Consider the following 288358-nt stretch of genomic DNA (forward strand, 5'->3'; position numbering starts at 1 on the left):
TCTTAGATTGCTATAAGCACAAAGGCTGTAGACAAAGCACCTAGCCACACATTGGGAATATCTCCCATAATGTGTGTTAAATTCAAGGGGAAGATGTTCCCAACAGCTAGATTCCCATGCTTTTGTGGTTCGTGGAGAGTTTTTACTTGAAGAGAATCCCATCACAACAAACAAAGAGAACAAACAAAAACTAAAACACTTGATAGCATTTAATTTTGAACACTAATAGTTCGTTTGGTTGCCTCAATTGGGATGAGAAAGGGTAAATATTCACTCTAGATTGAGAAATAGTGAGACACGATGAGAACACAGTTCACAATACTAGGGATGTAGGGTCTCACCAAATAGGTGCGACCATGCGACCCCACTAAGAAGCGGAAATACTATGAAGTCAATGATAGAAAATTGTTGAAGACAACAATTTCTCATCGTCTCAACCAAGTTTCAAGCCCCCAACATCCAAAACTCCATCGTCTCCATCATCATCTTTAGCGAGGTAGGTCATCGGAACATTTTTTTCTTCTCCATTTCTTCTTATTATGGCATTCTTTTTTGTATTTTTCTTGCTCTTGACCTCATTTTCGTTCTCTCCAATCAAATTTTACACCTCCAACAATCATAGCTCCGACCATCACCTTCTTTGTCTCCCACAAGTAACACCATTTTATGCTGCCATTTTTTTCCTCTAATGAATTTGTTGTTACAGATCTAACATGTTTGTGTTTTTTAGATCTATAACCCTTGTGCTAGATCTGCTAAACCACACTGTTGTTTTTTGTTTTTTACACTCTTTAAAGGGGTCTCAAGTATTCCTTTTATCTTGCTCCCCATTTTATAGATTTTCTAAATCCCTATAATAGATCTATCGATCCCATATGTTTTCATTTTCATTTGTTGAATCGGTTTCTTGTTAGATCTACTAAACCTCTATATAACAAGTTTGCTAAACCTTTGTATGACAATTCAATGGATATTGATGTTGTCAATCTTCTAGGTTGAGAGAACACCAAGAGTTTCAGGGGTGTCAAACGATATATCTGACCCCCACCCCAAAGAGCCTATATATCTTATTAGTTATAAGTATTTACAAAGAGGCCCTTGAAGGGCTAAAGATAAAAAAAGAAATAATTACAAAATTTCCTTTGGAGCGCTGAAAGATAGAAAAGAAAATGAATGCTATGGTACAACAAGGACCATAGAACAACATTACATCAAGTATCTCTACACTCCCCCTCAAATTGATGCTGATGTGCCCACAAGAAATAGATGTCTCGATCTCGTCATAGGCTTCGTGAGAATGTCAACAATCTATAAGTCGGAAGCTATATGAGGAAGGGAAATAGAGCTAGTAAGAAAAAGATCCCCAGTGAAGTGTCAGTCCACCTCAATGTGTTTAGTTCTCTCATGAAACACTAGATTAGATGCAATCTTGATAGCACTAGTGTTGTCAGCATAGAGAGGAATAGGCGTAGGGAGGTGAACACCAAGATTAACAAGGAGAGGTTGAAGTCAAACAATCTCACTATATACCGATGACATAGCCATGTATTCAGCTTCTATAGATGACTTAGAAATTGTCTATTGTTTCTTACATTTCCATGACATAAGAGAGTCTCCCAAAAAGACACACCATCCGATAGTAGACTGTCTAGTGTCAAGACAACCTGCCCAATTTGCATCAGCATAAGCTCTCAACTGAAGAGCAAATGAAGAAGAAAAAAACAGTCCTTGAAACAAATTGCCACGAACACAATGGATAATCAGGTGGATAGCAATCATGTGGGGTTGACATGGGGCTGAAATGAACTGGCTAACTACCTGAACTACATGGGAAATGTTCGGATGAGTCATGGTGAGATAAATGAGAGACCCAACCAATTGTCGATATAGAGTAGCATCAGGAAGCAAGGCCCCATTAGATTTAGACATCTTGACATTGAGTTCCAAAGGTGTATCAATCTGTTTGGTGTCTGTAAGACCAGCAAGCTTAATAAGATCACATGCATATTGTATTGACAAACAAAGTAACTACGATTGCTACGATGTACTTCTAGCCCTAAGAAATAAGTAAGAGAACCCAAGTCTTTCATATGGAAGGAACTGTGGAAAAGAGACTTAAGTTATTGGATTCCAACCTCATCATCCCCTATCAATAACATATCATCTACATACAACAACAAGATGGTAATGCCTTGAGGTTTTTGACAGATGAAGAAAGAATAATAAGAGGTACTCTGATTGTAGCCAATAGCCACTACAACATCTCAGAATTTCTCAAACCAAGCATGGGGAGCTTGTTTGAGATCATATAAGGATTTCTTTAACCGACAAACAAGAGAGGGATCACCACTGTGTCTAGGAGGAGGGTTCATGTACAATGTCTCCTTCAAATTGCCATGAAGAAAAGCATTCTTCACATCTAAATGATGTATGGCCCCTGAAATAAGCCTAGATTTGTGTCGGTTCAACAAGCCATTTGACTTCAACTTAACTGTGTAAACCCAACGACTTTCAATAATTGAAGCATCTGAGGGAGGAACTACCAAATTCTAAGTGTCATTCTCCTGTAAAGCATGAATTTCTACATTCATTGCATCTCTCCAAAGAGGACTGGTAATGGCTTGCTTATATGAGCAGGGAATCTCTGTGATAGATAACACAATAGAAAAAGAGCTATGGTTTGAAGGAAATCCATAGCGGTCAAGGGTCGAGAAATACGAGAGGAATGACGAAGATATATGGAAGGAAGAGAATCTAAAGGAACATCACTTACAAGAGCATTAGTGGGAGTAGGATCCAAGCTAGGAGGAAGTGAAGTTGGAAGTATAGGATCTGGGACATGTAATCTTCTACGAGAAAAGACAAGAAAATCATTTACACCAGTAGGAGGAGAAGCATCCTATGAGTCAATATTCTACAAGAAAGAAATATGTGGAGTAGATAACTTTGCAACAACAACAAAAAATGAGATATGCTCAAGGAAAACAACATTTTGAGAAACACGAATATGATGAGTAGAGGGATCATAACAAAGAAATCCTTTGTGATTTGGACTATATCCCACAATGGCACACATAACAGACTGAGAGGAAGGAGGCTAGGTAAGTCTGGTTAACGGCCAAATAGTTTCTAGAAAGGGGACATATTAGATAGAATTGATGAAGGGACATAGTTAATCAAGAAAATAGCAATACTGGCAGCCTTCACCCAAAAGGAAGAAGGTGCATGAGATTCTTGCAGTAGGGTTCTCACAACACTAAGAACATGACCATTCTTGCAATCTGCCACTCCATTCTATTGAGGTGTATCTGGAGAGCTTCGTTGAACCTGTATCCCATGACTTCTCAAGTAGGTTAAGAAGTCTTCATCAGTGTATTCTCCCCCTGAATTTGAACGGAGAATACATATATGAGATTGAAACCGAACTCATATCATAGTATGAAAAAGCTAAAATGTAGGATATACTTCAGATTTATGTCTTAGAAAATTAGTCCATGTATACATAGTGAAATCATCAATAAACAAGATAAAGTACTTGTATCCAAGTCGATAAATAATAGATGAAGTCCAAACATCACTATGAATAATCTCGAATGATGAGGTGGCATGCTCAGATGTGTGAGAAAAGGGTAAAGTGTGACTTTTACTTAAGCAACAAGAAACACATGAGATATCAAAAGTACTTAAAGAAGGAATTTTATTTTTAATAGAACCGGAGTCAAACAAAAATTTCAAGTTTTCAAAATGAAGATGTCCCAAATGTTTATGCCATAAATCTCAAACATTATTTCTTTGTCCAATAATAGATTCAGAAGGAAATGAACTAAGATATACTGAAGATGCTGGTGCTTTAGGATTCTCAAACTCCAATGCAAATAAATAGCCCAACCTACGCCCCTTCCCTTTCACCTTCCCAGTGTACATGTCTGAATCAAACAACCATCATGAGAAAAGTAAGTATATATCCTTCATCAACAAGCTAACCAACAAAAATCAGAATAGTAATAAGATTATGTACAAGAAAGGTTTTGGTAAGATGAAAAGAGGCAGTAGATGATAGCTTAAGGGAAATGCCATTGCTACCAATGATATTCAGTTTTTCACCATTGATAGTAATGATATGTGTATGATGAGATTTAGGAATGCTATTTGGGGGTTTAGAATAATCTCTTGTCATATGATTAGTTGCTCCATAATCAATGACCCAAATATGAGACTGAGAAGAATAGTAACCAAAAACTCACCAGACAAGCCAATGGCAGAAAAAGCAGAGGAAATAGTAGATGATACGAGTTGCCGAATTTCATCCATAGATGCAGGAGATGCAGAAGATTCACCTTAGTAGAAGAATCACCCTTGGAAGAAGAAGCATCAGTGATTTGGCCCTCAGTCACTTGATATGTACATAGTTGGTTTTTCTTCTATGCACTTTTAGATGGTTTAACTAGACAATTTGGAATAATGTGAACATGCTGCTTAGAGTAGGTACAAACATTCTTCTTCTTACAGTGAGAAGCAATGTGTCCAAACCCCTTGCACTCATAACATTGTATTTTGGAGAAGTCTTTAGCACCAGATTTCTTGTTTCCATGAATAACAAAAGTTGTCTCAGTCACTCATAACATTGTATTTTGAAGAAGTCCTTAGCATCAGATTTCTTGTTTCCATGAACAACAAAAGTTGTCTCAGCCCCATAATCAATTAATTTTCCATCAAAGCTCACAATAGTTAAAAGTCTAGTCTCCTCCCTCAACAATTCCCCCATCACTGTATCTAGATCTAGAAAAGTCCCTCTACTTAGTATGTTGGATCTAATAATCTCATATTCAGGCCTAAAGTCTCATAAGGAACTGATTCAATTTTCTTTTCTGAAAATGTTGTTGGAGGTACTTAACACATTCTTTAGGATTTAGAAAATCTGTATTGACAAGTTCATACTCTTCCCACAAGTTAATAAAATCGACATAGTATTCCTAAACTTTCTTATCTCCCTAATAGTAGGAAAAGATTTCAGATTCAATCTAATACTATCTGGACACGTTGGATTGATGGTACACTTTCTTCAAGTATGCATACATCATATAAGTTGTACGCATCCTTCTCATGGGTATAAAAATATGAAAAACAACTGAACTGAGTATACAAGGTGCATATCCTTTGATATCAGTTTCATCTCACTTAATAATCTTCCCATCCAAATATACTTTTAGGCATTTTCCTTCAACAAAGAAGTCAAAATGGAACTTCCACATGTAGTTAGTTCCATCAAACTTTACGAGAATGATATCAACCTTCTTAGACATTTTGGAAGCCCAAAAAGGATAACAGATTTCAAGAAAGGGTAATAGTCCAAGAAAATGATGATTAATCATCCAAAAAAAATTAGTAGCAACTACACAACAATACTAAAATAATACTCCACCAAAGGAAATTGAGATTCTGCTACAGAAATCTCAAAATGAGGGTTATATCAATCTAAATCCTAAAATGGTAAGTTTCAAGACTGTCAACAACAAGATGAGATCAAAACCCTATCAAAACTGATCTAAACTTCAAAGAAGAATGATAAGGCCTGGGCGACATCAACTACAAAGTTCTAGGCTGATTGAATCAGCTGATTTTTTTTTAAAAAAAAGGAAGAAAATCTGACCTATTGGGCATCTTTTCCAAGAAAAATGATATCAGCTTCATCTCTGATCACAACAACACTTAAAAAATTTCAAGTAGGGTTTGAGAGTGATCGAAATACTCCTTAAACAGTCTACTAATCACCCCAATACTCAAATCAATCAATAGCTAAGGATATGACCTGCTCTGATACCATGTCAATTTTCTAGGTTGAGAGAACACCAAGAGTTTCAAGGGTGCCAAACAGTATATCCAACCCCCACCCCCAAAGAGCCTATAAATCTTATTAGTTCTAAGTATTTACAAAGAGGCCCTTAAAGGACTAAAGATAAAAAAAAGGAATACTTACAAAGAGGCCCTTGGACGGCTGAAAGATAAGAAAGAAAAAGAATGCCATGGTATAATAGGGACCATAGAACAACATTACATCAAGTATCTCTACAAATGTTGTGTTGGCTTTGAACAATTATGTTATTTTGTTAGTTAAATTTGAACTTTCTAAAGCTAATAGCATATTCTGTTTTATGTATGAAGAACCTAGAAGAATTGATAGAAATAAATTCTAGAATTTTGTGTATGAAATTTTCTCTAATTTTAGATTACCCTTTTGTATTGCAAGAGATATGAACGTAACTTGGGAATATAATTTTGATGATTTATGTCATTATTATGCTAATACCAATAATAATAGTTTAGGGAAATATTCTACACTTATTATGCTAAACAATCTTTTTCTCATCCCATCCTTTCTCGGCAACCAAATGGACCATAAAGCCCATCATTACCATTTAAGAGCTCTTAATTATGAATGCTAAAGCCCATCACTACCTAGAAAAGAAACTTCCTAAGCAAGAAGTAAAAAAGCATTCTATGAACCCAAAAAAAACGCCCAAATTAAGGAAGAAGTAAGGTTCATTCTTAAAAAGTTTTGTGATTGCTATGAGACATAAGGGCTTACTTGGTTTCCAAGAATAGGTGTTTGGAATCAGAATCGGAATGCCTATTATTTGTTTAGTAGGAATGGGATTCCAATTCCCATTCTTGGGGGAATGACCATTCCAACCCCCTCCCTCCCTTAGGAATGGGATTCCCCTTCCAAAGTCTATAAAGAAGTAAAAATCTCATGACAAAAAGCCCCCCAAACCCTGATATTGATAAAGTAATAAGATATTATTAAATTAATAATAATAAGATGATGAGAATGATAATAATAATAATAAAAAATTAAATAACAAACAAAGATATTAATTATTAAATATAATAATAAGGTATAAACAAAATATTAATACTATACAATTAAAGTAATAATAATATAACGATATATTAATAAAACATTCATAAATCAATGATATATACTAAAATATTAATGATTAAATACTAATAAAATAATCATACAAAGTACTAATAAAGTTATAACTATATATTCATAAAATATTAATAAAATAATAAATAGATTAATACAAAATTGAAAATTTTCAATTGATTCCGATTACAACTCCCAATGAACCAAAAACAACAATTGGAATCCGATTCCAATTCATGATTGAACCAAACAAGTGTCAAGAATAGGTGATTCTGATTCCAATTATGGGGGATTTTGATTCAAATTCTGATTTTGGTCCTGTCCACGAACCAAATAGACCGTAAATTATCAAAAATCAAGTATTTTCTTCAACAAAAACACTGTTGTATTGCCTTCAAAAATGTTGCATGTGCAACAGCTTGACAATAAGGGGAAAAAAAGTATCTTGGATTGTCGGTCTTTATTGTAGAAGGAAAATTGATGCTTTCCTCTACATCATTCATAGACTGAAAGGTTGGAAAGCATATACTCTATCACAAATTGGTAGTTATTTACTTCTCTTCCCATATATTTTATGTTTGTGTTTTCACAACCAGAGAAATCATGTGATGAAATGAAGAAAGTCATACGTGATTTCTTTTGGCATGGTTGTTCTACACATTCTAATGGTCATCTTATTATGTGGGAGGGGGTCAGCATTCGGTTTATTCGATTAAAAATCGAACCGAACAAACCAAATTTATAAAATATAAAATTGAACCAAAACCGAATTATTAAAAACCGAAACCAAATTTTTCAGTTTGGTTTTTGGTTTTTCGGTTAAAATCGAATTTTATTAATATTACACTAATACATATTATATTATACATATTAATATATTTATGTATATTATAATATATGTATATGTTAATGCATTTTATATAATATATACTAAATACATGTTATAATAAATTATGTTTTACATACTAATAATATATATTATATTATGTATATAACAACTTTTGGTTTTTTCGATTAACCGAATTTCTAATCCTGAAAATCGAAGCCAAAGCAAAAATTTTTTAAAACCAAATTAACCAAACCGAAAAACCGAAAACCAAAAAACTGAACCAAATAAAGCAAAACCAAAAATTTCAGTTCAATTTTTTTATTTTAACTGAACAATGCCCACCCCTATGTGAGACAAGTTTGTTTGCCAAAATTGGTTGGAGGGTTGGGCACTTGGGCCTACAATGCATGAAATATTTTAATAATGCTTTGTTAGTTAAAGTTGGATGGCAGATCATGATGAATAATGATGCAACCTGAATTCATATTTTAAAGGCAATTAATGTATTTTCCCTTTGCTGGTTTCCTTGATGCAAAAGTTTGAAAAGGAGTGACACAGATGTGGAAGGGTATTTGTGGGGTGCAAGAATTGTTGTGAAAGGGTTGTTGTAGGTGGATTGGTGATGGGTTTGTTAGACAATGTATGCCCTTAGGTCCAATCAGATTGATGTATATTATGCCATTTATTGTAAATGAATAAAGTGCATAATTGATTCATGTGATTTAGTGTGTTTTTGTGTAATACCTTTAAATTGGACACTTATGAGACTCGTATTAGTTTAGAATTTTCACAACCATTGGATAGATTTGGGGAGATTTATCTTGCCAAGGTTGACACTGATGTGCTGCTAAGTTGGTTAAGGTGGCTTGTCTTAACTACCAGGGTGAGACCTAAGATACATTCAGTGTGGGTTTTCTTGAAACCATAAACTGGAACAAATTTTAGTATTGTCTTGGACCATGGAGATAGATGGGCAAAATTGGAATGTTACACCTGACCCCTAGACTTAATTATGATACTGCACTAGGTGTCGGATTGGGTTATTTTTCATATGCCAATCAGTGAGATTCTTAGAGGGGGTCAAAACCTGGGTATGTTGGGACAGTCTGAGAATTCACCTGAGTGGGTGATCATAGTGACAGGATCAACCTCTTTGTCAGACAAAGTGAATGATCAGGGAATGCACTCTCTCTGATGGAAACCTAAACTGTCGGTAGTGGATTTCAAAAGTGTTTAAAATTTGTTTTGCAAAATATGTTTATAAAGATATACTTATGTATTATGGTTTAACAAATTGTTTGCAAAAATGTTTTAATTCCTGGGATCCATGTGAGTAGAGAATGTAGCACTGTACCTTGCAGCCTAGGGAGAGGTCTTTTCTTGTTGGGCAATGTATGATCATTAAGGGCAGAGAGGTTAAGTGTAAGACCATTAAGGGTAATACATGATGGGCTAATCTTGCATCTGCCCACAGTCCTTGGGTTTTCATAAGGTGGTTGGACCCAAGGACCATTTAATGTAAATATTGGGCCCATTAAGAGCCCATGGTGATAGACTCAGCGGTCTGCCATATCCTACAGTGAATTCGGTCAGGCCTTGTAACAGAGGTTAGGTTGAACCCATGTGGTTGATGTGTATATCGATGTTAGAGTCCTACGCCATACAAAGAGAGTCAAGTTAGCCAACAGATTAAAGGGTAAGTGAGTTATGTGACTTAATGGGCCTAAAGCCCACTTCAAACTGGGCTTAAATTGGTTAATTAAAAGGGGGCGAAATTTGATTTATAACTTGATTAGGATTAGTTGAAGGATAAGATAAGTCTTATCCATTTAAGAGTCCAGATCCAAATATCATATTTGGATCAAGAAACCCTCTCCTAATTGGATTAGGAGGTTGATCCAAAGAAGGCTATAAATAGGGGGCGAATTCTTCAGTTTATACACACTTAGCAACCTGCAGAATTCTCCCCAGTTCTTGCCACCCCTACCCAGTTCGATTTTCACCTGTGGAACAGATCGAGAAAGGTTATTTATATTTTTTCTTGCTAGTAGAAACAATATAAAGTCGTACTCACCAGCCCTTGTTCGATTCTTACTGAAGAATTCATGTTTTTGCTGAAGAACCATACTACTAATCCTGCTTCACCATACACTGTGTTATCTTCAGTGGAGGTAGGTTTTGGTCTTCTCCTTGGGCGTGAACACCAACATTGGGAGTTATTGTTACTTCGTATCAGGTATATTCCTCTCTTCCCTTTTGGTTTCAGATCTGGTCCGGTTTTGATTCAAGAACGGTCCTTGAAAATGTAGTTTTCTAAATTAGGGAATACGATTCCTAGATGGGAGAGAGAAATTTTTGAAATTTCACCCAACCTTCCTACAGGGTTCGACCATTCATATGATGGATCTCCCATCCCTTCAGGGTTCACATTCTTTGTACCCTAGAAAATTTTCTATATCAAATCAATAGCAATCTGCAGTGTCAGCCTGTCCTTCCCATTTAAAATTTAAAGTGTTTCTTTTAAATAAAACTGCAGATTGCTATTGGCTTGGTACAGAACCAAGGGTACAATAGATGTCATTTCTTGTCTATAGATTTGTATTTGGGGTGACTTGTGGGCATCCAACCTTCTGAAATTAATTCACTCTATCCATTCCAAATGTATGGTTAATTAACCAATACTTTATCTTGTTCGACAGTTGTTGGAAGGAAGATCTTCCTTCAACATTTTTTTGACAATACCCAAACAAGTAACTATAAAACAAGTTAAGCTTGTTTAGAGGTGCAACTCAACGAATGGATGATTTTGGACTACAAATTAAAGCATAAGGGCTTGTATGCCATGAAGTCAAGATATCAAATATGACGATCAATGCTCCAATATCGCAAGATCAAGTTTAGTGGAAGAAATTTTTGTCATTGAAGTTATACCCATGTGTTTAGCTATTTAAGGAAACTCATACAAATAAGGGGTCAAATAAAATTTGGCTTCTTAAATGCGGTCTTTTTATTTCAATTTTCATGGTTTTAAAAGACCTGAGAGGGAAGCCAAATTCAAAGGCATGTATTTGCCTTGCACAAGTAGTGTTTATAAAGGGGCAAAATAAAAGTTTTGGATAAATTTGGTTGGTTTCATCCATGGTTTTTAAAACCGACTCGGAGAGCGAACTAGTCAAGGGTCCGGTTACCGGGTTGAACAGTCGGCTTGTTTTGACAAAAATAAATAAAAAATGGTCAAAACGGTTTGAACGGTTAACCACTGAAGTCAACAGTTTGTTGACCAAAATCAACAGTTTGTTGACCAAAATCAACAGTTTTTTGAGAAATCTCAATTTTGGGGAAAAAACGAAACCAATCACCTAGCCAGTTCCTGGTTTTTCTGGTCTAACCGTCCAATCCAGTCCGGTTTTGGAAACCATAGTTTCACCGATTGAACTTGTTTCTGAGTATGAGAGTTGAGAATTCTTGAGACCTTTTAAGGCTTCCTGAGGACACCACTTAATTTTCTGGTGCTAGTTTACCAGAAAAGAAGAATAGTAGAAAGAAACTTTACCAGAGAAAAAACGCAATAGGTAAGTTCGGTAGTTTCATCTCTTCTTTGTTTTCTTCATGCTTTGTGATGTAGAACAAGTTGTTCAACAATTAATTCCCAAAAACCCATGAATGGAAAGAAAAGAAGAAAAGACACCAAAACAAGGAGTGACCAATGGGGCTTCAAACCCCCATACTTGTGATCTGGTGTTTGTTTTCAACAAATTACATGTAAATAAAACAATTGTCTCGATAATGACAAGCACTATGTCAATTTAGTTCCCAGATGGGTATATATGTTAAGGTTTTTCTTTTATAGTAAGTCATGTATCTTAGTCGTTTTATATTTTGAGTTTGAATTTGATTAAAAAGTCTTGTTTCATTAAAATATGTTGTTTTAGGATGTTTGAATCTTGTTAGTAATTTTTGCTATATTAGCAAGAAAACTCAAATATTGTATGGCCACCCCACTCATTAATGATATAGATTTCCCAATATTGTTCATAGAAATTTCTTAGATGACCTATTCATTATGGCTAGCATTAGCATCTGGTGTGATGGGGTGCTCTACAACTGGGTGGTACCATGGTAGGTAGTTATGGTGCTATGGAACTTTCTTATTTTTAAAGGTTGATGGAGGCTATGGTCATGTTTGGTTCAATTTTCATTCTTTTTCATTTTTATCCAAGATGAAATTCTAAAATAGACAAGAATGAGTAAAAATAGGCAGAATGAGAAAATATTGCTATGAACCAATCACTTTTTTCCTAAAAATGAATTCTTTTCAGATTGACAAGTGTCCTATGTAAAAGTACTTTTGTAAAAGTGCTTTTATAAAAGTATTTTCATAAAATTACTTTCATAAGTGCTTTTATAAAAGTGCTTTTACAAAAATGCTTTCATAAAAATATTTTTGTAAAAGTTCTTTCGTAAAAGTGCTTTCATAGAAGTGCTTTTGTGTAAAAGAACTTTTATAAAATGTGCTTTCATAAAAGTGTTAGATAGCGTATGACCTTAGCTCCAATCAGCGTGATGTACATTATGACATTTATTGTAAATGAATAAAGTATATATTTGATTCATGTTATTGTAGTGTGTTTCTTTGTAATACCCTTAAACTGGATACATATGAGACTCATGTTAGTTTAGAATCTTCACAACTGTTGGATAGATCTGGGGAGATTTATCCTGCCAAGGCTGACACTGATGTACTACCAAGTTGGTTGGGGTGACTTGTCCCGACTGCCAGGGTGAGACCTGAGGTACATGTAGTGTGGGTTTTCTTAAAACCCTGAATTTCACCAAATTCCAGTATTGCCCTAGACCTTGGTGATAAATGGGCAAAGCTAGAATGTTACACTTGACCCCTAGACTTGATTATGATATTGCACTAGGTGTCGGATTGGGTTGTCTTTGATGTGTCAATTAGTGAGATCCTTAGAGGGTGTCAAAGCCTGGGTATATTGGGACAGTCTGAGATTTCATTTGAGTGGATGATCATAGTGACAGGATCAGCCCCTTTATCGGACAAAGTGAATGGTCAGGGAAATGCACTCTCTCTAATGAAACCTAAACTACCGGCAGTGGATTTCAAATGTGTTTGGAATTTGGTTTTGCAAAATATATTTATATAGAGATATATAATATGGTTTCACAAATTATTTACAAAAGGTTTTAATTCCCGGGATCCATGTGAGTAGAGAGTGCAGCACTGTACCTTGCAGCCGAGGGAGAGGTCTTCTCTTGTCGGGCAGTGTTTGATCATTAAGGGCTGAGGGGTTAAGTGTAAAACCATTGAGGGTTATACCTGATAGGCTAATCTTGCATCTGCCCACAGTCCTTGGGCCTTCATAAGATGGCTGGACCCAAGGACCATTTAGTGTAAATGTTGGGCCCATTAAGAGCCCATAGTGATAGACTCAGGGGTTCATTGTATTCAGTAGTGAATTCGGCAAGGCCTTGTAACAGAGGCTAGGCTAAACCCATGTGGCTGATGTATAGATCAATGATAGGGTCCCACGCCATACAAAGAGATCCAAGCTAGCCAGCATTAAAAGAAAGTGAACATAAAAGCTTAATGGGCCTAAAGCCCATTTCGAATTGGGCTAATTGGATTAATTAAATGTGAGCAAATTTGGGTATGGATCAGCAGATAAGGATAAAATGCTAACTCTTATCCTCTTAAAGAGTCCAGATCCAAATAAAGATTTGGATTAAGGAACTCCTAATTTGATTAGGAATAGCTAATCTTTATTTGCAGATAGGATAAGGAATTATCCTTATCACTTAAAGATTCAATATCCAAATAAAGATTTGGATCAGGAGATTCCTAATCATATTAGGAGGTTGTTTCTTTAAGGCTATAAATAGAGAGCAGGGCGGACCTGGAAAAGACACACAACACAGAGAAGACAACTCAGTTTAACTGTTTCAGCCTTCAGTTCTTTTTCTCCTTTCTCTTACTGCCCTACCCTATTCGATGTCCAATTCTTGGAACTGATCAAGATTTGATATTGATATTGTTTCTAGCTATAAGAAACAATTCTAAAACTGTGCTCACTACCCCATTCGATTCTTGTTGAAAATCAAAGGTTCTTGGTGAAGAACTACCTATTGATCCTACCTCATCCTAAACTGTGTCACCTTTAATGGAGGGAGGATGTGGTACTCTTTGGGTGTGAACACCTCCATTGGGAGGAGCATTTTACGTGGATTCCGTATCAGGTATATCCCTCCCTAATCTTGTTTTCAGATTTGGTCCAGTTTGGTTACAAGAATGAACATTGAAGATGCAGTTTTTTAAATTGGTAATACGATTCCCAAATGGGAGCAAAGAAATTTTGAAAATTTCGTCCAACTTTCCTGTAGGATTTAGCTATCCATATGATGAATCTCCCATCCCTTCAAAAAGTACTTCCATGATAATGCACTAGTAAACTTCTATGGCAGCAATTTTGTAGGTAGAGTTTCTTAAAAGAATGAAAATGAGCAAGATGGGACATGATTATTTTTTATGTTGCAAACTACCTCAATTTTTGTACTATGCATTGATTTTTCATTTTAAAAAGAATATGGCCCATGACAAGAATTTTGTAACCAAATAGTCTAATGTTATTCATTCTTGCCCAGAATGAACAAGAATTAAAATAATGAGGCCCAGAGCAATAAACCAAACATGGCCTAAGGAGGTCCAGGCATTTGTATTACTGCTTGTTATATGCAGAATGAAGCCTAGAGCAGTGAACCAAACATGGCCTTGGTGTTTATATTGACTTGTTTAGAAGCTTGTTGCATGGTGGAATGTCATGCACAAGTTGGCTTTGCTTTTAAGTGTCACCCGTTTAATTTAGCAGCACATATGTTAGCTTCCCCAATGATGGGATTTGATACATGCTATATGGATATCATCTCCACCAAGTTGTATTGCTCCTCTTTTTAACTAATAAATTTATTTGTCAGCCAAGAGAGAGATGATTGTCTTCATCAGATATGATAGGCTAAAAAAGGGATTGTACTATTTAAAGAACTATAGTAGAATGCTCAGAAACAGGGGTGTTAAGGTTTCGGATTGGACCCTGTTCAAATCGAAAGTGTTATGGATGGATTGGATGGTCCTAAAGATGGTATGGACTCGAACCGGTCCATACCACGAATCGTCCATGCATAGAATGGACTGAAATTGGATTAATTTAAGGTCCTTTGGTCCATTCCTTTCATTTGAGACTTCCAAACTTTTTGAAGGCTAGGGCACGATGTCTCCACCGCTCCAGCCTCAAAGTCCAGAGATTGAACGAACAACCGATATTCTCCATTTTCTCCAGTGGTATTCTCCTAACTTTGGTGGTAGTCTCAGTGGCATTTCCCTATCTCTGGCAATCTACCACTGTCGATTTTCTCTTGCTTTCTCCCTTTCTCTCCAGCGACAGCACTCCCCCTTCTATCAGGCAATCCTATTTCTAGTCATTTTTTCTCTCGCCTTTCACCTCTCTCTCTCTCTCTCTCTCTTAAGTGCTAGGCTCCTCTGAAAGTTTGACCTCTGTGATTTTTCATCCAGGTATTTCATCTATCCTTTGTCATTAGAAATGAGAAAACAATGATTAGTTGGATAGTTTTTAAATAACAATTTTGTTTAAATAATAAGCTAGATGTAAATAATTTCCCTTGTTTAATACTTGGATATTGCAATTGCTTTCTATTATATTTTTTGATAATTGCTTCTCTATTATATTTGGAATTCTAAAAATGATATGATATTTAATAATATTAGAAGATTGGCTCAATGGATTTTATTTCATATCGTTAAAAACCAATTATTAAATGACTAAATGTTAATAGTCAGAAAAATTCTAATCCAATCTCTTGTGCAATTTCAAAATTATTTGAGCCATCATGGCTCAAGTGCATTTTTTTCCTTGGGGAAAATCTATGCTATCAAAAATACATGATACCATACAGGCTTTGACCAATCAAACCCACCCCCGTCTTGTGAATTTTGATAAATATCATCTGATTGGATACCGGTTTTATGATATTGGTTGATTGGTGATTTGGTTTCAGGTTTTTCCGGTATCATAGTCAACATTTAATCCACAAATGGACTGGATTTGGTGATTTGGTTTCAGGTTTTTCTAAGTCAGAAATAAAGGTTTAAAAGTAATCCACAAAGGTTTTAGCAATATCCTTATATTTTGACACCCAGTCTCCAAAAGCACATTTAATCCAATCATTATTATTCCTCTCACAAAAAGTAGCACTCCAATGAAAAATTTTAATATTTTATCTCCTTGGAGTAACTCAAATTTTGTTTCTAGAAAGATTCTAACTAGGAGGCTATAAGGTGTGATCTTGATATAAGGTCCGTAACAAATCAGAGTTGGAAGGGTTGGCTTGTTCAACTTGATAGAACTAGAAATCTAGATTTTTCGTTTCTAGTGTACATTTCCAAAAACTTCTTTATTCCACTCAATCAAATAATTTTTCATATGGTCCAACTTTAAATTTATGTGATCACCAACATATTCTTGGATATTAACTACCAACTGTCCTGGATAATATTTTTACATTGAGGGTTAGAAAGCCACATTTCAAAAAACTTAAAGGGTGTGTAGGTGAGGAATGTGACTTAGGATTCAGGTCCAGGGTAATAGGATGATGGTTCGAACCCCTTATAGCTAAGGTGTAACCTGCTTTTAGGGGGCATTCATTTTTGGGATTTTGAGAGGGGGGAAAGTTGGTCAACCAAAACCCATCTTCTTTTTTTAGATTTATGTGGGAACTAGGAAAAGTTTATTGTCCTAGGTGGATAAATAACTTTCTCACTTGGAGGGAAGTTGCTAACAATTGGATAGGACAAAAGTGCCCCTTTTAATGATGGATTTTTTATGGTTAAAATGACCATTGTCTTATTTATTTGGTAAACAAAAGATCATGGGTAAATGCGCTTACTTGGGCTAACCAGGTAAGTGCATTAATTTACTCAAGTAAATAACTTATTGAAATGTGAACAGGGCCTTAGGGGAAAGAGAAATCCACTCAAGTGAAGCAATTACATACTCTATTCAGAGTTCAATTCATGCAATTGGAACCTTCTCTTTTATTGGACCAAGTTAAGCCTCTTCCCCTAATACCAATTTCCATCAACTTAAGAGATAAAACAAGTTGGACAAACTCCCTAGACACACGTTTAGATCTACAAATATAAGTACCAAAGTACTAGGTTCATCAGCATCCACAATATTCGTTAAAATCTCCCATTAAAATAAAAGGTAAATCAATGTGCATTAACCAAGAACAAAGGTTATCCTGAAAGTAATTTTTATTTGAAGTTCAAGAAGATATTTTTAGAAACATGTACCTGTTTGACATAACAAAAAGAGATATAGACATTCTAGATCTCTAAAAGATAGCTAGTCCTCCAGATTGGCCTTTTGGGGGAATATAGTAACAATTAAAATAGCCAGTGGAGTTAGATAACTTGGACATTTTCTCAAAAGGGATTAATTTGCATTTTACAAAGAAAAATAAAATCAAGGTCAAATTTGAAAGCTAAAGCCCAAAGACCTTAAATTACCTTGGGGTGGGAAGCCCCAAAATAGTTCTAGCTATAAATTTTCATGGGCAGTATTTTGGCTGTTGTGGGCTAGCCACCACCACCCATATCACAAAGAAAATGAACTTAGAAAATAAATAGGAGATATAGGGAGAAGATGAGCAAACCTGTGGATCTCCATTCCCAGTTTCTAACTCAAGAGGAAGAGAGCTGAAGGGATGAGAGATCCATCGTATGACACCCAAAGTTTGCGGAATAAGGGGGCGAATTTCAAAAATTTTTCTCCCCCTTCAACTGAAAATCGCATTCCCTATTTAGAAAATCATATTTTCAATGATCATTCTTGAACCATAAACTGAACCAGATCTGAACCAAAAGGAATAGGAGATGATTATACCTGATACGGAGAAAACAATATCCTCCAACGAAGGTGTTCACGCCCAAGAAATGATCCAAAGACTGCTCCCACTGAATATGGCGCAGTGCAGGATGGAGCAGAATCAGCAGTGTTCTTCTCCAAAAACTCTATCCTTCGCAAGAAACAGCAGGATGGCACGTGAGCACAACTTCCTATCAATTCTTCATCCAAAAACTGATGTCAAGATCAAATCTTGACTTCTCCCACAAGTGGAAATCGAACTGGCAAAACAGGGCGGCAAGAACAGGGAGGCGGCAAGAAAGAATTCTGCAGGGATGCTTAATTCTTCCTTCTTGATTTCAGCACTAAAGAGAATCTGAATGTATCTTCTCAAGGTTGTCGCCCCCTTCTTCTTTTGTTAATCCTAAAGGATCAGCTCCTAATCCCATTAGGAGCTGCTTATCCAAATCATATTTGGATCAACCCTCTCTTTAGGTGATAAGGTTAAACCCTTATCTTATCTGCATATTAGATTAGCTTTCGCATAATCTCATTACGAGGTTTCTAGATCTGAATATTCAGATCTGGACTCTCTGCCTTATCCTATCTGCTAATCCATCTTAGAATTTGCCCCATTATTAACTAAATAAATAGTCCAGTTCGAAATGGGCTTTAGGCCCATTAAGCTTATGTGCTCATTTAACCTTCCTAACTGCTGCCCAGTTGGGCTTCCTTGTATGGCATGGGACCCAAGCATTGATCTACACATCAGCCACATGGGTTCGGCCCAGCCTTTGTTACAAGGCCTAGCCGAATACATTGTTATGGACAGTGCACCCCCTGAAACCCATCAAATGGGCTCTATGGGCCCAACACTTACCCTAAGTGGTCTCTGTGCCAAGCCACCTTATAACACCTAGGGACTGTGGGCAGATGCAAGATTAGCCCATCAGGTATTATCCTCAATGGTCTTACACTTAACCTCTCAGCCCATAATAATCATACACTGCCCGATAAGAAATGACCTCTCCCTCGGCTGCAAGGAATAGTGTTGCACTCTACTTATATGGATCCCGAGAATTAAAACCTTCTTGCAAACATTTGAGAAACCATAATATATATACTTTTATTTCTCATATAAAATATACTTTGCAAAACAAATCTCAACGGTTGAAATCCGCTGCCGGCAGTCTTGGTTTCCATCAGCGATAGTGCATCCCCGATCATTACCTTTGTCCGACAAATGGGTTGATCCTATCACTATGATCACCCACTCAGATGAATTCTCGGACTGTCCCAACATACCTAGGTTTTGACCCCCGCTAAGGTTCTCACTGATTGGTACATCAAAGACACCCCAATCCGACACCCAGTGCAGTATCATAATCGAGTCTAGGGGTTGGGTGTAACTTTCCAGTTTTGCCCATCAATCTCCAAAGTCCAGGGCAATATTGGAAATCTGGTCCAGTTCATAGATTCAATTAATCTTACACTGTATGTGCCTAGAGTCTCACCCTGGCAGCTGAGACAGGCCACCCCAACTGACTTGGTGGCACCACAGTGTCAGCCTTGTCAGGATAGGTCTCCCCAGACCGATTCACTAGCTGTGAACATTCTAAACTAATACGAGTCTCATTAAGTGTCCAGTTTAAAGGTATTACACAGAAACATACCAAGAGAACATGAATCAAATATGCACTTTTATTCATTTACAATAAACTCATAAAGTACATCATTCTGATTGAAGCTAAGGGCATACAAAACTGTCTAACAAGAGCCATGTTGCTCAATGTTATGATAAGTAACCACCATTTCATGGATAATACGATCAATTGACGGCTCACTAGAAGTAAAAGGACAACAAATCACAAGAAGATTAAGTATTAAATTCCAAGTTAGCCACAATATCAAGATGAGGGCATTTACCGAAGACATTAAATGGGGAAGGAATAGGTTCAGGCATAATCAATTGGAGCATAGATTTGATGTAACTCACATATGAAGAGAGAATGTGAAAGAAATTTGCTCAAAGAATTAGAGAAAAGAAGGAGATTGGATGAAACTTTATTACTTTAAAATGGCCTACAATATGAGGCAACAAGGTTGGGGACTCTCACCCAAAGAGATGATTATCTCAATTCTCAAAAAAGCTCTAGGCTTCTCAAAACAAAGGAAAGAACTTGATGCCTCTAACATGAAATTACAAGGCTTTATATAAAGAGCAAAAACTAATAACTGGAGCATTTAATAAAGTTAGCTGAAACCCAATAACAAAATAGCTATTGAAGTTTTTAATGAACTAGTTATTAAAAGTTTATTAACAACTAACCATATGATTCTATGTTTCTCATACCATGATTATGGACTGCATCATTCTCCACTTCTTGAAAATAACTCATCCTTAAACTTTGATGTAAAGATTGTCTTTCATAATTTTTCATCAATATCCTTCAAGTATTCATCATTTATCCAAGCAATTTCTGGTGCGGGCTTGTCCTTCCAATGAACCAAATATTATGTATAAGTACATCGTCACATACTTGTTGAATGAACTCAAGGATATCAATTATCTTTGATTTTTCAAATGAAGATGAGATACCCAAATCATCAATAATAGTTGGGAACTGATTCAGATCACCATGAAAAGGGTTTAAGTTAGCAATGTTGAAGATTGGACTAATTGCCATTCCACATGGTAACTGAAATTTATATGCATTGGGCCCAATTTTTTTCAAGATGAGACATGAGCCAATCTTCTTATACTTGAGCTTGTTTAATGCATATTAAGGATATAAATTATCTAATTTTTCAAATAAAGATGAGATACCCAAATCATCAATAATAGTTGCGGACTAATTTAGGTCACCATGAAAAGGTTATAAGAAGGCAATATTGAACATTGGGTTAATTGCCATTCCACATGATAACTCAAATTTATATGCATTGGGCCCAATTTTCTTCAAGATGCGATTAGGGTCAATTTTCTTATACTGGATCTAGTGATAATTACCTATTGGGAACTTCCTTATATATGCCAAGACCAAACCACCTTCTTAAAAATCTGTGTCAACATCAGTAACCTCGCTGTACAGCTTATTTGCCTTTTTCAAATTTACTCTAACATGCTCTTGGATTTTATAGATGTGATTGGCAAGTTCCTCATTTCCATGCTACTCCTACCTAGGTTGGGAGTTGGCATTCTATCTAGTACATAACTTGAACTCTTTCCATAGACTATTTCAAATGGAGTCTATTTAGTAGATTGGTACTTAGAATTGTTATATGCAAATTCATCTTGGGGAAAAACAAAGTCCCATTAGTGAGAATGATCACTTGCTAGACATCAAAGTAAATTACTAAGAGGTGATGTTCTTAGGCACACCATGAAATTGAACAATTTCTTTGGAAAAACATGAGCAATATGAGAAATATCTACAATATTTTTATATGCAATAAAATGAGTCATCTTTGAGAACCTATCAACCACCACAAAGATAGAATCAAAGTCTTATTTTGTTCTTGGCAACCCAAGCACAAAATCTATACTTATACCATTGTTGAGTTGGAATGGGTAGGGGCTGGTAAAGTCCAAGATTTTGAGTTTTACCCTTGGCCCTTTAACATATCATACATTGTTGAACAAACCGTTCTACATCTCGATTTAATTTAAGCCAAAAGTAACACTCACAAACCATGGAAATGGTTTTTCCTCTTCCAAAATGGCCACCTAAGCCTCCATCATGTAATTCTTTTATAACTTGAAATCACAGGGATCCCTCTAGAAGGCAAATTTGATTTCCTTTAAAAATGTAACCATCCAAAACGTTGAATTTATCATTTTGCCCAGCTTTGCAATCATCCCATATCTTGTCAAAGTAAGGGTCACTCCTATAATTTTCAGGTAAAAGATTAAACCCAGTTACTTTAAAGGATAAAGTTTTCAAAAGACGAACATTTTGATTAAGTGCATCAATTACTTTACTCTTAGTACCTGCCTTGTGATAAATTGCAAATGTATACTCTTGGAGGAAAGAAACCTACTTGGCATGTCTTGCATTGATCTTTTTTAAGCACTCAGAAAAAGGAGAGCTTCATGATCAAAGTATAGTATAAACTCTTTATGAATGAGGTAGTGACGCCAGAACCTTAAAACTTGCACTATAGAATAAAATTTAAGGTCATAAGTTGAAAAATGCCTTTTGGCTTAAAATTTAGCTTTTCACTAGAGAAAACTATTGGGTGCCCCTTTTGACTTAAGACAACTCCAATTCCTACATGAGATGCATCACATTCTACTTCAAATACATCCTTAAAATTAGGTAAGGCTAGGATGGGTGTCTCAATAAGCTTTCTCTTGATTAGATTGAACCTATCTTCAGCTTCATCTGTCCAAACAAAACTTTTGGACTACATGCAATTAGTTATAGGGGCAATGATCGTACTAAAATCCTTGATGAACCTCTTGTAAAAAGTGGCTAGGCCATGGAAGCTTCTCACTTTCATTATTGACTTTGGGGTTGGCCATTTCACAATGGCTTTGACCTTTCCATCATCAAAATTTATACATTGAAATAAGACAACATAGCCTAAAAACACTATGTTATCAATCATGAAGGCACACTTCTTAAGGTTAATATATAGCTTTTCATTGTGCAAAACCTACAATACTTGTTTCACATGGTTAATATGCTCATAAGGTGAAGAGCTAAATATAAGAATGTCATAAAAATAAACAACCACAAATTTTCCAATAAAAAGTCCTAAAACTTAATTCATTAACCTTATGAAAGTACTACGACATTAGACAATATGAAAGGCATGACTAATCAGTCATAAAGGACACTCCATGTCTTAAAAGTAGTTTTCCATTCATCACCGGGTTAGATACAGATTTGATGGTATCCACTTTTAAGGTTAATTTTTGAAAATACTTTGGCCCCATGCAACATATATAACATGTCATTAAGCCGATGAATAGGAAAATGGTATTTAACCGTTATTTTATTAACCACTCGACTATCTACACACATCCATCTTTCTTAGGTGTAAGAAGTGCAGGTATAGCACAAGGGCTGAGACTTTCTTGAATAAACCTCTTATTTAACAATTCATTTACTTTCCTTTAAAGTTCAACACGTTCTGTTGGGCTCATATAGTAATGGAGTAAGTTTGGTAAAGGGGCACTAGGAACTAAGTAAATACGATGTTGAATATCACACATGGGTGATAATTCACTCAGAAGCTCCTCAAGTGTGATATCTTGAATTCTCCAAGGAGTTCTATTAAACATTAAGGTATTTCTTCTCTCTTTTCCAATCTAATGGACTCTTGGATTACAAGGGCATAAGCAATAGAACTTTTTTTAAGAGTCTTCAAATTGTTTAAGGAATAAAAGATTACAATTCTCTTAGTTACTCTTGAAGGAATTTCCTTCAAAGGAGTCAAAATATATTTCATTGAGATAAAGGGAATAAATATTCTTCCTACCATCATGTTGGACCTTTCTATCATATTGTCAAGGATTCTCAAGTAAAAAATGACATGCATCCATAGGCAATGCATCACATCAAATCTCATCATTTCACTTCCCTATTGAAACTTTTATCAAACACCATTCATTAATTAGAACTTCACACCCTTTCTTAAACCATGAAATTTTAGATGGCCTAGGGTGTTTCTCACATTTTAAATTTAGTTTCTCAACTTTCCTAGCCACCATATTTTCACAACTCCTTAAATCAATTAGAATTAAGCACTTCTTACCATAAGTAGTGTAAAAAGTATGGAATATATTACTACACAACCATTGGTCATCCTCCTTACTTTTAGGGGCTGTTGGAATTTGTCTAATTATAAGACTCTTGGTGCCACTATCAGGGTCACATAATTCCTCACTAGCTTCATTTTCATCTTCAGTAGGGACAACTTCTTCATCATTTTCACTTATTAAGTTCAGCCGATTATCAAGATTTTTAGAGGGACATTCATAAGCTAGATGCCCTTTCTTTCCACATCAGAAATACTTTTGTTTGGGTTTCATTGTAACCATTTTCATGTTCCTTCAAGCCCTTCCCATTTTGTGGATTTGGTCGATCAAGTGTTTAGGTCATTATTTTTCTTTCTTTAGAAGCCCCAAAAGTGGTTTTCTCAACTCACGTAAGGAAGCCCTTTTTAATTTCTCTTCTGCCTTCAAATCCATTTGTTAAGCTTCTTCAAGACTACCTTAGTGGTGTAAAATTATTTCATCTTGAATGGATAATTTTAAACACTTAAAATACCTTGCAATTAATTGGTCGTCAATTTCTTGTAAATTCACTCGACTTAAACATTTATAAAGTTCTTCGGTATAATCAGAAACACTTTGATCATTATTTTGGTGGAGAGGATGAAACTTTCGATATAGAATTTGAAAATAATTAAGAGGGAGGAACTTATTGTAAAATTTGATTTTCATTTTGGCCCAAGTATTAACTCGTCGAATTCCTCTCCATTCATGACTTAGTGGTATTGTTACCATTAAACTAAGGCATGCCCTTTGAGTTTTGTGGCAACAAATTTGACTTTTCTCTCTTCTAATAGTTCTTTCCACTCAAAGTAAGTTTTTAAAAATGCAATCTAATCACAATAAAATTTAGGACTGACCTTATCGCCAAAGTTAAAAATATCAATATGAATGTTCTTGTCGGTTCTTTCTAAAGCACATACAAGTTGATCCATATCCCAAGAATGTCATGAAGGTGCTGATTTTGGTATTGCTACTCTAGTAGAACTCGATGTTTCGGAATGGTCCTCCGTATTAAATGCGACCAAATCTTCAAAGGATTGCTCCATGAATAAGGTTAGACAAGTGGGATTGCTTGTAGAGGCTTGCTTGGGAAGTATACATAGCATCTCTTCCATCATGCATTGAATGGCATTGTAAGATTGCTTTAATTCATTGACTTCTTTCCATAAGTAGGCATATTTTATTGGAACCTTGCATTGATTCTTAGGCCGACCTCTTGGCATGATGTCTCACTTCTTTGAAAGGTACATATATGCAATCGGCTCTATCGACTGAATTTTCTTCATTTATAAACTTTTATAGAAAATTCTAATTGACAAACTTATTGCATTAGAAAGTAGACTAAAAGAGTTTTCCAACAATATATGACATGACCCAATTTAATGAAGATTTCACTACTGATCATTTGACCTATTTTCTAGAATTGTAATACTATTTCTATATGAAAAAAAAAGAGTAGAGCAATGATGTTATAAGCTCTAACTCCACCCACTCTGATATCAATTATGAGGAGAGAATGTAAAAAAATTTGCTCAAAGAATTAGAGAAAAGAAGGAGATTTGATGAAACTCTATTACTTTAAGATGACTTACAATATGATTCTACAATGTTGGGGACTCATTCACACAAAGAGATGACTCTCTCAACACTTAAAGAAAGCTCTAGGCTTCTCAAAACATAGGAAAGAACTTAATGCCTCTAGCTTGATATTACAAGGCATTATATAGACAACAAAAATTAGTAGTTGGAGCATTTAGTGTAAAACTAACCGTTAGAGCATTTAATAAAACTAGCTGTTAGAAACCCACTAACAAACTAGTTCTTTGAGCTTTTAATGAATTAGCTATTAAAAGTCTACAGATAACTAGCAATATGATTTTATGTTTTTCAGACCATGATTGTAGATTGCATCAAGATTGAGCATGAAGAGCAATCTAATGGATTTCTAGTAAAAGAACAGTCCTTGGAGTAGGCTAAGATGAGGTTAAAGTTGGAGGAGTGTGGCTTAAGGTCTAGTACTAAGCAAACTTGACTGATCAATGGTAGTAGTAATAGGAGCAGGTTGGTGGGGAATATCAAGGACTAGAGGAGTATCAAGAAGTGTAGAAAACTAGAGAAAGTTCAATGAAATCATGAAATATCAGTCTTTGCCAGCGTCTATGCATAGGAAGCTATGCCCAAGGTCTAGGATTATCCATGATATGATGGTTAAAGAAAAAAAGTCAAATGACCACCAAAAGTTTGAGGGATGGGAGAAAAACATCAAAGATTAAAATGGCCAATCCAACTACAAATAAAACAAACAATCAGAAGAGATTCATAAGAAAAGGTAACCCAGTTTTCTGCACTAAAAAAGGCTCTAGAGTTCAATGGAGACTCCATGGAAATAAGAACTTTAGCATGTACAAAGTGCTGCTCAACCGTGAGCTGATTGACTAGACCAAACCTTTTAGCTTGACAATGCCCAACAAAAGGGATATCATGGATCTGGACCCAAATCTCAGTATTCTAAAGCACCTAATAGTGGTCTTTCCAGTTCCCATTCCTTCAGAAGAATGATTTGACCATTTAGAAACCATGGGCGAAAGAGTTAGACAAATCAGCGAAAGGAGGTGAAAGCTATCAAATCAAGTCAAAAACTATCAGAGGGAGTCGAAAAGAATTATAGCTCTTGAAAATCCAAGGGCACCAAAACTTTAACTAGAAAGGGGCGCAAAATCCGACTCAACAACTAAGAACAAGGCAGAAAAGCTAAGCACAAAGAACAACCAAGGGAAAGAAAATAAGAACACAGAACTAATTACTCTATTAACAAGCTCATAAAAGAACAAGCCTGAGCAAACAATCATAAGGATAGTTAACAAACAAGTGGAAGACAGAGTTAACAAATAAAACAAAAGAAGAAAAGGAAGAACAAATTAGCACTTAACAACCATAAATATACCAATCAAATAAAATACAACGAGAGTAGCAACTCGCCTGTGAGAACAACACCATCATTAGTAACCTCTATTCTTTTTTTAACCTTCATTTTTTTTTATATCTTTTGAAGGGCTACACAATGGAGTAGTCCATCCCCCAACCCATAGAGTTTGAATCATCGTCCAATACTATTCGACCACATCATATTCTCCTACTCATTTTGAAACTAACGGAATTAGGATGCTAGTGGTAGTGTGGCCGTCAGTTTTTATCAAATTTGTTTAACCCCTCCTTTTCATTCCATCGTTCCTGCTGAGAGTTCTCTTCCTCTCCCTCCCCTTTCCACCCACTGCCCCTTCACCTTCACATACGTCTGAAAGCGGATATCTCACTATCTTCGGAGATGAAGCTACATCTGAGCCATTGTAAGTCCCTCTCTCTTCTCTTCTCCTCCCTCCCCACTGACACGTTGCATCATGATGCAAATCGCAATCCAACCCTGTCGTTGCAACCCTCTCTGGTGCTGTACTCCAACCAATTCAGGAACCCTCCTTGCCACTGCAACCCTTGCCAATGCTGTATATCGGCCAGCTCCTTAACCCAACCTCACCCCTATAACTCTCATGATTCTTATTTCAGCCACTTCAAGTTTATTTACATGCTTATTTTTATACTTTTTGATTTAATATATTGTGTGTTGTAATCTATGCCTGTTCTTTTTTACATATTCTAAACATGCAACCCACTTCATGTTTATTTACTTGTTATATTCTTCTGATTAATGTGATTTAATCTATGCCAGAAAGAAAAATCCATTAAAAATAAGGAAGAAAAATGATAGGGGTAGATGGTATTTTCTTGTTTACTCTCGTTAAGCCATCTATCACATGAGTTTCCCATCGGGGTAGACGGTATTCTTCTACTTTCGAGTTGAGAGTTAATGCCATGCTTTAGAGTCTAGGGTCCATTCCTTCATTGATTACAATATAAGCTTTGATTTTCTTTATTTATGTTTTAGACTTTTAGTTCTGAAGAATGTTAAATAGTTAGAAACATAGATTGAAGAATAATTGGATCTTCTTTTCAAGTTTGGGGAATATCATAGAAGTTTTCTATCAACATGGTCTCTGTATTACAAATGGGATGAAAATCTCACAATTGAAAATTGAAACCTTATAGAGTTACATTCCATAAATTCTGTGTACACTGTATAGAACTAAATTGAAGAGAAACAAATGGGAACAACTCTCTTCCCAATTTCACAGCCTTGTCTTCTATATGTGCATACAATGCATCTCTCTCTCCCCTCTTTTTCTTCTCTCTCTCTTTACCAGTTATAAACTCATATGACTTGGACCAATCATCTCATCTAATTACAGAATAGGGGGTGTAGATCTAAAATGTTTTTGTTTCCATTTATTCTACAATTTGCCACATCAATAAAAATTAAAACATGTTCTTGAACTATATTTTGTTTTGAGATCAAACAAAAAATAAATTGGTATATTCCAGAAAAAAACAATCATGTTTTCGGAACATAATTAATTGTATGACAGTTATATTTCATATTATTTATGAAAGACGAAAGGTGATGAGATAAATTAATTGTATGACAAAAATATGTTTTTCAAACCAAAAGAGAAAGAATACAACTTTTTTAAGAAATAATTTATTTTCAAACCAGTTGGTTTTTTTTGGAACTTAGAATAAGAAAAACTATTCACATCGAAGAACACCCCTTAAATCATCCGAGAATATGGTATCAAATATTTATCATTGATAAAAATAAACAATTCTATTGAAATTATGACAGTTTGAGTTTGTGTCTTCTAATCTTATCATGGTGTAAAACTATGCCGACATTTGGCATGGGTAGTCTCTTGATTTAGACCCATTCACTTGTGCCGCCGGAGCTCTCGATCACCATTCTTAAGCTTTAGTTTGTACACTCAATAAAGATAAAAGAAGGTAAATTTTTGTGCCATAAAATTTGCATTTCATAAAAGATAAAAGAAAGTAAGTTTATGTAACAATGATGAAGGTTGCAAAGAAAGTTCATGATGGACAAGTGACTTTGGCATCATAGATCCAAAAAAGAAAGGTAATGTTATGTATTTTACAATGAAAAAGGTATAAATGAAAGGGCATCATTGCTCAGCAATTAGAGTTCAAGTCACCATCTCCTTAATTTATTTACAATGAAAAAGGTATAAATCTAAGGTTGCCTTCTTTGTTTTGTACATATTGTGCTGGATTGGGCCCTTTATTGTCATACAATCATGTAAATACAACATGGCCATATTGCATATCAGTTTTTCTTTTCTTTGGTAGCAACTATGATTGGAAATTACATTAAGTTAAGACTGCATATGTCATGGTAATTGTATAGATATAAGCAATGGGCTAGTTTGGTCACTTGGCTCGCCCCAGATCACCTAGCTTGAAGTAAGATAAAGCCCATCTTGGGCCAAAATATAGGCCCAAATTTTAGTTCGTGTTGTGATCAGGCAATAAACAGCTTATCTAATTTTACATGTATACTTTATGTTTTGAATATTATGCACTTGGTGATTCATTTCCAATTGATTATCTCTAACTGTTTATTTCTCTTTTTATCTAATGATATATAAGTTGCTAGATATAATATGGTTTCTCATTCATCGATAAATAGACCTAATAGCTTTCCACCATTGAAATGCAAAATACATCAAAGAAATTGTGTTATATTAAAATCTTTAACTAATGATATATAAGTTGGTAGATATAACATGGTTTCTCATTCATCGACAAATAGACCTAATAACGTGCCACCATTTTAAAGTGAAATACATCAAAGAAATTGTATTATATTAAAGTATATTACACCAAGGAATCCAGGCAAGCTTTTTTATAGATGTGTAAGTCTCACCTTAATCTATAAAGATTCAAATTTATAGTTAGATCTTATTATGATTATTTAACAACTATATTGTCATTTTATTTGTAGGAAGACTGTGGATGTTCCTTATTCAAATGGTGTGATCAACATTTTAAAGAATTACCAAATGATAAGAATTCATGGATAGTACAAGATGATGGTTCAACAGTAGATTTGCTTCAAAGAGATGTATTAAATTAGATAAGAATGGAGTGGGCATTTTTTAAACACAAGATATAGTTGGAATTTGTCAAGATTAGAAACATGTTAACCATGCATTTAGTAACATTATTTGTTTTGTTAGTTTTAATTGTCATGTTGCTCTTTCGTTTGTAATCTAGGATAGATCTTTGTATTAAGTTTTATATTGACTTAGACAGGGGGACATATTCTATCTAAACCAACTTTATGCTTTGACTCATTATGTGTATAAAGTTTTCTGTATAACATGAGGGGAGAGAGAGAGAAAGAGTGAGAGAAGAAGAAAATTTGATGGTTTTTCAAAGTTGAGTCTTTCTAACTGATCCCAAAAAGCAATGGTTATTTAATTTCCATTTTTATATCAAACAAATAACCGAAACAGTTAAGTATTAAAAAAGAAAGTTGACTTTTTATTAAGCAATGAAAAAAGTAATCGGCCCATCAAAGCTATTTTGAACTCAATGAATTGGTCTGATGTTGGAAATATTTTTAAATGATAAATCAAAATGGGGGGTGAAATTTTTTCATTTAAGTGCTTGGAATTCATTGGTGACAAAGGAAGACCTCTTTCTCAGGAGTAGTAAATACTAAATAATGATATATTTGTTCACACTAAATAGAAATGTGTTGTGATAATGCCATGCGCTTATGTTTGCTATTAGTTCAAGTATTATGATTTTGTTATTTTGATTTTATATTTGGAATACCTTACCATGTGTCAAGTATTAGTTCAGGTCAACCATTGGATAGACTTGGGGAGTTTATCCTGCCAAGATTCATTGATGTGCTACCAAAGAAGATGGGGCAGCTTGTCACAATTGCTAGGTTAGACCTAAAGGACAAACAATGTGTGTTTGGATGAAATAGTAAAATCGAACTATTTTCCAGTTATGCCTTAGACCTTAGAGATTGGTGGAAAAAACTGGAAAGTTACACATAACCCCTAAACTTGATTATGGTACTGCACTACATGTTGGATTGGGTTGTTTTTGATATGCTAATCAGTGAGATCCATCAAGGGTCAAAACTTGGGTATGTTGGGGCAATCTAAAAATTCATCTAAATGGGTGATCATAGTAATAGGATCGGTTCTTTGTCGAACAAAGTGAATGATAGGGCTTACACTCTCTCTGATGGAAAAATAAACCGCCAACAGTGGATTTCAACTGTGTTTGAGATTTGGTTTTGCCAAATATATTTATATTATATATATTATGTTTTATGAAAAATGTTTGCAAAAGATTTTAATTCCCGAGATCTATTTGAACAGAGAGTGTGACACTATACCTTGTAGCTAGGGGAGAGGTCCTTCCCTGTCGGGCAGTGTTGTGATCATTATGGGCCAAGAGGTTAAGTGTAAAAGACCATTATAGGGCTGATTACCTGATGTGCTTTATCTTACTTAAGTCCATTATTCTTAGATCTTCATAGGATGACTGAACTCAATGATCATTTAGGTGTAAATGTTGGGCCCATATTGAGACCATAGTGATGTGCTTCGGGGTTTACTACGTTTAGTAGTAAATTCGACTAAGCCTTTTCATAGAGGCTGGGCTGAACCCATGTAGAATTATGTGAGGTCATTGTGGGGTCCCACTCTATACAACTCAGTCTTAAGTTGGCCATGCAAAATCTTGGGTCATGAGCCTTTGAAGTCAATGGGCCTAAGGCCCATAATTAATAAGATTAAGTAAGTTGTCTTGTCATGTGCTCTAGGTCAAATTCGAGTTTGGAAATGGGTATGGAGCACACATCCTCTTAAGAGGATAGGAATTATCTCTTAATAGAGTCCAGATCCAAATTAGATTTGGATAATCTCCTAATTTGATTATAAGAGTGCTCCATAAGGAGATAAAAAAAGAAGAAAACAAACCAGACTATAATACCACTCTCTTATTCTCGATTCTTCTCTTTTGTCTTCCAAGAAACCCTATCATGACCTAGGCCTTCAAGGACTGATAAAGATCAGTTTTCTTTTGATTTTTTTAAGAAAAATTGAGAGGAATTTCAGGCTCATCTTCCCTAGTTCGATCTAAGTAGTTGAATTGTAGTTTTGTTGAAAATTATGTTACTGAATCAACTTCACCTATACAATACCTTTAGAAGATACTTTGTGGCCTAAAATAATTCATTCCCTAACCATAAAATGACATTTTTCCTAATTAAGAATAAGGTTAGATTCCTCACATCTTTTAAGCATAAAGGACAAACTATGCAAGCATGCATCGAATGAAGATCCAAAAACAAAGAAGTCATCCATAAATATCTCCATAAAATCATCAATGAAATCCGAAAATAGAGACATTATGCATCTTTGAAAATTAGCAGGGGCATTGCACAAACCAAAAGGCATTCTCCTAAATGCAAATGTTCCATAAGGGCATGTAAATATAGTTTTCTCTTGGTCTTCAGGAGCAATGAGAATTTGGTGATAACTAGAACAACCATAAAAAAAAACAATAAAATTCATGACTAGCAAATTTTTCAATCGTTTGATCAATAAAGGGAAGGGGGAAATGATATTTTCTAGTAGCATCATTCAATTTCCTATAGTCGATACATACCCTCCAACCTGTTACTGTCTTTGTAGGGATTAAGTCATTATTTTCATTTTCGACTATAGTGGTCCCACCCTTTTTTGGCACAACTTGCACAGGACTTACCCAAGAAGAATCAGAGATAAGAAAGATAATACCTGAATCAAGCCATTTTATCACCTCTTTCATACTAGGATTTAACCTCCTTTGGGGCTGCACCATAGGCTTGAATCCTTCTTCCATCATGATTTTGTGCATGCAAACTGATGGACTTATTCCTTGAATGTCGCCAATGCTCCATCCAATCGCCCTTTTGTGTTCCCTAAGCACCCTTATCAACTTTTATTCTTCAAGACCTATCAAGTGAGAATAAATAATCACATGTAAGGTAGATGAATTCCCCAAATAAACATATTTTAAATGCGGAGGAAGAGGTTTAAGTTCAAGAATAGGAGGCTTCTCGATTGATGGCTTGGCTTTTAAAGAAGATGAAGAAATATCCAAAGGCAAAAATTTTTCTCTTTTTGTCATGAATCTTCTTTGCTTTTCTCCCAAATAGCCTACGGCCTCCTTATGCTTCTCATCTAAAATTTGTTCATTCACATTAAAAGAGTTAGCAATGCAATTTTCTATAGGATCATCTAAACTAAATGCATGAGATTTTCTTTCTACCAAATCATCAATGCAATCTATCATTAAGACTTCTTTTTCATCATTAGAATGCTTTATAGCCTTAAAACATTAAAAATAACTTCATCATCATTAATTCTAAGGCTAAGTTTTCCTTGTTGGATATCAATTAAAGCTCTTCCTGTGGCAAGAAAAGGTCTCCCTAAAATTAGGGGCATATCATAATCTTCTTCCATATCCAAAACGATGAAGTCAACAAGAAAAATAAATTTATCTAATTTTACTAAAAACATCTTCCACTACTCCCCTTAGATATTTGATACTTTTGTCAGCCAATTGTAGAGAAACAGTGGTAGGTGTTGGTTCCTTTAACCCAAGCTTCTTGAAGATAGAAAAAGGCATCAAATTATTGCTTGCACCAAGATCACATAAAGCCTTATCAAAATTAATTTTGCCAATGGTGCACGGAATAGAGAAGCTCCCTGGATCCTTGAGTTTTGGAGGTAATTTATTTTGTAGGATTGTTGAGCATTCCTCATTAAGTTTTACCATCTCAAACTCCTCCAACTTTCTTTTGTTTGAAATTATTTCCTTCAAAAATTTGGCATAACTTGGCATCTGAGAAATAACATCAAGAAGATGAATGTTAATATGCAACTTTTGAAACACCTCTAGAAATTTAGCAAATTGCTTATCCAAGTTAGCCTTAAGAAATCTTTTAGGAAAAGGAAGAGGGGGTTTGTAGGATTTTAAATTAAGAGTAGAAGAACTTCCCTTTTTCTCCATTGATGACTCGTAGTTTCCTTTGGCTTCAAGGTTTTGGCTTTTTTCCTCTTTTACCTACTCATCATCTTTTTCTTCTTTTATAAGTTCTTTTCCACTTTGTTGACTGATGGCCTTTACTTGTTCCCTAGGACTCTTCTTGGTATTGCTGGGTAATCCTCTTTGTGGCCTTGCCGAAATTGTTTGAGCAAGTTGTCCAATTTGAGTTCCTATCCCTTGAATTCTTGCCTCCGTACTGTTGATAAATTTTGCTATCATATCCTCTAAATTTGGCTTCTTCTCTTGTTGATTTTGTTGTTGTTGCTGCTGAAAGCCGAGAGGTGCTTTTTGTTGGTTATTACCCCAAGAAAAATTTGGATGGATTCTTCTTCCTGGATTGTAAGTGTTGGAGTAGGGATTGAAATTGGACATGTTGCCACCATAAGAAACAAAATTAGCTTGTTCAGAAGAAGTAGAAAATGGATTTCCTACTTGACAGTCTACACTAGCGTGACCCCCTTGCCCACAAAGCTCACAAGAAGGGAAGGGAACAAAATAAATACTCATAGATGAAACCCCCAAATTTTCTAATTTCTTATTTAATGCAGCAAGTTGAGCCGATAAAGCAGTGATAGAATCAACATTATAAATTCCAACTCCATTTTTATTTGCTCTCTCATTATCCCATTGATAGCTATTGGCCGCCATCTCCTCCAAAAGTTCATATGCTTCTTCGGGAGTTTTTCTCATAAGGGTACCACCTATAGCTTCATCTAACATTGAACGATTAGATTGATTAATGCCACTATAAAAAGTTTGCACTTGCATCCAAACAGGTAGACCATGGTGAGGACACTTCCTAAGCAGTTTCTTAAATCTCTCCCACGACTCATATAAGGTTTAATTATCAAATTGAGAAAAAGTTGTTATTGCCATTCCTTAATTTAGCCATTTTAGCAGGTGGAAAATACTTAGATAAAAACTTTTGTGCCAAGTCATCCCATGTAGTAATCAAACCTGCAGGAAGAGAGTTAAGCCAATATTTTGCTTTGTCCATTAAGGAGAAAGGAAATAACCTAAGTTTAATGGCATCATCACTAACTCCATTATGCTTAAAAGCATCACATATTTCAAGAAAATTAGCAATATGAGAGTTAGGGTCATCACTGGGGCCAGAAAATTGCATACTCATCTGGATCATCTGAATAATTGCAGGCTTGATCTCAAAATTGTTTGCTTGCACATTTGGCCTCCTAATGCGTGATGTAGTACCATCCAGAGTAGGTATAGCGTAGGAGATCAATGTCCTTGGATTATTTTGGTCTTGAGCCATCTTGTTCTTTCTCTCCCTCGTTCACTTTTTCGAAGTCCTTTCGATTTCTTGATCAAGGGGTATTAATTCTCCACCACTAGTGTGTGTCATGCACTAGGAACCTTCAAAGAAAAGAAAAAGAAAGAGAAAAAAAATTAAAAATTTCCTAAAAAATTTTATAAAGCCAAACCGAACAAAAATTGAAATGGAAAATTTTAAATCCAAAAATAAAATAAATAGATGTTCAATCTTAATTCAGGTAGTTTTGATATGCAATAAACTAGTCCCCGACAATGGTCCCAAAAACTTGTTGTGTGATTTATGCACAGTTAATTCAGGCAAGTGTACCTTAGTCAAATGTGCGTATAATGATGAGAAAAGTGTCGATCCCACGGAGACTAAATCATAGTACCAAATCAATTTTAAACTAACCTAAGTTGAACTCATGAATCATTTGAATGAATAAAAACTAAAAGAATTAATGCAAATCCAAGAACATAATAAAAACTGAATTGATGGATGAATGCAGCTAGGGTTTAGATTTCATTAAATCAAGGTTATATAATTATCTATTTAATCCAACTCAAGACCGAAATTACCCTAAGGTATATTAAAGTTACATGCATGTGATGGTGGATTTCCCTAAATTAATTAATAAGCTTTCTCAGGTCATATTAATCCTTTATTAATCCAATTCTACCATCAAATTTCTAAATGGTTGTCAAAAGGAAAAAAAAAAACATTAATTTCTTTGGAAACCTCTAATCGTAGAAGGGGATTTGACTCACTAAGCTTCCTTGATTCCCACACATGAGCTAATCATCTTTTGATATCATAGTCTATCATGTGATTTTTATTGCCTAGGGATCTAATTCATAACAATCCTTTGGTCAGTCATGCATGAATCATCAAATCATTAAAAGATTGGCCAATTCTTTTAAAGCATTAAGCATAGCAATAAAAATTCCTCATGCAAATAATAAAGGTCTTGAATTGAATTAAACAAATAACTATATAATCTTAAGATCAAAATCCATCTAAACCCTAGCTAAGAGAATTTAGTTAGACATCATTAAATTCAACATACTTAAGAAAATTAAAGGGGAAACACAACAAGAACACATCAAAGAATGAATAGAATAACAAGAAAACATTAGCCTTTGAAGGTAGAAGACAAGTGCAGCAACTAAGCCTTTCTCCCTCTTGAATTCGAATTCTTCCTCTCCTTCTTTGGTGTGCTGAGACTACTTCCTCTTCTCTTCTCTGCTGAATTCTCTCTAAGGATGTTCCCCTTTGCCTTGAGTCTATGGTCATTTTTATAATGCACCCTCCCCTCAATTGCTTCTCAATGTAGACTCCTAATTCAACACAAATTAGGTCTCTTAGTCTTTATCTCAGTTGAATTCCCATCTCTTCTACACTGCCAACTGCCAAACCCGAAACTTGTAGCTCGAATTGCACTTTGTTGGCGGCGGAATTAGGTTGAATGATAAACACAAGAGTTGTATCCCTATCTCTTATCTTTAATTATCCATTTGAATCACCTCAATCTGAGTTGTAGGCAGAAAGTTATGCCCAAAATATGGGAACTATATCAAAACAGGAAATTTCCCGATTTTTGTGCATACATATCAAATCCGATTTCAATGGATTCTCTCCTTCATGGCTACATCATGGAGCATCATTGCTGCATGGTCCTTCCTCTATGATTATCTTAATCAATTAAATCGAACTCCTCTTAAAATTGCACAATTAAGCTCCAAATCATCTTGCAAGACAATTTCATCATAATTAGTGCAATACCATGCTAATTTCAAAAACATTATTACCCAAAATCATCAAGTTAGAGGTATGAAAATATGTACAAATATAGGCTTAACAATAAGATGGGGGGCCTATAGTAATAACATAGCACGGCTGGCACCACAGAGTCGGTGTATGCCGCGGGGTTTTCCGGGCCATGCCGACGTGGCCAGGGTGACCGAGTGGTGACTGGACGTCCACGTGTATCTTAAAGCCAGCTCAACCATGACCTGAACACCACTCCCCCAGTTCTGAAGTCGAGGAATGAAGTGTTCAGCCGAGGTGTAGCGCGGCAGGATGCTTTGTTCCTCGGCTGAGGAACTCCAAGTTGATGTCTAGTTGAGCGTATGGTCCACTTAGTGTTCCTTGGTGCTTGCCAAAATTTGGGATTTGTGCAATGTGGGTTGTGGCTGAGGAGTCCTTCGATCGTCAACAGCGAAACTTCGAGAACTCTACCTTCGGAATCCGAACACCACTCCCCTAGTTCCGAAGCTGAGGAGGGGGAGTCCTCGACCGAGGTATTGCACTGTCATTTAATCCGGCCAGGCACTGAGGAGTTGAGTTGCTCCAAAGTCTGGGCCTCCCTGATGCTCGACGGTTCTACGTTGTGGAAGGGCTCTTCATTCTTCGACTGGGGTATTGCACGATCATTTAACCCAGCTAGGCACCGAGGAGCTGAGTTAAGCTCCAAAGTCTGGGCCTCCCTAATGCTTGGCGGTGTTGTGCCGCAAAAGGGCTCTTTGTTCTTTGGATAAGGAACTTGTGCTTGAAATTTCAGAATCCGAACACCACTCTCCCAATTTTGAAGTCGAAGGGTGGAGTGCCCAGTTGGGGTGCAGTGCGGCCATCTTTGGTTAAGGTTCGTCGTTGGGCACCTTGAGGAGACCCGAGAGGCTAATTGGTCCAGCAGTCCTAGGTGGACCACAGGTGTCCGCAGCATTGGTTGAACCAGCGCTTCAGGACAGACCAGGGTAATTAATGTCTTTACCGTTGCTTGTCAAGACCGTCACTTCAATTCCTAAGGCCTCGCGCATGTGGTGGAAGTCGTGTTGATTGGTCTTCCCAAGCTTCGTCAGAGCGGCGCTTGATCTCCACCATTGATTTGGATTCAATTCACGCTTCTGGGGGTTATAAGAAGCGGTGGAAGGCATTCCTCCTTCGCCATTTGTGAGAGGAACTTGCTTAGATAGCTCAACGTGGGGTTGTCAACGTTGCTCAGATTTTGTATTGATTCTATGGCTTCAAGTCTTGTAAGGTGTCTTCCCTGTCTTCTTGTTCTTCTTGTTCTTCTTCTGGTTCCTCTTCCAGCTATAGTGGCTCAAACTATGAGTCTGAGGTCGGGGACTTTGAGGCAGCCAAGGTCGAGGAGGCCTAGGTTGGCCCTGCTAGAGTGGAAGTAGAGCTTTCCGTTCGGGCTGGTCGTCGGTTCGGGACCACCCCTGCGTTTTGACCCCAATGGATGCTCGGTCGGGTGAGGTGTGCATGTACGAGAGCAGTTTGGAAGCCGGGCTGAGGTTTCCTCTGAATGAAGGGGTAGCTGGGGTGTTTGGATGGTACCAAGTATTGTCGGTGCAGCTGATGCCGAACTCCTTTAGAATTTTGTTCAACCTTGTGTCTTATTGCGTAGTTCATGACATCAAGTTGACCCTAGGTATGGTGACCTACCTCCTCCAGCTGAAGCTTCACCAGTAAGGCTACTATTACTTCTCGGCTAGGAAGAACGTCAAGTATTGGTCAAGGCCCCCACCTCTGTGAAGCATTGGAGGGAGACCTTCTTCTTCGTGCATTGTCCCGAGGGCCTCCCCTTTCCGGCTATGCTGCAGCTCCCGAGGATGAAGGTGCCGCAACCCAAGTGGCCTATGCTTACCTGGGAGGAGAGGTTGGCCCTGAGCATGATCGATGAGATAGACGTTGTGGCGTACACATGCTCTAAGATGTTGATGCTCGCCAGATTAATGCGCAGGGGGGCCGGTCTGTTTTTGTCGCCTCAGTTTACTTATCAAATCCTCTTTCCCCCTCTTTTTCTCTTTTGATCTTGTGCTTACTATTTCAATTCCATAGTGCAGGTGTGGAGATGAAGAGTGAGGAAGAGATTGTCCACCAAATGAAAGAGAATCGATAGAGGCAGAACCAAGCTAGTGTGTAGCCGTAGGTCCGCCTAGAGGTGGTTCCCCCACCAGGATCTTCGGAAAGGGTGTCCCGTCGCCAAAAAAGGGTTTCACAGCGGGGAAATGATGACGAGGATGTGGTATTGGTGGATCTAGAGGATGTTTGCCAGACTATCATGCCTTCGCACACTGAAATCGGGAGCAGCAACTCGGCCATCCATGTGCCGTGGTGGTCGGTCCTTAGCAAGGACGGACTTAAGATGCTTGGGGTTCCTAAGCAGCTGCTCTGCGGAATGATGACGGCATCCATTGCTCGGGAGGCTGGGGGCATTGGAAGTGGCACCTTAGAATGCTCACTCATCCAGGCAACGACTCAAGTAAGTCATACTTGCTTTTATTGTTTTAAGTATGTTCCTTCGTACTAACCTCGTTCTTTGTCTGCAGAATGCATGCCCGGTAATTGCTTTGGTTGACCAACTCTGGGACTTGCGGAGAATGTACGAGAGAGAGCACTCTAAATACCTGAAGCTGAAGGCTCAAATGGTCGAGCTTCGGGCGGCCGAGGAGCAAACAGCTGCGCTGGAAGCGGTGGTGGCCGAGTTGAAGGTCTAGATACTCGAGCAGGCGAATGTCGTGCATAGCCTGAAGTAGCAGATCACCGAGCTGAGGGCGGGGAGGGAGCGGTTAAAGCAACAGGCCGCCGAAGTGGTGGTGACTCAATACAAGGACTCAGTGGAATACTGGCAAGAGATGGATCAGTATGCATCGAGCTCTTACAAGGCGGGATTTAACGTTTTTTGGTGGAGGGCGCTTTACCATTGTCTGGAATTGGCTGAGATTGCGTAGACATGGGACACTTATGACGACAAGACACCTCCCACCCCGGACAACCTTGTTGATGAGGAGGGCAATGGGTACGAGGATGGTGAGGAGGGAGATGAGGCTGTTGATCACCCCGCTAAGGATTAAGTTGCCGCAGGGTTTCTATCGTTTCTTTTATCCTTCTTGTAACAGCTCTCGGTATGTCAAGCCTTGAAGCTTGTACTGACAATGCTAACTTAATGAAAATACTCACTTTGTTTCAAACTTGCACGCCACTTCTCTCTCTCTCTCTCTCTCTCTCTCTCTCTCTCTCTTTGATGGGTTCCTCGGTCTTGTTGTGGCCGAGGTCTGTGGATGGCCGAGATCTTCAATCTCATCTTTGGAATGCTCAGTTATTGGTCTCAGGAGCTTTCAGGCTCTTCGAGGGCTGGCCGTTTCTTGGCTAGTTCTGGTGTAACTATTAGTCAGTGGGTGTGTGGAGTTTAATGACCACCCTCAGGCCTTGATGGGTGGGGGCATTCTTCTCCACTTTAGGCGTGGGCCGTAGATAACTGAGGCAGTTTACTTGGTCAGCGATATGCTACCGAGCTACGCATCATGGGCTCAGGCCACGACGTGCATGATGCGGGTGTGTGTGCAGTGTTGCGTATTGCATGGTGTGTGTTGTGTGGCTTACGTGGTGTGTGTGCAGTGTTGCATCGTGCATGGTACGGGTTTGTGTGGTTTGTCGAGCAATCAACATATGGCTTAAATAATACTCTTCATTAACATCGAATCACTAATAGTACATTCAAAGATTCCATGTGTTCCAACTTCTTAGTATTGGTCGGCCATCGTGGTCTTCAAGTCTGTAGGTGTCAGGTCCAAGAAATATAGTGATTTTGTATGGCCCTTCCCAGTTTGGTCTGATCTTACCTTCTCCTAGCGCGGGCACAATGGCTTTGCGGAGGATGAGGTCACCTGTTTTGAACTCACGTCTTTGGACTTTGAAGTCATAGTATTTCGCCATCCTCTACTGTTGTGCTACCATCCTGACATGTGCACTATCCCAGGCTTCTTCTACCAGGTCTAGCTCTGCACGAAGGTTCTCATCATTCTGGTCTTCACCGTAAAGCTCGATCCAGAGAGTTAGGGAACCTATTTCCACAGGTACCATGGCTTCGGCCCCATAGGTCAGGCTGAAGGGTGTCTCTCCTGTAGTAATCCGCGGAGTAGTCCTATATGCCCAGAGTATGCTCGGTAGCTCATCGACCCACCTTTCCTTGGCCTGGTCCAGTCTGGTTTTCAGGCCATGCAATAAGGTTCGGTTGGTCACCTCGATCTGCCCATTGCTCTAGGGTCGATGTACGGTGGTCGTTTGATGGTCAATCCTCAGGTCGGTGTAGAGAGCCTCGAATTTTTAGTCGATGAGCTGCGTCCCCGTTGTCTGTGATGAGGACCCGCAAAATACCGAACCGGCAAACAATACCTTGCTAAAAAAAGTTTTGGGCATTGTGCGCGGTAATGCATGTCAGTGCTTCGGCTTCCACCCATTTGGTGAAGTAGTCCACCGCCATTAAGAGAAACTTTTTCTGTGCAACCGTGGTAGGAAAAGGACCAAGGATGTCCATGCCCCACTGTGCAAATGGCCATGGGCTGGGAATCGACATCAAGGGAACTGCGGGCTAATGATGGAGGTTGGAATGTCGCTGACAACTATCACATTTCCACACAAGTTGGGTTGCGTCTTGCTTCATAGTCGACCAGAAGTAACCTTGCCGGAGTGCCTTGTGTGCTAGGGTGCGCGCGTTGGGGTGGTCTCCACAGATGCCTTTGTGGATCTCCCTAAGGACGTAGTCCACCTCGGCTGGAGGGAGACACTTTAGGTAGGAGAGAGTATGCGAGCAGTGGTAGAGCTGACCTTGAATAAGGTAGTACCGGGCTGACCTACGCTGGAGCCTCTTTGCTTCTGTCCGGTCTTCTGGAAGTGTGCCTTTCTGAAGGTACTATGTGATGGGGTCCATCCAGGATGGGCCATGCTGTATTGGGAGGATGAGGAGAGCCATCAGTGCGATGCTCGGCTGGGCCAGTTTGTCCAACCATACCATTGTGTCGAGGTCAACTTTTGGGGAGCTAGCTAACTTTGACAATGCATCGGCTCGTATGTTTTTGGCTCAGGGAATCTGCTGGATGTTGAACTGCTCAAGCCGCTGAATGAGCTCCTGCACCTTCTGTAGATAGCTTGCCATTGTGGGTGTCTTTGTCTCGAACTGGCCAAGGATCTGGTTGACTACCAGTTGGGAGTCACTGAAGGCTTCAATTCTCTAAGCTCCCAATTCTAGGGCAAAGCGAAGTCCGTCGATTAGGGCCTCATACTCAGCTTCGTTGTTCAATGCTTTAAACTCGAACCTGAGAGCATGCTCCAACACTGTGTTATCCGGGCCGAGGAGGATGAGGACGGCCCCGCTGCCTTGCTAATTTGATGAGTCGTCCACATGCAGAGTCCATACTTGTGGCGACGGGGCTGGGGTCCTAGATGGTGAAGGTGCATTCGGCGATGAAATCAGCCAAGGACTAAGCCTTGACCGTGAGTCGGGGTGCGTAATTGATGTCGAACTCACTTAGCTCCACGCTCCACTTGATTAGGTGGCCAGGTGCCTCTGGCCTCTGGAGAATTTGCTTGAGGTGCTAGTCAGTGAGCACCCGAATGCTGTGGGCCTAGAAGTATAGCCTGAGCTTTCTGGCTGAGGTGACCAATGCTAGAGCCATTTTCTCCAGGTTGGAGTATCAGGTTTCCACGCCATTGAGGACCTTACTGGTGTAGTAGATCAGCTATTGTACCCAGTCTTCCTCTTTGACTAGGACTGAGCTGATAACCTCGTCCCTGGCCGAGAAGTAGAGCAACAGCTCATCCCCTAGGCTTGGTTTGGTGAGGAGAGGTGGCAAACTCAGATACTGTTTTAGTTCTTCAAACAACCATTCACATTCCTTGGTCCATTGGAAGTCCTTCGGACGTTTAAGGGCTTTGAAGAAGGGCAGGCACTAGTCTACAAATTTGGACATGAATCTACTAAGGGCGGCTATTCTTCCAGTGAGGTGTTGCATTTCCTTGTGAGTCTGAGGTGATTGCATATTGAGGATGGCCTATATTTTCTCTAGATTGGCTTCGATTCCCCTTTGTGTCACCATAAACCCTAGGAATTTGCCGGAGCCGACCCCAAAGGCGCATTCGGTTGGGTTTAGCTTCATCTTGTACTTCCTGAATGTGCCGAAGACTTCTTTTAGGTCGGTAAGGTGATGCCCGACCTTCTTTCTCTTTATGAGCATGTCATCAACATAAGCTTCTATGTTTCAGCCGAGCTGATCCTTGAAGACCTCATTCACCAGTTGCTGATTGGTAGTGCCGGCGTTCTTGAGGCTGAAAGGCATCACCTTGTAATAGTATAGTCCGCGGTCAGTGATGAAGGTCGTTTTCTCTTGGTCATCTGGGTGCATCCGGATCTGGTTGTATCTTGAGAAGGCACCCATGAAACTCAAGAGTTCATGCCCTATCGTTGCATTGACAAGCTGGTCGATCCTTGGTAGAGGAAAGTTGTCCTTGGGGCAGGCTTTGTTTAGGTCGGTGAAGTCGATACATATCCTCCACTTTCCATTGGCCTTCTTCACCATCACCACGTTGGCCAGCCAATTGGGGTATTTCACTTCCCGAATGAAGCCGGCATCGAGCAACTTCTGCACTTCGTCAGCGATCACTTGCCTCCGTTCTGTAGCGAAACTCCTTTTCTTCTGCTTGATGGGTCAGTAGCGCGAATCGACATTCAAGCGGTGTGTGATTACCTCGGGATCAATCCTCGGCATGTCTGCTGCTGACCAAGCGAACATGTCGGCGTGATCGCTTAATAGTTGTATTAGTTCCTCCCTGAGGCGATCATTCAGGAGAGAGCCGACCTGGACCATCCTCTCGGGGTCATCCTCATTGAGCGGCACCTAGATTAGATCTTCGACAGGTTGGCCGCACTACGTCTTCACCTCATCCCGCAGATCATAAGCTTCGGCCATCAGTGTTTCCACGACTGGGTGCTATCCTTGGAAGGAGGTCAAGTAACATTGTCATGCGGTCCTCTGGTCCTTGTGTGCTACTACCATGCCATACAGGGTCGGGAATTTTACCGCAAGGTGGAAGGTGGAGATAGAGGCTCATAGAGCATTGAGGGTCGGCCTACCGAGGGTAGCGTTGTAAGAAGTTGGGCAGCAGACCATGATGAAGTCCACCCTAGCCGTTGCGGTGATGTCTTCATTGTTATACAATGTATGCCCTTAGCTCCAATCAGAATGATGTACCTTATGACATTTAATGTAAATGAATAAAGTACATATTTGATTCATGTTATCATGGTGTGCTTTTGTGTAATACCCTCAAACTGGACACATAAGAGATTCATGTTAGTTTAGAATGTTCACAGCCATTGGATAAGTCTGGGGAGATTTATCCTGCTAAGGCTGACACTGATGTGCCGCCATGTGTTGGAGTGGCCTGTCTCAGCTGCCAGGGTGAGACCTGAGGTACATGCAATGTAGGTTTACTTGAAACTCTAAACCGGACCAGAATTTCAGTATTGCCCTGGACCTTGGTGATTAGTGGGAAAAATTGGAATGTTACACCTGACCCCTAGACTCGATTATGATACTGCACTAGGTGTCGGATTGGGCTGTCTTTGATATGCCAATCAGTGAGATCCTTAGAGGGGGTCAAAACCTAGGTATGTTGGGACAGTCCGAGAATTCATCTAAGTGGGTGGTCATAGTGACAGGATCAGCCCCTTTGTTGGACAAAGGTAATGATCGGGGATGCACTCTCTCTGATGGAAACCAAGACTGCCGACAGCCGATTTCAATCGTTTAAATTTGTTTTGCAAAATATATTTATATTAAGATATATATATATATATATATATATATATATATATATTTTATGGTTTCAAAATGTTAGCAAAAGGATTTAATTCCCGGGATCCATGTGAGCAGAGAGTGCAGCACGGTTCCTTGCAACCGAGGGAGAGGTCCTCTCTTGTCGGGCAGTGTTTGATCATTATGGGCTGAGAGGTTAAGTGTAAGACCATTGAGGGTAATACTTGATGGGCTAATCTTGCATCTACCCACAGTCCCTGGGTTTTTATAAGGTGGCTTGGCCCAGGGACCAATTAGTGTAAGTGTTGGGCCCATTAGGAGACATGTGATGGTCTTCAGGGGGTTCATTGTCTTTTCAGTGAATTCAAATAGGCCTTGTAATAGAGGCTAGGCTGAACCCATGTGGCTGATGTGTAGATCAATGTTTGGGTCCCACGCCATACAAAGAAGCCCAACTGGGTAGTAGTTTGGAAGGTTAATGAGCACATAGACTTATTGGGCCTAAAGCCCATTTCGAACTGGTTTAGTTGGACTAATTAAAGAGAGGGGCAGATCTGGGATTGGATCAGCAGATAGGATAGGGAGTTATCCCTATCCACTCAGAGAGTCTAGATCTGAATTTGGATCTGGAAACCTCCTAATGAGATTAGGAGAGAGCTAATCTAATCTGTAGATAAGATAAGGATTTATCCTTATCACTTAAAGAGAGTCCAGGTTGAAATAAGGATTTGAATCAGGAAACTCCTAATGAGATTAGGAGCTGATCTCTTTAAGGCTATAAAAGGAGGAGGGAGCGAACCATTCAGATCATCCTAGCATCCCAGCATCTCAGAGATCATATCTCAGATTACACAGAGAGAAGACAACAATAGTGTGACTGCGCCATCTTCTCCCTGCGTTCTTCTCTAGTTGCCGCCTGCTGCCAGTTCGATCTCCAGTTTTGTAGGAGCGATGAAGAATAGTTCTTGATATCAGTCTTTGGAGAAAATCTGATCTGAAGTCATGCTCACAACCTCCATCGAATTCTTGCTGAAGGATTCGGTTCTTGGGAAGAACACTGTTGATTATGCTCCGCCCTACACTGTGTCATCTTCAGTGGGAGCAGTCTTTGGAGACATCTTTGGGCGTGAACACCTTCATTGGAGGATACTGTTTTTTCGTATCAGGTATATCCCTCTCCTATTGTTTTGGTTCAGATCTGGTTTGGTTCTTGGTTCAAGACTGATCCTTGAAAAATGCAATTTTTCTAAAACAGGGAATGTGATTCCCAAATGGGTGAGAGAGAAAATTTTGAAATTTCGCCCAACCTACCTGTAGGGTTCGGCCATCCATATGATGGATCTCTTGAAGGGATGAGAGATCCATCGTATGGCCGCCCAAAATTGCGGAATAAAGGGGGCGAATTTCAAAAAATTTCTCTCCCTTCAACTGGGAATCGCATTCCCTATTTAGAAAATCATATTTTCAAGGATCAATCTTGAACCATAAACTTAATCAGATCTGAACCAAAAGGAGTAGGAGAAAGGTATACCTGATACAGAGAAATATTATCTCTCAATGAAGGTGTTCACGCCCAAGGAAGGATCCAAAGACTACTCCCACTGAAGATGGCACAGTGTAGGATGGAGCAGAATCAGTAGTGTTTTCTCCAAGAACTCTATCATTCGAAAGAAACAACAGGATGGCACGTGAGCACAGCTTCCTTTCAATCCTTTCACAAAGAACTGATGTCAAGATCGAATCTTGACTTCTCGCACAATTGGAGATTGAATTGGCAAACTGGAGGGGGGGGGGGGGGGCAAGAACAAGGAAGCGGCAAGAAAGAATTCTGCAGGGTTGCTTAATTCTTCCTTCTGTGATTTTAGCTCTGAAGAGGATGTGAGTATGTATCTTCTAAAGGTTGCCGTCCCTTCCTTCTTTTGTAACCCTAAAGGATCAGCTCCTAATCCAATTAAGAGTTGTTGATCCAAATCATATTTAGATCAGACATCCCTTTAGGTGATAAGGATAAACCCTTATCTTATCTGCAAATGAGATCAGCCTTCTCTTAATCTCATTAGGAGGTTTCTAGATCTGAATCATATTCAGATCTGGACTCTCTGAGTGGATGGGGTTAAGACCCTATCCTATCTGTTGATCCATCTCAGAATTCACCCATATTTAACTTATTAAATTAGTCAAGTTCGAAATGGGCTTTAGGCCCATTAAGCTTATATGCTCATTTAGCCTTCCTAACTGTTGCCTAGTTGGGCTTCCTTGTATGGCGTGGGACCCAAACATTGATCCACACGTCAGCCACATGGGTTCGGCCCAACCTTTGTTACAAGGCCTGGCCGAATACACCGCTAAGGACAGTGCACCCCTTGAAACCCATCAAATGGGCTCTATGGGCCCAACACTTACCCTAAGTGGTCATTGGGCCAAGCCACCTTGTAACACCCAGGGACTGTGGGCAGATGCAAGATTAGCTCATCAGGTATTACCCTCAATGGTCTTACACTTAACCTCTCAGCCCATAATGATCAAACACTGCTCGACAAGAGAGGACCTCTCCCTCGGCTGCAAGGAACAGTGTTGCACTATCTACTTATATGGATCCCGGGAATTGAAACCTTTTGCAAACGTTTTAGAAACCATAATATATATATATATATATACTTTTGTATCTCATATAAAATATATTTTGCAAAACAAATTTCAATGATTGAAATCGGCTGCCAACAGTCTTGGTTTCCATCAGTGAGAGTGCCTCCCCGATCATTACCTTTGTCCAACAAAGGGGTTGATCCTGTCACTATGATCGCCCACTCAGATGAATTCTCAGACTGTCCCAACATACCTAGGTTTTAACCCCCACCAAGGATCTCACTGATTGGTACATCAAAGACAGCCCAATCCGACACATAGTGCAGTATCATAATCGAGTCTAGGGGTTGGGTGTAACTTTCCAGTTTTGCCCATTAATCTCCAAGTTCCGGGGCAATACTGGAAATCTGGTCCAGTTCAAAAATTCAATTAATCCTACACTGTATGTGCCTAGGGTCTCACCCTGGTAGCTGAGATAGGCCTCCCCAACCGACTTGGTGGCACAACAGTGTCAGCCTTATCAGGATAGGACTCCCTAGACCGACCCCCTGGCTATGAACATTCTAAACTAACACGAGTCTCATTAGGTGTCCAATTTAAGGGTATTTCACAGAAACATACCAAGGGAACATGAATCAAATATGTACTTTTATTCATTTACAATAAACTCATAATGTACATCATTTTGATTGAAGTTAAGGGCATACAAAACTGTCCAACATCTCTCATTCCTTCATTCATCCCCAATTAGAAGGGGAAGGGTTTTGCTCCCGATTGGCATGAGGGACTCCCCGGAGAAACCCATCATGGAAGTGTTGGCCGGTGCGAGATGACTCTTGTCGATGCCGAGTTTGTTGAATTCTTCTTCGAAGAGGACATTTGCTGAGCTGCCTGTATTAACCAAGATGTGCCGCACCTCAAAGTTGGCCACTTCGGCTATGATCACTAGGGCATCATCTTATGGAGTCTGCACCCCCCGGAGGTCATCCTTAGTGAAGTTGATTGGATCTTCTCGCCTCTTCTTTTGTCCTCGGTTATCAACTTCGCACAGTCGCGCATATTTTTTGCACCCTAAGCTGCTCTCTCCTCCCGCGGTGATCCCTCCTGATATCACATGGATCACGCTGGCAGGAGAAACTCGGGTGGAAACCGAACATTCTCTATGCACGGTTCTTCTTGTGTTGACTTCTCGTTCATGTCGACGAATCCGTTGAGGTACCTGTGCCTGATCAGGTCCTCAATGTGGTTCCAGAGGTCGAAATAGTTGTTCGTGTTGTGGCCGTGGTCCCTGTGGAATTCACAATACTTGTCGTGGTTCCTCTTGTTGCCTTGTGTTTTCATCTTTTTGGGCCACCAGACGTAACTGCGGTCACGGATTTGCATCAAAACTTCATACTGCGGTGTATTCAATGCTGTGAAGTTCCAATAGGTCGGCGGCGGTGTCCACGGTCTACGGTCAGGCCGGCGTTCCTGCCTCTTATGGTCCCGATCTAATTTCTCTGACTTTTGCTCCTCTGTGTCTCTCCTCTTCTTGTCGGACCTTTTTCCTCATCCTGTAGTTGCGCCTGTGCTTCTTTTGCATTGATGTATTTTTGGGCATGGCTCATTAGTGCAGCTAGTGTCTGCGGAGGGTTCTTGGAGATGGAGAAGTTGAAAGGTGAGGGGCGGAGCCCGTTCTGAATAGCGGTGACAGCCACGAACTGGTTTAGGTTCCTGATCTATAGTGCTTCTTTGTTGAATCTCACTAGGTAGTCTCTGAGAGATTCTGTCTTCCTCTGCCGCACTTGCAGAAGGTTGGCTGAAGTCTTCCAGTGCTTCGAGCTTGCTGTGAACTATGCGCGGAACTAGGTCTCCAATTTTTCCTATGACGCTATGGAATGTGAAGGTAGAAAGGAATACCAAGTTAGGGCTGGACCCGTGAGGGTGGCCACTAGGGCTTTGCATATCAGGCCCTCGGAAGATACATGCAACACTAATTGAGCCTTCAGTGCTTCAATGTGGTTGGCGGGGTCGGTATTCCCATCGTACTTATCGAGCTGAGGTGCCCGCCACCTTGTGGGCGGCACCTCGTCCACGATCTCTTAGGCGAATGGTGGTTCCTTGGCGGTTGGTGCAGTTGGCTGCACGGGCTGATTTACAGGCGGTGCCATGCTCCTCTGAACTTGGCTGCACTCCAACTCCTCTAAGCGTTGTCAGAGCTCTCGGATCTTGGCGTCCCTATTGTCCGGGACCGCGGTACACGTGGCTCTTTCCTTCTTGGGCCGTGCGGAGTGGTATTTCATCGAGCTGGACTTAACAACGGAAACCACATGAGGTGGCATCCGCTTGTCGAGCCTCTCTTTAGCGGGGATCCGCATAGTTTGATGCATCTTACTATGGTGTTGGGCTTGCAAGAGTGAGCTGTGGAGGTAGACTTCCTTGCCATGTCTTGCTTCTCATGGTCAGACCATGCTCCCCTCTTGTCTGGCCGACAGATTTTGGGGTCCTTGAGGTGAGGATCGTCCTTTGTATGCATCGGGGCATGAGGGGGGACGGCCTGGAGGGCGGTGCCACGGATCCTAGCGTCTGCATTATCTCAAAGATCTTATCGACCTTCTCTTGCATTGCCCGGAATTGTGTGGGATCAACTACGGCTAAAGGCTGCAGGATTTCTTGGTGTAGAGGGTTGCGATGCCGAAACTCCAGAGATGGGGATCAACATGTTGATCATTCGGATTGGTTCTTGGGCATCTTGATCGCTTTCTTGATTGCACGACAGGGGAGAAAAGAATTCAGGAAAGGCTTTTTGTGCGTTTACCACAGACGGCGCCAATCTAATGCCGCTCAATCCGAGGTGGTGCACGAATTGAGGAGAGCAACCAAATAGTTTTTGCCAACCGAGCGATGCCGAGGTGGAAGGACGAGGCCGTGTTTCAAGACTTGTGATCAAGAAAGGGAAGTCAAAGGCCTAAGGAGTTATCCCTGGGTAGGCACTCTGATGCTCAAGTCAGTAGAAGGTAGTGGATGGTCAGACCGAGCAACAAGGGTGTTGATCTGAGCAGAGTAACAGTCTGGGTGCTAGAAATTGGAATCCCTTACCTTGAGCAGAGAATACCTCTTTATAGCCAAAGGTCCGTGTCCTGGTCGGATTGGGATTCCGGGGTTGCTGGGATGAGGTTAGCCATTGAGGTCCTTGGGATAGAGTCCTATTCCCTAGCGGAGTTGTCCTCCTCTCTCCTCCTATCCGTGGTTGTACCGATGTGGCTGAGAGGATAAGATGGGGAGCTACAGTAATAGCGTAGTACGGCTGGGGCTGCGGAGCCGGTGTATGCTGCGGAGTTGGCCGGGCCGTACTGACATGGTCGGGTGATGACTGGACGGCCACGTATCTCTTAAGGCCAGCTCAACCATGACCCGAACACCTTTCATGCATATCCTTTGCATTGGGTTCGGGTTGATCTTGACTCTACCCACCAAAACCAAGTCAAAACCGGCCCAATCCCTACTAGCCCATGTATCTAGTTCAGCACTACAAGACATACCAAGGGGGAGGGGGGGGGGGTCTGGAATCCGGGTCCCCTAACCGTACGTTTAATAGTTTTCCCAAGAGGATACCCATGAGGTCACAGATAGAAAAAACAAAAAAAGAGGTTTAGTATTTAAGCAAACTCTCTGCAATGACCTATCATGGTGGTTAGGGTTGCATGGGTGGGAACGAAGGAATGAAAATGAGAGATTAAACAAATTGATAAAAACTGACATCCATCCTAATTCCGTTAGTTTCACAATGAGTGAGAGAATATGACTATCGGAACAGAAAATTTCATTAGTTTTAAGCTGATGTCCATTCTGTCCCTAGAGGAGGGACAGACTATCGGAACTCCAACCCATAATCCCTCCAAGTTAGGTGGGGACAGATTGGATCCCAAGTCTCTACTACTACCCGCAAGACCTCACCGATCACTTAATTGCATCTTGCAATAACCTCCATTCTGAATAAGTTGTGTTAACGCGTCCGACTTGCACCGCATTTATTACGATTAGATTCATTGGAAGTCTAAGTGGATAGGTATATCTAAGAAGCCCATCAATAAAACTCATCACAGGGTAAGTTTTACCCTTCGTGCACATACAAATTTTCAATTTATGAAACTTTATTTAAGTTTTCACCTACATGCAACAAACAAATTTTCCAAAGAATGTCTTTTTTTTATAGGAGGAGGTCACGAGAAATATCCATTCTTCCACTGCCTCACCTGATAGTATATTCGTTGTCTCCGTATGGACCGTACCGTATCGACCTATAATGCCGTGGACACAGACAACCAACCATTTGACGTCTGCTATAATATTGTCTGCAATGATTCCAAACCGACAAACATTAAAAAGAAAACAAAGACAACCATTTAAAACGTGGGAGTACAGAAGAAGAGAAGCTTTAATTAACCACTGCCTAAGCAGTTTACAGGTCTAAAGGCCGCATTTCCAGTAAGGCCGGCAAAGGCGGTTCAAAGTTCAAATGCGCTTTTAAGTGCTCTGCTCTTTCAGATTCCCACTAGTTGGGTGCTCTGTGTATCTTTTGCAAAGTCAGTCATTTCATTTCTCCTCCTAAAGTTACTATTCTTTCTTTCAATGTTATTCTCCATTTTGGCATAAATTTGTTTGAAATACATGATTTCTGTTAGGTGGCAGATTTTTTTTTTTCACTCTGTAACTCGATTTTCTTCATAGTAGAGATATCTTCCTTGGTTGAAAGAACAAAAGAATCAAGTAGCTGAACCTTAAGCTTCTCTTTTATAAATTTATCCTTCTACATTCAGTTTCCTTTTCTTGATTCCAACTGTTTAAATGGTAGATCTTTTGTTAAATATCTACTAAAGGAAGGCCCAGCTTGGCTAGAGTGTCTGATTGATTACAGTAGTTGGATGTACCTATTCACTTATGGCAAATATGCTCTGTAATCTGTATGTTATATGCGTACCAACAAATTACTGGTCATTTTTTTTTTCAGGAGAAAATGGAGCAGGAACCAGTTAATGTGAGTGAGTTTCAAAAATTGGCTAAGCAAATTCTTCCAAAGATGTACTATGACTTCATTACTGGTGGAGCAGATGACGAGTACACACTGCGGGAGAACATTGAAGCATTTCGTAGAATTACGTAATATGTCAGACTCCCTTTTTGTTGTTTAATCAAATGGAATTCACTATTTTACGATTAGCTTAATGAATTCTCAGATTTCGGCCAAGGGTTCTTGTTGATGTGAGCAGAATAAACCTCTCAACTACAATACTCGGTCATAAAATATCAGTGCCAATCATGCTTGCTCCCACGGCAAGGCATAAAATAGCTCACCCTGAAGGTTAGAATCCCCATGGGATGATTCTTCCATTAGTCTCCATTGTTAATCTTGATTCCAAGTTCTACTTTGTCAAATTTTCTTTTCTCAGGAGAGGTTGCAACAGCAAGAGCTGCAGCAGCATGTAACACTATTATGGTATAAGATGATCCTATTGTTGAAGTCAACTTCTTATTTAAATATGTGAATGTTCATGCTGTTTGAGCTATAGGTATTATCCTTCACATCGAATTGCACATTGGAGGAGGTCGCTTCAAGCTGTGATGCTGTTCGGTTCTTTCAATTATATGTATGCTATCCTTAATAAGTTTCTGTTATTGTACGAAATTTGGCTATTTTCTCAACAATATTGTAGTAGGCTTACTAATGTCAATTTCTGATAGGCTAGAGTTACAGTTACTAGGAACTTGAGTGATCCAGTTTTCCTGAATGAATAGGTATTAAAAAGACGGGACGTTTCAGCTCATCTTGTGCAGAGAGCTGAAAGTAATGGGTACAAGGCTATTGTTCTAACAGCTGACAGACCACGGCTTGGTCAAAGGGAGGCAGATATAAAAAATAGGTGAAGTTTCTGTTTAATTTGTTCATCCACTAGTTTTGGTAATTTGGGTGCAGCCTAGTGAAAAAGATCATGATTACCCCAGCATATGGACCTAAGCTATCTACTTAATGTTCTTTCTGTCTGGTAACTTTGTTATTGGTGTTTGTGCCTTATTATTAGGAGTGCCCCTTTATCAATTATTTATTTTCTTTTGATGGGGGTTTAAGTCTAAGAGCTGCCACTTTGTGCAAAAAAAAGCCAAAGGTCAGGTCCATATTCTGTCCACCCCTTCGAAGACCCTAGATAGCTGGGACCAACATTGGGTTATGGCCATTTTTTGATGGGGGTGCATTGGGATCCAAAATCACTGTCCAATCCAATTGAGGATAATTCAATGAAGTTTGCCATAAAATAAGATCATCCTCCAACCACCAACTTTAAAACATTATTCTGGGACCTTCTGCAGACTGCTTTTACCCAAGGTGAAGATTTATGAAGGACTGATATCAACCAAATCTCATTCTGTGAGTAGAATGCTTTTTCATATTACTACACTCTTTTTACCGTTCAAATTATACTTGTACTCTTAGATTTAGAAAACTTATCAACATGTTTGTGAGTTCCACATGCTATTATACCTGTATGGTCCTCAGTTGTGGTTGCCTAACCTTTAAAATATCTTGTATTTTTTAGGACATCTTCAAAGATATCATTGGACTGATATGAAATAATTTGTGTACATTTTTCTTTTACAATATAGCTTTTGTTTCTGATTTTCGTATAGATAGTTATAAATTATTTTATTTTATTTTTTATTAATAGCCGGTATACATTTCATTGATACTATCTGAGATATACAGTTATATACATTATGGTGTATAGCCTTTCTCTCTCATTCTTTACATTAGAGCCAGTTCATTGCTGCTCTTTCCATTATCATCTGTTTGAGCTAACTATATGACACCAGAAAAACTTCCTTTACATTAGAGTGTACCTGCTCCAGTGCAGTATCCTGTTTACTTGCTCTCGAGCTCTGCAAAGGAGTTTGCAGACCTGGGGATCCAAGGGAGTTCTACTTCTATGGTCTATCCAGCTCTTGCTATCATGATTTGATATCCAAGGTGCCAAGGCCATTCCATTTCTCCTTTCAGCTAGTTAATGATTACCCATGAATCTCCTTCTATGATCAGATTTTGAGGCCTTTTTCCATGCCAACCTAATTCCTTGCAACAGCTAGCAATTTTGCTCTTATTGAGTTCTACACATTTATCGGGCCTGAAAATTTCAGATGCCACCTCTATGGTTTCTGGATACATCACTACTGCTTGATTCACTTGGGTTTCCGATACTATATCAGAATTCATTTTCATCATATTTTGTGGTCAGGGTATCCAAGTAATGATACTTCTGTGCCTCCAAGTAGATGTTGATGCCACTACTAGCCACTCTAAGGATATTCATCTATGGTGAAACATTGGAACTCCATCGTATTAGTGCTGCAAATGTTATCCATTTATCTGAATCTGAATTCAAATTCATCCAGTTGAGGGTGATCTGAATTCATTCATTTATTATTGGATCAAATATGGATTCACTCCTATCCGATTCGATATTCCAATTAGATCCAACTTAATATATAAGCTTATGTATACTTAAAATTTATATTCCATCTGTTAGTAAAGTTGGTTTGAACATTGTGCTTTTACTAAAGAGTAATTGGTTTAAGTTTCATAAAATTTATTTCCAATCTATTTTGTTCACGATATACAATATTTGTTAATAGAAAAGCGATGAGATGAAATTTACAGTGGCCACCCCTCCATTGGGAGTAAATTTTAGGGTTTGGAAAAAGTCATTTTGTTAATAATATATAACATTTTGATCATTTTTAGTTTAATTTATTAATGTTATTAAATATCAGATTGCAATCTCAATTTGATTTGCATGTGATTGTAAATGAATCAAATTTGAATCCTCCTTATGTCCAATTTGATATGATCCGTTTGCAGCCCTACTGTAGAGACTGATTTATGTTTCTTACATCTTCTTTCCTTTTTTGGCTCTTGGGACCACTCTTTTATGTTGTAACTTATGTATACTATTCTTTTGTTTTATTCTTTCTTGTAAGAGAAGGACACAACTGCCATTTCCATAGCCTTGTACACTTAAATATAAGATGATCATTTCTGGGCGTGTGACTCAAGAGAACACACCCTTCCATTTCCTAGTTCTTCTTCTTTGATTTGAACTGAATTGACAAGGTATTAGAGCGGGTTTTTTCACCTGTTCTTGATTGAAATCTGTTTTGGCTTGTGAGATCGACCCATCTACTTCAACTTTGGATCTCTTAGGTTGCTGTACTGATTAGCACAACTATGTTGTTCTTTCTCTGGAAGATCGCCTTCAGCAATAGGGTTTCCTCTCTTTCTCTCAATCAGATACTTCAATCGCTGTGAAACTCCAGATCTGAAGTTGCTCAGGTCAGATTTATATAGATCTACAACTTAGTTCTGGTTCAGATTACATTTGAAGGGTGTTTTGTCCTTCTTGTTCAACAGTCCAGGAAACTTGCCTTTTTTGGACTGTTATCAGTTTTAAAACTTTGTGTGGCTGTTTTTTTATTGGGTTTTGCTTCCTCCTTGTGGCATGTGATTGGACACACATCTTCCATCAAGTTTTGTTTTCATTTGGACCTTCGGCTGCCCTACTTTCCTAAGTTCTTTGTTTCTTAGTTGCTGAAATGGCCATGGAGAAAAGAGATATTCTACCAGTAAAGTTCAATGGGACAAACTATGCCTTCTGGAAATTCCATTTCCAATTCTATGTTGAGGGAAATGGTCTATGGGGATTTGTGGATGGTTCCACAAAACAACCCGATGAATCTAATTCCAAGGGGTTGAAACAGTGGAAGATCGACAATGCCAAAGTTATGTCTTTCTTGGCTCCATTGAAACTAAGATTGCTATTCCAATGAGAAGTTATCAGACTGCTAGTGAGATGCTCACCTACATGGAAGAAGTGTACCAACTTTCCAACATCTCTCGTTAGTATTAAATTGAGACAGAATTTTTCTCTTACAGTCAGGATGAGAAGAAAATACAGTACTATGCTGGCTTTGTGAATTTGTGGACAGAATATGAATTGGTTCACATGGGTGAAACCACTTTTGCTTGCTGCATAAAAAATTTGAAAGAACATTTTGATAGGAGGAAGATCATGCATTTCTAATGCATCCGAGATTGTAAGTTCCACTTTTGCTTCTTTTAATAATGTTGATAAAGCTTGCATTTCTTATTGCATGAGTAAAAGTCATGTTTTACCTTTTTCCTAATGTTGTTGAACATGCTTTTGTTCTCTTTAATCTAGTACATAGTGATATTTGGTCGTCTCCAGTTATTTCCAGGTTGGGATATAAATATTTTGTTACATTTATCGATGAATGTACTCGCTTTACCTGGATATATTTTTTGAGAAACAAATCTAAAGTTTTTTCTATCTTTAGATCTTTCTTAGCAAACATTGGGGTTCTCCATTCAGACTCGGGGGGTGAATACCTTGATGGAGACTTTCAAAACTTTTTGAGAGACAGTGGAATTCAATTCCAGAGATCTTCTCCTAGCACTCCACATCTTGAGCATAGTTTGGACCCTTCTTCATGATTCCCATGCTCTTACTCCATTTTGGGTGAAGGTGGCCAGCACTGTTGTGTATCTTATTAACATTCTTCCTTCATTTGTCTTACATAATACCTCTCCTTTTCAAAGCTTGTTTCACCATCCACCTGATTTTTCTATACTTCATGTCTTTGGTTGTGTGTGTTCTGTTCATGTTCCACTACATGAGCGCACAAAGCTTACTCCCCAATCAGCAATATGTGTTTTTGTGGGGTATAGCCCTGATCATAAGGGCTTTCTTTGCTATGATCCTCAGTCTCGTTGAGTTTGTGTATCCCGCAATGTTATCTTTCTTGAAAACATTTCCTTTTTTGCCCACATTGTTAAGTTGCCTACTACTTCCATTTTGATGTTGTATTCTTTTGACTTTGTAGATTCTTCTAATTCACCTCCTATTCCAGAATTGCTCCATGTCTATTCCAAGAAGAGGCTAGCTGCTTCGTCTCCTATCACTCTGCCCCCTTCATCACCAGAAGCTGATCCATCATCTCTAGCCATGAGTTCCTCTTCTTTTCTTGATCCTGTAAGTACACCTGCACCTATCCATGATCCCCAACCATCCTTCGATCCTCCTTTACGTCATTCATCTCGAGTTTCTCGCCCTCTTGACTGCTATGGTTTTCCATCAAACATAGCTCCTTCTCTGCTGTTTTGTCTGTCACAGATATTCCCACATCACACCAGAAGACTATGACTGTCCCACATTGGAAAGAAGCCATGGATATTGAGCTCCAAGCTCTTATTTAAAATGATACTTGGGACATGGTTCCTGCCCCTCCAGATGCCTCTAATTGGAAGCAAGTGATTATATTTAGTGAAACTTAATCCTGATAGGAGCCTTGATAGATATAAGGTACGTTTGGTGGCATAAGGGTATAAGCAGGAGTATGGGATAGATTATGATGAGACACTTGCCCCCGTAGCTAAGATGACCACTGTTCGTCTACTGTTGGCTATGTTCTGCAATTAAACACTGGGAGATTCATTAGTTGGATGTCAAAAATGCTTTCTTACATGGGGACCTCAAGGAAACTATTTATATGAAGCCTCTACCGGGATACTATGATGGTTCTCCCTTGGTTGTTGACTTAAAAAGTCCTTGTATGGTCTTAAACAAGCCCCCAGGGCATGGTTTCAGAAATTTTGTTCAGTGATCACATATGTAGGATTCACCCAGAGCTCTTCAAATTATTCATTATTCATATCGAGACGTCCCCAAGGAATTACACTATTACTTCTGTACGTGGATGACATTCTTATTACCGGTGATGACAGTCAGGGTATTTCCTCTCTGAAACAGCTTCTCAGTCAGTCCTTCAAGATGAAGGACCTTGGTCATCTCACTTATTTCTTGGGGTTAGAAGTTACTGACTCTTCCCGTCGGTATTTTGTTAATCAACACAGCTATGCAATTTGCAAACCTGAGTGATGACAAATAGGTTAACACACCTCTTGAGATGAATCTGATGAAGGGAAGGGAGATCCATCATATGGATGGCCGAACCATGTAGGGTGGTTGAGCGAAATTTCAAAAAATTTCTTTCTCCCTTCCGGGAATAGTATTCCCTGATTTAGAAAAACTGCATTTTTCAAGGTTCATTCTTGAAACAAACCGAACCAAATTTGTAACCAAAATGAGGAAGGGATATACCTGATACGGAATCCACAAACGTAGCTCCCAACGTAGGTGTTCACGCCTAAAGATGTCACCAAATCCCACCTCCATTGAAGATGACACAGCTTAAGATGAGGCAGGATCAACAAAGCAGTTATTCAATAAGAACTGCAATCCTTCAACAAGGATCACGCAGGGGATGTGAGCACAACTTCATATCTGATTTTTCTAGTAAAAATCAGAATCAAGAACAATTCTCGATCAGTCCAAGACTATGGAGATCAAACTGGGTAGGGTAGCAAGAACAGAGGAAAGAACTGGATTCAGCAAAAGTGTTTAATAGAAGGATTTTGCCCTCTATTTATAACCTCTCTGGATCAGCTTCCTAATCCTATTAGGAAAGGGTTCTTTGATCAAAGTCTTTATTTGGATCTGAACTCTTAAGTGGATAAGACTTATCTTATCCTCTTGTTGATACATATCCAGATCTAAGCCCAAATTCTCCCTTATTTAATTAATCAAATTAATCCAGTTCGAAATGGGCTTTAGGCCCATTAAGTTATCAAGCTCACTTCCCTTTTAATTTGTTGGCTAGCTTGTCTCTCTTTGTATGGTGTGGGACCCTAACATTGATCTCCACAAAAGCCATATGGGTTCAGCCTAGCCTTTGTTACAAGGCATAGCCGAATTCACTACTGAAGACAGTGAACCCCTTAGCCCATCAGTATGGGCTCTTAGCAGGCCCAACATTTACACTAAATGGTCATTGGGTCCAGCCACCTTATGAAGTCCCAAGGACTTTGGACTTAAGTGAGATTAGCCCATCAGGTAAAATCCTAAATGGTCTTACACTTAATCTCTCAGCCCATAATGATCAAACACTGCCTGACAAGAAATGACCTCTCCCTCGGTTTCAAGGTACAGTGTCACACTCTCTACTCAGAATGGATCCTGTGAATTTATATAAATATATTTTGCAAAACAAATTTCAAACACATTTGAAATCCACTACCAACAGTTTAAGTTTCCATCAGAGAGAGTGTTGTCCCTGATTATTCACTTTGTCCGACAAAGGGGTTGATTCTATCACTATGATCACCCACTCAGGTGAATTCTCAAACTACCCCAACATACCCAGGTTTTGACCCCCGCTAAGGATCTCACTGATTGGCATATCAAAGATAGCCCAATCCAACACCTAGTGCAGCACCATAATCGAGTCTAGGCGTTAGGTGTAACTTTTCAGTTTAGCCCATCTGTTTCCAAGGTCCAGGGCATAACTAGAAAATGGTCTGGTTTAGATTTTCAAACAAACCCACACTACATGTGCTTCGGGTCTGACCCTGGCAGCTGAGACAAGCCACCCCAACTGACTTGGCAACACATTAGTGTTAGCCTTGGTAGGATAAACCTCCTCAGGTCTATCCAACGGCTGTAAAGATTCTAAACTAACACGAGTTTCATAAGTGTCCAGATTAAGGGTATTACACAAAAACACACCATATATAATATGAATCAATTATGTACTATTATTCATTTACAATAAATGTCAAGAGTACATCAATCTGATTGGAGCTAAGGGCATACACTGTCTAACATCTAAAACCTTCGAAGGATGATGGGGACCCCCTAGCAGACGCTACTCTTTATCGACAGCTTGTTGGTAGTCTGGTCTACCTCACCATGGCACATCCAGATATCTCTTATGTTGTCCAAGTGGTTAGCCAGTTCGTCTCTTCTCCTCGACAACTGCACATGACTGTAGTCCTTTGTATTATCAGATACATTCGTGGAACCCTTTCACATGGCATTTTCTTTCCCGCATCTCCTTCTCTTGGCTTATCCGCCTATGCAGATGCTGATTGGGAAGGATGCCCAGATACTGGACACATATCTTTGTCGCACGTATCTTTTGCCCCAACTTGTTGACCTATTCATAAAGGCTATGACCCATGCTCGCCACCAATTTCTAGTTGACAAACTGATGCTCGTACCTTGGCATCATTTTGAGGGGGTGTAGAGACTAATTTATGTCTCTTACATCTTCTTTCCTTTTTTGGCTCTTGGGACCACTCTTTTATGTTATAACTTATGTATACTATTCTTTTGTTTTATTCTTTCTTGTAAGAGGACAAAACTGTCCTTTCCATAACCTTATACACTTACATATATAAGATAATAATTTCTAGGCGTGTGACTCAAGAGAACACACCCTTTCATTTCCTAGTTTTTCTTCTCTGATTTGAACTGAATTGACACCTACATGGTGTTTTCCTAATTTATGACCCATATTTTTATCAACCTCATTTGGAAGTTATTTTATTTTGTATTTGAAGTTATAATCTTGATATAATTCTCAACTCAACTCCGCCTCAATACAAACTATATGAAACCTATAGCTGAGCTGAGGGTACTAAGGTGGATAAATGTTAAAACCAGAGAGGGTAGGGATTTAGGACTGTCAATTGGACTGGATTTGATCCAATCCAATCCAATCCGATATTGGTCCATTTACAAATGGATTAGACCCAATCCAGTCCAAACCCATACAAATCAAGTCCAATCGAGTCCAATTAAAATGCAAATGGACCGAATTGGGTCCAATCCAATCCAAAGTGAATCAGACACCAAAATAACATGAGAAATCCAGAAAATATATAAAAAAAAAAACTACAACACCTGTGACAATCCAATCCAGTCAAATTAAAATGTAAATGGACCGGATTGGGTCCAATCCAATGCAAAGTGAATGAAACACCAAAATTATATGAAAAAACCCAGAAAATATTAAAAATGCAAAAACATCTGCTGCAATTTCAGTCCAATCCAATTAAAATGCAAATGGACCAGATTGGGTCCAATTCAACCCAAAGTGAATGAAGCACCAAAATCACATGAAATAAACCCAGAAAATATTAAAAAAAATACAAAAACATCTGCTGCAATTCCAATCCACTCCAATTAAAATGCAAATGGACCGGATTGAGTCCAATCCAAGTCCAGTTCTCCTTATTAAGAAAAAACTCATCAATAAGACAACTTTGTACTTTTGCAAGTGTTCAAAGCTGCTGCAAAACTCTCAAGCTTGTCATAACTGTTAGATGCTGAATCTAATGCCCTGCAAGATGGATCAAAAGATTGAGAACCAGATTCAAGGGATTCTCTCCTTCCTACAATACAAACCATTCACCCTTCAAAAAAAAAAAACACAGGTAAAAGGATTAAGTGAAACCTGCCACAGTGGATGATTCTTCAGAAGAGAGATCACAATTATCTTCCTGCTGACTGACAATAACAAATGACTCAGGTATTTGAACAACATGAGCATTAACAACCATAAAAAATAAAGTCGAAATAACAACAATGTAATCAAGTGGAGGAACTAAGGCTTTTTCCAATGCTAGTTAGATCCTGTCAAATGTAACTATGCTGAGACTTAAGTCAGCTAAACAGATGAGACAGTGACCCCCACCACACAGTGACCTGAGAGAAAATTCATTTCTGCCACCACCAGCCAGCTATAAGTTCAAGTTGAAGCCCATTTCTGCTTAAGTCAAGTGCAGATGAAACAAAATGTCATGCTTATAAAAATGGAAATCTATATTGGGTCAAGGTTGCTGACAGATGTATTCTCAAGACTGAAGTAATAAAGTAAACTTTTAACTAATGATTTTCGTAAAAGATCCAAACCCAATGAACATGACAAACGGCAAGGAAAAAAGAAAAATACAAGCACATCTGAGACATCTGATGAAAAGGTGCTAGAAATAAATGAAAATAATACAAAATAATAAGTAATATGACTATGGCTTCAAACAATTATAAATCAAATTTGAGATGTTGATCTCCTCCTACACTACATAAAAAGGGGTAAAAACTAAATTGCAATAACAATTATAAATAAAATGTGGTTCAGACTTCTTAACCATAACAAAAGAGGATTGAGTGTAGGGCTGAGTTCTGCAATTGCTGGCAAAATGAGATGACTGCAACAAACAGTAGGATGGGTTGATGGGGCGGAAACAGATGTAAGAGTGGAGAAGGTAGAAAAGTTTAGAAGAGACTATGTGTGGAACAAGTTTGGCTGTTACATGTTGGTGGAAAGGTTTGCTTTAAGGAGAATGGATGGAAGTTTGTTGCTAACATATGATTTTAGGCATACACATCATATCCAAAGCAGATGGGATGAACTCTGTGCAATTCTATCAAGTTGCAACATTAAATGTATATCACTGTGTTGATGATGCATCAGGTTAACTGGAAAATGTTGAGTTATATAGGTATTATCAGCTTGACAGGATGCAAGTGCATCTCCATTGGAACCTTTAACTTGTACCATTGCAGGCAAGTATCAGACCTAACATTCCATGTCGACTGCTGACAATCCTCCATCCCATGTATAAATCTGAAAATCTGTAAATTTGTAATTTATATCTGCCCCTCTTCAAACCTCCCATTCATGTGTGTTATGGTATTAAAGAGGCATTGGGACTTTGTATTGTCTAATGGTTAAAAAGTCTGAACTCAACCCTACACCAGGCTTGCTGTCTCCTCTGCTGGATTTTCTTTCTCAAGCTTTCTTTTTCTCCCTCCCCACCTTTGATATATCTCCATATTTCCAGAACATACAGAAGCCTATCATTAATTTCTAGTTCATATATATCCTAAAAGTTGTTTAAGTGATCAATATACATCGAGTTGCCAAACAGAAAAAAAAATCCTACTTAAACATAATGTCTGTATTTTAAATTGCTTATAGGAAGGGACATTATCTCCATCTTCTTAGACCATATGGAAGCTCATCATTAATTTTTCAGTTCCTATATCCCTTAAAATTATTTCAGTACTCAAAATATATGAACATGCTAAAGATACAAAAGTTTCTCCTTCTTAATCTGTAAGCCAATTCCTTAACACCAGAACAACATACTTCATTTCTATGGAAAAATGGCATTCGAAGTTTTAATGTACCAGCCATCAGAGGCATTGAAAGTCTATAAAATTTCAAAATGAAATCAGAGAACCATTTCTTGAAACCTGAGGATCCAAAGCAAACAAGATGTATTAAAACACTTACCAACGAGAAAATGTAACCACACAGGCCCCTTAATCCACCTTTGAACAATTGTAATTGCTGCAAACGGAACATAGATGTCAATACAAACTTAGACAAGGACTGACATTTCAAATGGTTAAGCACATAATCTTCCACAGGCTTCAGATACAAATTATGACATAATCCAATTAATAGATCACTGTCAAAAGTAATTAAAGAAAGTAGAAACCTGGACAATCTTCATTGAAAACAAATTGCAAAAGTAATTATAACACTACTGTTTCTGCTGCTGTTACTATTACCAAATTATTTTTTGCCAAATCAAAATCTTCAAAAGGATATAAGTGAACAATGTAACTGATAGTACTCAATCTTCAGTCCTCCATTTACCACCAATGAAAAGAATAAGTACACACTAAACAGACCATTGGTCCCAAGTTTTTTGGATAAATTTGTACAGATAAAACAACAAACAGGTAACCCCCAAACAATGAGAAAGAGCCAGAAATAAAAGTGCATGTCAGAAATAATTCTAGCCATATAATCTGGGCCGTTAGGCTTGGACACTTCAATTGGGACTGAACCATTTGCAGCTTTGCAAGACTTAAGGTCAGCAAAATCTTTAAATTCAAGTGGAAGGATACACTAGAGTTGCGGTCAGCTGGCTTAGAGAACAAGGACAAGAACATTGACAGCACAATCTGATTCTAAGGGAAATCAAGTGTTTCACAAGGGAGGCAAACATAGTGAATGGGCTTGCTAACACTTTAGCCAAAAAAGTACACAGAAAACATTGACAGCATAATCTCTCTCTAACCACATCATTAATGGAGAAATATCTAGATTCCTCTCTAGTGTTAAAACTAATAAGCTCTCATTTTTTTTTTTCAATCAATAGCATGATCAAACAGATTTTATTAGAAATATAAACCATGCTGTGGCAATATACAGAGATGGGCAAAACCATATACAACAGCATAGAGCTGACAAAGTGACAACAAAAAACAGCAGTTACATCATATTAGAGATGTTGGTTAACCCCTGGGACAGATGCCCTCCATAATAACTAAACCTGCCGATGACATCCTTCATTAAGAGGGCTACCGGAGCATTTCCTATATGGGAATCCACTTGAATGAGCTATTCAAGCTGGAAGTTAATGCTCTAGACTTTCTAACAATAAACTGGAGACTCCAAGAACCTCACACATTTGAAGACACCCACTTAATTACCACATAACAGTCTCCTTCAATCACAAATTGATTCTGTTAAAGTGAGCCGAATAAGGGTAGTTTAGTCATCTTATCTTTGTTAAGTTGTATGCTTATGTGGCAGTTTTATTAGAGACACTCTGCCCCACACTTAAGTGAGGGCAGTTTAGTCTCTGTAGAAATTATTAGAGACTAATTACTATTAAGGGGTCGACTGATAGGGTTTACCTATCAGATTCGACAGTCCCTTCTTTTCCTTCTTCTTCTTATTCCTCTTGCTGGTTCGGGTTACTGTAGCAGTAGTCAAAACATGGTATCAGAGCAAGGTTCCTGACCTACTTCAGTTTGTGAAACATCTCAGCAGTGTTCGTGACCTCTCCTTCTTCGTTCTGGGCTGTTAATGGAGAAAACTGGTTCGTCCTAGGTCTGAAACATCTCAGCTCGTCTCTCTCTGCTGCACATAACCTTCTTCATTAAGAAAAACGACCTCAGCAGTGAATGGTTGGTTGAGACTCTCAAAAGAAGGTCGGTTATTTCTTCTCCTTGTGCTGCTGGTATTTCTGGGTAGAAAATCTTCAAGAACCTGCTAGTACTGATCAGAACCTAGAGAACTAGGTTTATTGTTGCCCTAGTTCTTGGAGAAAATCCCAAGAACGGGCTGTGTGTACAGTAGCCGAATGGTGTAGGGGCTGCTGTAAGTTGCCGAGTGGTGTAAGGGCTGCTGTAAGTGGCCGAGTGGTGTAAAGTGTAATGTGGTGACCTAGCTGAGTTCCTTGTGGTCGTGTGGTGCCCTCTTAAAGGTGTTAAACAGGTCTGTACCGGGTGTAACAGATATGACTATGTGGTGGTGCTTGTGATGCACAATTTTTATTGAGTGGTTGTAAGAGGGCTTACATGTGATTAGTAAGTGTTGAATTGATGTTTATGTGGTTTGTGGTGTTGTGAAATCAGTAGTAGTGTGAAAAAGAACAAGGCTTGTGTACCTATTATTGTGTTTAGGGGCTGCTATAGGTGCTGTAACATCAAACTCCTAATAACAACACTCAGTTTGTAGCTGAGAATTCAGGTTAGAAGCAACAGTGAAAGAGTACCATGGCAGCAATGGGAGATGGGTATAATGATCAGAAACCTAGTGTGGTGGTTCCCTCTGACTACCTAGGTGTACAGATGACCTCAATTAAACTGAATGGGGAGAACTATGTTCCATGGGCCAAATCGGTGGAAGTTTTCCTCAAGGCAAAGAGGAAAGTGAAGCATGTAAAAGAAGATAAACCACCGGCTGACTCTCCAGGGTTTGATGATTGGGAACAAGAGGATGCTCAAATCATGACCTGGCTATGGAATAGTATGGAACCCAAAATTAGTGCCAACCTCATGTTCCTAGATACGGCTAAGGATATATGGGAACATGCTAAGAAGCTGTATTTTGGACAAGATAATACTACAAGGGTATATCAACTTTATTAGGAAACTTTGATTTGCAACAAGGAAACAAAACCCTAGAAGAGTACTATGCCTGCATGAAGAATATAAGGAATGAACTCAATGTCTATCATCCCCTTACTCTAGATGTTAAAGTTCAGTAACAACAGAGGGAATAACTAGATGTTACAAGATTCTTAGTGGGGCTGAAATCGGAGTATGAACCAGTTAGAGCCCAAATATTAGGGAGCTCTACCCTTCCTACTCTTGAGGAAGTATTTGCACGGCTTCGTAGGAATTCTTTGGGACAGACAGAGAATCCCACACAGTCTGATAGATCAGCACTTGTGACAGCTAGAGGAAGTGGACATGGTACAAGAGGGGGAGGACATGCCTCCCGAGGAGGCCGTGGCAGTTCCATGTTTGGCCGGGGTGGTGGTCGTGACTCAGGGTGAGGCCGTGGCAAAGGAAAGAGTAACTCTGCAAGGAAGTGTACTCATTGTGGCAGGGAAGGACATACGGTGAATTTCTGTTATGATCTACATGGCCCTCCCTCTAAATGGGCTAATCATGTTGTAGCTGGTGAGGTTGATATTAGTGACAATAAACAGGCAGACCTAACTCCTTCCACATCTACATCTGCTTCTGGGAGGGAGATGGTGAGTGTACCGCGTGATGAGTATGAATGGTTCCTTCAAACCAATTCACAGCATACCACTGCTACTCTTGCCCACTCAGGTATTGCTTGCATGTCATCTAAAACCTCTCTCTGGATTATTGACTCTGGAGCCTCTGATCATATGACCAGGACTCCAAGTGTGTTCTCTTCTCTTTTTGAAATTTCCACATCACAAACTGTTACACTTGCCAATGGCTCTTCATCTCCCATCTGTGGTGTTGGTAATATTGACATGGCTTCTCTTTCTTTATCATCTGTTCTATATGTACCTAAGTTTCCCTTCAATCTTATGTCTGTTAGTAAATTAACCAAGACTCTTAACTGTTCTGTTACCTTCTTTCCTTCCTCTTGTGTGTTTTTCAGGATCTCAAGACGAGGAAGAAGATTGGTGGGGGGCATGAAGCTGGTGGATTGTATTATCTTGACGGTGGTGGATCCTCAATTGCTTTTCAGACTTCACTTACTCCTCTACAGTGGCAATGTCGACTGGGACATCCTTCTCTCAAGGCACTCAAGATATTAGTTCTGTCTTTGAGTCATTTGTCAGTTTTACAGTGTGAGTCATGTAAGTTTGGGAAACATCGTCATGTTTCCTTCAGTACTAGAGTTGAAAGTCGTATGTTGAGTCATTTTTCTTTGGTTCATTCAGATGTTTGGGGCCCGATCAAAATAGAGTCTTATAATGGGTACAAGTATTTTGTCTCTTTTATTGATGATTGTTCAAGGATGACATGGATTTACTTAATGAAAGAAAGAAGTGAATTATTTTCCATTTTTCAAAAATTCCGTGCTGAAATACGTACACAATTTGGTGTTCCAATCAAAGTCCTTCGTTCAGATAATGGTCGTGAATACTTTCTTCATTTCAACAGTATTTAGAACAGCTTGGCATTATTCATCAAACCTCATGTGCATCCACTCCTCAACAAAATGGGGTGGTTGAACGAAAGAACCGTCAGCTCCTTGAAACTGCTCGGTCTATTCTTCATCATATGAATGTTCTTAAACGGTTTTGGAGTGATGCTGTACTCACTGCATGTTTCCTCATTAATCGGATGCCCTCCTTCATTCTTCATGGTCGGTCCCCCTTCTCTATCTTGTTCCCCACTTTATCTCCATTTCCATTAACTCCTCATGTCTTTGACTGTGTATGCTTTGTCCACAATCTGAGTCCTGGAATAGACAAGCTAGATGCACGCTCCATTAAATATGTCTTTCTTGGCTACTCTCGGACTCAAAAAGTGTACAAGTGTTATAATCCCATTACTCGAAAGTGCTATGTCTGTCCTGATGTCACCTTTTTTGACTCTATCCCCTTTTTCTCAGGACCTGAAGCACCTTCGTCTCCACCCTTACTTCCTCTTCCTCTTTCTGTCAATGATTCAATTCCGGATGCTGCTGTTGGAGTAGACTCATCATCTCATCTAGTGCAGATCACCACTAAACGACCACCGATCCGGCAAGTGTATACACGTTGAATGACACCGGCCCCTCCTCTAGCTTCTACCTTATCTGCGGATCCTGTCATGGCTCCTGTTGTTGAACCCTCAGATCTTGACCTACCCATTGCCTTACGGAAAGGTAAACGCAGTTCTACTCTCCATCCCATTTCCAATTTTGTTTCATTATCTCGCCTTCCCACCTCACATCGTCAGTTTGTTTCACTTTTGTCATCTATTTCTATACCTAACAATGTCCAAGAAGCTCTTAGTTCACCTGGGTGGCGACAGGCAATGGAGGAGGAACTCTCTGCTCTTTAACATACTCAAACATGGGAACTCACTACTCTCCCACCTGGTAAGCATGTTGTGGGCTATAAATGGGTGTATACTGTTAAATACTTGCCAGATGGTAGTGTGGAGCGTCTAAAGGCCAGGCTCGTTGCTAAAGGTTACTCATAGTTGTATGGAATGGACTACATGGAGACATTCTCTCCGGTGGCTAAAATTGGTTATGTTCGTGTGCTAATCTCCCTGGCAGTTATGTATGATTGGCCTCTGTTTCAGCTTGGCATAAAGAATGCCTTCCTTCATGGTGACCTTGTGGAGGAGGTATATATGGAGCAACCACTTGGGTTTGTTGCTCAGGGGGAGGATGGTAAGGTGTGCAGACTAAAGAAGGCAATTTATGGGTTGAAACAATCGCTGTGTACTTGGTTCGAGAAGCTTAGTGAAGTGGTGAAGAGTTTTGGAATGAAGCAATGCCAGGTTGATCACTCAGTGTTCAACTATGACTCAGAAGCTGGAAAGATTTTATTAGTGGTCTATGTGGATGATATTGTTATTACTGGCAGTGACAAATTGGGGATTGACAAACTAAAGGTATTTCTGCAAAATCATTTTCAAACAAAAGACCTTGGGACATTGAAGTACTTCTTGGGCATAGAAGTTGCCAGGTCAAAACAAGGTGTAAATCTGTGCCAAAGAAAATATGTTCTTGATCTACTGGAAGAAACAGGACTGTTAGGTGCAAAACCAGCTGAGACCCCTATGGAACCAAATGTTAAGTTGAGTAGTGATACAGGGGAAGTATTTGAAGATCTTGGAAGGTATAGACGACTAGTGGGGAAGCTGAACTATCTGACTATCACGAGACCCGACATCTGCTTTGCAGTCAGTGTGGTGAGCCAATCCATGCAGAACCCTCGTATACCTCACTGGGATGCAATTCTTAGAATTGTAAGATATCTGAAGAAACAGGACTGTTAGGTGCAAAACCGGCTGAGACCCCTATGGAACCAAATGTTAAGTTGAGCAGTGATACAGGGGAAGTATTTGAAGATCTTGGAAGGTATAGACGACTAGTGGGGAAGCTGAACTATCTGACTATCACGAGACCCGACATCTCCTTTGCAGTCAGTGTGGTGAGCCAATCCATGCAGAACCCTCGTATACCTCACTGGGATGCAATTCTTAGAATTGTAAGATATCTGAAGGGAGCTCCAGGCCGTGGACTATTGTATAAACCAGGAGGAAAACTTGAAGTAGTTGGGTACACAGATGCAGACTGGGCAGGCTCAGTGAATGACAAAAGATCTATTACAGGCTATTGCACATTTCTTGGAGGAAATCTTGTGACGTGGAAGAGTAAAAAGCATACGGTTGTGGCTAGAAGCAGTGTTGAAGCTGAGTATAGGGCCATGGCACACACTACCTGTGAACTAGTGTGGTTGGGGAATCCCCTACAAGAAATTGGGTTCCACATGGATAAACCTATGAAATTGTACTGTGACAATCAAGCTGCACTCCATATCTCATTCAACCCTGTTTTTCATGAGAGAACGAAGCACATAGAGGTTGATTGCCACTTTGTGAGGGAGAAGGTTCTTGCTGGAGAGATAAGCACAGAACATGTGGGCTCGAATGATCAGTGGGCAGATTTGTTTACAAAAGCTCTAAGCTCAGGGAAAGTGAACTATCTATGTAACAAGCTGGGATTATATGACATATATTCTCCTGCTTGAGGGGGAGTGTTAAAGTTAGCCGAATAAGGGTAGTTTAGTCATCTTATCTTTGTTAAGTTGTATGCTTATGTGGCAGTTTTATTAGAGACTCTGCCCCACACTTAAGTGAGGGCAGTTTAGTCTTTGTAGAAATTATTAGAGACTAATTACTATTAAGGGGTCGACTGATAGGGTTTACCTATCAGATTCGACAGTCCCTTCTTTTCCTTCTTCTTCTTCTCTTCTTCTTCCTCTTCTTCTTCTTCCTCTTTCTGGTTCGGGTTACTGTAGCAGCAGTCGAAACAGATGCCATCTTGAAAGCATCACCAAACCTTACTGTCCTGAATTACACAAAGAACAACTATTAACGATAAACTTAATTGTACTGCTATTAGGAAGAACCCAGTCTAATAAGCCACCATGACAGTAATGATACCAGTAAGTATGTCTAACTTTTGCCCAATATAATAATTTGGGCTGAGTGATACCATCTAGCACTTCATCCAGTGTGATGTTGGCTCTTGTTCAAATACAGTTAACCCATCCCTCTACCCATACCCCCCCCCCCCAACCTCCGCTACAACCAGCCAGAGACCTTACCAACTGAGCTAGTTAGCAGCATCTTCTCATCTTTTGCTTTTTAAGCAAAGGATACGACCCTCTATAAAAGACCAAAATGTTAGAATTTCTGAAAACCCAACATTTTGGTTAGGCTTCAATCAATAAGGCATCTGAGATTTATGCCTTGAGACACATCTCAAGGAGAGGCTTACCCTGAGGCTCAAGATGGAAACTCATGCTTAAAACTATAATGCATGTATCACACCTTGAGGTTCTTTATGTCAATGACATGTGTTTCGTACATTAATTGAAGTAAGGTTATTATCATGACAGCTAGTTAAAAATAAACTGTAAGATTTCTGAGAGCATACTGGTTTTGATTTACATAAAGAGCTTTTTAAATAGTGTAGAAGGACTTTTAAGAAATATAAACATCAGTATGAGGTCCTTGTTTATATGATGATTATCTATACATTTTTCTCATTTCAAAATATATTCATCTTTTGCATGGCCTTACAGTTATTCTCATTTTACTCTGTTTTATCTCTTCAAATAATGAGATCTCATATCAACCTGGACTGGTCCAATTCACTATCTTATTGGACTGTCCAACTTGTTCAACCTAGACGGGATTGGACTGGTCCAATTCACTGTCTTATTGAACTGTTCAACATGCTCAACCTAGATTGGATTGGACTGGTACAATTCACTGTCTTAATGGACTGCCTAACTTGTTCAACCTGGATTGGATTGGATTGGTCCAACTCAATGTTTTATTGGACTGTCTAACTTGTTCTAATTGGTTTTAATTCAGATTGTGTCCAATCCAAACCTGGTCCATTGGCAGCCCCACTCTTTTCTTCTGTCAATAGACTAGATATTGGTTCAACCCAACCTAGTCCAATATAAACCATTGCAGATGGACTAGGTCCAATCCAATCCAAATTTTATAAGCAAATATTTTATAAAGAATTATAAGCAAAAATATAACCTATGAAGCAAAAATCTCCAATCTAGATGTAGGGCTTATGCCCCAATATCCTTAAACAAATCATTTGCCCCACCAAATTAGATAAACATCAATATTTTGCAAATCAATAAGCTAATTATAGACCATTTGTCATAACTTTCATGTTCGGTTAGTGTCAATTGTAGAAGCCACACATATACGAGATGTAGCAGCTGCTTCAAGATCCAATTCTAAAACATAATCATACACAACCAAAAACATATTAGAAATAGAAACATATAGGAGAGATAGAAGCTGCTTCAAGATCCAATTTTTAACACTATTCAGTTAACCATCGGTCAAACTGCTCAAAAAATCTACAACACCACGAATCTTCATTGGCTTAGATGCAATGCTAGAGCCTATAGGCGATCTCTCCTTTGAATTAATACCCACATACTTTGAATATAAGTCATTTAATGCTTCTCTAGCTCTTGTAACATGCCTTTCAACAATCTCTCCACAAAAGAACATTTATCCCAATATTTATCAAATTTTTGTTTCATCCTATTTGCCATTGAACAAACATACTCATGTTCACTTCCCAGCCACTGAAGCAACAAAAGCTTGATTGTGTAAATATCAGGAAAAAATACATTTGAGGTTGGGGAAGTAGTACTTGAAATTTTTTGTGTAGATGTAAAAAACTTGCAAACAATCCCGTATCATTACCCCCATCTCCCATTCCTCATTAGATGGCAGAGTTTTATAGTCACGGTCGAGCTCAATTAGTCAACAAAATGCTTCCTTCAACTCTAAAGTTGTATCCAACATGTTATATGCGGAGTTTCATCACGTTGGACAATCAACAACCACCCCTCTCTTATGTTGTACTTTTGATTGGCTTCTTGCATTGTCAAATTTTTGCTTCTTATGTGGTGTCAACCTTACATATTTAGCACTTTCTTGAATCCTATGTAACAAATGGTGATATTTTCTCTTAACCCATCTTGCACAATAAAATTCAAGACGTGAGCAACACATCTCACATGAAATAGGTTACCATGCAACGGGAGCAAACCCTTAACACATGGTCTATTTCTAAGCTCTCTAACCATAACATCATTGTTAGAGGCATTTCCAGCTGTAATAGAACATTTTTTTTATCAATTTTCCAAGTTAGCAACCTCTCTATAACAACTTCATACAAAGTGTTTCCATCATGGGGACAATCAACTGCCACAAAGGCAATAATTTTCTTCTTGAGTTCCCATTCATCATCTATAACATGTGTTGTTAAATAACAATATCCCAAATTTTGTTCCAAAGTCCACATATCAGTGGTTAAACTAATCTGATAAGACAAATCATCAAAGTATTTATATAGCTTCTCCTTTTCATCTAAGTAAATCTTCATGACATCATTTTTTATTGTATTTTTTTAAACAAACCAAAATAATGGTTGAAGATTATTAATAAATATCTGGAAAAACTCTTCTTTAACTATGCTAAAAGGATGTCCATGCTTCATTATTATCTTTTCTAAGTCCATTCGGCTCCTATCTTGGTCAAATTTAAAGTCCACAAATTTTTATTTTTTAAAGTGTTCCCAAAGCTTTAGATCTAGTCCTCCTTCGACTAAAACTCGACGCCATAGATGTTTCATTGACATCTTCAGAATTGCTTGCATTTTCAATGCCAGGTTCATTCATCCTTGATATATCAAGATAAGAAAAACAACAAAAAATAAGATGCATAATTGTAACAGCCAAATATTCAACTAAGAAGATGAAATTGAGAATGCAGATGCTACAACCAACCAAAGACCATATTGACTAAGCATTTAATGTAAAACTAAATATTCAGCTAAATATTCCACAAAATCCGCATACAAAAGGTATTTGTTTGTCTACATTTGTATTCAGATTTAATCAGGTTCAGGGTGATCAGGTTTTAATCCAATCCATTTGCTGCCCTAATATCTAGATATCAAACCTCTGAAACAAATTGAATTAATTTGGATAGTTTGATATAAACATAAGAATATATTTATTGAAGATATCATATGAAGTCTATGACATATATGATGTTTTAGATTCAAATAAATGACTGGATGTCTGGAAGAATGACATACCTCTTTGACTGAATGAAGAGAGAAACGGGCTGTTGGAGAGTGAGATCAACCTGGTTCCAGAGATTGGAAAAAGAGATTGCCCTGTAAAACTTCAAACAGGGATTTCAGACTTCTGGATTTCACACTTCGAACATGGATTTCAGCTTTCAAGGTTTGGTTCCTTGAACAGGGGTTCAAACTTTGAACTTGCCCTGTAAAGCGTCGAATAGGGATTTTCAGTCTTTGGAGTGTCAAACTTTGAACAGGGAATTTCAGCCTTCAAGGATTTCAGACTTTGAATAGGGATTTCAGCTTTCAAGGTCTGGTTCCTCGAACAGGGGTTTCAAACTTTGAGCTTGTCCTGTAAAACGTCGAATAGGGATTTTCAGTCTTTAAAGTATCAAGCTTTGAACAGGGGATTTCGGGCCTTCAAGGATTTCAGACTTCTAGGGTTTCAACTTTTGATTTCAGTTTCAATCGGTTTCAAAGTTTGGACAAGGTTTCAGCCTCTTGATCGGATTATTTGTGAATTTGTCTGCAGTTCAATTCAAATCAATATGAGTATGGACCAATAACTATAACAGACCGTCCAAATCCGATTTGATAAGCTTTGGATGAGATTGGATCCAATCCAAAACCAGTTCATTGACACCTCTAGGTAGGATAAGAGATAAGCACATTAAAGATGAATTAGGAGTGGCCAAACATGTAACAAAATGAGGGAAGGTAGACTGAGATGGTTTGTCCTTATCTATAGATGGAAAATGTTTTACCAATGAGGAGTGACTTGGTACAAGTAGAAGGCCCTGAAAGAGCAAAGGGAGGGCCAAGGGCTATGCTGAAGTAAGAAATGATCTAAGGATTTAAAATTAACAGAAAATATGGTTCTTGATAAAGAACAATGGTAGAACAGTAATTTTTCAGCCATCCCTCCAAATAGTTGGGATCAAGGCTAAGACTGCATTTGGCATTCCTTATTTAGGGACTTATCTCCTTTTTACTGTTAAAAATTCAGTGTTCATAGAGACACTTTAACTGCAAAATGGAGGCAAGTCCTTAGAATAAAGAATGCCAAATGCAGCCTAAGTTGAGTTTGTAATGAATAATGCATTTGTACAAGGGTAACATTCATCTTTTTAGGATTTTAGTTTCCTTTTACTAATGGAAGTCAGTATTGCCTTTTTGTACTTTATAACATCTTTATAATAGCCATAGGGCTGGATGGCCCTATGATTTTTCTCCTCTCAAGCTAATCTCTTTTACTCTCTTTCTTCTTACTCATCTTCACTTCCACACACCAAGACACACTACAAATTTCAAGTTGGTATCAGAGCAATAAAACAGAAGCACTAGATTTATTTCCTGTGGGCTCCTCATGTACAGCATCAGATGATGTCAGCATGACTGTAGTTGGTGTTCTACCAATTGAAGGGTAACATTGATTGAGGTGCAATGTTCAACCCTTGAAAGATCTCTGACCAGATCTAAGGATCTTAAGGGCCTCCTCTGAGGAAAGAACAAAGAGGAAAAGGCTTCACCCTAACCGTTGGACTGTGAATCTTGTCAGACATCCCCAAGTTTGAGAAACTTACTTTTCCACCTTCACAATTTCAAGGAAACCTGAATCAAAATTTCCAACCAGATATCTATGGAGGAAGGCCTTCCTCAAAGATCCCCCTTTACCTTAATGTGTAAGAGAACCTATCTTCAGTGACACCTAATGGAACAATATCCATTTTTTCAAACTTTTAAAAGATACATATTGGAAAACTTTTAGAAGATTTTTAATGATTCCACCCCTGTAAACTGTTACTATAGTTCACGCAGAACCATTCCAAAGAACGAACTCTTGCAGGTTACTGTGCAAGAAATTATTAGTTTCAACTTCCACGAGAGCAGTTCTTCAAGCCTCCTCTTACTATAACTCCAAAAATATGAGCCAATACTTTCATTTTCTTTGACATTATCTACTCTTAATATTTTTATCATCATCATCATCATCATCTAAACCTTGTATCATTTCATGCTACTTCAGCCAATGTCCTTTAGGCATGCTCCTAATTCTTCTAGCCCTTTGAACTAGTAACAGATCTTAATATTCTAATCCTTTCATCAAATTGAGTCATTACCCTATGGAAAATTTTAATCACTTGAAGTACCTCCTCTCTTGAGTGAAGTAAGTACAGCCATGTAAAGTAGAAAATTGCTGAAATAAAAAACTGTAAAAGAAAAAGAATATTTCTTGAAGAAGAAGGGAAGAGAGGAGAAAGAGAAGAGAAGATATTTGAGAGAGAAAAGAGAGCAATAATGCTGGCCACCCTCTTCACTATTATTTATAGTCTAAAATAATAGAGTACAAAGACCAATATGCCCTTATAGGGCGGCTAACACAAAAAACAGCATAAAACACTTGAAATAACTGCTTAAAATGGATCCAACAAGAGTGTTGTGGTCCCCACTTCCTATCTAAACAATAAATAATCAAATACTACCACTATAAACTGCACAAACTGTCTAAAACCTCAACACTCCCCCTTAAGTTGGGAGTAAATGTCACACATTCCCAACTTGTGTAGATTGTGTTCAAGCTTGTTCTTTGCAATCCCTTTGGTGAGGGCATCAACCAACTGTAGTTTAGAGGAGACATAAGGCAAGCAGACTTCTCCAGTTGCCACCCTTTCTCTTAAGAAGTGCCTATCAACCTCAATGTGTTTAGTCTTGTCATGCTGAATTGGATTGTAGGCAATATTGATTGTAGCTTAGTTGTCACAATATAACATCATGGGCTCCTCAGCTTTTATTCCAATCTCACTCAGTATAGATCTCATCCAAAGTAGTTCTGAAACACCATGAGCCATGGTTCTATATTCAGCCTTTGCACTTGATCTAGCCACAACTGATTGTTTTTTACTCTTCCGTGAGATCAAGTTTCCTCCCACAGAGGTGCATACCCCTGATGTAGATCTCCTATCATCTAAACAAACTGCCCAATCTGCACCTGTGTAGGAATCCAGCTTTAAATTCTCATGGTCTGAGAAAAGAATCCCTTTGGCAGGGTGCTTCTTCAAGTATGCAAGTATCCCCTTAATGGCTTCCCAGTGTTGGACCCAAGGAGCATACATATACTGACTCACAAAACTAACAACATAGGAGATGTTTGGACGTGTCATACATAAATATAGTAGTCGGCCTACCATCCTTTGATATCTTCCCACATCCTTAACTAACTCACCATCCAAAGCATTAATTCTCTGATTTGGGTCAATAGGAGTATCAACTAGTTTGGTTCATAGCTTTCCAATCTCCTATGGTAAGTCCAACGCATACTTCCTTTGAGAGATGAAAATCCCATGCTTGTATCTTGCAACCTCAATCTCCAGAAAGTATTTGAATTCACCTAGATCCTTAATCTCAAACTCTTGTTGTAAAAACTTTTGGTGTGCATCAATCTCCTTCAAATCATTTCCTATAACAACTATATCATCTACATATACAATCAATAATAACAAGAGCGCCTCTCTCCTTTCCACAAAGAGAGTATTATCAGATTGAGTCTGTGTGTACCCAAAACAGATAAGTGCCCCTTTGAACCTGTCAAACCATGCCCTAGGTGACTGTTTCAAACTATCTCTCATGTCTGATTCTTAACTAAGACTTCCCTTTCTTCTTGCATAGCTAGTTTCCACTCAGGTTTGGAGAGAGCCTCATTGACATTCCTGGGTATAGACACAAAATCCAAGGAAGAAAGGAAAGCACGGTATGAGGGTGATAAGGCACTGTAGGAGAGATGGTGTGAAATGCAATGGGTTGTACACTTTCTCTTCCCTTTGCGGAGTGTAATAGGAAGATCAAGATCAGCGAAATCAATGGCAACAATAGTGTTAGGTATAGAAAAATCATTATTAGGGGAAATAATAGGCTTAGGTTCAAGGGAAATACCTGGAACTGTATCAACTGAACCTGGGATCTCAGATGGACTGACAAAGATGGTGCAGGTTCTTCTATCTAAGCATGTGTGAAGTCAACCCTCTTCTGGTGGTGCTGATAGAATTGTTAAGCTAGCCGTAGTGGATTAAGCAATGGGACTGGAGCTGCTGATGGTGGAACAAATGGATTAGATGAAGGAATAAATGAAACAGGAAGAGGGACTGACTAGTTGCGAGTTCTCCTCTCCAAAACACTCCCCCTAAAGAGAACCACCCGAGAAAAAGAAAATAGACTAAAAAAATGTAACATCCATAGTGAAAAACCTGCTCCCCGACATTGGATCATAACAACAATACCCCTTTTGGTTTTGAACATACCTAAGAAAAACACGTTTCTTGGCCTTAGGATCCAATTTCTTGCGATGGGGACCAAGAATGTGAACAAAGGAGACACACCCAAAGACTTTCAAAGGTATATAAAATATCTCCCCATCTGGAAAGAACAAGCTAAAAGGTGACTTAAACCCCAAAGTACGTGAAGGTACACGACTGTGAAAACTGCATCCCCACCCCCCACCCCAAAAAAAAAAAAAACTGAATAGGAACTGAGGCACACACCATAAGGATCCTTGCCACCTCCACAATATGCCTATTCTTCTTCTCTGCTACCCCATTCTGTTGCAGTGTGTATGCATGACTACTCCGATAAATCACACCATGCTCCAAAAAATATAAGGACAAGTCCTTCTCAAAGTATTTTCTAGCATTATCTGATTTGAAGGCTTTAGTCCTCACTCCAAATTGTGTGAGAACCATTTGGTAGAACTGCCACACCAAAATGGGTACTCCATCGCGTAATCTCATCAAATATATCCAAGAATACCATGTGTGATCATCCACAAACAAGAGAAAATAATGATAACCACCCATTGAAAAAAATGTGGTAAGGTCCCCATACATCAATATTGTAAAGAGACTGGGCCAAATGGGCCCTAACAACTGCTTGTGTGATATCCTTTATTTTTATCTTTTATTTTATGTTGATGGGCCTCACTTAATGGGCTTGTTATTTGTTCTTGTTTTATTTTCTTTATGTAATTGCCAAACTAGCCGCCCACTTAAGGGCATACTTGTCATCATTAATTTTTAGAGATTAATAAAATAAGGTTAGAGGAGAAGGGTGAATCATTCGACTTCTTCTTCTCTTACCTCTTCTCTTCGACATACATAGCTCTTGCACTATTATTCAGATCTGATCTGCACTGTTAATTACTAATTTTAAATCTGATATTAGAAGACCGATTCACATCTTGGTATCAGAGCGGGTACAGTTCTTCTTTCTTCTTTTTTCTTCGTTCCTGTACACTCTAAAATCAAGAGAGTGTATGGAGAGATAGGTTCTCTATAGTATAGAGAATCACTTACCTAGTTGGTAGAAGGGTTTGGAGATTTAAGTTCTGGACAAATTTTGCCAAGAAGTGATGCTGTTTTGCTGCTTCCCGAAACCCTAGCCAACTAGAGATTTTCGAGGTTACCAGGAAAGGTGAAGCTTGGGTGTGGCGCTCTGTGCTTAGAAGGTGTCTTGTGACTGCTAAAGGAGGGCGGTTCAGGTTAGGAAGAGTTTGGGTCAGTCTGGTTGGTGCGGCACCATATTCTCTCTTCCTCCCATCTGCTGGACGGAGCAAAACCCTAGTTCTTCAAGCACCGTATTTCTGGTTTGACTTTAAGTAAGTTTGCATAGTTAAAATTTCAGTTCTTTGATTTTTGTTTGATTAATGGAGATGTACGGAAGTGAGTTCAAGCAGGTGCCGGTTTCTGGACCTGTTCTAGTAGATTCCGTTTTGACTGGTGTTACCATGATTAAGCTAGATGGGATGAACTATCTTGCCTGGGCACAGTCTATAAAAATTTATGTTTGTAGTAGAGGAAAACTCGGGTATCTCACAGGCAGTAAGGTGAAACTCGAAGAGACAGATCCTGAATTTGAGAGATGGATGCAAGAGAACTATACCGTTATAGGATGGTTAGTTAACTCTATGCAACATCATATAAGCCAGCACTATCTTTGGACGTCTTCTGCTAAGGAGATATGGGACAGTGTAACTGAGACTTATTCACAGAAACTCAATGTAGCCCGAGTGTACAAATTGAAAAGTGATGTGAAGAACCTGAGACAACGGGAGAAGAGTGTAGCAATCTACTACTCTATACTAAAATCCCTATGGCAGGAAATTGATGTTATGGAAACTGTGGTATGGGAGAGTAAAAAGGATGCTGAAATGTACAGAAAGCTGGTGGAGAGAAATAGGGTGTTCGAGTTTTTCACTAGACTCAACCCTGAGTTTGATATTATCAAACAGAATATTTTGGCCAGAGATGAGGTTACTCTATCACAGGCATATGCCATGATAAGTAGTGAGGAAAGTAGACGACAAGTTCAATTGCAGAGTCCACCTATAGAACACTTTGCACATGCGGGAATGAAACCTAAGGGGCCTACTGAAAAGGGGGAGCAGGTGTGTGAATATTGCAAGAAACCACGACATACCAAGGACACCTGCTGGAAACTTCACCCTGGACTACTCCCTGAGAGGTTTAAGAACAATCCTAAGAAGGGCAGTCAAGCGGGAAAACTCAAGACTGCTAATGCTGCTACAGTACCTGAAGGGGGAAGTAAGGAGAGTGAGAAAACATCAACCATTGAGTAGTTGGCTGCAATGAAGTTAGACTTTGAGAAGTATGGGAGGCTCCTAAATCACCTGGAAGCTACAGATTCTTCAGCCCACCCTTCCAATAGTACATCCTCTTCATCGGCTTTTGCTCACTCAGGTACATATGCCTCAGCAAATAATGCTTCAGTTTCAGGTAATCATAAACTCCCTTGGATTATAGATTCCGGTGCATCAGACCATATGACCAGCCTATCTAACCTTTTTTGTTCATATCATCTCCTCTCTGGGAAAGAGAAAATATCCCTTGCCGATGGGTCACTTGCCCCCATCTCTGGTAAAGGAGATATAAAGACCTCTGACACCCTGTTCTTATCTTATGTTCTCCATGTTCCTGAGCTTAACACAAACCTTTTATCTGTTAGTAGCTTAACAAAGTCCATGAACTGCAGCATAACCTTCTTTCCCACTCATTGTGTTTTTTAGGACCTGTAGTCTCAGAGGACGATTGGGAGTGGCCATGAGGCGAACGGAATATACCTACTGGACACACCAGATCAAGCCTTGGGACCACCTCATGGAGTTGCTTTAGAGTCAGTTGTGTCAGAGTCTGTTAACAAAATTTTGTTGTCATTTTCAGTTTGGTCATTTGTCTTTTTCTGCTTTAACTCATTTATTCCCAGATATGTTTAAAGGAGTGTCTTTATCTAGTCTTCATTGTGAGTCATGTGAGCTAGCAAAGCATTGTAGACATTCCTATTCAATCAGTAATAAAAGATCTGTTTCTCCTTTCCATATTGTTCACTCTGATGTGTGGGGGCCATATCACATGCCAACCATGGGGGGCTACAGGTAATTTATCTTTTTTATTGATGATTATTCTCGTTATACTTGGATTTATCTCATGAAATCCCGGGATGAAGTACCAATTATTGTGAAAAATTTTCATGAACTCATCCTCACCCAGTTTAATACCCGTATCAAAATATTCCACTCTGACAATGCTAAGGAGTATTTTGATAAAACCCTCTCCACCTATCTTGAAACTTTTGGGGTTATTCATCAAAGTTCTTGTTCCTACACTCCACAACAAAATGAGGTGGCGGAAAGAAAGAACATACATGTGATTAAGGTTGCCAAATCCCTTTTATTTGCATCCCATGTTCCTGTAAGGTTTTGGGGAGATGCTGTTCATACTGCTACCTACCTAATCAACTGTATGCCCTCTAGGGTCCATGGCTTTAAAACTCCCTTTAGTCTTCTCTTCCCGGATGAGGATCTCTTTTCTCTCCCTCTCTGTGTATTTGGGAGTACTTGTTATGTGCATATTCATAGTCACCAAAGGCATAAATTTGAACCTAAGGCTCATAAGTGTGTGTTTCTGGGATATGCCTCTACTCAAAAGGGTTATTGTTGTTTTGATCCAGTTCGTGGCACCTGCTTTGTATTTCGGGATGTCACCTTTGCAGAGTTGACTCCTTTCTTTAGTATTCCTCCTGAGGGGGAGACATCTGATGAACCCTTTGCTATGTCTCCAGCTGTTCCTCTTCCCATCCCTTGTGAGTCTGATCATGGGGTGTCCACCTCTTCCACTGGACCCACCTCTGATCCTCCTCTTGCTTCTGCTCCTACTCTCCAAAGGTGTTACCAAAGGCGGAGATTCAAACATATGCAGGTTGTTTCCACTCCTTCAGAAGAGCATGTTGCCACTCCCATAGTTCCTGAGGAAACAGGTCAGCCCTCTATCGACCCAGCTTCGACCGTCCCTGACCTTGACCTTCCTATTGCTCTTTGCAAGGGCAAGCGGAAGTGTACAGCCCATTGCATCTCCAAACATTTATCTTACAGCCTTCTCTCTCCTTCCTACTACTCCTTTCTTGCTTCTGTTTCTTCACATGTGATTCCCAGGTCTGTATCGGAAGCATTATCTCAACCTGAATGGAGAGATGCTATGATGACTGAACTTGAAGCATTATATAAGAACCATACCTGGGATATTGTGGACTTGCCGAAAGGGAAGGAACCAATGGGTTGTAAATGGGTGTTTACCATTAAATATCACTCTGATGGCTCGGTTGAGAGGTATAAGGCTAGGTTGGTTGCCAAGGGTTACACCCAAATGTATGGCATTGACTATCTTGAGACCTTTGCTCCTGTAGCTAAGATGACTTCAGTTAGGGTCTTGCTTTCTCTAGCAGCTACCTTTGACTGGCCCCTACATCAGTTTGATATTAAAAATGCTTTCTTGAATGGAGATCTGCATGAAGAAGTCTATATGTCTCTACCTCCAGGGATGTATGGGAAAGAAATGAAAGGCAAGGTGTGTAAACTCCACAAATCCATTTATGGTCTCAAACAATCTCCTCGGGCTTGGTTTGAGAGATTTCGGGCTGCTCTTGTCTCCTTTGGCTACATTCAAACACAATCTGATCATACATTGTTCTTGAAGAGAAATAACACTCTGGTGACCTTCTTGATTGTTTATGTTGATGATATTGTGGTCACGGGTAATGACATTGAAGAGGCCAGTAAACTAAAAGGATTTCTCAACTCTGAATTTGAAATCAAAAACTTGGGAGATCTTTGGTATTTCTTGGGTATTGAAGTTGCTCGGTCTAAGGATGGTATCTTCATATCTCAGCGCAAATATGTCCTTGATCTTCTTGCTGAAACTGGTAAACTTGGAGCTAAGCCTATCTCCACTCCCATTGATCCAAGTCATAAGCTTTCTGCCACAGATGGTGAACCTTTGTCTGATAAGGGAGTGTTTCAGAGATTGCTTGGGAGGTTGTTATACCTTTGCATGACTCGGACAAATATTTCCTATGCAGTAAGTGTTATTAGTCGGTTTATGCATTCTCTTAGAGATACTCATCTAGCTACTGCAGAAAGGGTTCTGTGCTACTTGAAAGGTACTCTAGGGAAAGGTATTCTATTTGCTAAGCATGGTCACATGAAGCTAGAAGCCTTTACTGATGCAGATTGGGCAGGATGTATTGATGACAGAAGGTCCACCTCTGGTTATTGTGCTCTGGTTGCTGGGAATATTGTATCTTGGAGAAGTAAGAAACAATCAGTAGTTGCTAGATCCTCAGCTGAAGCAGAATACAGGGCAATGGCTCATGGTGTGTCAGAACTACTATGGCTACGATCCCTTCTAGAGGAATTGGGGGTGGACTACGAGAAACCAATGATGCTCTATTGTGACAACCAAGCTGCTATCAACATTGCACATAATCCTGTTCAACATGACAAAACTAAGCACATTGAGGTTGATAGGCATTTCATAAGGGAAAGAGTCTCTTCAGGAGAAGTTTGTTTGCCATTTATCACATCAGAAGAGCAACTGACTGATATCTTGACCAAGGGAGTTCCCAAAGGGAAATTGACACACTATATAAGAAAGTTGGGCATGATTGACATCTATGCTCAGCTTGAGGGGGAGTGTAAAGAGACTGGGCCGAATGGACCCTAACAGCTGCTTGTGTGATATCCTTTATTTTTATCTTTTATTTTATGTTGATGGGCCTCACTTAATGGGCCTATTATTTGTTCTTGTTTTATTTTCTTTATGTAATTGCCAAGCTGGCCGCCCACTTAAGGGCATACTTGTCATCATTAATTTGTAGAGATTAATAAAATAAGGTTAGAGGAGAAGGGTGAATCATTCGACTTCTGCTCTTACCTCTTCTCTTCGACATACACAACTCTTGCACTATTATTCAGATCTGATTTGCACTGTTAATTACTGATTTTAAATCTGATATTAGAAGACTGATTCACATCTAATATGAACAATATCAAAAGCAAAGGAACTTATTTTATTACTTGGTTTAAAAGAATGTCTACAATGCTTTCCTAACTAAGAACTTTCACATTCCAAACTAGACAACTGAATAGACTCAAACAACTTTGGAAACAAAAGCCTTAATGAAATGAAAGAAAGATGACCCAAACGATTATGCCAGAGCATAATCTGACTCACTGACTCTAATCCACTACTACTATTGCTACTAACACATGGCTCTAATGTCTCGGAATCTCATCCAGAAGGTAGACTCCATTCACCTCACGACCACTCCTAATCGTCCTCTTTGATTCCAGATCCTGCAAAACATAATTTACTTGGAAGGAAGATTAGTGTGGAGTTTAGGGACATGTAAGGCAGAGGATAAAGTAATGTCATTAGTCGCTCTAACTATCCCTTTCCCAGCAATGGGAATATGGGAACCATTTTCTGTAGAGACTCTATCTCTACCAGAGCACAATTGGTAAGAACTAAAAAGGGAAGGTATATTGGTCATGTGCTCAGATGCTCCTGAGTCTATAATCCAGGGAGGTCCCTCCTTACCTGAGGTGGATGCATGATTTGCAACTGCATATGAACTACCTGTATGAACAAAGGAAGTAGTATAGTTGGCTCCTGCACTGTGTTGCCCATCTGAAAAACTAGAACTGGCTGAATCCTTCTTATTCATAACCTATCCATACTTCTCCAATTCATTCCTCACTACTGTTGCTGCAATGGACTCTAATCAACCTAGGAGAGAGGTCCTGAAGGGTCATTTCTCTTCTTGTTCTTAACCCGAGCTGGTATGAGATGAGGGTAAAGCTTCCAACAAGTGTCTCTAGTATGCTTAGTCTTCTTGAAATAGTTACACACCAAGTTCTTCTTGTCCTCCCTCCTAGCCTCACCACTCCCCTTGTCTCCATTCGGCTTAGATTTAACTATACTAACCATAGCTGACTAATTAATCCCAGGCTGTCTCAACATAACATTCATCTTGCTCTCCTCTCCAGAGACAAAGGCATAGACTTGAGAAAGAGTTACACTTTCTCTAGAAAGGAGGTGTTGCTAAGCAATGTCGAATTCAGGGTTCAACCCAACCAAGAACTCAAACACCCTTTTCTTTTCTACCAACCCCTGATAAGTTGATGCATCCTTCATACTCTCCCAAACCACCGTTTCTAAGTGGTCGATCTCTTGCCAAAGAGTTTTCAGTGTGGAGAAATATGTGGCAAGAGGTCTATCTCCCTGTTTTGTACTAATCACCTAATTCCTTAACTGATAGGCTCTATCTACATTTTGTTTCTGGGAATAGGTTTCAGTCACTTCATCCCAAATCTCCTTTGTAGTATTAGCCCACAAGAAATTTTTACCAATATGAGGTAACATAGAGTTACACAGCCAAATCATCACCATGTAATTCTCCTGTACCCACTAGAAGGGATCTGTATCAGGTTTCTTCTCCTCCCTAGTGATGTACTAGAAACAAAGCGAGTGCTACAAACCAGATTAAAACAGCAGTACCCCTTTTGTGTTGAGTCATATCCCAAAAAGACACACTTGTGTGCTTTAGACTCAAACTTATGTCTTTGATGACTATGAACATGAACATAGCAAGTGCACCCAAACACCCTGAGAGGAAGAGAGAAGAGATCCTCATTTGGGAAAAGCAAGCTAAAGGGAGTTTTAAACCCCAGAACCTGAGAAGGCATTCGGTTTATCAAGTATGTAGCTGTAAAGACAGCATCATCCCAAAACTTAATAGGAACATGGGAAGCAAAAATGAGGCTCTTTGCAACCTCAACCACATGTTTGTTCTTCCTTTCCACCACCCCATTTTGTTAAGGAGTGTAGGAATAGGAACTCTGATGAATAACTCTAAAGGTATCAAAGTAGGAGGAAAGGCTCTTCTCAAAATATTCCTTTGCATTATCAAATCGGAATATTTTGATCCGAGTGTTAAACTGGATAAGTGTAAGGTCATGAAATTTTCGTACAATATTTGGTACTTCATCCCGGGATTTCATAAGGTAAATCTAAGCGTAACGAGAGAAATCATCAATAAAAAGTGAAATATTTGAAATCCCCCATAGTAGGTAAATGATATAGCCCCCACACATCAGAGTGCATAATATGGAAAGGAGAAACAAATCTTTTATTACTCACTGAAAAAGATTGTCTACAATGTTTTGCAAGTTCATATGACTCACAATAAAGATTCGATAGGGATATTCCCTTAAACATTTTTGGAAACAAATGACTCAAAGTTGAAAAAGACAAATGACTAAATCTGAAATGACATATCATGACTTTATTAACTAACTCTGATAAAATAGACTCCGAAGCTACTCCATTAGGTAATTCAGGATTTTGATCACAAACATCCAGTAAGTATATCCCATTCGCCTCATGGCCACTCCCAATCATCCTCTGAGACGTCAGGTCTTGAAAAACACAATAAGTAGGAAAGAAGGTTATGCTACAGTTCATTGATTTTGTTAAACTACTAATAGATAAAAGGTTAACGCTAAGTTTGGGAACATGAATGACAAAGGATAATACAAGTGAGTCAGAGGCTTTAATATTCCCCTTGCCAGAGATGGGAGTAAGAGACCCATTGACAAGAGAAATCTTCTCTCTACCTGAGAGGAGCTAGTATGAACATAAAAGGTTTGGTATGCTAGTCATAGATGCACCAGAATCTATGATCTAAGGAATTCTACGATTACCTGAGGCTGTAGCATGATTTGCAGAAGCACGAATACCTAAATGGGCAAAAGTGGATGTAGAGGGGGTGCCTGAGGAGGAAGATGCAACAGTAGACTCCAAGTGGTTTATCAACTTCCTATATCTCTCAAATTCTTCCTTCATTGCTGCCAGTTGTTCAACAATAGATTTTTCTTCACTTTCAGATACTGTAGCAACATTTGCATTCTTGGGCTTTCTAGACTGACCACCCTTCTTAAAGTTGTTGTTCCAAAACCTCTCAAGAAGAAGATCTGGATGAAGCTTCCAACAAGAATCCTTCGTATGTTTTGGCTTCTTGCAATATTCACATATCACCTCCTTTTTTTTTCATTTAGCCCCTTTGTTTTTATATCAACATGTGCAAAATGTTCTGGGAAGGTGGGGTTTGTAGCTATACCTATTGCTTGCTCTCTTCACTGCTCACCATAGAGTATGCCTGAGCAAGTGATGCTTCATCCTTGGCCAAGATATTTTTCCTTGTAATATCGAATTCAAGATTGAGTCCTATAAGGAATTCAAACACTCTGTTTCTTTCCACAAATTTCCTAAAAGTTTCTGCATCTTTGGTGCTTTCCCATACGACTGCTTCCATAACATCTATCTCCTGCCATAGTGACTTCAACATCAAATAGTAGACAACCACTCTTCTCCCTTTGTTTTAAATTTTTTACATCGTTCTTCAGTTTGTAGGCCCTTGCAACATTTAATTTTTAAGAGTATGTTTTTGTAACACTCCCAAATCTCCTTGGCTGAAGTCATCCACAAATAGTGTTGACTTATGTGGGGTTGCATCGAATTTACCAACCACCCAATAACTGCATAGTTATCTTGCATCCATTTCTCATATGTAGGATCAGTCTCTTCTGGCATCATCTTACTACCCGTGAGAAACCTTAGTTTACCTCTACTACAGACATGGATCTTAATAGATTGTGCCCAAACAAGGTAATTTGTTCCGTCAAGTTTAATTGTAGTATCTCCTGTCAGAATGGAATCTACGGGACCAACCCCCGACATCGGGATCTACTTCACCTCACTTCCAGATTGCTCCATCAATCAAACGAAGATAAAAAAACAATGTTTCCAACCTTTATAGAACTAACTAAGGTCAGTCAGGCACTCAAAAGTCACAAAACTAGGGTTTCACTATACCTAGCCTCCAAGGAGAAAGAAAGAAGAGGTATCCGCTCAAACCAGAGCTATCCAAACCACTTCCAAGTGCAGCCGCCCACTTTTGGAGATAAAAAGGAACCCTCTAAGCCTTGAGCACCACATCCAAATAGCCTCTTCAACCCGTGACTGAGGAAACTGATGAGTTACCGCTCACCTCGGAAGCCCCTTCGAGGGTGGCTTAACCTCCTGAAATAGAAGATGAAGGGGAAGAAGAGAAGGGAAGGTAGGAAGAGGATGGACTTAGAGAGAGAAAAATGAAGGGATATTCATTCACACCTTTCATTATATGATTATGGCCTTATATAGCTGGCCTATAGGTGTAATCATAGAGGGAATATCCTCTGATTGCAGGGTAACTAACTCTGGAAGATATCATGGAGTGAATATCCTCTGGCTGCAGAGTAACCAACTCTAAGTGTAACCAACTCTGGGTCTCTGTCGCGTGTCCTTTCTGTCTCCTTGTGAACTGCTGATGGGTGGTGGTTTGCTCCACTCCCATAGTTGGGTTCGGGTGGAGTGTTTGGGTCCCAACAATTCCTCCCTCCTTAGCATTGACCTTGCCCTCAAGGTCTAGGTATGGAAACCTCTCTTTAAGCCTTAGGTAAGATTCCCAAGTGGTGTCTTCTGGAGGCAGCCCGGCCCATTCTACCTTGGCTTCTAGCACAACCTGCCCACCTCGTCGAACCCAACAGAAATCCACAATTCTAATAGGCTCCGTGTAAATGTCCCTTTCCTTGGTGAACTGGGGTAAGTTGGATGAGATAGGAGTATGATTTCCCACAACTTTCTTGAGAAGTGAGATGTGAAACACCGAATGAAGCTTTGAGGTAGCAGGGAGGTCCAATCAGTAAGCAACAAGGCCCACTCTCTCCAGCACCTTATAGGGCCCATAATACCTGGGAGCTAGCTTGTGCCAAGCCCGTCTTACCACTGAGACCTGGCAGTAAGGTTGGAGCTTAAGGTAGACAAAATCACCCACCTGAAACTCTAATGGGCGGTGGTGAGAGACATAGCGGACCTTCATTCGTTGTTGGGCTTTTGTCAAGTTGGTCTTAAGCAGTCTAAGGATTTCGTCTCTTGCCAGTAGGCGGGTCTCTACTTTTGCCACCTTGGACGACCCATATTCATAAGGTAATATGGGAGCGGGTTCTCTGCCATATAGAGCCTTGAAGGGTGTGATTCCTGCAGCTAGCTGATAAGTCGAGTTGTACCAGTATTCTGCCCACGGGAGCCAGTGGGTCCACTGTCTAGGCTTCTCCCCTATGAAGCATCTAAGGTAGGCTTCTAAGCATCGATTAAGAACTTCAGTCTGTCCATTAGTCTGCGGATGATAACTTGTGGATGGGTGCAGTTGGTTCCTTGCAATCGGAAGTATTCCTTCCAGAATGAACTTAGGAAGGCAGGGTCACGATCCGAGACAATGGATCTTGGTGTTCCATGCAGTTTTGCGACGTCCCATATGAAGATGTCAACCACCATTGCTGCGGTGTAAGGGTGAGGCAATGCAGAAAAATGGCTGTAATTGGTGAGACGGTCAACCACTACCATGATAACCTCCTTCCCTGCAGAACGGGGAAGTCCTGTGATGAAGTCCATGGAGAGGACTTCCCACACTTGCTCTGGAATCTTGAGGGGTTGTAGAAGGCCCGCGGGAGACTGTGGGGAGTATTTCTGCTGTTGGCAGGTTTGGCATTTGGATACATAGTGCAACACATCCTTGCGCATTCCTACCCAATGGTAGTGGCTGCTGAGCCTCTTTAGGGTCCGTAGCACCCCTGAATGTCCTCCCAACGTGGAATCATGAAACAACCTTAGCAGTTCAGTTTTGTGGGCGGAATTTGGAGCAACCACAAACCTGCCCCTAAAGAAAAGATCAGGTCCTACAATTTGGTAACCCGCAACCTGGGAAGGGTCACGTCTTCACTTATCCCTAATGTCCTGTAGCTACGGATCAGACCTGGCTTCTTGTCGTATAGATTCAAACAAGGGAAAACTGGGCTGAGAGCAGGTCAGTTGGGCTAGCTCTTCTACCCGTGATAAGGCATCAACTACTCGGTTTGCGGGCCCAGGCTTATACTCTATGTGGTAGTCAAATCCCATCAGTTTACTAAGCCATTTTGCTGCTCTGGGGTGTGCACCCTTTGTTCTGCTATGTACTTCAAACTTCGTTGGTCTGTCCTTATAATAAATTGGCGTTCCAATAGGTATGTACGCCATTTCTGAACTACCATTACCACAGCCATCATTTCCTTGACATAAGTAGACTGATTTTGGTGAGCTGCTGAGAGAGCCTTGCTGAAATAAGCAATGGGCTGCCCTTTCTGCATCAGGACGACCCCTACCCCTACCCTCGATGCATCACACTCTATTTCAAAGGGCTGAGAGAAGTCTGGAAGAGTGAGGACTGGAGGACTAGAAACTGCTATCTTCAAGTCTTCAAAGGCCCATTGGGCATCATCAGCCCAACCGAAAGAATCCTTCTTTAACAGATGCGTTAGAGGGGCGGCCATAAGCCCATACCCCTTAATGAAGCGCCTATAATAACCGGTAAGCCCAAGAAAACCCCTGAGAGCCTTTACAGTAGTGGGCTTGGGCCACTTTTGGATGGCATCTATCTTTTTTGGGTCTGCCATGACCCGCCCTGCTACAACCACATGGCCTAAGTACTGAATCTGTCTTTGTCCAAAGGAACACTTTGTCATTTTGGCATGTAACTGGTGCTCCCTTAGAGTTGTGAGGGTAAGTTTCAGATGTTCCATATGGGTGTCCCAGTCCCTGCTGTAAACCAGAATGTCATCGAAAAACACCAAAATAAATCGCCTTAGGAATGGCCTGAAGATGTCATTCATGAGGGCCTGAAAGGTGGAGGGGGCGTTGGTGAGTCCAAACGGCATAACCAGAAACTCATAATGGCCATCGTGGGTTCTAAAGGCTGTCTTGTGGATGTCAGCCTGGTTAACCCGGATTTGATGATATCCGGAAACTTGTCCTTCACTGTAATTTGATTCAGGGCCCGGTAATCTACGCAAAAACGCCAACTACCATCCTTCTTCTTCACTAGGAGTACAGGGGATGAAAAAGGGCTGGTGCTGGTCTATATATGCCCTTTGTCCAATAGCTCTCTTACTGCTTTCTCAATTTCCATCTTCTGGAAATAAGGGTATCTATATCACGTCACATTGGCCGGTTTGGAATTAGGTAAGAGGGGTATCTGATGGTCATGGGCCCGGGGTGGAGGTAATTGGTTCAGTTCCTTGAATATGTCACCAAACTGATCGAGTATCGATCGTAAGGCCTCGTGTTGGGCTTCCGTGGGTGGGTCACAGCCCTGATTGTTTAAAATTGGGACTGTGGGCCGAATGCCTAAGTGCATAAATAAGGGCTGTCCAGCATCCTTGGAGGCCCGTATCATGGAAGCTAAATTATCACCTTGGGGACTAGGGGGCTGCACCCCTTGTAAATGACAAGTCTGACCATCCTTGTAAAAATCCATTGTCATTTTGGCCCAATCACAAAGTGCAGGACCTAGGCCACGTAACCAATGAATTACCAAAATAATATCAGCCCCCAAGAATTCCAATGGGTGGAGATCTATCATGAAATTATGGCCCTGTATGAGGATCTTTTCCTTCTTACATACACCACCACATAACATATGACTCCCATTAGCCACATGGATCGAAAAGAGAGGAGTGGGTTGTATAGTCATATCTAGTTGCATTGGCAATTGGCAAGTGATGAAATTCAGGGTAGAGCCACTGTCAATCAAGATCATCACAGACCGGCCAACCAATCTTCCTTCTACTCACATGGACTGAAGAGGGTTGAGGCCATTAGAGCGTGTAAGGAGATCTCGGCTCCGACAGGTTCTGGTTCGTTTGATATCAGTTCACAGTCTTCTATGTGCTCTGGTTCTGTCCCTTCCGACTCTTCCTCTGTCTGAAGGAGAAACACTCGCTGGACCCGACACTTATGGCCCGGCCCAAACATGTCATCACAGTTGTAACAGAGGCCCTTCTCGCGCCGGGCCTGCATCTCAGCCCATGAGAGGCGTTTGAAGGGCATAGTGGGCCTAGGTAAAATGGGCTTCTGAGAATCCCCAACTTGTTTCATGGGTTGCTGATCGGCCCGTTGGGTAACCCTCACATTTGGGTAGGACAGCTTGCTGGCTCTGTGCAGGTTGTCGATTTTCTCTTCTTGCAGGCGAGCCAAACCCACCGCAGCCATGACTATCTCCGGACGGAGATCCCTCACCTCCAAGCAGATATCCTCTCTGAGGCCTCCCACAAAACACCCCACTAAGGCCTTCTCCGGCCATCCATGTACCCTGGTCGCCATTCTCTCGAACTCGAGCTGGTAGTCTGCTACCGTCCTAGTCTGTTTTAACCGAGTGAGGAGTTCGTCGTTATCCACGAACGCCGTTGGCCCAAAACGGATGCACAGAGCTTCAGTGAACTCCACCCAAGTTACCTAAGGATGGTTTTGGCAATACCACTGGAGCCATAGGATCGCGTCTCCTTCTAGGTGAATGGGAGCGATGGAGACGCGCTGGTGTGCAGGGGTTTCATGGTACTCGAAAAACCTTTCTGCTCTGAAGATCCAAGGAATGGGATCTCCTCTGGAATAGTTGGGAAAGTTGATCTTAGTGACTTTTCCGGCGGGGTAATACCTAGTTCTTTGGCTACTGGAAGCAGAGGCTTCTGCCCCTGCTGGGTGACTAGTCTCGCCAGATTGTTGCTGAGAGGCGATGCTGGAGACAACCACTTTGAGTTCCCTGAGTTCGTTCAGCACCTGGTGGAACCCAATCTCAAGCTGGTCGACTCTATCATCCATGGTAGAGGAACGTGTCTGCAGCATAGCTGGCCTGCGATCTGGATAGCCTGGCTCTGATACCAACTTGATGAGTTACCACTCACCTCGGAAGCCCCTTCGAGGGTGGCTTAACCTCCTGAAACAGAAGATGAAGGGGAAGAAGAGAAGGGAAGGTAGGAAGAGGATGGACTCAGAGAGAGAAAAACGAAGGGATATTCATTCACACCTTTCATTATATGATTATGGCCTTATATAGCTGGCCTATAGGTGTAATCATAGAGGGAATATCCTCTGATTGCAGGGTAATTAACTTTGGAAGATATCATCGAGGGTGTTGACAGGTGTATTATATGTACTGTACACAGGTTTAGTGCCGCAGGGGTATTTTTGTAATTTTGTAGACCTATTGTGTTGTACGGCCAGTATAGTATAAATACAATGCTTCACTCGACTGAAGCTGTTTTTTTTGAGGCCTTAACTCAGTAGCCTCCTCTTCTTCCTTCTTTCCTTTCTTTTCTCCTTCTCCTGCTCAACATGGTATCAGAGCAGGACCGTCCAGGCCTGGAAAACAACCAGCTGAGGTCTCTCTCCACTGCTGCGTAGAAGCTATAGTCCTGATGCTCGAAGACAAGGAAGAGGAAGCATTCTCTAGTGCTGTGGTTAGTCTCCATTGCCGAGTAAGGTTTGCTACAAGAAAGCTGACTGTTCAACTTCCTAGCGCAGAAAAGGGTTCTGCTACAAGTTTTTTTTTCTTCTTCCTTCATCCTTCAGCCTTAGGTGCTGGTAACTGGAGTTGCTCGGCTAAGAAGACTGTAGAAAACCATCCCAGATGTACGAAGGAAGGTTCTGACCTGAAGAGAAGTTTGAGTCCATGACTGTACTGCCTATTCACAGTTCGGGTGACCTAGGTACTGAACTGAATTTTTTCTGTTTATGGTTCTCTTCTTGCACGACTGTTAATGTCCCAAAATCTGAGTAGGGACTGTCCCCCTTCCTCCGATTGTGTGTTGCTCTATTCAGCTCTCTAAGGGACTGTTGATGAACCCTAGACCCTAAGTGATTGTTCGCTGCCCTGGAAAGTGGATATCAGCCGATTAGGTGTGGTGAACCACCACTCGTATTGCTGTTCCTACTGAGTTTTTTTTCAGCTGAGAAGCTGTATTAAAGTTGTAAAACTGTAGGTCATTCAGACCTGGTTACGCTGCAAGTGCAGTTCGTATATTGTTCTGTGGACTCCTACACAGTGTAGGTCATACAACCTAGTACTGCAGCTGCAGTATTTGTGCTTGGTTCTCTGTGAAACCGAAAATCAGCAAGTGCCTAGTTGTGGACTGTAGCAGCTCTGTAAGGCAGTGTGCCTTTGGTTTTGTGTACTTCTAAACCTAGAATCCTGAATAGTGAAGATTCAGCTACATCCGGAATCTCCACAATGCTGAATGGAATGAGTGGGAGCAGTGACCTATCCTTCCCTATGGCTGTTGTTCCTCTTGATGGGTTAAACTACCTAGAGTGGTCAAGGGAGATCAAGCTATACATAACTGCAAGGGGAAAAATAGGCTACATAAATGGAAGAATCAAAGAACCACCTTCTGGAGATGCAGAACATGATAGATGGGATCAGGAGAACAGTATGGTTATATCATGGCTTTTGATCTCCATGCAACCACAAATAAGGAAGAACTTCATGTGGGCTGAAACTGCAAATGAGATCTAGGAACAGGCAAAATCCACATATTCTGAACTTCGACACTATGCCAAGATTTATCAACTGCAAGCAGCTTCATCTACTTGTAAACAGGGGGAGAGGAGTTTATCAGTTTATTACTCTGACTTGACAACTGTTTGGAAGGAGTTGGACCATTACCAGAATATTGATTGGAAGTGTGATGAAGATGCAAAATTGTATAAGAAACTTGTCTCACAGCAAAAGTGTTTGCTTTTTTACATGGTCTCAATCCTATCTTTGAATCCATCAGAATACAAATTCTAAGTTCTAAGGATCTTCTTTCAATTCAGGAGGTCTATGCTCTTGTCTAGTCTGAAGAGAGCAGAAGAAACTCGATGAACAGCACCGGAGGGAATGCAATTGTGTTGGCGGCAAAGGAGGGTTCCTCTACTAGTGGTGGACCTTCTTCCAAGAGAGGGGATCTCCAGAAGAAAGCAGAAGATAGGAAAAATTGTGGTGGACTTTCTTCCAAGAGAGGGGATCTCCAGAAGAAAGCAGAAGATAAGGAAAAATTGTGGTGCACTAATTGTCAGAAGCCCCGGCACACCAAAGATACTTGTTGGGATCTCCATGGGAAACCAAAGTGGGCTCAGGATTTACCTAAGAAGGAAGGCTCAGATGTAATTAGAAGACCCGGGCAACAAGGTACCAAGAAACACCACATGGCCAATATGGTTACTCGGGAGAATCAGCCCTCCACTTCTAATGTGACTCAAACACCACATGGCCAACGTAGCTACTCTGGATCTGACCCAAGGGAGGATATTGTAAACTCCTTCCGTGACCATTTGGAGCTTTATGGTAGAGCAATTTGCCAGATGGATGCTCCCCCCACCACCTCTTTTGCATCCACATCAGGTAATCCTGCCACAGCTTTCCATGTTGCTTCTTACGACCTTGACTCTCCATGGATCATTGATTCTGGAGCGTCAAAACACATGATTGGTATGTCCTCTTACTTTCAAACTTATCACCCTCTTTTCGAAAGAGATAAAGTGAGACTAGCTGATGGATCATACACTTCCATAGCTGGTCAAGGAACTCTCTCTCTCCCCCTCGGCCTTACTCTTTCTAATGTTCTTCATGTTCCAAAATTCCCTATGAATTTGTTCTCAGTCAGTAGTGTTACAAATTTCTTAAACTGTTCTGTGACTTTTTTCCCTTCCTATTGTGTGATTCAGGATCTGGCCTCGGGGAGGACGATTGGTAGGGGACGTATGGTTGATGGACTCTATATGTTGGAGAATACAGTTGGCCTTCATGTTACAGAGTCTATGAGTCAGTTTAGAAAGAATAAAATGTATTTGTGGCATTGTTGTCTGGGTCATTTGTCTTTTGAGTCCTTGAAAGTTGTTTTCCCAGAACTGTGTAAGTCAGTGTCTGTCTAATTTTTCTTGTCAAACGTGTTAGTTAAGCAAGCATTGTAGAACTCAATTTCCTCAAAGAAATGGTAAATCTGAGTTTCCTTTTCACATTGTGCATTCTGATGTGTGGAGCCCTGTTACTTTACCTTCTAAGAGTGGCTACAAGTACTTCATTACCTTCATTGACAATTATTCCAGATACACTTGGGTATATCCAATGCGAACCCGTGAGGAAGTACAAAAAATTATCCAAGATTTTCAGTGGATGGTCTTCACCCAATTTCAGACCGAAATTCAAATATTTCAACTAGACAATGCAAAGGAATTTTTTCATAGTGACCTCACGGAGTTCTTTGCTTCACATGGCTCACTTCACCGGAGCTCTTGTGCCCGCACGCCACAACAAAATGGTGTGGCTGAACGGAAGAACCAACACCTTCTTGAAGTGGCACGGGGTTTACTACTCCACATGAATGTTCTCAAACGATTTTGGCTTGAGGCCGTCCTTTGTTCTACATACCTCATTAACCGAATGCCCTCTCGTTGGTTCGAGTACAAGGCCCCACATCAGCTTCTCTTTCCTAAGGCCCCTCTTCTTTCTATTCCTCCTCGTGTTTTTGGTTGTCGGTGCTTTGTCCAAAACCTATCTCCCACCCGGGGGAAATTGGACTCTCGTGCTATCCCGTGCATATTTCTTGGCAACTCATTCTCTCAGAAAGGGTATCGTTGCTTTGATCCTGTTTCTCGGAAATTCTCTGTCACCATGGATGCTACCTTCTTTGAGGATGAGCCCTTCTTTCCTGTTTCTCCTCAAGGGGAGTGTAGGCATGAGGAGAAACTGGTTCAACTTCCTCCTCTTCCTACTCCTTCTCCCCCTTCTCCTTCTAATCCTCCCCCTTTTCGTGTTTTTTCTCGTTGTCGTAAAGGCCAACCAGGTTCAAGAGCTGTAGAGAATCCAGAAGCCGTACCTCAAATGCCATCAAATTCCTTGGGGGAAGATCATACTCACTCAGGTAACTTGACTCCCAACCTCCCTGTTGCTAATGATCTTGACCTTCCCATTGCCCATAGGAAAGGTGTTAGGTCGTGCACCACTAAACACCCCATTTCCAACTTTGTTTCCTATGAGAACATCTCACCTTCATTTCGTGCTTTTCTTACCTCTATTGACAGTATCTCTATTCCCAAGAATGTGGCAAAAGCCCTCTCAGTACCAGAATGGACGAAGGCCATGAAGGAAGAAATTGATGCTCGTCATAAGAATGGCACGTGGGAACATGTTGATCTCCCTAAGGGAATGGATTCAGTTGGATGTAAATGGGTGTTCACTGTTAAGCATGGGGTTGATGGAACCGTGGAGAGGTATAAATCTCGTTTAGTGGCAAAGGGTTTTACTCAAGTATATGGGGTTGATTATGCAGAAACCTTTGCCCCTGTTGCCAAAATGAACTCTATTAGAGTCCTTTTTTCTCTTGCTGCCAAACTGAATTGGGATCTACATCAGCTCGACATCAAGAATGCCTTCTTTAATGGTGACCTTGAAGAAGAAGTTTATATGGTTCAACCCCCCGGTTTTTTGGCTCAAGGAAGTGAACAAAAGGTGTGCAAGTTGAAGAAGTCTTTATATGGGCTGAAGCAATTACCAAGAGCTTGGTTCAGCAGATTTCATACTGCAGTTCAGCAGAGGGGATACAAGCAATGTCAGTCAGATCACACACTGTTTGTAAAAAGAGAAGGTAAAATGGCTGCCCTAATAGTAAATGTGGATGACATAATTGTTACTGGTGACTCGAAGGATGAAATTCAAAGTTTGAAGGGCCTCCTTGCCACTCAGTTCGAAGTGAAAGATCTAGGACCCACCAAATACTTCCTTGGAATTGAGGTTGCCCGATCAAAAAAGGGTATCTTCATCTCCCAAAGGAAATATGTCTTAGATTTGCTTAAGGACACTGGAAAGATTGGGGTTAAACCAGCTGACTCTCCCATTAACCCCAACCATAAGTTAAGTGACAGCCAAGGTGAACCTCTTAAGGATGTGAAGCAATTTCAAAGGCTTGTAGGGAGATTGTTGTACCTCTCTATGACTCGTCCAAACATAGCATATGTTGTTGGTGTCCTCAGCCAGTTCATGCATGCACCTAGGTCCACTCATCTTGAAGCAGTAGAGAGAATACTGCGGTATCTTAAGAAGTTCCCGGGTGCTGGCTTATTATTCCAGAAACATGGACATTTGAGAGTTGAAATTTACACAGATGCGGATTGGGTTGGATCTCAAAGTGACAGAAGGTCTACTAGTGGTTACTGCACCTTTGTAGGAGGGAACCTTGTTACTTGGAAGAGTAAGAAGCAAACCGTGGTAGCTAGATCCAGTGCTGAAGCTGAGTACTGTGCAATGGCACACGGAGTAGCTGAAGGTATGTGGATAAAGAATCTATTGGGAGAGTTAGGTTTTCCAGTAGGTAAACCCATGACTCTACTCTGTGACAACAAGGCAGCTATAAGTATCGCTGCCAACCCGGTACTACACGATAGAACAAAGCACATTGAAGTTGACAAGCACTTTATCAGATAGAAAATCATCACAGGCGAAGTATGCACTCCATACAACAGCTCTGAAGACCAACTAGCAGACATCTTTACAAAAGGGCTAAACCATTCTAGACACCAAGGTCTCTGTGACAAGTTGGGCATGATTGATATCTGCCCCAACTTGAGGGGGAGTGTTGATAGGTGTATTATATGTACTGTACATAGGTTTAGTGCCATAGGGGTATTTTTGTAATTTTGTAGACCTATTGTGTTATACGGCCAGTATAGTATAAATACAATGCTTCACTCGACTAAAGCTGTTTTTTTTGAGGCCTTAACTCAGTAGCCTCCTCTTCTTCTACTTCTTCCTTCTTTCCTTTCTTCTTCTCCTTCTCCTACTCAACAAAGGGGAATATCCTCTGGCTGTAGAGTAACCAACTCTGAGTGTAACTAACTCTGGGGCTTTGTCGCATGTCCTTTCTGTCTCCTTGTGAACTGCTAATGGGTGGTGGTCTGCTCCACTCCCATAGTTGGGTTCGGGTGGAGTGTTTGGGTCCCAACAGAAACTCTCTAGTCGACTAGGGTTTTGGGGAAAAATAATCTGCAGTCCCACTTTCTTGTTAATCTTTGGCCAAATTCAAACTCTCCAAACCCTCTACCAACTAGGCAAACAAGATCTCTAAATGATCAGCAATTTATCTCTCCATACACCTTTCGATTAGAAAAAAAAAAGTGTGTGGGAAAAAAAGGAAAAAAGAGAAAGGCAAAAGGGAGACTTGCTTTGATACGAAGATGTGATTCAAACCAATAAAATTAGCAGAATAATTTGGATTAAAGCAAATGAAAGTAAGGAAGAAGAAGAAGGAAGGTTGGAGAAGAAAGGAGAAAGAAATGAGCAGTTCGATAATCTCTACTTTTCCCCCAATAATCTTTTATTAAACTTACTTAAGTTACATAATTTACAAGGCTTCCCTTAAGTAGGCATCCACATCAGCACTATACTTAGAAAACATAAACAAGAGCTAAAGGCCCATAAAGAAAAGGCCCAATAGGAAAACAGAACAAGAAAGAACTAATAAGAAAGACACTAATGGGCTAAGGCCCATTTGGCCCAGTCTCTCTACAGTTTCTAAGTGGTTGATCTCTTGCCAAAGAGTTTTCAGTGTGGAGAAATACGTGGCAAGAGGTCTATCTCCCTGTTTTGTACTAATCACCTGATTCCTTAACTGATAGGCTCTAGCTACATTTTGTTTATGGGAATAGGTTTCAGTTACTCCATCCCAAATCTCCTTTGTAGTGTTAGCCCACAAGAAATTTTTACCAATATGAGGTAACATAGAGTTACACAGTCAACCATCACCATGTAATTCTCCTGTACCCACTAGGAGGGATCTGTATCAAGTTTCTTCTCCTCCCCAGTGATGTACCCTAGTTTCCCATGAGCACCAATGGCCATGTTATCTGATTGTGCCCATTCTAGGTAATTTGTACCATCAAATTCCATACCCAAAAATATCACTACTACATCCAACACCCAGACCCATGTTACCAGTAGATTTCTGCCCAGTACTCCAACTCTCCATTTTACTTCAAACAGTTCAAAGGCAGGAAATAATTAGGTAGAGAACCTCCAAGATCAAATCGATCTCACACACAAAGGTAGCAGACCTTTCCAGAAGAAGAAAACCCTATTTGGAGAGAAATCTCTCTCCTCCCACTATCTCCCACCGGAGAGAAATGTGAATCGGTCACTCTAAAGGGCCTAGAAAATCCCAGAAACCTAACCACTCCCTATACAAAACCTAGAGAAGTCCAACAATGCTTGAGTGCCCAAGATCGGACCAAAATTGAAGAGTCCAACTTGACTAGGACTCTTCCCAGCATTTCAGTTCTTCCTGATTTTGATGCCAAAACATAGATCACCCTTCTTATGACTAGAAAACACCAAAAAACTCCAGGAACTAGGCAATCTGAAGTAGATCGATCAGCCCTTTATCTCCTCATGCAATGGGCTGATCTAGGACTGCATGGAAGAACTCCAACAAACCGTAGCTGAGCTTTGATACCAAGTAGAAAACTGCTGAAATAAAAAACTGTAAAAGAAAAAGAATATTTCCTGGAGAAGAAGATAAGAGAGGAGAAAGAGAATATAAGAAATTTGAGAGATAAAAGAGAGCAATAATGCTAGCTGCCCTCTTCACTATTATTTATAGTCTAAAATAATAAAGAGTACAAAGACAAATATGCCCTTATAGGGCAACTAACACAAAAGAACAGCATAAAACACTTGAAAGAACTGCTCAAAAAGGACCCAACAAGAGTGTTGTGGTCCCCACTTCCTATCTAAACAACAAATAATCAAAAACTACCGCTGTAAACTGCATAAACTCTCTAAAACCTCAACACTCCCCCTCAAGTTGGGAGTAAATGTCACACATTCCCAACTTGCGTAGATTTTGTTCAAGCTTGTTCTTTGCAACCCCTTTGGTGAGGGCATCAGCCAACTGTAGTTCAGAGAAGACATAAGGCAAGTAGATTTCTCTAGTTGCACAATTCATGACCAACTGATATAATTCTCGTAAAACCCCAAAAGTGAAACAGATTTAAATAATTCAAGAAACAAAGTTTTCAAGGATACAAAGAATAAATGGCCAAGTCTAACATGCCAAGACTTAATTAAGGATTCTTTATTTAAAGAAAAAAACAAGACTAGAGTTGCTAGATCAACATTCTATAAGATGCTAATATAAATAATTTAAAAAATAGATTTCATTTGCTTTATGAATTCTATCAATTGTCTTCTTTGTATCAAAGCCCTAAAAAATACAATAATGATGGAAAATGTTACACAGTAGTTTAACTGTTTTATAAGATTACTCATACTAAAGAATTATTGGGCAGTCATCCCATTCATTAATATTTATCATATGAAATAAATGAAAAACATACCCTTAACATAAATAAAAAAATTGAAAGATACAGATACTAAATAACTCAACATGTATGATATCCTACCTATCATTCATCAACTACATAACCATGATCTCCTATTTATTACATGGCTAATGCAATGGACAAGCACATACAAACTGTTCTTAAGCCATTACTTAGATTTATTTATTTTTGATTGGTAATTACTTGGTTTTTTTCTCACTACTTGTTCATATTTATGATTTTCAGTGTTTTTGTATTTATTTTGAAATTATTTTCTTGCTTCTGATAAACTAGCAGATGTATTGAAGATCTAGGTCTTTATTCTAAATTAACCTTTGGATAGATATTGTCTAATTATTGCTCAATGATTAAAAGAAAAATGAAACAAATTTATTCCATAATTACTTGTCTCCTTCTATAAAGAAAGGAAAAAGGAATTATTTCATCTTTCATTTTGTTGCATTTTTTTCTTACAATTTCAGGGAAAAGGTTCTGATCTTGAATCTATAGCTTCTGGAATTATGGATGCTTCTTTTACTTGGAAGGTATTAACTATCATCCAATGTATCGTTTGATGGTGCTCATTTCTGATTTCATGGAATCATTGTTTTGGGATAATTTATTCAGATGGGGAAGGATTCAAGCCACATAGGAAAGAAAATTATCTGAATCATACCATCATAACCATCTAAGCCTTGTTTGAACTATATGGGATTGGATACATGAATTCTGTTCTACTATATCCAAGAATATCGTGTATAATCATCCACAAACAAGAGAAAGTAACGGAATCCTCCCATGGAAGGGATATGATATGGCCCCCATACATCAGTGTCAACAATATTAAAAGCAGTACTTCTTTTATTACTTGGTTTAAAAGACTGTCTACAATGCTTTCCTAATTGACAACTCTCACACTCCAAATTAGATAACTGAATAGACTTAAACAACTTTGGGAAAAGACATTTCAAAGAACTAAAAGAAAGATGTCCCAAGCGATTGTGCCAAAGCATAATCCGGTTCACCGACTCTGACCCACTACTATTGCTGCTGCTAACATGATGGCCTTGATGTCTTGGAATCTCATCTAAAAGGTAGACTTCATTCATCTCACGACCACTCCCAATAATCTTCTTTGACTCCAAATCCTGCAAAACACAATTACCAGGAAGAATGGTCATGGAACAATTCAAATTTTTTGTAAAAGAACTAACAGGCAATAGGTTGGTATGAAGTCTAGGAACATATAAAACAGAAGACAGAGTTATATCATTGGTCACTCTAACTGTCCCCTTCCCAGCAATGGGCATATGTGAACCATCTGCTGTAGAGACTCTATCTCTACCAAAGCACAACTGATAGGAACTGAAAAGGGTAGGGGCATTAGTCATGTGCTTAGATGCTCTTGAGTCTATAATCCAAGGAGGTCCCTGTTAGACAGTTTTGTATGCCCTTAGCTTCAATCAGAATGATGTACTTTATGAGTTTATTGTAAATGAATAAAAGTGCATATTTGATTCATGTTCCCGTGGTATGTTTCTGTGTAATACCCTTAAACTGGACACTTAATGAGACTCATGTTAGTTTAGAATGTTCACAGCCAATGGGTCAGTCTGGGGAGACCTATCCTGACAAGGCTGACACGGTGCCACCAAGTCGGTTGGGGTGGCCTGTCTCAGCTGCCAGGGTGAGACCCTAGGCACATACAGTATAGGATTAATTGAATCTTAAAACTGGATCAGATTTCCAGAATTGCCCTGGACCTTGGAGATTGATGGGCAAAATTGGAAAGTTACACCCGACCCCTAGACTCGATTATGATACTGCACTAGGTGTCGGATCGGGCTGTCTTTGATGTACCAATCAGTGAGATCCTTAGCGGGGGTCAAAACCTGGGTATGTTGGGACAGTCCGAGAATTCATCTGAGTGGGTGATCATAGTGACAGGATCAGCCCCTTTGTCGGACAAAGGTAATGATCGGGGATGCACTCTCACTGATGGAGAGGCCCTCTCTTGTCGGGATCCATATAAGCAGAGAGTGCAACACTGTTCCTTGCAGCCGAGGGAGAGGCCCTCTCTTGTCGGGCAGTGTATGATCATTATGGGCTGAGAGGTTAAGTGTAAGACCATTGAGGATAATACCTAATGGGCTAATCTTGCATCTGCCCACAGTCCCTGGGTGTTACAAGGCGGCTTGGCCCAGGGACCACTTAGGGTAAGTGTTGGGCCCATAGAGCCCATTCGATGGGTTTCAAGGGGTGCACTGTCCATAACAGTGTATTCGGCCAGGCCTTGTAACAAAGGCTGGGCCGAACCCATGTGGCTGATGTGTAGATCAATGCTTGGGTCCCACACCATACAAGGAAGCCCAACTGGGCAGCAGTTAGGAAGGTTAAGTGAGCACATAAGCTTAATGGGCCTAAAGCCCATTTCGAATTGGGCTATTTATTTAGTTAATTAAAGGGGTGAATTCATCCACTCAGAGAGTCCAGATCTGAATGTGATTCAGATCTAGAAACCTCCTAATGAGATTAGGAGAAAGATAATCTAATCTGCAGATAAGATAAGGGTTTATCCCTATCACCTAAAAGGGGTCTTATCCAAATATGATTTGGATAAGCAGCTCCTAATTGGATTAGGAGCTAATCTTTTTAGGTTAACAAAAGAAGGAGGGGGCGGCAGCCTTGAGAGGACACACATACAACAGATTTTCTTTAGTGCTGAAATCAAGAAGAGAGAATTCTGCACCCTGCGAATACTCTCTTGCCGCCTCCCTGTTCTTGCCGCCCTGTTTGCCAGTTCGATCTCCAGTTGTGGGAGAAGTCAAGATTGGATCTTGACATCAGTTCTTTAAGAATGGATTGAAAGGAAGCTGTGCTCACGTACCATTTTGTTGATTCTTGCGAAGGACAGAGTTCTTGGAGAACACTGTTGATTCTGCTCCATCCTGCACTGCGCCATCTTCAGTGGGAGCAGTTTTTGGATCCTTCCTTGGGCGTGAACACCTCCATTGGGAGATACTACTTCTCCGTATCAGGTATAATTCTCTCCTACTCCTTTTGGTTCAGATCTGATTCAGTTTAAGGTTCAAGAATGATCCTTGAAAATATGATTTTCTAAATAGGGAATGTGATTCCCAGTTGAAGAGAGAGAAAAATTTTTGAAATTCGCCCCCCTTATTCCGCAATCTTTGGGCGTCAATAGGATGGATCTCTCATCCCCTCAGTCCCTCCTTACCTGAAGTGGATGCAAGATTTGAAGTTGCATATGAACTACTTGTATGTGCAAAGGAAGTGGTGTAGTTGACTCTTGCATTCTGCTGTCCATCTGGAAGGCTAGAGAAAGGTGAATCTTTCTTACTCATAAGCTGTCCAAACCTCTCCAATTTTGTTCTCACTACTGCTGCTGTAATGGATTCCCAATCTGTTTGGGAAAGTGGGGTCAAAGAGTCTTTTGTAGTGGCTACATTTGCATTTCTCTTCTTGTTTCTTATCCGAGCAGGCATAAGATTTGGATAAAGCATCCAACAAGTGTCCTTGGTATGCTTAAGCTTCTTGCAATAATCACACACCAAGTCCTTCTTATCTTCCCTTCTAGTCTCACTACTCTCCCTGTCTCCATTCGGCTTAGGTTTTGCTGTATCAACCATAGCCGATTGGTCAATCCCAGGCTGTTTCAGCATTACATTCCTCCTACTCTCCTCTCTGAAGACAAAGGCATAGGCCTAAGAGAGTGTCACACCCTCCCTAGAAAGAATATGCTACCTAGCACTGTCAAATTCAGGGTTCAACCCTGCCAAGAACTCAACCCTTTTCCTCTCTACCAGTCTGTGATAAGTTGCTGCATCATTTACTCTTTCCCATACCATAGTTTCTAAGTGATCTATTTCCTACCATAGGGTTTTCAGCATGGAGAAATACACAACAAGAGGTTTTTCTCCCTGTTTCATACTTATCACCTGATTTCTTAACAGATAGGCTCTGGCTTCTTTTTGCTTCTAAGAGTAGGTTTCAGTCACTCCATCCCAAATCTCCTTAGCAGTATTAGCCCATAGGAATTTTTTTTCAATATGAGGTAACATAGAATTACATAGCCAGGACATTACCATGTAATTCTCCTGCAACCATCGGGAAGAGTCTGTATCAAGTTTCTTCTCCTCCCCAGTGAGATACCCTAATTTTCTACGGGCACCAATAGCCATCTTAGCTGATTGTGCCCACTCCAAATAATTTGTACTATCAAGTTTTACTATAGTAATGATCCCAGACCCAAAAATAACACTACTACCTCCAACACCCAGTCCCACAGTATCGGTAGATTTCATCTTGGTATTCCAACTCTCTATCTTACTTAAAACAGTTCAACAGTAAGAACAAAATAGATTGGAGACCTTCAAAAAATAATTTAATATCACATACACAGAAACCAACCTTTTCGGAAGAAGAAAACCCTAGCTAGAGAGAAATCTCTCTCCTCCCCACGCCTCCCAACAGAGAGAAGAGTGAATCGATCACTTCTGGAGGCTCAGAAAATTCCAGAAACCAAACTGCCCTCTTCAAAAAATCAAAAGAAAACTAACAATACCTGGGTGCCCAAGATCAGACCAAAAACAAAGAGTCCAACTTTTCTAGGACTCTTCCCCACACTCCAGTTCTTCTTGACTTTGACGCTGAACAGTAGATCACCTTCCTAAGGACTAGATCCCACCAAAAATTCCAAGAACTGGGCAATCTATAGTGGATCGATCAGCCCTTTACTACTTCATGCAGTCTGCTGATCTAGAGCTGCATGAGAATGCTTCAAGAAACCCTAGCCGATGCTCTGATACCAAGTAGAAATCTAATGAACTAAAAAATATGAAAGAAAAGTAGTTTCTTGAAGAGAGAAGGAAGAGAGAAGGAAAAGAAGAGAAGAAGAGAAGTTGAAAAGAAAAGAGAGCAATAATCTAGCTGCCCCTTTCACTTATTATTTATACTAAAACTAATAGAATAGTACAAAGACAACTATACCCTTATAGTGGGGAAAACATAAAACAGCATCTATAACACTCAAAAACATAATAAAATTTGGACTCACATAACTACTGTGGTCCCCACCTCCTATCTAACAACTAACATAAAACATCTACTCAGAAAAACATCATAAAACTGATTAATCTTCAACACTATTAGTTTGTGGGGGAGTGTTGAGAGGCCTGTGAGTGAGGGCATTAAGTCTTTATAATTTTTTTTATGTTAAAGTTAGACAAGATTATATATCTGCCCTTGTTTAGTTGTTCCTGTCCCAACTTGATCAGGGCAGATTAGTCATTGTAACCTTATTGTTATATAAAAGAAATCTAGTCACTTGGGGGATAGATTACTTAGTTCTCTCCTCTTTGTTCCCCATTCTCTCTTCTTTCATTATCTCCCCTTTCTCTTTTCTGCTATTTTCTACTACTTTTTGAGCTGAAATACCATTTACATGATCCTCAGACTTGAGAATGGCATTTATCTTGTTCTGGACTCAGTTGCATTTTACATCACCAACCAGTAAGCTTAATTGGCAGACATACTTGGTTTGTTGGTGCATTTAAAAAAAGTAGAGGCAAATGATCATTGTCATAGGATCTGCCACTCTATTACTAGAGAGAGTACTCTGGTATGTCTTATTTGATGGATTTCCTAAAAATCTTGGCAGTAGGTGATTTTAAAATGGTTTTGAAATCTAGTTTTGCAAAACATGTAAATACCTAAATATATGTATTAGTTTTCTAAAATATATGCAAATTTTTTTCTATGGGATTCCATCATGGCGGAGAATAGACACTAGATGTTCTTATGGGATAAGTGTTGAGTATTATGGGCAGAAGGATTGTAGTGAAAGTATTCAATTGGATTTGATATTTGTTGGATAACATCCAGGTTGGACTGACATTGTTGGACCTTGTGGGTGGCTGCGCTAGACTCATTGTCATGCAGCTCTACATTGACTCATTGTCAGTTCAGTGTTGTGCAGCAAATCACGTTGCCATGTGGCTCTCCTACATTGAGTAGGATTCAGTTTACACCTAAATTTGAATTGGTGCATTGCCCTATGCACTTAATTAGTTTGAATTTGGTTTCAATCTCATTCAAACTGGGATTTTGGAGAAATTCTAATGTCAGTTGATCTCTGCCTCTTCAGCATGATGGATGTTGGCTGTTGAATAGGGCTCATTGCCCTAGATAAGGTGTGTGATTGATTTGATCAATTAAGACTAAAATAAACCATAAGAGTGAGAGCCAAATTTGAATTGAGTGAAAACCCTACTTTCTAACGGTAAAAAAGGGCAACCCAGTGTACGTGGCTCCTGCCAATGTGGGGTCTGGGGAGGGACAGATGTACATAGCCTTAGCTCTGAACATACAAAGAGGTTGTTTCCAAGATTTGAACCCTGGTTACCCAGGTTGCAATGCAGAAACCCAACTGTTGTGCTAAGGCCTACCCTCAAAAACCCTAGTTTCTAACAGTAGAAACCATAATTCATTCTCAACACTTTGAAAGTGATTTGGACAAAGGGGCAACTGATGTTGAAGCCAAAAGGAGAAGTTGTGCCACTTACAGCTCAGCTTGATCAAAGGATGCAAACACCACAGAGAGCTTTTGCACTTGTGGAAGTTTTATCTCACAAGTATATTTTAGTTTTAGTAGATCAATTGATCAAATTCCAAGGGGGTTTCTTCCAGAGTCGTTTCTGGGCAAGGGAGATATCTCTCAGGAAGATATGCATCTATATGACAGACTGAATTTTATGAAAATTTGGACATGCACAATGCTTCTTCTAATTCTCCCTTCAAAGATGACCAAACCAAAGTAAGGAGATCCCTTGCCCCCTTTCTCGTCTACTCTAGTAACTAATGTCCTAAGTAAGTTAATTGTGAGAGATAACAATGGTGATTTGGTCAAGGGTTGGAGAATTGGAAGAAACGATGTTGCAGTTAGGGCTGCAAGTCAGGTTGCCTGACCTGAAGAATTTTAACTACATTAGGCTCAAGTTAGGGTTCAGTCCTATTGAAAGTTTGACAAATTTCCAACCCAACCCAATGCAAGTTGCATCACCAGTTGCAATTACCCACAGTTTTCCAATAACATTATTCTTTTCTATGAGGAGAGAAATGGAGGGACTAAGAACCTACACTCCTAATGAATTGCTATGAGAGGCTATCAAACTTGAAAGTCAATTTTGATAAGATTTGTAGTGATGGGGTTAACATCAGTGAGGAAGAAGTAAGAAATGTTGCTATGAGACTTGGTTAGTAATTGGTCTATGAGGTACTAGAACCTTCCTTTAGGTGGCAATCCAAGATCACATGAATTTTGGAACCTAGTTGGAAATGTTTTCCAGAAAGATGACAATTTGGAAAAAAGAACTATATCTATTTCGGAGGAATAACTATCCTAACATATCCTCTTTTGTCCAACCTCCCCATCTATTGCCAAATTGCTTAGAATCCTAGTATGAATTGTGTTAGAGTTGGTTGAGTAAAGGTAGCTTAGTCTTTTAATTATGTTCAAGTTATGTGGTGATGTGGCAATTCTGTTTTATCTTTTTTAATTCACTTGTCCCATACTTAAATAGGGGCATATTTGACCTTATACCCTAATTCTAATATAATAGAGATTATGGTCGTCTAGGAGGGTTAATCTCTCTAGTCTGACCTCATATTTGACCTTAAGTAGGGGCATATTTGACCTCATATTTGACCTTCTTCTTCTTCTTCTTCTTCTTCTCTCTCTCTCTCTCTCTCAGAACTGGACTTATCTGAACCATTGAAACATGGTATCAGAGCCATAAACACAAGAGAAGAAGGCTGCGGTTTCAAGTACTTGTACACTACTAGGAAGTGTACACATGGGGTAGGGAAGGACATTCAATTAATTTCTATTATGATCCACATGGCCCACCCTCTACATGGGCTAATCATGCGGTTGCTAGTGGGGGTGATGTGAGTGATAATCAACAGGCATATCAAACACCTTCCACATCTACATCTACTTCCGAGAAGAAAATGACGAGTGTACCACGAGATGAGTATGAGAGGTACCTTCAGGCCACTTCACAACATACCACTACTACTCTTGCACAGGTATGGCCTGTCTGGCATTCAAACCTTCTCACTGGATTATTGATTCTGGAGCCTCTGATTACATGATTGGTACTCCAGGTGTATTTTCTTCCCTCTCTAAAACTTCCACATCACAAACTATTACCCTGGCTAATGGTTCTTCTTCCCCCATTTGTGGTGTTGGTAATGTTGGCACTGCATCTCTTTCTTTATCATTTGTTCTATATGTGCCTAAATTTCCATCCAACCTCGTGTTAGTTAGTAAATTAACTAAGGCCCTTAATTTCTCTATCACATTTTACCCTTCATCTCGTGTTTTTTAGGATCTCAAGACAGGGAAGAAGATTGGTGGAGGGCATGAGGCCAGTGGATTGTATTATCTTGATGGTGGTGGATCTTTAGTTGCACTTTAAATTTCCTTAACTCCTCTCCAATGGCATTGTCGGCTAGGACATCCATCTCTCAAGGCACTCAAGCTACGGGTTCCTTCTTTGAGTCATTTGTCTTCTTTACAGTGTGAGTCTCGTGTCAGTATGGGAAACACCATTGGGTTTCTTTCAGTCCTAGGGTTGATAGTCATATGTTGAGTCCTTTTGCTTTAGTCCATTCAGATGTTTGGGGTCCGATTAAAATTGAGTCCTATAATAGGTTACTATTGGAATGTTAATTTTATTTTCTTATGTTTGTATTCGGCTGAGCTAGGGTCCGTTTGGACTAGTTAAAGTAGTTTTTTCTTTTGTTTTTTATGTTGTAACTTAAGTAGGGGTGTAAGGGTCCTTTCCCTTCAAATTATGGTCCCCCTATATATATTAATATAAACTGGCGCCACCAGTCATGTTAGTTGATTCCAAATCTCTCTCTTCTCTTCTCTCTTCTCTCCTCCCTTCCTCTTCTCTTCTCCTTCCTCTCTTCTCCTCGATTCAGCTTCTAATATGGTATCAGAGCGGTTCTGCTAGGCCTATGAGCAGATCAAACAAGTTTCAACCTGCTGTCTTCTTCAACTGAGATCAAAAGTACAGACCTACGACTGGTACAGGTTTTTTTTAGTATATTTTTATCTTGGTCGTGTACCAAGAAGAAACCATATGAATCCAGACTGCTGAATGTTTTCTGAGAAGCTGTGAGGTTTGAACCTCTTTTTTATGGATCATGTGATCCCATATCTAAGAATTCAGATCTGTAGGTCGTGGATGACCTGATTTTTTACCCCTTGTGGTGTAACCATACTGGTTTATGACCCCTCCTAGCAATCGATGTGTTTGGGTGGTCTGGAAGTTGGTGGAGTGTGACTGCTAGGTCAGTTCAGCTTTGAGATCAACCTAAAATCTTGACTTTTATGGACAATCTAAGCTGGTTTGTGGTTAGATTGTGTCCAGATTGTAGTGTGTGCATGTGGGCTTCATCCTAGGTGTGTTTCCAGGACTGTTTTTTGGTGATAGGAGGGATCATAAGGTGTGTGTCTGAAAGTTGTTTGAATTATGTCCTCTAAGAATTCTGCAACTTCAGAAATTTTAGGTCAAAATGGAATGAGTGGGGGGATGGATATGAGTTTCCCCATGGCTGTAATCCCCTTTGATGGACTGAACTATCTTGGATGGTCTAGGGGAATTAAACTTTATATTACTGCTAGAGGAAAAATTGGGTATATTAATGGTAAAGTCAAGGAACCAAAGACTGGTAGTGCTGAACATGACAGATGGGACCAAGAAAATAGTATGGTGATGTCATGGCTCTTGGTTTCCATGCTGCCACAAGTAAGGAAGACTTTTATGTGGGATGAAACAGCTTGTGAAATATGGGAACAAACAAAATTTACTTATTCAGAATAGGGACACTATGCAAAGATATATCAATTACAAGTTGAATCCTCCACTTGCAAGCAGGGGGAGAGGAGTCTCTCGGTGTATTATTCAGATCTAACATCAATTTGGAAGGAACTGGATCATTATCAAAATGTGAACTGGAAGTGTGATGAGGATGCAAAGGCCTACAAATCACTTGTTTCCCAGCAACAGGTGTTTACTTTTCTTTTAGGGTTAATCCTACATATGAATCCATGAGGGTATAAATCTTAGGAAGTAAGAACCTGCCTTTAGTTCAAGAAGTTTATGCTTTAATTCAGTCTGAAGAGAGTAGAAGAAGTGTCATGAATTGTATAGAAGGGGAACCGATTGAACTAGCTATCTGAGGGGGTACAAGTTCAAATGTTAGAGGTTCTTTTAAAAAGGGTGATCCACAGAAGAGAGTGGATAACAAAGACAAACTTTGGTGCACTCACTGTCAAAAGTCCAAGCACACTAGAGACACATGTTGGAATCTTCATGCAAAGCCTAAATGGGCTCAGGAATTGAGTAAGAAGTCTGATCCGAGTAAGAAGCCAACCCAGCAGAGTCAGAAGAAATATAACTCAGCAAATGTGGCATCTCAATAAACTAGTCCCACGATTCCACAAGAGTGACACTCTGGTTCTGACCCCAAGGAAGAGATCATCAGCTCCTTTCGTGACCACTTGGAATTTATGGTAAGACACTTCGCCAGATGGATTCTGGCCCTACTCCTTCTACCTCCTTACATCAGGTAACATTGCCACTACTTTCCATGTGTCATCTCATACATCTAATTCCCCTTGGATAATCAACTCTGGAGCCTCAAACCACATGACTGGTAAGTCAAATTTATTTCAAGCATATAACCTCCTCTCTGGGAGAGATAAGGTGAGACTCGCTGATGGATCTTTTTCCGCCATAGCTGGTCAAGGAACTATCTCCCTTCCTCTTGGTCTTACCCTCTCTAATGTATTGCATGTTCCTAAATTACCTATCAATCTACTTTCCATTAGCAGTATTACTCATTCCTTGAATTGTTCAATGACCTTTCCTTCTTCTTGTGTGTTTTAGGATTTGACCTTGAGAGAGACGATTGGTAAAGGAAGCATAGCGGATAGCCTCTACGTGTTGGAGAATAAAGCCGATCTTGTGGCTATAGAGTCCTTAAGTTCTTCTAGTGAGAGTCATGCCTACTTGTGGCATAATCGTCTTAGTCATTTTTCATTCGAGTCTTTAAAACTTATGTTTCCTTAATTGTTTAAGTCTTTGTCAATTAGTAAACTGCAGTGTCAGATGTGTGAATTGAGCAAGCATTGTAGAAATTCCTTTAAGAAATAAAAGATTTGAATTTCCTTTTCATATTGTCTATTCTGATGTTTGGGGCCCTATTTCTCTACCTACTAAGATTGGATATAAATATTTCATTACTTTGATCGATGACTACTCTAGATATACTTGGGTTTATCCTATGCGATCTAGAGATGAAGTGCCAAAGATTGTGAAAGACTTTCAACGAATGGTTTTCACTTAATTTCAAACTAAAATTCACATTTTCCAGTCGGACAATGCAAAAGAGTACTTCCATAGTGATCTCACAAAGTTCTTTGCTTCATGTGGATCCCTTCATCGAAGCTCTTGTGCCAGGGCACCTCAACAAAACAGTGTTGCTAAAAGGAAAAATCGTCATCTACTCGCGGTAAACTTGATCCCCGTGCCACTCCTTGTGTTTTTCTTGGTTATTCGTTATCTCAAAAGGGTTACCGTTGCTATGATCTTGGTTTACGCAAGTACTATGTCTCCATGGATGTATCATTCTTTGAGAGTCAACCTTTCTTCTCAGTTTCTCCTTAGGGGGAGAGTAGGGTTGAGGAGAAACACACTTAGGTTCAACTACCTCCTCTTCCTGACCCTTCTCCATTTCGTGTCTTCCTTCACTACCATAAGAGGTAGTAGAGTTCAAGAGCCGTGGAACCTGAAACTATACAACCAATATCATCGGACTCTCTAGAGGTAGATCCTCCTCATCAGCTAGGTACACTTGTTCCCATTGATATGCCTGAACCTCTTAATATTGACCCTCCTGTTGTTAATGATCTTGATGTTCCTATTGCTAAGACAAAGGGTGTTAGATCTTGTACTACTAATCATCCTATCTCTCACTTTGTATCCTATGATCATATTTCACCTTCATACTGTGCATTCCTTTCCTCTATTGGCAGTGTCTCTGTTCCTAAGAATGTGGCAAAAGCTTTATCAAAACCTGAATGGACAGATGCAATGAAGGTAGAAATTAATGCCTTACACAAAAATGGCACCTGGGAGTTAGTGGATCTTCCTAAAGGGAAGGAACCAATGGGTTGCAAGTGGGTATTCATAGTAAATCATAGAGCTGATGGTACAGTAGAAAGGTACAAAGTTAGATTGATGGCTAAAGGGTTTACACAAGTGTATGCAGTAGACTATGCAGAGACCTTTGTTCCAGTAGCCAAAATGAATTCGATCAGAATCCTCCTCTCACTGGCAGCTAATCTTGATTAGGAACTTCATCAATTGGATATCAAGAATGCATTCTTGAATGGTGACCTAGAGGAGGAGGTTTATATGGCTCAACCTCCAGGTTTCTGTGCCAAAGGTAGTGACTATAATGTGTGCAAGTTAAAAGAATCATTATATGGGTTAAAGCAATCACCTCAGGCTTGGTTTAGTAGGTCTCATTTAGCAGTACAACAAATGGGATTCAAACAATGCCAGTTAGATCATACTTTGTTTGTGAAGAAAGGTGACAGGAAAATTGCAGCTTTAATTGTGTATGTTGATGACATGGTAATCACCAGAGAATGGAAGACTGAAATAAAGAAGTTGAAGAAATTCCTAGCCACTCAATTTGAGGTGAAAGATCTAGGCCCTTTACACTATTTCCTTGGAATTAAAGTTACTTGCTCAAAAAAAGGGCATTTTTATTTCCCGAAGGAAATATGTACTAGATCTATTAGAGGATACAGGCAAGTTGGGAGTGAAACCAATTGATTCACTCGTTGAACCCAACCATAAGCTAGGAGACAGTCAGGAGGAGTGTTTGAAAGGTGTGAAGAAGTTCCAGAGACTTGTAGGGAGACTCTTATATTTGTCTATGACCAAACCTGATATTGCCTATGCAGTGGGTGTCCTTAGTCAGTTCATGCATATCCTTAAGACAACTCACTTTGAAGCTACAGAAAGAATCCTTAGATACCTTAAGAAGTTCCCAAGAGCTGGTTTGCTTTTCCAAAAACATGGGCATTTGAAAGTGGAGGTGTATACAGATGTTGATTGGGCAGGGGCAATCGATGACAGAAAATCTACCAGTGGGTATTGTACCTTTGTGGGAGGAAACCTAGTCACCTGGAGAAGTAAGAAGCAAAGTGTGGTGGCTAGATCCAGTGCTGAGGGAAAATACAGAGCCATGTCTCATGGAGTTGCTGAAATGATGTGGGTAAAAAATTTGTTAGGAGAGTTGGGTTTTGCAATTAATAAACCTATGTCACTCTATTGTAACAACAAAGTTGCTATAAATATTGCTACTAACCTAGTCCTCCATGATAGAACAAAACATATTGAAGTGGACAAGCATTTTATTAGAGAAAAACTTGTGAGCAGAGAAGTGTAAACTTTTTATGTCAGTTCAGAGGAACAACTTGCAGACATCTTCACCAAGGACCTTCATCATGTGCGGCATAATAATATGTGTGACAGGTTGGGCATGATTGACATCCATGTCCCAACTTAAGGGGGAGTGTTGGAATGTTAGTTTTATTTTCTTATATTTATATTCTGTTGAGTTAGGGTCCGTTTGGACTAGTTAAAGCAGTTTTTTCTTTTGTTTTTTATGTTGTAACTTAAGTAGGGGCATAATGGTCCTTTCCCTTTTAATTATGGTCGCCCTATATATATTAATATAAACTGGCGGCACCTATCATGTTAGTTGACTCCAAATCTCTCTCTTCTCTTCTCTCTTCTCTCTTCTCTCTTCTCTCTTCTCTTCCTCTTCTCTTCTTCCTCTCTTCTCCTCTGTTTGGCTGTTAATAGTTACAAGTATTTTGTCATTTTTATTGATAATTGTTCAAGGATGACATGGGTTTATTTAATGAAAGAAAGGAGTGAATTATTTTCTATTTTTCAAAAATTCTATGTTGAAATATGTACACAATTTGGCATTCCAATAAAAGTTCTTTGTTTAGATAATGGTCGTGAATACTTTCTTACTTCCTTTCAACAATATTTGGAATAGCATGGCATCATGCATCATGCTTCGTGTGCATCCACTCTTCAACAAAATGGGGTGGCTGAACGAAAGAACCATCATCTTCTTGAGACTTCTTGTTCTATTCTTCATCATATGAACGTTCCTAAATGCTTTTGGAGTGATGTAGTGCTTACTGCTTGTTTCCTTATTAATTGGATGCCCTCCTTCATCCTTCATGGTCGGTCTCCCTTTTCTATTTTGTTCCCCACTTTGTCTCCCTTTCCAGTAACTTCCCAGATCTTTGGGTGTGTGTGCTTTGTTCACAATCTAAGTGCTGGTTTAGACAAATAGGATGCACGCTTTATTAAGTGTATCTTTCTTGGCTATTCTCGGACCCAGAAAGGGTATAAGTGTTACAATCCTATCACTCGGAAGTCGTTTGTCTACCTTGATGTCACCTTTTTTGAGTCTACCATTCTTCTCAAGGCCTGATGTACCGTCCTCTTCACCATTGATTCCTCTTCCTCTTCCAATTGGTGATCCCATTCCAGTTGTTCCTGTTATGTCTGAACATTCACTTCCTCTAGTGTAGATTCCTACTAAACGACCATCGATCTGGCAGGTGTGTACTCATCGACAGACACTGGCACCTCCTCCAGTTTTTACCTCGTCTGCGGATCCTGTAGTTGCTCCTGTCCCAGAACCTTCTAAACTTGATCTTCCCATTGCTTTATGGAAAGGTAAACGTAGTTGTACCCTACATCCCATTTCCAATTATGTTTGTCTCTCACCTTTCCACTTCATATCGCTAGTTTGTTTCTTTGTTGTCCTCTATATCTATACCCAAGGATGTCCAAGAGGCCCTTACTTCACTTGGGTGGTGTCAAGCCATGGAGGAGGAACTCTCTGCTCTTCAATACAATCACATGTAGGAGCTCACCACTCTTCCTCCAGGTAAGCATGTTGTAGGTTGTATACGGGTGTATACTGTTAAATATTTATCAGATGGTAGTGTGGAGGGGTTGAAGGCCCGATTGGTTGCCAAAGGTTATTCTCTGTTATATGGGGTGGACTATATGGAAATCTTCTCCTTTGTGGCTAAGATTGATTCAGTTTGTGTCTTAATTTCCTTGCGGTTATGTATGATTGGCCTCTGTTTCAGCTTGACATTAAAAATGCCTTCCTCCATGGTGACCTTGTGGAGGAGGTATATATGGAGCAACCACTAGGGTGTAGACTGAAAAAGGCAATTTATGGGCTGAAACAATCTCCCCATACTTGGTTTGGGAAGTTTAGTGAAGTGGTGAAAAACTTTGGAATGAAACAATGTCAGGTCGACCACTCAATGTTCAGCTATGATTCTCAAGCCGGAAAAGATTTTATTAGTGGTTTATGTGGATGATATAGTCATAACTGGTAGTGACAGATTAGGGATTGACAAACTAAAGGCCTTTCTGCAGAATCATTTCCAAACAAAAGATCTTGGGAAGTTGAAGTATTTCTTGGGTATAGAAGTTTCCAAGTCGAAACAAGGTATAAACTTGTGCCAAAAAAAATATGTTTTTGATCTATTTGAAGAAATCGGATTGTTAGGTGCGAAAAAATCTAAAACACCTATGGAACCAAATGCTAAGTTGAGTAGTGATGCAGGTGAAATATTTGATGATCCTGGAAGATATAGACGGTTAGTGGGGAAGTTGAACTACTTAACCATTACCAGACTAGACATCTCCTTTGTTGTTAGTGTGGTGAGCCAATTTATGCAAAACCCCCGAGTACCTCATTAGGATGCAGTTCTTAGAATTGTACGGTACTTGAAGGGAGCTCCAGGTAGTGGGTTATTGTACAAACTAGGGGGGAAGACTTAAGATAGTTGGGTATACAAATGCAGATTGGACAAGCTCAGGGAGAGTTAACTATATATGTAACAAGCTGGGATTATATGACATATATTCTCCAGCTTGAGGGGGAGTGTTAGAGTTGGTCGAGTAAGGGTAGCTTAGTCTTTTCATCATGTTTAAGTTATGTGATGATGTGGCAATTCTGTTTTATCTTTTTTAATTCACCTGACCCATACATATTTGACCTTGTACCCTAATTCTAATATAATAGAGATTATGGTTGACTAGGAGGGTTAATCTCTCTTCTTCTTCTTCTTCTTCTTCTTTTTCTTCTTCTTCACTAGTTGAAGAATAAGGGCTTTGTTGGTGAAATGGCTTTAGAGATTTTCATTAGACGTGGACAAGTTGTGGCATAAGGTGATTACAAGTATTCATGATTTATAGGCTAACAGTTGTACTTCATTCCGTTGCAGTAAAAGTGGCTCATAGGGTTAGACATTGGATGCATTTTCTCAGTTTTTGGTGGATGATAATAGTAGAGGGTGGTATCAAATATTTTCTTCCTCTACAAGAAGGATAAGGATTGCTGTCTCTTGGCACCCACCTAAAAAAATAGAGAAAAACCTTAATGGCGGTAGTTTTGGTAACCCTGACCCTTCTAGCATTGGAGAAGTTTTCAATAATGGGTTGAACCATCCTAGCAATGTATTCTAGCACTATAGGTTTTCTAAATTCCATTAAGGTTGAACTAATGACAATGTTACAAGGATTGAGATTGGCAAGAACCTTAAATTACAACAATATGCAAGTGAAGGGGGGACCGAGAGTGGTTGTGAGTTGGGTAAGAAGATGAGGACAAGCAAATCAAATACTTATTTAAGCATTCTTGGTTGTGAGTTACCCATTGCTTAGATGATTTGGTGGTTCGAGCAATGACTACTATGCATTCTTGGTTGTCAACCAAGGACTCGTTTAAGCATACCCCTCATCATCAGTATTTTGATCATGGATTTTTGTTTACCTGATTTTGTTGGTTGTCTCTTGCATTTATTTCAGAGAGACTAGTTTTTTATTGGCTTTTCTGTGTAGTTACTAGTTGTACATGGAGTGTTATGTGGATCAATAGCTGTTATGTTTACATTTATACTCATATTAATACAATACCTTACTTTTTAGTCGAAAAAAAGGACAATCAAAGCAAAGAGTAAATAGGATATAGTTGTTCCGGCGACTATTTGATGCAGAATGAATGTAAGAATTAAGATTTGGTTATTGGAGGGTGTTTTGGCCATTTCCATGAAAGGGGCACAGGGCACATTCTAAATACCAAATCTTTTATTCAATTGAAAACTGGTTTGCTATAACAATATTTGGAGGTCAAGAATAACTTCCTACCAAATTATCCCAAATCTCCACGGCACTTTTTCATCAACAAATAGTTTCTAGTTTTCTTCTTATTCATGGAAGCACAGATCCACACAACCAAGATATAACCATAAATTTCTCTTGGATCCATTTGACTTGTGTAGGATCTATAGATTCAGGTACCTTATAGGGTTTGTAATATACCCCAATTTGTTGCACCCTCATATATACATGTGTGAGGATTATGACCACTAAATAATTCTTTTTATCTTTGCAGTGGTTATGGGGTTTCCCCCAACACCTTTGGTAACCATATCTGCTTCCAGTTTCAATTTGTAATCATTCCCTATAGGTTCCAGAGTTTCATAAAAAATCAACCTTGTCCTCCTATGTTAGATAGTGTATGCCCTTCTTAGCTCCAATCAGATTGATGTACACAAACATGTCAGTATGATTAATAAATGTACATTATTGTTTTTTGTTTAATTGGTGTGTTTTTGTGAATTACTCCTTAAATTGGACATTTATGAGACTTGTGTTAGTTTAGAATGTTCTCAGCCATTAGATAGACTTGAGGAGATTATCCGGACAAGTTTGACATTGATGTGCTGCCGAATTGGTGGAACAACTTCTCTCAACTACTAAGGTTAGACCCCAATCATAGTCAGTGGATGTTTGGAAGAAACGCTAAACTTTGGAGCAATTTTTAGTTATGCCCTAGACCTTAGAGACAGATGAGAAAATTTGGAAAGTTGCACTTAACCCCAAACTTGATTATGATACTACACTAGGGCTTGGACTAAACTGCTTTTGATATGATAACCAATGGGATCCATTAAGGGTCAAATAACTAGGCGTGTTTGAGCAATTTAGGAAATTACCTGAGTGGGTGATCATAGTGATAGGAACGGCCCCTTTGTGAGGCAAAGTGAATATCAGGGTTTACACTCTCTCTAATGAAAACCTAAATTGTCAGTAGTGGATTTCAACTGTATTTGAAATTTTATTTGCAAAGTGTATTAATAATGTTATATTATTATTTTATGAAAAATGTTTGCAAAAAGGTTTTAATCCTAAGATCCATCTAAGCAAAGAGTGTGACACTGCATTTTGTAGTTAGGGAAGAGGTCTTTCCATGTGAGCAATGTTTTGATAATTATGGACCGAGAGGATAGGTGCAAGAGACCATTACAGGTCTGATTACCTGATGTGCTTCATCTTGCATATACTCATTACCCTTGGGTCTTCATAGGGTAGTTGAATTCAATTATCATTTATATTTAAATGTTGGGGCCAAACTGAGCACAAGTTGATTGTGTCAGGGGCTCATTGCCTTTAGGCCTAAAGTAGCCATGCAATGCCTTGGATGTGAACCATTGAAGGAAATGGGCCTTAGGCCAACTACTAATATGATTAGTTAAGAAATCACATGACAAATTAAATTGTCATGTGATTTGGATCGAAAATGGGTTTGGAGCACCCATTCTCTTAGAAGATAATGCACCTAGTTAAAGATAACTCCTGATCCAGATCTGATTTGGATGAGCTCCTAATAGGATTAGGTGAGTGTTCTATATAAGAGATCAGAGGGAGGGGGCAAACCATCCCATTCTCCCCACTCTCTTGCGTTCTTTCTCTCTTCCCTTGCACTCCAAAACCCCTAGTTCGAACCAGCCACTGTAGGGGCTGATTCTCTTCAGTCCCTAGCTATGTTTTTGAAGAAAAAAATCAGCCATATCAAGATTCACACACAGATATATCGATCCAAGGAGGTTGGAGTTCGGTTTGCTGAAACTGCTTTGCTGAATCAGGTTTAGACACACTACTAGACCATCTTCAGTAGGAGACCGATCTAAGTCTGATATTGGCATGAACTACCACTCTGGGACCTGCTTTTGTGGACTCCATATCAGGTACGATTAGCACTTAATTTAGATTTCAAATCTGATCCAGTTCAGTTCAAGATCGATCCAGAAATTTCAGATTTCAAATTACCGAGAAATCGGTTCCTAGGTTGGGTTAGAAATTTTTTAACACTGCCAGCCTCTAGATCTGGTTTGGCCATGTTAAATCTGATTTCTAACCTAACCAACATCCTAAAATCTGAAAAGCAATGTCACTGGGATGCTTGTAATATGGACCTGACCCTAGATTGATCCTAGGGTATAAATCACTACTAGTGCCATTAGGAAAAAAGAAAGAAGTGGGGCGACCACTCCATAGTTCCTATATCACTTGTCAAACACAACGGCCCCCTTAATAAGGCTATAAACAATCCTCCAAAGTCTAAGTGCCACTACAAAAGGGATTCAGTCAATTTTCTATAGATTGCACTATGGTTTCTTTGTTTCTTTAATTTTGGGAAATAAACTCCAAGAATCTTTCTTGGGCAACAGTCAATGAACTCCAAAACTCAGAGAACAGGTTCATCTGATCTGGATTGACCAATTTCTTCAATTATCCTTGCAACTCATTGAACTAAAAACTGCATAGGCTTTACTAGGGAAAAAGTTTGAATTTGTTACAAGAGAAGAAGAGAAAAAGTGGTAGAAGACAGAATTTTGAAAAAGGGCAAAAGTTGGGCATATGCCTCTGTTTCTTATATGTATATTAAGTCATAACATCATGTAAAGTAATCAGAGTCTGGATTTCTGACCACAAAATGCTGTGTGTAACACCCTACAGCTGCATATTCAGAACATCTCGTGTACTAGATGTTCCCAATGTGTGGCTGTGGTGTCTTGTACACAGGATGTGGCCAGCGTTTTGTGGTCAGTGGATTCAAGCTCCAGTAACCATCCCCTGGCCACCTATATCAATGAATAAATATAAAAGCAGCAATAAAACCAGATTGTAGGAGTAGCAGCAGTGGATGATTATTACTCTCAAGTTGAGTGAGAAGTTGGCTAAGACAATCCATCTCAGAACAGGTAGTCGTTATAGCTTCCATACTAGATCCTATATATGGTTTAGGAGTCCCCAAGACTTAGAAATCCAGCACTGAGATAGTAGCCATATTTGCATTCCTCTTTCGACTATTCTGGAATCTGGCTTGTTTGAGATGGGGATGGAAATTTCCAACGTTTACCTCTGGTATGTTCAGGCTTCTGACAATAATTGCACTTGACTTCCTCTACATCATCAATGCTGCTTTGAAGACACAAGGGTTGAATGCTCAATACTTGAGGGGGGGAAAATGACAATTCCAAATATCTCTTCTCCTTGCACAAGAGCATATTCTTGGGACAAATTCAATGCATAGTAGCTGGGGATTTTTCTGCCTATTGATGACAAATTCTCAGATCAGTCATCATCATCATCATCATTTAAGCCTTGTCCCAACTATATGGGGTTGGCTAAATAAATTCTGAGCTCAATCTGGCTAAAAATTTAAATACCAAGTTCTTCTCAACTGTTTTCCATACTACTCTGAGTTGGATGGATTGTTTCTAAGGTGGTTGTCAGCTTGATGAAGAACAAGGAGGATTCCCTTTGGATTTATAGGAATAAAACCAAGAAGTTTCAAGGAATGCAGTTGCAGGTAAAATGGGTTCAAAGATCAGCCAATGCAATGGCTGATACTCTGGCAAAACAAGGGGTGAGCAGGAATCACTTATTTTGGGCTGAATCATAATACTTTCCTAATAGAGAAGATAAAGACTGTTTCTCTTCAGTGATGTATTATGTTGGAAAGGGATGACGAGGATTATTCCTTGTGGAATCCGATCAGAATCTTTCCTATTTTTTTTTAGTTATTTATTTCCTTATTTAGGCTGTGATTATTTTCCTTTTTTAGGCTGTGATTTAGTTTCCTTTTTTTCTTTAGGCTAAATTAGTGGGTTAGTTTCCTAGAATATCTCCTAGATTGATTCTTAGAACTTGTATATATTTGTACAGATCTTCTCAATGAAATTAAAACAGAAATCTTCAACCATTTGTTTCTGTTTTCATGGTATCAGAGCCTGAGACGATGTCTGGAACGAGCCATTCTTCAACAGTGGACTCGACAGCAGTAGATTCAACCATGAATCCATCGAGATCCCTTGGAACCTCCTTCACCACCTCTGACATAAGCCATTCTCTACAGATTACCCAACACAAATTAAATGGGTCCAATTTTCGTGAATGGTTTCAATCCGTTTTGTTAGTGATTCGAGGAAAAGGAAAAGTGGGTTACCTTACTAGTGAAATCCCTCCTCCAGCGAGCAGTGATCCGAGTTACAAGACATGGGAAGTTGAAAATCCCATTGTCATGGCGTGGTTAATCAATTCCATGGAGCCGCAACTAGGACACATGTATCTGTTTTACAAGAATGCTCACAAAATATGGAAGGCTGTTCAGGAGATGTACTCAGATCTTGGAAACATGTCTCAGTGTTTTGAAATTCGTTCTCTCCTGCGGAACATAAGGCAGGGATCAATGTCAGTAACAGAGTACTACAACAGGTTGATTGATCTATGGCAAGAAATGGATTTGTTTTTGTTAGTGTAGGGGTATTTCTGTCTTTATACCTAGATTAATGTTGCTGATTTGTAATGTTGTGTTAGAACCAGTGCTCCTTACTTAAATAAGGGCACATATGTCTTTTCATTTATTTTTTAATAATAAAAGTACTGTCAGGCCGACTGGGAGAACTGACTTGAGACTTCCAATTCGAACCAGATTTTCTCCTTTCTTTCTTTCTCTCTTTCGTCCACCTTTCTACCTCTTTCTACATAACCGATCTCAGACAGATAGAACTCCAAGGCAGGCCGAATCATAACATGGTATCAGAGCAACTTGAATCTGCCTAGATTTCTATTCTCTGCGCACCCTATCTAGGGTTTCTCTTGATTTTTCTGCATTCAACTGGAGATAAGGGAAAGGGCTGAAAAGGAGTGATCGCCCTCTTCCCTTGGAGGTTTCTATGCCTCCAGTCAGGTCTTGTGTGGTCGGTTGCTGTGGTTTCTAAGATCGCCCTCCCCTAATCGATGAGGAATAGAGGGCTGATCTGTGTGGTGCAGTGGTTGTCTTGTGTGGATTGATTTCCTGCTCGTGTGGTTGTTCCTTCAGTGATAAGGTAAGAGATTTCTGTGCATGATATCTGTTATGGATCAAATAGGAAGTGTGTTTCAGACCATATGCTAGGGTTTCAGACAGTAGTGTGCTAGGGTTTATACTGGTTTTTGTGTATTTCAAAGGAAGAGTTGTGATCATATAGTGGTGAGATTTCAGGTAGCCGTAGGGGTAGGGTTTGTGGTGTAAAGAGCACACTTTTCAGCAATAACAAGTGCTGAAATCAGTGTGATGAGTGTGATCTAGTTGTGTACAGTGTGCAGAATTCAGTGGTAATAGAATTTAGCAAGTGTGCAGAACTGGTGATAACAGAATGGGAGATAACAGTGATTGTAAACCTAATGTGATGGTGCCTACAGACTACCTGAATGTTCAGATGACCTCCATTAAACTAAATGGAGAGAATTATGTGCCTTGGGCTAATTCCGTCGAAGTCTTTCTGAAGGCAAAGAAGAAGGTAAAACACATAAGAGAGGAGAAACCCTCCACTGACTCTCATGAGTATGAAGACTGGGAGCAAGAGGATGCTCAGATCATCACACGGTTGTGGAATAGTATGGAACCCAGGATTAGTGTAAACTTCATGTTTCTTGACACTGCCAAAGATGTGTGGGACCATGCGAAGAAATTGTATTCGGGTCAGGACAATACAACCAGAGTGTATCAATTGTATCAAGAGTACTTTAATCTGCAACAGGGCAATCAGAGTCTTGAGGAGTACTATGCCAGCATGAGAAACATACGTAATGAGTTCAATGTCTATCACCCTCTCACTTATGATGTCAAGATCTAGCAACAACAGAGAGAACAACTTGATGTGACTAGATTTTTGGTGGGACTGAAGTCTGAATATGAACCAGTACGGGCTCAAATATTAGAAGGATCAGCTCTCCCCTCCTTAGAAGAGGTATTTGCTCGACTCCGGAGGATTTCTATCGGATCTACTGAGAACTCTAATATCTCAGATAGATTTGCCTTTGCTGTATTGAGAGGCCGTGGTGCTAGAGGTGGAGCTCGAGGAGCTCAATCTGGCTGTGGTGGTAGTAATGGTTCTGTGTATGGCCGAGGTGGCAATGGTGGGCCTACTTATAATCGTGGTGGTGGTCGTACTGGGGACAGAGATCCAGGGGGAGCCCGTGGTAGAGGACGTGGCTCAGGCCCGAGGAAGTGCACTCATTGTGGTATGGATGGACATACCATTAACTATTGTAATGATCTACATGGTCCACCCTCAACTTGGGCCAATCATGCCGCGACCAGTGACTCCAGTTCCAGCTTTAGACAGGAGAATAATTCATCTGATCAGATACCTCCTACATCCACAAATGGTCCCGTGAAGGAGATGGTGAGTGTTCCTCGTGATGAATATGAGAGGTTTATCCAATCACAGCAGAACACGACGACTTTCGCTCACTCAGGTATGGCTTGTCTGGCATCCACACCCAATCCCTGGATTATTGACTCTGGAGCCTCCGATCACATGACTGGAACTCCAGGTGTGTTTTCTTCTTTATCTCATTGCTCAACATCACAATCTGTCACCCTTGCTAATGGTTCCACATCCTCAATTTGTGGTGTTGGTAATGTTGACCTAGACCTTGTATCCCTCTCCTCAGTTTTGTATGTTCCTAAATTGCCTTTTAATCTTATGTCTGTTAGTAAGCTGACCAAATCACATAACTGCTCCATTACTTTTTATCCCTCTATGTATATTTTTCAGGATCTCAAGACGGGGATGAAGATTGGTGGAGGGCATGAAGCTGGTGGACTGTATTATCTTGACGGTGGTGGTAGAAGTTCAACAACTCTCCAATCATCCCTTTCTCCTCTCCAGTGGCACTGCCAGTTTGGTCATCCGTCGCTAAAAGTTTTGAAGTCTTTGGTTCCATCTTTGAGTCAGCTTTCTGTTTTGGATTGTGAGTCGTGTCAGTTTGGGAAACACCATCGTATTCCCTTTAGTTCTAGGGTTGATAATCGTGTGTCGAGTCCTTTTTCGTTAATTCATTCAGATGTTTGGGGTCCTTATAAAGTTATGTCATATAATGGATACAGATATTTTTGAAAGAACAGTAGGATCCATCTAATGGACGCCAAAAAGGTTGCGGAATGGGTGGGCGAATTTCAAAAAATTTTTCTAGCTTCTTCCAACTGGGAATCATATTCCCTAAATTTAGAATACTATATTCAAGGATCCTACTTGAACCATAATCGAACCAGATCTGAACCAAAAAGAAAAAGGCAGGAATATACCTGATCCGGAGAAGCAGTATCTCCCAAAGTTGGTGTTCACGCCCAAAGAAGACACCAAGATCCGCTCCTGTTGAAGATGACACAGCTGTGGGTGGAACGGAACCAGCAGGGTGCGTCCTACACACTGGATCCTTCGCAAGAAAGAACTGATTTCTTGACTTCTTTCTTCTTCAAAGATCGACTCTTGTCTGAAAAAGAGTGGCGACGGCTGGAGGAGAACTCCTGGGACAAAGATGGCTGAATAGCTTCACTTCTCTCTGGAGTCTGTATGAGATCTAATCTCTAGAGGTCAGGTGTAACTTTTCAGTTTTGCCCATCTGTCTCCAAGGTCCAGGGCAATACTGGAAATCTGGTCCGGTTCAAGGATTCGAGTAATCCCATACTACATGTGCCTTGGGTCTTACCCTGGTGGCCGAGACAGGCCATCCCAACATTTGGTGGCACACCAGTATCAGCCTTGGCAGGATAAATCTCCCTAGACTTATCCAATGGCTGTGAACATTTAAAACTAACACGAGTCTCTATAAGTGTCCAGTTTTAGGGTCTTACACAGAATTATACCAAACAACATGAATCAAACATGCACTTTATTTATTTACACTAAATGTCAAAAGTACATCAAATCGGATTGAAGCTACAAAACTGTCTAACAATTTTGTCATTTTTGTAGATGATTTTTCAAAGATGACGTGGCTCTATCTAATGAAAGAAAGAAGTGAATTGTTTACCATTTTTCATAAATTTTATGCTGAGATTCGTAATCAATTTGGTACCCACATCAAAGTTTTCCGTTCTGATAATGGCCGTGAATATCTATCCTCATCATTTCAAGAATACCTGGACCAACATGGCATTATACATGACCTCATGTACCTACACCCCACAACAAAACGGGGTGGCTGAGAGAAAGAATCGCCATCTCCTGGAAACCGCACGGTCCCTAATGCATAACATGCATGTTCCCAAACCCTTTTGGAGTGATGCAGTGCTTACCTCTATCTTTCTGATTAATCAAATGCCCACGTTCATCCTTGGTGGTCATTCTCCGTTTATAGTCTTGTTTCCTGCTTTGTCTCTGTTTCCTCTTACGCCTAGGGTATTTGGGTGTGTCTGCTTCGTCCATAATTTGGGTCTCTGGAATGACAAGTTCGATGCCCGTTCTCTTAAGTGCATCTTCCTTGGCTATTCTTAGGCCCAGAAAGGGTCTAGGTGTTACCATCGTAGTTCTCGACGGTCCTTTGTGTGTGCTGATGTCACCTTCTTTGAGTCTACTCCGTTCTTTTTGGGGTCTGGTGATGCTTCATCCTCCTCATCACCTCTTCCCCTTCCACTTCCCGTTGCTGACCCTCTTCCCCTTGTTTCAGTCGTGACCAAACCCTTGCCTCCGTTGCCACCACCTGTTGAACGCCCACCCATCCGTCATGTGTATACACATCGCTCACGTGTACCAACTACTACTCCGACTACATCTCTGTCGACAGATCCGGCACCAGACCCACACTCAGCATCTGAGCTTGATCTCCCCATTGCCTTGCGGAAAGGTAAATGCACTTGCACCCTTCATCCTATTTCTAATTATGTTTCACTTACTCACCTATTCGCCTCCCATCGCCAGTTTGTCACCTTGTTATCATCAGTTGTTGTCTCTAAGGATGTCTAGGAAGCCCTTGCCTCTCCAGGGGGGTGCCGAGCGATGGAAGAATAACTCTTTTCCCTTCATCATATTCATACTTGGGACCTCACTGCTCTTCCTTCTGGGAAGCAAGTTGTTGGTTGTAAATGGGTTTATACGGTTAAGTACCTGCCTGATGGTAGTGTTGAACGCCTAAAAACGCGATTGGTTGCAAAAGGGTACTCCCAAACCTATGGTATTGACTACACAGAGACCTTCTCACCGGTTGCTAAGATAGGGTCAGTTCGTGTTGTGATATCTCTTGCAGCCATGTATGATTGGCCGCTACATCAACTTGAGATCAAGAATGCCTTTTTGCATGGTGACTTACTCGAAGAGGTTTACATGGAGCAACCTCCAGGGTTTGTTGCTCAGGGGGAGGATGGTAAGGTGTGCAGACTAAGGAAGGCTATATATGGGCTTAAACAGTCTCCTCGAGCATGGTTTGGTAGGTTCAGTGAGGTAGTAAAGAAGTTTGGTATGAAGCAGTGCAAAGTTGATCATTCTGTATTTAGTCATGACTCTCCGGGAGGAAAAATACTGTTGGTGGTGTATGTAAATGATATTGTTATTACTGAAATGATAACATGGGTATTGATAGGCTGAAGACTTGTCTACAGGATCATTTTCAGACAAAGGATCTTGGTAAACTGAAATATTTCTTGGTGATAGAGGTAGCAAGATCCAAGTATGGTATTAATCTGTGCTAGAGGAAATATGTGCTTGATTTGCTGGAAGAAACAGGCTTGTTGGGTGCTAAACCAACTGAAATACCTATGGACACAAATACCAGGCTAAGTAGTGATATGGGTGAAGTGTTTGAAGACCCTGGCAGATACCGACGACTTGTGGGTAAACTAAACTACCTAACCATTACTAGACCAGACATCTCATTTGCGGTTAGTGTGGTAAGCCAGTTCATGCAAAAAACTCTAATTCCTCATTGGAATGCAGTTCTGAGAATTGTGAGGTATTTAAAAGGGGCTCCGGGTCGTGGTCTGATATACAAGAGTGGCGGAAAACTTGAAATAGAAGGGTATTCTGATGCTAACTGGGCTGGTTCTATGTCTGATAGGCGGTCTACCACAGGCTATTGCACTTTCCTAGGAGGTAACCTGGTGACATGGAAAAGTAAGAAGCAGACGGTTGTGGCAAGTAGTGTAGAAGCAGAATATAGGGCTATGGCGCACACCGCTTGTGAATTAGTGTGGCTAAGGAACCTTTTGCAGGAAGTAGGGGATACAACATCAACACTCCAATGAAGCTCTATTGTGACAATCAGGCTGTAGTTCATATTTCCTCTAATCCGGTGTTTCATGAAAGAACCAAGCACATTGACGTTGACTGTTAGCGTAGGGGTATTTCTGTCTTTATACCTAGATTAATGTTGCTGATTTGTAATGTTGTGTTAGAACCAGTGTCCTTACTTAAATAAGGGCACATATGTCTTTTCATTTATTTTTTAATAATACAAGTATTGTCTGGACGACTGGGAGAACTGACTTTAGACTTCCAGTTCGAACCAGATTTTCTCCTTTCTCTCTTTCTCTCTTTCATCCACCTTTCTACCTCTTTCTACATAACAGATCTCAGACAGATAGAACTCCAAGGCAGGCCGAATCATAACAGTTTTATACAATTCCATGGAATTGTACAGATGATGGAGTACTGTACAATCAAGTCCTTGAGAAAGATTGAGTATTTAATGTTCTTCAATGACTTAATAAAGACCTGGATGAAGTATAAGGTCGTATTCTTGGAATCAAACCCCTTCCTTCACTTCGTGAGGTGTTCTTTGAGGTTCGATGAGAAGAAAGCAGGAGGAAAGTCATGCTGAACCCATCCTCACACGGAATCCTAGAGGAACAATCTCAAGGATCTGCACTTGCATCTACTCAGTCTCAACCTCAGAAGAAAAAAGAAAACCACTAGTGGTGTGAACACTTCAAAAATCCATATCACACAAAGGAGACTTGCTGGGACATTCATGGAAAACCTCCAGATTGGAAACCACGGAATCAGAGGAAAGGCAACCCTTCAGCTCATGTAGCCGAATCTGCTGAGACAAAGAAGCCTAACACAACAACTTTCACACTGGAACAAATGGAGATTTTAAGGTCTCTTCTTCACCAGCAACAGATTTCTGAGGCATCAGGTTCTACACCTATAGTAGCAATTGCACAACGAGGTAATATCTCATCATCTCTATTATCACGAAAAGATGATCTCAATGACTGGATTGTTGACACTAGTGCATCAGATCATATGATGATAGTGTTAGACAGTTGTATGCCCTTAGCTCCAATCAGAATGATGTACATTATGAATTTATTGTAAATGAATAAGGTACATATTTGATTCATGTTCCTATGGTGTGTTTTTGTGTAATACCCTTAAACTGGACACTTATGAGACTCGTGTTAATTTAGAATGTTCATAGCCGTTGGATAAGTCTGGGGAGATTTATCCTACCAAGGCTGACACTGGTGTGCTGCCAAATGTTGGGGTGGCCTGTCTCAGCCACCAGGGTGAGACCCAAGGCACATGCAGTGTAGGATTAATTGAATCTTTGAACCGGACCAGATTTCCAGTATTGCCCTGGACCTTGGAGATTGATGGGCAAAACTGGAAAGTTACACCTGACCCCTAGACTTGATTATGATACTACACTAGGTGTTGGATTAGGCTGTTTTTGATATGCCAATCAGTGAGATCCTTAGTGAGGGTCAAAACCTGGGTATGTTAGGACAATCCGAGAATTCACCTGAGTGGGTGATCATAGTGACAGGATCAGCCCCTTTGTCGGGCAAAGGTAATGATCGGGATGCACTCTCTCTGATGGAAACCAAGACTGCCAGCATTCGATTTCAATTGTTGAGATTTGTTTTGCAAAATATATTTTATATGAGATATAAAAGTATATATATTATGGTTTCCAAACGTTTGCAAAAGGTTTTAATTCCCGGGATCCATAGGAGTAGAGAGTGCAACACTGTTCCTTGCAGCTGAGGGAGAGGTCCTCTCTTGTCGGGCAGTTTTTGATCATTATGGGCTAAGAGGTTAAGTGTAAGACCATTGAGGGTAATACCTGATGGGCTAATTTTGCATCTGCCCACAGTCCCTAGGTGTTACAAGGTGGCTTGGCCCAGGGACCACTTAGGGTAAGTGTTGGGCCCATAGAGCCCATGTGATGGGTTTCAGGGGGTGCACTGTCCATAACAGTGTATTCAGCCAGGCCTTGTAACAAAGGTTGGGCTGAACCCATGTGGCTGATGTGTAGATCAATGTTTGGGTCCCACGCCATACAAGGAAGCCTAACTGGGCAGCAGTTTGGAAGGCTAAGTTAGCACATAACCTTATTGGACCTAAAGCCCATTTCGAATTGGGCTGATTTGATCAGTTAAATAAGGGGCGAATTTTGAGATTAGATTAGCAGATAGGATTGGGTCATAACCCTATCCACTCAGAGAGTCCAGATCTGAATGTGATTCAGATCTGGAAACCTCGTAATAGGATTAGGAGGAGGTTGATCTAATCTACAGATAAGATAAGGGTTTACCCTTATCACTTAGAGGGAATTCTGATCCAAATATGATTTGGATTAGCAACTCCTAATGGGATTAGGAGTTGATCCCTTTAAGCTTATAAAAAGAGAAGGGGGCGGCAGCCTTTAGAAGACACGTATTCCCATGCTCTTCAGAGCTGAAATCACAAAAGAAGGAATTTAGCAACACTGCGAAATTCTTTCTTGCCACCTTCTTCCTGCCGCCGCCTCACCTGCCAGTTCGACCTCCAGTTAGGTGGGAGAAATCAAGATTGGATCTTGATATCAGTTTCTTGTGAAGGGACTGATAGAAAGTTGTGCTCACGTGTCGTCTTGCTGATTCTTGCGAAGGATCAGGTTCTTGGGAAGAACACTGCTGACTCTGCTCCATCCTGCACTGCGCCATCTTCAGTGGGAGCAATTTTTGGTTCCTTCCTTGGGCGTGAACACCTCCATTGGGAGATACTGTTTCTCCGTATCAGGTATATCCCTCTCCTGCTACTTCTGTTCAAATTTGGTTCGGTTCTTGGTTCAAGATTGATCCATGAAAAATATGATTTTTCTAAAATAGGGAATTCGATTCCCAGTAGGATGGAGAGAAATTTTTTAAATTTGCCCATTCTATTCCACAAGATTCGGGCATCCATAGGATGGATATCTCATCCCTTCAGACAGGACATCATACAGCCTTTTTAAATTATAAAAAATGTGATGGTGAGATAAAAGTCTCAATGGCAAATGGGAATACAATAACTGTGGCTGGAGTTAGAGATGTTTTTTACCAAGGACTTTATTTGAAGTCTGTTATTCATGTTCTGAGTTTAAGATATAATCTCCTTTCTGTTAGTAAGTTAACTAAGGATCAAAATTGTAAAGTAACATTTCTTTGTGATCGTTGTATTTTTCAAGATCCGTCTTCGGGGAAGATGATTGGCAATGCTGAAGAACGACATGGTCTCTACTATCTCACTGATTCTTCTCCAAGGCCAAAACCACATCTATCTCTTTTTGGGTCTAGTTTGTTGAATTCAGATGTAATTCTATGGCACAAACGCTTAGGACATCCTAGTTTTCAATATTTGAAACATTTGTATCCAAACTTATTTCTCAATAAAGATCCTTCTTCTTTCCATTGTGAGTCATGTATTCTTGCGAAACAGTCCAGAAAAAATTATCCTATTCACAATTACAAACCTTCCAAACCGTTCCATCTTGTTCACAATGATATTTGGGGAGCATCACGGGTTGTGGATTTAACAGGGAAGAGATGGTCCGTCACCTTCCTAGATGACCATGAAAGTTGAACTACTGTAGCCGAAGTAGCAGAAGAGAGAAGAAGAAGAAGAGATGTTGGAATGTCGAACTAGATGACCCAATCGACTGTACTATTATTTATATTAGTGTATAGTACAATGTTACAGAAAAAGACTGGAATGCCCCTGATTAGTGATGGGACACCCAGACAACTTAAAACACCAAACAAACTTAGGCCCATTAACACAGGCCCAGTACATAATAACATAAACTCAAATACAGGCTAATAAGAACTCTTATCAGCCGAACCATCAATACATAAAAAAGCCTTCAACCTAACACTCCCCCTCAAGCTAAGCATGGATATCAATCATGTTTAGCTTGCCAAGAAGGTCCATGAACTTAGCTGCAGCCAACCCTTTAGTCAGTACATCTGCAATTTGCATCTCGGATGGAGTGTAAGGAATGCAGAGTTCTCCCGAGACTATTCTCTCTCTAACAAAATGTCGATCAATATCAATATGTTTTGTCCTGTCCTGTTGCACAGGGTTATTTGCAATGTTGATAGCAGCCTTGTTGTCACAATACAGTCTAAGAGGACCCTCAGCTTTAATTCCAAGCTCATTAAGTAGGGTCCTGAGCCATTGGAGTTCAGCAACCCCGTGAGCCATGGCTCGATATTTTGCTTTTGCACTTGATCTAGCAACTACATTTTGCTTCTTACTGTGCCATGTAACCAGATTCCCTCCCACAAATGTACAATATCCTGAAGTTGATTTTCTGTCTCCAACAGAACCAGCCCAATCTGCATTAGTATAAGCTTCAATTTCAATTCTATTGTTTTTTCTAAATAGAATTCCCTTTCCTGGGCAAGTCTTCAAGTACCTGAGAATCCTTTCAACTGCTTTCATATGAGGGATCTTTGGAGAGTGCATGAATTGACTAACAACATGCACAGCATAAGCAATATCTGGCCGAGTGAGAGCTAAGTATATCAGCTTCCCTACCAATTTTTGGTATCTCTCTCTATCACAGTAGTCCTCCCCTACTGATTCCTGTAGGCCATGATTCTTTTCTATTGGAGTATCTGCTGGCCTACACCCTATCATGCTTGTTTCCTCTAGGAGGTCAAGAACATGCTTCCACTGACATATGTAGATTCCCTCTCTTGACCTAGCAACTTCAATCCCAAGAAAATATCTCAAATGGCCCAAGTCTTTGATCTCAAATTCCGAAGCTAAAAACTCCTTCAGTCTTTTTATCTCTTCCAAGTCATTCCCGGTAATTACCATATCATCCACATAAACAATGAGTGTCATAAGCTTGATATCCTGTCTTCTTATGAACAAGGTATGGTCTGCACCACTCTGAGTGTACCCCACTTTCTTCATGACCCACAAAGCCTTTCAAATCATGTATGGGGAGATTGCTTCAAACCATATAATGTTTTCCTCAGTTTGCACACCTTTCTACCAAAGTCATAGCCTGGTGGAGGTTCCATAAATACCTCTTCATGAAGGTCACCATTTAGGAAGGCATTTTTCACATCCAGCTGAGGAAGTTCCCATGAAAAATTTGCTACTAGTAACAGTAGAACCCGAATTGTGTTGAGCTTTGCTACTGGGGCAAAGGTTTCTTTGTAGTCAATCCCTTCTTTTTGATAAACCCTTTTGCCACAAGTCTGGCCTTGTACCTTTCAATGGATCCATCCTCCCTGTGCTTTACAGTAAACACCCACTTGCACCCAACAGTGCTCTTCCCCTCTGGTAGATCCACTAATTCCCAAGTTCTTGCTTTCATTAGGGCTTTCATCTCTTCATTCATAACTTCTTTCCACCTTGGATCCGACACAGCCTCTGAGTACCTAGAAGGAACACGTACAGAGGAAAGAGCAGACACAAAGGAGTGATAGGCAGGAGATAAATGTGAGTAAGAAACAAAATCAGCAATGGGGTGCCGGGTGGTGCAAGAGCGGATAGGCTTACGGAGAGCAATAGGAAGATCCAAATCAGAAGTATGTGAGTTGGAATTACCTTAGATTGCGAAGACAGATTGATCCGAGTCCAACTGGTTGCTGTCATGAGGTTGAGGGCCCCTTTTTCTTCTGTTGTATGTGAGTATCTCTTTCTGTTGCCTACTGGAGCCTTTAAGAACATCTGCAGCATCAGGAGAGGTAACCAACACAGTGGGAGCCTCACTTGGTTGACCTGGAATGCCACAACAAGGAGTAGAAGAAGAGGATGGAAGGCCCGAGGCAGATAGGGGAACAAAAAAGGAGGGAGAATGAGAATCCTCTTCCATCCCACTAGTACTAGTCTCCCCCTGAAGAGGATTTTGAGAAGACTGAAAATAGGGTTGAGACTCAAAGAAGACCACATCTCTGGTGACATACTTTCTCTTAGAGACAGGGTCATAACACTTGTAACCCTTTTGTGTAGGAGAGTACTCCAAGAATATTCCCTTTGTAGCCTTAGGATCCAGCTTGGTCTTCTTTGGATCCTTCACATGTATGGAACATATACAGCCAAAGACCCGAGGAGGAAGGGGAAAGTCTGGAAGAGTGGGACACAAAACAGAGAAAGGGGTTTTCATACCCAACACCTTAGATGGCATCCGATTTATCAGATATGATGCAGTAAGTACAGCTTGAGACCAGTATTGCTTGGGAACTTTGTGTTGGAATAGTAAGGCTCAAGCTGTCTCCAATAGATGTCTATTCTTGCACTCAGCAACCCCATTCTGTTGAGGGGTATTAGCACAGGATGATTGATGTAATATACCAGCATCTTCCATGAATAAGTTCAAGGATTTTTCAAAATATTCAGCAGCATTATCTGACTAGAATTGCTTAATCTTCTTATTAAACTGCGTTTCAATCATCTTGCAAAATGCTATAGTTATCCGTGGTACTTCATCCCGTCCTTTTAACAGGTAGATCCATGTGCATCGAGAGTAGTGGTCAATAAAACTGATAAAGTAACGGAAGCCATCAATAGAAACAATGGGTGAAGGGCCCCAGACATCATAATGAACCAAATCAAAAGGAGCACAAATTTCATTACTGGAAATTGGATAAACAGTTCTACATTGTTTTGACATTTGACATACTTCACAGATTAAACTCTGACTTGAAATGCCCTTAAACAATTCGGGAAACAACATTTCTAATGAAGAGAAAGACACATGACCTAGCCTAGCATGCCAAAGATGCAACCTTGCTATTGACTCCACACTCTCCGAACTATTAGCAGCAGATGCTTGTAAGGCTGAATCGATGTCTGCATCAAAATAGTAGAGGCCTCCATACTCATGACCGCTCCCAATCGTTCTCCTCGTCAATCTGTCCTAGAAGACACAATGAGTAGGAAAAAAGGTTATACTACAGTTCAAATTTTTTGTAAGTTTTGAAACAGACAAAAGATTTGAGGTAAGACTGGGAACATGTAGAACTGATTTAAGGGAGAGATCCTTGCTTAGGTCAACCACCCCCTTTCCAGAGATGGTGGAAAAAGACCCGTCAACAACTCTCATCTTATCCTGACCAGACAACAAATGATATGAAGAGAATAGGGATGACATATGTGTCATGTGGTCAGTTGCACCGGAATCAATAACCCAAGAAGTAGAGTCAAAAGAGCTAGTGGCACTAAATGCAGAGACTGTACCTGATCTGGCAAGAGAGGTGGAAGCAAAAGAATTATTCCTTAGACGGGCTAATGCCCGACTAAGGACCTCTACCTCACTAGCAGTGAAGCCCAAAGCACCAGTTCTAGAGGAATCAGCAACCTGCCCCATAGGAGAAGAAGACACTGTTGGTGAATTGTCACCATTGTTGCTGGTGATAAGATTCCCACTTGCCGCATGACCCTTCTGTTGTTTCTTGTCCTTTCTTAATGCAGCTGGCTTCAGGTGAGGATACAAGATCCAACACTTTTCTTTTACATGTCTCTCACCACCACAATGAGTGCACTTGAGGTGCTTTTTGTCTGGATGTTTGTTTCCCTTAGTAAAAACCAAGGCTGAATGTTCTCCAAATTGTTCAGTTGGTTGAGTCTGAGAGTCAACTTGCATCTCCTTTCTCCTAACTTCTTCATTCCTCACCAGATAATAAACATGGTGTAACTCAGGCAATTCATCTCTCCCCAGAATTTGTGACCTTATACCCTCATACACTGGGTCCAGACCAGCCAAGAACTTGAAGGCTCTGCTCTCTTCAATCTGCTTATCATGTCTCTCCTTGTCCCTGGCATTTTCCCAATCTAATATCAAGTGATGGTCAAGTTCTTCCCAAAGACCTTCCAGAGTTGCAAAGTATGTTGCAACTGTCATATCACCTTGCCTTAAGGCAGCAATGCCTTCCCAAAGACCTTCCATAGGTCTTAGACACCTTTTCCCAAATCTTGGCTGCTGTAGGAAAGTGATGAACAGTCATAGAGGCAAGCAACCAGGACATAACTGTGGCATTCTCCTTGCGCCACACAGCATAATCTGCACTGCCAACCTCAGGTTCCTTCTTGCTCCCATCTAGGTAGCCTGTGAGATCACGAGAAGTAATAAACAGCATTGCAGAAACGGACCACTCCCTGAAGTTGTATTCATCCAGCAGCACACTTGTAATCTGCAGGCTGTGCAGATTAGGGTTTTCCAGATTTGAAGACCTTTCCGCAGGTCTGTTATCCCTAGAAGAAACATCTCCGAATATTGAAGACATCTTGGCTGCAGCCTCTGTGTAGATGGCACTGATTTAAGACTAGCTGAAGCAGTTCTGACGCAGTTCTGACGCAGTTCTGAAAGTTCTGAACCAGTTCTGAAGCAGGTTCTGATTAGCTGAAGTGGTCACAGCAGGTTCTGAAGCAGTTCTGAAGCAGGTTCTGACTGGCCGAAGTGACTACAACAGGCTCTGACAGCTCGCAACACAGTTTCAGACTTGCCGAGACTGTCATAGTTCTGAAGCAGTTCAGTTACAGCAGCAAATGAGGTGTTCTGGGCTGATAACCAACCTATGCTATGCAGACTCCACTTGAACTTCGAGTACTGCAACTGTAAAGAGAGTTCCCCTCCTTACGGCCAACACTAGGACTGCTGAAATCAGTCCTCAACTAGGTCTGTCCTATACAGACTTCTCTTAGCAGTCGAATAGCTGCTAACCACTAGAAACTAGTAGGACATCAGCTTCTGGGTCTTACTTCCCTTGCGCCCTACAACCAAAGGAAACCCTAGGTCGAACCTTGTGTTGTTCTCCTGCAACCCTAGGGTTTCACAGCAGCAACCCAGATAAAAAAAAAAGAAGAAAGACAGCAAGAGAGAGGAGATGGCGTCGGCTGTAACCAGGAAGGTGCTCAATGCTCTGATACCATGAAAGCTGAACTACTGTAGCCGAAGTAGCAGAAGAGAGAAGAAGAAGAAGAGATGCTGGAATGTCGAACTAGATGACCCAGTCGACTGTACTATTATTTATATTAGTGTATAGTACAATGTTACAGAAAAAGACTGGAATGCCCCTGATTAGTGATGGGACACCCAGACAACTTAAAACACTAAACAAACTTAGGCCCATTAACACAGGCCCAGTACGTAATAACTTAAACTCAAATACAGGCTAATAAGAACATTTATCAGCCGAACCATCAATAATACCAGTCCTACTCGGGGAAAACTTGATCCAAAGGCCATCAAATGTATCTTCATAGGATACTCTCCCACTAAAAAAGGATATAAATGTTACAATCCTGTCACAAAAAAAATTCTATGTATCCTATGATGTTACATTCCTAGAAGATCACTCCTTCTATTCCCATGATTCTCTTCAGGGGGAGAACTTAATTGAAGATAATCATTGGGATCCTTCGATATCTCTTCCTGTGTCTTTGCCCCAGGGCATTTATCTAACACTCACAGGACATTTGTATCTCAACTTGATAATGTAACAATTCCTGCAAATATATATGATGCCTTGAGAGATTCAAAATGGAAGGCTGCTGTTTTGGAAGAGATGAAGGCACTAAATGACAATAATACATGGGAAGTTGTAAACATGCCTAAAGGGAAGAAGTTAGTGGGCTGTAAGTGGATTTTTATGGTGAAAGTAGGCTTGGAAGGGAAAATAAAGAGATACAAGCCGCGTTTGGTTGCTCAAGGGTATACGCAAACATACGGGCTTGACTACGAAGAAACTTTTGCACCAGTTGCAAAATTGAACTCTATACGGGTTCTCTTATCTATGGCAGCCAACTTGGATTGAGAATTGCACCAAATGGATGTTTCAAATGCTTTCCTGAATGGAACTCTTGATGAAGAAGTCTATAGAGAAGATGTGCCGAATGGCCCATAGGCTGTTTATTCTTTCTTATTATTTATGTTTTTCTGTAATGGGCCTTATTCTGGGCCCATCCTGTCTATATTATGTTCTTTGTAAATTCTTGCCTAACTAAGGGCCACCTTGTAATTATTCAAATCTATCTTAATAAAATAGTGTTAGGGTGCTGAGAGAGAGTTAGGTTCGAAACTCTCATTCTCAAACCCTCATTGCCAAACTCTCAAGGTCTACTCTCTTCAGTTTTCTTCATGGTATCAGAGCAGGCCTGAACTTCAATATTCTAGGGCTGGAAGCTTTAGCTCGTGTTGCTTGATTCTTGGAGGTCATTGGAAGTGCCCAAGACTCGAATCTCTTGGAGAAGTGGTTCGGTGGCCAGGAAGAATAAGAGAAAAAAAAGAGGAAGGGGAACAGCTCGGTTCTGATTTGAAGCTCGAAATTGTAAGTTGTGCTCAGATTTCTGGGTTATTTTTTTGGTGTGTTTGGACTGTTGAAGTGTCCGAAATTTCTGGGTTGTTTCTGTACAGCCTTCGGCTGCCCTTTAATCTGGTTTAACCCAGAAATTTCTGGGCTGTTTTCACTCCTTCTTGGAGTGTCAAAACTGCCGAAACATCCTTGTATCAAGAGCTGTGGATTGTTGCTTCTATTTGGCTGTTTTTGGGGACTGTACAGACTGCTCCTGAGGCCTTTATTTCTTTTATGATAGTGGGGTCGTCTCTATTGCCCACACTGTGTTTGTAAAAAGGCCTTTTCAGCAATACCGATTGGTATTCCCTCTTCTTGGCTATTTCTTTGGTGATTACCTTGAAGTCCCATATTTGAAAAGGAACTTCGGTTGAGTGCACAGTGCCTAGAAGTTAATGATTACTTCTTGAAGGCCGAACCAATCTGTTTTGGTGACTCGTGTAGAAGTTTCTGCTTCAGTCTTGGTTCTTCCAACTTTCGGTTGTAGTTTGGCCTTGTGTATTGCCTTCTTGAGGTCGGCTGAACTCAGTCCTTGCTCGTCCTCATTCAGTATACTTGTAGAAGTCATTTGAAATCATATTTGAAGTGTTTACATGATATACTCCTCAGAGTTTGAAAACAAGAATGGTGCTGAATATGGACTGGTTCAGGGGACTTCAAGTGATTCTTTATTGACTGTGACCACAGTCAAACTAGATGGAACTAATTATCTGGCATGGTCACAATCAGTAAAGATTTATGTATGTAGTAGAGGAAAGTGGGGGTTCATTTCCGGGAGCAAGAAGACTCCCCCAGAAGATGATCCATCCTACGAGAAGTGGATGCAAGGAAATTACACTGTCATTGGGTGGCTTGTGAACTCAATGCAGCCACAAATTAGCCAACACTACCTATGGATGAATTCAGCAAAAGAAATTTGGGACAGTGTTGCAGAAACCTATTCCCAAAAACTCAATGTGGCCAGAGCATATAAATTGAGAAGTGATGTAAAGAATTTAAGGCAAGGGGAGAAACCTCTAGCTATATATTTCTAAACCCTGAAGTCTCTATGGCAAGAGATTGACCTAATAGAAGCTGTAACTTGGGACACCACCAATGATGCAGAGACCTACAGAAAATTGGTTGAAAGGAACAAGGTGTTAGAGTTCTTAACCGAACTAAACCCTGAATATGATATCACAAAACAGAATATTCTTTCCAAGGATTGTGTCTCATTGTCACAAGCTTATGCATTGGTGAGTAGTAAAGAGAGCAGAAGGGCTGTCCAGGTTCAAGGGGCTGATATTAGTGATCACTTTGCAAATATGGGGCTTAAACCTAAAGGGAGTGCTGGAACTTCTGGTGGCACAGGAAAGAAAGAAGTTATATGTGAGTACTGCAAGAAGCCGAAGCACACCAAAGACAAGTGCTGGAAATTACATCCTAATCTTGTTCCCATTCGGTTTCAGAAAAAAACATGATAGTAAAAGATCAGGAAGTGCAAATGTAGCTGTCGGGCCAGATAGTGACAAGTACTATACTGAAGAGATGTCTGCTTGTGCACAGTTGGCAGCCATAAGAGCAGAATATGAAAAGTTTGGGAAGATGATCAATCAGCTGGGTGATGTGACTTCTCCTTCCAACCCTTCAGGAAATTCTACTTCTTCTGCATTTGCTCACTTAGGTATAAGGTCTTCTACCAATCATGCAACCACTTCAGGTAATCTCAAGATCCCTTGGATTATTGACTCAGCTACTTCAGACCATATGACCAACCTTTCTACCTTGTTTGTTTCATATGACTTGCTTCCTGGACGTGATAAAATCACTTTAGCTGATGGTTCACTTGCCCCTATCTCTGGAAAGAGAACCATCAAGGCTACGGATTCCTTGTTCCTACCTTCTGCCCTTCATGTACCTAAACTAAATACAAATTTGTTGTCTGTAAGTAGTTTAACAAAGTCACTAAACTGTTGTGTGAACTTTTTTCGTTCCTACTGTGCTTTTCAGGATCTAGAGTCTCAGAAGGTGATTGGGAGTGGCCATGAGGCGAACGGAATATACCTACTTGATACTTCGGGACAATGCACTGATCATAATGGGAATGTTGCTCTCGGATCTGTTTCTTCTGAGTCTATTAGTCGGATTATGTTGTGTCATCATCGTTTTGGTCATCTGTCTTTTTCTGCCTTGAGTCATCTATTCCCTAAACTGTTTAAAAGAATTAGTTTGTCTAGTCTTCATTGTGAGCCTTGTGAGTTATCAAAGCATTGTAAAAACAATTATCCTTTGAGCAATAAAAGATCTTCTTTTCCCTTCAGTATTGTGCACTCTGATGTGTAGGGTCCTTACCACTTACCCTCCATGGGTGGCTACAAATATTTTATCCTGTTTATTGATGACTTTTCTCGGTTCACTTGGATATTCCTGATGAAATCCCGTGATGAAGTTCCAAGACTTGTAAGACAATTCCATCAATTTGTTCTAACCCAATTTGATACCAAGATTAAAATTTTCAGATCTGACAATGCAAAAGAATACATTGAGAAGAACCTATCCTACTATCTCTCTGACATGGGGGTTATTCATCAAAGCTCATGTGCTAGGACCCCAGAACAGAATGGGGTTGCTGAGAGGAAAAATAGGCATATTGTTGAAGTTGCAAGAAGTATCTTATTTGCCTCACATGTTCCTACAAGGTTTTGGGGTGATGATGTTCTTACTGCTACCTACCTTATAAACCGTATGCCATCCAGGGTTTTGGGGTTTAAGTCTCCCTTCAATCTCCTTCATCCGGACAAGGACCGTTTTCCTGTTCCTATTCGTGTCTTTGGCTGCACCTGTTATGTACATGTTCCAAGTGTCCAAAGGCATAAATTTGAACCCAAAGCTGAAAAGTGTATCTTCCTTGGTTATTCCCCCACACAGAAGGGTTACTGTTGTTTTGATCCAAAGACTGGTACTCGGTATGTCTCAATGGATGTCACCTTTGATGAGCTTTCCCCCTTTTATGGTTCCTCTCCAGAAGGACATTGTCCATAGAGGGAGAATTTGTCACAGGTGTTTGCTCTTCTTCTTCCTGTCCCAGTTGAGCCTTTTGATGTGTCTGCTTCTCCTTCAAATGTATCAAGGGTGGATCAGTCGTTCCATTCTCCCTGTCCCAGTACTCTTCAACCTCTACCTCCTCGTCCTATCCTCAATCCCAAGGTGTATCAAAGGCAAAGATCCATAAATGTGCAGGTTGTTCCTCCTACAATACATGAGCCTCATACACTTCCAGTCACAGATGAGACAACTGAAGGGATGAGAGATCCATCATATGGACGCCCAAAGATTGCGGAATAAGGGGCGAATTTCAAAAATTTTATCTCTCCCTTCAACTGGGAATCGTATTCCCCATTTAGAAAATCATATTTTCAAGGATCAATCCTGAACCATAAACTGAACCAGATCTGAACCAAAAGGAGTGGGAGAGGATTATACCTGATACGGAGAAATACTATCTCCCAATGGAGGTGTTCACGCCCAAGGAAGGATCCAAAATCTGCTCCCACTGAAGATGGCGCAGTGCAGGGTGGAGCAGAATCAGCAACGTTCTTCAAAAGAACTTGATCCTTCGTAAGGATCAACTGGACGAATTGAGTACAGCTCCAACCAATCTTTTCACAAAAGATTGAAATCAAGATCCAATCTTGATTGCTCCCAAGAACTGGAGATCGAAATGAAGGAATGGCAATGGCAGGAAGGTGGCGGCAGGAGAGAATTCGCAGTATGCAGGAAATCTCTCAATCTCTCTTTCTTTAAGAGAAGAATGCTGTTGATGATGTTGTGTAGTAGGCTGCCGCCCCCTTCCCCTTTTATAATCTCAAAAGGGATCAGCTCCTAATCAGATTAGGAGCTGCTAATCAAAATCATATTTGGGTTAGAAGTCCCTTAGTGATAAGGGATAACCCTTATCTTATCTGCAGATAAGATCAGCCGTCTCCTAATCTAATTAGGAGGTTTCCAGATCTAAATCTTATTTAGATCTTGGACTCTCTGAGTGGATAGGGTCTAAGCCCAATCCTTTTAGCTGACCCACTTCAGAATTCGCCCCCTTTAAATGACTGATCAAATCAGCCCAGTTCGAAATGGGCTTAAGGCCCATTAAGGTTATGTACTCAAAAAACTTCCAAATTGCTGCCCAGTTGGGCTTCCTTGTATGGCGTGGGACCCAAGCATTGATCTACACATCAGCCACATGGGTTCGGCCCAGCCTTTGTTACAAGGCCGGGCCGAATACACTGTTAATGACAGTGCACCCCCTGAAACCCATCAAATGGGCTCTATGGGCCCAACACTTACACTAAGTGGTCCCTGGGCCAAGCCACCTTGTAACACCCAGGGACTGTGGGCAGATGCAAGATTAGCCCATCAGGTATTATCCTCAATGGTCTTACACTTAACCTCTCAGCCCATAATGATCATACACTGCCCGACAAGAGAGGACCTCTCCCTCAGCTGCAAGGAACAGTGTTGCACTCTCCACTTATATGGATCCCGGGAATTAAAACATTCTTGCAAACAATTTAGAAACCATACATATATACTTTTATATCTTATATAAAATATATTTTGCAAAACAAATCTCAACGGTTGAAATCGGCTGCCGGCAGTCTTGGTTTCCATCAGTGAGAGTGCATCTCTGATCATTACCTTTGTCCGACAAAGGGGCTGATCCTGTCACTATGATCACCCACTCAGATGAATTCTCGGACTGTCCCAACATACCCAGGTTTTGACCCCCGCTAAGGATCTCACTGATTGGCACATCAAAGACAGCCCAATCCGACACCTAGTGTAGTATCATAATCGAGTCTAGGGGTCGGGTGTAACTTTCCAGTTTTGCCCATCAATCTCCAAGGTCCAGGGCAACACTGGAAATCTGGTCCAGTTCAAAGATTCAATTAATCCTACACTGTATGTGCCTAGGGTCTCACCCTGGCAGCTGAGACAAGCCACCCCAACCGACTTGGTGGCACTACAGTGTCAGCCTTGTCAGGATAGGTCTCCCCAGACCGACCCACTGGCTGTGAACATTCTAAACTAACACGAGTCTCATTAAGTGTCCAGTTTAAGGGTATTACACAGAAACATACCAAGGGAACATGAATCAAATATGTATCTTTATTCATTTACAATAAACTCATAAAGTACATCATTCTGATTGAAGCTAAGGGCATACAAAACTGTCTAACAGCTCCCACTTGCACTTCGGTCCAATCAGGTACTAGCCGGAGTCCCATGCTTTCCACGTGTTTCTCAAACATTTTCTGTGATAGTGGCTTTGTCAATGGGTCTACCACATTCTCCGCTGATGCTACCTCTTTACACTATCCTCCCGTAGGTCCAGCGTTGTCATACAACAGTGGAATGGGTGATGTGCTGAATTCCAAATTCAGGAATGAACACCTTCATTCATAAGGCAGCCTCACTTACGGCAATGCTTTCGGCTTGGGTTGTGGACTATTAATTTGCTACTTAGGACCCCTGTTTGCTGACATTCAGCAAACAGCACACGATCCTATCGTGAAAACATATCCAGATGTAGACTTTCTATCATCTAGGTCTGACTGGAAATCGGCATCTGTAAACCCCTGGATCTGTAGTGAGCTACCGTCGAATACTAGACAAAACTCTTTTGTCCTTCGAAGGTACTTAAGTATGTTTTTCACAGCAGTCCAATGCTCCTGCCCTGGGTTGGCCTGAAATCTGCTTACTACACTCACTGCCTGAGCTATGTCAGGACGAGTGCACAGCATGGCATACATGATGCTCCCTACGGCTGAGGCATAAGGAACGTCTTTCATGCCATCAATCTCCTCAGACGTCTTGGGAGACATCTTCTTGGAGAGAGTGACTCCGTGCCTGAAAGGAACATTTCCTTTCTTGGAGTTTTCCATGCTGTATCTTTTGACTATTTTGTCAATGTAAGCAGATTGGGATAATCCTATTATCCGCTTCGATCTATCTCTATAGAGTCGAAGACCCAGTATATAGGAGGCTTCTCCAAGATCGTTCATGGAGAATTGCTGCGAAAGCCATACTTTCACCGTAGTTAACATTCCCACATCATTCCCAATGAGTAGAATGTCATCTACATACAGAACCAAGAAGGTAACCTTATCCTCACTGTACTTCCTGTAGACACAGGGTTCATCCGGATTCTGTTCGAAGTCAAACGATTTGACAGCAGAGTTAAAACGGATGTTCCAACTTCTAGAAGCTTGCTTAAGCCCATAAATGGATCTGTTAAGTTTACATACCATGTTTTCCTGACCTGCAGCAATGAAGCCTTGCGGCTGCTGCATATAGATATCTTCAGTAAGATCTCCATTCAGGAATGCAGTTTTGACATCCATCTGCCAAATCTCATAATCATGGTATGCTGCTACAGCTAGCAGGATCCTAATGGATTTAAGCATGGCCACAGGCGAAAAGGTTTCCTCATAATCGATGCCTTCTTTCTGAGTGTACCCTTTCGCCACTAGACGAGCCTTGAAGGTATCAACTTTACCATCGGGGCCCTTCTTCCTCTTGTAAATCCATTTACAACCGATTGCCTTTACCCCGGAGGGCGGATCTACTAGAGTCCAGACTCCATTGGTCTCCATTGAGTCCATCTCCGCTTTCATGGCCTCCACCCACTTCTGGGAATCTATGTCCAACATAGCTTCCGCGTAAGTCACGGGATCCTCCTCACTAGTCAAGGTTTCCACCAGGTAACTATCCTGGTCATAACCATAACGGACTGGTGGCCTGGATGCCTGAGTGGATCTTTTAAGTTGGTCACTACCTGGAACTTGTGGGACATCTCCCACTGCTCCTGAGCTCTCCTCATCCAGAACAACTTCTTGACAATGGGTGTCCAGGATATAGTCGGTTTCCAAGAATTGCGCATTTCGACTGCAGAACACTTTCTGCTCACTTGGGTCATAGAAAAGGTAACCTACAGGGCCTTTTGGGTAGCCTACAAATAGGCAACGGCTGGTCTTAGATTCCAACTTGTCTGCACTCGTTCTTTTAACGTGTGCTGGACAACCCCAAATCTTCAAGTGTCTGACACTTGGTTTCTTTCCGGTCCAAAGTTCATATGGAGTATTCGGAACCGATTTGGTTGGAACCCGATTCAGCACGTAAATCGCAGTCTCTAATGCGTAACCCCAAAAGGATGTGGATAACTCTGAGTGTATGAGAAGCGACCGGACCATATCTAATAAGGTCCTATTCTTCCTCTCTGAAACACCGTTAAGTTGTGGTGTAGCAAGAGGAGCTAATTGTGATACTATCCCATTGTCCTTTAAGTAGTCCCTGAATTCGTCAGAGAGATATTCGCCACCTCGATCGGATCGAAGGGCTTTAATTTCTCTCCCTAACTGTTTCTCGACCTCTTGTCTAAACTCTTTGAACTTTTCAAAGGATTCAGACTTGTGTCTCATTAGGTACACGTAACCATATCGTGAAAAATCATCTGTGAAGGTGATGAAATACACGTGTTGATTTCGTGTCCTAACACTCAGGGGACCACATACATCAGTATGTATTAGGTCAAGTGTGCCTGTACATCTTTCAGGCTTACCGTCAAATGGCCGTTTCGTCATCTTGCCTTGTAGGCAAGGCTCACAGGTGGGAAGATCTTCTACAGCTAGAAAATCCAAAGGACCATCCTTTACCAACCTTGTGATTCGGTCAACACCGATGTGGCCAAGTCGGTAATGCCACAGACACGTGGGATTAACTGTATCACGGGCTCTCTTCTTGGGGTTTTCAACCGACGTAGTTTCGGTTATGTTAGTTTCTAGAGAAGGATGTAGAACATAGAGACCGTTCTCCAGTTCCCCGTATGCGATGAATCTGTTATTTCTTTTAATAGTAATCGTATTACTAAAGAAGACAGAATAACCATCTGCACACAGTTTTGAGACAGAAATCAAATTTCTTCTTAAATTTTGTACATAAAGACAATCTTTAAGTACAATTATTCCTTCTCTAAAATATAGTTCCACGGTTCCTATGGCCGCGGCTGCAACAGTTGCAGTAGTCCCCAAGTAGAGTGTGACTTCTCCTTCACTCAGCCTTCTGCTTACCTTGAACCCCTGCAGTGAGTTACACGCATGAGTTGAAGCCCCGGAGTCAATACACCAGGATGCAGAAGCTACCAATAAATTGGTTTCTATAACACAAGTTTCGAAGTTACCTTTCTTGGATTCCAGGTAGGCAGGACAATTCCTTTTCCAGTGGCCGGTCTTCTTGCAGAAGTGACAGGCGTCTGATGCCTTGTCCTTCCTCTGTTTCTTGGGTTTGGCAGCCTTTTTCTGGGGCTTTCTCTTCGCCTTCCTTTTCTTGCCCGATTTGCCAGTTTCAACAAGCATGGCAATGGGCTCATCCTTTTTAATCAATTCTTCGGCCCTCTGCAACATATTACTGAGTTCCTGCAAGCTGACGTTCAGCTTGTTCATGTTGTAGTTCATGATGAATGGATTAAAGGATGGAGGCAGAGAGTTGAGAATAGCATCGATCTGAGTCACCAGATCCAGCCCGGATCCAAGAGCCTCTAGTTCGTTGATATACCCCATCATCCGGAGACAATGGTCGTGAACTTGTTGGCCCTTGGTCATCTGCGCGGTCATGAACTGTTTCAAGACCTTCTGCCGAGTAGAACGATTCTGCTCTTCGTACATTGTCCTAAGACTGTCCAATACGTCTTTAGCAAGTTCGATCTGATCGAACTGCCTCTGAATTGGATTGTCCAAGGAGGCAATGATATAGCAACGGGCAAGGGAGTTTTTCTCCTCCCATTCTTGGTATTCTCTTCTTCGGGCCTCAGAAGCCCTATCTCCCGGACGGTCCGGGGCAGGATTCTTGGCTACCTTGTCCAATCTCTCAGAGGTCAAGACCAACATAAGGTTCCTGTACCAGTCAGCATAGTTTGGGCCTTTCAACTTGTTATCATCAAGTAGCTTTGCAAATGATCCGTTTGCCATTTTCTGATAAAAGAGCAAACATCAGTCCACGACCTAATTTGATTCATGTTCATTTCATAGATATGGATTTTAATCTACGATCCATTTCCATTTATTCATCTCTGAGATTTCCCTCCTTTCTCAGTGACGGAGACTACGGGTTGTCTCTGGAAATGTGGGAAATCACATAGGGTGCATGAGGCCAACTGTTTCAGCTGCATAACCCCACCACCTTTCTGTGAAGGATCATATCCACTCATCATATGAGTTTTCCCTTTGGCCTCTGTCAGACAAGGTTCAGAGCCGTTTTCTGGTAAACCTTTCTGTCCAGTGAGTGCTTACCCATCATATTCGTGAACGCCAAGGTACCGTGAGAGAGTTCCCATTTTCTGGTGAAGCCCCTCCCACATCGGTCTATGACGCCCCTATCATCTTATGAAACACTTAGACAAGCCCAACAGCAAATGGATAGCCCATTTTCTGGTGCGTTTCCTCATTACTGAAGGACCCATCCTCGTGCTAATGATGGAAGGCCTTTAGAGAGTTCATCATATGAATCTCCCTATCACATGCACTCATATTATCTGGAGGGAACAGATAATTACGCCCTAGTTTTATCTTTAGGTCAAACCAAAGTGGCTCCCACTGACTTTCATAAAGCCAGATTTTGGTGGGCCTAAATCGGCTAGGGTTCCGCACGAGACCTCATGATGAGGTGTGGGGCCCACCACTGAGGGAGGTCATCCAATGACCAAAAGGGACACCATGGCAATGATGTGCATTCAGCCATGGTGTGCGAAAGAGCCACTGTCGATTGAGCATGGGCCAAGTACTTATGGCCCATGTACATAGCACATCACACATCCATACAACACATGCAGGGATAAATTGATCCAATCAATTAATTATCTGTAAAGCCCATTTGAAGCCCATTTTAAATCCATAATATTAACCATTAACATTATCTAGGTATATGGGCCGAACGGTTCAACCCATATAGCTTTAAGGGTTAAGTGGGCTTTTAGCAGTTTTAACTGTTTAAAACTGGGTCTTTACAGGTTGGGCCGAATTAACCATTCAATTAAATATCAATCCTTAGGCCCATTAGTGGGAAAATTAGGGCTGACTTTCAGCCTTGATTAAACCCTAGATTCGGTCCAAACAGTTTGAACCAATCTTGGTTCGAATGGGTCTAGGGTTTGATTTTTAATTAAATCTTTAATTCAAAAAAAAAAAATCTGAAATTAATTACTGATAAAAGAAAAGCAACAATCAGTAAATCAGGGCTGTTCGCACAATCCATCCTGCAAAACAGAGGTTAGATCACAGAATGCAGTTTCATAAACTGCAAATCGCAGATAGCGATTCTCCCATCTGCGAAATCTTCTTCTCTGCGATTTCTCCCTTTCTGCGCCGCCATCTTCGATCCATAATTAAAATAAATAGAAATCCTATTTCTATTAATAATTACAACAGATCGAATACCTATACATTGAGTCTAGAAAATAAAAAAAATATTTACAGACCAAATGTAATAAATAAATCAAGAAACTGCAAATCTTGCAGGTTCCCTGCGCAAACCAAGATTTCGATCTCCTCTTGTACGAACAGCCCATAAATCAAGAAAATCATAAAGAACAATTCTAAATAATAATCAGATTTATAAAATTAATTTCAGATTATTCGCCCATTAATTTTGGGAACAAATTTCCCAAAACCCATATCTGCGCAAATCGGGTAGAACACCTTCTGCCTATTTGCGCAGGTTCAGATCTGAAACAAATTGGTTCAAGATTTGAACCATGGCTCTGATACCACTGAAGGGATGAGATCCATCCTATGGACACCCAAAGATTGCGGAATAAGGGGCGAATTTCAAAAATTTTATCTCTCCCTTCAACTGGGAATCGTATTCCCCATTTAGAAAATCATATTTTCAAGGATCAATCTTGAACCATAAACTGAACCAGATCTGAACCAAAAGGAGTGGGAGAGGATTATATCTGATACGGAGAAATACTATCTCCCAATGGAGGTGTTCACGCCCAAGGAAGGATCCAAAATCTGCTCCCACTGAAGATGGCGCAGTGCAGGGTGGAGCAGAATCAGCAACGTTCTTCAAAAGAACTTGATCCTTCGTAAGGATCAACTGGACGAATTGAGTACAGCTCCAACCAATCTTTTCACAAAAGATTGAAATCAAGATCCAATCTTGATTGCTCCCAAGAACTGGAGGTCGAACTGAAGGAATGGCAATGGCAGGAAGGTGGCGGCAGGAGAGAATTCGCAGTATGCAGGAAATCTCTCAATCTCTCTTTCTTTAAGAGAAGAATGCTGTTGATGATGTTGTGTAGTAGGCTGCCGCCCCCTTCCCCTTTTATAATCTCAAAAGGGATCAGCTCCTAATCAGATTAGGAGCTGCTAATCCAAATCATATTTGGGTTAGAAGTCCCTTAGTGATAAGGGATAACCCTTATCTTATCTGCAGATAAGATCAACTGTCTCCTAATCTAATTAGGAGGTTTCCAGATCTAAATCTTATTTAGATCTTGGACTCTCTGAGTGGATAGGGTCTAAGCCCAATCCTTTTAGCTGACCCACTTCAGAATTCGCCCCCTTTAAATGACTGATCAAATCAGCCCAGTTCGAAATGGGCTTAAGGCCCATTAAGGTTATGTACTCAAAAAACTTCCAAATTGCTGCCCAGTTGGGCTTCCTTGTATGGCATGGGACCCAAGCATTGATCTACACATCAGCCACATGGGTTCGGCCCAGCCTTTGTTACAAGGCCGGGCCGAATACACTGTTAATGACAGTGCACCCCCTGAAACCCATCAAATGGGCTCTATGGGCCCAACACTTACACTAAGTGGTCCCTGGGCCAAGCCACCTTGTAACACCCAGGGACTGTGGGCAGATGCAAGATTAGCCCATCAGGTATTATCCTCAATGGTCTTACACTTAACCTCTCAGCCCATAATGATCATACACTGCCCGACAAGAGAGGACCTCTCCCTCGGCTGCAAGGAACAGTGTTGCACTCTCCACTTATATGGATCCCGGGAATTAAAACATTCTTGCAAACAATTTAGAAACCATACATATATACTTTTATATCTTATATAAAATATATTTTGCAAAACAAATCTCAACGGTTGTAATCGGCTGCCGGCAGTCTTGGTTTCCATCAGTGAGAGTGCATCTCCGATCATTACCTTTGTCCGACAAAGGGGCTGATCCTGTCACTATGATCACCCACTCAGATGAATTCTCGGACTGTCCCAACATACCCAGGTTTTGACCCCCGCTAAGGATCTCACTGATTGGCACATCAAAGACAGCCCAATCCGACACCTAGTGTAGTATCATAATCGAGTCTAGGGGTCGGGTGTAACTTTCCAGTTTTGCCCATCAATCTCCAAGGTCCAGGGCAACACTGGAAATCTGGTCCTGTTCAAAGATTCAATTAATCCTACACTGTATGTGCCTAGGGTCTCACCCTGGCAGCTGAGACAAGCCACCCCAACCGACTTGGTGGCACTACAGTGTCAGCCTTGTCAGGATAGGTCTCCCCAGACCGACCCACTGGCTGTGAACATTCTAAACTAACACGAGTCTCATTAAGTGTCCAGTTTAAGGGTATTACACAGAAACATACCAAGGGAATATGAATCAAATATGTATCTTTATTCATTTACAATAAACTCATAAAGTACATCATTCTGATTGAAGCTAAGGGCATACAAAACTGTCTAACAACAACAGGTACAGTTTCAGCACCTTTGGAGTCATCCTTCCCTGACCTTGATATTCCCATTGCTGTTAGGAAAGGAAAACGAAAGTGCACTGCACACTGCATTTCCAAGCACCTTTTTTACAGATTGCTTTCACCTTCATACTTTGCCTATCTCTCTTTTGTTGCTTCTAACCCTATTCCCAGGTCTGTGTCAGAAGCTCTTAAGATTCCAGAATGGAGGGATGCTATGAGATCTGAAATCGATGCCCAACACAAGAATGACACATGGGAAGTGGTGGATTTGCCTGAAGGGAAGGATCCATTCGGTTGCAAGTGGGTCTTTACTATCAAATACCGAGCTGATGGCACCATTGAAAGGTACAAGGCCAGGCTGGTTGCAAAAGGCTATACACAGACATATGGGATCGATTATTTGGAGACCTTTGCACCTGTTGCCAAGATGACATTTGTGAGGGTTCTTCTATCTTTAGTTGCTCACTTTGACTGGCCCCTTTATCAATTGGATGTGACAAATGCATTTCTGAATGGTGAATTACACGAGGAGGTTTATATGTCTCTTCCTCCAGGGATGTATGCAACTGATATGAAAGGGAAGGTATGCAAGTTGAAGAAATCCCTTTATGGACTAAAACAGTCCCCTAGAGCATGGTTTGAGAGATTTAGAACAGCACTTGTTAACTTTGGTTATATGCAGACACAGTCCGATCATACTCTTTTTGTGAAGAGGGGTGGACCTCTGGCAGTATACCTCATTGTGTATGTAGATGATATTGTAGTGACTAGTAATGATGTTTCAGGAATTCATGATCTAAAATCTTTTCTCCATACAAAGTTTGAGATTAAAGATTTGGGGGAATTGAGATACTTCCTTGGCATAGAAGTGGCTCGATCCAAGGATGGGATTCTTGTCTCCCAAAGGAAGTATGTTCTTGACTTGCTCACTGAAACTAGAAAGATAGGTACTAGACCAGTTGCTACTCCTATTGATATGTGTCATAAACTCTCTACCTCAGATGGGACGTTGTTAGAAGACAAAGGAATCTTTCAGAGACTTCTTGGGAAACTTTTGTACCTATGCATGACTCGGCCAGATATTGTCAGTTGCACTAGCCAATTCATGCATGCTCCCCGAGACACTCATATGGCAGCAACAGAGCGAATCCTATGTTATTTGAAGGGCTCCCCAGGAAAGGGAATTCTGTTTGCCAAGCATGGTCATATGAAACTTGAAGCCTACACCGATGCTGACTGGGCCGGAAACATTGATGACAAAAGATCTACTTCTGGGTATTGCAGCTTGGTGGCTGGTAATGTTGTTTCTTGGAGAAGCAAGAAACAATCGGTTGTTGCTCGGTCTTTCGTTGAAGCAGAATACAGGGCCATGGCACATGGAGTTTCTGAATTATTATGGCTAAAATCATTGATGGAGGAACTTGGGGTTGAACATGACAAACCAATGATGTTGTACTGTGATAATCAGGTTGCCATCAACATTGCTCACAACCCAGTGCAACATGATAGAACTAAGCATTTTGAAGTTGATCGACATTTCAATAGGGAAAGGGTCTCTTCGGGTGAAGTATGTCTTCCTTTCATCACATCTGAAGGATAGTTGGCAGATTTTCTCACCCAAGGCAAAACTTCAGCATGATACTAGCAAGCTTGGCATGATTGATGTAGAGAAGATGGGCCAAATGGCCCATAGGCTGTTTATTCTTTCTTGTTATTTATGTTTTTCTGTAATGGGCCTTATTCTGGGCCCATCCTGTCTATATTAAGTTCTTTGTAAATTCTTGCCCAACTAAGGGCTTCCTTGTAATTATTCAAATCTATCTTAATAAAATAGTGTTAGGGTGCTGAGAGAGTGTAGGTTCGAAACTCTCATTCTCAGACCCTCATTGCCGAACTCTCAATCTCTCCTCTCTTCAGTTTTCTTCGTGGTATCAGAGCATACCTGAACTTCAATATTCTAGGGCTGGAAGCTTAGGCTCGTATTGCCTGGTTCTTGGAGGTCATTGGAAGTACCCAAGACTAGAATCTCTTGGAGAAGTGGTTCGGTGGCCAGGAAGAATCAAAGAAAAAAAGGAAGGGGAACAGCTTGGTTCTATTTTGAAGCTCGAACTGTAAGTTGTGCTCAGTTTTCTGGTTGTTCTGTTTTACTTTCAACTGTGTTTGGACTGTTGAAGTGTCCTAAAATCTCTGGTTGTTCTGTATTACTTTCGGTTGTGTTTGGATTGTTGAAGTGTCCGAAAATCTCTGGTTGTTCTGTACTACCTTCGGCTGCCATTGAATCTGGTTTAACCCAGAAATTTCTGGGCTGTTTTCACTCCTTCTTGGACTGTCAAAACTGCCGAAACATCCTTGTAACAAGGCTGTGGATTGTTACTTATATTTGGCTGTTTTGGGGGGTTGTACGAACTGTTCTTGAGGCCTTTTTTTCTTTTTTGACAGTGGGGTTGTCTCTATTGCCCACACTGTGTTTGTAAAAAGGCTTTTTCAGCAATACCAATTGGTATTTACTCTTCTTGGCTATTTCTTTGGTGGTTACCTTGAAGTCCAGATTTGAAAAGTTACTTCGGCTGAGTGCCTAGAAGTTTCTGTTTACTTCTTGAAGGCTGAACTCAGTGTATTGCCTTCTTGTGGAAAGCTGAACTCAGTGTGTTGCCTTCTTGTGGTCAGCTGAACTCTGTTCTTGCTTGTCCTCATTCAGTATACTTGTAGAAGTCATCTGAAATCATATTTGAAATGTTTACATGATGTACTCCTCAAAGTTTGAAAACAAAAGTGGTGTTGAATATGGACTGGTTCAGGGGACTCCAAGTGATTCCTTATTGACTGTGACCACAGTTAAACTAGATGGAACTAATTATCTGGCATGGTCACAATCAGTAAAGATTTATGTATGTAGTAGAGGAAAGTGGGGGTTCATTTCCGGGAGTAAGAAGGCTCCCCCAGAAGATGATCCATCCTACGAGAAGTGGATGCAAGAAAATTAAACTGTCATTGGGTGGCTTGTGAACTCAATGCAGCCACGAATTAGCCAACACTACCTATGGATGAATTCAGCAAAAGAAATTTGGGACAGTGTTGCAGAAACCTATTCCCAAAAACTCAATGTGGCCCGAGCATATAAATTGAGAAGTGATGTAAACAATTTAAGGCAAGGGGAGAAACTTCTAACTATATATTTCTCAACCCTGAAGTCTCTATGGCAAGAGATTGACCTAATAGAAGCTGTAACTTGGGACACCACCAATGATGCAGAGACCTACAGAAAATTGGTTGAAAGGAACAGGGTATTTGAGTTCCTAACTGGACTAAACCCAAAATATGATCTCACAAAAAGGAATATTCTTTCCAAGGAGTGTGTCTCATTATCACAAGCTTATGCATTGGTGAGTAGTGAAGAGAGCAGAAGGGCTGTCCAGGTTCAAGGGGCTGATATTAGTGATCACTTTGCCAATACGGGGATTAAACCTAAAGGGAATACTGGAACTTCTGGTGGCACAAGAAGGAAAGAATTTATAGGTGAGTACTGCAAGAAGTCGAAACACACCAAAGACAAGTGCTGGAAATTACATCCTAATCTTGTTCCCATTCGGTTTCAGAAAAAACATGATAGTAAAAGATCGGGAAGTGCAAATGTAGCTGCCGGGCCAGATAGTGAAGAGATGTCTGCTTCTGCACAGTTGGCAGCCCATGAGAGCAGAATATGAAAAGTTTGGGAAGATGATCAGTCAGCTGGGTGATGTGACCTCTCCTTCCAACCCTTCAGGAAATTCTGCTTCTTCTGCATTTGTTCATTCAGGTATAAGGGCTTCTGCCAATCATGCTACCACTTCAGGTAATCTCAACATCCCTTGGATTATTGACTCAAGTGCTTCTGACCATATGACCAATCTGTCTACCTTGTTTGTTTCATATGACTTGCTTCCTGGACGTGATAAAATCACTTTAGCTGACGGTTCACTTGCCTCTATCTCTAGTAAGGAAACCATCAAGGCTATGGATTCCTTGTTCCTACCTTCTACCCTTCATGTACCTAAACTAAATACAAATTTGTTGTCTGTAAGTAGTTTAACCTAGTCACTAAACTGTTGTATAACCTTTTTTCCTTCCTACTATGTTTTTCAGGATCTGGAGTCTCAGAAGGTGATTGGGAGTGGCCATGAGGCGAACGGAATATACCTGCTTGATACTCCGGGACACTGCACTGATCATCTTGGGAATGTTGCTCTCGGATCTGTCTCTTCAGAGTCTGTTAGATTATGTTGTGTCATCGTAGTTTTGGCCATCTGTCTTTTTCTGCCTTGAGTCATCTATTCCCTGAACTGTTTAAGGGAATTAGTTTGTCCAGTCTTCATTGTAAGTCTTGTGAATTGTCAAAGCGTTGTAGAAACAATTATCCTTTGAGCAATGAAAGATCTTTTCCTTTTAATATTGTGCATTCTGATGTGTGGGGGCCTTACCACTTACCCTCCATGGGTGGCTACAAATATTTTATCCTGTTTATTGATGACTTTTCTCGGTTCACTTGGATATTCCTGATGAAATCCCATGATGAAGTTCCAAGACTTGTAAGACAATTCCATCAATTTGTTCTAACCCAATTTGATACCAGGATTAAAATTTTCAAATCTGACAATGCAAAAGAATACTTTGAGAAGAACCTATCCTGCTATCTCTCTGACATGGGGGTTATTCATCAAAGCTCATGTCCTAGGACCCCAGAACAGAATGGGGTTGCTGAGAGGAAAAATAGGCATATTGTTGAAGTTGCAAGAAGTATCTTATTTGCCTCACATGTTCCTACAAGGTTTTGGGGTGATGCTGTTCTTACTGCTACCTACCTTATAAACCGTATGCCATCCAGGGTTTTGGGGTTTAAATCTCCCTTCAATCTCCTTCATCCGGACAAGGACCGTTTTCCTGTTCCTATTCGTGTCTTTGGCTGCACCTGTTATGTACATGTTCCAAGTGTCCAAAGGCATAAATTTGAACCCAAATATGAAAAGTGTATCTTCCTTGGTTATTCCCCCACACAGAAGGGTTACTGTTGTTTGATCCAAAGACTGGCACTCGGTATGTCTCAATGGATGTCACCTTTGATGAGCTTTCCCCCTTTTATGGTTCCTCTCCAGAAGGACATTGTCCATAGGGGGAGGATTTGTCACAGGTGTTTGCTCTTCCTCTTCCTGTCCCTATTGAGTCTCTTGATGTGTCTGCTTCTCCTTCAAATGTATCAAGGGTGGATCAGTCATTCCATTCTCCTTGTCCCAGTACTCTACCTCCTCGTCCTATCCTCAATCCCAAGGTGTATCAAAGGCAAAGATCTAGAAATGTGCAGGTTGTTCCTCCTACAATACATGAGCCTCATACACAACCAGTCACAAATGAGACAACAGGTACAGTTTCAGCACCTTTGGGGTCATCCTTCCCTGACCTTGATATTCCCATTGCTGTTAGGAAAGGAAAACGAAAGTGCACTGCACACTGCATTTCCAAGCACCTTTTTTACAGATTGCTTTCACCTTCATACTTTGCCTATCTCTCTTCTGTTGCTTCTAACCCTATTCCCAGGTCTGTGTCAGAAGCTCTTAAGATTCCAGAATGGAGGGATGCTATGAGATCTGAAATCGATGCCCTACACAAGAATGACACATGGGAAGTGGTGAATTTTCCTGAAGGGAAGGATCCAATCGGTTGCAAGTGGGCCTTTACTATCAAATACTGAGCTGATGGCACCATTGAAAGGTACAAGGCCAGGCTGGTTGCAAAAGGCTATACACAGACATATGGGATCGATTATTTGGAGACCTTTGCACCTGTTGCCAAGATGATATTTGTGAGGGTTCTTCTATCTTTAGCTACTCAATTTGACTGGCCCCTTTATGAATTGGATGTGAAAAATGCAATTCTGAATGGTGAATTACATGAGGAGGTTTATATGTCTCTTCATCCACGGATGTATGCAACTGATATGAAAGGGAAGGTATGCAAGTTGAAGAAATCCCTTTATGGACTAAAACAGTCCCCTAGAGCATGGTTTAAGAGATTTAGAACAGCATTTGTTAACTTTGGTTATGTGCAGACACAGTCTGATCATACTCTTTTTGTGAAGAGGAGTGGACCTCTGGCAGTATACCTCATTGTGTATGTAGATGATATTGTAGTGACTAGTAATGATGTTTCAGGAATTCATGATCTAAAATCTTTTCTCCATACAAAGTTTGAGATTAAAGATTTTGGGGAATTGAGATACTTTCTTGGCATAGAAGTGGCTTGATCCAAGGATGGTATTCTTATCTCCCAAAGGAAGTATGTTCTTGACTTGCTCTCTGAAACTGAAAAGATGGGTGCTAGACCTGTTGCTACTCCTATTGATATGAGTCATAAACTCTCAGCCTCAGAAGGGACATTGTTAGAAGACAAAGGAATTTTTCAGTGACTTCTTGGGAAACTTTTGTACCTATGCATGACTCGGCCAGATATTGCATATGCAGTCAGTTGCATTAGCCAATTCATGCATGCTCCCCGAGACACTCGTATGGCACCAGCAGATAGAATCCTATGTTATTTAAAGGGCTGCCCAGGAAAGGGTATTCTATTTTCCAAGCATGGTCATATGAAACTTGAAGCCTACACCGATGCTGACTGGGCCGAAAACATTGATGACAGATGATCTACTTCTGGGTATTACAGCTTGGTGGCTGGTAATGTTGTTTCTTGGAGAAGCAAGAAACAATTGGTTGTTGTTCGGTCTTCTACTGAAACAGAATACAGGGCCATGGCACATGGAGTTTCTGATTTATTATGGCTAAAATCATTGATGGAAGAACTTGGGGTTGAATATGACAAGCCAATGATGTTGTACTGTGATAATCAGGCTGCCATCAACATTGCTCACAACCCAGTGCAACATGATAGAACCAAGCATATTGAAGTTGATCGACACTTCATTAGGGAAAGGGTCTCTTCGGGTGAAGTGTGTCTTCCTTTCATCACATATGAAGGACAGTTGGCAGATTTTCTCACCAAAGGCATTCCCATAGGCTGTTTACTCTTTCTTGTTGTTTATGTTTTTCTGTAATGGGCCTTATTCTGGGCCCATCCTCCTATATTAAGTTCTTTGTAAATTCTTGCCCAACTAAGGGCCTCCTTGTAATTATTCAAATCTATCTTAATAAAATAGTGTTAGGGTGCTGAGAGAGTGTAGGTTCGAAACTTTCATTCTCAAACCCTCATTGCCGAACTCTCAAGCTCTCCTTTCTCAGTTTTCTTCAATTGACATCTATGCTCAGCTTGAGGGGCAGTGTAGAGAAGATGGGCCGAATGGCCCATAGGCTGTTTATTCTTTCTCATTATTTATGTTTTTCTATAATGGGCCTTATTCTGGGCCCATCCTGTCTATATTATGTTCTTTGTAAATTCTTGCCCAACTAAGGGCCTCCTTGTAATTATTCAAATCTATCTTAATAAAATAGTGTTAGGGTGCTGAGAGAGAGTTAGGTTCGAAACTCTCACTCTCAAACCCTCATTGCCGAACTCTCAAGGTCTACTCTCTTCAGTTTTCTTCAAAGTCTACATGAAGCTGCCTCCTGGCTTCGAAGACAAAGAAAAACCAGGATCAGTGTGTAAATTGAAGAAGTCTCTATATGGGTTAAAACAATCTCCTAGGGAATGGTTCACTCGATTCAGCACAGTTATGAAAAGATTTGGATACTCACAAGGACAGGCAGATCACACCCTATTCATAAAACAGTCAAGGGATGGAAAAAAATCAATCTTGATTGTGTATGTTGATGAAATGGTAATCACAGGTGATGACAATGATGAGATTACGAATCTCAAGGGCCTACTACAATCTGAGTTCAAAGTTAAGGATCTTGGAAAACTTCAGTATTTCCTTGGGATGGAAATTGCTAGAAGCAAAACTGGTATTTTCATTTCTCAAAGAAAATACATCCTAGATCTGTTGAAGGAAACCGGGAAGCTTGGTTGTCGTCCAGCCAACACTCCACTGGAGAAGAATTGGAAGCATAAGATCTCTGAGAATGATCCTCCAGCTAACAAAGAGAGATATCAACGTCTTGTGGGAAAACTAATCTATCTATCACTTACTAGGCCCGATATTGCCTATAGTGTTAGCATAGTTAGTCAGTTTATGCATGCTCCAACCGAGAGACATCAGTGTGCTATTGATCAGATCCTTAGATATTTGAAAGGAACTCCTAGCAAGGGTATATTGTTCAAGAAAAGTGATAACCGGTTAGTTGAGGGATTTGCAGATGCTGATTGGACTGGTTCGGTTAAGGACAGTAAGTCTACTACAGGATATTGTACAAAGGTTTGGGGGAATGTTGTTACATGGTGAAGTAAGAAGCAAACTGTTGTGTCCAGAAGTAGTGCAGAAGCAAAATACAGGGCAATTGCACAAGGGATTTGTGAGTTAGTTTGGCTTGAACGACTACTGTCAGACTTAAATGTTCCACTTGATAGTCCAATGAAACTGTATAGTGACAGTAAGTCAGCAATAGCGATTGTACACAACCCTATTCAACATGATCGAATGAAGCATGTTCGCATTGACAGAAATTTCATCAAATCAGAGATTGAAAGTGGAAAAATTTGTCTATCCTATGTGCCATCTGGATCACAGGAAGCAGACATCCTCACTAAACCATTACTTAGGGTCGGGTTAGAGACAAATGTATCCAAACTGGGAATGATTGATATACATTCACCAGCTTGAGGGGGAGTGTTGGAAAGGGATGACGAGGATTATTCCTTGTGGAATCCGAGTCAAAATCTTTCCTTTTTTTTTAGTTATTTATTTTCTTATTTAGGCTGTGATTATTTTCCTTTTTTAGGCTGTGATTTAGTTTCCTTTTTTTCTTTAGGCTAAATTAGTGGGTTAGTTTCCTAGAATAGCTCTTAGATTGATTCTTAGAAGTTGTATATATTTGTACAGATCTTCTCAATGAAATTAGAACAGAAATCTTCAACCATTTGTTTCTGTTTTCATATTATACATTTGGTCTTTATAAAGTTTTAATGAAATCATGTTATTTATCAAATAAATAAATAAATAAAAATAATCTCCTCTTTATATGGCACGAAGGGTAGAGAAGTACAAAGAAACAAACTTCTCCCGCTAAGATTACTCACTTCATGACACAACTTGTAGATCCTGGAGGCGTTTTGGACATAGGAATAGTTCTCATATGCTTGATTACATATCCCTTAGCTGTTGCTAGGAGCCTAGGAACATATAGTTTCTAGTTTATGTGGCTCCATGAAACTTGATAACCAAGGATGTACATAATGTTTTTCTGCTCCCACTTTGAATATGTCATATCATTAGTCCCAGGCTGTTTAAAGAATCTCTATCTTAAAATTCAAGAAAAAAACATCATGAATATTCCCCTAAATCTGAAACTTCTCAGAATCTAGGACCATGGTTGACCATATGGTTTGACACCATCTGTATGGCCAATGACATCAACAGGGCTTGCAATGATGTACAATGAGTAGAAGGCTCCTTTTCTATTTCCTGCTCTGATACTAAAGTTGTGTTTGCTTGTGTTGCAAAATGCAACGTATTATAGTAAATGAAAACAGGTGTGAAAACCATGAATGTAAATCTGGTTCAGCCATGCACTGGTGTTTGTACTCATCTTGTTTGTTTGTTTAGGCTCAGTTTGGAAGGAGTAAAAATACAAATATGTAGAGTGCAAAACCATGTATTTTGTATTATTTAGTATGTATTTGTACTGGACATATTTGTATTTGTACTCCTTCCAAATGGAGCATCAGGGAACAAATATGGGTAAATTTTTCCACCCATTTGTTTAGACAAATGTCTACAAGTCATTGACTAATTTACATCAATCACAGGTTGTTAAATTTACATCAATTTTGAGAGAACATGAATTTCAATGCATGTTTATATTCTTTTTCAAGGGAAACTTGTATCTCAAACAAATAGACACAAAACTGAACCAGAATGCACATTTCCATTGGTTCAGTGTTTTCATCACAGAAAAATGTAAATTACAAATATTAATATATCTTGAATGGAGAAGGGAAAGAAAAGTGGAAAAGAGAAGATAAGAGGAGGATAAAATGGAGATTTTGATGAAAGTGCAGATAGATCTTGGTTGTCTAGTCAATCTCATTATATGATAAATAATGAATTTACATTATTTTTTTTCTATATTCAACTATTGCTTTATAGCACACTCTTTTTTTTCTGATTCATTTGATATAATATAATTTTATTAGCAATAAAAAAAAGATTGGCTTACAAGGTCAGCACAACCATTGCAGGATATTGGATGGTTGAAATCTGTAACAAACTTGCCAATTCTCATTAAGGGGGTGATCACAGCAGAAGATGGTATATCATGGATTCAGTGGATCCACATTTATCTCATCATTTTTTTAATACTATCCATTATTTCATCATCATCATCATCTAAGCCTTGTCCCAACTATATGGGGTCAGCTACATGAATCTAGTTTCACCATTCCATTATGTTCAATGCTATATGTGGAAAAATAAAGAGGAAGAGAAGAAGAAATGAAGAGGGAGAGAAGAAGAAATACTTCTGTACTGATAATGTGTTGAAAGAACATGTTGAGCATACAGCTTAAATAGAAAAAGATACAAGAGACAAACTCCTAGGATCTCTCTCAATTACTCCTAGAATCTCTCTCAATTAGGGATTGATTAAATCTTTCCCTTAATCCTAGGATATGACTTTCCTAATTTTATTCAAATCTAATCTTTCCTAAATTTATTCAAATCTAATCTTTCCTAAATTTATTCAAATCTGTGATCAATCAAATCTTTCTAAATTTTCAGCAAATCATATCTTTCTTAATTTGCTGCAAATCATATCTTGCCGACACTATATCCATTGTTAAACTATGGTCACTTAAATAATTTCTTATTGCTTCCACACAAATTCAGTCTTCCCTAGCTCTTCTAGCCCCTTCAACTTGTGACAGGTCACTTTTTTCTAACAGGTGCTGTAGATGGCCTTCTATGAACGTGACCAAATCATCTTAATCTATTTTCTCTCATTTGTAACCTACTAGGGCTACCCCTAGGTTCCTTCTTATGACTTCATTTCTAAACTTATCCCTTCTAGTTTTACCAGTCATCAATCTAAGCATTCACATTTTCTACCACACTCATTTTTGTACATATTGTTTCTTTACTACCCAACACTTTGCTCCATACAACACAGCTGACCTTACAATTGTTTTATAGACTTTCCTTTTAGCCGAAGTTGTACTCGCGTATCACATAAGACTCTGGATGCATCCTTCATTTTGTCTATCATGCTATAATTCTATGAGTGACATCCTTCCTCAATCTCTCCTTTGCTATGAATTATTGAACCAAGATAATGGAAGAGGTCACATTGAGTTATCTCTTGGTCTCCAATCCTAAGTGTACCTTGATTTGCAGTCTTATTATTATTTATTAAACTTGCATTGCATATATTCTATTTTAGTCCTTACTTTAAAACCTATTGTTTCTAATGCAATTGTCCATAAACATAATTTTGCATTTAATCTCATTGGTTTCATGAAAGAATACCATGTCATCAGCAAACACTAGGCACCGTGGGACCTCCTTTTGAATGTGTTTAGTCAATTCATCTATGATTAGCACAAATAAATAAGGACCAAGTGTTGAACCTTGGTGAAGACCCACTATAACTGTTGAAAGCTTGTATTTTCCTAAGTATAGTACCGCAGGGGTACTATTGTACTTTTACCCTTTTATTTTTTAGTTGTTGTCGCCCTAGTATATATAACAAAATAGTTGGCGCCTCCAACATGCTTTTTGACTCTCAATCTTTTCTCTTCTCTTCTGCTCTCTCTCTCTCTTCTCTCTATCCTCTCTCTTCCCCTCTTCTCTTCCATCACTGCACTGATAACATGGTATCAAAGCAGAACTGTTAGATCCAAAAGAAGAAATCGAGCACAGCTTCCCTGTCTTCTCCATTCGCCAGATGGAAGGAGAACAGCATGGTTGTCCTGGCTTTTAGTGTCTATGCAACCCCAAATGAGAAGGAACTTTATGTGGGCTGAAACGGCAAATGAAATCTAGGAGCAGGCAAAATCAACCTATTCTGAGTTGCGTCACTATGCAAAGATTTATCAATTACAGGCAGAATCATCCACTTGTAAACAGGGGGAGAAGTGTCTTATGTGTACTACTCCGACTTGACCTCTGTCTGGCAGGAGCTAGATCGTTATCAGAGTGTGGATTGGAAGTGTGATGAAGATGCAAAATTATACAAGAAACTTGTATCTCAGTAGAGAGTGCTTGCCTTTCTACATGGCTTGAATCTGGCATATGAATCCATTAGAGTTCAGATCCTAGGTAGCAAGGATCTTCCCTCTGTCCAGAAAGTTTATGCTCTTGTACAATCTGAAGAAAGTAGAAGGAACTTGATGAACAGTTCTGGAGGGGATGCGGTTGGGTTGGCAGCAAAAAGGAAGTGTGATTACAGGTAGTGGGAACACTTTGAAGAGAGGGGACTCTCAAAAAAGGGCAGATGACAAAGACAAACTGTGGTGTACTCATTGCCAGAAACCCTGACACGCCTGAGATACATGTTGGGATCTCCATGGGAAGCCAAAATGGACTCAAGATTTGAATAAGAAGCAAGGTTCAGATCTGAACAAAAAGTCATGACAGCAAAGTACAAGAAAGAACACTATGGCAAACATGGCCTCTTAGGAAAATCAACCCCCCATTACTACTGTGACACCGACTCACGTCTCTAGATCTGACCCAAGAGAGGATATTATTAATTCCTTCTGTGACCATTTAGAACTCTATGGTAGAGCAATTCGTTAGATGGATGCTCCTCCCTCAACGTCATTTGCGTCTACATCAGGTAACTCTGCCACAACCTTTCGTGTAGCATCTCATACCCTTGACACTCCCTGTATCATTGATTCTGGAGCGTCTAAACACATGACCGGTGCGTCCTCTTACTTTCAAACCTATCACCTCCTTTCTGGAAGAGACAAGGTGAGACTAGCTGATGGATCATATACTACTATAGCTGGTCAAGGAACCATTTCTCTTCCTTTTGGCCTTACACTCTCTGATGTTTTACATGTCCCTAAAAATTTCCCATTAATTTGGTCTCAATTAGTAGTATTACAAATTCCTTAAACTGCTCAATTACCTTTTCCCTTCTTACTGTGTGATCTAGGATCTGGCCTCGGGGAAGACAATCGGTAGAGGATGTATGGTGGATGGACTTTACATGCTGGAGAATAAGGCTGGTCTTCAAGTCATAGAGTCTAAGAGTCAGTCCTGTAAGAGTCAAGTCTATTTATGGCATTGTCGTCTTGGTCATTTATCTTTTGAGTCTTTAAAGTGGTGTTTCCAGAATTGTTTAAGTCAGTGTCAGCTTCAGATTTTTCTTGTCAAACTTCTCAATTGAGTAAGCAATGTAGAACTCATTTTCCCTCAAAGAATAATAAATCTGAATTTCCTTTTCACATTGTTCATTCTAATGTGTGGGGCCCGGTTACTTTACCATCTAAGAGTGGCTACAAGTATTTTATTACCATTATTGATGATTATTCTAAATATACATGGGTATATCCCATGCGGACAAGGGATGAAGTACCAAAAATTATCCAAGACTTTCAGCGGATGATCTTCACCCAATTTCAAACTGAAATCCAAATTTTTCAATCAGATAATGCCAAAGAGTATTTTCATAGTGATCTCACGGAATTTTTTGCTTCACGTGGTTCACTTCACTATAGCTCTTATGCCCGAACACCACAACAAAATGGTGTTGCCAAAAGAAAAAACTGACACCTCCTTGAAGTGGCCCGGGGTTTACTTATCCATATGAATGTCCCAAAACGATTTTGGCTTGAGGTTGTCCTTTGTGCTACCTATCTCATCAACCGTATGCCCTCTCGTCGGTTAGAGTGCAAAGCCCCACATCAGCTTCTTTTTCCTAAGGCTCCCCTTCTTTCCATTCCTCCTCGTGTGTTTGGTTGTCGTTGTTTTGTCCAAAATCTGTCCTCACTCAAAAGGGATACCATTGTTTTAATCCTGTTTCTCGGAAGTTTTATGTTTCCATGGACGTCTCTTTCTTTGAGATTGAGCCTTTTTTCCCTGTTTCTCCTCAAGGGGAGTGTAGGAATGAGGAAAAACTGGTCTAGCTCCCTCCTCTTCCTGATCCTCCTCCTTTTCGTTTCTTCTTTCGTTGTCACAAAGGCCAACCAAGTTCAAGAGCTATGGAGAACCTAGAAGCTATACCTCCAATGCCATCTATTAGAATACACAAATCAGGGGTATTTTGGTCATTTGGGTTTATCTATTTGAAAGGTCTATTTTATTTAAGTTTAAATTATGTGTCCCATCACTTATGAGGGACAATATGGTCTTTCTTGTAACTATGTTATTGGACATAAATACAAGTGGGTCGGCTAGAGGTGGACTGATTTTCTTAATCTGGCCGAACCCCTCTTCTTCTTCTTTCTCTTCTTCTTCTTTCTCCTCTTCTTCTTCTCTACTTTAACCTAGAATCGAATAGGGATTCCACATGGTATCAGAGCAATAAAACCAAGTCCTCTTTTCCCTTTTTTTCTTTCCTCACTGTTTGTCTTCTTCCTGGGTTCGCCGCAAACTATTTCAGCTTTCTTCAATTTTCTTCTAGCCTGAGTGGAAGCTCAACAAGAGGCCAAAAAAGGAGTGGTTGTTTAGTGATTTTGGAAGTGAGTATGCCTCCAGTTACTGTGGTGGTGGTCGTTGAGGTCGTGTACTAGATGCCCTCTATTCTGTGATACGAAGAGGGCTGTTTGTGAACAGGTATGAGCAGTTCTGTTTTTTGCCCAAATAGTAGACTATAAATGCTGTGTTTTGGTTCAAAATATTTTTTTTGTGGAGGTTTGAAGTGATTAGTATGCATATCAGCCTTGTTCTTCTCTGTTTTTACCTCATATGTGTGCTGAAAGTAGAGTTTTTCGACTGCTGAAGTTCACGACAACAGTGGTGTGGTGGTGGTTGTACTGTGTTGAATGGTGTGTGGGTGATTCTGAATAGTTGAAAGTGAAACCTTGTGTCGTGTGGTGGTGTTTATACTGATTTCTGTGTTTGGTTTAATGGCTGAGTGACTTCAGCCCTTGTATTTGGTGTGTGAATGGTTTTGTAGTGTGCAGTACAGGTGTTTGATTTAATGACTGAGTGATTTCAGTTTTTGTATTTGATGTGCAATGTGTATTTGAAGAAGTTGGTGGTGCTGAGAGTGAGATAAGTTTTGCGGAATGCGTGAAGTTGTGCTGAATATTTGAAGGTGAATTAGTTAAGATGGCATCGATTGGAGATGGGAATGACAATAAAACAAGCGTTATGATTCCTCCAGATTACCTAAATGTTCAAATGACATCTATTAAGTTGAATGGTGAGAACTATGTGTCGTGGGCAAAATCTGTGAAGGTGTTTTTAAAGGCCAAGAAAAAAGTAAAACATGTGAGATAAGAGAAACCCTCCTCTGATTCTCCGGGGTTTAGTGACTGGGAACAGGAAGATGCACAAATAATGACATGGTTGTGGAATAGCATGGAACAAAAAATTAGTGTGAACTTTATGTTCCTAGATACAACTAAAGAAATCTGGGATCATGCTAAGAAACTGTACTCCGGACAAGACAATACAACTAGGGTGTATCAGTTGTACCAAGAGTACTTTAATCTGAAGCAAGGCAGTCAAAGTTTGGAGGAATACTATGCAAGTCTGAGGAATATCCGAAATGAGCTCAATGTGTATCATCCTCTGACACAGGATGTTCAGATTCAGCAACAACAGCGTGAGCAGCTTGATGTGACAAGGTTTCTGGTGGGTTTGAAGGCTGAATATGAGCCTGTTCGTGCACAAATACTGGGGGGTCTGCTCTTCCCTCACTTGAAGAAGTTTTTGCCCGTCTCAGGAGGACATCTATTGAGTCTATAGAGCATTCTTCTCTCTCAAACAGATCTAGTTTTGTGGTGACTAGAGGGGGAGGCCATGGAAATAGAGGTGGTGGTGGTGTTTGTGGCCACCGTGGTGGTCCCATGTTTCACCGTGCTGGTGGCCGGAGTGGAGGTCGTGGTAAAGGAAGAAGTAATGCCCCTAGGATGTGTACACACTGTGGATTAGAGGAGCACACGGTTAATTTCTGCTATAATTTACATGGTCCACCCAACACTTGGGTTAACCATGCTATGACTAAGGGTAGTGGTACAATTACTAAAAGTCAGCAAACTGACCCGATTCCCTCCACATCTAATGGTGCTTCTGGAAAGGAGATGGTGAGTGTACCCCGTGCAGTATATGAGTAGTTCCTTCAGACATCTCAGCAGAACACAGCTACCCTTGCCCATTCAAGTATGGCTTGCTTGGCTTCCAAGCCTTCACCCTGGATTATTGACTTCGGAGCCTCGAACCATATGTCTGGGACTCCTAATGTATTTTCTTCTCTTTCTCGGTCCTCCACATCTCAAACAGTTACTCTTGCTAATGGTTCTACATCTCCCATCTGTGGTGTTGGTGATGTTGATCTCTCCTCCTTGTCTTTATCATCTGTTTTATATGTTCCCAAGTTCCCCTTTAACCTTATGTTTGTTAGTAGATTAACCAAGTCACTTAATTGTTCCATAACCTTTTATCCCTCTTCTCATGTGTTTCAGGATCTCAAGACGGGGATGAAGATTGGTGGAGGGCATGAGGCAGGTGGATTGTATTACCTTGATGGTGGTGGCCCTCCAGTAGCTTTTCAGTCTTCTCTTACTCCTCTTCAATGGCACTACAGACTTGGTCATCCTTCTCTTAAGGCTCTAAAGTTGATGGTTCCTTCCTTGAGTCATCTTTCATCTTTGGATTGTGAGTCATGTCAGCTTGGGAAACATCATAGAGTCTCTTTTAGTCCAAGAGTTGATAGTCGTGTCTCGAGTCCTTTTTCTTTAGTTCATTCTGATGTCTGGGGTCCGATCAAAGTGATGTCATACAATGGCTATAAGTATTTTGTAATTTTTGTTGATGACTTTTCAAGGATGACATGGATTCATCTTATGAAAGATCACAGTGAAGTGTTTTCTATTTTTCAAAAATTTTATGCTGAAATACGTACCCAATTTGGTGTTCATATTAAAATTCTTCGCTCCGACAATGCCAAAGAGTACACCTCAATACCATTTCAGCAATACTTAGAGCACCATGGGATAATTCATCAAACTTCTTGTGCCTACACCCCACAACAGAACGGTGTAGCTGAATGGAAAAATTGACATCTCCTTGAAACTGCTTGGTCTTTGATGCTTAATATGAATGTCCCAAAGCATTTTTGGAGTGATGCTGTCCTCACATCTTATTTTCTCATCAATCGGATGCCCATGTCCATCCTTGGAAGTCAATCCCCCTTCTCGGTGTTGTTTCCCACCTTGTCTCCATTTCCTCTCACCCCAAGAGTCTTTGGATGTGTTTGTTTTGTTCAAAACTCGGGGCCTGGTTTAGACAAGTTAGATGCACGAGCTATTAAGTGTATCTTCCTTGGCTACTCAAGGACTCAGAAAGGGTATAAGTGTTATAACCCTAACTTCCATAAGTCATTTGTGTGTTCCGATGTCACCTTCTTTGAATCAGTTCCTTTTTTCTCGAATACTATGGTTTCTTCTCCTTCCTTCCTACGTAGTTCCTCTTCCTGTCCTTGTTGCGGATCCCCTTCCCGTGGTTCCCATTCCAGTTGCAGATTCACCTCCCATGCCAGTTACTACTGAGAGGCCACCAATCAAACACGTGTATACTCACAGAAGAGCACCGGCCCCTCCTCCAATTCAGCCCTCGTCGACAGATCCTGCCATTGCTTCTTCTCCCTTAGACCTTGATCTTCCTATTGCCCTGCGGAAAGGTAAACACACTTGTACTTCTCATCCTATTTCACACTATGTTTCAGATGCTCACCTTTTTGCTTCTCATCGCAACTTTATATCATTGTTATCATCTGTTTCCATTCCCAAGACTGTCCAGGAAGCCCTTATCTCCCCAGGGTGGCGGCAAGCCATGGAAGAGGAACTCTCTGCTCTACAACACAATCACACGTGGGAACTTACTGCTCTTCCTCCTGGTAAGCATGTTGTTGGGTGTAAGTGGGTCTACACAGTGAAGTATCTTCCTGATAGCAGTGTGGAGCGATTGAAGGCCAGGTTAGTGGCCAAGGGCTATTCTCAGCTGTATGGTGTGGACTATATGGAGACATTTTCTCCTGTGGCTAAAATTGGTTCAGTTTGGGTGTTGATTTCATTAGCTGCTATGTATGATTGGCCTCTTGTGCAACTGGACATCAAAAATTCTTTCCTACATGGTGATCTCATTGAGGAAGTGTATATGGAGCAACCGCCAGGGTTTGTTGCTCAGGGGGAGGATGGTAAGGTTTGTAGACTCAAAAAGGCAATTTATGGACTGAAACAATCTCCACGCGCATGGTTTGGGAGGTTCAGTGAAGTAGTGAAAGAATTTGGGATGAAACAGTGTCAGGTAGACCATTCTGTGTTCAACCATGACTCAAAAGATGGGAAAATCTTGCTAGTGGTGTATGTGGATGATATTGTCATAACTGGGAGTGACAGTAACGGGATTGACATGCTGAAGAAATTCCTACAGGACCACTTCAATACGAAAGATTTGAGTAAGCTGGAATACTTCCTGGGAATAGAAGTTGCATGGTCAAGGCATGGAATTAACTTATGTCAAAGAAAATATGTTCTTGACCTAGTTGAAGAAACAGGACTGTTAGGTGCTAAACCAGCAAAGATTCCTATGGAACTTAATGTCAAGTTTAGTGTTGATGCAGGTGAAGAGTTTGATGATCCTAGAAGATATAGGAGGTTGGTGGGAAAGTTGAATTATCTGACTATTACCCGACCAGATATATCATTTGCTGTGAGTATGGTGAGTCAGTTTATGCAACATCCTCGGATTCCTCATTGGGAAGCAGTTCTAAGGATTATTAGGTACCTGAAGGGTGCTCCAGGTCGTGGTTTGCTATACCGAAGTGGAGGGACTCTTGAAATAGTAGGGTATACAGATGCTGATTGGGTTGGTTCTATATCAGACAGGAGATCAACTACAGGGTATTGTACCTTCCTTGGTGGCAATCTTGTAACTTGGAAGAGCAAGAAACAAATAGTGGTGGCAAGGAGTAGTGCAGAAGCTGAGTATAGAGCTATGGCTCATACTACATGTGAACTAGTATGGTTGAAGAACTTGCTACAAGAGATGGGGTTTTCGGTTGACAAACCCATGAGACTATATTGTAATAACCAAGCTACTATTCACATCTCTTCCAACCCAGTCTTCCATGAGAGAACCAAACATATTGAGGTCAATTGTCACTTTGTGAGAGAGAAAGTGAAAAGTGGAGTGATAACCACATCTCATGTGAGATCAGGAAATCAGTGGGCGATCTCTTTACAAAGGGATTGTCTCGGGGCAGAGTAGATTATATTTGTGACAAGCTGGGACTATATGACATATACTCTCCAGCTTGAGGGAGAGTGTTAGAATATACAAATTAGGAGTATTTTGGTCATTTGGGTTTATCTATTTGAGAGTGAAAGGTGTATTTTATTTGAGTTTAAGTTATGTGTCCCATCACTTATGAGGGACAATATGGTCTTTCTTGTAACTATGTTATTGGACATAAATACAAGTGGGTCGGCTAGAGGTGGACTGATTTTCCTAATCTGGCCGAACCCCTCTTCTTCTTCTTTCTCCTCTTCTTCTTCTCTACTTTAACCTAGAATCGAATAGGGATTTCACACCATCAAACTCCCCAGGGCAGATCATACTCACTCAGGTATCTTGGTTCCTATCGATGTCCCTGATCTTATTGCTATTGATACCTCTTTTGCTAATGACCTTGACCTTCCTATTGCTCACAGGAAAGGTGTTAGATCTTGCACCACTAAACACCCCATTTCTCACTTTCTTTCCTATGAAAACATTTCACACTCTTTTCGGGCCTTTCTCACTTCCATTGACAGTGTTCCTATCCCTAAGAATGTGGTAGAAGCTCTTTCAATACCTGAATGGACAGATGCTACGAAGGAAGAAATTAATGCTCTACATAAAAATGGCACATGGGAACTAGTAGATCTTCCTAAGGGAAAGGATCCAGTTGGATGTAAATGGGTGTTCATAGTCAAACATAGGGCTGATGGCACTGTGGAGAGGTATAAAGCTCGTTTAGTGGCAAAGGGGTTTACACAAGTGTATGGAGTTGATTATGTAGAGACTTTTGCACCCGTTGCCAAGATGAACTCCATTAGAGTCCTGTTCTCCCTTGCTATTAATCTTGACTGGGATCTACATCAGCTTGATATCAAGAATGCATTCCTGAATGGTGACCTTGAAGAGGAAGTTTACATGGTACAACCCTCTGGTTTTTGGGCTCAAGGCAATGAACAGAAAGTGTGCTGGTTGAAGAAGCCTTTATACGGGCTGAAACAATCATCGAGAGCCTAGTTCAGCAAGTTCCATGCAGCGGTTCAACAGAAAAGATACAAGCAATGTCAATCTGATCACACATTGTTTGTGAAAAGAGGGGAAGGGAAAATTGCTGCTCTGATAATATATGTTGATGATATAATTATCACTAGCGATTGGAAGGATGAAATCCAAAAGTTGAAGATTTTTCTTCCTATACAGTTTGAAGTAAAGGATCTAGGTCCTCTAAGATACTTTCTTGGAATTGAAGTTGCTCGCTCACAAAAGGGTATCTTCATTTCCCAAAGGAAGTATGTCCTAGATCTACTCCAGGATACAGGAAAATTGGGAGTGAAGCCAATTGATTCCCCTATTGATCCTAACCACAAATTAGGTGGCTGCCAAGGTGAACCTATCAAGAATGTGAAATAGTTTCAGACTTATAGGAAGATTGTTATATCTTTCTATGACCCACCCCGACATTGCTTATGGAGTTGGTGTTCTTAGCCAGTTCATGCATGCTCCCAAGACCACTCACCTTGAAGCAGCAGAAAAAGTTCTTAGATATCTTAAGAAGTTCTCAGGCACTGGTTTGTTGTTTCAAAAGCATGGACATCTGAAATTTGAAGTGTACACTGATGCAAATTGGGCAGGATCCCTAAGTGACAGAAAGTCAACTAGTGGCTACTATGCCTTCATAGGAGGAAACCTAGTTACCTGGAGAAGCAAAAAGCAGAATGTGGTAGCTAGATCCAGTGCTGAAGCTGAATATCGGGCAATGGCTTATGGAGTGGCTGAAATTATGTGGCTAAAGAATCTGTTGAGTGAGTTGGGTTTTCCAGTGAACAGACCTATGACCCTATTATGTGATAACAAAGCAGCCATAAAATTGCTGCTAATCCAGTGCTGCATGATTGAACTAAACACATTGAAGTCGACAAACACTTTATCAAAGAGAAAGTTATCACAAGGGAAGTGTGTACTCCTTATGTCAGCTCTGAGGATCAACTTGCAGACATCTTTACAAAAGGGCTACACCATTCATGGCATTATGACTTATGTGACAAGTTGGGCATGATTGACATCTATGTCCCAACTTGCAAACATCTTTTCCTAAGTATAGTACCGTAGGGGTATTGTCGTACTTTTACCCTTTAATTTTTTAGTTGTTGTCGCCCTAGTATATATTACAAAATAGCTGGCGCCTACAACATGCTTTTTGACTCTCAATCTTTTCTCCTCTCTTCTGCTCTCTCTGTTCTCTCTCTCCTCTGTTTTCTCCTCTTCTCTTCCATCACTGCACTGATAACAGTAACTATAAAATCTGATGTCTCTCCCACATGATGTTTTAAAAAACGACCCAAAATGGAATCACTTTTGCCTCTAGGTCATGGATTAGCAGTTTAACCACCTGCATTGACCTGTAATGCCATAATAATGATAATGTCTTGAATAAACAATTGGTTTAAATTGCATCAGAAGTAGATTGTTATTGATTACATCTCAGTAAACGAATTTGTCTGTTTCTTTCTTCTCTTTTTTTTTAATATAAGAAAGGATGATAAGTGTTAAATGAATTTGCTTCTTCATTTTCTTAATTGATTACATCTCGGTAAAGAACATTTATGACGAGAGAGAGAGAGAGTTTGTTGCCCATTCATTGATTTGAACTGTTATAAATGAGACAGAAATGGTTTGCTGCCATTTATTAATTTAAATTTAGAAGTCAAAAGATCAAATAATGCCACATTTTTCAAAGAGAAATGCCCATGAAACGTCATCTGGGTCGAACAATTTAACAGTTTGAACTACCAGGTCAATCGTTTATTGAACATTTCAACTGTTTTTTTAAATGCTGGGTCATATCATAAACAAAATCAGATTAATGACCTGTTTCCAGGTTGGACAGTTAAACCATCTAGGTAAATGAGGGTTTGAAAACATTGCTCCCACGTGAAGAGTAGAAAAGTGAAGGAGACGGGGATGGCGCAAGAGCAAGAACAAGAGTTCCAAAGTATGGAGAAATGTAGGTTGAGGGTGGAGATAGAGGCAAAGAGACTTAGTATGGAATTCTTAGAAGCTGGAAAGACAGGTCTAAAGATTAGGGAAGTTGGAAAAGGAATGGTTTTGGGAAAAGGGAAAGTGATTGTGTGGTTGAAGGGCTTCATTGAGATTGTTTGTCTAGCAGCCAGAAAATCGAAGTTGTAGAACTCTCTACACACATACAAAAGAACCCCTTTTTCAGTGACTCGATAGGGGAGAGAAAGTATGAACAGGTAGAGTTGTAAAATAGGCCAAGCTACCCATGGGAGCCACGACATGACCCTTGGGACTGGGCTAGAACAAGGGTTTTGGGCAGTGGCATGGCCCGACACATCATTTAATCATTTTATAATAGCATTTTTTCAATTCCATTTAATCATTTTATATTTTTATTGTATGAATTGATTATTCATATGGAATAAAATTTTAAGATGATTTTATTTTCAAATTGCTGTTGCAATCATTGAATTTGTCATTTTCTCCCTCAACTTTTCATTATTTTTTTATAATTTTTTGAAATTTTGATCTTTTATAGTGAAAACAAAAAAAAGAAAGAAAATAAAATAACATAGGTCAGCCCAGCCCGGTCTGGCCTAAGGCCCGTGGGCCACAGGCCTAGGCTCGTGTTGAGCCCCAACCCCAACTTGAATGGGCCACACGGCCTGCTACAGTGCGGGTGGCATGAAAATGTGGCATTACACCACCATGAACAGCCTCCGGATCTGCTACCCACTACTTGTTTCCACCTCCCTACCCATGGGACAAAACATCTACTCATTGGGAATATCTCCCTATGAATGAAAAGGGAGATATTCTTGAAGGAATGAGAGATCCATCATATGGATAGCCGAACCCTACAGGTAGGTTAGGCGAAATTTCAAAAATTTCCTCTCCCCTCATCTGGGAATTGCATTCCCTGTTTTAGAAAATCTGCATTTTCAAGGATCAATCTTGAACCCTAAATCGAACCAGATCTGAAAACAGAAGCAAGAGAGGGATATACCTGATACGGGGAAACAATATCTCCCAATGGAGGTGTTTACGCCCAAGGAAGGAACCAAAGACTGCTCCCACTGAAGATGGCGCAGTGTAGGATGGAACAGAATCAGCAGTGTTCTTCCAAAGAACTAGATCCTTCACAAGAATCAGCTGGACGACACGTGAGCACTACTTCCAATCAGCCCTTTCACAAAGGACTGATATCAAGAACCGTTCTTGATCACTCCTACTGTCGTGGAGCACTGGCAATGGCGGCGGCGGCAGGGAGAAATCAGCGCAGTCTTACTGGAGGCTGTTTTCTCTCTTCTGTAATCTCTTCTCTGTAGGTGAGAATGTGATCTTCTAATAGGCTGCCGCCCCCTCCTCCTTTTATAACCTTAAAGGGATCAGCTCCTAATCCCATTAGGAGTTGCTGATCCAAATCATATTTGGATCTGAATTCCCCTTAAGTGATAAGGATAGACCCTTATATTATCTGCAGATTAGATCAGCCCTCTCCTAATCTTATCAGAAGGTTTTCAGGTCTGAATCTATATTCAGATTTGGACTCTCTGAGTGGATAGGGATAAGACCTTATCCTATCTGCTAATCTAATCTCAAATCTGCCCCCTTCTTTAACTGATCAAATCAGGCCAGTTCGAAATGGGCTTTAGGCCCAATAAGTATATGTGCTCACTTAGCCTTCCAAACTGCTGCCCAGTTTGGCTTCCTTGTATGGTGTGGGACCCAAGCATTGATCTACACATCAGCCACAAGGGTTCGGCCCAGCCTTTGTTACAAGGCCTAGCCGAATTCACTGGAAAGCCCAGTGAACCCCTTGAGCCCATCACATGGACTCTACGGGCCCAACACTTACACTAAGTGGTCCCTGGGCCAAGCCACCTTGTAACACCCAGGGACTATGGGCAGATGCAAGATTAGCCCATTAGGTATTACCCTCAATGGTCTTACACTTAACCTCTCAGCCCATAATGACCATACACTACCCGACAAGAGAGGACCTCTCCCTCGGCTGCAAGAAACAGTGCTGCACTCTCTACTCACATGGATCCCGGGAATTAAAACCTTTTGCAAACGTTTGAAACCGTAACATATATACTTTTATATCTCATATAAAATATATTTTGCAAAACAAATCTCAACAATTGAAATCGGCTGCCAGCAGTCTTGGTTTCCATCAAAGAGAGTGCATCCCGATCATTACCTTTGTCCGACAAAGGGGCTGATCCTGTCACTATGATCACCCACTCAGATGAATTCTCGGACTGTCCCAACATACCCAAGTTTTGACCCCCGCTAAGGATCTCACTGAGGCATATCAAAGACAGACCAATCCGACACCTAGTGCAGTATCATAACCGAGTCTAGGGGTCAGGTGTAACTTTCCAGTTTTTCCCATCAATCTCCAAGGTCCAGGGCAATACTGGAAATCTGGTCCGGTTCAAAGATTCAATTAATCCTACACTGCATGTGCCTTGGGCCTCACCCTGGCAGCTGAGACAGGCCACCCCAACATTTGGCAGCACACCAATGTCAGCCTTGGCAGGATAAATCTCTCCAGACTTATCCAACGGCTGTGAACATTCTAAACTAACACAAGTCTCAATAAGTGTCCAGTTTAAGGGTATTACATAGAAACACACCACTATAACATGAATCAAATATGTACTTTATTCATTTACAATAAATGTCATAACGTACATCAATCTGATTGGAGCTAAGGGCATACACTGTCTAACAATTCCCAATGTGCAGTTGTTATATCCCACGGGTAGGAATGTGGGAACAAGTAGTGGGTAGCAGATCCGAGCCCCTATGAACAGGTATATGGAATCAATTTTTCCTTGGGTTATGGTGATTTAGTGATTTAATTTAGTTTATAGGTATGTTATTTAATTGCATAAATGGTCGGTTAGTAGTTTAAGTGTGTGAAAGTAGTTTTTTTATTGTTTTTTTTTGCTGTAAGTGTTGTCTAGCAGTTTGGCCCTTGGCAGTGTAGCACCAGTGAGTGGTGACTAGTAGTTTTTTCTTGGATTGCAATTGGAGTGAAATCAACTTTATGGTTTCATCTAATAGTGAGGTTAAAATCTGATGTAGGGTTACCACAGGACTATACGACTGTTTAAATGACATCTATCAAACTTAATGGTCTCAATTATGTACCCTAGTCAAAGTCTGTTGAGGTATTTCATCTTACTAAAGGTGAATTAAAATATATTAAGGATGGCAAGCCAAAAAAGTGGATCTGATGAGTACAATGGAACAATATGACATTACTATGGAACAATATGGAGAATCACAGTGGTGTTGATCTTATGTTTCTAGACATTTCTAAGGAGATCTAGGATCATGCAAAGCAACTTTATTTAGGACAGAATAATATAACAAGGATATACCAACCATATCAAGATTATTTTACTCAACATAGTGACAAGAGTGTAGAAGAGTATTGTGTAGCCTTGAAGAGTCTAAGGAATGAATAAATTTGTATCAACCCATGTAGAAGGTGCAACAGGAACAAAGAGAACATATGGACTAGATTGTTGTCGTGGGTTCCACGTGGCATTTCACTGCATCCTTAGTTGTCGTGGGTTCCACGTGTCCTCAGGCATACGTGGGCCTCGCCATGGGCTCGGCTTGGGTTCGTCCTAACCCGGGCCACGAGCAAGTTTGCAGGCTGTGAGTTCACTGCACACCTTAGCGGATGTAGATTCATCGCATGTTCAGGTGGGCTTGGGGCTCTTGGAAGGGTTCAGCTATGGTTTCTTTGGGTTCTGACGCTAACTTGCCTCGGTGATCCGCGGGTTTATCGCGATTATTGTGATACGTATTGCGAGTTCATCGCAAGGATGCTGGTGTACTGCGGGTTCATTGCAGCGTAGGGGTTGGTTGTGAGCTGCTCGCGTGCACTTTTATGGTGTTAATCTTGATGTTTGGTGTTCTCTAAGGGTCTGAGTGAGCGCTACATACCTACATTAGAAGAGCTTGATGTTTGGTTCATCACAAGGATGCTGCTTGCATGCTCAAATTCTAGATAGTAGTGGCATCCCATCTCTCTCAAAAGTGTTTTTCCACATTAGAAGAGCTTCTAATCCATAGAATGATAACACTTTCATGTCAAAGAGGTCTTCTTTAGCCGCTAGTAGAGGAGGTGGTACTCGTGGTAGAGGAGTTGGATGTGGAGCTAGAGGTGGTTGTGGTGGTGGTATAAAAAGAGTAGAGGCAGTACATCTCTATAGTGGCATTATCTGATTTTTTTCTCTCTTTCTATGCTGAGATTCAAGATTACTTTGGTGTTTTTATTAAAATGTTTCATTCTAGTAATGCAAAGGAATACTTTCAAGGACCCTTTTAGTTGTTTTTGATTCTCATGGAATTATCCATCAATCTTATTGCTCACACACACCCCAACAAAACAGTGTGGAAGAACAGAAGAATACACTTGCTTGTTATAGTTTGATCTCTCTTAATTCAAATGTTTGTCCCTAAAGTTTATTGGAATTATGTTGTGATTACGTCTTGCTTCCTTATAAATCGTATGCCTTCATCTGTTCTTAGTGATGAGACCCCTTTTTCCTCATTATCTCCTTTTCCTTTTCATCCTTGTATCTTTGGTTGTCTGTTTTGTTCCCAGATTTGGTCCTGGGTTGGATAAGCTAGAACCTCATGCTTTAAGTGTGTCTTTTTGGGATATTCTCAAAACCAAGAAGTTTATAAATGTTATAGTCCTTCCCTTCGTTGATATTTTTTCCCTTTCGAATGTTTCACTTTTGAGAATGTACCATTTTTTTCTGCAACAATTTCCCATATCTTCTCTTCTTTCGCTGCCTCTTCGTCTTCCTACTGCAGAGGTTTCCTTGTCATCAATTGATCCACTGGCTCCCACTGTTGAGGCTACTCCATGAGCACCCATTCATAGAGTGCATGCCAAAAGACCATGGGGAAATTTTCTCTAGCCATGATCCACTTTATCCTCAGTGATCCAACTGACATCGACTTTCCCATTACCCGTTGGAAAGGTAGGTGTACTTATACTGGTCATCCCATTTCCTGTTATGTGTCATTTTCTTACTTATCTCCCTCCTACTAGTGGTTTGTCTCTTCTTTCTTCTGTATCCATTCCCCGTTTTTTCCAGGAAGCCCTTGCCTCACTAGAGTGGAAGAAGACGATGGATGAAGAGGTTTATGCTCTTAAGTCTAACCACATCGAGGAACTCACCTCCTTGCCTCTTGAAAAACAACTGAACAAGTCCGTGGACCTTCAAACAAGTGATAAGGGAAGTGGAAAAGGTTGCAAGGGAGGTAAAGGCTGAACTCAAATGGGTTAGAAGGAGTGCAAATGGGCTAGCTGATTATCTTGCTAAACAAGGGGCTTTGAGGCAACAATTGTTTTGGGCTGCAATGTAAAGTGGGACAGAAATTTGTAATAGTGTGGGAGCTTTAATCCCATACACAAAGCTGTAAAACCTTATTTTAACCCTAATTTCAAATAAAATTCTCTTTTGCTGATCAAAAAAAGACAAACAACTGAACAAGTAGTAGGATGCAAATGGGTTTACAAAGATGTGTAGGTTAAAGAAAGCAATTTATGGTCTGAAGTAGTCACCTTGTGCTTGGTTTGGGAGGTTCAAGAGTTTGGCTTATATCGGTGCAGTGTTGATCATTTAGTTTTTAGTAGAGATACTTTATCTAGAAAGGTTATTTTTATAGTATATGTTAGTGACATCATTATTGCAGGAAGTGATACTTGCGGAATTGGTGAATTAAAACAGTTCCTATAGCACAAATTCCAAACCAAGGAGTTGCACCAATTAAATTACTTCCTATGAATTGAGGTGGCAAGGTCTAAGTGGGGAATCTCTCTTTCACAACAAAAGTACGTACTTGATTTGTTAGAGGAAACACAGTTACTAGGAGCGAAGACAACTGAAACTCCTAGTGACCCGAATACCAAGATCATTGATAGTAAGGGGAAGCTGTTGGAAGACTTAGAAAGCTGTAGGAGGCTGGTTGGAAAACTTATCTATCTTATTATCACTAGACCAGGCATTTCATTCAGTGTGGGAGTACTTAGCCAGTTTATGTAAAACCCAAGAACTAGTCATTGGTAAGGAATTGCTAGAGTTTTATGATACTGAAAATGTGCTCTAGGTAAAGGCTTGTTATAAAGAAAGGGGGAGAATTGGTATTAGAGGGTTACTCAGATGAAAATTGGGAAGGATCAGTAACAAATAGGAAGTCCACCACAGACTACTACACTTTTATTGGTGGAAATTTAATTACTTGGAAGAATAAGAAACAGAGTGTTGTAGCTAGAAGTAGTGCTAAAGTAGAATACAGAGTGACGGCTCACACCACTTGTGAGCTGGTCTAGTTGAAGCATTTGTAATAGGAAATTGGAGTGGAGGTAAGCCTATAAAATTGTTTTTTGATAACCAAGCAACAATTCACATTTCTTCCAACTTGGTATTTCATGATAGGACCGATCATATAGAAATGGACTGTCACTTTGTAGAGAAAAGATTACTAATGGAGAAAAATAGTTACCCCATATGTGGGATAATATCAATTGGTAGATCATTTCACCAAAGGACTAAGTTGTGCACATATAGAGGAAAATTAATTTTGTTTCTAAACAAAATTAATACTTGTGGTAACTTAAAGAGGAAAAAACCATTTTGGTACATCTCACCATATATTTGTCTCCTCTACAAAGCAAACAGGGAAAGCGCATTTAACTTTCTAATCTCCTACCAAATTGTGTTTACTATTTGGACTTTCTTTCTCTGATAATTTGGTGGCATCTGATCAATTCCAGAGGATTTAAGGGCATTGCTTTATTGTTCACACTTCAAGGATAGCACATGGTTTTAGTAACAAGGAAAGGTTTTTTGAGGATACCATTAGACGGTATCTCCATCAAATTTGTTCATTGGGTGAAGACATTGGATATTTTTCGCCTTTTACAACAAATGATATCATTAAAACCTGGAGACAGGTGACTCAGTCTTCTTCATCAGAAAAGTCCTCATTGCTAGATGGTTCCCTCTTAGACCAGGCTATATAAAGTTTAACTTTGATGGTTGTTGTTTAGGAAATCTAGGCTTGGTAAGCATTGGAGGCACATTCAGGTATGAAGAAGAAAACATCACTACAATGTCTTCAAGACCTATAGGGAATGGATATTCAATTAAGGAAGAAATGCGGGCAATCCTCCATGGCATAAGAAGAGCAAAAGCTTTGAACATCAGTGACCTACTGATTGAAGGAGATTCAAGAGTCGTGGCTGGGTAGCTGAGTGGAACCTACAAAATTTCATGGAAATACAGACATACTATTCAATAAATCAAGAAGATGATAGAGGAATTGAGGGCTGTGGTGAAATGGATACCACAATTTATTAATGGACTAGCAAATGGATTTGAAAAACAAGTGGCAATGAGGGACAACATGTTTTCGGGCCAAGTTATGTAAAATATTTTGTATTAGTGATCTCTTTTTTTTTTCTAGGTTGGTGTTATCTGAGGCTAACCACTCTTTAGGTGTAAGACAACCTCTATTATTTTTCCAAAATTATTAATAGAACCTCTTGAGGGCTGCTCATAAAAAAATATATATATGATTTTTTTTTTAAACTAAAAAACGTATGATGTCTCCCCCACAAGTTTTCAAACATTAGTTTTTGCACCTCATACATAATCCTTACTTTAGGTCCACTTACCGATTGGGGTTCCTTTCTCTTCCAACTACTCCCCATATTACCTCCCTAGTGACTCTATTCTATGCTTTCTCTAGATCAATGAAACCATATGGAGACCTTTTTTCTTCTCTCTAAACTTTTCTATAAATCATCTTAATAAAAAATTGGCTTACATGGTCGATCTTCCTATCATAAACCTAAATTAGTTTTCTAAAATATTTGTTTCATGTTGTAATGGTTGGTCAATTATTCTCTCTCAAAGTTTCATAGTGTGGCTCATGAATTTAATTCTACAATAATTGTTACAATTTTATATATCACCCTTGTTTTTAAATATAGGCACCACAGTGCTCTTTCTCTATTCATTTGACATTTTCTTTGTTTTCATTATCTAATTAAATAACTTAATTAGCCATAATAAGCCGACCTCTCCCCTACCTTTCATCATTCCTATTAGGATACAGTAATTTTACAAAGGTATATGTTACTTTAAATATTATTTGAGTTATTGATTCCTCCTCCACTAGCACCCTCTACATGTTCTTCATTTAATATTTTTTCAAAATATTTTTCCATCTTCCTTAATTTCCTAATTTTTTATCAAGACTCTTTTATCTTCCTCTTTAATATATCTATATTGATTTAAAACTCTGCCTTTTCTTTCTCTCATTTTTGCAAATTTATGAATTCCATTCTCTTCCTCTTTAGTGTCTAATTTATGACATAGTTCATCATATACCTTAAATTTGGATTCACTCACTTTCTTTTTAATTTCCTTTTCTTGAAGTTCGGCCTGCCCTAGAAGTCTGTTTTGTTTATTAGCTGAAAAGTAAAGTAAACAGCAAGAAGGAAGAGAGGAAAGAAGAAGGAAGAAAGAGGAAGAAGGAGAGAAAAGGTCTGGTTCGAATTAGGAAAGTTAACCCTTGTTTCGGCCAGACCTGTAATTATATTATTAATATATTTGGAAAAGACATGAGTGCCCTTATTTAAGAGGCACTCGAACTAACATAATAGTACACCTCAGCATTCTCAATAGGTACAAAGACCGAAATACCCTTCACTAACACTTCCCCTCAAGCTGGTGAGTATATATCATATAATCCCAGCTTGTTACATATGTAGTCCACTCTCCCCCGACTCAAACCTTTTGTAAATAAGTCTGCCCACTGGTTTCCTGTATTAACATATGCAGTCTCTATCACTCCATTCAGCACCTTCTCTCTCACAAAATGACAGTCAACTTCGATGTGCTTGGTTCTTTCATGAAAGACTGGATTGGAAGAGATATGAACCACTGCCTGATTGTCACAATAGAGCTTCATTGGAGTACTGATGTCATATCCTATCTCCTGTAGAAGGTTCCTTAGCCACACTAATTCACAAGCAGTATGTGCCATGGCCCTATATTCTGCTTCTGCACTGCTTCTTGCCACAACTGTTTGCTTCTTACTTTTCCACATTACTAGGTTACCCCCCAGAAAAGTGCAATAGCCTGTGGTAGACCGTCTATCAGACATAGAACCTGCCCAATCAGCATCGGTGTATTCTTCTACTTCCAGTTTTCCGCCACTTTTGTACAGAAAACCATGACCAGGAGCTCCTTTCAAATACCTCACAATCCTTAGCACTGCATTCCAATGTGGGACCAAAGGTTTCTACATGAATTGACTCACCACACTAACCGCAAATTAAATATCTGGCCGAGTAGTGGTTAGATAGTTTAGTTTGCCTACAAGTCATCGGTATCTGCCAGGGTCTTCAAATACTTCACCTATATCACTACTCAGCCTCATATTTGTTTCCATAGGTGTCTCAGTCGGTTTAGTACCCAACAAACTTGTTTCTTCCAGTAAATCAAGCACATATTTCCTCTGACACAAATTAATGCCATGCTTAGATCTTGCTACCTCTATGCCCAAAAAGTATTTCAATTTGCCAAGGTCCTTTGTCTAAAAGTGTTCCTGTAGGAATGCCTTCAATCTGTCAATGCCCATTTTATCATTCCCAGTCACAGCGATATCATCTACATACACCACCAGTAGTATTTTGCCTGTCGGAGAGTCATGACTGAAGACAGAGTGATCAACTCGGCACTGTTTCATACCAAACTTCTTGACCACCTCACTAAACCTACCAAACCATGCTCGAGGGGACTGTTTAAGTCCATATATAGCCTTCTTAAGTCTGCATACCTTACCATCCTCCCCCTGAGCAACAAACCCTGGTGGTTGCTCCATGTATACTTCCTCGAGCAAATCACCATGCAAAAAGGCATTTTTGATATCTAGCTGATGTAGAGGCCAATCATACATAGCTGCAAGGGAGATGACAACACGAACTGAACCTATCTTAGCAACCGGGGAGAATGTCTCTGTGTAGTCAATGCCATAGGTTTGGGAGTACCCTTTTGCAACCAGTCGTGCCTTCAGGTGCTCAACACGACCATTTGGCAAGTACTTAACAATATACACCCACTTACAACCGACAACCTGCTTCCTAGGAGGAAGAGCGGTGAGGTCCCAAGTGTGATTATGAAGGAGAGTAGAGAGCTCTTCTTCCACAGCACGGCACCACTCTGGAGAGGTAAGGGATTCCTGGACATCCTTAGGAACAACCACTAAGGATAACAAAGAGATGAACTGGCGATGGGAGGCGGAGAGGTGAGTAAGTGAAACAAAATTGGAAATAGGGTGAAGGGTGCAGATGCGTTTACCTTTCCATAAGGCAATAGGAAGATCAAGGTCGGAGGCTCGTGTCGGATCTAGAGCTGGATCTGTCGACGGTGATGAAGCCGGAGGAGTTGCAGCCGGTACACGTGGGCGATGTGTATACACGTGACGGATAGGTGGACGGTCAACGGACGGTGGCACCAGAGGCAAGGACGTAGGCACGACCGGAACCAGAGGAGGAGGATCAGCCACAGGAAGGGGAAGAGGAGGAGGTGATGTGGAGGACGCAGCATCACCAGACCCCACGAAGAACGGAGTAGACTCGAAGAATGTAACATCAGCACATACCAAGGAACGACGAGAACTGGGATGGTAACACTTGTACTCTTTCTGAGTCTGGGAATAGCCAAGGAAGATACACTTAAGGGATCGTGCATCTAACTTGTCAGTCCCGGGACCCAGATTATGGACGAAGCAGACACACCCAAATACCCGAGGAGAAAGCGGAAACGGAGACATGTTGGGGAACAAGACACTAAAAGGAGAACGACCATCAAGAATAGACGTGGGCATCCGATTAATTAAGAAACAAGAGGTGAGCATTGCATCACTCCAAAAAGGTTTGGGAACATTCATGTGGTGCATGAGTGAGCGTGCCATTTCTACAAGATGTTGGTTCTTTCTCTCAGCAACCCCATTCTGTTGTGGAGTGTAGGTACATGAAGTTTGGTGTATAATGCCATGTTGGTCCAAGTATTCTTGAAAAGATGAAGACAAGTATTCACGGCCATTATTAGAACGGAAAATTTTGATGTGAATGCCAAATTGATTGCGGATCTTAGCATAAAATTTCTGGAAGATGGCAAATAATTCACTTCTTTCTTTCATTAAATGGAGCCACGTCATTCTTGAAAAGTCATCAACAAAAATAACAAAATATTTGTATCCATTATATGACATCACTTTATAAGGACCCCAAACATCTGAATGAATTAAAGAAAAAGGACTCGACACACGGTTATCAACCCTAGAACTGAAGGGAACATGATGGTGTTTCCTAAATTGACACGACTCACAATCTAGAACAGAAAGTTGACTCAATGAAGGGACCAAGGACTTCAGCGCTTTCAGTGAAGGATGACCAAATCTACAATGCAACTAGAGAGGAGAAATAGATGACTGAAGGGCCGTTGACGTTCTTCCACCACCATCAAGATAATACAGTCCATCGGCTTCATGCCCTCCACCAATCTTCATCCCCGTCTTGAGATCCTGAAAAACACACATAGAGGGGTAAAATGTAATGGAGCAATTAAGGGACTTGGTCAGCTTACTAACGGACATAAGATTAAATGGAAGCTTAGGTACATTTAAAACAGAGGATAGGAATACAGGGTCTAGGTCAACATTACCAACACCACAGATAGATGATGTGGAGCCATTAGCAAGGGTAACAAATTGTGATGTTGAGCAATGAGTGAGAGATGAAAACACACCTGGAGTTCCCGTCATGTGATTGGAGGCTCTAGAGTCAATAATCCAGGGGTTGGGTGTGGATGCCAAACAAGCCATACCTGAGTGTGCAAAGGTAGTTGTGTTTTGCTGCGACATGGATTGAACAAACCTTTCATACTCATCACGAGGAACACTCACCATCTTCTTGCCTGGACCATCTGGTCAGCTGACTGGTTCTCCTGTCTAAAGCTGGAACTGGTGTCACTAGTCATGGCATGGTTGGCCCACGTCGAGGGTGGACCATGTAAGTCATAGCAGTAGTTAATAGTATGTCCATCCAAACCACAATGAGTACACCTCCATGGACCCGAGCCACGTCCTCTACCACGAGCTCCCCCTAAATCTCTGCCTTCAGTACGACCACCACCACGGATATGTGTAGATCCACCACTACCACTCCTGCCATACACTAGACTACTATTGCCACCACAGACAGGCTGGGCTCCTCGAGCTCCACTTCTGCCGCCTCGACCTCTTGACACTGCAAATGCTGATTTATCTAAGATATTAGAGTTTTCCATAGATCCAATGGATCCTCCGAAGACGAGCAAACACCTCCTCTAAAGATGGAAGGGCAGATCCTCCTAGTATCTGGGCTCGTACTGGTTCATACTCAGACTTCAGCCCCACCAGAAACTGAGTCACATCAAGTTGCTCTCTCTGTTGCTGTTGAACTTTGACATCAAAAGTGAGAGGATGATAGACATTTAACTCATTACGGATATTTCTCATACTAGCATAGTACTCCTCTAGGCTCTGACTTCACTGTTGCAGATTAAAGTATTCCTGATACAGTTGATATTTCTTAGCATGATCCCACACCTCTTTGGTTGTGTCAAGAAACATGAAGTTCACACTAATTCTGGGTTCCATACTGTTCCACAACCATGTGATGATCTGTGCATCTTCCTATTCCCAGTCTTCGTACTCCTGAGAATTAGTGGGGGGTTTCTCCTCTCTTATGTGTTTTACCTTCTTCTTCGCCTTTAGAAAAACCTCTACAGACTTGACCCAAGGGACATAATTCTCTCCATTCAGTTTAATGGAGGTCATTTGGACATTCAGATAGTCGGTAGATATCATCACACTAGGTTTACTATCACTGTTATCTGCCATTGCCGAATTCCCTTATCACTGAATCCCGAGCACTACACACTGCACACTGCACACAAACACTTCACCGAAATCTGCACACTGATTTCAGCAATAATAAATGTTGAAAGCCACACTTGTAACACCACAAACCCTACTCCACAGCTACCGGAAGTTTCACCATTAAGTAAACACTACTTCCCTTCGAATCACACACAAACCAGCATAAACCCTAGCATACTGCAATCTGAAAACCCATCATACGATCTGTACCACACCTTCTCATGTGTTCCATAGCAGAAATTATGCATAAAAAAGAACTCCTTACCTCATTGCCTGAAGGCAAACCACATGAAGGAATGAAACACCACTGCACCACACGTACCAGCCCTACATTAATTAGGGGAGGGTTTAGAAACCACAGCAACCAATCACCAACGACACAACCGGAGGCATAGAAACCTCCAAGGGAAGAGGGCGATCACTCCTTTTCAGCCCTTTTCCCAGTCTCCAACCAACGGCTGAGAAATCCAAAAGAAACCCTAGTTCGGATGCACAAAAAACAGAATTCTAGCAGGCCTGATTTGTTTAATGATGCTTTGATACCATATTGAAGTTCGGCCTGCCCTAGAAGTCTGTTTTGTTTATTAGCTGAAAAGTAAAGTAAACAGCAAGAAGGAAGAGAGGAAAGAAGAAGGAAGAAAGAGGAAGAAGGAGAGAAAAGGTCTGGTTCGAATTAGGAAAGTTAACCCTTGTTTCGGCCAGACCTGTAATTATATTATTAATATATTTGGAAAAGACATGAGTGCCCTTATTTAAGTAAGAGGCACTCGAACTAACATAATAGTACACCTCAGCATTCTCAACAGGTACAAAGACCAAAATACCCCTTCACTAACACCTTTTTTATGATTTTATATTTTTCTAAATTTTTTACATTTTGTCCTTTGCCAATTTTTATAAAATACTTGTTGTATTTTGGTTATACTTTTATCATCTTCATTCCACCACCAAGTTTCTTTATCATTGTCATTTTCCTTTATATTCTCCTAAATGTATTTTCCTACTTTTTATATAGTTGACTATTTCAAGCCACATATCATTAGTTTCTTCATCTAAATTCCATTTTCCTTCTATTGTTAGTATGTCTCTAAATTGCACTAGTTTTTCTCCTTTTAGATTTGCTTGCCTAATTCTTGTACACATATTTTCCACTTTATAATTTATTTTTTAACATGCACTTCTACAACCATTAGTCTATGTTGTGTTGTTAAGTTTTCCTCTATAATAACCTTGTTGTTTTATATATCATTCTTCTGTTCTCCTACTAAGAAAAAAATCTATTTGACCTAAGTTTAATCCACTTTTAAATCTTCATCCTTTTTAAAATATTTTATACCAATCATGCCATAGGAATTTGAATTATAAAATTGTATCTCTTGTTTGATTCCTCTCCTCGAACTCAAACCCTCCATGCACTATAACATAACTTGCATTTCTTTTCCCATGTGAATAAGTAGATTAATCCTATTCAGTTCAAGTTCAAAGTAAGAAGAAGAAGAAGAATTGTCCCTCACTACAATGTATAATGCTGAATTACAAAAGATGGAATTGTCCCTCATTAAGTATGGGACACATAATTTAAACTTAAATAAAACAAACTATTCACTCTCAATTAGATAGACAAAAGACCAAAATACCCTTGTACTGTTGACTCTAACACTCCCCCTCAAGTTGGAGAATATATGTCATAAAGTCCCAGCTTGTTACATATGTAATCTACTCTGCCCCGAGACAGCCCCTTTGTAAATAGATCTGTCCATTGGTTTCCTAAACTCACATGAGCTGTAGTTATCACTTCATCGATCACTTTTTCTCTTACAAAGTGGCAATCAACTTCAATATGCTTTGTTCTCTCATGGAAGACTGGATTAGAAGAAATGTGTACAGCTCATAGTATAACCTCATGAATCTGTCAACTGAGGACCCCATCTCTTATAACAAATTCTTCAGCCATACTAGTTCACATGTAGTATGAGCCATAGCCCTGTACTCAGCTTCTGCACTGCTCCTTGCCACCACTATTCGTGTCTTGCTCTTCCAAGTTACCAGATTGCCACCAAGGAAGGTACAATATCCTATAGTTGACCTTCTGTCTGATATAGAACTAGCCTAATCAGCATCTGTATACCCTTCTATCTCAAGAGTTCCTCCACTTTTGTATAACAGACCACAACCTGGAGCACCCTTCAGATACCTAACTATCCTTAGAACTGCTTCCCAATGTGAAATCCGAGGGTGTTGCATAAACTGACTCACTATACTTACAACAAATGATATATCTGGCCGTGTGATAGTCAGATAGTTCAATTTTCCCACCAACCTCCTATACCTTCCAGGATCATCAAACTCTTCACCTACATCAATACAAAACTTAGCATTCGGTTCTATAGGTGTTTCGACTGGTTTGGCACCTAACAGCCCTGTTTCTTCAAATAGGTCAAGGACATATTTCCTTTGACACAAGTTAATTCCATGCCTTGACCTTGCAACTTCTATTCCCAGGAAGTATTTCAACTTACCAAGATCCTTCGTGTGGAAGTGATTCTATAGGAAGTTTTTCAATCTGTCAATCCCATTTCTATCACTGCCAGTTATGACAATATCATCCACATACACCACTAGTAAGATTTTACCATCTTTTGAGTCACGGATAAACACAAAATGATCTACTTGACATTATTTCATCCCAAAGTTCTTCACTACTTCACTGAATCTACCAAACCACACACATGGAGATTGTTTTAGCCCATAGATTGCCTTTTTAAGTTTACAAACTTTACCATCCTCCCTTTGAGCAACAAATCCTGGGGGTTGCTCCATATATACTTCCTCAATCAGATCACCATGCAGGAAGGCATTCTTGATGTCTAGTTGCAAGAGAGGCCAATCACACATTGCTGCTAATGAAATTAATACTCAAACTGAGCCAATTTTAGACACAAGAGAGAATGTCTCTATATAGTCAACACCATATAACTGAGAATAGCCCTTGGCCACTAACCTGGCCTTTAATCGTTCCACACTGCCATCTGGAAGATACTTCACTATGTAGATCCACTTACACCCAACAACATCCTTATCAGGAGGGAGAGTAGTAAGTTCCACGTGTGATTGTGTTGTAAAGCAAACAATTCCTCTTCCATTGCTTGTCGCCACCCTAGAGAGATAAGGGCTTCCTGGACAATCTTGAGAGTGGAAACAGAGGAAAGCAAAGATGTAAAATGACGATGGAAAGCAGAAAGGTGAGCAACTGACACATAATGAGAAATAGGATGAGATGTACAACTACGTTTACCTTTCCGCAAAGCAATAGGAAGATCAAGGTCAAAAGGAGGTGCAGCCACAGGATCTGTCAACGAGGACTGAACTGGAGGAGGGGCTAGTGCTCTTCTGTGAGTATACACTTTTTTGATTGGTGGCCTCTCAGTAGTAACCTACACTGGAGATGGTGGGGATGGAACAAGAACCACGGGAAGGGGATCCACAATCGGAACAGGAACCACGAGAAGGGGGTCCTCAACTGGAACAGGAAGTGGAACCACAGGAGCAAGAGAAGGAGCCTCAGTACTCGAGAAAAATGGGACTGACTCAAAGAAAGTAACATCCGAACACACAAAAGACCGATGGGAGCTAGGCTTATAACACTTATACCCTTTTTGGGTCCTGGAATATCCAAGGAAGCTGCATTTGGTAGCACGTGCATCTAACTTGTCTAAACCAGGTCCTAAATTTTGAACAAAGCGAACACAACCAAAGACTCTAGGAGTAAGAGAGAATGGAGAAAGAGTAGGGAACAAGACTGAGAAAGGTGATTGACTTCTGAGGATGGACATGGACATCCGGTTGATGAGGAAACATGATGTCAGGACAGCATTACTCCAAAGACGCTTTGGAACATTCATATCAAGCATAATGGACCGAGTGATTTCAAGTAAGTGTCGATTTTTCCATTCAACAACTCCATTCTGTTGTGGGGTATAAGAGCAAGAAGTTTGATGAATTATCCCATGATGCTCTAGGTATTCCTGAAATGGTGTGAGGTGTATTCTTTTGCATTATTTGAGCGGAGAATTTTGACATGAACACCAAATTGAGTACGTATTTCAGCACAAAATTTTTGAAAAATATAGAACAATTCACTTCGATCTTTCATAAGATAGAGCCATGTCATCCTTGAAAAGTCATCAACAAAAATTACAAAATACTTATAACCATTGTATGACACTACTTTATTTGGACCCCAAACATCTGAATGAACTAAAGAAAAAGGACTCAAGACACAACTATCAACTCTTGGATTAAAAGAGACTCTATGGTGTTTCCCAAGCTAACACGACTCACAATCCAACGATGGAAAATGACTTAAGGATGGAACCAACAACTTTAGAGCCTTGAGAGATTAGTGACCAAGTTTGCGGTGTCATTGGAGAGGAATAAGAGATGACTGAAAGGCTACTAGCAGGCCACCACCATCAAAGTAATACAATCCACTTGCCTCATGCCCTCCACCAATCTTCATCCCCGTCTTGAGATCTTGAAACACACAAGAAGAGGGATAAAAGGTTATAGACCAATTAAGTGACTTGGTTAATCTACTAACAGACATAAGGTTAAAAAGGAATTTGGGTACATATAAAACAGAGGATAAAGATAAGGAGGTGAGATCAACATCACCAACACCACAAATGGGAGAGGTAGAACCGTTAGCAAGGGTAATTGTTTGGGATGTAGAAGACTGTGAAAGTGAAGAAAACACATTTGGAGTCCTAGACATATGATCCAAGGCTCCAAAGTCAATGATCCAGTGTGAGGGTTTGGAAGCCAAGCAAGCCATACTTGAATGGGCAAGAGTAGTTGTATTCTGCTGAGAGGATGTCTGAAGGAACTTCTCATATACCTCACGTGGTACACTCACCATTTCCTCCCAGAAGCACCAGTAGATGTGCAGGGGGTCTAAACAGTCTACTAGTTTTCACTAACTGTACCACTGCCACTAGTCACAGCATGGAGTGTTGGGTGGACCATGTAAATCATAGCAAAAATTAATGGTATGTCCCTCTAATCCACAGTATGTGCATTTCCTAGTTCCATTACTTCTTCCTCTACCACAACCTTCCCTAACTCTTGGCCTCCACTGCGGCCACTAGAACGATTAAACATAGGACCACCTCAGTTTCCTGGAAACCCACAGCCACCACTTCCACCACCTCTAGTTCCACGACCTCCCCCTCTAGTCACCACAAAACTAGATCTGTCCAAGAGAGAAGACTCTGTAGAATCAATAGGAATCCTCCGAAGACGGGCAAACACTTCTCCAAGAGAGGGGATAGAAGACCCTCCCAGTATTTGTGCTCGAACATGTTCATATTCAGCCTTTAGACCCACTAGAAACCTTGTCACATCAAGTTGCTCTCGCTGTTGTTGCTGAACTTGAACATCTGGTGTTAGAGGATGATATACATTAAGCTCATTACGGAGATTTCTCATGTTTGCATAGTATTCCTCCAAGCTTTGGTTACCTTGCTTCAGATTAAAGTACTCTTGGTAAGGCTGATATACACTAGTGGTATTATCTTGGCTGGAATAAAGTTTCTTAGCATGGTCCCAAATTTCCTTGGCCGTATCTAGGATCATAAAATTCATACTAATTTTAGGTTCCATGCTATTCCACAACCAGGTCATAATCTGTGCAACCTCCTGTTCCCAATCACTAAACCCTAGAGAATCAGAGGGGGGTTTCTCCTCTTTCACATGTTTTACTTTTTTCTTGGCTTTTAAAAACACTTGCACAGATTTGGCCCATGGCACATAGTTCTCACCATTCAACTTAATAGAGGTCATTTGAACATTTAAGTAATCGGGAGAAATCATAACACCTGCCTTATTGTCACTACCATCTCCAGTTGACGCCATCCTAACCAATTCACCTCACTTCACAAAGAAATCACTATTATAAACAAAGTAATCACCTTCTACTATTCAGCACCACACCACACACTACTCAATAAAATATATTTATGACCACACTGCTACTGTCATGACTGCAGCATTCGAAAACCCTACTTTCAGCTCACATATCCAGGTATAAACAGAAGGAAAAGAGGTTCATATGCATACCTACCAAACCACGCTGTCACATGAATGAAATCCAGACCAAAAGGAAGCAGCCGCAGTTCACTACTAGCCGAATAGGAATTTCTGTTCACACCTGTTCACAGTCAGCCCTCTTCGTGCCATCGAATAGAGGGTATTTAGTACACCACCATAACGATCACCACCACAGAAACTGGAGGCATATTTACCTCCAAGAACAAAAAACGACCACTCCTTTTTGGCCCCTTAACAAACTTCCAATCTGTTTAGGAGATATTCAAAAAAAAAATCTGATATGGCGGCAATCCCAGGAAGACCAAAATACCCTTGTACTGTCGACTCTAACATCCCACATACCCATTTAGATTTCCTCTAAAAATCTTTCCTTCACTTGGAATTTCTTGGATTAGCCTTTCTAAGTTTTCCCATTTTTTTAACATTTTCATCTAAACCCACCTAAGATGTATAAGCACTAATTGTGTTAGTGATTTCCTCCTTAAAATAAGTCTTATTCTATCACCAAATATTTAATTTCTTTAACCTTTTCTTTTCCTTTATTTAGTTTCCCGCAAGCATGCAATATTAATCCTTGTCCTCTTCAATGCGTTTACTAATTCCATGATCTTTCATGTTAGTTCCTATATTCCAAGTGCCTAAACGAAGTTGAGTTTCTTGAACTAACTTCTTTACCCGCCCCCATCCAAAAGGCTATGGAACCCTTTTGTATTTAATGCCACAACCTAGCATTGTTGTGGTGGGTCACTTCCCGGACCACCCTAGCATACCTTTGATCACTTAACATTACCTTAAGCAAAAGTTTAGTGCTGGCTGCCCAACTTGACACACCCCTCCTTTCTCCAGACTTGGGATCAGCAATGTAAGACAAGCTCACACTAGCAGAGTTTCTAATCATCATCATCATCTTCATCTTTCCCTAGATAATGATAATCATCATCTAGGAGAGGAAACAACCATGGAAGTCATCGTCATTAGTTAATCCATGCTTGTGTTTATCTTCTTGTTTGAACTTTCATCTTTCCCTAGAAAATAAGCTTATTTGATCATTTATAGCCTTTGATTTGTTTGCCTTTCTCTTTTTTCTGTTTCTTCTCGTTATTCTTTTAAATTATAAAATACAAGTAGCTTCTCATTTCTAGTCATATTAAAAAGTGGTTGATGAAAATTTTGAGATTTTAGTATGGAAAAGGATTTTTTTGTATTTTTCCTGAAGTTGAATGGGCTTTTTTAATGACTTTATTGAACCATTTATAGCTATAAAAGCTGTGGAAGTAGGAGTTGATGGGATCATTGTATCTAACCATGGAGCACGCCAGCTTGACTATGTACCAGCCACCATCTTTGCTCTAGAAGAGGTGATGCTTTGTTTCCTTAGATGAGAATAATTAGAATTAAGCAAAACCTCACTTACTCTAATGGCATGCTCAGTTTCACCACCATATAGCTATTTTCTTGGCCTTTTGGCATGTGTGTGACCAATGTGGCATATTTCCTGGATTTGACAGATGCTGATTGATTAAACTGGTACTTAAAGTAGTAAAAGCTTACTTTTTGTTCCAATATTACAGCATATGTAGTAAACTAATAATAAAATGAATAAATTATAAGATGAAAACTGTATTTTAACTTTATGCCATTAAATGCTTTATCAAACTTAAAAAAAAATGCTTATGTTGTGTTCTCTTGTCAAAGTTTTGTAATTGTTATTCTTCCTATCAATGTTACTTTCCAAAAGGGATCACTAACTGCCTTTTGAAACAAAAAATATGTAGAAGTTTTCTAGTAGCAAAAAATTGCAAACGAAAAGGAAAAGGAAAGAAAAGAGGAAGAGAAATAGAGAAGAGAGAAAATAGTAGAATAGGGTTGTTTTGTCTTGATTCAGTGCCCTCTACCATTATCTTTTATGTGATACGATAAACCTACAATGATGCCCTTAATCAGGTGGCTACTAGGTATCCCAAGTACAAAGACTAAAAAGCCCTTCCTTTGCTAACACTCCCCCTCAGGATAAGCATAGCTGTTATACATGCCCATCCCGCAAAGATTATCTTCAGGATTCATCTTAGGAACTTTTTAATGAGATAATTATCCAGTAGGTTTCTATATTTTACAAATGTTAAACAAGCCTCACCACTAGCAATACGTTCTTGTTAGTGTATATCAACTTCAATGTGCTTAGTCCAATCATATTGCACAGGATTGTGAGCAATGTTTATTTTATCTTGGTTATCACAAAATAACTTCCTAAGACTTTCAAATTCGAACTCCTATCTCATGTGAGAGAATCTTCAACTAGTGTAACTCAGAAACATTGTGGTCCATAGCTCTATGTTTTTCTCCTGCACTAAAACGAGCAAGAACAGACTATTTCTTGGACCTTTAAGAGATAAGATTATCACCAGAAAAAGTGCCATAAGATTCTATCACAATCCACTGCAGATGGATGATTTCTTTCAAAAAAAATACTTCCAAGCATCTAGTGTTTTCTTTTGACGGACTGCAGGTTGATCATGTATGGATGTTGACATCATTTGTATGGACAATGATGTCAGCAATATCTTGGGAATAGCACAATCAACAATACTCTGGTACCAAGCTTACCTGATATTTGAATGCAATTGACTGAATAAAAAATATGTGAAAATTTGAAAAGAAGAAGAGAGAAGAAAGGTTCAGAGAAAAACGGTTTAATCTATCTTGGATTCCATGCCCTAGTCATTGGTATTTGTATTATAATAAGTTATACAAAAACTCCTCAATAGGTACCCCATTCTTTTTTATTATAATGACCAAAATACCATCAATAAATGTACTCTCCACTTGACAAAGACTAAAGCAATATCTCTTGTTTTCCCTTTTTGGGATGGTTGCTGGGGTCACAGGTGGTTAAATCTGTTGGGAATAAAGTTCCTGTTCTCTTTGATGGAGGAATACGCCGTGGAACAGATGTTTTCAAAGCTATTGCTCTCGGTGCCCAAGCTGTTCTTGTAAGTCTTTTTTTAGCCTCAACCTTAGCTTTGTGTTTGCAAATAATTGAATGTTGGATATCTAGCTTTATAGTACTTGGATGCTGGTATTCCTCAGTTTCTTTGCTAAAACCAGATAGCAATCATGGCATTCGTATTGCATACATCTAATCTTGAAGAAAGTCAATATCACCTTTTTCTTATATGCTCCATAGTAATAAAGATTTTTCTACAGTGACTTTTCCACAAAAACAAGGGGGAACTGGTACCATCTCTGAAGATATGACAATATGGGCTGACCAATTGAACAATCAGTATCAATGCATGGCTTCAGTGTGTGGACAGTATGAATGTCCATCATCATGAAATACTCCTAAATAATACTATAAAATTACATCTATAATTATACATTTCTGTTGGTCTTTTTATTATTTGGGTATTCCATTATGTGATACCCCATTTTGTTACAGTTAGTAATGTAGCCAATTTGTTCCGTATTAGTTTTATGATTTTGTCTATATTTACCTTCTCATAGGTGGGGAGGCCTGTGCTCTATGGGCTAGCAGTCAAGGGAGAACATGGTATAAGACGTGTCATAGAAATGCTGCGGGATGAGCTTGAGCTGACCATGGCCCTGTCTGGGTGCTGTTCTACCAAGGAAATTACTCGGAGCCACATACAGACACAGCATGAAAGATTGAAGTCATTGCTATAACATTGGTGATAGGATGAATTTACCAAAAACATTAGTAATAGGGGGAGAATATATCCAGGTCATTTGCTTGTTTCACCACAGAGTGTCTGAGCTTATTGGAAAGAAAATAATCCATTTGCTCAGATCCGCCATCAGATCAACATTTTTGTGTTGCTTAATTGACTAGATTACTAGATTTCTGTTCTTGAATTCTTGAATGAAACTGGAATATATTGATTTTGTATTGTGAGGAGCTTATTGAAAAGAGATTGGGCTCAAATGGAAGACTTATTGTAACCACTCATTCTGCTCTCTTTCAACTCCACAATACTTAATGTCCAGGATGTATAATAGAACAAATGGTGATTGCTATCTGATCAGTGTCATTTAATTTATACATCAGATCAAACTGACCCATTGTATAGGAGAGAGACATTGATTTTAATTGCTCCATAAGGAGGCTTTTACCAGCAACTGTAGGTTCCACAGATATCCCTGTGGCACTGCGGTTAATGGAAGCCCATGACTCCAGAATAAGGTTTAAGTGTGCATGAAATTTCAGTATGATGTATGATCTGAGTGGGGTTAAATGGGGTACCTTGAAAAATAAGTTCATTTTATGGCCATCCAGATTTGTCCTAGAAGCAACCATCCCAGCAGACCACGACTCCAGAATAAGGTTTCATGGTGTTTTGAATTGTAAAACACTAAAACCTTTTAGTCTTTTCAAATTTATTTTCCAGTTTATTACTGTATTAGTAGGGTTAGTCATTTTAAAAGATCAATTTAGTTTTATTTTTTTATAGAATTTTTTGAAATTTTGTAAAGATGAAGGCACAATACGTCATTTTTCGTTTCAGTCTATTTTTCTTCTATTTTTTTTTGAACAAAAGCCATTGGCTAATTCAATGAGAAGCATCTTTTGACAGAACAGGTACAAGGAAACCTGGGGGCATAGACCAAGTGCAAGTTCTGGTCAAATAACAAGCCTTATTTGCAATTATATGAACAATCATGTTACTTGTACGATGAACGAAGGAGATAGAATGAGAAGAAAAGCTCTGCAAAAGTCTCTTGCATTCAGCTAGTGCATAATGTAACTGCCAAGCAATGTTTTCGAACCATTGTTGACCCGGACGATCAGACCGTTCTAGCAACCAATTCCGTTTTACCCCAAACTCGGCATTTGGTCAAAAACCGTTGAATTAGTCAACAAACCGTTGACCAGGATGGTTTGACCGGTAAACCGTTCGGCCCGGAGAACAGTTTGCTGCTTAGATCTCAGATCTGATAAATCTTCTCAGATCTGAGAAATTTATGAGATTGAGAAATCTCATATCTGAGACTGGAACGCCGTCGCCGCTACAAGCCTGCAAGTCCTCCCCCTCCTCTTCTTCTTCTTCTTCTAAACTCTTTCAGTTCAGCTGACAGTTTTCCTTCAAGTTTCAACCCTTATTTTCTTTTATATAGTATGCATCTTATCCTAATATTCCAATCTAATGGGTAAGATGCTCAAACCGTTTGATCCAGACGGTCAAACCGCTGACCCGGAAACCGGTGGCCAGAACGGTTCCATTTTCGGGTCAGTTTTTAAAACCTTGCTGCCAAGGAACCTCAACATGAAATGAACAACCTTTGCCCATCCTCATCAATAAGCAACTCATCTACACCTAATTCTGAAGCAAACTTGATACCTTCTAGAAAAGCTTGAGCTTCAACTAATGTAGTCCATTTTACACGATTTTAATGCCATTAGATAAGTCATCAAGCTTTCTAACTGGCCAAGATCTTGCAAATCTATTAAGGTCATATTATTGATGAGTGTTAGTTTGTCACAAGATTTGGCCCTTCCTCCTTTGGATCAGTGTTGGGATTGTTTTCAATTTGTTTATTTTTAGAGTTAAAAAGTCCCTATAAATAAATAAATATATATATATATATACTAGGAGGGACTTTTGCTTTGTTAAGCAAATGCTAAATAATAAAAACACATAAAGAGTATACAAATTTTTTATATTTTAACTTTTTAAATAATTATATTTTATATACTATTTTTAATAATCTTTTTATAATACAAAAATAACAATAATTAATTTCAGCTAGGATTGTTCATTAAATCAATGAAATTGACCAACTTGACCCAAGTTGGTCAGTTTATAGTATTTTCAATTGGCTTTGGTCCAACAATTTCCCAATTTAATACGGTAAAGTGGGAAAATTCTCATATTCCTTAGGATAAGATTTTTATATAACTAATTAATTTTTTTAGTTCACTTTTTTAATCATACCAATATAATTTTTTAAATTTAAATTTAATTTATAAGTTTAAATCTTTTGAATTGACTAACCAAAATGAAAATTGACCCAAGCCAATGCAACCAAAGTGTCAGCACCCGATTTTTTGCTAGGTTCGCCACCTGAACCTCAAATTTACCCCAAACGCCTGATTATACCCTCCTAGTCTCTCTGAAACACCTAAGAATTCCAACTTTCCTCCCCAAAGACCCTAATCCACTATTAAACCCATCTGATACCAATCCAATGGTCCCCGATTAACCCCCATTTACACCTCAATCCCCATATCAGACACCACCATTAAAATCAAGACCTTCCAAAATACCTACCCAACAAATTTCAACTCAAAATTCTTCCATTCATCATTTCATCAAATGAAGATTCCATTTTGACCCCTCTCATCAGTTTAAACACTTGGAACCCAGATTCCCTTGATCATAACATATCTGAACTGATCAGAACACACCATTAAACTTTGGATACACCAAAACACCTACCCATAAAGTTCCAACCCAAGATTCTCCTGTTTACCCTTTCATCAAACCAAGATTCAATTTTGAATCCCCTCATTAACCCAAATTTCTACGATCTTAACCCCCCTCAATCAATCAGACATTACCACTAGATCCCAAGGACACCCTAAAATACCCACTTGTAAAATTTCAGCCCAAAACACCTTTGTTTTTCCTTTCATTACACCAAGATTTCATTTCGAGGCCACATATCAATTGAATCAAACCCTTTTCTAGATCTTCCTGATCCGGGCACGATTGGACCAATTTGACCCTGTCAATCAACTCAAAATGTCCCAAAACCTCACCTTGCCAAATTTCAGTCAAAAAATACACCCATTTACCCATCCATTTGGAAATATTTTGTTTCGGCTAATCTCACTAGCCTACATACACAAAACCACTCTATGCGGTTAGACCCATCTCAACCCTCCTTTTTTGACCCAAAAATCCTCACCGCTGAACAAGAACCCCCCGGCTTGACCCCTTGAACCAGTTTTGACCCTACTCAAAAAATTACAAAAATGCCTTGAAGTTCACAAAATTATGAAAATACCCCTAGGATCAATATAAATTTAATTGGATGCTTCTAATTGCTCATATCTCTAGAATACATTGTTCACCATCATCTCTCCAGCTCGAACCATCAAAGGCGGTAGCGATTTCCCTCCTCCCTGCATCGGACTTCTTTCCCTTTCTCATTCTTTTTCTTCTTCTTATTTTAATTTTTTCGCTCTTACTATTCAACATCACTATTCATCATCTTCTTCGTTAAACAACGATGGCTCTCCATTTGGTCTCATCAAATGTTTTGTCTTTCTTTTTCTCTTTCTTGGTTGATTTCTAGGTTGACATTAAATTTTGTGTTACATTTCCATCACTGATAAAATTATTTCTTATCTATAAAACTTATTTTTGTTCAATATAATGAATGCACAAAATTATATTAGATATGTACCCAATATTTTATTTTTTATAAATATATAACATTATATATGTGCCCAAAATTTTCTCTATCTTTTTTTTTTTTTTTGTGATTCTTTGTATTTTCTATTATTAAAAATTTTATATTTGACTATGACATCATTTCATTTCTAGGTAGATTTTGAATTTGGCATTCCATTTTCATCATTAATAAAAATATTTCTTACATTTCATAGTTATTTATTTTATTTTTTTTATTATTTAATTATGGAATTATTTATTAATCCATTTAACCCCAAATGGTCGAATTGCTTACCCACCACCAAGAGGGAAGAAGATGGTTTTGTTTTCAAAATATTTATTTTATACTATTAAAATTAATATTATGAATTTAATTACAAGAATTTAATGATGAGAAAAATATATCTTAAATATAGGATTTAATAAGAGAAATAGGAAAATATTTTTATTTCCAATTGGTTTTAAATTTTACATTCCATTTCCATCATTAATAAAAAAAATTTCTTATTTATCATACTTATTATTATTTAATATGTATGTTAAAAATGTTCCCAATTAATATTTATTAATAATAGTTTCACTTATATCAATTAATAATCCTAGAAAATAAATAGTAGTTTTAAAATCTTAATCTATATTTATTATATATTTATATATACTAAAATTACTATTCATTGTATTTTAAGTGATTATTTATTATTTTTTTTGATAAATATATTTCCAATAATTATGTATAAATCTATTTTTGTTTTGTTATTTAACAAAACAAATCAATAATTATTGGAGATCAAAACTATGATATTTCTAAAATTCAAGTAATTAATATGAAGGAAAATTTCTCACATGTGCTTAATTACTAGTATAGATAAAAAGTGAGGGATAGGATAAATATGAATTATAGATAATTTAGAAGAAAGTGGGAGAGAGGATAAATAGAAATTACATATAATTTAGGAGATAAATAGGAAATAGAAACAATTTAGGAGAAAGTGGGGGATAGTGATGCCACTTGGCTAGACACTAGAAAAGGAAATCCCTCCTTATGTGGAATTCAAAAATAAAAATTAAAAAAAAAATGACAAATTTAGAAGGGGGTTTGGAGGAAGGAGAATTATTGTTATTAAGTGTAGTAAATGAGAATTATTGTTATTAAGTAATGATGATGAAAATAGATAAAAATACAAGGAAAAAGAAGATAATTAATGCTTAACCTATGACTACGCGTTGGTCAAGTCAAAAGATTAAATGGTTCAACTGGCTAGGTCATCACTAAGTTGTAAAATAAATTAGGGACATTCATTGGCCAGTCCAATTGGTTGACTCGATTGTGGGCTGTAAATATTCATTTTAATTAGGGAACTGAGTATGAATTCCAAAAGGGAAAAAACAGGGCATTCAGTGGAGCTAATTAATCTAAGATCTAACCTCATACAATATCCATATTAAGTGGACCAAACCTAGACTTAGAAACGTGTGTGTACACGCACACACACATGCGCATACACTAGTAGGGAATATGTGATGCACAGGCATTGTTAAACAAAATTCAAGTTGAAGGACCCATATGACATTTTCACTTGGGCAAAACCAAACTGATTATAATCCAAACATTATTTTTGGATAATGGGGTAATGTATTGTTAGATAAACTTGTATTAATTTTTATTATGGTTAGATAAATTGTTGTTAATTTTCACTATTCTATATCAAATTTAAATGAATCTTATTTTTTGCTAATTTTTATTATATTTTATTCATTTTCAATTATTTTAAATGATATTTAAATATAGATGCACCATGCAATTAATAATTTCAAGTTGAACGGCTAATTTAAAACATCTAATGAAATAGTACGCATGTATACTTACTAATACTTGTTAACTTGTTATAGTATTATTTATTAATACTTGCTTTAATTTTCCTAATTTATCTTAGTAATATTTTATTTTGACTAACTTGATGCATTGGCATTAGATACTATTAATTATTAATTTTTTACTACTATTATATATCTAAATATTTAATTAGTTTAATAAATTAACATGGCAGAATTTAGGAATCTCCATTTTTTTAATTAAAAGCTTGCTTTGGGAAAATTATTTACATAAAAGAAAGAAAATTTCAGTAACTTAAATTGGTTTTACACTTGACTATCATCATTAATCACGAAGATACCATAGAAATTGAAATTTGTCCAATATATGTAGAGGCATTATTGTAATTATATAAAACTATTTTCAAAATTTGTCTTAACAGGTTCCCTGATAGGGACTTCACTCCCCATTCGCATTCATATCTCTGATCAAGTATCCCAATTATTCCTTTTCCTTGCTGGAGCAGTCCCCATCCCAGGCTCAATTAGTTTAGGGAGGCCAAATGCTAGCGGTTATCCTAGTTAACTACATTAAGTTGGGTTATGTTAATTTCATTTGATTTTGTTAATTTATTAAATTAAATTGAATTAATTAATTCATCATGTTAGGTCAATTTACTAATTTACTAAATTGAATCATGTTAAGTAAATTAGGTCCACTTAATATAATAATTAGTTTTACATTTATCAAAAAATAAATAATTGAAGAGAGAGAGATAATGGACTAATGCAATAGGAGAAAGATATGTTTATAAATTTTTTAAATAATTAATAGAAGAGAAAGTGGGAGGGGGGGGGGAGTGGGAGAAAGAGAGACGAGGAGATGAGTGCAAATGTGCAATGATGTGGGGAGAGCGAGAGAGGGGTGAAGAAATAATAATAAACAAAATTAATAAAATTTTAAAAATAAAATTAAATTTATTTACCATTACTAAGTTTTATTAAATTTAATTATTTTAAGCAGAATTTAAATTGACTCTAATATAATAAAAATGATTTTAAAACTAGTATTTTTTATAAAATTCATTATTTTCTTAATTAATGTATATTAGTTTTTACAATTTCTAAATAGAATTTAAATGGAATAGAATTACAAATTTTATTAGTTATAACAACTAATAACTATTAGGAGATTATATAATTATTTTTAATTATAATAAGATTTTGTAATCAATTATTAATTTTTATTATTTCACTTTAATTGTTTATCTTGTTTTATTATCTATTTTTTCTTATTAGTATAATAGATATTTTAGTTATCTTATTAGTATAATAGATATTTTAGTTATCTTATTAGTATAATAGATATTTTTATTATTTCACTTTACATGTTATTCATTTAATATATTGTTCAAAATACTTTTCCATCCTCCTTAATTTCCTAATTTTTTATCAAGACTCTTGGATCTTCCTCTTTAATGTATCTAAATTAATTTAAATATAAGATTTTCTTTTTTATGAACTCCATTTTCTTCCTCTTTAGTGTCTAATTTATAATATTATTCATCACATGGTTTCAAAATTGGACCAGATCGGACCGAAAAACTGGTAACTGTTTAGGCCTCCGGTCCCGGTTATACTGAAAACCGCTAATTCATCGAAACCTATTGAAAAGTTAGAAAACTGCTGACCCAGGCGGTTGAACCGCTAAACCGTTCGACCCGGGCAATGATTCGCGGATTTATAATTTTGAATTTCACTGATTAAAAAAAACAATAAAAGCAAAATAAAAAGACCGACCCCAATTCATTCGTGAGCTAGGATTAGAACGAAAATGAGTTTCGTTCTAACTCTAACCCTTCCCAGCTCTGATTTAAAAATTTAAAGAACCAATAAAAGTAAAATCCACCGACGGCGATTTTTGTGAGCCCAACACCATTTCCACAGACGAGCTTTCTCGCAAGCTCTTTCTTCTCGAGAACATCTCGAAATTGAGCGGGCAGCAAGAATAAGAATCAACCTATCCTTAATCTGTTCCCATGTAGTCGGCATTCTAGAAGCGAAGCTTCCCAGCCGCCTGCCTCCTTGTGTGGAAATGCTTTTCATGATCTCCAGCTCTTTCCCACCAGCTCATTCTCCACTAGGCATCTAGGCGAACCCGCCGGGTGAACTCAACGTAAAGAAAGTCAGTGAGTGCTTACTAATAGGGAAAGGCTAACATCTCTCTGTCAGAAGGCAAACATCAGGTAACTTCGTCCTTTTATTGTTTTCATGTTTTTGCTTCTGGAATCTGGTTTATGTCTTTTTTTTATGATTTTTGTTTCTCCTTTTGAATTCCTATTGATATTTTTGTGAGCCCAACATTTTTTCTTTTGAATTCGTATGCATTCACCTAAAATTTTGGATTCCATACTATTTTACTGAGATTCTCTATTTTAGTACTCTTTGCTTAATTATTATTTTTTGCTTAATTATTTGCATAATTAGTAACAGAGAGTCACATATTCACATTTGCTTAATTAGTCTTGCTTCATTATTTTTTTTTCAATTCCATGCATATTTGCTATGCCAAAGAAAGATGATAATGATGTTGCTTATGAATGATAAAATCCCTTTTATTTTCAATTAATTAATCAAATGGTGCTTATTTGCTTAAATTAATTGCTTCTTGATTCTTATTCATGATTTTTGTATTATTATTAATTTTTTCTTCTTGATTCATGCATGGATTTATTGAAGTAAGATTATATTGCTTATTTGCTATGTCAAAGAATGATGATGTCAAAGAAATGAAGAATGATAAAATCTCTTTTTATTTTCAATTAATTAATCAAATGATACTTATTTGCTTAAATTAATTGCTTCTTGATTATTAATTTTTGTATTTTCTGCACATCCTAATTTATGTTTTTTTCCGTATTTTTTCTTTATGTTTTGATTCTTTTGTGTTTTTCTGTATTTTTTGTATTTTCTAGGTGTTCTGTACTTTATTATTTTTGTATTTAGATAGTTTTGTTTTTCAGTGTTTTATTTAATTTTATGCTTTTTCTTGTTATTTATAAATATTTTTTATTTGTGATTGATTTATGATGTCACAGGTCAACCGTTAGACCTGACGGTTGAACCGTCGAACCAGAAAACAGACACCCAACTGGTTCTGTTTCTGGGTTGGTTTTAAAAACCATGGTTCATCATATACCTTAAATTTAGCTTCACTGACTTTCTTTTTAATTTCCTTTTTTATGATTATATTTTTTCTAAATATTCTACATTTTGTTTATTTTCCAATTTTTATAAAATACTTGTTATATTTTGGTTATATTTTTATCATCTTCATTCCACCCCCAAATTTCTTTGTCATTGTCATTTTCTTTTATATTCTTCTAAATGTATTTTCCTACTTTTTTTATACGTACCATTAGTTTCTTCATCTAAATTCCATTTTCTCCTTTTAAATTTGCCCACCTTAGTCTTGTACACATATTTTCCATTCTATCTTTTATTTTTTAACACACACTTCTACTGGCATTACTCTATCTTTTCAACACACTTTTAATTTTTACACCAATGTTGATGGAGGCCCATCTCATCCCTAGGGGCGGCAGCTCCTAGGATAAGGATAAGTTAACTAAGATCCAAGAATTCAAGATAAGCAAGGGATCCAAGAATCCAAGATTAGCAAGACTCTTCCAAGATTAGCAAAATAATGCAAGATTCTTCCAAGATAGAACAAGACTCTTCCAAGATTATCAAGAAAGACTCCAAGAAGCATCAAGATTAGCAAGATAATCCAAGATCCATGCACCTAGGGAGATCGGACGGAGGAGATCAAACCAAGGAGAGTTCGATCCTATCAAATTAGATGTTTAGATCTATCCTAGTTATTATTTCCTAGTTCTTTTACAATTTCCAAATGTATTATAAATACTGTTATTTTCCCAAAGTTATTCATCAATTCATACTTCAGATTTTCAGAATTTCTTCAAGTTCTCTTCTTCCTATTTTCGCCACCTTTTTCTCTCTCCTAGAGAAATCGGTGTTTTCGCTAGGTGCTAGCGAACGCCCGGTGCTTGCATAGCCAGCTCCGGTTCTCATTGCTTCCACGCTGCGTCAAGTGGTATCAGAGCAGGGAATTCGCCCAGTCATGTCCAACCTAGACGGTAGCAGTCGCAACCCACCCCGTGACGGAGATCAGGGGTTCCCAGCTGTTTGGAGAGCAATCGAAGAGCAGCGTACAGCCACACGTAACATCGAATGGCAGTTGGCAGAGGTGACTGAACAACTGCAAACCTTGTTACGGGAGGTTGTCCCACGAATCCGGGAAAATCCACAGCAGATCACAGGAGACGACCACGATAGACCACCCGTCGCTACTGCGTCCCAACGTCCAGTTCTTGACGACGACAGTGATGATGATTTCGAATTTGGTGGTGCTCCAGTTCTTCCCGGCAATGACAGAAATGGTAGAAATTGGCACAATCAAGGTAATTTCAACCCCCATAGGAATAATGATGAATTTAAACTCAAGGTAGAGATATTCATACTTTTAGTGGAGATCTTGGTATAGAGGGACTTCTGGATTGGATCACAGAAGTCGATAGGTTCTTTGATTACATGGAAATACCAGAGGAACGAAGGGTAAAATTAGTAGCTTTCCGATTAAAGGGAGGCGCATATGTTTGGTGGGAACGGATGAGAGAGACCCGGATGAGAGAAGGAAGGGGTCCTGTTCGAACCTGGAGGCGCATGAAACAATGAATCAGAGGTAGATTTTTACCTCCTGACTATGAACAATATATGTTTGAATCTTATCAGAGGTGTGCGCAGGGTTCTCGTAGTGTTAATGAATATACATCTGAATTTTTGAGATTAGCTGAAAGAAATCAATTATCTGAAAGTGATAACCAGCAGGCTGCCCATTATCTAAGCGGTTTAAGACCGTCTATCAGAGATAAAATTGGGGTACAGATGGTTCTTAGTGTGCAGGAAGCAAGGAACCTAGCCTTGAAAGCAGAATTAATGTTCTAGGACAAGGCACGCAGTGATAATTATCGCCGGTACAGCGGGAGCGACAACAGACCGGCAACTGTCGATAGGAACAAATCAGTTCCGGTAGTACAACCTTCTCACCCGGCAAGTACAAGTAACGCCGGTAAGGCTACTACAGGAGGACATACTCGAGGTAATCCTTCCAACCCTCCTAAACCCAGTAACCCTTATGCAAGGCCTGCTCCTATTAAATGTTTTAAATGTAATGAGGTTGGACATAGATCCAGTGACTGTCCTAGGAGGAAGGCAGTTAATATGGTAGAAAGGGAGGAGGAAGAAGATATTGAGGAGGAAGTATATTGTAGACCTGATGGGGAGGATGAAGAGGGTCCATATGAACATGAGGAGTATACTTGTGTGGTAAGAAAATTAATGTTGTCCCAGAAAAATAAGGATACTTCTCAAAGGCACAGATTATTTCGTACCAGATGTACTGTCAAGGGAAAATTATTTAATTTAATTATTGACAGTGGTAGTTAGGAAAATATTATTTGCAGGGATGTCATCCAACAATTACAGCTGATTCCTGAAAAACATCCCAACCCATACACAATTGGGTGGATCAAGGAAGGAGGCGGCATACGAGGGGAAGAACGCTGCAAGGTACCTTTTTCAATTGGTAAGTACCATGATGAAGCATATTGTGATATTGTAGATATGGATGCTTGCCATATTTTGTTAGGGAGGCCTTGGCAATTTAATACAGATGCAAGGCACATGGGTAGGAAGAATACCTACCAACTTGAAGAAGAAGGTACACGTTATACTTTGTTACCCATAGCAGAAAAAAATATTACAAATACTCCAAACGCACATGAGAAAAATTTCCTTACCATCACCCATCATCATGCTGAATTTGTTAAGGAATGTAAGGATACTCATGAGATACATTTGTTAGTAGTAAAAGGAGAAGATGTTAATGGAGAAAATACAATTCCAGCTGAAATACAGGGACTACTGGATGAATTTAATGAGGTAGTTCTAGAGGAGTTACCAAATGAACTCCCTCCCATGAGAGATATACAGTACCATATTGATTTTGTTCCAAGTGCTAGTCTACCTAGCCTCCCACATTACAGGATGAGTCCTAAGGAGAATGAAATTTTACGAGAAAATGTAGAAGAATTATTGAAAAAGGGACACATTCAAGTCAACATGAGTCCTTGTGCAGTACCTGCCTTATTAACACCTAAGAAGGATGGCAGTTGGAGAATGTGTGTCGACAGCAGGGCCCTTAACAAGATCACCATTGGGTACAAATTTCCCATTCCTAGGCTGGACGACATGCTGGATCAACTAAGCAGAGCTGTAGTTTTCTCAAAAATAGATCTCAGGAGTGGATATCATCAAATCAGGATCCATCCCGGAGATGAATGGAAGACAGCCTTCAAGACTAGAAATGGCTTGTTCGAGTGGTTGGTCATGCCCTTTGGACTAACCAACGCACCCAGCACTTTCATGATGCTGATGAACCAGTATTGCGCCCCTTCATTGGTAAATTTGTGGTAGTCTATTTTGATGATATTTTGATATACAACAAGTCTATCACTAAGCATGTGGGACATATTAGGGAGGCCCTGAAAACATTGAGGGAAAATAAATTATATGCTAATTTGAAAAATGCATCTTTATGAATGATAATTTATTATTCCTGGGATTTATTATAAGCAAGGATGGTGTGAAAGTAGATGAGGAAAAGGTGAAAGCCATTAGGGAGTGGCCGACCCCATCCACTGTCACAGATGTCAGGCGATTTCATGGGTTGGCAACCTTCTATAGGCGTTTTATTAAGAATTTTAGTAGTATCATGGCTCCCATTACTGAATGCTTGAAAAAGGGGAAATTTCAAGGGGGAGAAGAACAAGAGCAAAGTTTTGCTCTCATAAAAGAAAAGTTATGTACTGCTCCTGTTCTTGCCTTACCAGATTTCAATAAATTATTTGAAGTTGAATGTGATGCTAGTGGAGTTGGCATAGGGGCTGTATTGTCCCAAGAGAAAAGACCCATTGCTTTCCTTAGTGAAAAATTATGTGAAGCCAGGAGAAAGTGGTCTACTTATGACAAGGAATTTTATGCTGTGATAAGAGCCTTGAAAACATGGGAACACTATTTAATTGCAAAAGAATTTGTTCTCTATACTGACCACCAGGCCCTAAAATATCTCAGTGGGCAAAGGCAATTAAGGAGTGATTTACATGCCAGATGGTCTGCTTTCCTAGACAAGTTCCCATATAAAATTGTGTATAAGACAGGACAGCAAAATAAAGTGGTTGATGCACTTAGTAGGCGTGTAGCTCTCATCAAGACCCTCAGCGTTGAGATTGCGGGTTTTGAGTGCATAAAAGACTTATATGCCCAAGGTGAAGACTTCCAACAGGTATGGGAGAAATGTGTGAATAAGTAGTCAGCAGAAGACTTCTTTATTTATGACGGGTTCCTCATGAAAGGGGAGCAGCTGTGTATCCCTTGCACCTCCCTCCGCGAAAAGATCATCAGGGATTTGCACGGGGGTGGACTAGCAGGACACTTGGGAAGGGACAAAACAATAGAAGCTGTTAAGGGGCGATATTACTGGTCGAAATTGAGAAGGGACGTGTCTACCATCGTAAGAAGGTGCTATGTTTGTCAGACAACGAAGGAACAAACCCAGAACACAGGTCTCTACATGCCCCTACCCGTTCCTACTGCTATATGGGAAGACTTGTCCATGGATTTTGTGCTAGGCTTGCCAAAAACCCAGAGGAACATGGACTCCGCCTTCGTGGTGGTTGATAGGTTCTCAAAATGGCTCACTTCCTCCCATGCAAGAAAATAGCAGATGCATCCGCAACAACCAAATTATTTTTCAGAGAGATTGTTTGCTTACATGGGGTACCCAAGACCATCACTTCAGATCGTGACACACGGTTCCTCAGTCACTTTTGGATGACCCTGTGGAGGTTGTTTGATTCATCACTTAATTTCAGCAGTACAGCCCATCTGCAGACAGATGGACAAACAGAAGTGGTAAATCGAACCTTAGGGAATCTAATCCGCAGCATATGCCGGGAAAGGCCAAAACAGTGGGACTTCGCCATTGCCCAGGATGAGTTCGCCTATAACAATGCAGTGCACAGTTCTACAGGCAGATCCCCATTCTCCATCGTATACAAGAAGGTCCCTAACCATGCACTGGACTTAGTAAAGCTACCCAGAGCATCCAACGCAAATATCTCAGCAGAACAGATGGCAGAACAAATCCAGTCCGTCCAAGAAGCCGTGAAGCAGAAACTAGAGCAATCCAACGCCAAGTACAAGATGGCCGCAGACAAGCACCGCCGACCTCAAGTGTTTGATGAAGTTATGGTCTTCTTAAGGAAGGAAAGGATTCCCGTAGGTACTTACAACAAGTTGAAGCCTTGGAAGTATGGTCCATATAAGATCGTGAAGAAGATCAATGACAATGCCTATGTAGTAGATTTACCAAATCATATGGGTATGTCCAGGACCTTCAACGTTGCTGACCTTCATCGGTACCTGCCGGAAATAACACTCGCCTACCCTAGTCACGACTCGGGGTCGAGTTCTCTCCAAGTGGGGGAGAATGATGAAGGCCCATCACAAAGCCCATCTCATCCCTAGGGGCGGCAGCTCCTAGGATAAGGATAAGTTAACTAAGATCCAAGAATTCAAGATAAGCAAGGGATCCAAGAATCCAGGATTAGCAAGACTCTTCCAAGATTAGCAAAATAATGCAAGACTCTTCCAAGATAGAACAAGACTCTTCCAAGATTATCAAGAAAGACTCCAAGAAGCATCAAGATTAGCAAGATAATCCAAGATCCATGCACCTAGGGAGATCGGACGGAGGAGATCAAACCAAGGAGAGTTCGATCCTATCAAGTTAGATGTTTAGATCTATCCTAGTTATTATTTCCTACATCTTTTACAATTTCCAAATGTATTATAAATACTGTTATTTTCCCAAAGTTATTCATCAATTCATACTTCAGATTTTCAGAATTTCTTCAAGTTCTCTTCTTCCTATTTTCGCCACCTTTTTCTCTCTCCTAGAGAAATCGGTGTTTTCGTTAGGTGCTAGCGAACGCCCGGTGATTGCATAGCCAGCTCCGGTTCTCATTGCTTCCACGCTGCGTCAAATGTTATCAATTGTATCTCTTGTTTCATTCCTCTTCTCAAACTCAAACTCTCGAGGCATTAGTTATTGTAAAAAACTCAGTGCAGTATATCATTAACTTGCATTCTTTTCCCACACGCCCATTTACAAGAACAAGTAGAATAAGTAGCAGACAGCACATTGGTGGTGATATGGGGGTTGGGGAAGAGACGGGTAACCACTAAACTAGTTTTGACTTGTCGCTATTTGGTGCGAGCTTGAAGGAAAATTCATTCGTGTTCAAACGCAGACGATCCGTCCCCGTGGTAGCCCTATACAACGGAATCCCTTCAGACGTTGGCATTCATGGAGGAGAGGATTGGTTAATGACTTTTGAGTCGTGGCAACTACATTCTGTGTTCTCTTCTTCTACACTTTCGATTGTAGACTTTGATAAGAATTTCTAAAACTGTGATATGTCTTTGTGGGATCGAGATAAAGCTCTTGGAAAGAATCGGCGTGAAGATGTCAGCTGGCTTTTTTCCCTATCCGGTTCTGAACTTGTAAGTGAAAATTCTATTTCCTGCTTTTTTGAATTAATTAATACATTATTCATTTTCTTTGTCGTAATTTTGCTCTGCTGTTTCTATCTAGAAAACAGATGCAGTAATTGGGCCTATAGTTTTCTAAATATGCACTTGAGGATGGTAGGATCAAATTAATTTATCTTGCCTAGAGAATGACGAACCCGAACTTTCCCCAACATGAGTCTGCTCATGAGTTGCCAAGTAGAACCAAACTGAATACCCAAAAGGGGATGTACACGAAGAAATATATATGTTACTGCCTCCAAGATTCTGTTATTCAGGTAATTAGGGTAAAGTTTGTTGACTAAGAAAATTGATTTATGGATCGGTGTAGTTGCCTAGGGTCTGGTTTGATAAGCATGGAAGAGTAGTGTAACATTTTGTCTTTGTCCAATCTCACCGACAACAATCCAATCGAGATTGATAAGTTGAAGAAGTTCATGGAAATGTAATTTGAAATTAAAGATCTTGGCCATCTCAAATATTTCTTGGGCATAGAAGTTAGTCAGTTGAAGAAGGGTACCTTCACCTCCCAATGCAAGCATGTGTTAGACCCTTTGAAGGATATTAGCAAAACAGGGGTCAAACCAGTTTCCATGCCTATTGATCAAAATAATAGGATAAGTGCAAACAATAGTGCATTGTTGAAGGATAAAGAGCAATATCAAAGGCTGGTTGGGCACTTATTTATGTACATCATACATGACTAAATATTTCATATGTAATTAGTGTGATTAGCTAATATATGGATCAGCTTAGAGTATCCCATCTTGAAGTGGTTGAGAGGATCCTTAATTGTATCTCAAGGGAGCTCTAGGAAAAGGAGTCTTATTTACTAACCATGGTCATTCAAAATTAATAATCCCACATCGATGTAATCTTCAAGTTGATATTAATAAAATCTACTTATACTGATAAAAAAATCAGTCATTTGAAATTGAAAGCATTTAGTGATGTAGATTGGGCAGGATCCTAGATGACAGGCATTCTACTTTTGGCTATTGCACATTTGTCAGAGGCAATCTTGGTTCTTGGGGAAACAAGATGAATTTAGTTGTGGCTAGGTTAAGCGTTGAAGCAGAATATAGGTCAATGGTTCCTGGAGTGTCAAAACTACTCTGGTTGAAGGTTCTATTAAAAGATTTGGGAGTTGCATTTGAGCAGTTTGTGGTGTGATTATACTGTGATAGTCACACAGCCCTAAACATTACTCACAATCCATTACAACGTGATGGACAAAACAGATTGAAGTCAATTAACATTTCATATGTGAGAAGGTGGTATTTGGTGAAGTTTGTTTGTCCTTTGTGTGATTTGAAGATCAATTAGCAGATGTTCTCACAAAGGGGTTACCTGGTTCAACATTTACTCTAAGTTCGAGGGGGAGTGTAGGAAGAATGTTTTAGATTAATGTGTTATACATGTACTCATGGGGGTATTTTTGTCTTTATATCTCTCTTACATATTGTCCGGATGAGTTTCTTTTGGGCTCCCAAACTTCTCTTTTTCTTGTTTTCCCTTCCCTGTTCAATATTCATCTTTTTTTTTTATTTCTTCTAAGGATGAATTGTATAATTAGAGTTATGGACAAATACCTTAAAAAATAAAATTTAGAAGTGGGACAAAAATAAATTATGCTGCAGCATAAGTTTAATAATAATAGGACAGAAATCAGGGCATACTTAGGATTGAAGAACAAGAGATATCTAAATGTTGTTTTTTTTAATCAGCAAAAAATTTTCATTAATAACAGAGAAGTTCAGTTACAATAGATAAAGATTGTAGAGGGACATTCATCTAAGCTGCAATCTCTAGCAATTAGTTACAATTCTTCCCAGTACAATGAAGATCTATTTGCCCCTTGTTTTGTTAGGGTATCCACCATCCCATTCACATCCCATTTGACCCAATCAAACAGAGAGTTGAACTTCCTTGCAAGTGTGGCAATTTCTCTGAAGATAAATTTGAGCTTCCAAGGTACTGATGTGATGTTTTTGGCCCAAGAAATGGCCAATAGTGAGTCTCCTTCTATTTCTAAGTTTGTTGTTCCTATCTGCTCTGCCATCTTTAGACCTTGAAGTAGGGCTAGAGATTCAACCTATATTGAGTCACCAAAACCTATTGGTCCTGAGTAGAGTGCCACCACCACACCCTAATGATTTCTAAACACACCCCCTATGCTTGCCCTTCTTGGGTTGCCAAAAGAACTCCAATCAAAGTTCAGTTTTAGTTTGTTCAGTGCTAGTGGCTTCCATTCCATACTTACAAGTACATTGGGTACATCTGTTTGTGCTACTTCAACCCAATTTCTTAGGATCTCATTCGTGGAGTAGTTTTTGAATATCTCCATGGTCTTCACCTAAGATAGTTCCCTAAGTTCCATAACCATATTTCCTTAATAATTATCCATAATCTTAATAAAAAAAGTATAAGTTTCATGTTAAAGTATAGAAATCAACATATTCATGAGAAGAAAAAGAAGAAAGAAAAGAAAATTCAAAAAAAATATAGGGGTTGAACTCCTACTCTTGTTATAATAAAAGAAGAAAAGAAAAGGTGGAAGAAGAAGAAGAAAATGTGTTGATTAGACAAAATTTCAAGTTCTTCCTTCTTGGTTCAGGTTTTGAAGTCTTTGAGGGTTCAAAGCAGAATGTTTCTGTTGATTAAACCCTAAAAATAAGAAAATAAAAAAAAAGAAATAAGTATATAAGCACACGAAATGAACATTTTAGTTTAGTAATGTCTATTTTATAATTATAACCTCAAAAAACGAAGAAGATAAAAGTATTTTGTAACACAATATGCAAAACTACTTGGCGATCAGGTGGGACGAAGCTCTAAGGGTGCCTTGTCGCCTAGGTGTCACCTTGACAACTTTGTGAAGAGGTTGTTTCCCACTCCCACAATTGAGAAAACAGAAAGGGAGAAGGAATAAAAAGAAGGGTAGACAGAATTGAAACCCCCCCCCCCCCCCCCCCCCCCCCACATCTGGCCAACTCTATTTATTAGGTTACAAACCAAAAGACTATTTTGCCCCTAATAAGTATGGGACAGCAACATTAAGCAGGAAACAGGACTGTAACTACACAATATAAAATGAAGAAAAATAAATAAATACCCCTTTTCACATGCCCAAACACAAACAATGATGAACTCTGTCACATGATGTGCACATGGCACATATATATCATTCATTGGTAGAAGGGTACTGAAGGGGATCATGTGATCATTTGTGAAAGTATAGCGTGATATGTATCGAAAAAATATAGTGGAGTTAACTGTCAAATCCCAGGAGGGTCGTGCAATTTACATTATCACTTATTTATATAAATCTTCTGGTAAAGGCACTCTTTACTAACAATGTAATACTTGTTAGTCAAGAACTAGTTTTTGTATATCATCTTTGGTAATCTTTGCATTCAAAGAACATTTTACCGTTTCAAAGTGTTTGAGACAAGTTGAAGTAATGCTAGGCCATTTTGTGTGCAGATCAAATAAAGAGGAAGCTTGTAGTCAGAAAAGACAGAAAACTAAGAGTTCATAAGCTATCTGATCCTTTAGGACTCACAGATAGTAGAGTAGCAAGCCCGGATGGTTATCCCTTTATTTAAGACAGATCGGTGTGTTAGCATCTTTTTATGTGCACTGGACCTACATTGGTTCTTTATTTTTTGGAGCAGAAATATCATCATGATCTATATAGAGAAGCCTCTAGTCATTGAAACCAGTTGGGATCACTAATTATATCCTCTCCTTCCTTGTTTATGCACAGATACATGGAACACTGTTATTTTGTTCAATTAGTGTTGTACTTTATTTATCTGATACCCTAATATATGAAGTAGCGCATATACAGGAAATGATACAAAGAGGCTCTTTTTCCTTTATGAATAATAACACTATAAAGGGAAAAATATCCTGATTCTATCGTTTCCTATCCATAAACTTTCTTGCTTGTGTTTCTCCTTTCCTTGGTTCTTCTTTCTTCCTTTCTTCTATTTACCCTTATTAGTATAAAGCTACTGGATAGCACATTGATGCAGGACGTAAAGGAGTCAATATTCAAAGTTTTTGTGAGCTATTTGGGGCTCAATTCATAATAGATGGAAAGCTGTCCCAGGATCACCACTTAATTTGTCAAAAAAAATCACCACTTGACTTGCGGTCTAAATTCAAGGAGAACTACACTTTATTTTGGTGTCATTAGCTAAGTCATTAAGTTACTCAATTACCAATGTAACAAGACAAAGAGTATGCTATTCGGACATTAATTAGGAAAGTTTTCTGCAATTTATAGAGTCAACTTCTGTGACAGGATTCTATCTTTAGGTCATTTGTGCTTCTGAATTTAATGGGTAAGAAAAAAGTGATAAGCGATTCCTGTCAACTTCTGTGACAGGTTAAAATTTACGTCATAAGCGATTCCTGCCAAACTTGTAATGGGTAAGAAAAAAGTCAAATTCTAGTTCTCCTTTATCCTGAAAAGTTCTTTTTTGAAGTTATTTCTTTCGGTTGGGGAAAAAGTTAATATAAGATTCATAATATTGATAAAAAGAAAATGACAGGATTGAGAATGAAAATTTTCTGTCGCTTTTTTTGGTACAGATTCCATTAGATTATGTACTTAGAAGCTGTTTGATAAGTCTTTTTTGAAAGATCTTTTCGAAGATTTGACAGTTTAAAGATGTAGTGGGCTTTTATATAAAGATCTTGGCAGCCCATGAACCATTTGGTTGAAGGCATGTTTTTTTGCGCAAAAGCAAAACGGAAAAAATGTGAGAAGCTTCATTTCTAGTTTCCTGAAATAAGTTTGAATTGAACTTCTTATGTTTTTTTGGGGTGGAGTCTTTTGGCAGTTAGATTTTCCCCCAACAAAACAGGAAAAAAAAATCACAGATTGTTGGGCTTCTAAACAGTCGACAGCCTCTGCAAAAAAGTACACCAAACGTGACCTTAATTTTAGGTCAGGTATCTAATTGTTTTTCTAATATATTTTCATTATTTGTGATTGTGAAAGAGTTAATCGTCTCTAAAATCTAAATCCTTGACAATCAAGTTTGGAGAAGCTTAATATTGAACTATCCAATGAATCTCCTTGTCATTTTTGTTGAGAACCAATACTTTTCTTTTTCTTTTTTTCCTTTTTGGTTTATTGTTGAGACCATTTCCGGTACCCTTGTATGGAAAAGATCGAACGGCACTCTGCATTCTGCAATTTTATCACTACGCGTAGACGATGGAAGATTGAACTATTGAAATTTTAATGTTCAAAATTTGTTCCACACAGAAAATCTTAGCTCGCCTCGATTCAAGAAATATTTAAGGGGAGAATTATGTGGGGTTCAAAGAATGTAACATTCAAAATAAATTATGGGTTATTTGAGCCTCAGTCTATTAGGACCCTGGGTGAGATGCGTTGAAAACAAAATGGTTCAAGCAGAACTATTTATCGGAAATGTTCAACCCGAGCCTACCCCAGTCGCAGCCCTATAATAAGTGTGGTAAAGAGGAAAACTATCGGCCTATAAAAAAAAAATGTAAATTACCTTTGTTTGGTGAGCAGATAAAATCTTGGGATCAAGGTTCAAAATATCGATACATTCGGGCATATCGGGCGATTTCAATACTGTTTCTGAACTGGTTAGACTCCCGATACACCCATTGTAGGGATGTATTGGAGGGGTTCTGGAACGATACGTATTGGCTGATACGGGCCGTACGTGTCAATACTTTGAACCTTGCTTGGGATAACAAAGTCATGCAGGCTTTAGTCTAAGAATGACTGGCTCTGTTGTTTGCTGAAGTATGGATCTCTATTCTGTGAATTATTCCCCCTCTTAAGAAGTCCCCCAGGTGTAAGCATGGATCATTTGGCCTGGAAACCGTTCAAGCAATTGGTTTTGTTTCACCTCTGATTCGGTTTTTTGTCAAAAACCGTTAACTTTATCAATGACCCATTAACTCAGGAAGCCAAATCGTCAATTCATTCGACCTAAACAACAATTTTTAAATACTTTTTATTTTGATTATTTTTATTTTTTAGACTATAATGAACCATCTATGTGGACTGAATGGTCAAAACCCTGACCATTCAGTTTTATTTTTTAAAACATTGGATACAATTCTGAGGCCCCGCCCATCATGCTGCTTTGATGGATTTAAGTGAATCAGTGAATCTGATACCAGTGTCCAGGCATATAGTGAGGTTGGTTTGTCTTCTTCGAGATAGCTTTGGAGCCCACTTATTAGTTCATGGAACCAAATCCACGTACGGTGGTGTGATTCAGTTAAAATAGCAGAGTTTATAGCCATTGCCATCAGAAAGGGGACTGAAGTTGCGTCCTGTCAGGATAATAGGATCATAGTGGAAATTGAGTCTGGCTCAACAGAGTGCGTTCAGGGCATTAACTTCACGGGAAAGCTTTGTATTGGCTAAGGGCTTCTCCGTCCTCGTCAATATCGTGCCTAACATTTAACAGGCTTCCAATACCTTGACTCAGTAGTTCACATCAGCCCCCCATAAGGGGGCGCCCAACAACGTCCCACAGCACATTCCATGTATTAGAAAATCTTTTGGTGATGTTTTATCATTTTTTGTATTTATTATCAAGAGAAATTTTCAATACACGGCTGAGATGAGCTGTGGGACTTTGTGGGGTGCCACTTATGGGGGGCTGATGTGAATTCTTGTCTCAGGTCCACTTTAATCACACAAAGGGGTTAGTGAACTCGGTGACCCATAAAGTAGGCGTTTGGCACCGAGCATTTAAAAGCTTGCGCTACTCGGAAAAATAAAAAAACAAAAACAGAAACACTAATGAACTGTGTTTAGCGATCCGTTTTTCAAAAGAAGGTGTTCCTTGAATAGTTAATGATCGCCTTCTTGAATCACTAAAATGATGTGGCACATTAAAATTTGAAAAAGCTGACACTTTTTTTTTTGAAATGATATATATTGTTATTATGTGTATATTATAATAATAAGCCAAAATGTTTTAAATGTCCAATCAGCCTGGATCTCTATCAAGTTTTTCAAAATAAGAAAAAAAGGTGAAACCAAACACTTGTAAAATGAAGCCTACGGTGCCAAAAACCCACGTACTTGCATTCTCAACACCCTTGGATTCGTTCTCATCTCGTGGGTGATACCTTCAATAAGTTGAAATGAATTTTTGCATTTTACCAAAAAAAAATACCATACAACTTGTGGATATGGTTTTCAAACTGTCGTTGACCTGGACGGTCAAACCATTCGGCCTGGGGTCTAGGCAACCGGTTCCGTTTACCTCAAACCCGGTCCCTGGTCAAAAACCATTGAATCAGTCAATGACCCGTTGACCTAGGTCGTCGAACCGTTGATCTGTTCAACGAATTTTGGCCATTTTTTATTTTTTTTAATTTTTGTTGTCAAAATGCACCGTCCATTTGAATCAGACGATCAAACCATCGACCCAAAAACCGATGACCATAACAGTTTCATTTCTAGGTCATTTTTTAAAATCATGCTTGTAGGTTAAATTTGAGGGGTCAAAACATGCCACATTTGGCTTAATATTTATATTGTAGGACATGCTATCAAATTAACTATCCAACAAGATTAATATTGGTATCATGTATCATACCGAGAAGCTTAGATATGGATACAATTACGAATATATTTTGGATACACATGAACATACTGAAAAAATATGAATATACTTAAATACATTAGGGAAACCCTTATAAATCCTAAACCGACAGTTCAGACTACCGCCTTGTGTAACAAGTGATGTTGGGCAAAACTTAAGACAACAGTCATATAGGACCAAAGCTGCGCAGTTCAAACTGCTGTCTAAAGAAGTTGGCCATTATTGCCAAGATCTAAGGTCGTAGTCAAACACCGCTTTTAATAGTGCTAAGCCAGTGGTTTTAATAGACCATTGTGTTAATGAAGTTTGAACCGTCTTGGACCGGTCACCAAAGGCAAGGATCTAAAACATATAAATATCATGAAATAACTTACTATTAATATAACAAACAATGTTTGAGCTTCCAATCTACTAAAAATTCATTAATGCAAAATACATGAAATTGTTGTTAGATCAATGAGTTTGATGGATCATTGATAAATCCATTTTATAATTCTCTCTTATCATGAAAACAATTTAGAATAAATAAATTAAATTATTTTTCTAATATTTGATTATTCCTAAAAATTTATGAAAATTTTCATTTTGACATAATTTTTTCTTTAATCAACGTGTATAATATTGATGGATTCATACCATTGTTCTTTCTTATAATGAAAATCATTTATAACATATAAAAATTGATTTTTTATATACTTTTTTTTTATTTTTCCAATTTTTGAAAAAAAATCTATAGATCTAACAAGTTTGGACCACCGGTAGGGGTGATAATGGGTTGGACCGGGCTTCACACCTATGATAAGAATTAAAGTCTAGGCCCCAACTCTAGACCAAAAATATGATCTCAGCCCTAGGTCTATACAAGGCTAGGCTTGGCAAGGTCCACATTTGGGCCTATAAGATTAGATAATAAAATTTTAAATATTTATTATACTTAATATTATTATGTGAGGTTAATATTGGTATCATGTATCAAGTGAATCTTAAATACAGATACAATGTTTTTGATCCCAAACTTCACTCCAAAAGGAGGGGTAAGCCACCTTTAAAAGAGGATACAAGGGACAACATAGTTTGCCTCTCCCTAAAACCCAAAATACAAGCACTCCCTACACTCCAATACCCCAAACAAATAACCAATATGCATTGTAAGAATAGACAATACAACCTCAAGCAAACAAAATCTAATATTGCATGGAAAAATAGAACTTGATCAAAAGAATAAGAGGCTTCCTATTCCACATCAATTGTTGAGCTTCCTTTCCTAATCTCTCTCTCTCTCTCTCTCTCCCTCTCTCTCTCTCTCTCTCTCTCTCTCCCTCTCTCTCTCTCTCTTTTAATTTCAGTCTTTCATACTCTCAGTCTTTCTCCCAATAGATGGGGAATTCGGGGATTTTGGTCTCCAATGGGGAATTCATCCCCATCAGGGTTGAGGATGGAGGGGGGGGGGGGGTTCCTTTCCCCGTCGGGGATCAGGGACGGGGATGGGGGGTGATTTGGGGGTCGGGGTCAGGGACGGGGATGGGGGGTGATTTGGGGGTCGGGGTCAGGGATGGGGAATGTAATCACCGCCCCGAACCCGCCCCGTTGCCATTCCTACTCTTGCAATGAGAGATACCTCAACCGACTTAGCCCATGGGATATAATTAGTACCATTGAGTTTCATTGTAGTTTATTGAGAATACATGAAATCTGATTGCATAACTATTGTAGGTTTAGTGTTACCATTTAATGAAGCCATGAGTGGGAGGAGATCACTGATTTGTCACCTATGCAAATTGTCAAACAGTTGGTATGCAACTACTGTAACATACCTTTTTTCTTTAGGAAAAACACTTAGAATCATTAGCCCTCTACTTTAGAAACACTTGGGAAATATTGCATATTTACCACAAGATGTCACCACAACATAAGCCATTACAAAATCTCCATACATTGAGAAGCACCTATCTCACAACTCAAAACATCATAAAACTATCATTTTCAAACTACCGAATAAATGGCTTTTAAAAAAACACTATCAACTCACACAATACTACAACTTGAGGCATTAAAACCTCTTTTCCAAGTGGGAGATAAGTCATTTTCCTTTCCAAAAAAAATAGAGAATATTCTTTATTTCTATGGCACAAAAATATGTTTTCATCTCCTTACTGTTGACCTAGGTTGTATTAGCATTCTACTAAGGCTTAAATGACTACAATACCCTTAGAAAAGTTACAATAGATATAAGAGAAATAATAACATGAGAAAGATTATATGACCCCTATTAACCACTCCTAACAATTCTAACACATTATAAACATAATATATATATAATATTGTGGATCAAGTTAGAAATGTTCACCCTTAACAACCAATGTAATTGGAATTGGATATATGTTGGTGGTTCAAACTATGAAGACAATGTAAAAAAACCGTCATTAAGAGGTTTGGATTAATATTAAATAAAATCCGTTGACTAATACCTGAAAGATAAATTATTTTTATAGTGTTTGTTCATTTGACAATCATTATTCAAACTTGTCTATTCATGGTCTTAAGTCGCTCAAGAATAAAAATAAAGGCTTTGCCTTTATCTATGTAAAGAGCGTTATTCAAACATAATGATCCATTAACCTTTATATGAATTGATTAATTAACACATATTCATGAATAAATATAATATTATATAAAATATTTATTATATTATATTATTGTAAATATAATATTATTTATTAGTGATCCACATTATTAAGGCATTATAAAAAATATTAAGAAAATTAAATATTGATACGACCAAAATCAATTGCCAATCAAAATACACCAAGTGACAATAAATTGGGGAAAAAATTGTTGATTGACTAAGTTTACTTAAGGTTCGTTGGATTGGCCAAACTTACCTAATCTTGTCGAGCTGACCTAGTACCTGCTCATAACATGCATAAGCATACATGAACATCCATATAAATATATACGGTCAAACTTATCAAAACATCAATGCCAACATATTCCATGTAGGCCCATTACCTTCTACGTGCACACAACATGCACACAATGTACTAACTAATTGCATGACAAATGAATAGAGATTCCACCAAGTATGAATAATGTATCAAGTCTTGAATGGAATACATCTCTTATAAATAGTGAGTTTTCATTTGTTTAAAGAAGGAAACACATTACATTACACTCGATATTATACACACTACATACTTTGACACACATTTCATATTACCCTATTTCATAACATGTCTCATTAAGTTCTCCAACTCATCTTCTCTTTTCTTAGTATTACTGACTTAACTTTTGGAGTTCATGCACCTAATATATCACTTTGGGGCCTCTGATGTTTCTTTTAGTTAAAGATTTCCTTATTTTCTAAGACATAGAGTTAAGGTATCACCCTACTAACCAAAGTCTCCAACAACATTCCATTTCCTCCGTTTATAGCCAATTTCAATATTAACAAATATATTCATTGACTTATGTCAATGGTTAGAAATTTTAAAAATAATTATGTTTACCATTATAATTTTTATCGGTGATTTTCATAAGTTTTCAATAATATATTATCATTCCACTCATAGTACAAGCCAAAACTTTCGAATACCAATAAGACATATTATATCAATAATTTGAATTATTATCATAACTTTTGTTTAATTATTATTTTTCAAAGTATCAAAGTGTAGTGGGTAAAAAAATTTAATTTGATAATGTTTATTACAACTTTGTTTATCATCATAGTTCTTGAAAGACATTATTCTATTTTATATTATTATTATTATTATTATTATTATTATTATTATTATTATTATTATTATTATTATTATTATTATTATTATCAAATTTCACTAACCACATATATGCTATATGATAATTTGAATTTAACTTTTATGGCATGCATAAAACCCAAAAAAATGACCACTTTAATTTATATAGTAATTAATGTTTATAATAATATATAATTTATTTATATAATATTTTATATTATATATCTTATACATATATTATATGTCATCTAATATATATATACACCTGTGTGTTTTATACCTTATATAGGTCAATACAAAATTTGTGTTCTTATATTTGAGGATTGTGACAAAAAAAATATTTAAAATATTTATTGCTATAATATTTTTTTTATTTAACATTTACTATTCAAACCTGTTTCTAGTATCCACATTACTTAAATATAAGAATAAAAGATTTATCTTTATTTATTTAATGAATATTATCTAAAAAAATGACCTATTAACTTTTACATTAGTTAAATATTTAATACATGTATTAATTTATAAATAGATACACTAACAACCCCATTTTTCCAAATTGGTAGTTACAAGAATAGATTTTGTATCAATGTCGAAGTGAACTAACATACCAATGAATCACCCATTAATTAGTAATACATTGTCTATATATTATTATTAATTTTTTACTTTATTCTATCTCATAAATTTTTATTAGCTTTTGTTATTTATTTACCAAAACCCTTACCCATGATACAGTACCTTCCTTATATTTTAATCAATTCTTTCAAATGTCTTTGTACACTATTATATAAATCAATAAAAAATTATGAGGTGGAGAAAATTGAAAATTTTTATTATATAATATTATATATTAGATTAGAAATGATCATCACCCTTAATGACTAATAAAATTAGATACATTTGTTATATTTAAAATCAATATAAGCTATAAAAACTATTAATAAATTTGAATATGAATTCACTAATCTATTCTTAGAAGCAAAAAAAATTATTGACTTATTCTATCAACCATAAATTCTTAAAGACAATTATATCCATTACTATAATTTTTATTCATATTCATAATTAGCATTATAAATTTTCAATAATATCTTGTCATGTGTTTATACTTTAAGATGTCAATATGACATATTATATTCATATTTTAAATCTTGGTCATAATGTAATTCAAGAATTTAATTTTATAGTAATAATCACAATTTCTCATTTTAAGTGAATTTGGTATCCCACCTAATTTTTCTATTGTAATTTTTTTTATAAATCAATAATATTTGTTTATTTAATTATATTTCCACTACATAAGTTAATTTATAATATTTCTTTAATAGTACATTTCAACAATGATTTTTTACAGTTATAACATTTTATTTATTTCTCAAAAATTGGATAATTGAATAGTAATTTCAATTGATTTTTGTGAATTGTTCATAGAGGTCTGATATGACCTTGATTAATAAGAAATCAACTTAATTTTTTATTAAGAGATCATATTGTTCACTCATATATTATTAATAAAAAAATACATACTATGTACATATACAACTATTAACTATATATGATATATGGTTTTATATTTAACTTTTATAACCTGCATATATAAATATTAACTGATGGAGGGTGATTTGGCCCGACCTCGCAGTACGGGTACACGTAGGCGTGACCTTGCTCAAACAGTGACTCAACATGACAGCGCAACTGACATGACCACAACTCAGGGGGAGGGTCCCATCGAGTTGAGCTCGGCAATTGGACGGATAAACTACTCGCCAGAAGCCGTCTTGCCTGCGTCCCCTCCCCGGGGTTAACGCACTTCGGGATACCCTGAGGTCGGGGTACCCTGACCTTTCTCGATACCCGAGCTCCTCCTGTTGGACTTCAGACCACTCCTCGACGGTAGCTCACCGACCCACCTCTAGACACCCCGGGGTGAAAACACCTCGAGCCAGGTAGCTCGGCATAGTTCGGCGCACCGCCGAACTCGCGAAAGGGTAGTTCGGCGCACCGCCAAAAGATCTCCTGCCCGACCATCGTACCCGACAAATCTGGGGGCAGCAGCCATTTTACACCGTTAATCCCAGTTTATGATAAAGGATAAAAGTTGTATTATATTGATAACCAATAAACTTTTTCCAAATCTTCATGATCATGGATCCCGATTTGTCTTTTTGTGCTCATGTTAAAATATTTTCTAAAGTATACCTTAATCCGATTATAATATCAAATGAGTAAAAATATAAGACAATAGCTCTCACAAGTAATATATCACAATAATGCCCAATTATAATGCCCCCGACCCCAATTCATTCGTGAGCTAGGCTTAAAGCAGCTGCTGGAATTTGCATTCACCGACGACCAAAGTAAAATCCACCGACGGTGATTTTTGTGATCCCAACACCGTTTTCATCATACCATTTTATTGTTTTTATGTTTTTGCTTCTGGAATCTGGTTTATGTTTTTTTTTAATGATTTTTGTTTTTCCTTTTGAATTCCTATTGATATTTTTGTCACAATACAATCACACAGGTTCATCATGCGCCACCCCAAAAGACGAAAGAAGTTTCTTCATCCACTTCAGCTCACAGTTTGTCGCAGCCATCGAATGATATTCGGCTTCTGCAGAGGAGCGCGACATGGTATGTTGTTTTTCGTTTTCCAAGAAACCGGCGACTGCCCCAGCAGAACAAAGTAGCTAGTCAACGACCGTCGCGTCAATGGGCAACTTGCCCAATTAGAGCCGCAATAAGCATATAGACACAGATTGCTATCAGAACGGAACAATATACCTTGTCCTTGATATCCTTTCATATAATGCACTACACGCAAAGCTGCCTCCCAATGTTCTTGTCATGGACTTTGCATGAACTGAGCTAGGATATGAACACAATAACACAGCTCAGGTCGTGTAATGGTCAAGTAGATCAACCGTCCCACTAATCGTCGATACTGATTCGGAGATGATGTCTAGGGCATACTTCCGTTGAGACAAAAAGATTCCCTCAGGGCCACGAGCTACTTCAATCCCTAGGAAATATTTGAGTGGCCCCAGATCTTTCATATGAAAGTATCGATGGAGATACTTTTTGAATTTTACAATGGCAGTAGTATCATTTCCCCCAATAATCAGGTCTTCAACATATATCAGCACATGCAAACGAATATTGTTTTTGCAATAGGTGAACAGAGAGTAGTCATGATACGAATGGACAAACCCGAATTGTATCAAGGCCGTTGTTAACTTTGAGAACCAACATCTAGGATTTTGACGTAGTCTATAGAGGGATTTCTTTAGTCTGCACACTTTTGTTCGACCCTTGGATGCAAATCCTGGTAGCAACTGCATGTATACTTCCTCATTCAAATCCCCATGTAAGAAAGCATTGTTTACATCCATCTGATGCAACTCCCAATTCCTAGCGGCTGCCACGACTAAGAAGGTTCGGACCGTCGCCAGTTTGGCCACAGGAGCAAAAGTCTCATTGTAATCTAACATTTCAACCTGTCTATTCCCGAGAGCAACTAGGCACGCCTTATACCGTTCAATCGTCCCATCTGAATTGTATTTGATCTTATAAACCAATTTACTCCCTATTGCCTTTTTTTTGGGAGGTAGAGATTCCAATGTCCATGTACTATTGTCCTCCAGAGCTTGGAATTCCCTCCTCATAGCTTCTCTCCACTTCTCACTTTTTTACTGCCTCAAAAAAACTGGTAGGCTCGGCCCCTACAGTGACTGCATCTAAGAAGGCTTGATTTTAGCAGAGAAGTCAGTACATGTCACATAATTTGCTATGGGATAGGGAGTCGTATCTGATGACTTTGATTCAGAGTTGGCTTGAGTGTGAATGGGGTCTTTCAAACATCAAGCAGTGTAGGTTACGTAGGGCTTTAACAAAATAGATGGCGTGCGATGTTGATGTCCCCTGCCAAGTTGCTCTTCCGGTGCTGTTTGTGGTGCTGGATCCATACTAATTCTGTCCTCTCCGTCATTAGCTTCCACTTCCTGCACACCCCCTCCATTGCCTTGCTCCTCTCCTCTATGAGTATCTTGAAAGCTCTCCTTATCATTCGCACAAATATCGCCCTCGGCACTCCCCCTGTCTTTATGTCCCTTGTGGCTATGAAAAACATCATCATCGACTACAGTCGCAATTTTCGGGACATGGTTGTCTTCAAGAGTTACCTCTAAATCACCGGTATATGGAAATATATTTTCATGGAAGACTACATTGTGGGAGACGAAATATTCACTGCTCTCAACATCATATACGCGCTAACCTTTCTTCCCGTAGGGATAGCCTACAAAAACACACTTCCTACTCCTTGCTCCAAACTTATCCTTATTGCGAGGACTCCAATGAGCATAGCAGAGACAATCAAACACTCTTATTTGCTCGTATTGAGGTGTCGTCCCGAACAGTACCTCGTACGGAGTCTTCCCGCCAAGTACGGAAGAAGGTGTCCTATTTATTAAGTATCCAGTGGTCAAGACACACTCCCCCCAAAACCGAATAGGTAAACCTGTTTGAAACATCAATGCTCTAGGAACATTCAAAATATGCCTATGTTTTCTTTCCACTCGACCATTTTGTTGGGGTGTTCCAACACAGGAAGTCTGATGTAGAATGCCATGAGTCTCGAAGTATGACTTCAGGCCTTTAAACTCTGTTCCATTATCACTTCAAACAACTCTGACTTGTTTGCCAAATGGGCGTTCTGCCATGGCAAAAAAAATTCTTAATAATATGTGCTACTTCATTTTTTTCAAGTAACAGGTAAACCCACACAGCACAAGAATAATCATCAACAATGGTTAGAAAGTAAACGACACCACAAGAGGCAGGTACTTTATAAGCACCCCATGTATCACAATGAATTAGAGAGAAACAATCATCAGCTTTATGTTTACTTTCAGGAAAAATTTCCCTAGTTTGTTTTGCTCTCTAACAAACATCACATGGCTTATCTCTTTCAGGTCTACTATTTAATTTTCCTACTTTAAGAAGTGAAGATAATATCTATTCAGACAGATGCCCTAATCTACGATGCCACAACTCCCACTCACTCATTCTACTTGTTCTATTTGCCCGAACCGGTGCTGCTCCTCTAAATTGATAGACCCCATCACACTGCTCACCTGCTCCAATCAGAGTCTTCGAGGTTTGGTCCTGTATCACACACAACTTGTTAGTGAAAGTGATAGTACTATTTATCTCTTGCAATAATTTAGCTACATAAATAAGGGTGCAGTTCCTTCTTGTTACAAAAAGCACATGATGTAAATAAATATTTCCACCCAAATGCAAAGTCCATTCCTTTGCTGCAGTAGTTTGTTTCCCATTGGGAAGTTCCACCGGACACGGTGTAATATTCCGAACATCAATCAATAAATTAATTTCTCCAATCATATGGTGTGACGCCCCTGAATCAATTATCCAATCAGTAGGAATTTTCTTACCGGAAAGTCTTTTAGATTTATGTGAATTCAGAATATTGAGAAGTGTTGTCCATTGGTCTCCACTCAGCTCCGGAAACCCGCTACGGTCATGATCATTGGTGGTTCCAACCTTTTGTCCTCCAGTCTCACTTCCCGCTGCTTGAGCAGCGTTTGCTCTTGCCTTGTTTCCTCATCCTCGTCCGCCGGCACCCACGCTCGAACAACTTTGCCCAGGGCCTGCTCCTTTCCCAGTTGAGCGTGGTCTATCTCCCCACCATTTTGGATATCCGATTACCTGAAAGCAGTCCTTTGCTTCATGTCCGGATTTTCCACAGTGTGCACAGTTCACGTTTTTATCCTTTGTATGTGCAGCAGCTGCTTTTGCACCGGCAACTACATGCACCGCAAAAACCACAGCATCACTTCATTCTTCTTTGCTCTTGGCTATACTTTGATGCCTTTCCTCTTGAATGACAATTGCATAGACACAGTTCAAACTCGGCAATGGCTCTATGCTCAAAATATTCGAACGCACGGTGCCATAAGTTACGTCGTCAAGGCCCATCAAGAACTGATGTACCCTCTCTTCTTCTCGCTTCTTTTCAAGTATGGTCACAATTTTGCAGTTGCAACCGCTACAATGACACGTGGATATCGGATCATAATCCGGAAGTTCATCCCACATGACCTTCAGCTTCCCGTAGTAAGCCATCACTGCTTGTCCCTGTTGTCTACAAGCAGCCAAATCTACCTTCAATTGATGGACTTGAGGTCCATTCCCGATAGAAAATCTCTATCATAGATCCTCCCACAAGTCTTTCATGCTCTCCATATATGATATAGTAGATCGCAAGGTTGGTTCAATTGTATTGAAAATCCATGCAACCAGCATCGAATTCACCATCCACCAATCTTCGATATCGATCAAATCATCTATTGGTTTACTCAACGTTCCATCAACGAACCCGAGCTTTCTCTTTGCTTTGAGGGCGTTTCTCATGGATCTCGCCCATTCCTCATAGTTCTCACCTTTTAACTGAACAGGTGAGACGATCATTCTAGGATTGTTAGATGAATGCAAATAGTACGGTGAGAAGACGGTCGTGTCTCTCCCTGCGCCTTTTCTTCTATTTCTCCTCTGCCTGACATAATGAAAAAAAACCATCAAGACGCCTTCTGAATCGCTGGTGCGCATCGGTCCGTCACTATAACTATTCGTTGCCGCCTTCTGCAGTGTTTACACTAACTAACAGAGATGCTGGACATCAATCTCTTCTGAGAAGACAAGGACCATGATCCCAAACGGATCTGTGAATCACAGCGCCGGTGATACGCCAATGTCGAGATCGTCGACGAGATTATCCGCCTGGACAAGGAATGGCGACAATGTCAATTCGAGCTTGATAATTTGCGGAAGGACTTCAACAAGATTAATAAGGAAGTTGCGTGCCTCAAAATTGCCGGTGGAGATGCGAGTGAAATAATAACAAATACAGATGAGAACAAGTGGTTGACGGCAAAGAAGGAAGTCGAAGTTCAGGAGACCAGAGCGGCCTTGTATTCGAGATTGGAAGTTGTCGAAAACTTGTGCACGATTCCGTTCCGATTAGCGGTGACGAGACGAATAATGCAGTAGTTCGATCTTGGGGGGAGAAATGGGAGGAGCCTGTAGAGGAAGAAGAATAACCGAAGATTGTAGAAGAAGAAGAAGACCGAAGAACTACGTAGAGTTCTTGTCTGAACTGCAAAAATCGGAACTCGGAACAGAATCGCCGGTTACAGCCTTGGGAGGATTCTCGATCTCTGTTTCTCTGGATCTGGAGTGCAGAGTTTGTCCTTTGCCGGCGCAAAGCAACGTTGCTGCTACTACTAATCTCCAGAGGTCTTAGAATACAGACCTCTCGCTCCCGTTTCTAGCTCTGATACCATAAGAAAAACTCTGTGGAATTTTTTGTTCTTTGTTATACAAGGTACAACCTATATATATACAATTTCCTACGCCTGAATTTAGGAGATTGAAACTACTAATTACAAGTTGGGAAACTACAATCCAAATACATCTAGGAAACGTGGAGATTTGGTTTCCCAATATCACACGTTGGCATTCATGGAGGAGAGGATTGGTTGATGACTTTTGAGTCGTGGCAACTACATTCTGTGTTCTCTTCTTCTGCACTTTGGATTGTAGACTTTGGTAGGAATTTCTAAAACTGTGATATGTCTTCGTTGGATCGAGATAAAGCTCTTGGAAATAATCGGCGTGAAGATGTCAGCTGGCTTTTTTCCCTATCCGGTTCTAAACTTGTAAGTGAAAATTCTATTTCCTGCTTTTTTGAATTAATTAATACATTATGCATTTTCTTTGTTGTAATTTTGCTCTGTTGTTTCTATCTAGAAAACAGATGCAGTAATTGGGCCTATAGTTTTCTAAATATGCACTTGAGGATGGTAGGATCAAATTAATTTATCTTGCCTAGAGAATGACGAACCCGAACTTTCCGCAACATGAGTCTGCTCATGAGTTGCCAAGTAGAACCAAACTGAATACCCAAAAGGGGATGTACACGAAGAAATATATATGTTACTGCCTCCAAGATTCTGTTATTCAGGTAATTAGGGTAAAGTTTGTTGACTAAGAAAATTGATTTATGGATCGGTGTAGTTGCCTAGGGCCTGGTTTGATAAGCATGGAAGAGCAGTGTAACATTTTGTCTTTGTCCAATCTCACCGACAACAATCCAATCGAGATTGATAAGTTGAAGAAGTTCATGGAAATGTAATTTGAAATTAAAGATCTTGGCCATCTCAAATATTTCTTGGGCATAGAAGTTAGTCAGTTGAAGAAGGGTACCTTCACCTCCCAATGCAAGCATGTGTTAGACCCTTTGAAGGATATTAGCAAAACAGGGGTCAAACCAGTTTCCATGCCTATTGATCAAAATAATAGGATAAGTGCAGACAATAGTGCATGGTTGAAGGATAAGGAGCAATATCAAAGGCTGGTTGGGCACTTATTTATGTACATCATACATGACTAAATATTTCATATGTAATTAGTGTGATTAGCTAATATATGGATCAGCTTAGAGTATCCCATCTTGAAGTGGTTGAGAGGATCCTTAATTGTATCTCAAGGGAGTTCTAGGAAAAGGAGTCTTATTTACTAACCATGTCATTCAAAATTAATAATCCCACATCAATGTAATCTTCAAGTTGATATTAATAAAATCTACTTATACTGATAAAAAAATCAGTCATTTGAAATTGAAAGCATTTAGTGATGTAGATTGGGCAGGATCCTAGATGACAGGTATTCTACTTTTGGCTATTGCACATTTGTCAGATGCAATCTTGGTTCTTGGGGAAACAAGATGAATTTAGTTGTGGCAAGGTTAAGCGTTGAAGTAGAATATAGGTCAATGGTTCTTGGAGTGTCAAAACTACTGTGGTTGAAGGTTCTATTAAAAGATTTGGGAGTTGCATTTGAGCAGCTTGTGGTGTGATTATACTGTGATAGTCACACAGCCATAAACATTACTCACAATCCATTATACAAAAGCTCCTTGGTTTTGAGAGATAACATAGGGCAATACACTCTTCAACCACCAGCCTGGACTTTAGCAATGATTTTATACAAGCTAGCAATGTTGTATGGAGTAGAATGTTGGGTAGTCAAGAAGTGCCCAAAATATCAGTGTGGCAGATTTGCAAATTTTGAGATGAATAGGGTGGATAACTAAAAGGGATAGGATAAAAAAATTGACCTATTTGAAGGAACTCTGGAGTAACCCCAATAGGTGATAAAGTGAGGAAAAACTAGACAGATGATTTAGGAATGTATAGAGAAGACCCATCCACTACAGTGCCAGTAAGAAGAAATGATCTGTTACAAATTGAAGGAACTAGAGCTAGGGGCAGACCAAAAAGGAAATGGGTTGAAGTACTGAGAAATGATTTAGGGCCCATAGTTTAACAATAGGTATGGTAGAATAGGATTCATGTTGCCAGCTCCATATAGTTGAGACAAGGCTTAGATGATGATGATGACGATTTGCTTATATTCATATTTCTGCCAATTCTACAATGGGCTTTTGCAAAAGATGGTGTAAGTAGATTTACTATATTGTCAGCTTGGTCTTCCTATTTGGTGTCTTTTGTTGCTTCAGATTGGCCTTTTAACTTTCCTATTTGGGATTTCAAGCTTCAACAACAATCATGGATTAAATTAGAAAAAAGAAAAAAAGATCCTCGGGTTCAACTGAAGAACTCTAACTCTTTCCTTTTGAGCTCAACATAACACTCCTGGAAAAGTTCCCAGTATGGCGTATTAATTACCTGATAATCTCTTATAGATCTTGGTTGTATAGGACTCCATATAAATTATAAACAACTTATGTTTCTATAGAAATATTTGTTCTATTTTTAAGGAAGATGTGTACAATGACCACACATTAGTTTATGATTATTCACATATTCCGCCATTGAAAACAAAGTAAACATATTGCAGGATATGCTGGTTAGCTTGAAGAAGCTGGTTATTCAGCGTGCGGAAGTTATTGGTCATGATGCCCTAGCCAGTAAATTTGATCTGAAGATGCTTCGGGTTATTGGTACATTCTATTTTCTCTGTCTTAATTGTAGATTTTTATGACTTTTAACCTAAAATGCTTTTTTTCATGTAAAACTATTTTTTACTTGTTCATTTCTCCAATATAATCTAGTTTCTTTTTCCCTTTTCCTACATGATATGTTTTGTTGATTTTTGCATGGTATATCCTCTAGACATGTTTTCTTTGGTGAATTGGTCATTATCTGGATGGATGATCCATTACAAAGTGATCAAGTGAAGATACTGATATTGAATTATGTAGAACAGCTTTGAAATAATCTTATTATTGTTTGAATTTCGGTTGCAATTGTTGTTCATGATACTGTGTCAATATCAGAAGATACTGGGTATTACCCAAGCCATACATGTATCAACCAAGTATGGATCTGCATCTATCACAGTATCACTCGACTTACTATTTGAACCGGACAAAATGGGCTATGAAATGGACATTGTAGTTCACTTTATCATCTAAGTTGCAAAATTTCTCCTGATTACAACATATGATTTAGATGGGTTTTTATCTTAAAAAATCATTAAAAAGAAAAAGAAGGAAAATACACTCTAGTGATGAGACACCACCAAAAACTCAAAATACCTAACAACAGGCCATTCCCATGGAAAAACAACTAAGCAATGACCAAAGAAAACCCATTCCAGCCTTTCCTCCTTCCAAGAGGACAACAACAAAATGCTTTTACAACAATCAGAAACACCATGCATGTAATGGAAATATGGGATATAGACAATATTAATCTGCAGCAATCTCAGCCCCTGAATCTTCTTCAACAAGCACACCAAAGGGTACCAGTGTCTGGGCATCTGGACTGATTTCCTTCCAACTCCAGAATTCTTGCAGCTACTTTATTATGTAAAATGAGCAGGAACAGATAGGGGTGACCATTTGGTTTATTTGGATAAAAACCGAACTGAAACCAAATTATGTAATGCCAAAATAACTGAACCAAATTTCATTATATATTGAATAATATATATATATATATATATATATATATCATTTATATTAATATATTATATAATACTAGTAAATATGCATGTGTGTTGCGTGTAGCAATTTCAGATAACATTAATAATTTCAATATCCTTATTCCATTTAAAAAAGGATAAATAATCAAAGCATGGTGTGCTAGTGGATTTAGTTTTTACGCTTCATTTTCATTGTTAATAAAGTATTTCTTATTTATCATATTATTTTTATTTAATATGACAAATATATAATATTAGAGATGTACACATATTTTATAGACTTTTTTTTTGTGTTTCCTTTGTTTTTTATTTCTATTTATTTTTTGAGTTTTTATTATATAATTATGACATCATATGCTGGCCTATTTGACTTGAAAAGAAAATCTCATTTTTGGGTAACTTTAAAATTTTTATTCCATTTACATAATTAATAATAAAAATGATTCTTGTTTATCACACTTATTTTTGTTTGATATGATAAGTTTATAATGTCTTAAATATGTCAAAATTTTCTATAACTTTTTTTTTGTTTGCATTTATATCTATTTTTTAATTTTTATTATTTAATTATGGCATTATTGTTTAACCCATTTACCCAAATGATTGAACCATTATGGTTCAAATCTAGTAGGTTGGGCTGAATTTAAACTTAACACAAGCTAAACCCTATGCATTTGGACTTAAGGCTAAAGTGAAGCATGACCTGTCCAACTTGGGCTAAGCCTGCATTGAAATTTGATACACCTGGGTTAATTTTGAATATGGGGCTTGTTTTGATACACCAAGGTTAATTTTGAATTTTCCTATAGCTACCGTCAAAGTTGAGTTTGACGAGTCCTTTGGTTAGGGGAGTCTAGATTGTACAAGCCCGATTATTCAGTTGGGTGAGTTCATTTATGCGATTTACATATTTTGGATGTTGGGTGATTGGAAATGATCTAAGACTTGGAATGTCCAACAAGAAAGATATACCCTCAAGCAAGAGGAGTGTGTCAAAACTGCTATGTTCAAGACAGTAGGAATCCTAGTTGGACTAGGACCTTGGTGGATAGGTAGACTAGGATTCTTGTATAAGTCCTTGTGTAATATCAGGATGTGTGTTGGAACACTCTTGGTTGAACTGGGACTCCTGATGAAGAATACTTATTCATATGTATAGATAATTATTTTGGAAATTGTTTTGAAAATTGATTTTTAGAGGTCTCAGTAGATATAGAACTCTCTATATATCCGTGGAAGAAAGAAACCCTAAAACCCTCGTCACAATAGTGATTGAGCCTTTTTTCTTCTTTCTTTTCTTCTTTCTTTTCTGCTTCTCTGTAACTTTTCACGCGGTACGTGGAGATCGGGAGGGTAGCTCTCGTGAACTGTGGCAAAGATTATGGGAAGCTCGTCGTGATTGTTGACGTAATCGATTAGAATCGGGTATGTACTTTGATCCAGTTGCCGTTTTGTTTGGATCTCTCTCCTACTGCTCTGCAAACTTTTTGATTAGTTCAATTATTTATCGTTTAAGATGTTCTTTTTCCCTCAAATCTCTGGGAGGGAAAATTTTGAATGATGTGAAACTTCATTTGGGTATCTTCTTCGTTGTCTGCTTGCCTATTGGTCTTCGTTGGGGTATCGAAAATGATATCAAGGGTTTTTGTTGGTTTATTTTTTCTCTACATTCGTATTTAAAAAAGTTAAAACTTAAAAAGAGCCGAAATTTTATTAGCAGGTTGAGAAGAAGACAATCAAGATGGGTCATTGTGGATCAATGGACCAAAAATTGAGATTTTGATTGACACCTATATTCTTTTCTTCTATTAATGGACCAAAAACTGGTCCAATCCAATATAAATCCATTACAGATGGGTCAGGTTCAATCCAACTCAATAAATATTTTGGGCCATTAAGTCTGAACTCGTCCAATTCATTATATCTTATCAATTCATTCAATCCATCCAAATTGATTTTGATTTGGATGGGTCCAACCGAAAACTGGTCCATTGACACCTCTAAGGAAGAAACTACCAAATAGAAAGTAGAGGTAGAATTTGAGTTTCCATAGTTTTTCCTATTAACTTGAATTAGCAGTGCATTATTTTTTATTGATTTGTTTCCTTTAATTAGTCGTGCATTATATATTAATATATATAATTTTATTATACTATTTTATTTTATTATTGTATATATCAAAATTCATATAAAATAAAATTTTAAGATTTTTTTTAATTTTTTTGTCTATTTTATTCATTTATTTTAACTTTATTATTTATTTTAAAAATATACCTCTCATAACTTAACCCGATTCATGACCCGGTCTAACCCAAGCCCTACTTATAATATGGCATGGTATGACACAACACAGGCCCGCATAGGCTCGGGGACCATGCTGGCAAAATATCCCGGGGAGGGAAGCATGGCCCAGCTCGGCCCGCCAAAATCACAGGCCGCCCATGGGCCATGTCATGCCGACCCAGCACGATACAATATACAGCTGAAGACGCCGACCCCTAACTTTTCTAGATTTCTTGGACAAAAAGAAACTAGAGTTCAAATCAGCCCCCACAGAATGCGTTGCAGAAACGTCTCACATCACATTATAATCGTGTATTGGGACATCTCCCATTGACTGGGCTATTTTGGCGAATTAAATTGTTCATTTGCCTTCCACCATAAGAAAAAAAAAGGTGTTCATCTTCCTCCACGGGAAAATAGAAAAAAAGAAAGGTGAAATTTCTCATGACTAACTTCGTATTTTGTTTATTCCAGTCGATTATCTTGTTATGTTGCTGCAAGTTTCGATCTTGTTTAGGGTTTCTGGGTATTTTGACGAGCTGTTTCGGTTTTATGGTTCTTTGAATTAGGGTTTATGTGAAGAAGATAAATCTTTCTTGTCTTTACTTGATAAATTAGTGTTGTTGTCATTTGCTCCTATTTTGTTTCCACTGTCTATGCTGTTCTGGAAATCGATCTTTGTTCCAGTATAAACATTTTTTTTTTCTTTTCCTCTTTTTTGGATAAAGATATTGGTTTTACTGTTGTTAGCGTCCTTATTTGTGCATATTCGTCCTGTGCAGATACTCGTCTGTTGATATTCAGGCATTTAATCTTGTCAATTCTTGATTTGCCAAGATGGTAAGGTTATTTTGTTTCTTGAATCTCTTTCTGTTTATTATATTATTTTTTATTTGTTTGTAATCCATTCTCTTAGCTTATTTTCTTTTTTAACAAACTCAGTACAATAAAATAGATTGACGAGGTATTCTATTTTCATTAGTTGGGATAAGACTTCGATGATGATGATGATGATGATATTTTCATAACTTGGGAAATGATATCAAGAAATTTATGATCATTACTAAAAATCTCATGCATTATCCTTTTCTATTTTGGTTGATAAAATTCAAATTGAACTATAAATTATGGATTTTTTTTTTTATAATTTGGATGGATTATTATTAGTTCTAACAATAAATATTAATTTTAATATCTGTAGTTAAATTAACTACAACTTATATATTGCATGCTTGTTAAAAGTGAGACTACTGTACCTCTAAGTCGGTTTTATGTAAACTGTTATTAGTAGTTTTGCTTTGTTGTTCATCTCAAATACACCAGTTCGCAAGATAGATAGGCATGCCAACGGGTGACCTGTGCACTTAGAGCATATTCTTTGTTTTGTCAATGCTTTTCTCTCTCTCTCTCTATGAAAAAAAAGAAAACATCATTTAGTTAGTGCCAATAAGATAAAATATGGTTCTCAACCTATTAGGTTATTACTAAAACAGCTATTTACTCTAATAACATATGGTTTACACAAAACATATTAATAAATGGCCATTCAATCCCTTCTTGTTTGATAAACCGCAACAATGCTCCTGTTTAAGGGGCATCTAGTAGAGATACCTGTTTTCGTTTAGAGATAAACCACAACTCTCCTTATCTAAATGGGGGTGAGGGTGGGGTGGCTTAAAAACAATGTTTTAAAACCACAAGGCACAAAAAAAGTGCAAGAGGCAATCTGCACCTAAGGTTGTGCACGCCTTTTCAAAGCAAGGCCCAAAAAAACCAAAAAAATGCAGAAAAAGAATATTAAACATAATATTAAGAAAAATATAAACTTAAATTTTAAAATAAATCTTTTAAAACCGATTATGAAAAATTAAAATATATAAACATAACGTGTAAAGCGTATTCAAATGAAAATTTAAAAATAAAATCAAACATATAAAACATTTTCAAGCATATAAAACCCACAATCTCTTTTTTTTTCCTTAATTGCATTATTTCAAATAGCTAATGTACCAAACTCCTCGAGGCAAGCCTAAACAAGTCCATGTTAGGGTCTTAGATTCTTAATCCTTACACCAGAAAAACGATTTAATAATTTTAATTGCCTTTTAAGAAGATATTTTATTAAGATGAATAAATGAATGGACAACCTCTTTATTTGAAATGGAATTGAACCATTCAGATTTGGGAATGTGTGTGTTTGACACCTAGATTTTGTGCATAAAGTTGAGGAGTGGTGGAGTGAAGTAATGAGGGGGATGACAAGACCAATTCCCCCCAAAATAGCAGTGTTCTGTTGGGAAGCCTATTATGGTAAGATCAATACTATGGAAAACTTGCAAAAGAAGAAACCTTTTATGTGTTTGTCCCCTAATTGGTGCTCTTTGTGTAAAGTGAAGGGTGAGGACCGTAACCATTTGCTGATATCATGCTCCTTTTCTACCAATATTTGGAACTAGGTTGTTTCATTATTTGGGTGTAGGTGGAATTTGCCCTTTGAAGTAAAGTTGCTGTCACTATGGTTGCTTTTGGGAGATTGACAAAAAGAGGGAAGCTAATGTGGAAATGTATCAGAGCTGCTACGTTGTCGACTGTATGGGAGGAGAGAAATGCTAGAATATTTCAAGACATGAAAAAAACCTTGCTAAAACCAAGGAATGCATATTGACAAGGACCATTTCATGGTTAAAATCTTCACACTTGTTGGCAGATTACTCCTTTGATGACTTAAGGAGAAATTGGGATGCAGTGGCTGCTACAATTTCCATCAAGATCAAATCACAAGCTGAATGGATTCCCCCATTGGATGGTGTGATAAAATTGAATTTTGATGGAATCTGCCAAGGTAACCCAAGGCCATCGGGAATTGGTGGGATTCTGAGAGACAAAGACAGCAATATGTTGTCTCTATTTTCCGGACCAGTGGGTGAAGGTGATTCAATAAGGGCAGAGCTACTAGCAGCGGTACAAGGCATATAGATGGCTAGTCAAACTATCAAAGTGGAGTGACAAATTTGCTAGTAGAAGGGGATTCCAAGGTGGTAGTAGGCTGGCTAATTAGCCCAAAAACAACTTGTTGGGGCTACAGGGATCTGTTAAAGAAAGTTAAATGGATGACAAGGAATATGACTGTCAGGTTTCAGTGGGTTAGAAGATCAGCAAATGCAATGGCTGATTCTTTGGCCAAGTAGGGGGTGTCAAGGGGAGATCTATTTTGGTTTACTTTGTAATTGTGTCTCAGGCTTGGGCAATTTTGGTGTATATGGTTCAGTCCTAGGGGGGGGGTAGCATCTCGTGCCTCCTCTTAGGCTGATTGTATTGTTGTTATTTGATTTAATAAAATTACTCTCATTTATAAAAAAAAGTAATGAGGGGGGTGAAATGGAAGGGAGTTAAACTCCACAAAAATATAAAAAGGTTGAGATCCAAAATAAGAGAGTGGAACATGGATCAATTTGGAAGATTGGAGGTAGGGGTGTCAATAGAATTTGAAAATCCAATTTCGAATTTGATATTCGACATAATCGAATCGAATTTGGATAAATTCGAATATCTAATCGGTCAAATTTGGATATCCTATTCATATTGAATAGTTTATTGAATTCGAATTCGATTCGGATATGGCCTGATTCGATTCGATAAATATTTGAATTTGATTGATTATTTAATTCTCATATATAATATATAAAATATTTAAATGTTTTATATAATTTATATATATAATAATTAAATTATATAAATAATTTTTATATTTATACTTTATATAAATAAAATATTTATTTTATATATTTATTAATTACCTAAAATAATTAATTGGTTGGATCCGGATAGAATTTTTGAATATTTAATCAGATTCGAATTCGAATATTAATTTTTAATATCTATTGGATACCGAATCTAATTCAAATTTGGATATTGCATGATTCGATTCGAATTCAATCCATTTACACCCCTATTGGATTAACTAAAAGCCACCTTGATGACCAAAATTGAGGATCTAGATTTAAAGGAATCTCAAAGGATAATGAGTATATAGGAATGAGAATTAAGATGGAAATTGAAGAAGGAATAAGAAGAGGTCCTTTTGTGGGAGGAGAGTTCTTGGAGACAAAAGTCTGAGCACAAATGGATCAAGGAACGGGTTGGAAACACTAAAATACTTTCATGGTGTGGCCAGTGGGAGGAGGAAGAAGAATTTTCTAGCTAATCTTGAGGTTGATGGAGTTGAAATAATTTTTTTTTTTTGGATCAGCAACACGATTTATTTATTGATAAGATTAAAACAACATATGAGTTAAAATAAATTCTCAAGAGGAGATAGCTAGTTGGTTTGTTGCTCACTTTAAATCAATTATGCAATGACCACTTGAGTGGCTGTTTTTTTTTTTCTGTCGTAAAGTTAAAAAATTCATTAAAATGAAAAAAAAAGCAATTACAACCTAGACACGTGTTAAGGCAACACCTCCAATCAAAACTAAGGAGAAACAAAGTGCCCAAAGCTCAAACAAAGCTGACCCGAAAACAACTTACAACCCTAAACTCCCCTGAAAAACCAAAAAGAAACAAAAAACCATAACTTGAAACAACTTCTTGGAGAAATTAGGCTGCCAACATAGAAAAACTACATCCAAGTTCTCAACCCTCTCCCTCTCACCCACACCACTACAGCCAACCTCCTCTCACTCATTATCAACAAATTCTATTTCCCTCCCTTCACCTTCCTCCCAAATCTCACCCCCTTCTGCAACTGCTTTCCTTCCTCTTGTTTTGTTCAAAATGTTCAATTGCCTTCCTCACCATCACTTCCCTGCCCCACCCCACAAAAAAAAAAAAAAGAAAAGGCCAAGAGACTTTCCAATTGCCACATGTATGTTCACTAGTTGATCAATGCCCACTTTTCCTTTCTCAGTGATATTTTCCTTGGGGAGCTGTTCAACTCTATTCCCCAGTATCTTCCTCCTCCCTCCTTTCCTCTTCAACCTCAACTTGAACTTCAACATCCATTAATTTTTTTTTTAAAATCCCTCCCTTTCATCTTCCCCCCCCCTTTATCAACGATCTTCTCCGCATCCTCCTGATGATACTTCACAATTTTGATTTATTGAGTCTAAAACCGGAGCCTTCTTGGTTGAGTCTACTTCTAGACAAATTGCTCTGCCTCTATCCTTCAAAAAATTCTGACCTCTAGCTTTGGCTTTAGACCCCTTCCTCTTGTAGATTCTCTTAAATCTACAACAAGGTCTGTCCCCGACAAGTCCTTCCTTGAGACGATGAAAAAGCTTTGGTTATGTCATATGTGAACAAGCTGCCTACTGCAAGATCCTCTTGATTTTCTTAACTCTCCTATAGTGAAATTCTCAGCATTAGGCATCTTCAAAACGTCTTCACTTCTTTTCCTACCTAAATCCATCCCCCAAAATTTTCCTATTAAGACTGATGCCATCAAGACTTTTTCCTTGCACAACATCTTAAGGTTCATGCCTCTTGCAACTCTCCCAAGTCTTGATCCAGCTCCTTGCTGCTAGACTCATAGAAAAGGACCTTACTCTTTGAAGTAGTGAAATACACATTCTTCCTTGGATGGCCTTCCTTATTAGAATTTTCTTCCATCTCAGCTCTTTCCATCCTTTCCTCGTTGTTATTTATCATATGATGTTGATCCATCACCTCTTCAACTGGAACAATTTCACTACCATCCTTTATCCCGTTTGATGCAATGAAAAATCGTTCTTATAGTGCGAAGGTTTGTCCTTGACAGTAGCCCATCGTTGTGGATCACCTTCTTCGGTAGCCAATAAAAGTGCTTGGGAAACAAACTTTTTTGAGCTTGATTTGACCATTAGACACTTGGAGTAACTCAAGTCATCAATGCACGTGAACTTTGTAGTCACCCATTGCCAAATCTCCATCCTCTTACCTAAAATGTCAAGAGAGCTTGAGGTGCTATGTTTTAATCCTGTTACCTTTTCTGCCCTTAGTTTCTTAGCCACATCTGTCTTCACTAGTCATCCTCTAAACGACTAAACCCCGTTTTCCTTCCTTTAAACAGACCTCAAAGAGGAAGAAGATGGACAAGGGTTACCATCCATAAGCTACAATTCCCTAGAAGTCATGTGATCATAAGACGAGTTATTTGCATTAGTTGAGCTATGCTTGACTCCTATTGGATCATGTGCCCCATTTGGCCCAATCTGGTGCCCTAGCAGCAAGGCCCACACTACCCATCCATTAACATCTTTGCCTCAACTAATATATCAATTTTAACACCTCCTTCATTTGTACCCTCTCCTTCCAAAATTACTAGATTGTCCTTGATAGCCCCTACCCCTTCGTCTTCCTTTTAAGTTATAACAACTTTGAAACAACCCAACCTCATTTATCGTTTTCCCACGTTCTAAGTTGATTTCTCTTCCCTTATCTCGAGCTCCTCCCACTCCCTCTCTTCTTCCACCTAGCTTCCAACCTGACAATGCCATCATCTTCCTCAGATTCTATGTTGCTCCTCCATAGCATCACTTCAGCTTCTAACGCAACCCATACCCTGTATCAAAGGCCATTCACCTACAACTCACGGATCTGGGGATGGCTTTTGGATTCACCCCCGTAATTCTAATTCTAGCAACACTAAGATCATGGATATCAAGATCAACCAACATACCTCTAATGGCCAAGTTTGAATGGAATAGATATGGGATGGCTAGAAAGAAATTTTGAGGAAGAGGAGATCAAGCAAGTTATCTTTGCGCTAGGGTACCGCAAGACAATAGTTAAACAGTAGGGGTACCGCGTGTCATTACGCTAAACAGTAGGGATAGTTTAAGAGATTTACCCTTACAAAAATCCACATTTGTTTATAATGGTCCCCTCATGAGGCCCTTTCAATATATATAAGCCCAAAAAAATACGCTCAACAATAAGACATGTACACAAATTAACAAGTCCATAAGTAGGAAGACTCATAAAGTTAATATTAGAATCTCATTGACAACGGCAATTATTGATGCCAAAGGCTCCTCATTGTATCTTCATCTCCAGAGTATGCCCCCTGCCCCTGCACAATTGGAACAAGAAAGACCAAAAATTGGCAAAGTTATTGATGTCAATGGCCTCTCTCTCTCTCACTAAAACACATGACTGTCAAATGACAACTATTTTAGTCCCTCTCCTCACATCTCTCCCCATCCATATCCATCTCCCAGTTCTACTATCTGGTTGAGTGTTTTCAATGGAGTGAATTCAATGGGTGGGTGTTTTCATTTAAAAAAAAAATGTATCAAAGTCTAAATAGGATACCTGTGGTGGTGAGGTAACCATTCCCCTCCCCTTAGCAACCATCTTCATCCGTACCCGATTTGCCTACAATGAACATAAAACAAAATGGGTTGCTACAGGGTATCAAACAAACAAATAAAATGTGTTATATGGTGTTATACATAATACTTGATGTGGGATATTTGGTGGTCCAGATGATTCCATTGAAGTACTACCCCCACTCACCCAACAATCATTGGTGCTTGGCTGGCTTCTCTGCTATAGAGGTGAGGGTGGTAATATTACCCCACCAATTGCCACATCCCTCCCCATACACATTCCCCTTCCATAATGTTGACCTCCACCACCTGTGAGGGAGGATAGTACTGTTGAGAAGGTCCTAGATAAACTTGTTCTGAAGAAGCTTGTGAAGGAAATTGCTGTGCTTGACACATACACAAACCAATATCTCCACCATATGACACATGGTGAAATGTCTTAGATGCCATTTGATAACTGATTGCTGGCAAGTTGTTTCTAGAGTGCCCCACTTGCATTATAAACAACATCAACTAGTTTAGTTGACTGCCTAAAAGGATTAAACCACCACATGTAAAGTTATTTGTAGTTTGTAGTTTGGACTAACTTTTGTTGTATTAATTTATCTATGAAATGGATTACTTGTGGTGTATTGACATTTTGTTGATGAGTGCTTCTACCCTGGCCCTTGCATCTCTTGCGATTGTGATCTTCAGCCCCACAAAGTGTTCATCTCATCTTCTTACAGTTCCTTGACACATGTACCTCATGTGTAAATTCATCAGGACCCTTCCTCCTAGCCTTCTTTGGCCTACCAAGTTGCTTTCTAAGAGGTGGTGGTTTGGTAGTAATACATTATGTTCTTGGCCATTGAGATACGTCGAGCACTAGTAGCACATAATGACTCTATCCCTTTAGGCATCTCTCATTGGTATACAATGGATCAACATAATCATATATGTTGCCTTATTGTGATTGAATGCACGAGATTGCATGACAACATGGTACTTCGTTAGTGCCAAGGGCCTACAAGAACAAGTCTTAGCATGCAAATTAACCACCGCCCTTCTTCAGGAATGCTCAACTTCAAAATTCCCATTACTAGTATAAACAGAGAAGCAATTCCTGGCATGTCCTTGAACAATATCCAACTTCTTCTAGACATTAGGACATATTGGCCCCCTATCCCTTCTAAGCTTTTCTTGTCTTGTCTGAATCATTTTCATCATTTGCCTTCGAATGGTATCCGCTAGAATGATTATTGGCTTGTCTTTGCAGTCTAGAATCCACTTGTTGAATGACTCTAAAAAATTATTGCAGATATCATCACTTCTAGTCCTAGGAACAAATGAATACTTGGACCATAGATTAGAAGGCATAGCCTTTAACCACTCATATGCATCCTTGTTTAGGCTTTTCGACTTGTCCATATGCCACTGGAACTTAGGGATAGTGTATGCCATTACAGCTCCCCAAAGATAGTCCGTTAGGTCCTTTCCTTTGAAATGGTCCTTGAAGTTGGCATACATATTCCTAACATAGAACCCATAATCAGCCCTTGACATTAACGTTTGAAAACATTCCACCAGCCCCTACATGGAAACGAGCATTAAGTTAATAGTTGATAGCATGTAATAAATGCAAATCACTACAAGTAGCAAATATGTAAGATTCCATTTACCTTTTACCTAACAGATATGTAAGTCCAACCACACTCTTCTGGACTTCCAATGCAATCATTTAACAACCTTAAGAACCAGATCCATGCATGGGGTTCCTTCAAGTGACACCCATCAAGCCCTATTATAGGTTGACATCCATCTCTAAAACCACTCCTCATAGCAGCTAAACAAACAAAAAGTCTCTGAAACTCTCTTGTACAATTGTCCTGTACAATTCTTACAAAACTCGATCTTTATCACACTGTCGGGATTCGTTTGTAAGATGGCTTCACAATAGTCCCTCAACCTACCATATTATTCAGCATGAACACCTTCAATATCAACAACTGCCCTCTACTTTGCATGATAAGCCCTTGACCTAGAAACTTCAACTCTGAATTCTCAGAGGATTTCATTTTGTAGTGCACTAGCCTTCCAATCAGGTTCATCCCTAAATTGGTCCTTGTACTTGTCTGCCAACCATGTAGAAGTCACTCTTGTATTTGCATACACATGTGCACATGTATGCTCACCCCTATAAGACTTTATTTGGAATGCCTCTATTTTGCAACCAAGAAGCATGAACTCACCAATCACACTTCTCATTCTTACAAAGTTGTAACCCTGGTCCCCTCGTTCTTGACATACTTAAAGTCAAAACCATTCAGAATAGCATAATTAACTAGTGCCTTCCAGAAGGTTGTTGGATTGGAGAATACCATACCCACAACCAACTATGGGTTATCCATCTGTTTCTCCAAGAAAGATTCTTATCTGGGCCTACCTTCTTCATGAGACCCATACAAACTCTCTAAGTCAACTGGCTGCTCATAGTTAGATAGTATGTCTGACCCAACAACAACATCATCAACGGGTTGTAGATCTCCTGACATCACCACTAGCCTCATTACATTCACTCTCAACATTATCTTCATGATCACTTTCCGGCTCATAATCAGGGTCCTCTTCCACATTAGACCCATAATCACCTTTAGACTTATTGCCAAAATCAGCACCATAATTCAGATCATCTAGATTACCAAGTTCATTTGGGGATAGATCATGACATATTGATGATGGTTGTGGAAAGTCATGATTTGCATGCAAATCATGTGACCCCATAGCTTGTGACATATTCGTGTCTGTACTCTCACATCCAGTAACATAAATATTGATGTGTCTGTGCCTCTCATGCACTTTGCACATCTCCACTACATCAGCAACAAATTTCAACCATACTAGCCCATCATCCAAGTTTGCGTTGGACTTCTTATATAACAAGTCACCTATTTTATTGTATCCAAGATCTTTTATCAATAGTTGTATCTCAATGAATGATAAGAGGTCACCATCAACATTGTGGTTCACAAACACATCACCACCAGTATAAATCATTGGTGGCATATTCATAAAGAACCCACCATGATGTATGTTGATGGTGTATATCGTACATGACATCTAAACCAAATAGCAAATAAATCTAGCAATGTTAGGACCATATCCAAAATTCAGATCACTTGGAACTTAAATAAAGCATTGTCCAAATTAATAACATTCATTTCACAATGTTCAAACTTTAATAAAGTATTGGCCAACTTAATAGATTTCACATTGAATTCACATATATCCAAACTTTAATAGAGATAGATAAAGAGAATGAGAGAGAGAGAGAGAGAGAGAGAGAGAGAGAAGTTATAGTAGATATAAGAGAGAAATAATAACATGAAAAAAACAATATTATCCCTATTAACCACTCCTAACAATTCTAACACATTATAAACATAATATATATATATATATATATATTATGTTTATAATGTGTTAGAATTGTTATATATATATATATATATATAAAATATTGTGGATCAAGTTAGAAATGCTCACCCTTGACAACCAATGTAATTGGATATATGTTGGTGGTTTAAACTATGAAGACAATGTAAAAAAATCGTCATTAAGAGGTTTGGATGAATATTAAATAGAAATCCGTTGACTAATACCTAAAAGATAATTATTCTCATAGTGTTTGTTCATTTGACAATCATTATTCAAACTTGTCTATTCATGGTCTTAAGTCGCTTAAGTATAAAAATAAAGGCTTTGCTTTTATCTATATAAGGAGCATTATTCAAAGAGAATGATCTATTAACATTTATATGAATTGATTAGTTAACACATATTCATGAATAAATATAATATTATATAAAATATTTATTATATATTATATTATTATAAATATAATATTATTTATTAGTGGTCCACATTATTAAGACATTATAAAAAATATTAAGAAAATTAAATATTGATACGGCCAAAATCAATTGCCAATCAAAATACACCAAGTGACAATAAGTTGGGGGAAATATTGTTAATTGACTAAGTTTACTTAAGGTTCGTTGGCTTGGCCAAACTTACCTAATCTTGTCAAACTGACTTGGTACCTGCTTATAACATGCACAAGCATATATGAACATCCATATAAATATATGTGATCAGGCTTACATATTTTCCATTCTATCTTTTATTTTTTAACACACACTTTTACTGGCATTACTCTATCTTTTCAACACGCACTTTTAATTTTTACACCAATGTTATCAACTGTATCTCTTGTTTCATTCCTCTTCTCAAACTCAAACTCTCGAAGCATTAGTTATCTTAAAAAACTCAGTGTTGTATATCATTAACTTGCATTCTTTTCCCACACGCCCATTTACAAGAATAAGTAGCAGACAACACATTGGTGGTGATATGGGGGTTGGGGAAGAGACGGGTAACCACTAAACTAGTTTTGACTTGTCGCTATTTGGTGCGAGCTTGAAGGAAAATTCATTTGTGTTCAAACGCAGACGATCTGTCCCCGTGGTAGCCCTATACAACGGAAGCCCTTCAGACGTTGGCATTCATGGAGGAGAGGATTGGTTAATGACGTTTGAGTCGTGGCAACAACATTTTGTGTTCTCTTCTTCTGCACTTTGGATTGTAGACTTTGGTAGGAATTTCTAAAACCGTGATATGTCTTCGTTGGATCGAGATAAAGCTCTTGGAAATAATCGGCGTGAAGATGTCAGCTGGCTTTTTTCCCTATCCGGTTCTGAACTTGTAAGTGAAAATTCTATTTCCTGCATTTTTGAATTAATCAATACATTATTCATTTCTTTGTTGTAATTTTGCTCTGTTGTTTCTATCTTGAAAACAGATGTAATAATTGGGCTTATAGTTTTCTAAATATGCACTTGAGGATGGTAGGATCGAATTAATTTATCTTGCCTAGAGAATGACGAACCCGAACTTTCCCCAACATGAGTCTGCTCATGAGTTGCCAAGTAGAACCAAACCGAATACTCGAAAGGGGATGTACACGATGAAGTATATATGTTACCGCCTCCAAGATTCTGTTATTTAGGTAATTAGGGTAAAGTTTGTTGACTAAGAAAATTGATTTATGGATCGGTGTAGTTGCCTAGGGCCTGGTTTGATAAGCATGGAAGAGCAGTGTAACATTTTGTCTTTGTCCAATCTCACCGACAACAATCCAATTGAGATTGATAAGTTGAAGAAGTTCATGGCAATGGAATTTGAAATTAAAGATCTTGGCCATCTCAAATATTTCTTGGGCATAGAAGTTAGTCAATTGAAGAAGGGTACCTTCACCTCATAATGCAAGCATGTGTTAGACCCTTTGAAGGATATTAGCAAAACAGGGGTCAAACCAGTTTCCATGCCTATTGATCAAAATAATAGGATAAGTGCAGGCAATAGTGCATTATTGAAGGATAAGGAGCAATATCAAAGGCTGGTTGGGCACTTATTTATGTACACCATACATGACCAAATATTTCATATGTAATTAGTGTGATTAGCTAATATATGCATCAGCCTAGAGTATCCCATCTTGAAGTGGTTGAGAGGATCCTTAATTGTATCTCAAGGGAGCTCTAGGAAAAGGAATCTTATTTACTAATCATGGTCATTCAAAATTAATAATCCCACATTGATGTAATCTTCAAGTTGATATTAATAAAATCTACTTATACTGATAAAAAAATCAGTCATTTGAAATTGAAAGCATTTAGTGATGTAGATTGGGCAGGATCCTAGATGACAGGTCTTCTACTTTTGGCTATTGCACATTTGTCAGAGGCAATCTTGGTTCTTGGGGAAACAAGATGAATTTAGTTGTGGTTAGGTTAAGCGTTGAAGCATAATATAGGTCAATGGTTCCTGGAGTGTCAAAACTACTGTGGTTAAAGGTTCTATTAAAAGATTCAGGAGTTGCATTTGAGCAGCTTGTGGTGTGATTATATTGTTATAGTCACACAGCCATGAACATTACTCACAATCCATTACAACGTGGTGGAGAAAACATGTTGAAGTCAATTAATATTTCATATGTGAGAAGGTGGTATTTGGTGAAGTTTGTTTGTTCTTTTTGTGATTTGAAGATCAATTAGCAGATGTTCTCACAAAGGGGTTACCTGGTTCAACATTTACTCTAAGCTCGAGGGGGGAGTGTAGGAAGAATGGTTTAGATTAATGGGTTAGGGTTTCACCACATCCCAAACAAAGGACACACACACGCATGAGGAGAGAGGCAATTGTTTGGCCTCCTTTTCTGTAGCACATCACAAGTGTTTACCTTCCCTAGGAACACTTCCCAACAGAAAGCTTGTACTTTTGAAGGGATCGGTTTAGACCATATTTCTTTCTCTGGGAAGTTCACTCCCATAGGATCAATGTGAGTGAGCAAACCAAAGAAAGATGCACAGGAAAATAAACCATCAGAAGTTGGGGACCAAACTCTACAATCAGCTATAGATTGGTCCATGAAGATCCTCTCAAGTGTTGAAATCAAAAGCACTAGAGACTCACACTCATTTTCCCTCAACTCTCTTCTGAAACCAAAATCTCAAGAGAATCCTGAATCTAAAAGCACACCAAACCTAGCAATAGGTTTGTTTTTATGGTTTTACAAGGAGTAGAGGTCTAGGAATTTGACCATAAGAGGCACATCCCCAACCCAAAGGTTTTCCCAAAATAAAACTTTGTTGCCACAACCAACATCAAACCTGATAAATTGAAGAAAGGTTGGATATACCTTAAAGATTGCCTTTTAGGGAGAAAATGGAGCTGCATTGGAGGCTAGTTTTGCATCCTAGCCATTAACTGCTTCACCATGAATGCTTTTAATGACCCTATGCCACAATTTCTCTTCTTCACAAGGAAATCTCCATAGCCATTTCCCTAGAAGGGCCTTGTTTTTCTTTAATAGGTTCCCTATACCTAACCCACCCTGCTCCTTAGGGTAACAAACTTGCTCGCACTTCACTAAATGATCTTTCTTTTCATCACCTGGTTCCCACAAAAAGTCCCTCATAATCTTCTCCAACTTCCTAACTATTTTCACCAGGATCTTAAAGGTAGAGAGGAAATAAGTGGGTAGGTTTGCTAAGGTTGATTTTATCAAGGTGATTCTTCCCCCAAAGGATATATAATTTCTCTTCCACATTGCCAACTTCTTTGTGAACCTCTCTACCACCGATATCTAGAAGCTTTCAACTTTCAGATTCCCACCCAAGGGCATACCTCAGTATTCCAGAGGCCATTTTTTCACTTCACAGTCTAGCAGATTTTCCATGGCTTAGATGCCCTTCCCCCCCCCTTCGATGTTGATTCCAGCTACATAGCTTTTTCCCCAATTGGCTTTCAGTTTGGAGGCCTGTTGAAATTCACCCACCAATCTTTTCAAATTCCTTAAAATGGATTCATCACAACTTTCACAGAAAATGATTATATTGTCAGCAAATTGCAAATGAGACACCACCACTTCTGATCTACCCATCCTCCAACCTTTAAACTGGTTTTCTTGGTCAGCTTTGGTGATTTGTCTACTCAAAACCTCAGCCACAAAGGTGAATAAGAATGGGGATAAGGGATCACCCTGTCTTAGTCCTCTTTTAGCCTAGAAGAAGTCCTTTGCTACCCCATTCATCAGAATAGAAAAATGTGCTGAGCTAATACATTCTTTAATCCACATCCTCCATCTTTCACCTAACCCCATCTTTTCCATTAAATTCAACAGGAAGTACCAATCCCCCATATCATAAGCTTTTTCTAGGTCCGCTTTACATATCAAACCTTTGCCACCTTGTTTTCTCTTAGTTGCCACACACTCATTTGCCACTAAGATTTGATCCACATATTGTCTCCCTTCTACAAAAGCTCCTTGGTTTTGAGAGATAACATAGGGCAATACAGTCTTCAACCTACCAGCCAGGACTTTAGCAATGATTTTATACAAGCTACCCACAAGACTTATCGATCTGTAATCCTTAGGGTTTTTGGCCTCCTTTTTTGGTACTAAAGCAATAGAAGTTGCATTTGCTCCAGGTGATAACTTCCCTTCTTGATAGAACTCCACAAATGCATCCATTAATTCATCTTTCAAGATTTCTCAACAATCCTGATAGAAAGCCATTGAAAATCCATCCGGCCTTGGAGCTTTAGATCTATCAATCGAGAATATTGATTCATGTATCTCTTCAATGGTTAAAGCTCTTTCTAAGAGGTTAACTTCAGATTCTAGTACTTTGTTCCATTGTAAATCTCCCAATTCTGTAATGTTTTCATTAGAGGATCCAAGGATTGACTTAAAATGATCCCCGAAACACCTTTCAATTTCCTCTTTTGCATTTACTACTCTTCCCTCCACCTTTATACTGGAAATTTGGTTTTTCTGTCTTCTCCCGTGTGCTAGGGAGTGAAAAATCTGGTATTACCATCCCCCTCTAGAAGCCATTTACATCTAGATTTTTGCCTCCAAGAAATATCTTCTTTTCTTAGGATCTCTTCCAATTGCACTTTTAAGTTTTGTCTTTCTACTTTATCCTCCATCCCGCACTATTTCCAAGCCTCCTTTTGGTCAACTTTCTCTATTTTCCTGGCTAATTCCTCCTTTATGATCTCAAGTTTTCCAAATTCCTCTTTGTTCCACTCCTTGACCTTTTCCTTCGATCTTTTCAGTTTCTTGGAGAACCTCACAACTTTATCTCTAACCCTTATCCCACCTTCTGACCACCATTCTTTTACCTTTTGCAAAAAATTTGGAACTTCTAGCCACATAAAAGTGTGGAGCCCCCAATAAGATTTTCTTGGTAGAGGCTTAAGGGGCAATGATCAGATGTCACTCTAGGCAGGGCTTTTACTGTCAATGTTCCCCACAACTCTTCCCAATCAATGGAGAAAAGGAATCTGTCCAGCTTTGAGCACACTTGATTTTCTTGAAGATTTGACTAGGTGAAAGAGGCTTGTAACAAGGTAGGTTCTTTTAGTTCTAGGGACTCATTGTCTAATTCTAGTTGTTAGGGACTGATTGGGGTTGTTTGTCTCATTTGTATATCTTATTACATTGAAATCCCCACCCAAACACCACGGACCCTCGCAAATGCCCCTGACTGCAACTAGTTCTTCCCAGAATGTATTCCTCTCTCTATATGAATTCAACCCATACACATTAGTCAACACCCACTCCCTTCCATCACTCATCCTCTTGGATTTTATTGATACTTAGTATTGTCTTATCAATTCCTCCTGATAGTCAACTTCCTGCTTCTTCCACATTGTAAGGATCCCACCCAAGGCACCCCATGACGGGGCAAAGGACCAACTTAGACCCTTGCTACTCCAGATAATTCTCATCCACCTTCTGTCCAAATTCGAAACCTTTGTCTCCTGTGTCATGACTATAACCGGTCTCTCTTTTCTTATCACATTCCTGATGATTCTTCTTTTCTTTGCACTTCCTAAACCTCTTACATTCCAACAAAGAACCTTTATTCCACTCTTTTTTTTTTTCTCGACCCAATCTCATTTCCAATTCCTATTCTCATCGTTTCTTCTCCCTTTTCCTATTTACAGACTTCTCACAGGACACACCACAAGCTAGCCTTTTCACCTCATTCATTCTTCTCTTTCTTTTTTTGTCATCTTCTGCCTCCTTTCTAAGATAGACCTTCCCTTTGGCGAACTTCCTTTTGGCTTCTTTTTGTTCCTTTTCTTTTACTTTGGGTGTCTCCCTACAGCCATCTTCTCCCTCATCTAACCCACAAACTCCTTTTCCTTCTCTTGAGTGCCTGCAACAACTTCATTTACCCCAACATTCTTCTCCAACTCCATCACATAAATCAATTTCACAAGTTGTTCCTCCTCTTTGTCTTTTTCTCCTCCCTCACCTTTTTTTGCTACCGCACATGGGTCATTATCCGCCACCGGTGGAGTTTCAACAGCTGGAACTGCAAAATCCAAAGGCTGAAGATTACTACAAGGATCAATATCAAATAAGTTTTGATAGTAAAGTGGGGGCGAAGAAAGAACTGGATTGAGAGGAAGGGGGGGGGAAGAAACTCCCTGATCTTGAACCTGGTTTTCACCGATTACTCCAAAGACAAACCCTGATGGTTCGGGTTCGGGTACGGTGTCCACCTATGCAGCTTGGGGGAGCTGTTCCTCAAGTGATTCCATGGTCGGTTTGCATTGGATACCCATCTCCACAAAGCTGCTATCCTGTCTTTGCTCTTGATTTATATCTATTTTCTTCTCTCTGAGAATCACCTGTAGGCCTCCCACTTTCTGCGGTAGAGTTACCAACCCCCGAATCGTGTATCTCCAGAATCTCCATACCAGCATCTTCGATGAAGAGCAGTTCAGTTCCGGGAGCTTCAAAATCTGTGAAGTTACAGGCCTTTGTCGAGTTTATGCTAAATGTTACTGCTTCTGTTACCTTCATTTGGTAATCCACAAGGAAGAGATTGAAGATATTTTTTTTGATGAATGATAGAGATTTATTAGAGCAGAGATAAATATAACATGATTACAAAGTACATCCAGTGGATGGGTGACATGCAAGCCCCAGCCAGAAAACAGATTACAACTGAGCCCAAAATAATTCAGACTTATGTTACCCCCCATTTTGCAAAAAAAAAATCAGCCATCCTGTTAACTGAGCGCCTTTCCCATTGGACTGAAATTGTCATATCTCTGACCAGCCACTTAAATCTTTTCATATATTCTTTTTATTTCCAAATTACAGTTTCAGGTTACTTCAACCACCCTAATACCAGTTTAGAGTCACCTTCAACTAACAGTCTGTCATAATTTAATTCTCTAGCAACCTGTATTCCTTGTAAGACAGTTTGGAACTCTACAAAAACTGAATGCCCTACTCCAACTGGACCTGAAAAAACAACAACATGACCTTCAGTGTTTCTAAAAATTCCCCCTATACCAGCCAGCATGGGTTCCCTAGACTGCTGCTATCAAAATTCAGTTTGATGAATCCTTCACCCAGTGGTTTCCAACCCACAACAGGTTTGACGCCTGTAGTAGACTTTTAGCTGCAGCTTCCAAATTTCTCCACATATCATCAAAGGAGAAATTAGAAAATAATTTTAGAGACTTGTCCCACATTATAGCTCTATATAATCTGCATTCCAGTACTTCTTTCTTTATCGTTCAACACTCTACCATTTCTTTCCTCCCACAACGTCCAAACCAATGCAGCCCTGATACATCTCCACAAAATTTTACCCCTTCTCTTTGGCCAACTGAAAGTCATTGTTTTAAGGAGACTTCCAATCTGAATAGGGAAGCTCCACCTGTGACCAAGAAGTTCAAAAAGCTTTTCCCAAAGACTAGCAACAAAAGGGTAGGATATCAAAAGATGGTAACAGTTTTCTCCACTTGTTTTACACAGGGTACACCAATTAGGCGACAAACACATAAAAGGTCTTCTTATTTGCAAAACACCCAACGTGTTTATTTTTCCATGGACAACTTTCCACCAAAAATCACCATCCTTGGGAGGAATAGGTTTAGCCCATGTTTCATCAGCAAGGCAAAGAGGAGAATTTGGGTCTAAACACAAGAAAACCTAGGAGGCACTTGAAAAGAGACCTTTGGGGTGCGGAATCCAAATCCAACCATCAGACTTAGAAAAATCTAGGAAAACAGAGTCAAGAACTTGTGACAATGAGGTTGCCCTTTCTGATTCAAGATCCCTTAAATTTCTTCTAAAACCTAAATTCCAGATTAATCCAGTCAACTTGGAGAGGGAAACAAAGTGAGAAACAAGTCTTTTTAAACCAAGAAAGAGAATACAACAAAGGGAATGGATCTTTAATGGTTGAATTACCAAGCCAAAAGTCCTCCCAAGAAAAAACCTTATCTCCAGAGCAAACATCATACCTGATTTGGCTTAGGAACTAAGGAAGCCCTCCACAAATGGATTTCCAAGGAGAAGCCAAAGTAGCCCTCGAAGATACCCCGACATCCCAACCATTGCCTGCAAAACCATGGATACTATCAATCGCCTCTTGCCACAGTCTCCCCCTCTTCAGAGTCCATCTCCAAAGCCATTTACCTAGTAAAGAGGAATTCTTCTTGTTTAAGTTTTCTATGCCTAAACCCCCTTGATCTTTACTTTTGTACACTACATCCCATTTGATCAAGTGATCCTTTTTGCCTACCCCTGGCTTTCACAAGAAATCTCTCATCAACTTTTCTAGCTTTATCACTTCCCTTTGTGGCATTCTAAACACCGATAGATAATAGACTGACAACTTTGCTAATGTGGACTTTATCAGTGTCATTCTACCTCCCATCAAAATATAATTTCTCTTCCAAGCAGCCAATCTCTTAGATCACCTTTCCACAACTGGGTTCCAAAACCTGCTTTCTTTCATATTGTCTCCTAGTGGCATCCCAAGGTATTTCAAAGGCCAACTAGTTACCAGGCAACCTAAAGACTTCGCTACTGAACTAGCTCCTCCTGCTCCAAATTTAACCTTGCCACACAACTCTTCTCAAAATTAATTTTCAACTTAGAAATTGGTTTGAACAACTTAATCACCTCTTTCAACTGCCTTGCCTTTAATGGATCCCCACCCTTATAGAAGATAATTGTATTGTCTGCAAACTGTTAATGTGTCACCACTGTATTAAGCTTGCCTACTCTCCACCCTTTAAAGAGATCCATCATATCTACTCTTAGGAGTCTACTAAACACATCCACTATTAGTGTAAAAAGGAAGGGGGCTGGGGATCCCCTTGTCTTAATCCCCCAGTAGCTGGGAAGAAATCCCATAACCATAGCATTTCAATACTTCTAACAGAAAAATCCAGTACACCATGTCATAGGCCTTCTCCAAGTCTACCATGTCATAGGATGGGCGAAACTGAGGGGCGCATCTAGAGTCTTACATAATAGGAGACTATAACTTTTTTTTTTGATCAACAACACAGAAATGATTTCATTAATAAAAAATAGGTATGAGTACAACAAGAGGTTGCGAAAAAAGTAGAAAAGCACAGCTATGGAAAAGCTGATCCCACCCAGATATTACAATTGAGCCCAATACAATTGAGTCTCGTGTACCCTTGCTTAGCTAGACCATATGCCAAGCTATTGGCAGTTTTTCTCACCCACTTAACTCTGATAGTGAAGTCCTTTACTAACCATTTAAAACACCTGAAGTCATTCCTTAGGTGCCATGGCACCTCCTCTCCTTCCTTCAGCCATTTTACAACAGTTCTCGAATCACCCTCAATGACTAGGTTATTGAATGCTAACTCCTTTGCCTTCTTGACCCTGTGTACTGCAGCTAACAGTTCTGCTCTTGCCACATCACTTTGTTCAACAAGCCCTGAGTATAAGGCTGTGATGTTTCCTTCCTCATCCCTAATTATCCCCCCCCCTCTCCCATGCCTCTGAGGGACCCAGGTTACCCAAGCAACTCTCATCAAAATTCAGTTTCTTCCAGCTGCATAATGGGCCAATTGTGGGGTGACCACATAATAGGAGACTATAACTTAGGGTAAACGGAAAATTTTATAAAATAGTTAGAAGGCTAGCAATGTTGTATGGAGTAGAATGTTGGGTAGAAGAAGTGCCCAAAATATCAGTGTGGCAGATGTGCAAATTTTGAGATGGATGGGATGGATAACTAAAAGGGATAGGATAAAAAATTAACCTATTTGAAGGTCCGGAGTAACCCCAATAGGTGATAAAGTGAGGAAAAACTAGACAGATGATTTGGGAATGTATAGAGAAGACCCATCCACTACAGTGCCAGTAAGAAGAAATTATCTGTTACAAGTTGAAGGAACTAGAGCTAGGGGCAGACCAAAAAGGAAATGGGTTGAAGTAACGAGAAATGATTTGGGGCCCATAGTTTAGCAATAGGTATGGCAGAATAGGATTCATGTTGCCAGCTCCATATAGTTGAGACAAGTCTTTGATGATGATGATGATGATTTACTTATTTTCATTTTTCTGCCAATTCTACAATGGGCTTTTGCAGAAGATGGTGCAAGTAGATTTACTATTTGTCAGCTTGGTCTTCCTATGTGGTGTCTTTTGTTGCTTCGGATTGGCCTTTTAACTTTCCTATTTGGGATTTCAAGCTTCAGCAACAATCATGGATTAAATTAAAAAATGAAAAAAAGATCCTCAGATTCAACTGAAGAACTCTAACTCTTTCCTTTTGAGCTCAACTGGAAAAGTTCCCAGTATGGCATATTAATTACCTGATAATCTCTTTTAGATCCTGGTTGTAGTAGGACTCCATATAAATTATAAACAACTTATGTTTCTATAGAAATATTTGTTCTATTTTTAAGGAAGATTTGTACAATGACCACACATCAGTTTATGATTATTCACATATTCAACCATTAAAAATAAGGTAAACATATTGCAGGATATGCTGGTTAGCTTAAAGAAGCTGGTTATTCAGCGTGCGAAAGTTATTGGTCATGATGCCCTAGCCAGTAAATTTGATCTGAAGATGCTTCGGGTTATTGGTATATTCTATTTTCTCTGTCTTAATCGCAGATTTATATGATTTTTTAACCTAAAATGCTTTTTTTCATGTAAAACTATTTTTTACTTGTTCATTTCTCCAATATAATCTAGTTTCTTTTTCCTTTTCCTGCATGATATGATTTGTTGATTTTTGCATGGTATATCCTCTAGACACGTTTTCTTTGGTGAATTGGTCATTATCTAGATATTGAATTATGTAGAACAGCTCTGAAAATAATCTTATTCTTGTTTGAATTTAGGTTGCAATTGTTGTTCATGATACTGTGTCAATATCAGAAGATACTGGGTATTACCCAAGCCAGACATGTATCAACCAAGTATGGATCTGCATCTATCACAGTATCACTCGACTTACTATTTGAACCGGACAAAATGGGCTATGAAATGGACATTGTAGTTCACATTATCATCTAAGTTGCAAAATTTCTCCTGATTACAACATATGATTTAGATGGGTTTTTCTCTTAAAAATCATTAAAAAGAAAAAGAAGGAAAATACACTCTGGTGATGAGACATCACCAAAAACTCAAAATACCTAACAACAAACCATTCCCATGGAAAAACAACTAAGCAATGACCAAAGAAAACCCATTCCAGCCTTTCCTGCTTCCAAGAGGACAACAACAAAATGCATTTACAACAATCAGAACATGATAAGCATATGCAAACACCATGCATGTAATGGAAATATGGAATATAGACAATATTAATCTGCAGCAATCTCAGCCCCTGAATCTTCTTCAACAAGCACACCAAAGGGTATCAGTGTCTGGGCATCTGGACTGATTTCCTTCCAACTCCAGAATTCTTGCAGCTACTTCTTTATTATGTAAAATGAGCAGGAACAGATAGGGGTGACCATTTGGTTTATTTGGATAAAAACCGAACTGAATAAACTGAAACCAAATTATGTAATGCCAAAATAACTGAACCAAATTTCATTATATATTGAATAATATATATATATATATATATATATATATATATATCATATATATTAATATATTATATAATACTAGTAAATATGCATGTGTGTTGCATGTGGCAATTTCAGATAACATTAATAATTTCAGTATCCTTATTCCATTTAAAAAAGGATAAGTAATCAAAGCATGGTGCTCTAGTGGATTTAGTTTTTACATTTCATTTTCCATGTTAATAAAGTACTTATTTATCATATTATTTTTATTTAATATGACAAATATATAATATTAGAGATGTACACAAATTTTATAGACATTTTTTTGTGTTTCCTATGTTTATTTCTATATATTTTGAGTTTTTATTATATAATTATGACATCATATGCTGGCCTATTTGACTTGAAAAAAAAATCTCATTTTTGGGTAACTTTAAAATTTTTATTCCATTTACATAATTAATTCTAAAAATGATTCTTGTTTGTCACACTTATTTTTGTTTGATATGATAAGTTTATAATGTCTTAAATATGTCAAAATTTTCTATAACTTTTATTTATTTTTGCATTTATATCTATTTTTTAATTTTTATTATTTAACTAAGGCATCATTGTTTAATCCATTTACCCAAATGATTGAACCATTATGGTGCAAGTCTAGTAGGTTGGGCTGAATTTAAGCTTAACCCAAGCTAAACCCTATGCATTGGACCTAAGGCTAAAGTCAAACCAGATGTGTCCAACTTGGGCCAAACCTGCATTGGAATTTGATACACCTGGGTTAATTTTGGATATGGTTTTGTTTTGATACACCAAGGTTAGTTTTGAATTCCCCTACAGCTACCATCAAAGTTGAGTTTGATGATCCTTTGGTTAGGGGAGTCTAGATTGTGCAAGCCCGATTATTCAGTTGGGTGAGTTCATTTATGTGATTTACATATTCTGTATGTTGGGTGATTGGAAATGATCTAAGACTAGTTATGTCCAACAAGAAAGATGCACCCTCAAGCAAGAGGAGTGTGTCAAACTGCTATGTTCAAGACAGTAGGAATCCTAGTTGGACTAGGACCTTGGTGGATAGTTAGACCAGGATTCTTGTATAAGTCATTGGGTAATATCAGGATGAGTATTGGAACACTTTTGGTTGAACTGGGACTCCTGATGAAGAATACTAATTGCACTTGGACAAGTCTCCTAGGGTTGTCCTAGAGTATCCTAATTAGACTAGGATCTCAGTACACTCGGGTGGGCATTTGCAGTATTTTGCTTTTAAAGAGTTTTAAAAGGTTACTTATTCATATGTATAGATAATTATTTTGGAAAATGCTTTGAAAATTGATTTTTAGACGTCTCAGTAGATATAGAACTCTTGGATAAATCCCATAGGATGGTGATTAGTTTAGACATAACAATTCCTAGTGGTATCCTAATCTGATTCTAACACTATTGTGTAGGAGGACAACTAACTTTTCACTCTGCATGAAAGGGCCCTAGTGATCATTTCCATGACCTTAAGGATATAACTATAAATGTATTGTTGGGCCTCTCTGCAATTTTAGGACGTCTTTCTGATCCCAACCACTGATTAGAGAGAATGGAATGGTGATTCCAATATAGGAGCAAAGAGGTAGGATCTCTCTTTCTTAAACCCTAATCATTAGGAGATGAAAACCCTAACGGATTTCACACCCCCTTATTGGCATCACAGGCTCTCTATATAACAATTTAGAGCCCTCAAGATGTGTTGTTCGACCATCTCTAGGAGAGAATCATACTAGGTTTGGAGGTTCCCAGTAGACCTAACTTTGAGTGCAAGAGTTGCATTAGTGTGCTTACTAAAAAATGGGGAGCAATGTGACTTTTCACTAGGGATTGATTGGCCTCTGGATTGTGAATGCTTGAAGATTTTTCAGACTTAATTTTCTATGTCGAATCGAACATGTGGCTAAACAAGAAAAGGTACATTTAATCATGATTTTGAAAACCGGACCTGACTGGATGGTTGGACCGGTTGACCCAGGAACTGGTCATGGGTCCTGGTTCGGATTTGGACCCCAAAACCGTCTAACTCAGGTTTGGACCAGATGGTCGGACCGTTTGACCCAGGAACAGGTGGCCAAAACAGTTCTCTTTCCAGTCTGGCTTTTAAAATCATGCATTTAATTTGATTGAACTGAAATGATCAGAAAAGCAAACTTGGGTCTTAGGTCAAATTGGTTTTATCCTTTTTGGTTTTTCCTGCCAGTAGGTAGGCTCCTAGGTGATACCTTACTTATTGTATAACTGGCTTAGCAGATGTCTAAACAAGCATTTAAAATGATAGGTTCATTGCTGTTGGCTTCGAATTTATGCCATCTATTATATCTTCCATTAGAGTAATATAAAATAATCAGTAAGGCTCTACCATATTGTACACAGATCCCTTCTTACATCCTTATTCATATTATGTCTGCATGTGTACTATTGGGTAGTTGAAGAATCCAAAGGTAAATATGACTATACCATTCTCTGTCGATATGGATTGACACTTAAATGTTTTACCAAAAAAATAGTGATTATTTTCTACATGAATTCAGATTTAGTTATTTATTGGTGTCAAGGTTTTTTAAAGAAAAATCTCCCATGTACTCCTAAATATCTTAACTTTTGGGTAGTTGAAGAATCTATAGAGAGAGATGACTATTGCCTTCTCAGTCCACATGGATTTATACTTATGCATTGCAGTAGTATATTTCTACATTAATTTTGGTGACTATATTTCTACATTAATTTTGATTTGAGTTATTTATTGGTGCTGTTAGTTGCTTTAAAAAAGAAAACTACTTTTGTACTGCTGAATATTCTAACCTTGTTGTTGCTTGAGTAGGATTTAGATTTTATGCATTGCAGTAGCTAGTATTTACCTTTGTTTTCTCTGGGCATTTGCTTAGGGTTCATTTTAATGGAATATCTCAAAGGACAATTTCAGAAATCATCAGTTGTTTCAGCCATGAATGACTCTTCAACATTTTTAGATGATTGCAATTTATCAAGGGATCTCAAGGGCAGCCCCAGCTGTATGAGTAGAGAAGAAATAGTAGGATTGGTTAATGCCATTTCAAGGAAAAGAACAAAAGAAAGGCAAGTACAAGCTGTATTTAGTTGGATCACTAAGATTTCTCTCTTTCTCTCTCTCACTCCCTTACATTGCTGAGGTGGTGTATCCATGCATTTTATACTGTTTGGTGGTGTTTAGTAATGTCTTTTTTTCATTGATGAGTTAAAAAACCATGCTGCACACAACAAATGGCAGCAGGCCTAAGTACATGAAAGCTTTTCACAACAAAGCCTCAGTATAACAAAGATAAGCAATAAGCAACTTTTACAAGATACACCGACCCTGGCCAACCCCATTTAAGAGACTCATTCCCTACCCCAGCCCTTGCCAATGAATATGCCATCATATTATGCACTTTTAGAGCCTCATTTAAATGAGATGTTCAATGTAGCACCTAGGGATTTGGCTCACCAATAGCCTGAACTCCCATGGAACTTGTTCATGTGTCTCCTGTTTGGAGGGATGGAAATCTGTTCAAATATGGCAAAACCTGTTACAGTTGCTGGCCAAATTTAAAAAAAAAAAATCCAACCCAACCCGAGAACCGGTTTCTCGGTATTTTGACATATGGAATTTTTGAATTGATCTTGCGTTGAATTGGACCAGATTTGAAACTCAAATTATTATTAATCATACCTGATATGGAGACCACAGTATGTAGCTCCCAGAGTGGTAGTTCATGCCCAATGTCAAACCCAAATAGGCCTCCAATTGAAGATGGCAGTGTCAAGAGTGAAGCCGATTCAGCAATGCCTTTGTTGCAAAATTGATCTCCAATCTGGCTTGGACTTGTTGTAGCAGTGTGAGCTTGATTGTATTTCATGTTTTTCCTAAAAATAAACAGAGGACTGATGAATTTCAGCCTCTGCCACAGTTGGTTCAAGCTAGGGTTTGTTGGCTGCAAAGGGAGAAGAGAAGAGAACAAGAAGGTGGAGGGAATAGACTGAATTGTCCCTCCTCTCTCACCCTTATGTAGAGTCCTCTTCTAATCTTATTAGGAGCTGATCCAAATCAGATTTGGATCAAGACTCATCCTTAATTAGATACGCATTATCTTCTTAAGAGAATGGGTGCTCTATGCCCAAATCCATACCACATGACAACTTTGTCATGTGATTACTTAACTAATTATATTAGTAATGGGCCTAGTAGGCCCATTTTCTTTAATAGCTCACTAACTTAGGCGCTGCAAGGCCACATAGGCGTGAGCATTGTATGGTGTGGGCACCACATAGGTCTCACACTAGCCCACATAGGTTCAACCCATCTCTGTAAAGAGATAGGCCGAACACACTGCACAAAGGCAATGAACCCCTAAGTAATCCTTGGGCCCATTACTTATGTCTAAGTAATCCTTGGGTTCAACCACCCTATGAGGCCCAAGTATGATAAACTCGTGTGAAATTAATCCCATTAGGTATTTCAGCCCTTCAATGGTCTCTTGCCCTTAAGCTTTCAGCCCGACTTCACCATTTGTTGTTCTAAAGGGATCCATTGTTATTGAATCACATTCTTTATGATTGAAGAATTTGTCACTATAGACCATCCTCTAAAAATGTCCTCAACTGAATAGTCTTTGAGTAAATCAATTTCAACTAATGTATGACCTTAATAGCTATGCAATCAATTACCTGCTCCTTGGATCTTTCAATCCCTTGAAAAATTTTATTATTCCTTTCTTCCCAAATTGACCAAAGGATAGCTGCTTTTGTGATTCTCCACATTACTCATTAAGCTTTATTGACAACACCTTAGCCACTATGTTGTACAAACTTGTAGTAAAAGACTTGTAAGCCCAAATTCATTTGTGGAGGCAACACCATTACACTTATGAACCAATTCTTTGATGATCTACCAACACTCGTGATAAAATGCCATAGTGAAAGCATCCAACCAAAGGGCCTTATCCCCATTCATTCCCATCACTGCCCTTTATTTCCTCCATGGAGAAAGGTTTGTCAAGCTCTTCAGCCAACTCCTGTGGTATTCTGGTCCATTGCACCCCTTGTGATGGTCTAGATTTAGGTGTTATTTTCTTTTTAATAGAAATTTTAGGTTTTATGTGTCTTGTACAGAACAACCTTATGCATGCCCCCAAATGTCTTTAGCAATGTCTAGTATCATGAGTTTAATGCTGATTTAGGTTTTGCAGGAATGCTGGGCTGAATGGCCTTAGTCACTTAGTTGTTACATCCTTTATTTTCATGTTAATGGGCCTCTCACTTGTGGGTCTGTCAACACTTTTATTGCATTCTTTTGTACAGCCGCCCTATTAAGGGAATCTTGGTCATTTATGTAAACACTTGAGATTTCCCATCTTTCCATCTTATGCTTTGATTTTCTTTATTTCTTGCTGTAATTTCTCTTGAATAAACTCCTGCTTGTTTTTTTCTTCTTGGTATCAAAGCAACTTTACTAATGGATACAGTGGTTTGGGAAAGAACAAAAGATTCTAAAACATATAGGAAACCGGTGGACAGAAATAGGGCTTTTGAGTTCTTGATACAACTCAACCTCAGAGTATAATATTACTGGCAAAATATTCTAGCCAAGGATGATTTAACTTTGCTGCATGCATATGCTATGGTTAGTAGTGAAGAGAGTAGGAGGTAGGTACAGATTAGGGGGCAACACCTATTGATCACTTTTCTAATGTTGGAATGAAACCTAAGGCAGTTGAGGAGAAAAAGGAGATTGTGTTTAAATATTGTAAGAAGCCATAACACACTGAAGATACTTGTTGGAAGTTAAACATGCATCTTTTTCTAGCCTGATTTAGAAATCAAGATAATGGTAAGATTGGGAATGGGAAGGGTGGGAATGCTAATGCAGCCATAGCTCTAGATAGTGAGAAGAGGTCCAATGATGAGAAAACTATAGCTAGCAATGAAGGCAAAATTGAAAATTATGGAAGGTTGATTAAAACACAATTGTAACTATTAGCTCTTTAGGCACATCAACTTCCCCTACTTTTGCACACTCAAATATTCGCGCCTCTACCAACCATGTAATTGTCTCAGATAACCATAGGATCCCTTGGATTATTAATTTTGGTGTTTTTGATCATATGACTAGTGTCTTTAACCTTTTTACTACTTACTAGTTATCTTTTGGCCGTGATAAGATTACCCTAGCTAATGGCTATCTTTCCCCTATTTCTAGCAAGGGAGACATCAAAACCTCAGATTGCCTTATCCTCATCTTTGCTCTTCATGTCCCTAAACTAAACATTAACTTTTTGTTTGTTAGTAGCGTGATTAAATATCTAAGTTGTCACATAATCTTTTTCCCTTCTTATTGTATTTTTCAAGACCTATAATCATGGAAGGTGATTGGGAGTGGCCATGAGGCAAATGGGATCTACCTTCTGAATGCTCCTAAACAAAGCCAAGGACTACCTTTGAAAATTGTTTTGGGTCTACTTCAGAATCCATTAATCACATTATGTTATGTTATTTTTGTTTAGGTCATTTGTCTTTTTCTTCATTGAGTTATTTATTCCTAAATTGTTTAAAGGAATAAGTGTGTCAAGTCTTCATTGTGAATCTTGTGAGTTCTCAAAGCATTGTAGAAACACTTATCCATTGATCAATAAAAGATCTACTTTTCTTTTTACATTGTGCACTTTGATGTGTGGAGGTTTTACCTACCTTCTATGGGTGGCTATTGATATTACATTTTATTTGTTGATTTTTCACTGTACACTTGGGATATATTTGATGCGCTTTCGTGATGAAGTCCCCAAGATTGTGAAACAGGTTCATGAATTTGTTCCCACCCAATTTGATACTTGTATCAAAATATTTTGATTAGATAATGTTAAGGAATATTTTGAGAAGAGTCTTTTTTTCTTATCTTGCAAATTTTGGGGTTATTCACCAGGGTTCCTATGTTTGTACTTCTCAACAAAATGGAGTGGCTGAATAGAAAAACTGTCATGTTGTCAAAGTGGCCAAAAATTTATTTTTTGCTTTTATGTCCTTATAAAATTTTGGATGGATGATATTATTACAGCTATGTATCTCATCTCATTACAAAGTCTTGGGTTTGAAATCTCCTTTCAGCCTTCTGTTCCTCAACACAACTTTTCTCCTTTCATCTCTGTGTCTTTCATTGTACTTGTTATGTCCATATTCCCAATTCTCAATGACACAAATCTGAATTGAAGGCACACAGATGCATATTCCCTGGGTATGCGGTATGCCTCCACACATAAGAGGTATTGTTGTTTTGATTTCGTTACTGTCACTTTCTTTTCCTCCATGGATATCACTTTCACCAAGTCTATTCCTTTCTATAGGTATTTCTTCACTGTGGAGCAGTCTGTTGAGTTGTTGATCTCCCCCTTCCAGTCCCGATTGTCTACATGTGAAGTTCCTCTTAGTGGGTCATCTTCTCGTCCTATTACCATTTCCACTCTTGCTCCTCCTCCTCCTCCTTCCTTTGTTACTCCTACTATTATTCAGAGGTGGTACACTGGTGCCAATGGTAGAAATCCAGGAATGAGCAGGCATAATTTTCAAGGCATCAAGGCAAGTCTAGGCAACAAGGGGGCACATGGCAATAGATTTAAGTAAAAACATATATCCTAAGATAGTTCCCTAGGTTCCATAACCATATTTCCTTAATAATTATCCATAATCTTCATAAGAAAAGTATAAACTTCATGTTAAAGTACAGAAAATCAACATGTGAAGTTCCTCTTGGTTGGTCATCTTCTCCTCCCATTATCATTTCCACTCCTGCTCCTGCACCTCCTATTCCTCCTTTTGTTACTTCTACTATTATTTAAAGGTGGTACACTGGTCCCGATGGCAGAAATCCAAGAATGAACAGGCATGGTTTTCAAGGTATCAAGGCAAGGCTAGGTGACAAGGGGGCACCTAGGCAATAGATTTAAGTAAAAAACATACATACTAAGATAGTTCCCTAAGTTCCATAACCATATTTCCTTAATAATTATTCATAATCTTCATAAGAAAAGTATAAATTTCATGTTAAAGTATAGAAATCAACATATTCATGAGAAGAAAAAGAAGAAAGAAAAGAAAATTCAAAAAAAATATAGGGGTTGAACTCCTACTCTTGTTATAATAAAAGAAGAAAAGAAAAGGTGGAAGAAGAAGAAAATGTGTTGATTAGACAAAATTTCAAGTTCTTCCTTCTTGGTTCAGGTTTTGAAGTCTTTGAGGGTTCAAAGCAGAATGTTTCTGTTGATTAAACCCAAAACATAAGAAAATGGAAAAAAAAAGAATTAAGGATATAAGCACAAGAAATGAACATTTTAGTTTAGTAATGTCTATTTTATAATTATAACCTCAAAAAATAAAGAAGATAAAAGTTTTTTATAACACAATATGCAAAACTACTTGGCGATCAAGTGGGACAAAGCTCTATGGGTGCCTTGTCGCCTAGGTGTCACCTTGACAACTTTGTGAAGAGGTTATTTCCCACTCCCACAATTGAGAAAACAGAAAGGGAGAAGGAATAAAAAGAAGGGTAGACAGAATTGAAACACCCCCCCCCCCCCCCCCCCAGCTGGCCAACTCTATTTATTAGGTTACAATCCAAAAGACTATTTTGCCCCTAATAAGTATGGGACAGCAACACTAAGCAGGAAACAGGACTGTAACTACACAACATAAAATGAAGAAAAATAAATAAATATCCCTTTTCACATGCCCAAATACAAATAATGATGAACTCTGACACATGATGTGCACATGGCACATATATATCATTCATTGGCAGAAGGGTACTGAAGGGGATCATGTGATCATTTGTGAAAGTATAGCATGATATGTGTTGAAAAAATATAGTGGAGTTAACTGTCAAATCCCAGGAGGGTCGTGTAATTTACATTATCACTTATTTATATAAATCTTCTGGTAAAGGCACTCTATACTAACAATGTAATACTTGTTAGTCAAGAACTGGTTTTTGTAATCATCTTTGGTAGTCTTTGCATTCAAAGGACATTTTACTGTTTCAAAGTGTTTGAGACAAGTTGAAGTAATGCTAGGCCATTTTGTGTGCAGATCACATAAAGAGGAAGCTTGTAGTCAGAAAAGAAAGAAAACTAAGAGTTCATAAGCTATCTGATGCTTTAGTACTCACAGAGAGCAGAGTAGCAAGCCCGGATGGTTATCCCTTTATTTAAGACAGATTGGTGTGTTAGCGTCTTTTTATGTGCACTGGCCTACATTGGTTCTTTATTTTTTGGAGCAGAAACATCATCATGATCTAGATAGAGAAGCCTCTAGTCATTGAAACCAGTTGGGATCTCTAATTATATCCTCTCCTTCCTTGTTTATGTACCTCTTTTAACCATCTTAGGTGTTTTCTTTGTTGTATTGTTCTTAGATTATTATTACATGTACACAGAGATGAAAACTTCATAATTTCTTGACATATTACTGAATTTTGGCGTATATATGTTTATGTACATCATCATAAATTATAAATTTAAATTTTGTTGACTAGCTACATAGTTGAATTTCTATGCACAGATACATGGAACACTGTTATTTTGTTCAATTAGTGTTCTACTTTATTTATCTGATACCCTAATATATGAAGTAGTGCATATACAGGAAATGATACAAAGAGGCTCTTTTTCCTTTATGAATAATAGCACTATAAGGGGAAAAATATCCTGATTGTATCGTTTCCTATCCATAAACTTTCTTTCTTGTGGTTTTCCTTTCCTTGGTTCTTCCTTCTTCCTTTCTTCCATTTTCCCTTGTACAAAGCTACTGGATAGCACATTGATGCAGGACGTAAAGGAGTCAATATTCAAAGTTTTTGTGAGCTATTTGGGGCTCAATTCATAATAAATGGAAAGCTGTCCCAGGATCACCACTTAACTTGCGGTCTAAATTCAAGGAGAACTGCACTTTATTTTGGTGTCATTAGCTAAGTCATTAAGTTACTCAATTACCAATGTAACAAGACAAAGATTATGCTATTCGGACATTAATTAGGAAAGTTTTCTGCAATTTATAGAGTCAACTAATTTGTGACAGGATTCTCTCTATCTTTAGGTCATTTGTGCAAAAAAGTACACCAAACGTGACCTTAATTTTAGGTCTGAGGTATCTAATTGTTTTTCTTAATATTTTCATTATTTGTGATTGTGAAAGAGTTTGGAGAAGCTTAATATTGAACTATCCAATGAAGCTCCTTGTCATTTTTGTTGAGAACCAATACTTTTCTTTTTCTTTTTTTTCCTTTTTGGTTTATTGTTGAGACCATTCCCGGTACCCTTGTATGGAAAAGATCCAACGGCGCATTCTGGAATTTTATCAGTACGCATAGACGATGGAAGATTGAACTATTGAAATTTTAATGTTCAAAATTTGTTCCACACAGAAAATCTTAGCTCGCCTCGACTCAAGAAAGATTTGAGGGGAGAATTATGTGGGATTTAATGAATGTAACATTCACAATAAATTATGGGTTATTTGAGCCTGTCTATTAGGACCCTGGGTGAGAAGTCTAAGAATGACTGGCTCTGCTGTTCGCTGAAGTATGGATCTCTATTCTGCAAATAATACCCCCTCTTAAGAAGTCTCCCAGGTATAAGCATGGTTTCTAAACCGTCATTGACCTAGACGGTCAGACGGTTTTGCCTGGAAACCGTTTAAACAATTGGTTTTGTTTCACCTCTGATTCGGTCTTCTGTCAAAACTATTGATTTGGTCAATGGCCCATTAACTCAGGAGGGCAAATCATCAATTCATTCGACCTAAACAACAATTTTTAAATACTTTTTATTTTTTAGACTATAATGAACCATCTATGTGGACTGAATGGTCAAAACACTGACCATTCAGTTTTATTTTTTAAAACATTGGATACAATTCTGAGGCCCCGCCCATCATGCTGCTTTGATGGATTTAAGTGAATCAGTGAATCTGATGCCAGTGTCCAGGCATATAGTGAGGTTGGTTTGTCTTCTTCGAGATAGCTTTGGAGCCCACTTATTAGTTCGTAGAACCAAATCCACGTACGGTGGTGTGGTTCAATCAAAATAGCAGAGTTTATAGCCATCGCCATCAGAAAGGGGACTGAAGTTGCGTCCTGTCAGGATAATAGGATCATAGTGGAAATTGAGTCTGGCTCAACAGAGTGCGTTCAGGACATTAACTTCTCGGGAAAGTTTTGTGTTGGCTAAGGGCTTCTTGGTCCTCGTCAATATCGTGGCTAACATTGAACAGACGTCGCACAGCACATTCAAACCGTGTATTAGGAAATCTTTTGGTGATGTTTTATCATTTTTTGTATTTATTATCAGGAGATATTTTCAATACACGGCTGAGATGAGTTGTGGGACTTTGTGGGGTGCTCCTTATGGGGGGCTGATGTGAATTCTTGTCTCGGGTCCATTTTAATCACACAAAGGGGTCAGTGAACTCGGTGACCCATGCAGTAGGCGTTTGGCACCGAGCGTTTACAAGCATTCTGTTTTACAAGCTTGCCCCACTCGGAAAAATAAAAAAATAAAAACAGAAACGCTAATTAACTGTGTTTAACCATCCATTTTTCAAATGGAGGTGTTCCTTGAATGGTTAATGATCGCCTTCTTGAAACACTAAGATGATGTGGCATATTAAAATTTGAAAAAACTGACATTTTTTTTTGAGATGTCATATATTGTTATTATGTGTATATTATAATAATAAGCCAAAATGTTTTAAATGTCCAATCAGCCTGGATCTCTATCAAGTTTTTCAAAATAAGATAAAAAAGGTGAAACCAAACACTTGTAAAATGAAGCCTACGGTGCCAAACACCCACGTACTTGCATTCTCAACACCCTTGGATTCGTTCTCATCTAGTGGGTGATACCCTCCATAAGTTGAAATGAAGTTTTGCATTTTACCAAAAAAAATACCATACAACTTGTGGATATGGTTTTCGAACTGTTGTTGACCTGAACGGTCGAACCATTCGGCCTGGGAACTGTCCAGGCAACCGGTTCCGTTTACCCCAAACCCGGTCCCTGGTCAAAAACCGTTGAATCGGTCAATGATCCGTTGATCCAGATGGTCGAACCGTTGATCTGTTCAATGAATTTTGGCCATTTTTTATTTTTTTATTTTTTTAATTTTTGTTGTCAAATTGCGCCATCCATTTGAACCGGACGATCAAACCATCGACCCAAAAACCGATGACCAGAACAGTTTCGTTTCTAGGTCATTTTTTAAAATCATGCTTGTAGGTTAAATTTGAGGGGTCAAAACATGCCACATTTGGCTTAATATTTATATTGTAGGACATGTTATCAAATTAACTATCCAACAAGATTAATATTGGTATCATGTATCATACCGAGAAGCTTATTTATGGATACAATTACGGATATATTTTGAATACACATGAACATACTGAAAAAATATGAATATACTTATAAATCCTAAGCCGACAGTTCAGACTACCGCCTTGTGTAACAAGTGATGTTGGGCAAAACTTAAGACAACAGTCATATAGGACCAAAGCTGCGCAGTTCAAACTGCTGTCTAAAGAAGTTGGCCATTATTGCCAAGATCTAAGGTCGTAGTCAAACACCGCTTTTAATAGTGCTAAGCCAGTGGTTCTAGACCATTGTGTTAATGAAGTTTGAACCGTCTTGGACCGGTCACCAAAGGCAAGGAGTTTGATGGATCGTTGATAAATCCAGTTTATAATTCTCTCTTACCATGAAAACAATTTAGAATAAATAAATTAAATTATTTTTTCTAATATTTGATTATTCCTAAAAATTTATGAAAAAATTCATTTTGACATAAAATTTTCTTTAATCAACGAGTATAATATTGATGGATTCATATCATTGTTCTTTCCTATAATTAAAATCATTTATAACATATAAAAATTGATTTTTTATATACTTTTTTTTATTTTTCCAATTTTTGAAAAAAAAAATCTATAGATCTAACAAGTTTGGACCACCGGTAGGGGTGATAATGGGTTGGGCCAGGCTTCACACCTATGATAAGAATTAAAGTCTAGGCCCCAACTCTAGGCCAAAAATATGATCTCAGCCGTAGGTCTATACAAGGCTAGGCTAGGCAAGGTCCACATTTGGGCCTATAAGATTAGATAATAAAATTTTAAATATTTATTATACTTAATATTATTATGTGAGGTTAATATTGGTATCATGTATCAAGTGAAGCTTAAATACAGATACAATGTTTTTAATCCCAAACTTCACTCCAAGAGGAGGGGTAAGCCACCTTTAAAATAGGATACAAGGGACAACATAGCTAACATTTACCAAGAACCCAAAATACAAGCACTCCCTACACTCCAATACCCCAAACAATTAACCAATATGCATTGTAAGAATAGACAATACAGCCTCAAGAAGACAAAATCTAATATTGCATGGAAAAACAGAACTTGATCAAAAGAATAAGAGGCTTCCTACTCCACATCAATTGTTGAGCTTCCTTTCCTAATCCCATGGGTGTACTGAATATCCAATGCAAGAGCTTCCTCTTCTATATCCTCAAGCCAAGAGAGAATGGACTAAGAGGCTAGAACCTTCTAGCTAATTCAAGATATTGACTAAAAGCATGGAGTCGGTCTCAATTGTGAAAGAGCTAAAACTTAGAAGATTTATCAAACTTTATCGCTTCAAGGATTGCTTTGCATCTCTCCCGAAGAAGATGCTTCAACCAAACTAGCTCATAGGTAGAATGGGCCATTGCCTTGTATTCAGCTTCAATGCTACTCCTAACAACAAGATTTTGGCACAAGAAAGTACAATAACCTATAGTGGACTTCCTGTCCATCGAAGACCCTGCCCAATTGGCAACTGAGTACCCTACTAGAGACATACCTCCCCCTTTCTTGTAGAAGAGCTATCGACTAGGAGCACCCTTTAGATACTTCAACACCTTCATAACACCATCCCAATGGGCAGTTGTTGGATTCTGCTTAAATTGACTAAGGACTCCAACACTAAAGGAGATGTCAGGCCTAGTGATGGTAAGATAGATCAACTTGCCTACTACTCTCTGATACCTTGTAGGGTCTTCTAATGGCTCCCCCTAACTATCAGTCATCTTCATATTGGGATCCATGGGAGTTTCAACTGGCTTGGATCCTAATGACTCAGTTTCATCCAACATATCTAAAACATACTTTCTTTGGGACAGAGAGTTTCCCCACTTCGGTCGAGCTACCTCAATTCCAAGAAAGTACTTCAAGGTTCCTAGATCTTTAGTTTGAAAGTGTTGTTGTATGAACTTTTTCAACTAATCAATTCTATGTGTATCCAGTGAGAACAATATCATCAACATAAATTGCTATAATGATCTTCCCAAATGACGAGTCTCTACAAAACATTGAATGATCATTACTACATTGTTTCAATCCAAAATCTTGCATCACACTACTGAAATGACCGAACCATGCCCGTGGTGATTGCTTCAGCCCATAGATAGCCTTCTTCAATCGACACACATTTCCTAACTCCCCCTGAGCAACATACATAGGAGGTTGCTCCATATATACCCCCTCTTAAAGATCACCATGGAAAAACTCATTTTTGACATCAAGTTGAAATAGGGGCCAACCAAAGTGGGTAGCTAAAGAAATGAGCACTTGTACATAACCTATTTTAGCCACAGGAGAGAAGGTTTATGAATAGTCCACACCATAGGTCTGGGTATACCCCTTTGCAACAAGTCGAGCTTTGAACCGCTCAATACTGCCATCTTGACGGTGTTTAATTGTATATACCCATCAACAACCAACGACTTGCTTCCTTGGTGGTAAGGAAGTGAGATCCCAAGTATTATTGGACTGAAGAGCATGAAATTCTTCATCCATTGCCTTCTTCCAATTAGGAGATGAGAGGGCTTCTTGTAAATTACACTGTAGAAAAATAGAGGATAGAAGGGAAATGAAACATTGATGTGAAGGAGACATCGAGAAAGGGGGTGATTTGTGCAAGTATGCTTACCTTTATGAAGGGCAATAGGAAGATCAAGATTTGAGGATGGTGGATCAATTACTGGTGACAATTTTGGTTGCCTATCACGTCTAGAGTACACTCTGTGAATAGATGGTCGAATAGGACCTTCTGTAATAGGCAAGGGAATAAAGACATCACCAGATTCAGAGGGAAGAGGAATAGAAGAAGGTTCACGTCCAGAGAAATAAGGTAAACTCTCAAGAAAGGTAACATTTAGAGCAACAAAAGCGTTTCGTAAAATATGATCATAGCATTTGTAACCTTTTTGAGTACAAGAGTAACCAAGAAAAACACATCTAATAGCTCTAGAGTCGAGTCTATCATGGCCTGGACCCAATTTGTGAACAAAACACACACAAACTAAACACATGAGGAAGAGAGAAAGGCAAGGTGGAAGGAAACAAGATAGAGAAAGGTGACTCACCATCTAAGACTGAAGAAGGCATACGGTTTATCAGAAAACAAGATGTGAGAACTGCATCACTTCAATAGATTTTAGGACAAACATTTGAATCAACAAGGCCTTAGCAGTTTTAGTTACATGTGATTTTTTCTCTCAACCACACCATTTTAGTGAGGAATGTGTCATCTTATAATGGATTTAGATATTTTGTAACATTTATTAATGACTATTCAAGAATGACATGGATTTACTTAATGAATGATCGTTTAGAAGTGTTCTCTATTTTTCTTTCTTTTCATGCTGAGATAAGGAATCAATTTGGTGAATGCATCAAAGCATTTCATTTAGATAATGCCAAAAATACTTTCATAATAATTCTCAGTCTTATTTTGACTCTTATATTATATATCAGTCCTCAAGTCCACATGACTAAGAAGCCAATCATGTGGTTTGAAGCTCCAGAATCAATTACCTAAGGTGAATGTGAAGAACTAGAAGCAAGATAACCAGTACCTGACTTCACAAATGTAGCAGTGGCAAAACTAGAAGAGGCAGACTGACAAAGCTTTTCATACTCCTCAGTGAGATAGAGATTGTCTTTATCCTTACCAACATTGGAAGTAGGAGCATCTTCAATCACACTAAGACTCCTAGATAGAAATTGTCTTTATCCTTACCAACATTGGAAGTAGGAACATCTTCAATCACACTAAGACTCCAAAATCACCTTCCACCATTGATTGGTTAATCCAAGAAGATGAAGGGCCATGGAGATCATAACAAAAGTTGACTATGTGACCTTCTCGTCCATAATGTGAGCATAAACAGGCTAAACCATGGCCACTATCACTACGACCACCATCACCCCTTGCACCACCTAACTCTCTACCAGCTCATGCACTTCTGGGCCCACAGCTAAAACCCCTCACATTTCCTCTACCTCTACCACGCATATGTCTACCAATAAAACCTCCTTTGGAAACCACCATGACTGATCTCTTTGAAGGTGGGGGATGATCACTATGTGGATTTGAGGGTCTCCTTATGTGAAAGAAAACTTCAAACAAGGATGGAAGATCCCTACTCCCTAAGATTTGGGCCCGCATTGGTTCAAATTCAAACATCAACCCAGATAAAAATCTTGCTACATCTAAATGTTCTCATTGTTCTTGTTGAGTCTTCAAATCAATGGATAGGGGTTGATAAACATTGAAATCATTCCTTGAACTTTTTAGAGAAGCATAGTATTCTTCAACACTTGTATCCCCTTGTTGAAGAGAAAAATAGTCTTGGTACAGCTAGTAAATTCTTGTGACATTGTCTTGTCCATAGTACAATTGCTTGGCATGGTCCCAAATCTCCTTGGTCGTGTCTAAAAACATAAGGTTTACACTAATGTGATTCTCCATACTATTCCAAAGTGATGTCATAATTTGGACATTCTCTTGTACCCATTCATTATACCCTTCTGATTTACTTTTCAATAGATTCTCCTTGATGTACTTCAACTTGCCTCTTGCATAGGGGTGGCAATTTTCCTCGTCCCCGATGGGTACCCAGGCTCCCCGACTCAATGGGGTTGGATATGGGGGACACTTTGGAGGGGTCAGGGTCGGGGATGGGACGGTCCCTGAAACCCCGATCGGGTTCGGGGACGGGGATGGGGAATGCAATCCCCGCCCCGACCCGCCCCCAATTAATATTATAATTATAAATTACATATTATATATAATATAATATATATTATATAATTATATAATTATATAATTATAATAATTATTAATTTATTCATAAAACAGTAAAACATAAACATTTGAAGAAAACCCTTCGACTAAACCAGTAAACCCTAGCTTCGTCTTTGTCACTGATTCGCCGACCGCCGACAGTCGTTGCTGACTGTCACCATTGCCCACTCGTCCATTGGACATTGGACAGAGGAGAAGAAGAGATACTCGAGTCTTAAGTCTCGACAGAGGCCAGAGAACTGAGAGAAGAGATACTCAGAATAAAGATCTTCCTTCAACCTTTGTCATCGTCGCCGATCATCGTCGCTGTCACCGTCGTTGTCATCGTCGCCGTCACCCTTCAGACTCTCTCTCATCATTGACCTAAACTCTCACAACGGTCCTCTCTCTCTCTCTCTCTTTCTCTCTCTCTTAGTTTCAGTCTTTCATACTCTCAGTCTTAGTCTTTCTCTCAATAGATGGGGAATTTGGGGATTCTGGTCTCCAATGGGGAATTCATCCCCGTCAGGGTCGGGGATGGAGGGGGGATTCCTTTCCCCGTCGGGAATCAAGGACGGGGATGGGGGTGATTTGGGGGTCGGGGTCGGGGATGGGGAATGTAATCACCGCCCTGAACCCGCCCCGTTGTCATTCCTACTCTTGCAATGAGAGATACCTCAACCGACTTGGCCCATGGGATATAATTAGTATCATTGAGTTTCATTGTAGTTAATTGAGAAGACATGAAATCTGATTGCATAACTATTGTAGGTTTAGTGTTACCGTTTAATGAAGCCATGAGTGGGAGGAGATCACTGATTTGTCACCTAGGCAAATTGTCAAACAGTTGGTATGCAACTACTGTAACATACATTTTTCTTTAGGAAAAACACTAAGAATCATCAGCCCTCTACTTTAGAAACACTTGGGAAATATTGCATATTTACCACAAAATGTCACCACAACACAAGCCATTACAAAATCACCACACATTGAAAAGCACCTATCTCACAACTCAAAACATCATAAAACTATCATTTGCAAACTACCGAATAAATGGCTTTTAAAAAAACACTATCAACTCACACAACACTACAACTTGAGGCATGAAAGCCTCTTTTCCAAGTGGGCGATAAGTCCTTTTCCTTTCCAATAAAAATAGAGAATATTCTTTATTTCTAGGGCACAAAAATATGTTTTCATCTCCTTACTGTTGACCTAGGTTGAATTAGCATTCTACTCAGGCTGAAAGGACTACAATACCCTTAGAAAAGTTACAATAGATATAAGAGATAAATAATAACATGAAAAAGACAATATTACCCCTATTAACCACTCCTAACAATTCTAACACATATAAACATAATATATATAATATTGTGGATCAAGTTAGAAATGCTCACCCTTAACAACCAATGTTATTGGGATATATGTTGGTGGTTCAAACTATGAAGACAATGTAAAAAAAATTGTCATTAAGAGGTTTGGATTAATATTAAATAGAAATCCGTTGACTAATATTTGAAAGATAATTATTCTCATAGTGTTTGTTCATCTGACAATCATTATTCAAACTTGTCTATTCATGGTCTTAAGTCGCTCAAGTATAAAAATAAAGGCTTTGCCTTTATCTATATAATGAGCATTATTCAAAAAGAATGATCCATTAACCTTTATATGAATTGATTAGTTAACACATTCATGAATAAATATAATATTATATTATTATAAATATAATATTATATTATTATAAATATAATATTATTTATTAGTGATCCACATTATTAAGGCATTATAAAAAATATTAAGAAAATTAAATATTGATATGACCAAAATCAATTGCCAATCAAAATACACCAAGTGACAATAAGTTGGGGGAAAAGTTGTTAATTGACTAAGTTTACTTAAGGTTCGTTGGCTTGGTCAAACTTACCTAATCTTGTCGACCTGACCTAATACATGTTCATAACATGCATAAGCATACATAAACATCCATATAAATATACGTGATCAAGCTTATCAAAACATCAATGCCAACATATTCCATGTAGGCCCATTACCTACCACATGCACACAACATGCACACAATGTGCTAATTAATGGTGTGACAAATGAATAGAGATGCGACCATGTGTGAATGATGTATCAATTCTTGAATGGAATACATCTCTTATAAATAGTGAGCTTTTTATTTGTTTAAAGAAGGAAACGCATTACATTACACTCGATATTATACACACTACATACCTTGACACACATCTCATATTACCCCATTTCATAACATGTCTCATTAAGTTCTCCAATTCATCTTCTCTTTTCTTAGTGCTACTGACTTAACCTTTGGATTTCATGCACCTGGTATATCACATTGGGGCCTCTGACATTTCTTTTAGTTAGAGATCTCTTTATTTTCTAAGACGTAGAGTTAAAGTAACACCCTACTAACCGAAATCTCCAACAACATTCCATTTCCTCCATTTGTAGCCAATTTCAACATTAACAAATATATTCATTGACTTATGTCAATGGTTAGAAATTTTAAAAATAATTATATTCACCATTCTAATTTTTATCGGTAATTTCCATAACTTTTCAGTAGTATATTATCGTTCCAATCATAATACAAGCCAATGCTTTCGAATACCAATAAGACATATTATATCAATAATTTGAATCATCATCACAACTTTTGTTTAATTATTATTTTCCAAAGTATCAAAATGTAGTGGGTAAAAAAAATTAATTTGATAATGATTATTACAACTTTTTTTATCATCTTAGTTCTTGAAAGACATAATTCTATTTTATATTATTATTATTATTATTATTATTATTATTATTATTATTATTATTATTATTATCAAATGCAAGTATTCACTAACCACATATATGCTATATGATATTTTTATTTAACTTTTATGGCATGCACAAAACCCAAAAAAATGACCACTTTAATTTATATAGTAATTAGTTTATAATAATATATAATTTACTTATATAATATTTCATATTATATAAATTATATTATATATCTTATACATATATTATATGTCATATAATATATATACACATGTGTGTTTTATACCTTATATAGGTCAATACAAAGTTTTCGTTCTTATATTTGAGGAACGTGACAAAAAATATTTAAAATATTTATTGTTATAATATTTTTTTATTTAACATTCACTATTCAAACTTATTTCTAGTATCCCACATTACTTAAATATAAGAATAAAAGATTTATCTTTATTCATATAATGATTATTATCTAAAAAAAATGACCTATTAACTTTTACATTAGTTAAATATTTAATACATGTATTAATTTATAAATAAATACACTATCTATATTTTTTTTTGGAATTTGGTGTCATACACCACTAATAACCCCATTCTTTCCAAATTAATAGTTACAAGAATAGATTTTGTATCAATGTCGACGCGAACTAACATATCAACAAATCACCCCTTAATTAGTAATGCATTGTCTATGTATTATTAGTAAATTTTTACTTTATTTTATCTCATAAATTTTTATTAGCTTTTGTTTTTTATTTACCAAAATCCATACCCATGATACAATACCTCCCTTATATTTTAATTAATTCTTTCAAATGTCTTTGTACGCTATTATATAAATCAATAAAAATTTATGAGGTAGAGAAAATTGAAATGTTTTATTATATAATAATATATATTAGATTGGAAATGATCATCACCCTTAATGACTAATAAAATTATATACATTTGTTATATTTAAAATCAATATAAGCTATAAAAATATTAATAAGTTTGATTATGAATTCACTAATCTATTCTTAGAAGCAAAAAAAATTATCGACTTATTTTATCAATCATAAATTCTTAAAGAAAATTATATCAATTACTATAATTTTTATTCATATTCATAATCAGCATTATAAATTTTCAATTTTATCTTGTCATGTGTTTATACTTTAAGATGTCAATATGACATATTATATTCATATTTTAAATCTTGGTCATAATGTAATTCAAGAATTTAATTTTACAGTAATAATTACAATTTCTCATTTTAAATGTATTTGGTATCCCACCTAATTTTTCTATTGTAATTTTTTTAGAAATCAATAATATTTGTTTATTTAATTATATTGCCACTACATAAGTTAATTTATAATATTTCTTTAATAGTACATTTCAACAGTGATTTTTTACCGTTATAACATTTTCTTTATTTCTCAAAAATTGGATAACTAAATAATAAATTCAATTGATTTTTGTGAATTGTTTATAGAGGTCTGATATGACCTTGATTTATAAGAAATCAAATTAATTTTTTATTAAGAAATCATATTGTTCACTCATATATCATTAATAAAAAAATACATACTATGTACATATACAACTATTAACTATATATGATATGTGGTTTAGATTTAACTTTTATAACCTGCATATATAATTATTAATCATATACGATACATATTATGTACTATATTTTATGCATCAAATAGTATAAGCATGCCTTATTACTCAAAATTTATTTATATCTATTCTTATATATGTAAAGATCAAGTTTTTCATTTTTATGTTTAATAAATGTGGAATAAAGAACATTTATAGTCTTTACCTTTATAATGATTATTCTTGCAATATACATTATTCAAATTTATTATTCATTATCTTATATCATTTTAATTCTCTCATATATTTATAATAATTATTATTTTAAGAATATTTTACCTTCATTTATTAAAAGAGGCATATTCAAAGAGATTCACTTATTATTAATTCTTAAATTGATTAGTTAATACATGATAATTAATAAATAGATATAATTTTTTTAAATATTTATTATATGTATTATATTGTGTTATAAGTATAATTTTATATATACATATTTTATATTTATAAATATATCATATAAATATTAATGTGACAAAATCTATAGTGCATTCATTGTATTGTGTATAAAAAATGTAACTTATTAAATGCGATAGTAAGTACACCTTATTAAACGTAAAAGTATACTTTATAAAATGTCAATAAATGAAAAGTAAATAGAGTTTAACGTGATTGATTAACATCTTGATTTAATATGCAACCAATATTATAGATTATTCTGTATTATAAATTTGTATAGTTAAAAAAGAGTGATAAGTGGAGGAATATATCTCAATATAAAGGAATACTATATCATAAATGATATTTTTTTTATTTAAAAACTTATAAAAATTTGTGAGAGAAACAAAACATTCCCTATATAATATTATGAATTAGGCAAAAAATGATCACCTTTAACCACTAATGCAATTAAATTATCATAACCACCAATGATTAATAATTCTTAAAGATGATTATATTATTTCTATAATTTTTATTATAAGTTATGATTGTTATTATAAGTCTTTAATGGCATCTTGCCTTTTACTTCTATTACATTCTTACAATTTCAAATATCAATACAAAGTATTTGAATTTTGATCATAACATTTGTTCAATTATTCTTTCCCAAAATTGTATACTATTATCAAAAAATTTAATTTCATAAATTTTATTATAAGTTTATATATTATCTTAATTCTTAAATAAATGTATCATTTATATACTATTAAGAAAAGAGCACATACTACACACATGCAACATAATATTATATTACCTTATATGATATATGATATTTGAATTTAACTTTTGTAATATACATATAACTAAAGGAAGGCAGTACTTTTGTATAATAATATATTATGTCAAATAAAAATTTATTTCCATAAGTTCATCTTACACCATTAATCCCAGTGTAGGTGACCGCGTCGCGGATGACGTTCTCCAAGAAGATCTTCGGTGGGAGAGATTATCTGATCGCGCAGGTTCCAGGTCGTCGCTGGATGCTACAATGATTGGTCGAACTTCGGAGGGAGGAAGGCGGTCCGCTTCTGGTTGAGGAGAAACCCAGGTTGTCTGGCACGTCAAGCACCAAAGCTGCATAGGGATTCTGTTCGAATAGGGGTTCGTTCTGAAACTCCTCAATTTGGCGTTGAAGGAGGGATAAAAAAACTAAGAAACTAGGGAGAGGTCTTCTAGTTTGGCTAATTAACAACACCGAAACTAGTAGAGGCGAAAGAGGAATAGTCTTTCGCCGTCGCTGAGGAATTTCTCTGTTTCTGCATAAAACCACCCAGTTGGCAACTGAAGTGGCTCGGAATTCGGCACTGACGACCGGAGGAGTGAAGAAGCCTCACTGGTTCAGGCCTGAAACTGTTGCTCTTCCGAAGACCAGGAAGTATTAGAAGAGCACGGAGCTCTTGATCCGAAAGTTACCCTTTCAGCGTCTCGTCCGTGAGATCGCTCAGGACTTCAAACAGATCTGTATTTCTAGAGCAACGTCGTTGCTGGTCTTCAAGTAGTCACCGACGCCTACTTGGTGGGTCTCTTCGAACACACCACGCTCTAATACCATGAGAAAATCTCTGTGGAGAATTTTGTGTGTTATTATACAAGGCACAATCATATATATACATACAATCTATGCCTGAATTTTAGGAGTAGGAGACTCACTTGTAGTAGGAACCTAACCTACTAATCACATCCAGCTAAAGACGCCTAGGGAACTACCAGGAATCTGTGCCTAGATACATGCATGAGAGGAGTTCCCATGCAAATTTCCCAATATAGACTTTGGTAGGAATTTCTAAAACTGTGATATGTCTTCGTTGGGTCAAGATAAAGCTCTTGGAAATAATCGGCGTGAAGATGTCAACTGGCTTTTTTCCCTATCTGATTCTGAACTTGTAAGTGAAAATTCTATTTCCTGTTTTTTTAAATTAATTAATACATTATTCATTTTCTTTGTTGTAATTTCGCTCTGTTGTTTCTATCTAGAAAACAGATGCAGTAATTGGGCCTATAGTTTTCTAAATATGCACTTGAGGATGGTAGGATCGAATTAATTTAGCTTGCCTAGAGAATGATGAACCCAAACTTTCCCCAACATGAGTTTGCTCATGAGTTGCCAAGTAGAACCAAACTGAATACCCGAAAGGGGATGTACACGATGAAGTATATATGTTACTGCCTCCAAGATTTTGTTATTCAGGTAATTAGGGTAAAGTTTGTTGACTAAGAAAATTGATTTATGGATCGGTGTAGTTGCCTAGGGCCTGGTTTGATACGCATGGAAGAGTTGTAACATTTTGTCTTTGTCCAATCTCACCGACAACAATCCAATCGAGATTGATAAGTTAAAGAAGTTCATGGCAATAGAATTTGAAATTAAAGATCTTGGCCATCTCAAATATTTCTTGGGCATAGAAGTTGGTCAATTGAAGAAGGGTACCTTCACCTCACAATGCAAGCATGTGTTAGACCCTTTGAAGGATATTAGCAAAACAGGGGTCAAACCAGTTTCCATGCCTATTGATCAAAATAACAGGATAAGTGCAAACAATAGTGCATTGTTGAAGGATAAGGAGCAATATCAAAGGTTGTTTGGGCACTTATTTATGTACATCATACATGACCAAATATTTCGTATGTAATTAGTGTGATTAGCTAATATATGCATCAGCCTAGAGTATCCCATCTTGAAGTGGTTGAGAGGATCCTTAATTGTATCTCAAGGGAACTCTAGGAAAAGGAATCTTATTTACTAATCATGGTCATTCAAAATTAATAATCCCACATTGATGTAATCCTCAAGTTGATATTAATAAAATCTACTTATACTGATAAAAAAATCAATAGTTTGAAATAGAAAGCATTTAGTGATGTAGATTGGGCAGGACCCTAGATGACAGGTATTCTACTTTTGGCTATTGCACATTTGTCAGAGGCAATCTTGGTTCTTGGGGAAACAAGATGAATTTAGTTGTGGCTAGGTTAAGCGTTGAAGCAGAATATAGGTCAATGGTTCCTGGAGTGTCAAAACTACTTTGGTTGAAGGTTCTATTAAAAGATTCGAGAGTTGCATTTGAACAGCTTGTGGAGTGATTCTACTGTGATAGTCACATAGCCATAAACATTACTCACAATCCATTACAAGATGATGGAGAAAACATATTGAAGTCAATTAACAATTTATATGTGAGAATGTGGTATTTGGTGAAGTTTGTTTGTCCTTTGTGTGAATTGAAGATCAATTAGCGGATGTTCTTACAAAGGGGTTACCTGGTTCAACATTTACTCTAAGCTCGTGGGGGAGTGTAGGAAGAATGGTTTAGATTAATGTGTTATACATGTACTAATGGGGGTATTTTTGTCTTTGTACCTCTCTTACATATTGTTCGGATGAGTTTCTTTGGGCTCCCAAACTTCTATTTTTCTGGTTTTCCCTTCTCTGTTCAATTTTCATCTATTTTTTTTCTTTATTTCTTCTAAGGATGAATTGTATAATTAGAGTCATGGACAAATACCTTAAAAAATATAATTTAAAAGTGGGACAAAAATAAATTATGCTACAACATAAGTTTAATAATAATAGGAACAGAAATCAGGGCATACTTAGGGTTGAAGAACAAGAGGTATCTAAATGTTGTTTTTTTTTTTTAATCAGCAAAAAATTTTCATTAATAATAGAGAAGTTCAGTTACAATAGATAAAGATTGCAGAGGGACATTCATCTAAGCTGCAATCTCTAGCAATTAGTTACAATTCTGCCCAGTACAATGAAGATCTATTACCTTATATGATATAAGATATTTGAATTTAACTTTTGTAATATACACATAACTAAAGGAAGGCAGTACTTTTGTATAATAATATATTTCAATAAATATTATAGTATATATTATATAGTATTTTATATTATGCAAAACATATTATATATTTTATGAATATATTATATGTCAAATAAAAATTTATTTCTATAAGTTCATTTTACACCATTAATCCCAGTTTATGATAAAGGATAAAAGTTGTATTATATTGATAACCAATAAACTTTTGCCAAATCTTCATGATCATGGATCCTGAAGTATACCTTAATCCGATTATAATATCAAATGAGTAAAAATATAAGAGAATAACTCTCACAAGTGATATATCACAATAATGCCCAATTATAATATTAAATAAGCATGAAGATGACGGGAAGAAGAAGACGTTGAGAAACAGAGATTTATGAGTAGGAGGATGTAGAGCTTTGGTGACTATGAGTATAATGTAGCTTCAAAATCAAGAAGAAGAAGATGTGCGTTCAAAACGGGAAGAAGAAGATGCTGAGAAACGGAGATCTGAGCTCCGATGACTGTGAGTATACTGTAGTTTCGAAATCAGAAAAAAGAAGACGTGCATTCGGAACGGGAAGAAGAAGACACTGAGGAACAGAGATCTGAGCTCCGGTGACTGTGAGTATATTGTAGCTTCGAAATCTAGAAGAAGAAGATGGTGCATTTGAAACGTTGGTTCGAATGAGGAAGACAACAATGAAAGTCGGTAAAATGTCGTTCTCCAGTGACTGAGTAAACTGTACCTTCGAAATAAGGATGAAGAAGACACTACGTATGTTTGAAATGTTGGTTCGAATGGGGAAGAAGACCAAAATTACCATTGGGGGGGAGGAGCCGAAACAAATTTTGCATTTGTTGGATGGGGGTGGCTTTGATTCCAAATTCCGTACATTTGTGTTAGTTCAATCTTATTAATTATTAATTAGTAACCACTAATTTTTATTGATTATTTTTATTTTTGTTAAATTTTAATCATTTTATTATTTTTAATAGTGATTAATTATTTTTATTAATTTTATTATGTTTTTATTAATTATTAATTATTTTTCATAATTATTATTTATTTTATTATTTTTTGTATGATTTCAATATTATTTTGAATTTGATAAATTATTTTATATGAAATAGTACGAATTGAGCTCAAATTTACCAAATAGCCTATTTTAGGGGTAAAATAGTTAAATCAGTGCATTTTAGATGTTAAATGTTTGATCCAACACAAACAAGACCTAAAAATCAATTTTGTGAAAACTTAGAAAGATTAATTCAAGATATTTCAATTGGAGAAAGTTTTATATGAAAAGACTTAAATTAGCATGTGAGTCAAATATAAAATAGTATATAATACATGGAGGATTTAGATTTTAGAACGAAAAATGAAACAAGAGATACAATCTTAAAATTTTAGCAACTTATGATACGGCGATTTTAAACATATTTTTCAAAATAAAAAGGATAAACACATTTCTTTGAAAAAAATATGAACAAAAAATGAGTCAAATATAAGTTAAATAGGTTTTCCTCACTAAAAATAAAATAAATGTGTATAAATTATAACATTATTTTAGTGAAAAATATAGCCACATAATATAGATTAATGGTGGTAGATGTACATATTAAAAAATATAATAGAAATAGATAAGAAAATAGGTGCTTAAGAGTCAAGTGGATAAAATTAAAAGGAGATAAACTAACTAAACTTAAAGGCAAGTTGATAGTATAAGAAAATTAGAATTTAGATTAAAAGATTAATAATACTAATACATGATTTAAAATGACATATTTGTAAATACTTTATTTTGGCTCCCTCTTTTAAGTAAAAAACAAAGGAATTTCGATATTTTTACATCAAAACCTTACGAAAAATATATAATTGGTTAAACAACACATCAATTATGTACAAGTACCAAAAAAAAATCAAATATATACTTAAACCCTCTAAGTTTTTAATCAATTTGATGAACAACTTTTGGCAACCTAACAAGGGGTAGTTATGAAGTGTATGGACATCAGTCGCATGGCTATTGGCCTATGATTGATGCCTTTAATTACGTTCCTTGCACTCTTACTCTTTCTCCTACCTATTTTGTTCGAAAAAATAGGATTTTGGCTTGAAATTGAATTTAGAACATGTCTTGATTCATTTAAGATCCATTTTCTTCAGAATTATAAGTTTTGGAGGCAAAGGTGGGGAATGTAGGTGGAATCAACCCCTATCTCTTATTTAAATTCACTTTAAGCCCATCTCTACAAATACAAGTCTTGCCAAAGTCTTCGACGTCACATCAACTTCAAAATTAAGTTCCATTAAAAAATTGTTCAATACATATTTTACTTATTCTTAAAAGTCTTTTAAGCCATCCTAATTGCATACAGTCTAAAAGATTTTCTGATTGGAGGTTTTCTATTTTGTAGAATTTTCCCAAGGGTGGAAGACAAGTTACTTTCTCTTT

The 288358-nt window shown here is 38.7% G+C and overlaps 2 protein-coding genes, 3 long non-coding RNA genes and 1 other non-coding gene across 11 annotated transcripts; all 6 read left to right on the plus strand.

Annotated features, from left to right (window-relative positions):
- The first annotated feature begins 14859 nt into the window (after nucleotides 1-14859).
- Nucleotides 14860-29722, plus strand: LOC148790462 (uncharacterized). The gene is made up of 2 exons (XR_016078238.1): nucleotides 14860-15345; nucleotides 29392-29722. It is a non-coding gene; the product is annotated as an uncharacterized LOC148790462 (long non-coding RNA).
- A 4568-nt stretch (nucleotides 29723-34290) lies between these two features.
- On the plus strand, nucleotides 34291-34398 carry LOC148790463 (small nucleolar RNA R71). The gene has a single exon (XR_016078987.1). It is a non-coding gene; the product is annotated as a small nucleolar RNA R71 (small nucleolar RNA).
- A 16789-nt stretch (nucleotides 34399-51187) lies between these two features.
- LOC104609499 (peroxisomal (S)-2-hydroxyacid oxidase GLO4-like) lies at nucleotides 51188-197617 on the plus strand. 4 transcript variants are annotated; one of them, XM_088891203.1, is made up of 12 exons: nucleotides 51351-51562; nucleotides 51961-52109; nucleotides 52187-52311; nucleotides 52400-52446; nucleotides 52520-52597; nucleotides 52746-52870; nucleotides 53316-53373; nucleotides 101722-101784; nucleotides 162203-162272; nucleotides 194838-194938; nucleotides 196466-196570; nucleotides 197085-197617. In XM_088891203.1, the coding sequence occupies exons 2-12, from the start codon at nucleotides 51967-51969 to the stop codon at nucleotides 197262-197264; spliced, it is 1095 nt and encodes a 364-aa protein (XP_088747329.1). In that variant the 5' UTR covers nucleotides 51351-51562; nucleotides 51961-51966; the 3' UTR covers nucleotides 197265-197617. The 4 variants fall into 4 exon arrangements, with proteins under 4 accessions (XP_088747331.1, XP_088747329.1, XP_088747328.1 ...); XM_088891202.1 differs by having other exon boundaries at nucleotides 51353-51535; XM_088891204.1 differs by lacking the exon at nucleotides 51351-51562 and adding an exon at nucleotides 51601-51719.
- A 6983-nt stretch (nucleotides 197618-204600) lies between these two features.
- Nucleotides 204601-216359, plus strand: LOC104608073 (uncharacterized). Its single transcript, XR_737045.3, has 2 exons — nucleotides 204601-205053; nucleotides 216029-216359. It is a non-coding gene; the product is annotated as an uncharacterized LOC104608073 (long non-coding RNA).
- A 21107-nt stretch (nucleotides 216360-237466) lies between these two features.
- On the plus strand, nucleotides 237467-269656 carry LOC104608074 (uncharacterized). 3 transcript variants are annotated; one of them, XM_010273938.3, is made up of 7 exons: nucleotides 237469-237671; nucleotides 238022-238079; nucleotides 248908-248960; nucleotides 249037-249289; nucleotides 258943-259045; nucleotides 262918-263107; nucleotides 269123-269656. In XM_010273938.3, the coding sequence occupies exons 4-7, from the start codon at nucleotides 249203-249205 to the stop codon at nucleotides 269175-269177; spliced, it is 435 nt and encodes a 144-aa protein (XP_010272240.1). In that variant the 5' UTR covers nucleotides 237469-237671; nucleotides 238022-238079; nucleotides 248908-248960; nucleotides 249037-249202; the 3' UTR covers nucleotides 269178-269656. The 3 variants fall into 3 exon arrangements, with proteins under 3 accessions (XP_088747355.1, XP_010272240.1, XP_010272238.1); XM_010273936.3 differs by lacking the exon at nucleotides 248908-248960; XM_088891229.1 differs by lacking the exons at nucleotides 248908-248960; nucleotides 249037-249289 and having other exon boundaries at nucleotides 237467-237671.
- Nucleotides 263114-268313, plus strand: LOC148790464 (uncharacterized). The gene is made up of 2 exons (XR_016078488.1): nucleotides 263114-267303; nucleotides 267385-268313. It is a non-coding gene; the product is annotated as an uncharacterized LOC148790464 (long non-coding RNA).
- Nucleotides 269657-288358: the final 18702 nt, after the last annotated feature.

The sequence above is a fragment of the Nelumbo nucifera genome, chromosome 7 (assembly GCF_055504915.1).
Source record: "Nelumbo nucifera cultivar China Antique chromosome 7, China Antique-T2T, whole genome shotgun sequence".
Taxonomy (NCBI): Eukaryota; Viridiplantae; Streptophyta; class Magnoliopsida; order Proteales; family Nelumbonaceae; genus Nelumbo; species Nelumbo nucifera.

Coding starts and splice junctions, on each gene's coding strand:
- LOC104609499 (XM_088891203.1), top strand. CDS start 51,967: ATGGAGCAGGAACCAGTTAATGTGAGTGAGTTTCAAAAATTGGCTAAG. Junction 52,598..52,745: donor TTCGGTTCTTTCAATTATAT/GTATGCTATCCT, acceptor CTGAATGAATAG/GTATTAAAAAGACGGGACGT. Junction 196,571..197,084: donor TCGGTGCCCAAGCTGTTCTT/GTAAGTCTTTTT, acceptor ACCTTCTCATAG/GTGGGGAGGCCTGTGCTCTA.
- LOC104608074 (XM_010273938.3), top strand. CDS start 249,203: ATGTCTTCGTTGGATCGAGATAAAGCTCTTGGAAATAATCGGCGTGAA. Junction 249,290..258,942: donor CCCTATCCGGTTCTGAACTT/GTAAGTGAAAAT, acceptor AACATATTGCAG/GATATGCTGGTTAGCTTAAA. Junction 259,046..262,917: donor GAAGATGCTTCGGGTTATTG/GTATATTCTATT, acceptor GCATTTGCTTAG/GGTTCATTTTAATGGAATAT.